This window comes from Hemicordylus capensis, chromosome 6 (assembly GCF_027244095.1).
Source record: "Hemicordylus capensis ecotype Gifberg chromosome 6, rHemCap1.1.pri, whole genome shotgun sequence".
Taxonomy (NCBI): domain Eukaryota; kingdom Metazoa; phylum Chordata; class Lepidosauria; order Squamata; family Cordylidae; genus Hemicordylus; species Hemicordylus capensis.
In genome coordinates, this window is record NC_069662.1 from 145177671 (window position 1) to 145466028 (window position 288358).

General features: G+C 43.8%; 1 protein-coding gene across 28 annotated transcripts; it reads left to right on the forward strand.

Annotated features, from left to right (window-relative positions):
- The first annotated feature begins 15714 nt into the window (after window positions 1-15714).
- On the forward strand, window positions 15715-224616 carry SVIL (supervillin). 28 transcript variants are annotated; one of them, XM_053261296.1, is made up of 42 exons: window positions 15715-15860; window positions 71854-71936; window positions 123867-123933; window positions 132335-132426; window positions 139330-139387; window positions 139532-139683; window positions 142545-143202; window positions 148437-148520; window positions 151865-152725; window positions 153151-153321; window positions 153972-154006; window positions 157064-157125; window positions 157890-158029; window positions 158729-158824; window positions 160866-161118; window positions 162312-162882; window positions 167392-167587; window positions 172396-172528; window positions 178155-178202; window positions 178731-178808; window positions 180793-180858; window positions 185608-185758; window positions 188110-188199; window positions 188291-188377; window positions 189712-189889; window positions 193085-193257; window positions 195304-195459; window positions 196984-197120; window positions 198674-198821; window positions 198935-199080; window positions 199942-200117; window positions 201409-201553; window positions 202949-203225; window positions 205566-205717; window positions 206595-206700; window positions 208099-208306; window positions 210045-210178; window positions 210789-210944; window positions 211941-212084; window positions 218834-218955; window positions 223112-223267; window positions 223666-224616. In XM_053261296.1, the coding sequence occupies exons 5-42, from the start codon at window positions 139380-139382 to the stop codon at window positions 223750-223752; spliced, it is 6741 nt and encodes a 2246-aa protein (XP_053117271.1). In that variant the 5' UTR covers window positions 15715-15860; window positions 71854-71936; window positions 123867-123933; window positions 132335-132426; window positions 139330-139379; the 3' UTR covers window positions 223753-224616. The 28 variants fall into 28 exon arrangements, with proteins under 28 accessions (XP_053117271.1, XP_053117252.1, XP_053117255.1 ...); XM_053261277.1 differs by lacking the exons at window positions 15715-15860; window positions 71854-71936 and adding an exon at window positions 81016-81138; XM_053261280.1 differs by lacking the exons at window positions 15715-15860; window positions 71854-71936 and adding an exon at window positions 81016-81138 and having other exon boundaries at window positions 195328-195459.
- Window positions 224617-288358: the final 63742 nt, after the last annotated feature.

Sequence of the window (288358 nt, forward strand, 5' to 3'; positions counted from 1 at the left end):
TATATCCTCTTTGGATGTCCCTTCTTTTAATCTTCTGAAAGGGGATTTGAATCAGATGGGAAAGCATTTGTTGAATTTACTTGAGGGGGAAAGGGGGGGCAGGCTCAGAGGGGAGAGTAAATTGCAGACACTTGGATCAGGAAGGGGACGAGTATTTCCTGGGTGTAGCTGAATAATTGATTATGCCAATATCAAGGAGCTGAGTTAGTGGAGTAGATCAGAGAATGTTCATTTTTAGAAGACTGAAGGCAATTCAGTTTTCATATTCTCCAGTTTTATTGTAGGTCACAGATATTGTGAACTGGGACTTGGCTCACAAATAGAGAACTACATTAGGAATGCCATGGGAACCACACATCATGGGTGGGGCATGCTTACTTCCCACCCCTAACATAACATAAGAGCCCTGGTAGATCAGACCCAAGGCCTATCTTGTCCATCATCCTGTTCCTCACAGTGACCCACCAGATGTCTTTGGGAACTCACAAGGATGAGATGAAGGCATTCCCCCTCTCCTGTTGTTACTCCCCTGCAGCTGGTGTTCAGAGGCATCAGTGGTCATCTTCCGTGTAGATTTCTGCTGGCCTGGTCTAATCTCTCTCCCCACCCCAGTCTTCCCTGCCACCTGGTCTTGGGCAGGAAGAGAAAACTAGGCTGGAAAGCAGAATGGAAGGTTTGGCCTAATCCAAAGAGACAGTGAGGCTGTTCTCACGCGGAGGCCAAACTGGGCTAGGGAAGGCCAGCCTGGTTTTGCCTGTGCATGAGAACTGCCAGGAGCTGCCTGGCTCCCGCTGGCGGCACAGGGGCAAACCCACAAGGGAGCCCTGGCTGTTAGCCAGGGTTAGGGGTGCAAACACGCCATTAGCCTGGCTAACTGTATGTCGGTGCTGCACAGCACCCACGAACCAGCAGCCTCCCGGTCAGCATTGGGAGATTCCCCATAATGCACTGCGCACTTGTGTGGTTCGTTATGGGGGTTCTGGAAGCCTCCAGGCCCCCAAACCTTCCTGCTGCCAGCAGAAACTGACAATCATCTGGGCGCCTGATCTGCCCACCCAGCAATGAGGAGAAGATTGTCTGCAGGGAAGGTAAGCTTTTCGAGGCTTCTTCCCCTCGCCCCTTCAAGCTCTTCTCACAGATCGTGAGAAAGGGATCTGTTTGTTTCCCTTTTTAATGAAGCCTGCTTAGGAAATACTAACAACATTAATCCCCTTGCCTCTATGAGTATTTACTGTATAGCAACATCCTCACTCCCCTAATAACATGCTTTGCTGCCCCTTTGCTCCACCAAACTGGTTGTTCTAGAGAAGGGGTAGGCCAGCTTGGCCCTCCAGCTGTTGTTGAACTACGGCTTCCATCTTCCCCTCCAGCCACAATTGAAGTCACTCTTGTCCAGGTACCATATCAATGCACAGCCCAGCGAAGCATGTTGACTACCCTGGTGCACTTCCAAAAGCATAGGACTCAGAAGGGGACTCCCTGGGGGAAGAGAAATTTCACCCCTGCAAGAGCAGGCAGGGTGAGGGCCAGATGTGGAGGGAGGCCAGCGGCAGCCTGGGCTCAGCCCACTGCTGTGCCCCCCAGCCCCTCCCCCTGCATCAGCATCTTAGCCACGCCCCCCATGTCTGACATCAGATGCGGGGGCGTCTGCCTTTAAAAGGCAGGGAGAGCTGCTCCAGCCACTCTGCAAACACAGCACTGGCTGATTTCACTCCCAAAGGGGGCCGCGGGGCCCTGTTTGGGAACTAAACCATGCCCCGAGTCTGATGTCAGATGCAGAGTGTGTGTCTGGGGTGCAATGTACGGCCCCTGAGGGGCAGTGGCCCAGGTTCTTTGAACCCGTTCACTCAATGGTGGCTCCGCCCCTGGGGAGGACAATGCCACTGAACTACCGCCATACAGGGCCAGTTCTAGAATGAATAGCACCCTGGGGAAAGAATGCGTTTGATGCACACCCACATCAGTTTATCAGTGTTGCCAAGCTTTGTGGTTTGTGCAGGACTGTTAAACCTGGGTAGCATAATAGGTTCTGCTGCTGTTCCCAGGCAATGCCCATCCTGAGGACCTTGAGCTATCTCTGAATAACTTGCTGCTTTGCTGCCAGCGCTGTCTTGCTCCTGTTCTAAGTTCCCACTTAAGACTCATAGGCCTTTTGCAGCTTCACTGCAGACAGCAGTACACTCAACAAGCAGTGAGCCACGAAGCTCAGTGCCCCCTCCAGGTGGGTACCCTGGGCAACTGCCCGACTTGTCCACCCCCTAGGCCAGCCCTCCAGCCCTGGGTGAGTATAGAGGCCATGGGCCTTGCCCAGAGTGAGAAGGAAGAATGGTAATATTAGCCACTTGGGGGTCAGTTGATGAAAGGCAGACTACGCATTTAAAAATAAAGTCAATGCAAATAATAAACAGCTGGACAACAAAGTGACTTCCCCTTTGTGCTCTTGGGTCAAGGAGGATGGGGGCCTTAATTCAGGGGAAGAGCACAAGTTTTGTATGCAGAAGGTCTTAGCTAGGTTGGACCCCTGGCGTCTCTAGGTAGGGCTGATGTCTGTACAAACGCCTGTCTGTAATCCTAGAGAGGTGCTGCCAGCCTGTGTCGACAATACTGAGCTAGATTGGCCAGTGGTCTGACTTGGTAAATCCACTTCCTATATGTCAATTACAGCTCTACGAATCAGGTTGCTCATCACAAACTCGAGACAAAATTACTTTGGGGCTGTGGCAGGAGCATGGAGGAGTCTTGTTAGCAAAGTGTCAAGTGTGGAGGGCCTAGTCAGCTTCTGTTTGACAAACCCCTCATTGTTTCTGAACCCCTTCTTATGACATGGGGTGCAATGTGCTTCTTTAGAGCATAACGATATGGCCTGAATCTGCTGTTTTTTGAGGTCAGATTAAAGATCACACATTTGCTTTGGCAGTATAAAAAAGGAGCTGGTAAGGCAGCCAAAACAATTTTCTGACCCAGTTAACATTTATCTTTAATTTATGAGTACCTGGAGTACCTGTTAACATTAACAAGGGAGCCAGCGTGGTGTAGTTAGAGTGCTGGACTAGGACCAGGGAGTTCAAATCCCCATTCAGCCATGATACTTGCTGGGTGACTCTGGGCCAGTCACTTCTCTCTCAGACTAACCTACTTCACAGGGTTGTTGTGAAGAGAAACTTAAGTATGTTGTACACCGCTCTGTGCTCCTTGAAGGAAGAGTGGGATTTTTTATTTTTTTAAAAAAAAAATTTATGTCACTAGGGTGACTAGTTATAGCAGTCCCTCTTCAGGGTTCAGTCCCCTCTCCGGTGCTATGTTTAGCAGAGTATGGGAAACACCTATATCAGGCAGCAGCAATAAAGGAAGATGCTGAAAGGCATCATCTCACACTGTGCAGGAGATGGCCATGGTAAACCCCTCCTGTATTCTGTCAAAGACAACCTCAGAAGTTGGATTAGGGGTGCAGGTGCATCTTGTCTCCATTGTGCATGCATGCAAATGCTTGCACGTGGACACTAAGACACTATGTAATATGCAGCCTGCTATTTTGCATGCTACAGATAGTAAGATTTGTTTTAAACTGTCAATAGTAGATTGTAGGGCAGATATAGCCCTATTCACATGTTACATTCAACACTCATACAATGTGTGTACAGCATATGTAGCTACATAACTGTACACAGGTACAGCTATTCACACATTATGTTGAACACAAGTACAGCAGTGCACTGCCTATCTCTACCATGCAACCAAGGGGCTTGTACCCAGGTTCACTTTTAAAATGAATGCAGGTACAGCCGTTTACACAAAAACATGCATGAGTATACAGATGTCTGTATGCTCAGACAATGTAATGCCGGCTATATATTTTTTCTAGCCTACCTTTCACCTAAAGAACACACATCACTGTCTGGGCTTATAAAAGTAAAAGGCTACTGAAGAGTAAAAGGATATGGCAGTAAAACCATGTCATCAGCCCAGGGGGGCCAGCTCCACTTGCAGAAAGAAGCCTTCCAAATGCCAGAACTAGATGCAACCTCGTTTTTATAGTGGGCTGCTGCAATCACAGCAAGGGTAGCACACGCACCATCCCCACTAACCCCTCCCTGGCTTCTTCAAGACAGGGCTGAGAGAGATTCCTGCCTGCAGCCTTGGAGAAAATGCTGCCAGTCTGTGAAGACAACACTGAGCTAGAGAGACCAATGGTCTGACTCAGTATAAGGCAGCTTCCTAAGTTCCCTTAGCCTGGCTCAGAGTAATGGCAGGCATTGGGGTCCCTTCAAAGGGAGTCCTGTCTGCCAAGGGAGTGGAGAGCCAAAGATTCTCCATCAGCCTCCAGGTTTCTGCCTCTCGCAGAGGATACCACCCAGCCCTTCTTAACAGCAAGCCAGGGCATGGCCCCGTCCCTGTGCCCTGCCAGGACCAGGTGTGCACGTTCCTGTGGGGGCATCACCGCCAGGCTCCTACTGCCCTCCCAGTTTTCCACCACCTCCCATCCTTTCTCCCGCAGACCCCACACTCGTGTTTGCTAGCCTCACGGGTCTAAGGGGTCTGGCAGGGGTCACAAGCAAACCTACAAAGCGGCTTTATGCTAAATCAAGCCAGACCTGGTCCTTGTAGCTCTCTGTCAATGGTTCCCAACCTGGGTTCCTCCAGTTGTTGCTGGACTACAACTCCCTCCTCAAATGTAACATACAGACAAGAGCATTACTCTCTGTGTTGAACATAATCTGTGGTCTGATCTGTACATGTATACGCTGAACACAGGTTGTATGTGTGTTGAAGATAATGTATGAATAGGGTTAATGACTTCCCCATTTCTAAGAAACCATTAATAAATGTTATTTATTTCTCTTGGTTTTTTGCTGCATTTCTAGTGCCTTACAAAACCTTTATGACACTTGTAATGTCTTGTTTTTGCCATGGCACAAATACAACAATGTTTGTTTTATTAAAAGCTTACTCATAACTCTTGCAGTTTGATAGCTCTTGACTGAAATGCAGGAGTACTAGAGGTCACCATATGCAAGCCACATATCCACCATTGCAGAAAATCTGCTAGTGAGATTAGTGATCTTGAAAGTAAAATCATCATAGCACAAGCTACAACTGAATATTAAGCTGAAATACATTTTCAAGATTATGCCAGTTTTTACTCATTCTTTCTTACTAATTGCATTAGAGTATTACTTAAAGATCAACAGGCATCTGATTTGTCATCGACTTATTGTCTTTGATTTTATATTTAAATTGGTTTTCTATTTAAGATCAAAATCTTTTCTTACTATGGCTATGCTAGAGAATATCTGTATTAAAAATGGGTTCGTTGTAGATTATTCTGTAGATGAATGTAAATCTCCAAATGGTATAGAGGGAATTTTCAGAACAACACAAAGCTATTTATTTTGCTAATGCGTTATCCAGATCTTGCCACTGTCACACATGCATTGGTCACATCCAGTTAGACTGCTCCAACACACTCGAAATGAGGCTGCCCTTGAAAAGTGATTGAAAAGACCCCTGCCCAAGTCAGTCTGCTTGGTGTGGTGTGCAAGCTTGTAAGAGCTGGGCTGGGGATCAGACCTGGACTTTTTCTGGTTCTCCACTGTGTAGGATTGCAACCTCTTTGCTTGCATGGCTTCTGTGCCTTTCACAGGAACCTGACATAGGAAACTGAGGAAACAGTGCTTTCTCTGGTAGGCCTATTAGCTTGTGGCAGCAGCTCGAAGTTAGGAGCCCTACTCTTGTGCTCGTTACTTTGATCAGACACCTTCCCTAACAACATAGGTGGCTAAGGCAAAGCCTCTCTGCAGGCCTCTAGTGTTTTGGTTTTAGGCCTAGCTGAGTACCGCAGACAGAAGTGAAGGGGTTCCAGCACCTCCCACCTCCCCAAACTACTTGCCTTCCCTCAGTCTTTGTATATCTCCCAGGCTTACCACAGTGTCTGATTACATCAGCCTCATCATTTATTCTGCTATGCATATATAGCACACTAGGGGCGTGCATGGAATGGGATTTGTATTCCATTCCAAGCTCGGGACGCAAATCCTTGGAACGTTCCTTTGGAACAACAGGGTGAGCCAGCTGTTCCCATGGAACAAGTTTGGAATGCTTCAAGTGTTCTGAGCATTTCATGCGCCATTTTGGTGGGCTGACTTTCCATTGCTTCCTGTTTTGGGCACTGGCTTCCAATTGGCTTGCGATCTCCTTGATTCTTGGTTGGCTTGTTATCATTCAGATGTACTTGATTTGTGTGATAATAAGCCAACCAAGAAGCAAGCCCAGCGAACATTGTTTCAGTTCAGAAGCCCCGCTAAGGGACATTTAAAGACAAATATTTATGAATTGTTCAAACTCTTGAGCCTTGCAGAATGACCATTCAATGCATGCAGAGATAATAAGCGAATACCAAGTACCTAATAAATGAACTCTGAGCTTTAATAAGGGATGGTTTTAAAACATATGCAAATAAAAGCAGAAGTGAAACAACTTTCAGATTTAACATTAAAATCAGATTTAACACTTAAAATCAATTGCTGCGCAACTAGGGGCTGCTTTATAGCCAGAACCAGTCAACACCATGTGTGTGATTTTTTGGCATTCCACGCAAAAAAATATGCAGGTTTGGTGGCACAAAAAGGAACAGAATTGCATCTGCAAAAAAGAGCAATGAAGAAACTAACATAAAAGTTTTTCAGTGCAATCTGTATTGTGAAAAGCAGCCTCCTGTCTGTAAGATGAGAATAAAATTGCTTGAGGATGAGGAAGGCCCCCATCCTAACCTAAGCCACTGGTGTCCAGGGGCGTAACTATAATCGGGCAAGGGAAGACAGTTGTCTGGGGGCCCACTGCCTTGGGGGGCCTCCCAGAGGCAAGTCACATGACTGACTCCCCCAGCCATGCACCCGCCTGGGCTTCCTTCAGTTATATTCATCCTCCGAAACTGATGTGAGTGTTTAGACCTAGAGCTAACTGAACAGCATGTCTTTCTCTAGTACCATTAAATGACTTGCATCGTCCACAATTTACAAAAGCTTAAAAAAATTAGGATGATGTTCTATTGTAGCACACACATACAACTATGCTTTTTGTTACCACTATTCAGCCTCATTTAAGATTTCTTTACTTCATGAGCTGAGCTTCAGTGAGGGTGAGGTCCCCATTTTAAAAATCTTGTCTCTGGGCACACTCCAACCTTGCTACACCCCTGCTGGTGTCTAAATCGTTGCTTTAAATTTATACTGATCTCAGCTGGTCTATATTTCCAGGAGACCAGACTTAAAGCTATCACATGGGAATCACTTGCGTAAATATCACCCCCTAGAGATATACATATCAGGCGGTATATAAATGCGATAAGTAAACAACATAAACTATGAGACACAAACTCTAAGGGACTACTTTATCATTTATGTAGCAATTTCAATTGTGTCATTGTGTTTCGCCTTGTGCCAAGAAGAGATTTGGTAGAATGGCAACAGTTGCTCCAACTTTTTTTTTTTAAATCTATTCTTCTGCTCATCTCTTCCTTGTTGACTGTAAAGCATAATTGGGGTGCTGTTTGCTATAACTAGAGAAGAAGTTGGAAAATTCCTTAAATTCAGATCCGCAGTGCTTCAAAAGCCGGCATATCTAGATTTTTTTTGGCAGCCCGCCATTGCTGGCAATCACCCACTGCAGACTCCTCCTCCCCCCCACCGGCCTCCACAGTGGTCCCCTGCCCATTGCCACTGTTGTCTGCACCCCCACCTGCTGCTGGCCTCTATGGCGGCCCCCCACTCACTGCTGCTGTAGCTGCCAGTTGCCTCCCATTATACTGCCACAACGTGGTATAAGGACGGCACCATCCTGGTGCTGAGCACACACTCGCTCAATTCTAGATCTGTCCCTGCTGCTACATGAAAAATGAGATTTGTCTCTTTAAAAAATCACTGTAGTCAGATGGGGAATTGTATATTTGATTTCAGTGGAGCTTTCTACTCTATGCTTCCTCAAGACGGCTCATTAAAGTGGGGATGGTGACGGGCATGGCTAGTTGACTTTAAAACCCAACTTCTTTTTGGTAGTAATAATATTCACAAAACAGAAATGTATTCACACTTGTTTCCACTTAAGAGCACCCCACTCTGACAAATATTGAAATCAGTTGGATTTCCTTTGTAGTTCTCTGTAGTTCCCTTCAAAACGGTATTAAAAATACAGAATTAAAAAAAGAGGGAGCGGGGATAGAAATGTTGGCATCCTCATCAGCCTGTAACCAATTGCAGAGGATAGTTACTAACTGGTCTTCCCACTTGTGCTCTCCGTACTAACAAGACTCATATTTATTGCCAGCTTATTATGACTGTTTTTCCATAGGCTTTCCCTTGTGTCATATGAATCTGGTGTTTAGTTCCTTACCTGGACTGACTCCAGGTACTCATAAATTAATTAGTGGCTGCTTAGGGCTGTGAGCTTTCCATCCCTTTAAGTTCTGAAGGTGGTTTCTCCAGCAGTTACTGAAATTCCATAGCAGTCCCTGAGTTTTTAATTTTTTTTTTAGAAAGACTGTTATGAAATAATTTGATGGTAACATACATGGGGAAAAGGACAAGTAAGTAGCTATACTTCTTGAGCTAAAAACATCTTCCTAATACATTGAAAGGGCCTGTCCTTTCTACCTGACACTGAAGATCTGTGGCAGTTCAGACAGAAGCCAGGAGTTATGGCTCTGTTTAGCACTGAATATTTATTTATTTACTATATGCACAGATCATCTTTCTGTCCAAGCATTTTACATTTCGTAATAATGGCATGCAGTCTAAGATGCATAATACAGGTGGGGAAAGGAATGGGAGGAAAGAAGAAAAGCAAATTCAGGTGTGAACTCTCTCATTGCATATGACACAAAGTTGTATAATGACTAGGCAGAATGGCTGCTGAAGGAGACAGCTCTGAGAGGTGTGGAGCCAAATGTCAGGTGGTTCCAGACCAGCCAATGCAGGGCCCTTGCTGTCTGTGGAGAGTGTGGCCATAGACATCTCCTTTATCGCAAGAATTTCAACAGAAGACCATTCATGTTCTCTCAATGGCTGGGGATGTTCTATGGATACTTGGTACTCTAGTCTTTGGAAGGTGAAACTTCCCAGAGCTACAGAGTCAGATCTGGGTTGCATGCTGCACCCCAGATGTGTGTGTGAGAGAGATCCAGGACTTTTGCTGTTTGGAAAATGGAGAGTGATGGGAGTTTTTCTGGTTAGCTAAACCCCGGCTACAGCTTTGGAGCTGGCTGCAACAGCTGCTCTCTGGAAATCTGATGCAGGATTAGTTGCTTTCTGCTTATAGGCATATATTTGCCTCCACCATCCTCTACTTGAATATAGCAAAACAAACACCACTAAGACATATTAAATAGCCCGTGTTCTCTCAGCCAAAGGAAACTACACTTGTAGAATTACCGTTTGTGGAAGTGGAGCAAGATAGCAACAATATTGATGCTGCCTGCATTGGACACCTGCATGAATAACACTTATAAGGCTCTTAGTCCTCCATGCACTGACCTACATGCAATGTCTGTATGCCCGTGGGCAGCTGCTGCCTGGGTTTTAGCAACTAGGGAAGTGCATGGGCCTCCACAGTGTTACACTGGCTATACACAACAGCCTACATGGAAAGTACTGTTTGGCAGTCTGGGTGTGGCCACCACCACCCCATTTAAGCTGGCCTTTATTTGGTGCAAAATGCATGCTGAGTTTGCAGCCAAGCTTTGATACTCAATGCCTTTGAAATATTTTCATTGCCTGGAATAAAGATTACAGCCACAAGTAGTATCCACCTGGTAAGATGATCATAGCCATGATATTTGGAATTCATTAAGCTATATACATGTAATTCATTCCAGAGCAAATAGCAGCAACACTTTTTAAAAGTGCGTGGGTGAATGCTGGGCGACAGGCCTGAGACTGTTTAGAAAGTAGTAGATTGTAGGCAGGACTCACAAGTCAGTGGATTCTTGACTATGCCTCTATGATTTGCTGCTGCTTCACTATGTGGGCATATTTATTTATTGCTTCAGCTAATAAAGGCAGGGGCAGCAATACTCATAATTCTTCCCTCTCATTAATGACAATCTGGTTGCACAATACGTGAGTTCTAGAAGAAAAGCGGTCTGTAGTATTTTAATAAAAAAATAAATTAGAAATAAATTAGAAATGTCTGCTTCCTCCAGCTCTTTAAATTCAACGTTGTGGAGCAGAGGAACCTTCACATTCACATACTGTAACTGTTACAGCAGAAACTCTGCTCCATGAGGACTTTTCAGCCCTAGCAATCCCACCTGCTAACAATGGTGAGGAAACCACATTAAAATGTAACACGCACTCCTGATCCTATGCATGCTAACTGAAAAGTAAGCCTCTGTAAGTGTCCAGGGTAAGGAGTGCAGCCCTATCCAGACATTTCACTGTGCATGCATACAAATGCCTATATACATATACATTTTTGTATGCAAATGAACATGCATTCATTTTGAAAGTGAACCTGAGCAGTCTCCATGAAATGGAGTATGTACAGACAGGCAATGTACTGCTGTATGTACAGATAGGAAATGTACCTCTATACGTACATTGAACCAATAGCGGCTGGTGTGAGTGCCACCAGTGTGGGGGGGGCGTGATGAGAGACATCTTTAAGTGTAAATTGATAGATGCTTACCTACGCTACCGCTGCACCTGAACACTGCTCCAGGCTGCAGCACGCCCCCTCCACTGAGGGATCATCTCCGCCACTCACTTGGCCTTCATGGAGTTGATCCCCTCCCTCGGCAACCACCCCACTGGCTGCTAGTGCATTGAACGTAACATATGGATAACTGTATGTGCATACAGATCTGTATGCAGGTACAGACACTCACATGTTATAATAAAAGTACACTTCCTATCTGTACCAAGCATTTGAAGGGCCTGAATTCAGGTTCGCTTTTAAAATGAACACAGGAACAGTCATTCACACAAACCTGTGCATGAGTGTACAGACATCTGTACACTTGTACAGCATAGTGTCTGAAACTGGCTAATGTGTGACCGGGGCTTATATGCTATGTTGCATCCAGGCAAGATGAATTAACTCTTCTATTCATGTTGTACAGTTAGTGCTTTATCTGTTTCACTGATTAGTTTTTAACTTTATATTGTTTTATCTGTTTCACTGTCCTGCTATTGTTATAAGCTACCATGAGCAGTATTGAACTGTTGTGGTCGGGGGTGGGGGAGGATATACTTATTTTAAACTAGCCCCATTTCAAGACTGACCTGTGCAAATTTAAGTGTGGCATGAAGGGCAAGGAAGAGGGAAGGTTGCCAGCAGCCACCTCTTCTTGTGCTTCTTGCAGGATTTGCAAGGAGTGTGAGGAGAGGTGCTCTTTGCAAAGCTTGCAAGGGCCAGGCCAGTCCTGAAGAGGGGGGAGCATCTTGCTGCCCTTCTGGTGCCCCAATAATCTGCTGCCTGAGGTCACTACTGCTTGTTGTGACTCCTGCTCATTTGACTCAATAGAGCCTATTGAGCTCAGCATAGCATACTTTATCCACACAACCACGCTGCAAGGTTGATTAGGCTAAGAGAGAGGGACTAGCTCAGTAGGCTTCCCAGTTGAGTGGAGGTTTTGAATGCTGATCTCTGGCTTAAAGTCCAACACTCTACCACTAACCCACACAATTATTTATATAGCACAATTAGGGTAGCACGGCACATTATACGTAATGAGAAAATAGGCCCCTGCCCCACTGGGCTTGCAATTTAAAATAGGCACAAAGGGGGACAACAGAGAAAGGGGATGGAAGTGGAAGCAGAGATAAAGTTGGGAAGAAGATGAAACTATTCCATGTACATTTATTTATTTGTCCGATATATATATATCACTTTTCATTAAAATAATGTCAAAGCGGTTTACAATATAATTAAAACAATGCATACTTAAAATACAAAAGTACAGATACTATAAATATAAGAATAATATCCCTATTTAAAAATTTAAATACTGATTTAAAATAAGAATACATAAAAACACCAAGCAGCAGCAGTAAAAACAATGCTTTCATTTAAAAGCCTGGGTGAAGAGCCACGTCTTTGCTTGTTTCCGGAAAACTGTCATGGAGACTGAGGAGCGGATGCCAGCTGGGAGAGCATTCCAAAGCGTAGGGGCAATGACTGAGAAGGCCCTGCCCTGCGTGCTTGTTCACTGAGCCTTTCTCACCGTCGGCACACGGAGCAGAGCCCTCTGTGATGATCTTGTCAAGTAGGCAGAACCTCTTGGGAGGAGACGATCCTTCAAATATCCAGGGCCCAAACTGTTAAGGGCTTTAAAGGTCAAAACCAGCACCTTGAATTGGACCCTGAAACAAATTGGTAGCCAGTGCAGCTCTTTCAGAATGAGTGTAATATAGCACTAGCAATAGCAATAGCACTTACATTTATATACCGCTTTATAGCTGGAGCTCTCTAAGCGGTTTACAATGATTTAGCATATTGCCCCCAACATTCTGGGTACTCATTTTACCGACCTCGGAAGGATGGAAGGCTGAGTCAACCTTGAGCCCCTGGTCAGGATCGAACTTGTAACCTTCTGGTTACAGGGCGGCAGTTTTACCACTGCGCCACCAGGGGCTCATGTGATCCCAGGGGGCAGCTCCAGATCAGGGGTGTAGCTATAATTGAGCAGATGGGGTTAAAGAACCCGGGCCCCCAGCTCCTGAGGGCCTCCCCAGCTCCACCCTTCTCTATTTTTTTCATTCTCTCCCTCACTCTGAGGGGCCACCAGAGAGAGGTGTGAACACAGGCCCCCTCTCCCCTAGCTAAGCCCCTGCTCCAGATAAAATCCTAGCTGCCACATTTTGCACTAGCTGCAGTTTCCGAATATTATCCAAAGGCAGCCCCATGTAGAGCGTGTTACTGTAATCCAGCCATACATAGTTACAGCAGGTCTTGACAAATTTTATTTGGATCTAGGAGCCAGCCCCAACATTTGGGAGGCAGGCAAATGACAGAATTACCAGAGTTCGTGACATTGCAGAGGTTTTCTTTTTATCCCCTTTACAAGTATCATACTTAGTACAGAAACAAAGCTGCCTGGGGCAAATAAATATTTGATTAAATAACTCTGTTTCTGAGTATCCTAGTCTGGATGCCATGGTTAAACTTCTAGGTGCCATGGCTCCTTGGGGCCTGGGATTTGTCAAGCCCTGAGTTGCAGAATGGTGTGACTAGGAGGTGTTTGACATTGTTGCCTCCTCCCTTGCTGATGCCTGCAACTCTTGGCATGCAGTTCTTCCTAGAGACAGCTTGTTTGATGGCATTTGTATATATTATACTGATGATACTGTAAATGCTTCTCTGAGGGAGGGCAGGATGCCTCCCTGTCTTAAGGAGGCAATCATTAGACCTCTTCTGAAGAAGCCTGCATTGGATCCCTCAGAGTTAAGCAACTATAGGCCTGTCTCCAATCTTTCATGGCTGGGCAAGGTAACTGAGGGGTTGGTGGCCTCCTAGCTCCAGTCAGTCTTGGAGAAAACTGATGGTCAAGAGACCCACTTCAAACTGGCTTTTGGGCAGGCTATGGTGTGTAGACTGCCTTGGTTGGCCTGATGGATGATCTCTCCAATTAGGAACTGACAGAGGGAGTGTGACTCTGCGGATCCCTTTGGATCTCTCTGCAGCTTTCGATACTATCAACCTTCTGGAACATCTGGGGTGGGGAGGCACTGCTTTGTAGTGGTTTCACTCCTATCTTTCAGGAAGATTCCAGATGGTGTCCCTTGGAGACTTGTTGCTCTTCAAAATGTGAACTTTTATATGGCATCCCACAGGTCCCCATACTGTCTCCAGTGCTTTTTAATATCTCATCAGGAGATTTGGTGCAGGATGTTATCAGTATGCTGATAACACCCAGATCTATTTCTCCATGTCAACAACATCAGGTGAAGGCATAACCTCCCTAAATGCCTGCCTGGAAGCGGTGATGGGCTGGATGAGGAATAACAAACTGAGAGTAAATCCACATAAGACAGAGGTACTTATTGTGCAGGGTCGAAACTCAGGAGATGAGTTTGATCTGCCTGTTCTGGATGGGGTCACACTTCCCCGGAAGGAACAGGTATACAGTCTGGGAGTGCTTCTGGATCCAAGCCTCTCCCTGGTGTCCCAGGTTGAGGCAGTGGCCAGAGGGGCTTTCTATCAGCTTCGGCTGATATGCCAGCTGCATTCATTTATGGATTTATTTATGGATAAATGATCTAAAAACAGTGGTACGTATGCTGGTAACCTCCAGACTGTACTACAACCTCCAGACTGTACTACTCCAGACTGTACTACTACTCTATGTGGGGCTGCCTTTGTACATAGCCTGGAAACTCTGGAATGCAGCAGCCAGGTTGGTCTCTGGGTCATCTCGGAGAAAACATATCACTCCTGGTGTGCTGAGTTCAATGAGATTTAATTCCTAGCAAGTGTGTTTCAGATTGTAGCTTTGCAATGAGCACACGTATGCAGAAGTCAGTCCTACTTGAGCATCCTATGCATACTTGCCCGGGCTAGGCCAGGGGTTCCCAACTCTGGATCCCCAAATGATGTTGGTCTACAACTCCCATGATCCCCAGCCACATGACTGAAGGCTATTGTGGCTGGAGGTGATGGGAGTTGTAGTCCAGTCACATTGACAATCCCATTCCCTGGCCTAGGAGTAAACTCAATTGAACACCGCGGCCCTTGCTTCCGAATAAACATGCACAGGCTTGCTCTGGCTGCCGTCTCTTAGCCACTGTGCTACACCAGCTTTCACAGTTGCACACGCAGCCCCCACAATATTATTAGGTGAATACATGACGCGTAATGGCTAGGGACTGCTGTGGCTGGGAATCATGAACCTGCTCCCTCACTTTCCACGTCCACATGAAAAGGTGGGGTGCTCCCATTGGCATCATGTAGAGTTGCCAACATTTCATTGCCAGAATGTGGGGCACAAGTTTGTAGGGGCTGGGAGGTGTATGCAGTGGTAATAAAGAGCCTGAGTATTATATGCTATTGAATAAATGAGAGACACATCAACATTTCATCCTTGAAATGAGGGGCATCCTCCTGCGTAATGAGGGACAGTTGGCAACCCTTCGTGGCATGCCACTCATTCATAAAAGCCCCGCAAGCCCTCCGCGGGTCGCATATATTGCGCGGGAGGCATCTTGTACACTACGACTCAGAGGCGCGCTCTGTCCTGAAGCCCGCGTTCCTCCAGGCTCAGAGCTCTTCGGACACAGCAGGTCGTCTGGTGAGCACCTGGGGCCGCTTTCAGCGGGGCGCCTGCCTTCCGCGGCCTTTCTTTCCCACCCTGCCGCCCCCCGCGGTGCCCACGCGCTGTGCCGCCGCCGCCACCCCCCGGAGAGAAGCGGGGACTCGGGCGCCCTACAGCTCTTCGCTACAGCCTTCTGTCGCCGGCGGCACTCAGGGCGGCCCTCCCCTTCCGTCCCAGCCAGGAGGAGCCACTCCACAGCGAGCGCGCTCCTTCCCGTCAGGGTCACTTAGTCAGACTCGGGGCTGCTGCTGCTGCTGCTGGCGGCGGAGGAGCGACCTCCTCCCTCCTCCTCCTCCTCCTCCCGCGAAGCCAGGCCGGCAGCTGCGGCGCTTTGCACGAGCCGAACTTTCCCATTGGGCGCCCGCGCGCCCTCCCCGCCCCCAGCCAGCTGCTCGCCTGCCTGCAAGCCGCCCGCCCGCCGCGAGCACAGCCGCTGCCGCCGCCCACAGAAGAAGAACAACTTTCTCCTTTGTTGCCAACTTCTGCCCTGTCCTGCCTCAGTCCGGCGCCGCTGCTGGAGGGAGAGCCGAGGAAAGGCAGGTGGTGGCCGGGGACCAAGGTAAGAGGCTCCCCGGCGCAGAGGCAGCCGGCTTGTTGGGACACTCGCTCCCTGCAACCTGGTCGTGAAATTGCAAAGAGCTGGCTCCAGGAAAGCGGGGCTGAGCTGGGCTCAGTTTGGGGAGAGCTGCGGCGTCCCCCTCAGCCAAGGGGCAGTGGGGGCGGGGGCGAAAGGTCGCGACTTCCTCGCTCTTCCTTTTCCTGCCACTGTGTTCTTTCTTCCTCAGCAGTCAGGGCGTGCAAAGCAGCTACCTGGCTCTGCTCTTCTGCTGCAGGCGACCATTCAGCAACCAGCAAGCGGGTGGGCAGGAGTGTACCTGCGGGGGGGGGCGGGACGTGTTGCCCACCCCTCTCCCTGGCGGCCCCTCAGAGTAATGAGGGAGGGGTGGAGATGGGGGGGTCCTCGGGAGCTGGGGGTGGGTGGGTGGGTCCTTTGAACCCTTCCGCTCAATTATAGCTACGCCCCTGAGGCTGGGGGCTTCCTTGCCGGGTTGCGTAGCCTCCCCAGGTGCCCCCGAGAGTCCTCAGGAGGAGCGGGGACCCCAGGCTGGAGGGGAAGCGAGGCTCCTGCAAGCAGCTGAGTCCAAGGGAGCCGCGTCGCTTCCGGGGAAACGCGCTCCTGTCGCGTCCTGCCCAGGCACTCTCTCAGGGTAAACGTGCCTTTATTTATTCGTAGCCCCAGGACCGCCGTCGCCTTTGTGATTCAGTTCCCCGCTTAATTGCAACAGGCTGGTTCTTAGTGGAGTTCAGCAACACACTTAGCAGCCAGGTGACAGCTTTGGGGTTGAGTCTGTTCATTGAATCCGAAGTTTTGTTTCTAACATGAACGTGAAGGTCCTGGACATCTGCTGCGATTCCTTAATATGCCTGGTGGTTAGAGGTTTGGCTGTTGTAAGTCTGTTTTGTGACCTGGGGAGCCTGGCTTAGAAGTGCATTCATATGTCTGCTGATATTTCCATCCAGAGCTCTGTGAGGTTTTTAGGAAATGTTTCTTGTTTCTGAAGATGCCTAAGCTAAAGTAAAGCATGTCTGACTTTTTGTTCTTTTGGAAGGCTATCAAGGGTGCAGAATCATAGCTTTGTTTTGCCAGACTTAGCTGAATTGATATTTTGTGGGGTGGGGGTTTCTTTTGGGGATGTCTTTAAATGTTGCATCACGTGATTTCACAAATCTTGTCAAATGTGGTGTTTTTCTAGCCCCAGTGGGTCCTCTTCATTTTTATTAAATGAATATGAACAGGAAGGAAAGACGTGTGTGGACAGCTTGAAGTTTCAAAATATAGGGCTGTAGCTGTTCCTAAAGCAGTCCTTTGCTTAGTGTAACTCTGGTTCTCTGGTTGTTGGCAACTAAGATACCATGGAACTTGGCTTGCTTAATTTCAGTCTGTCTTCAGCTCAACTTTCAGCATAACTTACTTCCAAGGAAATGTACTTGGAATTGCAGGAATTGCAAAAGTTTGCCTGATCCTAACCATCCTTGCTTGGAAATAAGCCCGGTGACTTCAGTGGAAATTCCAAGTAAATGTGTTTAGGGCTGTCTTAGTCTTAGGTAGGCTGGCAAAGACTTCACAGTTAACATTTTGTGCAGGAAGCTGTGATTGATAAGCACAATTATACCACCAGTTCTTATTCAAAACCGCCTTGGGGTTATTTTTTAATGAAAGGCGGTATAAAAATGCAAAAATAAATAAATAAAAATAAATAAAGATGCTGTGCTCCAGCCTTCCAAGTATATTGTATCAACTGCCCTTGTTTGCCTTTAACAGGTTGTTGTGATATGGCTTAAGCTAGAGGTTCCCAACCTTGGGGCTTCAGATGTTGGACAACTTCCATCACCCCAAAGACTGTTGTGGCTGGGGATGATTGGATTTGTAGTCCAGCAGTATATGGATTCCCAACCTGGGTTCCAACCTGTCTTAAGAGAAAGAGGTGGCAGCTGTTCTCAAAAATAGACTGGATTAAAATTGACAGTTGAAGTGGATACTTAAACTTGAGGACTTGCTGCCTCTTGACTCCCATTAACACTTATTTGAAAATATAATAGTTCTTGGATATTTTATCTCCCTTCATTAAGTTCTCATTGTAACATTCTTGCTAGGCAAAGCAACAGTTCCCCTCTGTGCATGAGAAAAATTGTACGTCATAGAGAAGACTAAGCTGAACCCTTCTTCCTGAAGTGCTAGTCTTGTCTGTATAGGATTGTCTGTATAGTTTCAAAATGGGGAGCATTCAGACAGTGTATCCTCAGGGAGGTGCAGCCTGGGAAAGGATTTAAATACTTGATTTCTTGTGTGTGTAAGCTCACCAGAAAACGAGGCTTTTGCAAAATGTTTGGTGGAGAAGTCAAGATAATTTGTGCCAAGATGGCTCGCAAGAACCAAAAATCTTTTAAAAACACACAACACTAAAATTTCACAATCATCAGATTTAATGAAACTGTTGTCCAAAGCAACAAACAAGCAGTCTCGGTAGCCAAATGCTTTCTGAAATAAAAATATTTTGCATCCTCTCTAGAAGGGGACAAAGAAGTAGCTCTGTATCTTACTTAGGAGGGTGTTCCAGAGGGCATTCTTGTGGCTACTGCCTTAAAGAACCCGTTCTTTGCAGCTGTGATCAGCTACAGCAAACTCTTCCCCCACCCCACGGTCAGACCCTTCAAAGAGAAGCGGTGGAAGGAACCACAACAGCAGCAGATGTCATGCCTGAGGCCTGGAAGTAGATATTCCACCATTGTGTCTACCAGACATTACTTTTGTTTTCAAAGGTTATGCCTGTTTTGTCACCTGCCTTGGATGCTTGTTAAGACTGATAGATGGGATATAAATACGTTAAATTTAAATAAAATATTTTCACTTCTTGCAGCAAGGGTCCTTGAAATAGGACCTGACCTGCCAGCCAGCCAACCACAATGGTGTTGTGTTGAAACTACTTATCCCCATGCTTGCTTGCAACCCAGACAAGAGTATGCTAACCTTACTTAGCCCATCAATGTCTAACTTAGACTTGTGAATCTCTATTACCTATATATATGTATATTTAAAGCGCTTGGGCCTTGCATACTTATTGACATGAAATTCCCAGACCAAACCACAAAAGACAAAACATGCCATTTTCACAGGTAGGTTCCAGATCTTGCCCAGAATACAAAAAAGAAAAAAATAGAAAATCCCAGAAAAATCTCAGATAATGTGGGAAAACTCATCCATTGGAAAAGCACAGGTTGGGGTTAGGATTATGGTTCAAGCAAACTTTGGCAGTTTTCTCGGGTACTCTAGGTGCATAAAGTCTGGACTTTGTGGTATAGGATGTGTGCTAGCAAACGACAAGCCATTTGATGCGTGTAGATGTGCACATGCACACAGTGTCTCTCTCAAACCTTGGATGAAGTTGAATATTCTGCATGGTACCCCAGTATCATGTGGAGACGCTGTTCCCACTGCACAATGCTGCACTTTGCCCAGTGTCAGTGGGGCTACTTTAAGGGAAACGGAAAGTGCAGTACTGTGCAGAGTTCAGCACAGAGGGAAATGGCTCTCACACTGAAGATCTTTTGCCAAAGTGCCCCCACGTAACAAATAGTGAAGATTACTGCTTTAGAGCAGGGTTTCTTAACCTTGGGCCCCCAGATGTTGCTGGACTACAACTCCCATCATCCACAGACATGGCCTTTGTGGCTGAGGATGATGGGAGTTGTAGTCCAAAAAACTTCGGGGGGCTCAAGGTTAAGAAACCCTGCTTTAGAGCATTCGTGAACTGTCAGGCCAACTGCCCATTTGGGAATTAAGACTATTTAGCATTTATATGGCACTTAGGAGTGATTGTAGGGATGTGCCTGGAACTGTTCCGGAGGTGGTGGGGGTGTTCCCTTAAAGGCGAGGGAGGGTGCAGTTACCCCTCCCGTCGCATGTAGCGAAGCCCCTCAGGGCAGCAGCGTACCTCCCTGGTGCCCCGTTGCCATCCTCTGCCGGAAGTACTGGGCATGTGTGCATCCATTGTGTGTGTGTGTGTGTGTGTGTGTGTGCACGCCCGTAAGGGAACACTGGGGGAAATGCAGAGGGAGGGGTAAGTGCACCCTCCCCCACTCTTAAGGGAACACCCTCGCCGCCTCCGAAAGCTGAAACGTTCCCGGTCGCCGAGGCGTTTTGGAGGCCTCTATATGGCCTCCGAAAGATCTCGGGCTCAAGTCTACTTAATTGTCTTATCTCACAGGGTGATTGTAAGGATAAGTTGTGCTGTTCCTGTGGGAGCTGTAAACTGAAAGAGAATGGCATGTTGAGCACAATCTAGTGAGCTCATGGTCGAGATTAGATTTGAATCACATTTCAGGATTTGTAGCTCTCTTAAGCCTATTTATTTATTATTTATTTATTCGATTTCTGTACTGCCCTTCCAAAAATGGCTCAGGGTGGTTTACACGGAGAAATAACAAACAAATAAATAAGATGGAACCCTGTCCCCGAAGGGCTCACAATTGAAATACTACACTAATCACTAATATACTACACTAATGGTGCAACTATACAGTAAATTGTTTTAATAAAAAGGCTGGTGATTTTGCTCTGGAAAGCAAACTATGATCTAGCTTTGGGTGCAAAATGAAATGGAAAAGTTGTGCCTTTTAGTTATTAATCTCAGTTCCTAACCTTGGGCTCTCTATTGTGGGCTACAGCTCCCATCAGTCTATGGACATTGTGGTTATGGATGATGTGGAATTGTATTCTTTCAACATCTGGGGACCCAAAATTGAGAACCCCTGATGTAGATAATTGGAGCACTTGTACAACTTGTGTTGGGGCCTTTTGAGAGTCCTAGAGTCCATATTTGTTCATCTGTTGTCTTTATATTAAAACACAATTTATGGTCTGAAGTGCAAGTAGCAACTATTCTTAAGTGCAAGTAGCAACTTTAATGCATATAACATTGGGTTAAAACAATCTGACTATAATATATTTTAAGGTCCCCTGTTCTTCGCTCTCCCAAAAGCTAGCTTGCAGTATTTCTGAAAGGTGTTTAGACTTGGACGCATCTCCTATGGAAGGGAGTTTCATAATGGCACATATACTTCTAAGAGTGCCCTCCTAGCTGCTTCAACCTAGCGCTAGATTATATTGTTGGAATCCAGCCCTTGTGTAATCTTTGAGATTTCAATGGGATATATGAGTGTTGTGTCTCTAAAGGTTCCTTTTCGTAGTATTTTCAGTGGTGGGAGACCATCTGTATCATGGCTCCTTCTCATGTTGCTTGGCAATATTGGATGTATGAGAATCCACCCCACAGCTCCTTTCCATGGTAGTACTGCCCCTCTGGAAATGGGGGGGGGGGGGGCAGAGCTGGCATGGGAAGAAGCCCATGGTGTGGATTCTGTAGTCGGAGTTGCAGTCAATGGCTGCACAACTTCAGCCCTCCAACTCTTGTTGGACTACAGCTTCCATTGTACCCAGCCACAGTGGCCAATAGTCAGGGATGATCATTCATAAATGACCCCTGCTAACTGGGCAAAGAGGCACCTTTTACCGTGGTGATTTTCTTTATTTAGCAGGGGGAGAGTAACTGGCCCTATCCACCCCCAGCACAGTACCTCCAGTGACTGTTGCTGGTGTCTATCTTATGTTTCTTTTTAGAATGTGAGCCCTTTGGGGACAGGGAGCCATCTTATTTGTTTGTTATTTCTCTTTGTAAACCGCCCTGAGCCATTTTTGGAAGGGCGGTATAGAAATCGGATTAATAATAATAATAATAATAATAATAATAATTTAAAAAATGATCTAGAAGTTGGGGTAAGCAGCGAGGTGGCCATATTTGTAGATGATACCAAACTATTTAGGGTAGTGAAATCCAAAACGGATTGTAAGGAGTTCCAAAAGGATCTCTGCAAATTGGGTGAGTGGGTGACAAAATGGCAAATCAGTGTTGGCAAGTGTGAAGTGATGAACATTGGGATGAAAAACCCCAACTTCAAGTATATGCTGATGGGATCTGAGCTGTCCGAGACTGACTAGGAGAGGGATCTTGGGGTGATGGTGGACAGCTTGTTGAATGTGTCGACTCAATGTATGGCAGCTGTGAAAAAGGCCAATTCCATGCTAGGGATCATTAGGAAGGGGATTGAAAATAAAACTGCTAATATTATATTGCCCTTATACAAAACTATGGTGCAGCCACTCCTGGAGTACGGTGTACAATTCAGGTCACCACATCTAAAGAAGGACTGGAAAAGGTAGAACTAGAAAAGGTGCAGAAGAGGGCAACCAAGATGATCAGGAGCCTAGAGCATCTTTCTTACGAGGCAAGGCTACAACACCTGGGGCTTTTTAGTTTAGAAAAAATATTACTGTGGGGAGACATGATAGAGGTCTATAAAATCATGCATGGTGTGGAGAAAGTGGATAGAGAGAAATTCTTCTCCCTCTCCCATAACACTAGAACCAGGAGTCATCCCATGAAATTGATTGCCAGGAAATTTAGGACCAACGAATGGAAGTACTTTTTCACACAACGCATAATCAGCTTGTGGATTCTCTGCCACAGGATGTGGTGACAGCCAACAACCTGGATGGCTTTTAGAGCAGTTTGGATAACTTCATAGAGGACAGGTCTATTAATGGCTACTAGTTGGAGAGCTATAGGCTACCTCCAGCCTTGAAGGCCGGATGCTTCTGAGTACCAGTTGCAGGGGAGTAACAGCAGGAGAGGGGGCATGCCCTCAACTCTTGCCTGTAGGCTTCCAGCGGCATCTAGTGGGCCACTGTGTGAAACAGGATGCTGGACTAGATGTTGGAGGTCCATAGTTACGCCGCCCTGTTGTAGTCTATCCGTTGTAAGGACTGATCAATTAAAACTTGCAGCCCTGGTAAACATCTCCTTGAAAGCAGGATAGTGAGAAATGGAATTCAGCAATGCTAGTCTTTTCTAGTCTCCTTTGGATAATGTTGCTGCAAACTGTAAAGGAGACCTGCATCTTGTGACATTTTATGTTTTTAATGTTTTTTTCTCTAGAAGCTGTGTGGACACTTCCTGATTGCTTCATGTGTTGGTGCTAGAATTTTGCTGTGGATGGAGCTGCATTGGGTGTCAGATTATTGTTCTCTCCCATGTTAACATCCTGTTTGTTTTTAATGCTTCAGTGTTTTTGCAATAGGAAGTTTAAACTTCTACCCTTACCCTTCCAGGAGTGTCTTATAGAGGCAAATTCAGAGCAGCAAATTACAGGCTTTTCTCTTTCCCCAAGTTTTAAAATATTGCTCTTCATTAAAGTAATTTCTTTACCACAGGGGTTTTAATCTTGGTTATGGTGATCGTTTTGTAAATCCACTGGGAGGCTAAATATGGAAATACAATTTTAATTACACTTTAATTGTAGTCAGTAAATTGTGCCTTTGGGAATTAAAAATATGGCTTCTTAGGAGGTATATTTCTTAGATACTTTACTGAGTTTCATTTTCAGAAGTCGTATACCACTGAGTATAGTACTATATTCTGAGGGCAAACAGCATTTCACACTGTTTTTGAGAGTTTCCTGAGGCATGTCATGTTGCTAGTCACTTCTTGAAACTGATCACTGGACTAGATAGATGCTTGACCTGATCCATCACCAAGACAATTCTAATAGGGGTAAAGGAATGAAGAATTTTGTCCTCACTTCAGGGTGCACGGATTCATTCATTCTCATTCTCTCTCTCTCTCTCTCTCTCTCTCTCTCTCTCTCTCTCACACACACACACACACACACACACACACACACACACACACACGGCATCATGCTTTTCAGCAGAGTTTTGTAATTGGCTATGGGTTGTGGAAATGATAGGGTTGTGTTTGTGTGATGCTGAAAGCTAGCATTTGGCAATGCAAATCTTGCTTCTGTACCATGTAACTGACATCTTCCTGATGTAATTTCACTAGGGTACAAAACTGGTGTACTTAGCAAGAATAGCACTTTTCATAAGCTAGGGAAACTGTGTTGGAAAAGCCAGCACAAAGAATTGTTTTGCATTCCCATATCTGGGAGGTGACTTCTGCTCCAACAGGATTGCAACTCCAACCAGAAATGTTTTCCAAACATAGAGGTGGCCTTAGCCCTGGATGTTCTTGCTCCCTCTTATCATGATGATTGTGCAGCAATGCTCCGTTGAAAGCTGTGTTGGAACCTTTCAAAGCATAATAAAATCTGATGTGGATTTGGGGGAGTGGTGTGTGTATATTTTGAATTTTCTTGCAGGATACTGCTCGAGCATTCAGTGTCTTTACTGACACTGAATGTTGTTGTTGTTGTTTTTACATTTATATCCCGCTCTTCCTCCAAGGAGCCCAGAGCAGTGTACTACATACTTAAGTTTCTCTTTCACAACAACCCTGTGAAGTAGGTTAGGCTGAGAGATGCGTGACTGGCCCAGAGTCACCCAGCTAGTATCATGGCTGAATGGGAATTTGAACTCGGGTCTCCCCGGTCCTAGTCCAGCACTCTAACCACTACACCACGCTGGCTCTCATGTTTTATCAGTGAATGCATTCAGTATCTTTACTTTAGAAAGTACTTTTTTTTTGAACAACGAAGGAATAATATGACAGACATCTCTTCCTCCTCAGGCTTTTAAGGCACACAAGTAACTTAGGAGCATAGGAAGCTGCCTTATACGGAGTCCATAGAGTTCAGTATCATCTGCGCTGACTGGCGGCGGTTCTCCGAGGTTTCAGGCAGGAGCCTCTCCCAGCCCTATCTGAAGATGCTAAGGAGTGAACCTGAGACCTTCTGAATGCAGGCATGTAGATGTTTTTCCACTGAGCTATGGCCCCATCCCCTAATATCTTATAGTGATCACATGTAATCACCTATCCAAATGCAAAGCAAGGCAGATCTTGCTTGGCAAAGGGAACAATTCATGCTTGCTACTTAATGGTGCAGTGGAGAAATGACTTTGCCGGTTTGAATCCCCGCTGGTATGTTTCCCATACCATGGAGATCACCTATATTGGGCAGCAGTGATACAGGAAGATGCTGAAAGGCATAATCTCCTACTGTGCAGGAGGAGGCAACGGTAAACCCCTCCTGTATTCTACCAAAGACAACCACAGGACTCTGTGGGCGCCAGGAGCCGACACCGACTCAATGGCACACTTTGCCTTTACCACAAGACCAGAACTCTCTCTCTTAGTAAGTCACTTGTTTCTTCTGTGTGCAGGGACAGAACACATTCTTGGACATTGTGGATTGTTTAAGTGCGCTTCTTATGAGTATCAGTATGGCATCTCTGGCTGGAGGTATGCCAAGATCTGTTATCTTAAAACACTGAAATTGTATTTGCTTCTGAAGAAGAAAATATCCCTGATATGTGCAGATTGGAATGAAAGTTGAGAGTTTCTGTGTGGGGAGGAAGGAAATGGCACTTAGATTTTGTACAGTTAATTGCAGTGGGGTGCGTATTTATAGATTCATTTAGAGCACTGGTCAGAAACAGCAAACAATTGAGATCTGTTAAATTCAAACCTAAAAATTCAGATATAAATATTTATGAACCATAAACATGGTTCTCTTTAAAAACATATGCACACACACACACACACACACACACGTATGTTCCTCCTGTGTGTTTCCCCCAAGTAAAACTGACTGTCGCATGTAGTGTTAATTTCCATGAGAGATAGTGACTGGCCAAAGGACGCTTGGCCAGTAAGCATTATGACTAAGTGGAGATTTGAACCTGGATCTTCCCCAGTCACAAATTGTCCCTTTCCAGGGCCCACCCTGGTTTGCAAGTAGATGGATGTGAGCCTTGCCTGCTGTAAGATAGTCACCTTAGGGGATAACATAAGAACAGCCCTTCTGGATCAGGCCCAAGGCCCATCTAGTCCAGCATCCTGTTTCACACAGTGGCCCACCAGATGCCTCTTGGGAGCCCACAGGCAAGAGGTGAGGGCATGCCCTCTCTCCTGCTGTGGCTCCCCTGCAACTGGTATTGTGAGGCATCGTGCCTCTAAGGCTGGAGGTGGCCCATAGACACCAAACTAGTAGCCATTGATAGACCTGTCCTCCTTGATGGGAGCCAAAGCTCAGTCATAGAGCATCTATTTTTCATGCAGAAGTTTCCAGGTTCAATCCCTGGCAACATCTCCCGATAGGACTGGGAGAGACTTCTGCCTTAAACCGTGGAAAGCCACTGCCAGTCAGTATAGACTATACTGAACTAGGTGGACCAATGGCCTGACTCTGTATAAGGCAGCCTCCTATTTTCCTAACTCCAGGCCAACACTTAACACCCCTCTGGCTCCCAGTGTAGAGCTCGTGACCTTAACTAGTGATGCCAGGGACTTGACTCTAGCAAATCACCTGTCCTTTTTCTTAAGTAGTTCTACTTATTCCAGCTCAGTAAATATCCAGAAACTAGCTGATGAAGGATTGTTTTCTAGGTCCGTACATATCCAGAAACTAGTGGATGGGCAGTGAATTCAAAAGGAAGTCTTGAGTCTCTCTGTTCAGTCCCTGAACTGCATTCCTGGGTGTCTAGGATGGAGGCAGCTTGTTTGCGAGCTCCAGTTGTATCCACTCCTGTTTTGGTCTGAAGTAAGGAGCAGCTGAAATGCATGTGCCAGGCTTGTGTTTGGCTGCTGGCTGCTCCTGCTTCACGGGGGGTGTGTGTCTGTAAAAGTGTAGCATTATTTTGGATTACATTGCAGCCTGCTCAAAAGTGCTTTGCATTTCCCAGCTGTTTCTCAGTTTTCCTCTGCCTATCCCTGTCAGCTGCTTTAGTACCGGCATTTGCAGATATGTTCCTTCTTCTGATTTTACACTGAGAGAGTTGTTGTTCCTGGTGACCAGAGTTCTAAAATGTAATTAACCTTGGCACTTCTCTGAGCATAGTTGTTGCGCAACTGGACAACATAGTGGTCTAATATTGTCAGATATGGTTAAACATTTAATTTGTTATGACGACAAATGAGGCCCAAATGGCTATTTTTAAATGCCAAAGTATGCAATATTTTACAATGAAACTACGTTTTTGAGACTGTTGAGACTTGTTTTAGGAGACTGTACAACGGATTGAATTTAAATGTACGGAACTATGCAGGAATTAATCACCAACTTTTGCGGGGTGGGGTGAGCAAGTCTCCAGTGCAGTTCTGATAGTGAGGCAATTGACCAGCTCTCCAGGGCAGTGTTTCTCAACCACTGGTCGGCGGACCAGTGCCAGTTCGTGAGCTGTTGGTACCAGTCTGTGAGGGTACTGGTTCATCTCGTGTAGAGGGGCGGGGCCTGGGGTCCACGGAGCCTTGTCAAGCTCTAAGGAGCTCATTTCTAGGCAGGCAGCCTTTGCTCCTGGATAACGTTCATTTAGCTTCCTCGAATGAACATTATCCAGCAATGAGGGCTGTATGGAACTGAGCTCTGGAGAATTCCCGGCGGTGGCGCCTGCAGGCCCAAAATTGTTTTGTGAGGCCTGGGGTTGGAGGTGACCCCTTTACTAACTGCTGCTCCGAGAAACTGCACATGTAGAATGTACTGGTCCATGACTCCAAAAACATTGAGAAACACTGCTCCAGGGTAGCAGCATGTTCACACTCGTGTATCCAAAGTACAGAATAAACGGGAAGTTGCCAAACACCAGGCAAGAGTGATTGAGCAAAAGCTGCTTATCTCGAGATGCCAGGCTGCGTTCTTACTGGTGTGTAGAGGGAGCTGAAGCATGAAAATTAGAGGTAGAAAAATGGAGTAAGTGCTATCTTGCACAGGTGTGCTCATATCTTGCCTGGTTCATATAGTGGAGAGGTGAGGTCTGTTTTTAAGAGAGTCCTTCTCAGCATTTATGTAGCACTTTGGACAGTCTACTGAGATACTGCATATGAAGCCCTTAATGCTTGGTCAAAGACCCTAGCACTAGCACAGTGTTCTTCCCTGTAAGGCCCAGGGGCCAGTGGCAGCCCCCACCAACCTATGCTGGCCCCTTGATGAATTGTTTATTAGGCCTGTGTCAAGCTTCAACTGATGCTTTGTACTCTGCACAGTTACCCTGGCACCATGCAGAGACCACCATTCTCACGGTGCAGTGCTGCTCTTTGCCCAGTGCCCAGGGGTGCTCCTTTAAGGGAAATAGAGTCCTCCTGAGTACCTGCACCATCTTGAAAATGTGTACAAAGTGCTGGGAATTGTTGCCCTTCCCAGGGCTTTTCTTCTAGAGCTCTTACGGGCTCTTTTAAAGGTCCCTCTCAGGACTGAGAAAAGCACAGTACTGTGTGGCATTCAGCTCAGTGTGAAATGCCTCCCGCGTTGAAGTCCCGTCCCACCCACCCCCAATGGCCCCTGCATGAAAAATACAACTACTATTACGGATATGTATATACTGCTTTTCAGCAAAAGTTCCCAATGCAGTTTACAAAGAAAAATAATAAATAAAATGGTTCCCTGACCCCAAAGGGCTTACAGTCTGAAAAGAAATGTAAGATAGGCACCGACAACAGGCACTGGAGGGATGCTGTGCTGGGGATGGATAGGGCCTGCTCTCCCTCTGCGAAATAAAGAGAATTGCCACTGGAAAAAGGTGCCTCTCTCCTCAGTAGCTACATTGTATAGTAGCTTTCATAGTGAAAATCGCTGCCTTAGCATGTATTGGTAGTGGTCCTTTGGCCTGTTACAACTGAGGATCGGTTTTGTGCCTGGAACTGGGCACAATTGGCCTAGAAACCTTATCCCATTCTTACTCAAGAGTCTCATAGAGTGCTGTGGAATGACTTTCAGGGTCAGATTTGAAACTAAGTTTTGTATCACTCAAAAGCTTACTACCTCAACCAACACCTGTGATTCTGTAGAAGGACTTTGTCTCTGGGGCCAAAAGCAGTCAAAAACTATAGCAATATTACTGAGTTTTGAGAAGGCCTTAAATTGAACACTTGCATTATCAAAGTATTCTCAACATATTGTCGGGGGTCAAGCTCGATGGTGTTAGCAGTCACACTGCTGATTCTTTATACTTTGTTCTGCTGATGGATGAGCCATTTTATGCAAGAAGCAGGCTATCCAGAACTCTGTACTTTAAAGTAGTGTCGGTTCTACACTCTGTGGTGTGTAGCTGCTTCAAATGCTCTGCAAGTCTATCAGGATTTGAGAAACAAATACCACCCTCCAGTTAATCTCTTGAAGCACCAAGCAGGGTTGGTTGGGGGCTCTGGGGGCTGTTGGAACAGATATACCTAGACGAGTCTGATATGACCTGTCGGTTGTGTTGACCCAGACTTGTTAGTCCACTCATATACCAGATATTAGGATAAGAGAGCCTTGACAAGCACCGCTGAATGCCAAAAGCCTTATTCATAATTGAAACTGCTGTTACATTGCAGCTGGCTGCTTGGCATCCCATTGAATCTTGATGGTTCCCTTCCAGCAAATCCCCACACCTATGTGTGCATACACTGCTGCGGTGCATCTGCTTCTGAACTTCTGCCCTGTTCCTAGTTGTGTAACGGGACATATTGCCACTGTGGTCTGATGCAGATGCAAATGCTGGTTCCTTGCAAATTGAGAAGCCAGCTTTGGGAACATGTACTTCTTCCAACTCCCTGAATTAGTCCCTCACTTCCTTTGTCTGCCTTCATTGTGGTTTAGAATTGCTTCTGCACAGATATTCACCATGGTTCCTATCTCACTTAGAGTTTGCAACTCTCTTCCAACCCTGTTTTAAAATTCTGGTTAGGAACATAGGAAGCTGCCTTAGATGGAGTCAGACCATTGGTCCATCTATCTCACTATTGTCTATGCTGACTGATAGCGGCTCTCCATGGTTTCAGGCAGGAGACCAGGAGTCTCTGCCAATCCGTCCTGGAGACACGATAGAGTGAACCTAGGACCTTCTGCATGCACTTCCACTGAACTATGGTCCTATATCCCATCCTGTAAGGGGAATATCTTACAACACTCACATGTAGTCTCCCATCCAAATGCAGATCAAGGCAGACCTTGTTTAGCAAAGGGGACAGTTTGTGCTTGCTAACACAAGGCCAGCTTTCCTCTCCTATGGGGATATATCTTATAGGGGAGAGATTGTATATCTCTCTTCAAGAAAAACATTCTCAGTGACTTGCACAGAAAAAAGAATAAGATAGTTGCCTGTCCTCAAAGGGTTCACAATCTAAAAAGAAACAAAAAGTAGACCTAGGTAACAGCCAGGGTGGATAAAAATCAAATATATATATATATATATATATATATATATATATATATATATGTGGATTTTTTTATTTAAATCGGATTTTTAAAAAATAAAATGCTTTTTGAGAAAAAAATCTATCTAAAGATAGTTTTCTATTTAAGATACATTATAGTCCAAAGGTTATTCATCATGATATAAGGATTAGTTTTTGATTATGTATATATGAAATGTTCTGGTAAATGAATTCCATTAATCTATTCACAATGTCATGCTCTTCCAGAGGTTTGTGTAAGATTATTTTGGGCAATGTTTCTATCTAGAAGAGGACCAAAAATGAAACCTTCATCTGGTTGTAAATATTAAGATTATACCAACAAGAATGAGTCTATGTAAAAAGCCATGATTTAAATCTAGTCTTACTGACTAGTGATTTAAATCAAATCCACCCTGGTTAACAGCCACTGGAAAGACACTGTGCTGACTTTGGACATGAACATCACTCTCCCCCTGCTAAATATAAAAGCCACCACTTTAAAAGGTATCTCTTTGGCCAGATAGCAGAGATATGCAGTTCTAAACAGTGACTAAGGCTAACATAGCAAGGGAAAAGGAAATCCATGCAGGAAAGGGAAAGCATGCATCTCCAGGGTTGGCCTCCCAGTTTGCAAAACATGGTTTATGGGGAACTACACTGTTCCATCTGCACTAGAGTCCTGGGGTTTTCACCTCTGCTTCTCCCAAACTGGCACAAAAGCAAACAGTGCTGTATGGCTTTCTTAGCCTCTTTGCGAAGGCAGAAAAGGTTTTGCAGACTGGAGAGAATGAAGGAAGTGGAAGGAAAAGATCATCTGGTCTTGTGGCCCCAGCCTGTCTAATCGGCGTGTATTGACCAGACTCTGCAGTTGGTGTGTTCTCTTTTGCAAAACTTGTCCAGTGCCATTCAATATTAGTATTTTCCCCCACCACACCCCATATATATACCTCCTGTGTGCGTCTAGTTACTGATTTTTTTTAATTACTGAAAGCTGAACAGAAAATAATTGTGGGGGGAGAGTGGTGTGTTAAAGAAGAAGAAAAGAGTGACAAAGTAGTGCAAAGGTCTGCACACTCAAGCGGCAGTGGCAACTTTTGCATATGGGTGTGAAAGGGGGAAATGCCACCGCTCATGTTTTTGTCTTTGGTCTTGTGAGACTGATGTAGACCCTGAACTCGGCTCTCATATTTGGCGTGTGTGGGCAATGCCTGAAGATATTTCTGTGACAGATCATGACACCTTCCGTCAGATGGCACAACAGCACCATAGCTACGAGAAACTAACTTGTCAACAAACCATCTTCCAACTGTGCACTTAACATTATGGACTGTGTTTAAGGAATAATTCAATTCCCACCCACCCCCTCCCTGTTAGTGTAGATGTTTCCACTTCACAATTAAGATATTGTATTTACTTGTATTTGAAGGACCGTTGCACAGACTGCTTTTTCATCCTGTCTTTGCTTTACTTACAGAGAGTCCCAGTTTGAAACGTCAGCATCTCCAATAGATAGACACCAAAAGATAGATACCAGCAACAGTCCCTGGAGGGATGTTGTGCTGGGGTGGATAGGGCCAGTTACTCTCCCCCTGCTAAATAAAAGAGAGTCACCACATTAAAAAGGCGCCTCTTTGCCAAGTTAGCAGGGGTTAGGGATAAGTTCCAGGAAGCCGCAGCATCTCTGGTAGCAAGGTTGGGAAGGGCCTCTCCCTGAGATGTCGGAGAGTTTGCTGCCTGTCAGAGCAGGCAATGCTGAATGAAACAGACCAGTATTGTTATTGAATGTAATGCGGCTTCATGTACTGGCACTCCCTGACATATAACGCCTTTACTTTACAAACAGAGCTCCATGACATATTAACCGTATGGAAATCCCCAACTCACAAACCCACACATATGAAACAAGTCATCAATCTTGGGCTCCGAGCTATGGACATCCACCTTAAATGACCTTTTGGGACACTATATGTTTGTAAATTGGGGACTTCCTGCACTCATATGAAGCAATGCATCTGCTTGGCCTTTTACCACACTAGAGATGTGCTCAAAACGCGATTCGGCATCCCAATTGCAGCACAGTCCCTCTAAAACTGAGGGCTTCCACAGCCCTTTTAAGACGGAGGAGAGCAGGTCCATTCCTGCTCCTCCTCCGCGTGCTGCCGTTGCCGTACTTGTGGAGCTCCCCCCTCCCCCCGCCATCAGCACATGGCGGCGCTCTCTCCCAGAAGCCCCCATGAGACATCAACACACAAATGGCTGCCGTGCATGCACAATGGCCGTTTGCATGGTCAGCATGGCGCTCCCCCCAGCTATCACCATGTGGCAGTGGCACTCTACCCCAGCTGCCTCCTCTGCAGTGCCAGCACGCAAATGGCTGTCATGCAAGGGCAGCTGAGGGAGAGCGCTGCGGCAGCATGCGGAAAGTGCCCCAAGTACGGCAATGGTGGTGAGTGGAGGAGGAGCAGTGATGAGTCTGCTCTTCTCTGTGCTAAAGGGGCTGTAGACACTCTCGGTTTAAAAGGGATTGTGCTGTGATTCAGATGCTGAATCACGTTTTGGCGCATCCCTATACCGTACTTTCTCTTGCTAGATGTTCTGGTCCCTTTCCTATGGACACTTCATATTCACTGCCATGAATCGACCACCTCTTGCTTGTCTCACTCTGTACACCATGGCCACACAACTTCGGACCTCCTGAAGATGTGGAACTGCAACTCACGCCATCCCTGACTATTGCCTACTGTGGCTGGGGATGATGGGAGCTGTAGTCCAAAAACAACTGGAGAGCTGAAGTTGTGCATTCCTGCTCTACACTCTTATAGTGTTGAAGTGCACTTTGATAATTTTGTATTTTGAAAGGTGTGCAGTTTTCAAGTCCTCACTCACATAGGGCTTGTTGTTTTTTGTGTTTTGTTTTACTTGTTTTTGACCTATCTTTACTAGTCCATCTCTTCCTGGTTCTGAGTAGATCTTTCATCCTGCAGTTCTCTTCCCTCTTTCAGCAGGAAGGGGATACTCAAGTTACAAATAAAGTGTTTAGTATTTCTGTTCTTACAACAGACATGACCACAAAATTAACATCAAATATGGTCTGAGTAAAGCACAGGATATAAAAAGGGAGTGAATGGATGGGATGTTTATCTGGCCTTGTAGCAGATTAATAATAAGCCTGTGCAGACGAAATGCTTTCCATCCCTGATCATAGCACTTCTTTGTGTTTCACACATAGGGGTGCTATGATCAGGGATAGAAAGCATTTTGTCTTTCACAATCTTTATGCTGTTTGTTTGTGTTATCTATCTGCAGAGGATACTAAGAGGCTGATTGCTGCAGTTGTTGCTGCGTGCAGTTATGGATTGCTACTTGAGTCTTTTTGTAAATCAGACTTGGTGTACTGCATGGAATTAGAAGACACACATGTGACATGTGCTGAAAGCAAAATGTGGGAGTAGGGAGTACTTGGTCCCAGGGTGGATTTGATTTAAATCAAATTGATTTAAATCAGGGTGGATTTGATTTAAATCACGATTTAAATCACGATTTAAATCACTAGCAGGGTGGATAAAAATAAAAAAAATCCGATTTAAATCAAAAAAATCAGATTTTTTTTATTTAAATTGGATTTTTTTGATTTAAATCAGATTTTTTTGATTTTTATCCACCCTGCTAGTGATTTAAATCGTGATTTAAATCAGTTTGATTTAAATCAAATCCACCCTGATTTAAATCACGATTTTTTTGGTCCAGAAATACTGGCAGAACTATGCAGCAGGGCCTTCTCCGTCATGGCCCTGATCTTGGGAGACCTGCCTGAGCCCAGCCTTGCAATCATTCAGCAAACCATGTAAGACTGTCCTGTTTGGCTGAGACTTTGCTGAATGGAGCTGACTCGGGCATTAGTAATAACTGATCATCCTCACTGTAAATAGTTTATCTATCTTTAGAAATATATACATTTCAGTGACTGTCTAAAATATGGTCAATGTTGATCTGACCCTCTCACACAAGTTCAGGAGATGTCAGCATTCACTAGTGCATGTCCTTACTTGTCAGGCTTACACAGATGAATGTTGACAGTCTCATTTAAGTGACTGTCAGCATTCACTGGTGTGTGTCTCTAGTTTTTGAATTGAAAACTTGTCTGGTATCAATACATTTTACACACACACACGACAGTTAACTGTAACATATAACCAGCTTTCTAGATTGCTGTCATCAGCCGTCCCACTAGCATGGCAATGCCATTGTACTCCATAGGACAAAAAAGTGACCTTGTGGTAAAAAAAAAAAAAAAAAAAAGGTTGTGTGAATCTGCCCTTTCAGCTTGCGATTCCTTCTACTGTATTGAAAAACCTTGTTGGAAGCATTTAAGAGCAATTATGTTCTCTTGCTTATTGTTCTTTCCCTTACTCCTCCCAATTTCCCTCATTTTCCTTTATCAAAGACCTGACATTATTCAAGCAGGTCGGAAGCTCTCGCACACGATATATCAATACAAGAATGCACAGATCACAGCAAAACAAAATGCCTTGCACAGAACAAATGAGTATAGAGGTATCAAGTGTTTGGTTACACCCATGAGCTGAGCAGGTGATGTGCTTCAACAAGCTAAAATAACTTCTCTGGACTTGTTGCTATATTTAACATTTTTTGTTGCCGCAGGGTTGTGTTTTGATTGTGTTTTGTTGATTGTGTTTTGAGCGGCATCAGCCTAGATCTGGGAGAAGCTGCTTTGGTTAATCTAATGCATGCAATAATTTTTAATCCCGGTTGTTATAATGTGCAAGTGCGAAATACTGCCTTTCTGCAAAGCTTTATTTTCAGGATGAAGTAAATAATGTGGGGTCAGCCTCTGAGAAGTGTGTCACAATTTCAGTCCAAAGGGGACGGGCCACTCCGAAGTGAACTCCAGCATATATGCAGTACTGTTGCCTTGAGGTGGATTTGCATCTAGTCTGTTGAGCTCATGTGCAGCTCAAGGCAGCCGTGCAGGCCTGGCTCTGTGCCACATCCACGCCCGAGTGATCTCCTGCTTCTGTCCAGGCATGCCATAGACTCTGGCTGCCTGTGCCTTTTGGCCACCCATGAAGTAAACACTGCAGCGCATGCTAAGTGCACACTGTATGGTTGTGTCACAGTTATACGGCAGACCATCAGGAACTACTATTGGTAACAGAATAGAGCTGGTCAGGTGGTAGCAAGCATGACTCGTCCCCTTAGCTAAGCAGGGTCCACCCTGGTTGCATATAAATGGGAGACTTGATGTGTGAGCAGTGTAAGATATTGCCCTTGGGGATGGAGCCGCTCTGGGAAGAGCAGAAGATTTCAAGTTCCCTTCCTGGCACCTCCAAGATAGGCCTGCCTGCAACCTTGGAGAAGCCTCTGCCAGTCTGTGTAGACAATACTGAACGAGAGATGGGCCTATGGTCTGATTCAATATATGGCACCTTCCTATGTTCCTAATAGCATATTGGAGATGGCAGTTTTTTTACCTGTGCACTTCAAGTAAGCTAACTAGAAAAATGTTGCAGGTATAACTAAGAAAAGAAAAATAGGGCTCAGCTGATGGTATTCTGTGTTCTAGCAGCACAGCACAAACAGGTGAAAGGTGAAGGACGTATTAAGACTCTGGTTGTAATGTATCTGAGGGAGACAAGGAAGAAGCTTTGTTTTAAAAAGTCAAATAAGTGTTTATGTTAAGACTTGTCTTTTGTGCTTAAAGGGTTTAGAGTGGGATAAACCACTGTAATTGCATAAGGGGTGTGTGTGTGAGGCCATAGCTCAGGGATGGAGCATCTGCTTTGCACACAGAAGGTTTCACGTTCAATCCCTGGAGGAATCTCCAGGTAGGGCTGGGAAAGGCTCCTGCCTGAGACCCTGGACAGCCACTGCCAATCAGTGTAGACAATACTGAGCTAGATGGACTCGTTATAAGACGGCTTCCTATGTTCCTGTGCTGGCTTCGGTGCCTTTGGGCAGTGTGTATGCACACACATGGTCCAGCAGCGCTCCATAAAGTAAACAAATAAGTTATACACCATGGAGTGCTGCTGGATCCCTGTGTGTGCATAATACAAGGCTGCTTGGACCTGACAGGCGTGAAACTCCTAGACCAAACCACAAAAGAGGAGAACATGCTGTTTTACAGGTAGGTTCCAGACCTCTCCCAAACTACAAGAAAAATCAAAAATTCCAGGAAAATTGATCAATTTGCTGCAAAATGCAAAAAACCCACAAAAAACAACTACTACCCCTCTCTCATTAGAAACACATGGAGAATTATAGCTTCTGACAGACTTTGGCCATTTTCTTGGGTACTTTTTGAGACAAAGTCCGGACTTTCACTTAATTATGAAACAATGAACAAGCTATATTCCCTCCTACTTCATTTCAGTCCATTTTTCCATTTCACTTCATTTCAATCCATGTTGGATTTGCACGAAAACAAATCCAAAAACACGAACAAGCTTAATTGCTGGAGATATAAATACATGTTTCTAAAAATGTAAATTCTTCTGCACATCAACTACCAATGGTCATTTGTTTAACAGGAGGAATACCTGCAAACTGCAAGCCCCTTTTACTAATTTGTGTGTGTGTATGTGTGTACATGTACACATAAATGTCTGCACTGGGTTCAGTGCAACATAGATTGCCATAACTGGGTATATTCTTACACCAAAGTTGTAACACAATATTGTGTTACAATGTTGGTGTAAGTATATACCTAGCTACAGCAGTCTGTGTTGAATTAAACCTAGCCCTTAAGTGCAGGGCTGCACAGCTTTGGGTCTCCAGCTGTTGTTGTCCTACAACTCCTGCCATCATCAGCCACAGTGGCCAATGATCAGGGATGATGGGAATTGTAGTCCAACAGCAGCTGGAGAGCCAAGGTTGTGCAGCCCTGCCTTAGAGTATGAAGCAGTTGGTTGCTGCATGTGATCAAAAATCTTCATGCTTTTGTCCATTAAGACTTTGGTTCACTTCTAGAAGGTGAGAGAGGAGAGCTGGGCTTGTGGCAGCAAGCATGACCCATCCCCTTAGCTAAGCAGGGTCTGACCTGGTTCCATATGAATGGGAGACTAGAAGTGTAAGCACTGTAAGATATTCCCCTTAGAGGATGGAGCCGCTCTGGGAAGAGCATCTAGGTTCAAAGTTCCCTGCTTGGCATCTCCAAGATAGGGCTGAGAGAGATTCCTGCCTGCAACCTTGGGGAAGCCACTATCAGTCTGTGTAGACAACACTGAGCTAGATAGACCAATGGTCTGACTCAGTATATGGCAGCTTCCTATTTTATATATACATATACATATACATACACACACATATACATATATACACATACGTGTGTGTGTGTGTGTGTGTGTGTGTGTGTGTGTGTGTGTGTGATATATGTATAGCTTCCTGAAGGCATATTTCCTCTTTCAGAATTGCGCATAACTGTTAATATGGAAAACATCTCCTGCTGTTCAGAATGTGCTAAATTGAGGTGAAGTGCCCAACAAGCTACTGTAAAAAGTCTACATCGTTTGAGTTAAATCTCATAAAATGAAAGGTGCCTGGCTTCGAAAGATGCTTTATTAAATACTGGGCTTAATAGCCAGAGGGTCAAGGGTGGAGAGCCAAGCTGCAGAGTGTAGTAGCTTGAGCACTGGCATCCCTGTGGCAAGTTTTCCAGGCTGTGAGCATCCATTACATCCTGAGTCTCACTAGCAGCTGTCAGTGTCATGGTGGGGAAATATTATGGTTGGGGGAGGGTGGAAAACTCACCACAAGGTGTTAATCCCTGTTGCAGCCTACCATGTAGCTCAGCAAGGATTCATGTATGAATTCCTGATGTGATAATAGCCTCATGCAGGCACTGTGCATCGTCTCAGGTTCACTTGGAGAGGTGGTGGTCAAAGAGAAGTCTGTTTTTCAGCCCTTTCCATGGCATGGCAGATTTTCAGTTTTAACTTTGAGGTTTTAAACCATTACTTTCTCCAGTGAAATTAAAGTGGTGGAAATTAAGTGAAATGAAGGCCTTCATGTGGGGACTGTAGTTTCTGAAACACAAACATTATTGTTCCCTAAGGTGTTTACTGGAACCAGGAGGTATTTCTTTAACTGAAGGCCATTATCTATTGTAAGGTGGTGGTGCAATAATAATAATAATAATAATAATAATAATAATAATAATAATTTAATTTTTAAAACATATTTTTATACCGCTCAAAGATCATATGTCTGGGCGGTTCACAACAAAGTAACATTTATGCTTATAAATGTTATATATCTTATCTTAAAAGCACTGTTGAATATCTACTACTTATACATTTTTAGTACTTGTACATTGTATGTTTAATTGTGGTTTTAGCCTGTTTTAATTGTGGTTTAATGTTTAATTGTGGTTTTAGCCTGGTCTTTTAACATGTTTAACTTAATTTATTTAACTTTATTAGTCTTATTTTACATTGTATCTATTTTATTAACGCTTTAAGCTGCCCCGAGCGGTAGTGTACTGGGAGGCAGGGTATAAATATTTTAAATAAATAAAACAACACATTTCAAAATCTAGCTTATTGCTTTTATTAGTTTCCCAACTCTGACCACGCCATCTCCTAGCTTCTCCTATTTTTATTTTTTTATAACAACGCAGCCCTTTGAAGAAATTTCTGTGTCTGTTTCCTCACTTCCCACAACCTCTCCTACATTCTTGCTACATGGTAGGGCACTTCACATGATCAGCATTATGGCAGGAGAAGCCTCCTACCCTGATTTGGGAGCAGGGTGCAGTCCCAATTATCAACCATGTATTAGTCAGTAGGGATGTGCATGAACCGGTTTGGTGCTCCTTTTCTGGAGTGCCAAACCGATTCAAAAGTCTGGTGTTTGACCCGGTTCTGAGCTGGTTCTGAGGCTTTTCCTTTAAGGGGCAGGGAGGGTGCCATTACCTGCCCCGCCACTTTCCTCCGCCAGGGATCTCCCCAAAAATGTTGGTGCGGGGCTGCAGCATACCTTCTTGCAGCCCTAGTGAGCATCACCATGCAAATGACCGGCGCATGTATGTGCCATGCGCACGTGCATTGGCTATTGCATGGTGACGTTCACTGGGGCTGCAAGAAGGTACAGGGCTGCAAGAAGGCCTTGCACCAACGTGTATGGGGAGAGTGCCGGTGGGAGGAAAGTGGTGGGGTAGGTAAGGGCATCTTCCCTGCCCCTTAAAGGAACCCCACGCCTCCCAGGAGTCCACAAACTAGTTTGTGCACATCCCTACTAGTCAGACAGTCTTTATTACAGTCTTTAATTTCAATTTTAAATTGTATAATTTAAACCCATCCATATTAATAACATATCTGTACATTGGTTCTAACCATTAGCAAGCAAAGTGCGACAAACTTGTATTGCAGAAACAGAATTCCGCAACTGCATGTGTTCATGAATTCATGACTATTGGCAAATATTTGACATAAAATTCATCTGATTGTCCTGGCATGTTTTGTAAAACAGGGTTGATTGATATTCACTTAAAACCTATATTAAAGATGATCATGCATTAGGTAAAAACAGAATCAGAGATGAGGAGCTTGATTGTCAGTCAATCCCCAGCTGGGTCGGACGAGCATGCTTAACTCTGATCCTGTCCCCAGCTCCCGAACGAGGCAGGCGGGAAAATCGTCCTACCCAGCTGGGGCTTGACTGATGATCAAGCTCCCCACCTCTGACCTTGTTTTTATCTAACACATGATCAAAACTCAGGAGTGTGCCCAGCTCCCAAATTAGGGTAGGAGGCTTTTTCTACCCTGATTTCAATCATATAAATGGCCCTTCTGTTTGTTCTGAAACACTTTGCAACTCAGTTGCTAATTTCTGTCCCTTTTCTTCTCTCTGCCATTATTTTTCAAACTTGTAACAGAATTGTTGCGTAACATTTCTGCTCATCTACTTTATCTTTTTTGAAAACACCTAGCTCTTTTTAAAACAGTGCTTAGATTCTTCTTAATTGATTAAGCTCAAAATAATATGGTGTGAGAGAACATACGCCAAGCATGGGTTCAGTGGTAATGGAGATTTAGGAGTTGGAGAAAACTCAAGGAAAAAGATTTCCCACAATACGAAAGGAAACTGACTCTATACTGCGAATGTTTGACAGCTGAATAAACAAATTTAAGAAAACCCACCCTGTGTATGGTGTTTTTTTAAAAAACTACTCTGGTCTTCTACTCTTGGTAATTCTTGGCTAGATGTTAACTTTCAACAGTAAAATGCTCAAGCAAACTTTAAATTAAATAGATACAGCCTAATGCCAGAACTGGAAAATCCTTATTCCTCCTCGGCCATGTAGAAGATGATATTGTTTCTGCAGTCTTAAGATGTGTTCACTGTTGGGTTGGGACCAGCTTAATGGCAGGTTCTTGTGGGTTTTTCCCCCAAACAAACCATTTGGACTTCCTACAAAGCATATGGTCAGTGCTATTCCAGAACTAAATTAACAATTTTTGAGCTAACATATACTCTTATTGTATCATTAATCTTTTTCTGAGGCCGTTTAGGAGAAGGCAATTGGGATGGAGGGGGAAAAGGTGTGTGTGTGTGTGGTCCACAGAAATTGATTAGGAATGTTCTTTGGGTCCTTCCTTATTAGTCATTTTTGAAATCTTGTTGGAATTTTTCTAAAACTCACCTTGTTCTATTATATGTCATGAATATGGCAGCAAAACATTTGAAGCTCATGTTGGAATGTCCCCTAGGAGGAGTTAATACTCCGCACTGGTATGGCACTTTTGACTGTGCAAAGTACTTCCCATATATTCCCTAGCTATAGCCCTTACAACTCTGTAAGCTAAGTTCCCCATGTTGCACCTGGGGACTTGAGGCTATGAATGCATGGCACAGGTAAGCTTTGAAGCCGGGAAGTACTGATACATAGCTCAGTCTCTCAGCCACTGTGTTGTACTACTATAGACGGGGATATGAGAAAGAGGGAAGGAACTCCCCCCACCCACACACCCCAAGAGAGGAGGGCCAGAGCAACCAGAATTACGGTTGGGAAGGAAAAGAGAGAGGATGTGTGCGTGCAGCTCGGTGAGAAGTGCTGGCAGGGATTCTGTCTTGTGATACTAAGTTGCATTGATTTTTCCATCAAAGTTGCATTGAAGTCCATCATTTTGCCATGAATAAGGGAGGAGTTCCTTCTGTTTCCCAGTTTGCTTCCTTCAGGAAAGGTAAATGTGATTTACCCTTTGACATTTTGCAAAGGGGTTCCAGTAGATAGATCAGAGCATTGGTCCATCTCACCCACTAGTGTCTGCTCCTGAGTCACAGTGGTTCTCCAAGGTCTTGGGCTGGGAAATATCTTTCCCCCACTCATGTGAGTCCCTTCTAACAAGAGAAGCTAGGGATTGAATCAAGGACCTTATACATACAAAGCACGTGTTCTGCTATTGAGTTATGGCCCTTGTCATAGGCAGTAGTAATCTATTGAATAATGTATGACAAGGCATTCGGGTTCAGTGGCAAATGCCAACAAAGCCAGCCTGACATGGGGCATGGAGTCTCAAATATCATCAAAATAAGTCTCTCCAAGTCAATAAATCAGTTGGTCAGAAGCCTGCCTGTGGGGAACGGTGGATTGCCTTACAAAGTTCAATTTGTCCACAGCCTGAAGCAAATGGATGAATTCAAATGAACCAAGATAGCCTGTGGAATTGTAGCACGTTACAAGGCAGCAATAAGTAAGATTTAGGGGAAGGGTGAGCTAGTCTCATTTATCTGGGTGAGTAGAGGATATGTGTATAAAGCCAAAGACTTCACCACCATCACCCTCTGAATCTCCTTTCTGAAACCTTTATGTAGATAGATTGAAATATCTCAGCCAGGTTAAATCGGGCTATCACCTTTCTCCAGTGGGGCAAAGACCAAGGCTTCTCCTGTTTTCTCTGCATCCCCCTGGAACTGTTTGGGGTCCTGGGATTTCCAAAGTTGACTCTACAGATCCTCCTCAGCCGGCTGTTCCAGCACGTGAGCAGAACTCCTCTCCTTCTTCCCTCCAACCCCCACCCAACCAACCCCCAGCATTCTTTTCTTAAAACTCCCTGGATGCAAACTTTTAAGATGTTCTCCTGTCTCTTATTGAGGACTATTTATTTATTTACATTTTATATCCCGCTCTTCCTCCAAGGAGGCTGGAGTACTACATACTTAAGTTTCTTCTCACAACAACCCTGTGAAGTAGGTTAGCCTGAGAGAGAAGTGAGTGGCCCAGAGTCACCCAGCAAGTATCATGGCTGAATGGGGATTTGAACTCAGGTCTCCCCAGTCCTAGTCCAGCACTCTAACCACTACACCACACTGGCTCCACATAGGCATACTTGTTCCTGGACTTGTGCTTTCCTCTGATCAATTTTCTTTTAACCCAAACTACAGCCAACTGGTAAAGGTAAAGTGTACCGACAAGTTGATTTCGACTCCTGGCGCCCACAGAGCCCTGTGGTTTTCTTTGGCAAAATACAGGAGGGGTTTACCATTGCCTCCTCTCGTGCAGTATGTGATGATGCCATCTTCCTATATCGCTGCTGCCCGATGTAGTACCAGCGGGGATTCAGACCGGCAACCTTCTGCTTGTTAGTCAAGCATTTCCCCTCTATGCCACTTAAGGTGACTGGCTCAGCCAACTGGAACTGAGGTCAAAGTGGGATACGATCGTCCCCATCTCTGGCAGTTTTTAAAAAACTTCTGAAAACACATCTCTTCAACCAGGCTTTCTCAGCTTTTTAAAAACTTGTTTTTAAATTGTTCTGGTTATTTAATTTCTGTTTTACGATGTTTTTAATTGTTAATCCTTGTTTTATGCTTTTTAAATTTTTGTTTTAATTATTAACTGATTTTAATGGTGTTTTTAATATAAACTGCCCTGAGCCTTTTGGAAGTTAAAAAAAAAATTATGATCCTTAAGAAATATAGGGAGATAAATTCTGCCATTTAAATTGGTGGCTATCAAATATTGGTTTTCAGGAATGGTTCACAAGGTGCTTCAGTACCTGCTGTGAACAAAGTATGCAGTGAAACCAGACCAAGGCAAAATTCCCTTGGTGAGGTTCTGTGATGATAACTTCAAGAACAACTGAACTCAAAGAAAACAACTGGCAAGTACAGATTGGTACTGAAGATTTAAAGTAAGTTCATGGAGCAATTTATGCCAAGTCTACATAGATTGCATCAAACTGCTCAAAGATACGTTTCAATAAGCAGTGTTGCATTTTAGTTCGCATAGATGCCTCCTTAGTTATACGGATGTATTCTAATCTCCACATGGCTGAGTGCTTGTTCAGTCCAAACGGCACAAGTGACCAGATTGTCTAAATAATTTCTAATCGGCAACTTTTGTAGGCCATTGTTTATCCCCTCATACTGCAGCCTTGTAATTAAGTTGCAAAAATATACCTGCCTGCAAATATTCATATACTTGCCTGCTTCAGAAGTGCTTGAAGAGGTTGCAGGCAGCCTTCGAATTTAAGACAGAGTTACAATGAACAGCACTCACAGGACTGGTAGCACTGTGTGCATCGGGAAGAACTACATCCCCCAGGCATCCCTGCGTCTCTCAGCTACCCCTTGCAAGTGCCTCGCTTTCCCCTCGGCATTCCCTGCCTGCCCCTTGTGTGTTTCCCAGCACCACCACAGCTGCCCAGCTCTCCCTGCACCAATGTTAGGTGGCTTTTAAAGAGGCCCCAGCCTCTACCACTCTCCTCCTACTCTGGGTTAGTTGCCCCATGAGGCACTGCCCCCTTGTAGTGGGGGCTGGGAATTGTGAATCGGGATTCCAACTCTTACTGACACACACACAGCCCTAAAGGCTGGTAAATCACTAATTTGTTATCATTATGACTGTGTGTTTATTACCCTCAGGAACGTAGCCCACCATCTTTCCTGTATAACTATGCTTGCTGGATGAGGAGGAATTCTCAGCGCACATGCTGCTTCCTGCCTGCAGTGTTCTCTCTAATTTTTTTTTTCATCTGTGCAGAATGAGTTTTGTTCTGGGCGGGAGTATCAAGGTAGTGTGTGCATTCAGAATGGGGCCTTCCTGATTCAACCTGAGCGGGAGCTAAAAGCAACTGAGCGAACATCAAAAATCCTGTGAGAAAAATCCATGTGTGCACGCCTTAGAGGGAAGACTGTCTGCCTGCCCTCTTTCCCTGTCTAACTAGAGGAAGGAATACAGTACCTCCCACCAAACCAGCATGTAGGCTGGGAACTCTTCCTGTTGCTATTTACAATATAACTAATTAATATAGCTGTATCTCACTAATCTGTGATTGATGTAGTATAAAATTCTGGGTTATTTTGGTAAAAAAAATAAGGTATCTGTACTTGATTCAGGAACCAAACCCCCATTTTTCTAACATAGCAATAGCAATAGCACTTACATTTATATACCGCTCTATAGCCAGAGCTCTCTAAGCGGTTTACAATGATTTAGCATATTGCCCCCAACATTCTGGGTACTCATTTTACCGACCTCGGAAGGATGGAAGGCTGAGTCAACCTTGAGCCCCTGGTCAGGATCGAACTTGTAACCTTCTGGTTACAGGGCGGCAGTTTTACCACTGCGCCACCAGTGCTTGCTATTAGGAAATCTGTTCTGAGGTAAGATGTTTCCGCTTAAGAGAGACACAGTTTCCGGGAACCAATTGTGTTGTAATTCCTAGGACTGCCTGTATTCCTTTAGCTCATTTCCGATATGGTGCTGAGGGCAGTGGTGGCTTCGGTAATACTTGGACATGCTAATAACATTCCTTGTGGCAGCTCATGCAAGTTGCCATCTTCCTTTTTTGGGAGGGGGCTCCAGAATACCCAGGAAATAATTCTGGAGTCACCTCTAGGCACTTGGGGGATGGGGCTTTAGGTCAGTGGCAGAGCATCTGCTTTGCATGCTGAAGGTCCCAGGTTCAGTCCCTGGCATCTCCAGGTAGGGCTGAGGAAAATGAATCATATCCTGCCCTGAAAAACTGCTGCCAGTTAGAGTAGACATTGCTGAGCTAGATGGACCAATGGTGAAACTCAATAGACAGCAGCTTCCCATGTTCCTAGTCTAGAGCAAAAAATATGGTGACCAGCACAAACTTGCCCCTGGAAATGTTAATAAGTGCTGCTGAAACCACTGCTGTCTGCAGAACTGCAATGGGGAAGAAGTTGGGGGAAAATGTGGGGTGGGGTGGGGGGAATCTTGGATATCAGTCTCCCAGACCTGCATTCCAAGTGGTCAGTGGTGACTGGGTGAGAGTGCCATGTTAAAAAGAGTCGCAGTGGTGTACCAGTTTGTGTTCATGATGGACAATTCATAATTCTTTTGATTGGCTTCAAAGGAACAAGTATTTGGATAAAGGCAAGATATTTAAGTCAGAGTTTTTTTAACCTTGGGTTCCTAGATGTTGTTGGACTACAACTCCCATCATCCGCAGCCACAAAGGTCATGCCTGGGGATGATGGGAGTTGTAGTCTAACAACATCTGGGGCCCAAGGTTAAGAGACTCTGATTTAAATGACTTGTCCCCTGTTCTTTTCTCCTTGTAAAGCAGGGGTGGAACATAACTGTGTCTCTAGAACTGGTAATTGTGCATCCTCTTAACATGTTGTGCATCCTTTTAACTGAAAACCAGCACTTGTGATCCTGTGTCCCTCTGTTTTCTCAGAAACTTGGTGGCCAGCTGATGTGTTGCTTTACAACTTTCCATTCTCAGAATTGAGATCTTGCTTTCCAGCGTGTCAGTCGTCAACAATAGTCCACTGATATTTGTCTTCTGTAATAGACATGCTCTGTATAAATAGGAAATTGCTTTATCTTAGCTTCTTTTAAGGCCAGTCTTTATTATTCATAGGAGAACTTGAAGAATGTCTTCTGTCTGGGTCAGCTTGATACATACCTATGAAAGAAAGGGCCTGTGTGTTGTATTGATTAGTGAAACCCTTTTTCAAGCTATAAAGGCAGAGGGCATAAGCAGTAGCTTACAGCAGCTTTGTATAAGCCTTTAACATGTTGTGGTCTGTGACTTCCTGTATGTGTGGTGCTGGCCACACATAATATGCACAGAGATGTACATTTGAATCTCATATGTAGATATTTATGGAAGAGGCAATGTGCTTCTTGACTGCGTGCCTCTGAAGCAACCACTTCAGAGGTTCACTTGAAGTGCCTGTAGCTACCACTGCCACCACACATGCAGAATGCATTTTGGTTTGCTAAAAATGTGGATATAAAGCTCCTGTTGATGCTTATATTTTGAATAAATGCAAATCCCTTTTGTAAACAGCTGTGTTACTTTAAAACAGCTAGCAATTAAAAACACACAGGCATTAAGGGTCTACTGGTATGCTACCTTACAAGAAGATTTACTGGTATCCAATATCTTACAGGAAGATGTAGAGAGAGCTCAGAAGCTTGTTGGTAACTTTGTGGTGTTTGGCCTGGGCCTAAAAAGGGTATATTGGACTGTAACTCTTGGATTTTTTGCTAATGGACTAACATGCTACCCAAGATAGGAGTGCAGAGCAGAAATTAAGAGGAAAATTTCAAGGGTATCAAGGCAGATGGTTTCAAATGCATTTCCATGCTATGTGGTAGTTGTTTATATCAGGCCTTGATAAACTTTCTTTGGATCTAGAAGCCTGCCCCAAAATGTAGGAGCCAGACAATGAACACTTACAAAATTACGGATGTTGTTGGAGAGGATAAATGGGCTTCTCTTTATCCCCTTTGCAAGTAACATATTTGGAACAGAAACGGGGCTGCCTGGGGCAAATCGAGATTTTATTAAGTAGCTGTGAAGATCCTAGTTGAGGTGCCACAGTTAAATTTCTAGGTGCCATGGCTCCCTGGCACCTGGGACTTTTCAGGCCCTGGCTATGTGGTTTCTGAGTTAATTTTCATACCTGGCTATTGTCTGTTTAGCACAGCTACCTAGTGATCTAGCTATCAAGCTATCTATCTATCTACTTGATTTCTATACTGCCCTTCCAAAAATGGCTTTGGGCAGTTTATATAGAGAAATAATAAATAAAGATGGATCCCTGTCCCCAAAGGGATCACAATTTGAAAAGAAACACAAGATAGACACCAGCAACAGCCACTGGAGATACTGTGCTGGGGGTGGATAGGGCCAGTTACTCTCCCCCTGCTAAATAAAAGAGAATTACCACATTAAGATGCCTCTTTACTAAGTTTAGTGCATGGGTAGGCAACTTTGACTCTCCAGCTGTTGTTGCACTACAACTCCCATAATTAACAGTCACAATTTATTGTGTCTGGGAATGATGGGAGTTGTAGTTCTAAAACAAACAGCCGAAGAGCCAAGGCTGCCTACCCTGCTTTAGTGTGTAGACTCAGTTTGGTTTTGTGTTGTATCTGAACATAAAGCAAAAAAAGAGGTCTTGATTTTTTAGACTTGCTTCTGTCTCCAGCATCTAAACTTGGATCACCTTGACTTGCCTTCTAGCTTGAAGTTCAGTCTTCATTAAATATTTGGCATGGGTTTGCTTGGAAGCTTGCCTGAAACCAACATAGCTCTAAGTATGCATCTCCAGTGCACATTACTTTGAGCAAGAGAAGTGAGATATAATGTGGAAATCCCTTCTCCACTCCTGACCCTCATATGATTGTGCACACATGCAGTCAAAGTGGATTATATGGGGGACAGGAGGGAAAGACGTCTTCCTTCCGTTCACCATGCTGCAGAAATTAGCATTCCACACATACTAATAAAATACAGCTGGCTGGAAACAATCCGTGTCACAGGCCTTTGAATAGTATGCACTCGTGTCTTTGGATTATGGAAATAATGTGTCAGCAGCAGTGGAATTGCCTACATCATTGGTATATTATTGGTTTAGTCACCTCTTACCTGATCACAGCTGTTAGCTCCGGTATACCAGAAAGGTAATAGCTATGAGCAGTCTGTGTGTACAGTCACTTGATGGTAAGTGTTGATAGGTGTGAATGCTTAAGAACATAGGAACATAGAAAGCTGCCATATACTGAGTCAGACCATTTGTCTATCTAGCTCAGTATTATCTACACAGACTGGCAGTGGCTTCCCCAAGGTTGCAGGCAGGAATCTCTCTCTCAGCCCTATCTTGGAGAAGCCAGAGAGGGAATTTGGAACCTTCTGCTCTTCCCAGAGCAGCTCCATCCCCTAAGGGGAATCTCTTACAGTGCTCACACTTCTAGTCTCCAAATGCAACCAGGGCAGACCCTGCTTAGCTAAGGGGACAAGTCATGCTTGCTACCACAAGACCAGCTCACAATTATATCATTGTGCTTTGCAGGTGCAGCAAAACAACCTCTGCACTGCATGGATTTCATGCCTTATACTGAGTTGGACTATTGGTCCATCTACTTTGATATTTCCTACACAGATGTGCAGTGGCTTCTCCAAGGTTTCAGGCAGGAGTCTCTCTCAGCCCTGTCTGGAGATGCCAGGGAGGGAATTGAATCTGAGACCTTCTGCATGCAAAGCAAGTGTTCTGCCACTGAGCTACAGCCCCATCCCCTTGTTTACATCTCCACCCTCTTCAGTCACTGATAGGTACCAGCCGGGTACAATGATGCACACTGAAAAAGACTTTTTCCTTCTATTTTGAATAAATTAGCTGTTTATTTTGTCAATTTGTACACTGCCCCAAACCTTCGTCTCTGGGCAGTTTACAATAACATAAAACAAGTTAAAACATACACAAAAAACACAAAACAATTTAGACAATCTAAAAATTAAAAACAGATTAGAACTTAAAAATTTAAAGAGCTGAAAAAGCTTGAGTGAAGAGGTGGGTTTTCAAGTGCTTTTAAAAAATTGTCAGAGATGGGGAGGATTGTATTTCAGTAGGGAGCACATTCCACAGTCTCAGGGCAGCAACCAAGAAAGCCCGTCCCCGTGTGGCCACCAGCCAAGCTGGCAGCAACTGGAGACTGACCTCTCCAGATGACCTCAGTGGGTGGTGGGGCTCATAATGAAGAAAACGTTGTCTTAAATACCCAGGGCCTAAGCCATTTAGAGCTTTATAGGTTATAAACAGTACTTCGTATTTTGCCCGGAAATCTATTGGCAGCCATTGTAGTCCTATCAGCAAAGGAGTGATGTGGTCTCTCCAAGATGACCAGAGACTAACCTGGCTGCTACATTCTGTACCAACTGGAGTTTCTGGACTAGGTACAAAGGCAGACCCACATAGAGCACATTGCAGGAGTCAAATCTGGAGGCTACCAACATATGCATCACTGTTTTGAGGTTATTCATCTCAAGAAATGGGTGCAGCTGGCATATCAGCCAAAGCTGATAGAAAGCTCCTCTGGCCATTGCCTGAACCTGAGATACTAGGGAGAGGTGTGGATTTAGAAGTACTCCCAGACTGTGTACCTGTTCCTTTTGGGAACAGGTAGATCAAAATATTCTCTGGAGTTCTGACCCCGCACATTAAGTACCTCCGTCTTACTTGGATTCCGTCTCAGTTTATTCTCCCTCATCCAGCCCCTTGCTGCTTCCAGGCAGGCATTTAGGGAGGTTATGCTGCCATCTGATGACGTAACATTGACATGGATAAGTAGATCTGGGTGTCATCAGCATACTGATAACACCCCGCACCAAATGCCCTGAGGGGCGCCATACATAAGGTCAGGTTTTGAAGAGCAACAGTCTCCAATCAACACCATTTGGAATCTGTCTGAGGTAGAAGACCGCCCCCCACTCGTAATACTCGAACGTTCCAGAAGGCTACTATGGTTGAAAGTATAGAAAGCTGCTGAGAGAGCCAAAAGGACCAACAGAGTCACACTTCCTCTGTAAATTCCCAATTGGAGATCATCCATCAGGCTGACCAAGGCAGTCTCCATCCCATAGCCCACCAGAAAGCCAGTTTGAAATGGGTCTAGATAATCAGTTCCCTCTTAGACTACCTGGAACTGAGAGGTCACCACTCTCTCAATTACCTAGCCTAGCTATTGGGAGGTTGGAGACAGGCCTATAGTTACTCAACTCTGAGGGATCTAATGCAGGCTTCTTTAGAATAGTCTAATAACCCTTGCCTTAAGGAGGCATCATGCCCTCCCTCAGAGAAGCATTTATGATTTCTACCAGGCATCCTGCAACGGCCTCCCTGCTAGATTGAACAAGCCATGTTGGACAGAGATCAAGAGAACAAGTTGTAGGCCTCATCACTCCAAGCAGCTTGTCCACATTCTCAGGACAAAGTGAAACTGATCCAGTTGAACCACATAAGAGGAGTTACTAGACACCTCCAATTCAAACACTGCAGTAATTGTGGAGTCTCCATCTAAGTTGGCCCGAATACAAGAGATTTTGTCTGCAAATAACTCATTAAAAATATCACGGTGGGTAACTGAAGGCTCCAAATTCTGATTCGGGCGGGGGGGGGGCATGTACTAGCCCCCTCATAACCCTAAATGATTCTGCTGGACGTGAGCTCGCAGATGCAATACGGGCAGAAAAGAACTGCTTTTTTGCCTCACGTATTGCCAGAGCATCAATCTTTAAATGTGCTCTATGTCGTAATCTGTTGGATTCGAGTCAAGTCTTTCTCCACTTGCACTCCAGTTGCCTACTGTAGTGGATTTACCCAGCCTTTGTTCCTAGAGCAAGCCTATGTGAGGGGAAGAAAAATGCTGAATCATCCCCTCCTTGTGGCTTTTAGAACAAAGGTTTTCCCCTTAAATTTTCCTGTATGCCCAGTAGCTTATTTGCTGCCATCACACTCAATTATTAACAGACCTTAACCCCCACCCCCACCCCCCCAGGGCTTGGGTGAAATTCCAGGGAAACTCTCCTTCTCTTACTACTGGAAAAGTACAAAAACCTTCCACGTGAAAGTTTACACATGCTGAGAAAACTTGGTAGCTGATGAACATTCAGATTGAGGTGTGTTTTGCACAAGAGCCAACCCTTTCCAGCCCCACTTTCCTGAGTTAAAAATCTTCTCAAAGAGGCTTGTTAGAACTGCAAAGAACAAAAAGAAAAAAATAAACTTTATTCATAATACTACAGACAGCTTCCTTCTGAGGCTCTCTCAGCTTTTAGTTACTGCTAAAAGAAATACTCAGGAGGTTATAAGAATACTTCACAAAGCACCCTAGATAATACTAGGGTGGCACACTTTAAAAATCGTGATTACCCAGTTGCCAAGAACTGGGGATGTAGGAAATACGAAAGTAAGTTTTAAAAGCTTATAGAGTCTTTTACAATGCCCTGGGTGGATGGGCACAGGCTATTGTTTCTTAGCTTAGTTACATTGCAGTTACACAGTCCTAGACCAGCTGCAAGGATATACAGAGCATACAAAAGGAAAATTATCACAAACTGACTAACAAATTGTTCCCTAGGCTAAACTTCCGGAAGCCAGAAGCCCTGGCTTCCTCCCCTCTTGAGCTCACCCCAAACTCTGGGAGAGAATTCAAGCCCCTGCAGTCCTATCTTGCAAGAACTGCAGTCTTCCTTTGTGCAGCCATTTCCATGGCTGTACATCCTGCTAGAAACCCAGCCCAACTTCTCTCTAACAAAGGGACCCTTCTCTTCTTCCTCATGGTCCCCTAGGTCCCACCCACATGGTGTGCTGATTGGCTGATTCCTGGAGTTTACCAGCCTGTCAGTCAGGACAGGGTTCACTTCTGGTTCACTCTTTATGTGAGAGGAGGGGCTGTTCACTACACCTACCTTGCTGCTTCTGCCCCCGTAGATCTTCTGTATACCAAGGGGCCAATTTCGAAGTGGGCCAGAGGGGACACTTAGAAGCAATCGTGTGTACTGTCCTGGTGAGCATGTTGTTCCAGTTCTCCACCAGGGCATCGACAGGATCACCAGCAGAGCCAACATTAAATCCCTCCAAGGCTTTTTGGAATCCTATGGGATCCGATCACCTCTGCTTTCAGCTGTTAAAGGATTTCTTGGACGTCCAACATTGAAAGCAGTTGACTGTATGCCACTGGCCAGCAAGCCTTTTAGTAAATATTTGTATATCTATACCCCCTTTTCACTTGCCATTTAAAATGCTTTTCAGTGAGTATTTGTATCATAAAAAGTAGAATGTATAAAATATAAACTTTTCTTGTGTTTTAGTTTGTGTCTAATTGTCTGCCTATAGAATTTCTGAGTTCCTTTTTTGTTTCCTATAGCTTCCAGAGCTGTTGCTTAAAAAATAATAATGCAACTTTCATATTTCAGTTCTGTAAATTATCATCAGATAAAATGAAATCTAAAATTCAAGAATAGTTTCTGAAGCGTGCTTTTAGCTGACATAGGAAATGCAAGTGAAATGCATTTTTATTTAATTAGTGGCAGTGGTTTGTGTTATCTTCTGTCTTGGGATATATAAAAATGGATTTCCTGGGACAACTGCCATTCATTCTTGTATAGCAACTTTCCTTAAATTGGTTAAAATACTATGAGGCAGCTTTCTTCCATTTCGTTGCAAATTGGAATGTTGCCACTACTAAGAGAAAATTCTTTTGTGAAGATCAGTTGGGTTACTGAATTACACAATTCCTGTTTTGCAGATGAAATTTGATAAATTGCTTCTAGATGTTGCTGCTTTTCTAAGTTGCTCTAACAAGTGGATTGTGGTATAATTTGTACAGTCTATGGTGTCTCACCCTTTCACTGGTGTAGAATGTGAAATCTGTACACAAAGGCTTCTATTTACGTATTTAAAGCACTTCAGTATACAGATGCTTGAAACTGAGCTGCATATTGGTGATGTCCCTTTTCCTGGCACTTCTGTGTAGATTAGGTGCACAAATGAAGCTCTGAAGTGAAAAGTAATAAAAATAATATGGAGGATACTGAAACTGGGCTATTGTAAATAACTTTCTGATTGGCATTTTAGAGATACTATTCTGTTCCCACTTGAAGCAAACAAGGAACATTAAAAGTCCCACCGTGTGTGTGCTGTCTGCTGCTCTGATAACAATTCTGCAGCAGTTTCAGCTCTGTGTGAATATAGACCATAGAATCTAATGTGGTATAAATCCATGGATGATTATGATGATGGAATGGGGAGAGTGAGTGAGTTTACATTTTAAAATTTATATATACGCCACCTTTGCCATACAAATTGGCTTACAATATATAATAACTAGTAACTTTAAGCCCGTTAAATTAACAGGCGCTAGTAGTCCGCTATTGCTCTCCGCATAGTCCCTGCTTTGCTTCTTTCCCCGAAGTTTCTCCCTGTAGGAGATAGGAACTCCCAGGAGGAGAATCTGCCAGGGACCGAGGGAGAGAGGGGGGAAAGAGAGAGGGTGGGGGAGAACGACACCTTTATAGGATCCTTTCCTCTTCTAGAGAGATTCCTTCTACTACAAATCCACCCCCTTTCCCCCCCTCCCCATTCCTTTTCTTGGAGAGGATCCGTGGTTGAAGCATCTCTCTCTGTTTGGGGGAGAGGGTCAGTTAGGCGATTCCCCCTGAAAGATCTCTGTCTGCAAGGTTGGCTGCTCGGCTGCTCCTCTCTTGGGCAGAAGCTTCTTGCAGGGCACACCTTTCTAGAAGAGACTTCCTTCCCTCCGCCGATCAGCTGCAGGAAGCCCCCTGGTGGTGTGGGGGGCATCTCAGCCGGAAGACCTCTTCCCCAGAGAGGCTCGCCCTAGGACCACGCCACATTCCCTCCAGTGACACCCCGGCATAGGAGTCTCCATAGGTAGGACCCCCGCCCTCAAGCTCACCGCCCCTTGGAGCCAAGATGAATTACCTGCGCAGGCGACTCTCTGACAGCAACTTCATGGGCAACCTGCCCAATGGCTACATGATGGATCTTCACCGCCCGCAGCTGCTGCCGCCTCCCAGGGCCACGTCCCCATCACCCGGCAGCATCTCGCCCGCTGAAAGGCCTCCTGCTGCCCCCAGCCCCGGGGCTGGCAGCGGCTGCAGCAGCGGAGGGTTTTTCTCGTCCCTCTCCAATGCTGTGAAGCAGAGGGCGGCGGCGGCCACCTTCAGTGAGCAGGTTGTGGGGGTCGGCGGCTCCGGAGGCTCCTCGGGGCGCAGCAAAGTGTTACTGGTGGTTGATGAGCCAGGGACCGACTGGTAAGGAACTGGGGAGGGGAGACGATTATCCGTCCCCTGCCAGCCTGCGCCTCGCCCGGCTTCCCCTGCCACCTCCTCCCCCCGCACGGCGGTGGCCGCGGCTCTGCCGCCGCCTCGCCCGGTTTCTCCCGCCGTTGTCTCCTCGGGCCCCCACCCTCTCCCCAGCCCTTGCGGCTGGGCCCGCTGCCTTGCTGGGCCCCGCTGCTGCGGCCCGCCGTCTTGCTGGGCCCCGCCGCCATCTTCCCTGGCTTCACCCGCGGCTCCACTGCCACCTCGCCCGGCTTCCCCCACCGCCTCCTCTCCCTGCAGCGGGGCTGGACCCTCCGCCTCTGCCCTCCCTGTGGCCGCCTCTGGCCTTACCCCGGCCGGGCGAACAACCGGCCAACATGGCCACCGTGTCTCTGCGGCCATATCTTTCTTGGACGTTCTGGGCATGCGCTCCGCGCATGCCCAGAACGGCCGAGAAAGACACGGGCACAGAGACACGGGCGCACACCCAGGGCTTTTATTATAGAGGATAATCTTTATTTGTTAGTCTCCCCATAACAAATTCTGTGGGTGGCTCATGACACATTAAAACATGAAATAAAAGCACACAACACATTAAATAATAACAGACCAAAAAAGAAAAGAGAAAATACAAAATACAGTACAAAGTAATTTTAAAACTTGTTAAAAATCAAATTTAAAAATCAAATTTTAAAGGGCCTGAGTGAACAAAAGGGGCTCAACCTGGCATCTAAAAGAACAACATGATGAAGCCAGACGAATCTCACTGGGGAAGTGAGGTTCAACAGGGTGCAACCACCAAAAAGGTCCTCTCCCTAGTAACCACCTGCTTCACCTCCTTTGGCAGGGGCATTCAGAGGAAGGCCTCCAAAGAAGATCTTAAGGTCTGGGTTGGGACATATGGGACAAGGTAACCTGGTCCCAAGCCATTTAGGGCTTTAAAGGTTAAAACCAGAACTTTGAATTGGGCCTGGAAATGGACTAGGAGTCAGTTGAGCTGATGGAGCACTGGTGTAATATGAACAAAATGTCCAGTCCGTTAATAATCTTGCAGCCCTGTTTTGTACCAGCTGCAGTTCCTAGACCATTTTCAAGTGCAGCCCCACGTACAAAGCATTTCAGTAATCTAAGTGAGAGTTCACCAGACCATAAGTAACTGTGGCCGAGCTATCTCTGTCCAGGTAAGGTCACACACAGTTGGCGTATCAGCTGAAGCTGATAAAAGGCGCTCCATGCCACAGAGGCTACTTGAGCCTCTAGTGACAGTTCTGCATCAATGAGCATCCTCAAATCTCATACCTCTTCCTTCAGGGGGAGTGCAACCCCATCTAGAACAGGCTGAACAACATTCACCTACACGGAGGAACCACCGACCAGCAGTACTTCTGTCTTGTCTTGATTGATTCTCAACTTGTTCACCCTCATCCAGTCCATTACTGCATCCAGGCACCGATTCAGGACAGTCACCTGCGTCTGATGAAAAGAAGAGAAACAATTGAGTGTCATCAACATACTGATGACACCTCAGACTAAATCTCCAGATTACCTCTCCCAGCAGTTTCATGTAGATCAGGTCTGCTCAACTGTGGCCCACCAGCTGTTTTTGGACTACAGTTCCCATCATCCCCAGACACAGTGGCCAATAGCCACAGTGGCCAATAGATGATGGGAGTTGTAGGCAAACATCTGCAGGAGGGCCAAAGTTGAGCTGGCCTAATGTTAAACAGCATAGGAGAAAGAATGGAACCCTGCAGAACCCCAAAGCATAACTGCCAAGGGGTTGAGCAGTAATCCCCTAACACAACCTTTTGGGAATGGGCCTCGAGGTAGGAGCAGAACCACCTCCAAGCCGTGCCTCCCACACCAGCCTGCCCCAAAGGATGCCATGGTCAATGGCATCGATAGCCACTGAAAGATCCAAGAGAATTAACAGGGTTGCGCTCTTCTCATTGAAATGGATCTAGATAGTCTGTTTCCTCCAAGAGTGTCTGAGCCTGGTCAGCCACTACATGCTCAAGTACCTTGCCCAGGAAAGGAATATTGGCCATAGGCCTAGAGTTGTTTACTTCCTCTGGGTCCAGACTAGGTTTCTTTAGGAGTGGTCAAATAATAGCTTGCTTCACTGGGGCTGGGACCACTCCCTCTCTCAGTGAGGCAATTGGAACCTGCTAGGCCCAGCTTAAAAATTTCCTCCCTACTAGATTTAATAAGCCATGAAGGGCAAGTGTCAAGCATGCATGTGATTGGTCGAACTCTACTAAACACCTTGTCCACATCCTCGGACCAATAATTGAAACTCCTCCAGCAAGACTAGACCAGGTGTTACTCTGGATACCTCTCCCAATGACCCTGCATCAGCTGTAGAGTCCAACTCATGGTGAATGCAAGTGACTTCACCCTCAAAATGCTGTGCAAATGTGTCACAGCGTGCTACCGAGGGTTCTAATACATCTTGCCTGGGGCCAGATTTCAAAAGGCCCCACAGCCTGCACCACCTGGTAAAGCCCCACTGGACGACATTGAGAGGATGCAATGGTGGATGGAGAAAAAGTTTCCACCCCTGTTCCATCAGTACCACAGAAAAGGCTTGATAAAGAGCTCTAACTTGTGTTTGCTCAGGTTTGCTCAGGTTTGCAAACACTATTTAAGCAATTAAGCTTAAAACACAATAATAATATAACAAAAAAAATGGAATTAATTAAGACTGCAGAAACCAATGACAAGAGAGCCTTCGACTACAATACATTCCAAAGGCACAATCAAACAGGATTTCAGACTTGGGATGTGCATGAAACTGATTTTGTGTTCTGTTTCGAGCTTGAAATGAAATGTAAAAGTGGTCAAAATTTTTTGTTGAAACAGCGATCGAACCAACTCTCTCAATGAAACAAACTCAAAACGTTTTGAATGTTTTGTCCATAGGGAACAATGGGGAAACACAAAACACCCCATTGTTCCCCTTAAGTAGCTTCTAGGGACACCAACGTGAGTTGTGCAGTAGGGCATGATTGGTGCTACCTACAACCCAACCCATCAGAGAAATGGGCAAGAGGGCAATTTTTAACTGATTTTTAACCTTTCCCCAAAAGGAGATTAACCTTTCCCCAAAAGGAGATAGGTGATCACCTGAACCGCCATGAATAACTCTAGAGCAGGGGTAGCAACCTTGGCTTTCCAGTTGTTGATGTACTATAGCTCCCATCATCCTCAGCCACAATAAATTGCTTGCATGCAGAAGGTCTTACTCCCCGGCATCTCCAGGTAGGGCTGTGAAAGATTCCTGTCTGAAATCTTGGTGATCCACTGCCAGTCAGTGTAGATAATACTGAGCTAGATGGATCAATGTTCTGACTATAATGCAGCTTCCCTATACTCATATCTTACAAAAGGTTATTGATGGGCTGTGTGAATATTTAAGAAGGTAAAGGAAGATCCCCACCATATTCAGCACAAACTCCTTTGTTTCTAATACTGTGGGTAGTTTTTATGTAATCTGGTGCCCTCTTCAGTATCTGGAGAGGAGAAGAGAGGTGATAGCTGTGTAAAATCGTTCTTCTTCCGCTGATGCCCTGGAGCTTTGTTGCAAGGCAGAGACACCTTGGCTCTTCATTCTGACAGTTCTCTTCTACAAAAAGCATTGCTTCTCCGAGAGGCCTTTGCATTAAGCACAGATATAATCCTTCCTCAGAGTTCAGCTTTTCTAGGTTTTTTGTTCTTAAAGCTGAATGTGTGGGTGAGGAAAATCATGCCTCCAGCAAACAAGACAGTACATGCTGAAAGAACCCGCACTGCTAATAGTTATAAATCAAAACTGTACACATCTGGAAGTCGGATTGATAGTCATAAAAGCAAAATCTGGTTCTGATTGTTACAATAATACAGACTTGGAATGCAGAAACAAAAAAACCCAAACCCTTCCATTTTTGCTGTGCTCAGTCGGCTGCTGCATACAAGTGCTAACTTCTTCCAGGATCTGTTATCTGGCTTGTTCGAATAAGGTAACGACTTGGACTGTCATCCTTCTGTCTTGGAATAGACTCATTGGATTCCTGCCTTGCCTCAGTGCAACTTAACAGGTCGAGAATTTTTCAAAGTAGAGATTAATCTCTTGTCTTTTTATAGCTGCAGCATTGTGAAATTGCTAATTGTTAACCTTAGTAGATACGCCTGCCTGTTAAAGTTCCTGGACATGGTCTGAAGACATGTGATATAGTCATCTTGCTGACACTAAGATGGTCTGGACTTGGCCAGTGTCTGGATGGGAGGCCATTTTGGAATCTGTTATACAACTGCTTTGGGTTCCATCATGGAAGAAGGGCAGGATATAAATGTAATATAAACCCAATTTAGGCATTACGTTGTATGTGCATTCAGGTTTCTATACACATGTACATGTTTGCAGACGTTTTAAAAGTGAACCTGGGTACAGGTCCCTCAAATGCATGGTACATATAGGAAGTGTACTGTTGTACATAGGTTCAACATAAAGTGTGAATAACTGCATGTACATATCTGTATGTGTGTATGCTGCATGGAGGTTGCACATGCATTGAACATAATGTGTGAATAGGGCTGTAGTCTGCCTTACTTGCTCTATCCTTTTAGGTATCAGCATTTCCAAGACTTGGCTACCTTTGCTAATATAATATTGCTGTCAACTATTAAAAAGTCACCCCCTTTATTCTTGAAACTTTAATCCCCTTTTTGAGTCTCTAGATCACAAATAGATTGCCCTTTTTGTCTTGTTTCATTTTCATAGGTCTGCTAAACTTCTGTTTTATTTTATATGACACCATAACATTTGTCTGGAGAACAGCAAATGAATGGCTCTTCCAAAACTAAATCAGTGCTGCCTGCATGGCCTTCTAGCCTCAAAGATGTACCAAAGTATGATGGCAAAGTTTCTGTACCAGTGTTTATCACATGGAAATGTATTTCCTTAGCTATTATTGGCACCATTCTTTAGTGATACCTTCTACTATCTGAGCAGGGCTAATAGTGGAATTTTTTGTTTACTCAAATTCATTGGTGTTTGAAGAGATGATGGTGTTTGAGGATTCCCTGAACCCCCAGCTTTTCATCAGCATGTTTAAGAAACACATACTTCATGTTTTTCAACTTTAAAATGCACTGGAGGTGCAACTTAAAAACAAATGAATTTAAAATGCAAAGTCAATAAAAATAATGCAGTTAACAGTATAATGAAAGCAGCAAAACAATAGTCCTAAGAAAACAGTAGCTAAAACTAAGTAATTACAATAAAATCAAGGGATCTTAAATATAAAAGAGCCTGAGTGAAGAGGATAGATTTCATCTGGCGCCTGAAAGATAACAATGAGGATGCCAGGCAGACATGGCTGAGCTCCATGGTTCAGGTGCCATGACAGAAAAGACCCCTTCCTTGCTGAATCTCCAGACAGTGGAGAAGTGTAGGGAGGGACCATGAAGATGAGTTGGAGGGACTCTGAAGATTTGAGTTGATGAGCTGAGTTGCTGGGCAGGTTCATGTGGGAGAAGGCAGTCCTTTAGTTATCCAGGTCACTTTGGCAGACCCCCAGTCCTTAAAGAAATAAGCCTACTTGAGATAGGTGAGCATTACCAGAACCAGAAGGAGGGAACTATTCAGTGTTGTCATCTTGGAGAGCTCAGTGATAGAGTGTCTGCTTTGCATGCAGAAGGTCTCAGGTTCAATCCCTGGCATCTCCAGGGCCTTTCCCAGATGGCAGTTTTACCTCGCTTCACCATGCTAAGCGTTGATGTGCTTTCGTATGGGTGTGGTGGGAGATTTACATTGATGTCAGTGCAGACACAGCAAGGTGCCGTTCATACATTGTTTGGCTTTTTTCTTGCGGATTGGGGCTTAGCGTGCTGTATCCCCTTGCTTAAAATGTTGCTCTTTTAAAGACTCGTTTTGTATGCTTCAGCATGTCATGTCCATTGCAGCCACTGCCTTCTGCTTCCCTCTTCCTTCTCCTGCCTTTACTGCCTGGCAGTGGCGCACCTAGGTAATTTTGGTGCCCGGACCACCCCCTCTGTGACCCCCCCCTGCATGGGGGGGGGGCTCCTGCCACCACCCCACACCACTGACCTGCAGCACCAAACCGCCACAATTTACCTTAATTTTAGCTGCCAATGTGCACAGCCGCTGGAGCAGTCACAGTTTTCAAGGGTTGCTGGGCCAGGCGGGCAGGCCCAGTGGTCATTCCATCTGCACCGCCACGGGTCAGGAGGAGGCCTGCTCTGCTCAATCAAGTCTGGGTGGGTGCATGGCAGCGGAGGCAAGAGGGAGGGGGTTGGGGTGGTAGCAGCAGTGTGAACAGCCCAGATTCCCTCTGATTTATGCTCATGTGCACTTGAATGTGCAAAAAGGTGCTGCAAATGCTCTCATCCTAAGTCCAATTAACTTAAGCTATTTTCTCCTGCAATAAAGCTTGCCATCTGGGAAAGCTCCCAGTAGGGCTGGGAGAGACTCCTGCCCGAAACCTTGGAGAAGCCATATACATTGAAATGTAGATGGGACTGAGCTTAGCTAGATTGACCAATGGTCTGACTCTGTATAAGGCAGCTTCCTATGTCCAGATCTTCGGAGGGCTGCTGATAGCTGGAGAAGTTGTCTTTCTTTGCAAAAGCACTGGGCACTGCAGAAAATTGACTGCTGCTTAAAAGTGGCTTCAGCTAGCATGAAGATGAAGCTGACATTGCTTTCACTTTGCCTGCACTCACAGATAATTATGGTGAGACCAGTGTGTAAGAACACCATATTCTGATGTACCCATTGGTATGATCTTCAACTTTGGGGTCCCCCCACCTTGAGCTTTCTTTGATGTTCCTGGTTCCATTTTGGCAAGCATTGAGTTGCCCCTCCCCCCATAAGTGGTCCTATTTGCCTCTGAATTAGGCCAGAATGGAGGCAGTTCAAAAACCAATGCCTCAGATGTACCTATGAAAGGGGTTTGATGTTCTGTTATGTGTAGAGATGTACTTGGGGTTTATAATGGGGAATGAAAACATGAAATCACTGAGTTGAACCAGGGTTAACTTCCTATCCTTGCAATGCTGAGTGGTTTTGGCATTAACTTTTCCAGCTAGGCTTTGCTTTCCTTTTTCTTCCCCAGTACTAGGAGGCTGCAAGACTTGTTGAACTAGTACGCAGTAGACTTTGTGCTATAATGCTTTGCTGGCAAAGATTTAGTTCAGTTTTGTGAAAATCCTGTCACATGTGCTTGTCTTCTTGTACAGTATTTGCAGCAAGCCCTTTAGTGTGTCCAGGTATCTGAAATCCTGTTTTCTCTATTGTGAAATAGCTTGTTAGGAAGCCATGTAAGTTTTGTTACAGGACATCTCTCAATAGATATGGAAATAACTATATTATTTGGAAATAGTTATGGAAATAACTGTATCTGCCTCTTCTAATATATGTGGTCAAATTTATGTTTAAATTGTGGTTCTTTATAGGTACACCTCATTCTGCACAGGGACACTATCTTATGGGTTAAGGTCTTTACATTTTATGAGGATAATCTTATCTTTAACTGAATGGAGACATGCAAAGCAATAAGCAACAGATGCAAATCAGGGAAGGGGAACTGTGGTTATAATGAAACCTTAATCTACTGAATACATTACATTGTGATGCTCCTTATCAACAAGGGAGAAATCTTTTATGTTTCCTAATCAATTTGGCTTTACCTGCACTGTGATTTTAATCACATCTGCAAACACCTAGCTAATTGTGTGCATTAAGCAAATGTTAAATATTAGTTAATCTGGAGAGGGAAAAGAGAAGTCCTTGAAGGTTACTTTAGTTTTGTGAACTGTGGTAGGAGTGAAGGGCAGTAAATATACTTGCTAAGCATACAGTGATTGAGGGTGAACGTGCACATTGTGCAGCATGATCCTAATCATGTTTACTCAAAAGTAAGGCCAGTGTTCAATGGGATTTATGTGTTTAGGACTGCAGTTTTTGTATTAGTCCCATCCCATTTTTCCTTATCACAAGTGCAGTAGTTAAAATGCACATTTGCTGTTGTAGTGTGCCTTCTGAATGTCTGTGGTTACTTGCTTCCATGCAGATTCTTGTATCTGGATCTGAATAAATGCTCCAAATTCTTACTGCCACATCTTTACCAGTAGCCATTGCAAATTAGTATGCTTCATTGATACTAGCATTCCTGTTAGGCTGTCACCTGAGCTTTTCAAAGTACATGGTCCACAGACATTCCCTACTTGCAAGAATGCACCCGTTCTGTAACCACAATATAAACTTGGGTATTATCCTAATTCCTATCTTGTTGCCTTGTTGTACAGAGAACGGCACTGATCAATCTGTCTAGAATTATGTAGAAGAGGATAAGCAACACAGTAAATTGTGGACTGGGAAAGAGGACTTGCATAAATTAACTGCAGGGGATGCAGGAAGATTTGCAGCATGGCATCTGATTTGATCTGCTTATGTTTCCCTAGTTATATTTCAGAATTCTCTTTGAAGCTGAAATGGACATAATCTACTCCACATTGCTACAATAAGCTAATGTTCAAGATGTACCCAGATGGATATGTTTAAAGATCACCATATGGTTGGCAAATAACTGTTTTGCAAGTAGGCTCTGTGTTGTTGAACACGGATATGCAATTGGCGTCTGGCGCTCTGCTCAGGATGCTTGCTGTTGCTTGAAACAGGCAATCCAATTTAACTTCCATGTATCAGAAGTGGACTCTAGTCCACCAAAGCTTATGCTGAAATACTGTAAAAGTGTTAGTCTTTTAAGGTGCCCCAGGACTCCTTATGTTTGCCGCAACATATGAACGCAGCTGTCTCTCTGAGTAAAGTAAAGCCGTCAAGTCGTTTTCGATTCCTGATGCCCACAGAGCCCTGTGGTTTTCTTTGGTAGAATACAGAAGGGGTTTACCATTGCCTCCTCCCACACAGTATGCCTTTCAGCACCTTCCTATATTGCTGCTGCCCGATATAGATGTTTCCCATAGTCTGGGAAACTTACCAGTGGGGATTCAAACTGGCAACCTTCTGCTTGTTAGTCCATTTACCTTTTAGGAACGTATGAAGTTGCCAAATACTGAGTCACTGTCAAGATAAGGGACTGAGTCAAATACTGAGTCAGATCAGAGGTCCATCCCGCTCAGTATTGTCTTCACAGACTGGCAGCAGCTTCTCCAAGGTTGCAGGCAGAAATCTCTCTCAGCCGTATCTTGGAGATGTCAGGGAAGGAACATGGAACCTAGATGCTCTTCCCAGAGCAGGTCCATCCCTGAGGGGAATATCTTACAGTGCTCACACTTCTAGTCTCCCTGTCACATGCAACCAGGGCATGCCCTGCTTAACTAAGGGGACAAGTCATACAAGTAATGCTTGCTACCACAAGATCAGCTCTCTTTCCTATTATAAGGCTATCATTTCTCAACGAATGTAACTGATAGCACATTTAGGCTATGGGTGACGGATTCAACCCGTCTAGTTCAAGCAAGATGTTCAATGAGAACTGGAAGTGTGGACATTTACTATGGTATACACAGGGGCATAGCTAGGGGAGAGGCGGCCCTTGTTCACCTCTCTCCCCAGTGGCCTCTCAGAGTGAGGGATATAATTAAGAAAATAGGGAGAGGTGGAGCTGGGGGGCTCCCAGGAGCTAACTTCTTTGAACCCATCCACTCAATTATAGCTACACCCCTGGGTCTACAAAAGGGCTGTTCAACTTCGCCCCGCCTGCAGATGTTGGCCTACAACTCCCATAATCCCTGACTATTGGCCACTGTGGCTGGGGATTATGGGAGTTGTAGTAAAAAAACAACAACAGCTGGGGGTGTGTGTGCTATGTTAAGCAGGCCTGGTCTACAATCCATGGGAAGACATTTTACTACATGGATAGGATCAGAATGTGTGTTTCCAGTTCTTCAGATCACACCAATCCGGAAAGAAGCAGCAAAGAATTTGCAAGACAGGGTTAGAATTCAAATCACTTTTATAAAGTAGCAGGTAATAGAATAGGGTGTGGTTGAGAGCATTTTTTTAAAAAGGCAGAGGTTAACTCTTGAGTACCTACAAGAGAGCAGGAGTCTCTGGACCAGTTACTTTAGAAGGCAGAGCATATAGGTTTTAAGTTCTGTAGAACTCTTAAATAGGAAGTATGAGTCTACCTCACCATACACATGCCACACCTGATTGGTAATTCTTCTGTGGGTTGGCTTTGCCCCACATTCTGCTCAGCCTGAATTTATATGAAAATTTCCTAGAACTAATTTTGAAAATGGAACATGTACAATTTGCAATTTATTTCACCATGTGACTTTTTTCCTGTTTAGTAAGCCTTATTTATTGGGCAACCGCCCCCCCCCCCGGCATCTAGTTCCCCATTTAATTCTCTCTGACTTGATTCAACATTACATTATACTGCTTAAAAACCACCTCTAGAAGACTAGCTGAGTTAGTCTATAGCAGTGAAAGCAACTAAGAGACTTGCTATACCTTGAAGACTAATACAATTCATTTGTGGACTAGTTGTCTTCACACATGCATCCGAGGTTGTTTGTAGTCCGTCCAAGTTTATGCTATAGTGCATAACTTGGGTCCCCAGTCAACAACTCCTGTCATCCCAAGCTACAATGGATGAAGATGGGATTTGTAGTCCAGTATCATATGGAGACTTGGGTTTGAGAAGCCCTGCTATAATTCATTTTAGTCTTCAGAATAACACGTCATTGTTTTTATTGCTTAGAAAGACATGCTCAGCTTCTCAAGGGGCCAGAGTTGTAACCTTCCAATTTTGCTGATATGATGTAACATTTCAGCTTGCACTTCAGAGCATTTCTTGTTACATTTGACTTTATATCAGTAGTATTTTGGCTAGGTTTCACATTCTTGGTGTAATTAACCCTTCTCTCCTTATCCTGACCAAGTAATCCTGGTGGGATGTGGGTCAGTAGCTATCTTCCTACTCTGGAGTTGCAATATTGCTCAAGGCTTAACATGTGCTAAGTAATTCAAACTCAGCCCCAGAACCTGTTTGTAGGGCCAGAACTTAGCCTGCGAGGGAGCTGTGAAATGAAGAGTGTCTCTGAACATGTGTGGAGTGGGTTTCTCATAATTAAGGGGAAGCATGCTGGTGTGCTTGCTAGAGCCCAGCTGCATTTTCGAAAGAGAAAAACAGAATATGGTGGTGTCTCTCTCTTTTCCATTGAGAGAGAACTGTATGCAGGGGTCCACAAATTTAGGCTTAGCTCTCTAGCCAGCCATTATTTGTGGTTGCCACCAACCCTCTCTGTTCCCTCAGATCCTTTTCTGGCAGAAGTCTTAGGAGAGAAATGTGTCTTCTATCATTTGTACGGGGACTTGGAGATGGTAAGAAACAGTGGGAGCCCTCCCTGTGGTTCAGAAAGCATTCCTGCTGTTCCTTACCTTCTCAAAAATGGCCGTGGAAATGAGACCTCTAGTGAGGAGTTCTGTGTGGCACTGGGTGTCCTGCTTGCCAGAGGGCTGGGGGCATTCCCCATTGGTGACCTGCAAGTGAACTTGTAGATAACGGCTATACGTCTGAGTTAAATTATGCCTGCTTATGTGGTGGTAATGTCACTTATCTGGTTAAAGCTGCACATGCTGTTCAATCAAAGCTAGCAGTCTGAGTCCATGAACCAATTCAATCTCCTGAACAAACTATGGTTTTTTGTGTCCTGCATGTGATCTGAATGAGCTTGTGAGCCTCCATATTGTCTCTCCTCCCCTCTTGTTATGTAGTGGTTAGAGTGCTGATGAACTAGAAGCTGGGAGAGCTTGCATTGGATTCAGCACTCAGTGATGAAACTCACTAGGTGACTTTGGGCTAAGCCACTCTCTCAGACTAACCTACCTGGCAGATATGATGGTTGAAGATACTATGGGGATCACTCATGTCTGCTTTCTTGAATTTCTTGGAGAAGGGGTGGGATATAAATGCAATAAATAAAACTATAGCTCTGCATGTCATCTCAAGCGTGGTTTGTAGCCTATAGTTAAACCAGTGCTTGACAAATCCCAGGTGCCAGGAAGCCATGGTGCCTACGAATTTAACCATGGCACCTAAACTAGGATATTCAAAGGCAAAATTATTTAACAAAACTTTTATTTGCTCAGGCAGCCTATGTCTCCTAAGGAAGTCCATTTATATCTCTCCCCCCCCCCCAAATCCACAATGTCCATCATTAGGCTTGCTAATTTTGTCCATTGTCTGGCTCCCAAATGTTGGAGCTGGCTCCTAGAGCCAAAGAAAACTTGTCAAGGCCTGAGTTGAACCTGGGTCCAGGTAACATACAGAGCTGTGGTTTGACAAAGAGGGTTTGTTGTGCCATAGCTGATCGAAGTACCAGAGCTGGAAAAGAAAGGGGAGGAGGAGGAGCACACAGAGCTCCTTGAAGCTGTGTTCCTGATCCAGCAAAATGAGGTCTGCCTGGATTGCATCAACCTGTCTCTCTCCCCACCCACCCTCGGTCTTTGTGTTAATCTTTAACTATATACACAGTTGACACTGCTGATGCAATTAATGGCTACCTTTTGTTGTTCATTTTAATGGACACTCTTTGCAGGTGTGATGGGAAACTTTGCAGCTAGAAAAATTGAAACTGGGTGCAGGGCTTAAATTCCTCCAAGATTCAGAAACTGAGCCTGTTTTCAGTTGTGGCAAAACTTTGCTTATTGCATTTCCAAGGGCAAAGTAGTATGCTGCATTTTGCACACACAATCCTGCTAACTGAGAATCCCTGCTAACTGAGCAAAGAGGCACCTTTCAAAGTGGTGAGTCTCTTTTACTTAGCAGGAGAACAACTGGCCCTTTCCAACCCCAGCACAGCATCTTTCCAGTGGTGGTTGTTGATGTCTTATCTTGTGTTTCTTTTTAGATTGTGAACCCTTTGGTGACAGGGAGCCATCTTTATTTATTTTTTATTTCTCTTTGTAAACCACTTTGAGTCCTTTTGCTGAAAAACAGTATATAAATATTGTTGTTGTTGTTAGTAAGAATCCTATTTGTTTACACAAGTCCATCTTCATGAGAACTAATGACAGGGTTATTTGTCCTGCTGAGGCTACAGCCTGCTTCAACTTCTTGGCATTTGAATTAGTGTGTGTGTGTGTATTACACTGTGTAACATTCTCTTCCCTACCCCCAAGTTCTCAGTCCAAGCATGTGGCTCTTTCGTTATTGTTACCTTAAGGCAGGCCTTTGACATTTTGGAGACTTGGCTTCTGGTCAGACTCCTCCAAACTGTTTCTCAGCTGGGAGGTTTATATGGCTCGAGGTTGTGTATCTATTTCAGACAAGGCGATCCTGGCAAGGCCAAGATGGTGACTTCAGCATCTATTATATCTCCAGAGTGCTGAACTTGCCTCGTGTGAGCCAGCTACAGGTTACTTTTGGGATTGAAGCAGCACATTGCTTCATAAATGAAAAAGTGTGTGATCATATATTGACTCTGGACCCTAAGCAATGAACAGCTTTGGTTGCTAGGTGCAAGAATTTTGGCAGAATTGGTGCTGCCACCCAGAAGCACCAGGAAAAGTACCTTGGGAGATCCCAGGCTGGTTTTAAGGAACAGGTCCATATGGACATTTCACAGGGAAGTAAAAAAATGAAACCATTCACAGGAGAGGGTTACCTTTCGGAAGCCCATCCACGCAGACTGGAACAGAAATGAAGAACAAGGTGGTTGGTAAGTCAAAGGACAAATAAGCAACAGGCTGGCCCAGAGAGAGATCCTAAATTTCCAGAGAAAGTTAATAAGTAAACTGGTAAACTTCAACATTGCATTGTAAATATTGTACATGGTTTGTGGAAAAATTAAGTGGGAAGTTTGGAGAACTCCAGGAAGGAGGTGGCAATAGTTTTCTCCATCTTTGGTAGAGGAATGACAAAACTTTCAGAAAGACCATAAAAGCCCTGGCAGCAAAGACACTGGTTTGAGGCTGCAAAAATCATTGCCTGTTTTGTTGGATGCCTTTGAAGCTGCAACTGCTGTGATAGGAAATATTTACAGGATACTTAAAAGTGCATTTAAAGCAAATGTAGTCCCTCAGGAGCCCACTGTGGCAAATGTGACCCTTCTCATGTGCCTTCATGCAGGATTTTCATTCCTGAGGAGGAACTTTTAAAAGTCCCAGTTTGGAAGTAGCTTCAAAATAAGTTAGTATACTTGTAAGAATATAATAAAACACGTTCCCCTGTTACTTACTGTGACCACCTCCTGTGGACTCGCCCCCATCCTTACTCAGCACTTTACAGGGGTCTTTACTCCTTTCATAAGCAATCAGGCATCACTTGGACAGAGGAAAACTTAATTTGTGAACCAGACCATCACAGACATGAGCGGTCATGATTGAAATCTTGGTGGTTGTGGCACCACTTTCCTGTTTCTACAGCCCCAGGAATTAATTGATTGCTGGCCATAGCCATGATCTTTCCGTTCACAAATTGGTTGGATGTGTTTCTCCAGAGGAATACATAACCAGGGAGATTCACAACTGGGGTTAGCACCAGAATTCCAAGAATATGAAATTCAAATAAAATGTCAGGGTTCCTTACAAAAAAATAAAATAAAAATGCAAATTTCCAAAGTAAGCTAAATGAATTTCTATAGGACAAGTGAACTTTCTTAGGAGGCTTCGCCTTCTGCACATCTCTAGTAATTGCCCAGGAGGGAGGAAAAACTGCTTCTTGTGGGTTGAGAATGTTTTTGTGCAGCATCAGTTGCTTTCAACTTGAAGGAAACACTGAAATGGACCAGGACCAGTTCTCAACTCTGCCTTACAATAGCCTTTGAATTTCTGTCAGTAAGTTAAACATCCTTAAGGGCTGATCCACTCAATAATAATTAATCCACTTTTCAACAAAAAAAAACCCCAGCTCTCAAAATAATATACATAGCAAACATGAGATGGATCCCTGTTCTGGAGTTGAATAGGGACAGTTGTTCTCCTCTTACCTGTTAAATATGAGAGTGATTGCTTTGAATGGTGCCCCTTTGCCCAGTTAACAGGGTTAAAGAATAAGAATGTACACTTGATTCTCTACTCTTGATTACTTGACTGTGGCTTGGTTCATATGTTACTGGTAGGATGGCTACCCTTGGATGAAGGAAGAGCAGGTGGGTGGTGTTTCCTTTGCATGCTTGAGTGAATGTGGAGTAGGGGTCTCCATGTTGATGCCTGAATGTGTGGGTGGGTGTGGGTGGGTGTGTGAGAGGGAGGGAGAGGGAAAGGAGGGAGGGAGAGGAAAACAGCATTGCTAAATTTCTCTATAAACTGTCCTTTACAAAATCACCTTAAAAGTAACTTGATTTCAGCCTCCTGCTGTATAAATTTTGTTTGTCTTTGAACCAGGGAGTAAATATAGTAAGATACCGATTCTGTGACGCCTTAAATGGATACGGTGATGCAGTGGTCAGTGGAGCTCCTCCAGTTAACGGCAGATTTGGCTTTTTAAAAGCCAAATTCCGGGTTACGTCCCATTTGACCCATGAGTATACCGCTTAGGTTCTGGCAACAATTCTCCAAAATAGTTTCACAAAGTTTTGGAAGGTTCCTGAGAATCTTGATTCTTCCTTAGTACACTAGAGGTCAGTGTATGATGGGGACTCCTGTAAAGGATAGTGTAGAGCAGGCTGTAGAGTTTCTTCACAGATTTCCCACTTGAATCAAATGTCAAAGCACAATTTAAAAAAGAGTAGTACCGCTTTACTCTGGGATATCCTGTATCCCTTTGTTTAATTTCTGTCTTGGCAAAAGTCTTTGTGTTAGGCTTACGGCTGCTTCATATTCTGCGTATCAGGAATAAGGCTAGTCATGTATACCAGTTCTGGGTAATAACAGTTCACATGAGAAGCATAGTAAATTCTTTAGCCTGCTCGCCAAACATTCATGTTCTATGGCTGCAGCATGGCCCATGAGCACTCGTAGAGCTATTTACAGGAGTCATCCTCTGTGTTTGTGCTATATAAACCTGGCTCACTTGGAAATGTTATATGTCCATGTGCCTATTATTAGCACAGGCCCCAAATAATTCTCTCGGCATCAGCCTCCTAAGATCGCTGGCTTCACCCCTTTGCTTTAAGGACAGCAGGGTTATGAATTTTTTGCTTATAATTTCATAAGGTGATCCTGGTTCAGTTCTTGAAATACCTTCCCTTGCACCTTTCATTCAAGACGAGCAAAATGTTTGGAGATCAAAGACACTGTGACAGAGCTCAGTAACATAAAGGGGATTGATAGCCAAGCCCTAATAACAAGTTGTGGGAGAATGGGCGTTGTGTAACTACTCTGAAGAACTAATTGATTTATGCTAGCAATGGCTGGATGAACGTTGGTTAGGCAAGGGTTCTCATACTTGGGTCCCCAGGAGATGAGACTGCAGTTCCTAATATTTGGCCATTGTGCTCAGAATGATGGGGGTTGTAGTCCATCACTTGGAGATACAGGTTTGAGAAGCCTTGGGTTAGGCTCTGATTGTGCAACTGTAATAGAAGTAAGAGCTGCACCGGACTACTCAACTTAGCCCCGCCAGCTGTGTTTGGACTACAACTCCCATAATCCCCAACTACAGAGGCCAATAGCCAGGGATTGTGGGAGTTGTAGGCCAACATCTGCAGGAGAGCTGAAGTTGAGCAGCCCTGAGCTTCACCATCCCTGATGGCCTACTGAAGATGCACCTGTTCAGACAGGCTTTTAGTTGATTTTTTAAAAATCTGATATTAAATTTTAATTATTTGTGTTAACTTTTTGTGTTAATGTTGATACATATTCTTAACTGTGAACTGCCTTGAGACCTAGTTTACAGGCAGTATATAAATGTGTTAAATAAATAAATGCAGAGTGAACAATGGCTTGATAGTTTACTTTGGCAAATAAAGTTGGCCTAGTCTTTGCGGGGCTTTCAGGCCTTTAATGGAGTAGTGTGACTGTTAAGAACATAAGAACAGCCCTGCTGGATCAAGCCTAAGGCCAGCATCCTGTTTCACACAGTGGCCCACCAGATGCCACTGGAAGCCTACAGGCAGGAGTTGAGGGCATGCCCTCTCTCCTGCTGTTACTCCCCTGCAACTGGTATTCTGCCTCTGAGGCTGGAGGTAGCCTATAGCGCTCTGACTAGTAGCCGTTGATAGTTCTCTCCTCCATGAAGTTATCCAAACCCCTCTTAAAGCCTTCCAGGTTGTTGGCTGTCACCACATCTTGTGGCAGAGAGTTCTTGTTCTGAGACTGCAAGTTCTTATTGATCTATAGAATTGGTTGCCACAGGCTGTGCTGATGGCCATTGCCTTGGATGGCTTTCAGTGAGACTTAGACATATTCATGGAGAACGGGTCTGGCAATGGCTAGTAGTCTTGATGGCTTTGGCTGCCTCCAGGCTCAGAGGCAGGTGTCTCTGAATATCAGTTGTAGGGGAGCAACAGTAGGGGAGAGGGCATGCCTTCACCTCTTGCCTGTGGGCTTCCCAGAGGCATCCAGTGGCCTCCTGTGGGAAACTAGATAGGCCTATCTAGTTGGACTAGATGTTGGACTAGATTGGTCTTGGGCCCGATCCAACAAGGGTTTTATACATGACAAAGGTGTGCTCTGGCTCTGGATCAGCCTGAAATCACTAGGAATCGTGTGGTTTTCAGGCACAGCTTTTGGTTGAATCTGTGTTACATTATAGCAACCGTTTATTCAGTCAAATAATGATGAATTTGGTTTCTGGATCCTCCATGGTATCTGACCCATGTTTGTTTTTATTTCATCCAGGGGATTGCGGATTGAAGGCCCCAACTGTACATCTGGGTTGGCAGGCAGGCCGTCTCCCTCGGAAATCATGGACTAGCATTGAGGTAAGTAATGCTACTTTTAAAAAAATGTGCACACACTCTCTGCACTTGTGCTTAGAATGTAACTCAGGGGTTCCCACAGGGTTGAGAACGACAACTCCCTTCATCCCCAGCTTCAATTTATTATGGCTGGGGTTGATGGGAATTTTAGTTCAGCAACATCTGGAGGGCCGTAGGTTGGGAACCCCTGATATAACACATTCATATCTATTTTTCCTGTTAAAGGACGGTAAATTCCATTGCATCATTTGAACTTCAGTTTAGTATTTCCTAATGCAGAGGCTGGACATAGAAATCAGGGCTGAGCACGGAACTGGCGAAGGCGGTTCAGTTTGAATTGGAACTGAACCGCAAACTGGTTCAGTTTCTGCTGTTGACCCAGTTTGAGTGTCTTGCTTATAAAGGGGAATCCTGCAAACAAAGGGGGATTCCTTTCCTAAAACGGGTGGCTCCATGTAGGTGGCAGCTCCCTTCTCCACTCTGCATCATGGGCAGCCCCCTGCCCGCTGGCTGCAGTGTGGCAGGGGGAGTGCTGGTGAAAGGTGCCCTTTCGCCCACCCCCAAACCCCTTTTCAGGTAGGGAATTCTCCTTTGCCTGTAAGGGGAATCAGTACCCGATTCCCCTTTACAAGCATGGCTGAACTGGTTGAACACGGACCAGCCCCTTTTTCGGGAGGGGTGGTGGTGGTCCGGTTCGAGTTCAGTTTCCCTACTAGGAATCACCCTGCAAGGTGCATAGCACTAGGACTGCACTGCTAGCCGTGTAATTTCCATCCGTATTACTTATGAGGTTATGACAGGTGCCACATGGCAAGGAGAGAGCTGCACAATGGTGGCTAAAGTAGCCCTGCACCATGTTCTTCTTGTTGTGTGCTTATAGCCGGAACACATTTCAACAGTTGCTGCAGAAAATGGCTTCCCCCAGCGCACAGTCCCTGTGCTGAGTGGTAACGTTCCTGCTGGTCTGGCCTCTGATATGGGAGTCTCCACAGGCATACTTCTCATTCCTACTGACCTTCTTGGTGTGTGTGCATGCATGGTGCTTTGTGAGCTAGGTGGGACAAGTCATGAGATAAGTCCTTCCAAAAATTACATCTAATGTGGAGAGCAGCCGTGGTGTGGAAGCCATTTCTGACAGCATGCACTTTGGCTCTTGGATGTGAAGCTGCACAAAGACATTGGAACAGTGTCATATTTTTGAAAGAGGGAATACTAGGGAAATATGGGGGAATCCACATCCCTAGAAATAGCACTTGCACTGGCAAATTGTTTGTTATAGTTATAAACCTCCTAACACCTTAATCTCAAGGTGGTGTACACAACTTAAAACCGTAAATAAATTTCAATAAACAGTAATGGATATTTATATGCTGCTTTTCAACAAAAGTTCCCAGAGCGGTTTACATAGCGAAATAAAAATAAATAAAGATGGATCCTTGTCTCCAAAGGGCTCACATTCCAAAGCCCTGGGGATGCCACAGAGAAGGCCCAGAGAGCCTTGTTAAATGGAAGAAGGCCACTTTTTAAATGTTGGTTAGAAAACCACCATGACACCCCCCCCCCCACTTTTCTTCTTTTTTTCTTTCTTTTTTGCTGTGTTCACCAATACCCTGTGACGTATTGTCTTAGCAGCTGTGTGTGTGAGCTGTGGTCAGCCTGTTGGGAAGAAGGGAAGCCCAGATCTGCAAATACAGGAGCTCTGCACAATAGCATAATCTAGTGAAGGATTAATCATAGCCCCGCTTCGGAGAGTGTTGGTTCTGTGATTATGCAAAGTGTGGGGTGAGCTGCAGTTACGCAAGCTTCCTTTTATGTCGAAAAATATCATAATTCAGCTGTCTGAATCTGGCTGGCAACACAATCGAATGCCAGCTTTAAGTATCCCTGTCAGGAGGACTTCAGGTCTACCTCTTTATGTTGAAGAATCAGCCACTTCTGTGCAGTAAAGATAAAGTGCCCGATTTCTCATTCAGCCATTGTTCAAGAGGGAAAGAAGAAAAGAAAGCCCTTCAGGATCCCTAGGCATTTTTAACAAAGGCTTTTCTCCTTTTAAAATTTTTTAACCAATCTCTGTCTCTGAAAGTCTTTCTACTTAGTATCATTATTTCTGTTGTAACTGAGAGCAGTTCTGAGAACCCACACTAGAACATCTGTGACTTACATATTGATATGGAAATGGAGACCTTGTATTAGAGATTATTGTGGACACAATGCTTAACTTCCTAGAATTATCTAATACAAATTAGATAAGCAGTACATCCTTTCATTGTAACCCACCCCCCACCCCCCCAAAACCCATTGGCAGTCTTAATTGCAACTTCACAAGTGTTATGGATTTATAGCTTCTTCGACTCTTGAAATGTCTTGTCTGTTTTAGGAATGTTTTATATTTCTATTGCCCCACCCTCACCCCAGTACCAAATACCTAGCAGGCCACAATGTCTCTGCCTGCCTGCCTGCCTGCCTATTTAACTAACATATTTTAAATTGGCAGTGGCATAGTGACGTTGGCAGCAGTCCATGTTCAAACTTTTTGATGGGCTGCCCACTGCCACTGCAGCCCCCGCTCCTCCGGCCACTGCTGGCCTCCATAGCCTAGCTAACCAGTGCAATCACTGCAGCTGGCAAGGAAAGCAAACTGTACGGGAGAACAGATGCCGAGCGATGACATCATTATACTGCACCGCAACTGGCAAAGAGAAGGAAGCCATCAGGGCAACTGCTGTGGGTAGCGGGTAGGGATGTGCACAAATCCGTATTTGCTGCTTTGACTTGAATCTTAACTGCATTTGAGCCGACCTGGTCGAACCGGACTCAGTTTGAGTTCGAACCGAGCTGACTCAGAGCTCTACTGGTAAAAGGGTATCTGGAGAAACCAGTAAAGGGGCGGAGGGGTTGCCTAAGGGTAGAGTGGGCGAGACAGGAGTAATTCACTACCTAAAAGTGCCAGTGGCAGGGGTGGGTCCCCCTCCCGGCCTCCCTCAGATTAGGCAGGGCCAGCAGCGGCCCAATTCAAGCCTCTGCACACGAGCAGATGCCGTTTTAGTGATCTCCGCACATGTGCAGAGGCCATTCGTGTGATGTGGTCCACCGGATTCCCCTTTATCAGTTGAGCTCTGAGCCGGCTCGGTTCGAACTTGGACCAGCCAAGGCCAGTCCGGTCTGACCCCAAAACTGTCAAACCCAGCACGACCTGAGCCAGCTCACACACCCCTAGTAGCAGGGCTGTAGAGGTCAGGGGAGGTTGGACTGGAAGGGGGACCTTCATCAAAGGTAGCAGACTCAAATGGCGTGACCTGTAGTAGCTGCTTCCAGCAATCCCTCTAGTGGGGTCCCAGGTGGCCCACATTCATAGCACACAACTGCTCAGTGGTAGATCTGCTGTGCTTTTTGGTGTAAATAAATTCAGGTTGGTGAGTTGCAAGTTGTGCAGTCTGGCATTATGAGAACTTCTTGCAACTTTGTAGAGAAGATGGCTTCACACAGGGTTAGCCAGGTATCTAGGCCAGGAGTGGTTAGTTTCCCCCCTGTTGTGATTTAAAAATTAAAGGAAATGTGTCTCAAAATAACTTGCCAACCTGAAAAACCTGCTTTAGTTCTTCATTTACTGACTTAAGCCTTAGCCTCTGGTTCGAAAAACTTATACAGTTTCTGTTACATTCTGTTTATACCGCAGATTGCCAGGAATAGACTGTCTTCAATCTGATATGTTTTTGTCCAGTACTAAGTGAATCAGAAACCCTCTGTGGTGGGAGCTGTCTTTCTTTTAAAAAAAATACAAACCAAGTCAAATTGAATATATCCAAAATAAGTTTTTTGTAGTATGGCAGTGGTAAACCCCTCCTGTATTCTACCAAAGAAAACCACATGGCTCTATGGTCACCAGGAGTCAACACCGACTCGACAGCACAACTTTACCTTTAATAGTACCCAAGTGCATTATCTTTGAATTTTGGCTTCCAGTATTTTTGATAGCTTCTTATACATTCCTCTCTTAATAGCCTCTCTCTTTCTTCCCTTCCCTCTCCCTTGTCTCCTCCACTGTTGAAATATAGATTAAGCACCCTGGCGTAGGGATCTGTCTCTGCTAAGTGAAATACCACCCACATATATTGCCCTACATATATACATTTAAAAAAAAGACAAAGGATATTTTATATGTAGGAGGAGGGGAATGAAACTATTCAACTTGCTATGACAAACTGAAATATTTTATTTATAATATTTCTACATAATTTGTACAAATAGAGAGTTTGAGGAGCATACAGCTAGACATGTCAAGGGGAATAACAAAAACTTCTTTAAATATATCAGAAGCAGAATACCTGCCAGGGAGGGGGTTGACTTAGATGATGAGGGTGGGAAAGGGATTATTGAGGAGGAGGAGGAGGAGGAGGCGGCGGCGGCGGCAGAGAAGCTGAATGAGTTCTTTGCATCTGTCTTCACAGCAGGGGATACTGATCATATACCCACGCTGGAACTGAGCTTCTCAGGCTTGGAGGCTGAAGAACTGGGCCAGTTTGAGGTGTCAAGAGAGGATGTTCTGAACGGTCTTGAAAAACTAAAAATTAACAAATTGTCAGGGCCAGATGGCATCCACCCAAGAGTTCTGAAGGAACTCTCACTTTTAACCTGTAATCACCCTTATACTTTATGCTCGTCCGTGACCATAATAAAGACTGACTGACTGACTGACTGACTGATTGATTGATACTTAAGGAAAAGATTGTTAAACATCTGGAAGAACAGGCCTTGCAAAAGCAGAACCAGCATGACTTCTGCAAGAGCAGGTCTTGCCTCACTAACTAATATGTTTCAATATAAGTAAGTGTAAAGTGATGCATATTGGGGCAAAAAACTTCAACTTCACATATACACTGATGGGGTCTGAGCTGTTGGTGACTGACGAGGAGAAGGATCTTGGGGTCATGGTGGACAGCTCATTGAATGTGTCATCTCAGTGCATGGCAGCTGTGAAAAAGGCAAATTCCATGCTAGGGATCATTAGGAAGGGGATTGAAAATAAAAATGCTAATATCATAATGCCCTTATACAAATCTATGGTGTGGCAACATTTGGAGTACTGCGTGCTGTTCTGGTCACCATATCTGAAGGACATTGTAGAACTGAAAAGTGGTCAGAGATGTGGAGGCTCTTCTTTCAGCAGGGAGTGCATACCAGAGTCTCGGGGCGGCAATCAAGAAGGCCCGTGCATGTGTAGCCACCAGATGAGCTGCTGGCAACTGCAGACGAACCTCACTGGATGATCTGATTGGATGATGGGGCTCATAGTGAAGAAGACTTTCTCTTAATATTGCTCTTGTTGGCTCCCGTCTGTGGCTTTTTGGCAACTGCAGACCACAGCCTATCATTTCAAAAGCATTTGATCAGCATCTTGCCTTCTATTTAGAATGAAATGATGTGCAGTTGGTCTTGTCACCAGGACAGATAAAGAAAGGCAGCACTTTGTTGCTTGCTTATTGAACTGCCAAAAATAGGCATGATCCAGTGACTTCTTGGGCTAATGAGTTGCATTTGACTTACTGTTGAAATTTGAGTTGGAGATGAACAACAAATCATCCCCCTCTTGCTAGAAGCCATCCCTAATTTTGCTTGTTATGAATGGAGAATGCTAATGTCTCATAAGGATCTTTTTTTAAAAAAGCTATATTATCTTGTAAGAGTTCTTGTGCTGAGTTCCAAGAGAATTCCCCCTGCTGTTTACAATGCTCAGTTACTGCCTAATGGAAGGGCTATGCCAAACCTCAACAAACTTTATTTGGACCTATGAGCCAGCACAAAGGAGCCAGACAATAGAGGAGAGCTAGTCTTGTGGTAGCAAGCATGAATGATCCCCTTTGCTAAACAGGGTTCACCTTGGTTTGTGTTTGGTTTGTTTGTTTGTTTATTTATTATTAGAAATTTTATACCGCCCTTCCAAAAGGCTCAGGGCGGTTTACATTAAAACACCATTAAAATAGAAATTATAAAACTGCATAAAATAATAATTAACAATTAAAACATCATAGAACACAAATTAAATAGCCCAAACAATTTAAAAACAAGTTTAGATGGGTGACCACATATGAGCACTGTCTGTTGTAAGGTATTCCCGTTAGGGGATGGGGCCATAGTTTAGTGGTAGGGCATCTGCTTTGCATGCAGAACTTGGCAGGTCCCCTAGCATCTCCAGGTAGGGCTGGGAATGGCTCATGTCTGCAACCTTGGAAAGCCACTGCCATTCAGTGTAGACAATACTGAGTTAGGTGGGCCACTGGTCTGAGTTTGTATAAAACAGCTTTCTTTGTTTCTATTAAGCTTTCTTGGAGCCATCTTGCCTTTCTGTCTGCCATTCAATACTGAGACGCATAAGGACTTTATAATTGTCTCCTAACCCATCTTCCTTTATTCTAGCTAAATGGACCAATGATTTGCCTTAGTACAAGTCAGCTCCCTATATTCCTTTGACACTGGACAAAATTACCAGACTTAGTGATGGAATTATGCGGGAAGGGTAAATGATCTTCTCTTTATCCCTTTTATAAGTAACAAACTTGGAACAAGGCTGCCTGGGACAAATAGAGATTTGTATTAAATAACTCAACCTCTGAATATCATGGTTGAGTTTCTAGGTGCCATGGCTTCCTGGAGCCTAGAATTTGTCAAGCCTTGGGCTGTCAGATTCTTCTTATTTGATGTTTACTTTGTATTAGTAGATATTTCTGTTTTTGAATAGTTCAGGGCTACTCAACTTTCCCCCTCCTGTAGATGTTGACAAGGCTGTCTCTAGGAGTGTGTGAGGCTGGGAGTGAGCATCCAAGCCTCTCCTTGCCCTGCTGAGTATTCAGCAGCCCAGCGCTAATGAGTTTGATTGCCTCCCTCCTTGTTCCAGTGAACAGAGAGGTGACCAAACTTCCAAGTGCAAAGTGCTGGGAAGTTTGCCTCTCTCCTCCAGCATGGGAGGAGAGCTGATTGGAGGAGGCATGGGGGGCAGGGCGGAGGAGTGGAGGGCAGCCCTTGCACAGTCTGAATAAACCCTTTCACCTCTTGGATGCAGCCAGACCACTCTCTCATGCAGTCAATTCACACGGGCTCTCCACCACCACCACCCTCTCAAACAATTCCAGAGCAGATCCAGTCCTCTACTACTGAACCAGTTCCTCCCTGAACTCTTGCTGCCTGCACACGTGGTGCAGTCCAATGTCACTCTGCATATCTTTGCTTAAAGACAGGATGTTTTTAAGGCCAAGCTCATAAGAACAGCCCTTCTGGATCAGGCCCAAGGCCTATCTAGTCCAGCATCCTGTTTCACACAGTGGCCCACCAGATACTTCTGGGAAGCCCACAGGCAAGAGCTGAGGGCATGCCTTCTTTCCTACTGTTACTCCCCTGCAACTGGCATTTAGCTCTTCAAACTAAGCCAATCTGTTGCCCTATGTGGCTTCAGTCGCACAAACCGTGAACTCTCTACTGAAGTCCACCTACTTAGGAGTAAGCCGCTGATGAAACACAACTGATGCTGTTATCCGCGTACCTCTCATTTAGTATCCAGCTCATGGGGCATTTGGAAGTCCAGTCACCTCTCTCTTTACTCGAAGGAGGGGGGAGGCAACGGAACTCTTTAGTAGGCTTGAGCCTGAAACATTTCAGAGGCCATTATAGAGGCAGTGTTCCCTGGCGGGGGAAGGTGCACTTACCCCTCCCGCCACATTTTCCCCGCTGGTGTTCCATTGTAGCAAAGCTCCTCAGGGGGCACCGTACCTCCCTGCAGCCCCGTTGCCCTTATCGGCCGGAAGTGGCCAGAAGTACCGAGCACACATGCATGCACGGCAGACAGGCTCGCGTATGCGATGGGTGCCAGTGTGCCTGGTATTTTGACCAGTTCCGGCTGATGAGGGCAATGGGGCGGCAGGGAGGTATGCTGCTGCCACAAGGGGCTTCGCTACAGTGGAGCGCCGGTGGGGGAAATGCGACGAGAGGAGTAAGTGCACCCTCCGCCTCCCTTAAGGGAACACCCCTGCCATTTCTGGAACAGTTCTGGGCACATCCCTACTCTTTAGCACTATGTGTTAGATGCTGAGCGGGGAGGGTGGGTGAGGAGTGGTGGCTGACAGGTACTGCAGGAGTGGTTGGGTCCAGCCGCAGGGCCTGGGGGCAAATGCCCCACTTGCCTCACCTAAAGGACCGGCCTGGAAGTTGACCTACAACTCCCATCATGGCCATTGTGACTGGGGATGCTGGAGCTGTAGTCCAAAAACAGCTGGATAGTCAACTGCAGTTGAATAGCCGTGGTCTAGCTGAAGAATTGGCGCTTGTACTGAAACATCCTTTCATGTCACATGAGTAACCTGAGTTGGAATCTTTACTATTATCTTCTGTTACTAGAAAGCTGGTGGTGTGTACTGACTGCGCTGCAAATCAGGAATTCTCCAGCTTGACTGTCTTCTCTGCCATGAACTATCCAGTGGCATTTGGCAAGCCACAGTATCTCGGCTTTAAACCGCCCTCCCCTCAGTACTCGATAATAATACTGACCTGCAATGTTCCCTGTAACAGGGATTCCCAGATGTTGTTGACTACAACTCCCAGCATCCCCAGGTGCTGTGGCCTTTGGCTGGATATTATAGGAGCTGTAGTCATTGTCATCTAGAAATCCCTGTTACAGGAAACCCCAGATTGAGAACCCCTGAGTTAGGTACTTGCATAGTAAAAATTGTAAATAGTACCTAACAGTAAATCATGGGTTAGATAGAGGATGACAGCCTGCAGTACATCCGTGTGTGTGTGTGTGTGTGTGTGTGTGTGTATATATCCCTGAGCCTAGCTTCTCAGGCACATTGTGCTAAGAAAGGGATTTGGCCAATCGGAAAGAAGCCACTTTAAAGATAGCTGCTGGCAATGAGAGGTTGAACTTTAACTTCTCCCAGAGTCACAAACTGGGCAGGCCAAAAACATCCCTCCGGGTCATTTCAAGCTCTCTCAGGGAAACTTGAATATGCTAAGTAGAATTGTTTCTGAATGAGCCAATAGAGATGGCTAGGCAGGGCACGGGCAATGTTTTCTTCCCACACGTGGGAGGAGGGGTGAGTGAGCCAGAAGATATAAGCTCAGACAAAGCCATGCTCTGTCTCTGAATCGTTCACATACACTGGATAGCGAGGCCCGCGTCGGAGAACTGGAGTCATGATTCTAACAATGGAACCTGGTAAGGATTTTGTTTCATTGGGGGAAAGTATGAAAGAAAAAAGTGGTGTGTGTGTCTCAAACTACTGTATTCTGAAGAACTATAATAATGTGTCTCTTTCTGGATTCTTATTTTGTAAGTACATTGTCTTGCAAACACTTTTTTCACTGGAGTCTTAATTCCCTCTGGAAGAGAGAGAGTATGCACTGGGAAAAGGCATTCCTTCAAATGAGCTTCTCAGATGTGTTCAAGGACACTTGTGGTATGTCCTGTGTCCTGCTGTCAGAAGCTGGAGGTGTGATAAACATGGGGGCTGTTAGGGAAGGGGCAGCCTCTCATTTCAAGACAAGCCAATGCATTTATCCATTTCATGGAGGGTCATTTGTGCGTAGTACTGAGAAATATCAAGGAAGGGGAAGAAGCTAACCTGAGTAAAGCTGAACACAAATTGTAGCCTTCCAGATTTTCCAGTGTGTTGGATTTCTTGCCTTTAATTCTGCGTTGTACAAACATACTTTTCTGAAAGCTATTTTTTTAATGCTTTGTAAAGTTTTTACTTTGTGAACAAGGAAGCAGATGGCAATTATACCTTTGAGTTTTTATCTAGATTGGCAGAAGCATTGTAGATGGGTTGTGCAAAGTTGGTAATATATGAATAGCTGTTTTGGTAAGATGGTAACAAATGCTTTATGTAGTAGCTGCTTGCACTATGCCCTTGGACAAACTCCATTTTTTAATTTTTATTTTTTGTCGTGGTGGTATTGTGACTGTGTCAAATGTGGTGACTTTGACCTGAACATTGTACTCAGTTTTAATATGCATGAGTTTCATTTTCTGCAATACAAATGTGATAGACTTAATAATATTTCCTTGTCCCCAGGGGATGCTGGGAACTATAGTTTTGTTAGGGAAGCCAGCAACCTAACAGAATTTTTGGCACCCTTCACAAACTATAATTCCCAGTACTTTTGTGCTGTACCTAGGATTGCTAACTTGCAGTGTAAGGCAGATTGATTTCAAATACTGAAACCTGACAATGGTGTTTTCTTATAAAGTGCAATAATATGTCCATCATCCTGGCTAAGTGTGTCAGCTACAAGAGGATAGCGCTAACATTTGAATTCTCTTTCTCTCCTCTGCAGTTTGTGTATAATACCCATTACATGCAAATTGCTGGCTTATCCTGTGAAAATGTTATTTATAATTGGTTCCAGCAGTGGAACCTCTTTAATGAAAGCCAAGCACTTCTAAGAAATTAATTATTGTGCACTGTTACCTTGTTTGTATTTAATACATACAACTTACAGGCCTTGGCTGCTTTGTGGACACGTGAATGATTGCTGCGATTCTCCTGCCATTTGTTTAGCTCCCAAAGCATGCTTGTTGCTATATAGAATGCAGATTTAGAGTAGCCCCTGCCCAAAGAGAACACTGTCTGCATTTGGTTCATGCCATTGGGGGATTAAGCCAGACCAGGATGATGGTAGTGGCAGTGGTGCAGTGTCAAAGAACATTACACTTGAATTTTGCTCTTGGTAAACATCATTTGTACAGGGAGAAAAAAGATGAAATCCTTTAATTGTGTTACTAACACTATGCAAGAAGAAATGGTGAGGAGAACTGGTCTTGCAGTTGGAAGCATGAACTGTCCCCTTTGCTAAGCAGGATCTGTGCCCTGGTTAGGGAATGGGAGTGGGACCATACCTTTAGTGGTAGATGCTTGCATGCAGATTGTCCCAGGTCCACTCCCTGGAATCTCCGGGCCTGGGAGAGACTCTTGCTTGAAACCGTGGAGAGCCACTTCCAGTCAGTGTAAACAATATTGAGGTTGATTTACTAAGTTGGACCATTGGTCTAAGGCAGCGTCCTATGTTCCTAATTCACCTTTACCTACAATGAAAATCTGTGATCCATTAATTTGTTCCTATAGACAGAGCTTCCTTCCCTTTTATGTGCTCCACTAAATGGCCTGCTCAGCTATTGGCAGGTCAGCAACCCTTTGTCTGATGACCACTTCCCATTCACTTGACTTCCATAGTGGGGCTTAGCATCTTGGCACCTGTCTGCATTGTGGCTATAAAACCTGGAAAATAGCCACTGCTGACTGGCATGACATATCAAGCTGCGTTATAAAGAGTCATACCATTGGTTCATCTACCTCAGTATTGTCAACAGTGATTACTACTATAAATACTACTACCCTGTTTCCCTGAAAGTAAGACCTACCCCAAAAGTAAGACCTAGCAGTAATTTCTGATGTACCACTAATTGCCCTAGTGCATTTTTGGGGGCTAAAATTAATATAAGACACTGTCTTATTTTCGGGGAAACACGGTAGTAGTACACTGACAGGTAGCAACTCTCCAGGGTTTTCAGACAGGAGTCTTTCCCAGTCCTGCCTGGGGATTCCAGAGTTTGCACCTGGGCCCTTTTGCATACAAAACATGTGCTTTACCACTGAGCTACGGCCCCCTTGCCTCATGTATCCACTAGGCCGAAAAACCTTCTTTTCTCAATGGCCTTCTGTGTTCAATAATTTCTTTATCATTCTGGCAGCCGTAAACAGGAAATTAAACCTGCAACTCAGAATCTTAATTCCATGCATGCCCCACTTCTCCTTTCTGGGATGCCTGAAGATGTCAGGCTTCATCGTTGCCTTGACCAAGTGTGGGAATTTGAGACACATCCTTATGAAACCAGTGCACTGCACATGTGAAGTGTTTCCGAAGGGAATGTCAGACTTCTTGACTGTGGGTTTTCATGTGAGTGAGCCCATGGGGCTTTGGGCCATGTGTATAATATTGGAACAAACATTTGTAGGTTGCTGCTTCTCACTTATTTTCAGTTTGCCTTGTTGCATCCTTTGCAGCAAGGAATGCTTTTTATGCTGCTTAGGTTTCTTTTAAATCAAAGTTCTTGTTCTTTACAAAATGTTCCTCTAATGTTTTGTGGGGTGTATCTAAATGTTTACTGATATTTTAAATAACCTGCACTGTGTCAATTTTCTAGAAACAGATGGAGAATAGCTAGTGGCTTACATTGTGCCTGGGGTTTTATGTGACATTTCTGAATTTTGTTGGGACAGACCATGTTGTGAAATACTTTTAGGGGAAGCACTCTACTTTACCCTAAATGAATTAAAAGTATTTTTTTTTTGTTTTTCTGTTTTTTTAAAGTTTTCCCCAGTAAGCTCCCTGCCCCCATTCAGGGAGCAAGGAACTAGCAATGCCCAGTTTCTGGTTTGGCTTTTAAAAAAATATTTAAACTTTACCTCTGTACAGATCACTTGGTACTTCCTAATTTTTAGCATGCAACCATGCACGCCTTCCAAATTGTGACTTGAATGAAAGATCTACATTATTTACTTGAAGTTTATTGTAATGGCCTATGGCTAAATGTGTCTTAACTTTCCTAAAATGATGCTGGCTTTAAAATAAGGCAAATTTTATTTGCTCATCTTTTTTTGGTACTGGAAATATTTTCTTCTTTTCCCTTCATCTTGTCATTCCAAAGCAGGTCTCTTCCTTATGGTTGTCTGTTTATTTCTCTTTTCTCTTTGCATGCCCTTTCTTTTTTGAGGTGCAGAAAACTTGAAATAAAAGCTAGAATTGAGAATTTTGACAGTGGAGCAGGATTTGAAGGAGCTACAGGCCAGGCCTGTTGTAACAGCTGATCTGATCCTTCTGCATTTCAAGAGCTATTTATGGTAGATTAGCTGGTATCAAAGCTCTAGTGTTCAGCCCATAAAAGGTTGGTCTTGTGTGAAGTTACCACACTGCATTTGGCTTAGTCCTCTAAGGTTGGAGAGTCTATAGTTGTCTGTGGAGGAATCCCAATGATGGATGGAAATGCTGAACTGGGGCATTACTCAATAGAGGATTTCAGGTGTTTGAAAACATGTGAAGGAAGATTTCTGCCAATAACGTTTTGCTCTAGTCTTTAGTCCTTGGAATATAGCCGTTTTAAAAAACAGTCATCTTGGTGTGTGTATGCCGTTGGAAATCACCGTTCTAAATTCATCGGGCTCTGAATCATCTTGTCTGCAGCTCTACTGCCAAAGCCTGCATGCTCGTAACTTGTGTGATGTGTCACTCCTGTTTGCTTAGCACCTGAATGCTTGTAGTTTTGGAGAGAAATTCTTAGCTGAAGGAAGAAGCTTCTTCCAAAGTCTCACCCTTACTTTCGGATAAAGGAAGTTTTTAGTAGGACAGATTTTTCTTTTGTGAGAACTTTTCCTTTCTTTTTCCTGTGTATATATTAAAGTCTAGAATTTTTTTTTAAAGAAACAAGAGTTTGAAGTAAGTAACATCTCTTTTCCTTAAGCGTTTGACAGCAAAAGTTTTCAAAGTTGTTTGAGAGTGTTTGAGATTTTGTCAGATTGAAATGCAAGTGAGGTTTTTTTACTTTTGAGCCTGTGCATGTCAGTTATTTCTGCATCTCTTCCCCTTATTTTGCCTATGGGGTGAATTTCACTGTGGATGGAAAGTTTGCCACGTGATGCCTTTTTGTATGAAGCGTGTGTCAATTAAATTTGAATGTGTTGGCCTGTAATCCCCGTGGGATAAACAATGATGCAAACACTATAGAAAATACATGGAGATTGATACTGTCTTTATTGAAGGGTAAACAATCTGTTGCTGAACTTGAGTTTGTTCCAGTTTTGCCAACTAATTTTAATGCTGGGCCATTCTTCATGTTCTGGCTGTGCTGAACTTCTTTGTGATCCCTGAATTGACAGCTGAGTGCACTACCTCTGCTTTTCACAAATTTAGAAACCATGGTCTCTGGGAGGGGGTAAGTTAACAGTGGGAAAACATAAGCCCTGTATCTATTTCTGGAATAAATCTTTAATACACTGCAGCCTGACTTCCTGGCTGTCATTCTCCACAAACTTAGGGGGTCACCTTTTTCCATGGGGGTTGTCATTTTAGTATAGGTTAATTCTCTTAAAGGCAAAGTATATTTGTTAGCATGCCAGTTCACTTAGTGAAGGGGTTCCCACCAGATGTTGGGCTACAGCTCCCATCATCCTCAGCTACAAAGGCTTCTGGCCATTGTGACTAGAGATGATGGGTATTGTAGCCCAACAACATCTGGGCTCCCAAGGCTCTGAATACAATGCCTGCACTAAGTGTAATGGCTTATAGTGAACCTAAAAAGAGCCTTATTGGATTAGGCCAAAGGCCCATCTAGTCCAGCATCCTGCTTCACACAGTGGCCAACCAGGTGCATCTGGGGAGCCCACAAGCAGGGGAAAGGAGGACAACCACCCCTTCCTGTCAGTATTCCCTAGCATGTTGAGAAGTGTGCCATGAGGTGAACACCAACCTGGGAAATCCTGGGTTTAAATCTTGCTTTAGTCACAAGCTTACTAGGTGGCCTTAACTTAAGCAAGCTTCTATAATCACCTCTTCACCTTGCTGCTCCCCTAGCAATAACAAGTACATAATAATACAATAATAAAAATGAGCTTTCCTGATAGAGCTGTTGTAACTGATTCTTGAAAGTAATACATGTGAAGCACTTCACATTTGTAATGTGCTATATAAAATATAAAGTAGTATTACATGCATGCACACTAATCATTGTTGCAAATTGAAGTGGACCTTTGAACATATTATCTTGATGGCAAAAGAAAACAGCCAGGTCTTCAGGGGAAACTAAACTAATCAGGTGAGCCACCTCATGAATGAGAAAATAGCATTGCTGAAGAGAAAACAGTATCGTGAAGGTGAAAAAAATGAGACAAAAGGGATGTTGTTTGGCTTCTCCTAGAGAGCCTGTGCTGCAGTCAGTCCCCACACAATATGCAAGACTAGAACTGTTGCTAATATTCACATTCATAAATATAGGCAGGCTTACCCACTTTAACACAAGCTCATTCAGTAAGAATGGAGTTTGCCCTGGTTAGAGATGTTTCCTTGTCTACAGTCCTCTGGCAGTTGGGTACCCTGCGCTCATATCCTCAGCAGTGGGGATACTGCTTCTGTGTTGTGCATCCCATGCTGTGGGGGATGTGAACAATGAACTTTTACTTAGTGGCATCTTCAGTTAGGGCTAGGAAAGACTCCTGCCTGATACCTTGGAGAGCTGCTGTCGATCAGTGTAGACCAGGGCTGCACAACGTTGGCCCACCTGCAGGTATTGGACTACACTCCCGTGATCCTTGACTGGGGTGGTGGGAGTTGTAGTCCAAAAACAGCTGGAGGGCCGAAGTTGTGCAGTCGAGGTGTCGACCATACTGAGCTAGATGGACCGATGGTCTGACTTGGTAGAAGGCAGTTTCCTATGTTTCTATGCGGCCCAGAGTGTGACCCTTGAGGAAGAGCTTTAAAGGCCGTGATCTCAAATACCTTGGACCCAGATCAATTTTTCAAAACAGCAGCATGTTTAGTGCTTGTCTCGTTTACCTCCATATTCTGACTGGCAGGAATGGAGACTAAAGTGCTCTCATCCTATACAGCATGAAGTACTGCAGTGCTGTTGTGCAAGGACTTCTCACTCGTACAGATACTAGGAATAATCCTCAGGAAGAAAAGTGCTAGGATGGAATTTTATTTATTTATTTGATTTATATATGATTTATATCATATGATTATATAATAGTGAAGTGATTATAATTAAGATTATAATGCTTATATATGATTTATATAATGTTTTGCTTCAGACATCAAAGGGGTGGGTTGCTATTTAAGTAGAAAAGAGGAGTGATGAAAGTCTTTCTCCCCTAACAAATCCTTCGAAGCAACATGAGAAATGGCAATTACTTAATCTGTCACACACAATTTGTCAAGCAGGAATAATATTTCTCCTCCTTCCCCCACACCATTCATAGCAAAGACCTGTGCTTGGCAGGAAGATTCTTAATACTACCTGAGGGAGTTACAGTGCTTTTATACTAATCAAAGGCAAACAATAACTAACTAATAGATCTAAGATGATGCTAAACTTCTCACCCAGAGGAAGAAACAGCAGCAGGTCATTTCACCGTTTGCTCATTTTAGAGAAGTATATCTCTATCAACACCTCATGAGAGGAGCATTTAAAATTACTTCTGTAGGAAACAAATACAGTACCTGCACATGTGAGATTACATGCAAAACTAATACAGGGATTCCCAACTGTGGGTCCGTAGATGATGTGGGTGATAGTTCCCAACCTCAACTTCTGTCCAGGTAGGTTAGGCCGAAAGATAAGTAACTGGCCCTTGCAGTTGGGTCTCTCCAGTCCTAGTCCAATATTCTAACCACTGCACCATGCTGGCTTTGTGACTCTGGCACTTTATAAAATTATCAAAAAAGAAGAACGCTAATGTGTGGCTCCTTCACATCACTTGAGGTAATCTTGGAAGTCAGAAATTTCCAAGGCAGAAACATCCAAAATGGCAAACCACCTGTCATCCCATAGTAGGAGTGGTCAGCCTTCCATGCCATTATCGCGCATTCTGACAACTATAGGCAATTCTGGTTTATGAAAGGAACTGACTCAGCAGCCCTTGTGAGCTTGGGCTTCTGTCACTGGCCCAGAACTAGGATCGAACATTGGTTTCATGTGATATCTCTTAGCTTTACACCTCCCAATCCCCTCTGTGCATGAGGTGAGAACAGATTCTGCTTCTGATCCTGGCTTAGAACAAGTCCTCATTTAAATCCTCATTTATTCTGGAACTCTGGCTAAGGCAAGCCAGGCTTGCCGAGCTCAGACATAATGAGGTCCTGGTTTGTTCTGAGCCAGGATTGGATGTAGAACCCACACGCAAAGGGAAGTAGGGAGCAAGTGTACCCAAAGCTAAAATATCTTGTGCAGACTCAGGATTCAGTTTAGCTCCTTGTTACATCTGAACCCCAAAGGGGCTTCTCTTGATAGTATGTGAAGGATCCCACCTGTGACAGCTTCTGCTCTACAGGGAAAAGAGACCCTACAATGGGAAAGGTCTATTTCAATGAGGTGGTACAAATGCAGTACATGAACCATTTCTTGCACAGTTAACATGGCCACCAAAATAAATGAAGGTTACTCATACCATGGGGACAATATCATTGTAAAGAACTTGGGCTATACAAGTGAAGCAGTTGTGTTTGTTGCATCTCTCTCTGTTTACCCATGAGGTAAACTCTCTAAAAGAGGTCAACACATTAAGGGTCCTGCATAGCATGTTCTGTCTAATTTTCTTCCGTTGTTTCTCAATGGGTTCATCCAGGTAAATGGAAAGAGCTAAGAATGCTCTTCTGTTCTGTTGTAGTGTGTAACTTTGCCTCATTTGTCAACAGTACATATGCAAAATGCTTATAGTTGACATTCATTAGAACTATTGGCAAGATACAGCTGTGTGATTATACCAGTGTAGAAGGTTCTCTGACTGCTCACCTTCCAGAAGAGTTGCTGGTGATGAAGAAATCTTACCCCAAGTTCCTACATTTTCTCCCTGGAAAAGAGTCTACCTTCTTGCCAGATTGAGATGCAATTTCTTCCTCATATCTGCACTTGTAGGTAAGCAATTCCCCCCCCCAAAAACTGCATTTAAACAAATGCTATAATTTGTTTATAATTTGTCTGCATTAGCTTTAGAGTGTGAAGAGTCTGATTTATTCAACATCAGTAAATTAAGATTATTTTAGCTAAAATTAGACTTAAACAACGAAGCATACAAGTAGTGGTGTGAGCGTGCGTATTAAAAATTATTTTTTAGTTCTAGAATACTGCCTTCCATAAAGTTTTTTAAATAGAAACAGTAGAGAACTATACATCTTTACTGGAAGTCTGGAATAAATATTAGTTGTCGTCCCATTCCAGTTTGAAAACTGTTATGTTAAATAGTGATATTGAAACTGAGGCCTGCGTGTTCAAAGGGCAGAAATTTGTCAAGTCCTACACAGGAAACAGAGTTGTAGCAAGCCTCTCTTATATCTAGGAATGACCTCTAGAACAACTTCTTTAGGAGAGCAAAGGGGTGGTAAAGAAAGTTATTAGAGGAGTGAGGATTTTGCTGTCCATTAAATACTTACAGAGATAAAGTAATGTTAGTTTATCTTATTAATAAAGTTTGCTTGACATTTTCAAACTTATTCAGAGAATGTGCTTGATTCCTCTTGGAAAATACTGTCTCTTTGGATTAAGCCAAACCTTCCAGTCTGCTTTCCAAGCTAGTTTTCTCTTCCTGTCCAAGATCATGTGGTAGGAAAGAATGGGGTGGGGAGAGAGGTCAGTACCAGGCCAGCTGAAATCAGCAGAGGACTCCCTGGCACACCCATCCTCAGGGCTCAGGAAATCCACTAGTCTGTTTGTCTGTGACGAGTGAAAAATGTTGCCTGGAGAGTGAAAAAAATCCTGACTAGTAATGTACCAACACACCTTGACGAGTTTAAAAAAAAAAAAGCAAGGGGGGAAAAAAGCCGGTGAACAGAGCCGAAATTACTTGATCGCTGCCCATTCCATTTCCTGAGCAGGAAGAAAGCTAAGGGCTTGGCCTGGCTCGTAGGAGACTGGAGGAGTCACCTACCTACCTGGCTGCACTGGGTTCTGCTGCTGCTTCTGGGTAGAGGAATGAGTGAATGAGGCATCTTTAAGCAATGCTGGCCTTTAAAATAATTAATCCAAGCTATATGTCCCTATTATAATATGATTGACGCTTTGCTGTCAAGTTCTAGTCTGGTGGATTGGGGAGCAGGAAATATTTTTGGGGGAGCACATGCAGCCCCTTGGAGTCATCCCTGGTTATATCTAGAGATTGCATGACCTATAGTCTGTGCTGTGTTGCTTCCAGGCTGCTTCAAGCAGCAGCCTTGAAGCAACCCTGCAGGCTTTGCCGTGTATCCTACCAATTGCAGAGAGAGTTGGGAACTTCACAGCTATGCTGCCAAATCTCAAGTATACTTGGGTAATCACTAGGACTGAAGGGCCAAGGCAGAGGAAGCTGCTTATGCTGTGCTGTCTTTGTGGATTACACCCATATTTCTTTTAAGGGGCCTGATTACTTGCATAGCCTCCATCTCTTTCAGAGTTTAAGTTTGTTGTCCTGGGAAGAGCCCTTGTGACATGGATAGCCCACCTGAGTGACTCAGCTGCTGTTGGACTACAACTCCCATCATCCCAGCTGCAATTTATTGTGGCTGGGGATGATGGGTGATGATAGTCCCAACTACAACAGGTGGGCCACCCCTGCACTAGGTCAGTTACACTGCTCCTTTGCTTATAGGTTTGTCATAGTGGTCTGCCCTGTTCTATAGAGTTTCCCAAGCTTGATCTGATCTTGAATTTTCAAAGTGCTCTGAGCTTGAAGTCTGAAATATCCCTTTAATAAATGGTGCCATAGGTGCTGCTGCGTCACTCTTTGAGGAGGTAGAGCACTTGCTGCATTATGCTGTTTCCTAAAAACAGAAATGATTTGACTGCAATATGAATTATTCAGCTCCGATCTTTTGATTACGGATGGAAACTTAAAACTATTCGTGGTGTTACTAGGATGGCTTGTGATATGAAACTTCACAGAACGTGTCACAGACTTTATATAGACACTGCAGTTGTGCCAGTTCCCAGCAGGCTTTTGAGCATGTGTTGGTGCAGGCTGGATATGTCAAAACAATTGACTGGACAAAGCTTCGTGCTCAGACGCAAACCCTTGAAAATTACGGAGGCCCCGAGCCCGTTCAAGGGATAGACTTGAGAATGCTGTTGTTGATTTAACCCAGAAAACATGGAAGAGAGTGAAATAGGAGTAGATAAGCAAACAGCTTTGGAAGAAGAGCTCTAGTCCTATTAGCATGTTAAGTATCCTGACATGCAGCAGGGGGATTAGGAAGCATGTTGTCTAGGACTCGCATTTCAGTTGCGGCTGTTAAATTTGTGCAAATGACCTGGATGGAAGGACCAGGTGCAGGGCTAATTACAGTCTGATAATGTTAAATTGAATTTGCAATTCATATATACAAAGGACATTTTACATACAAAGGAAAGAACTGAAAGCTCCCTTTGGAAATATAGTACTAGTGGATTAACGTCAAGAAAAAACTACAGGTCATTACAGTTTATGAAAGACTTGAGAAGTAATGAGAGATAGTAAATATGGAAAAGTGCTAGGCAGCTTAGTATGAATATTTGTAAAATACTTTAGAGACATGAGACTGGCTCAAATGCTTTGCATCATAGTAATAACCTAGTCAGTGTGGGATGCAGGCTCCAGTCCCTGGGTTGTATTTGCCCAGCACTACACACAAGCTGACAGATGTGGCTTGAGTCTTTATATGTACAAATGCTAACCAGAGTTCACCTTGGTTTTTACTTGGTTGGGTGACGACATGTGAGTGCTATACGATATTCCTCTTAGGGCAGGGGTAGGCAACCTTGACTCTCCAGCTGTTATTGAAGCTCAAATCGAATAAATAAATAAACTCCCATCATCCCCAGACACAATTAATTGTGGCTGGAGATGATGGGAGTTGTAGTTCAGTAACAGCTGGAGAGCCAAGGTTGCCTTTTTCTGCCTTAGGGGATGGAGCCGTAACTCGGTGGAAGAGCATCTTCATGCTTGCATGCAGAAGGTCCCAGGTTAACTCCTTGGCATCTCCAGGTAGGGTTGGGGGAGACGCATGACTGAAATCTTGTAGAGCCACTGCCATATCAGTGTAGACCAGGCCTGCACAATATAAGGCCCTGGGGCCAGATCCAGCCCACAGGGACTTTGGGAAGGAAATTCCTACAGCAACAGCAGGAGCCATGAAGAGCACTTGGCTTGACCTGTGACAATCAGCAACAGCTCAATGCCTTTGTCCATTTGAGACCAGATGTTCCTCACCCACCTTGCTGGTCCCACCCCTGTACCAAAGCCCTCTAACACCATCCCTCATTCCCCTTTCCCCCTGACTCCAACCCTCTGCTCCCTTGCTAATTTTAGTGTAATTAATGTGCTGAAAGTTGGCCTCGGCCCCTGTACACCAAATCATGGCCGTTTCTGGCCCACCAGGACATTTGTGTTGTGTACCCCTGGTGTAGACAGTACTGAGCTAGATGGATGGACCAATGGTCTGACAGAGTGTAAGGCAGCTTCCTTTGTTGTTAAATGAAAGCCTCTGTGTAAATCCCTGTGGCTGACTACTAGCCTGTCCATTAATGTTTCAGATAGGTTTGATGACTTATCTTTTTGGCTTAGTCAATGAAGCTCTGATCCCTGTATTTTAGGAATGGTGTTACTAGTTAACATTAGCTGGTATATAGCAATCTATGGTGCAGTGTGCAGTTCTACCCTTTTGGTATCTTCTTATTGACTAGCAGTATTTTAAGCATTCGTTTTGTGGATTACACAAAATTGCATATTACAGCAGAAGTGGAGGGCGGGTTTGATTTTTCTTCTTCTTCTGTGCCTCTACCTTAGAAACCAATGCTGTGTCACATGGTGTAGTGCTATATTGTCAGACTGGTACACAAAATGGTATGATGGTGGTGTTTTCAGACCAGCTTCTGTTGAAGAAAGAGAAGGGGGGAGTACACTTTTAAAGAGATCTTCAAGCAGAATGAGAATGAAAGATTACCATACAGTACATCTTGAGAAATGCAGTTTTTGTCTGATCTCTCCAGTTGGCTTGCGTATGCCCATTCTTAAAAAGGAAGAGTTTAAAATCTGATCAGTAAAAAAACCATTTCATTTTCTTCACTTTAAAAAATGTTAAAGTATTGTAGAAGCGTTTTCCTCTTACAAATGGCCTACTTCATTCTCCTAAAACCAGTTCTCCAACCATAGGAACATAGAAAGCAGCCATATACTGAGTCAGAGCATAGGTCCATCTAACTCAGTATTGTCTACACAGACTAGCAGCAGCTTCTCCAAGGTTGCAGGCAGGAATCTCTCTCAGCCCTATCTTGGAGATACCAGGGAGGAAACTTGGAACCTTCTGCTCTTCCCAGAGTGGCTCCATCCCTTAAGGGGACTATCTTACAGTGCTCACACTTCTAGTCTCCCATTCGTATGCAACCAGGGTGGATCCTGCTTAGCTAAGGGGGCAAGTCATGCTTGCTACCACAGGGCCAGCTCTCCTCCCTCGTATGGCAGCCCTTTGGGGAGGGGCCAGGGAGCTGACATAATCGTGGGGTTGTGTTCAGTTTGGTGGGTCACATGCTTTCCAGGCCTGTGCTAGTTACTTCTGCACTATGTTTGGTCTTTTGCAGTATGGGCTGAGCAGTGTGGAAAGTTGTTGTTTTGTCTTCCCTAGAACAAAGATATGTATTATTGAAGTTTGATGGATTATAAATTAAAGAATTGACATTTTCCATTTAGTGAGGATGAAAGGTATCTTGTGTTTCCTCATATGGGGACATAATTGAATAATATATGATGGCAGATGACTTCTAATTTTTTACATGTGGTGTAAATTGCCTTTTAAAGCAAACCGAGATGGTCATTGGTTTAGAGTTTGGGAAAATTGGAGCAATTGACTGTCCCATTTTCTCCTGCCAAAGTGAGTAATCTAAAAAGCATTATAAACAAAGATGAAGTGCTTCTGAAATCCTCACTTAGTTTTTTGTTATGTTTAAGTGCCATTGTGGTTCAAGGCAGAAAGCCCTGCAAACTTCAAAACAATCCAAAATGTTTCTGAAAGCTGGATGCATTCAGACTGAGGAATCACTAAAAGTTGTATTTAGCTTTCACACTTCTAGTAATTATTTAAAAGTTTTGCCACTGAGTGCAAAGGAGCACTAAGATTTTGAATTTCCCTCTGTTTAATTTGGCAACTGTAGCATTTATTGCACTGAGAGAATGGCTGCTCCAGCTGAAATCCAGCTGGTAGCATGTTGCTGAAACCTGTTGGTTGCAGCTGGTCAGTTTCTCTGCTTGATTAGGAGGTATAACAGATGCTGATTCATCTGTCAGTGCAGAGTCAAGGTCAGAGACCAAAGCCAAACACTGTCTCCTTCTGAGATAATGGCTTGTTTTGTACTCTACTCCAATCTTGCTCAGAAAACTTTTCGTGCTTCAGACTAGCTAGGAGGTTATGTTGTCCTAAATTGCATTTGATTGAAGGCAGTGTGCGGGATCCAGACTAGAGATGTGAAGGTCTGGGGGGAAACTGGAAAAATTCAGGGGACCAGTGTTCCCTCTAATAGGAATTTCCAGATGTTGTGGACTACAACTCTCATAATCCCCAGTCAAAGGCCATTGCAGCTGGGGATGTTGGGAATTGTAGTGAACAATGTTTGGGAATTCCTGTTAGAGGGAAACTGCAGAGGACCCTTCCCCCATAGTTTCCCTCCCACCCCCGGACTTTTTGTTGTTTAAAACCATGACAGCAGGAAAAATGGGAAGGGGGAGTATGCATTTCCCCCCCTTTTTTGGAATGATGAAATGTTTAAGAAAAGGCATTCAGGTATATTAGTATAAGAAGGGGTATTCTGGCCTAGGAATATGCTCAGTTCAGTTCCATTTTATTACAGTCATTGACAAGAAAAGAGAACATAAAAGATACAAATAACAATATCAATATAACAAATATAAATAAAATAAAGGAATAAGATTATAATTAACAATGGTAAAATATCCAACTAAGGAGTATTCATAACTTCCAGATGTATCCTACCCACAATGTAACAAAATCTGGCAACCTTCCACAGTCTGGCTACGTTCTACGTTCTATGTATCCTACGTCCAGCTAAAAGACAAGATGAACATAAATTGTCATCCAAATCTGGGTATAAGGCAAGTTCAGGGCAAATAAGCTAAAATCTAGCATCATTATAAAACTAGCAGTGTAAAATAACATGGGCCATACTTTCAACCTCTCCCGAACCACATGGACACACCCAATCTTCCTGGGGGATACCATGAAACCTCCCTTCCAGCACCGCTGTGTGCTGCAAAGCATTACAGCGGGCTAAATTCAGGGCCCGACGAGCCTAGGAATATGCAAACCTTTGATAACTATTTTTGAAGTATATCCACTGTTGAAGAAGCCTTGGCTTCATTATATTATTAGCCACCTTGGGGACATTTGTGCAGAAACGGCAGAACAGAAATTGAAAAATTAAGTTGCATAAATGATTAGCAAGATGATCCAGCAATGGCTATTAGGTGTGATGCTTATATGGAGCCTCCAAGTTCAAAGGCAGTCTACCTCTGAACACCACTTACTGAGGAAGGGATGATGAAGATGAAGAAGAAGATGATGATGATAAACAACTTTATTTGTTAGTCACCCCATAACAAATTGTTCTTTGGGCAGCTCACAACACAGGATTAAAACATATGGTAATGACACATAACACATTAAATCATAAGAGACAAAACAGGAGAAAAGAAAATACACAATACAGTACAAAGCAGTCTTTAAAAACTCAATTAAAAATTAATAAAAAATCAAATCAAATCTGAACATCGGAATTTAAAAGGCCTGGGTGAACAAAAAGATCTACCTGGCGTCTAAAAGGTGATGAAGCCAGACGGACGTCACTGGGGAGGCTATTCTATGGTGCAACCACCAAAAAGGCCTTCTCCCTGGAAGCCACCCGCCTCACCTCGTTTGGCAGGGGCACCTAGAGGAGGGCCTCCAAAGAATATATTAAGGTCGAGGTTGGGGCTTATGGGGTAGCGTGCTCTCTCTGTTAACCCAGTCAAAAACCATTTAGGGCTTCAAAGGTTAAAACCAGCACTTTGACTTGGGCCCGGAAATGGACTGGGAGCTGGTGCAGTTGACAAAGCCCTGGCGTAATATGCTCAGAACGTCCAGTCCCAGATAATAATCTTGCAGTCCTGTTTTGTACTAGCTGCAGTTTCCAGACCATTTTCAGAGGCAGCCCCACATACAATGCATTGCAGTAATCTGAACGAAAGGTTACTAGACCATGAGTACCTGTGGCCAAGCTATCTCTGTCCAGGTAAGATCGTGGTTGGCATATCAGCCAAAGCTGATAAAAGGCACTCTGTGCCACTTCTAGTGACAGTGCTGGATCAATGAGCACCCCTACATTGTGCTCGTGGTCCTTCAGGGGGAGTGCAACGAAATCTAGAACAGGCTGAACATCATTCACCCAGGCAGAGGAACCACCAACCAACAGTACTTCTGTTGACTGAATCTCAGCTTATTCACTCTCATCCATCCATTAATGGACTGGATGCCATCACCTTATCCAAGTATCAATTCAGGACAGTCACCACCTCACCTGCATCTGTTGAAAAAGAGAGATACATAGGAAGCTGCTATATACTGAGTCAGACCATAGGTCCATCTAGCTCAGTATTGCCTACACAGACTAGCAGCAGCTTCTTCGAGGTTGCAGGCAGGAATTTCTCTTAGCCCTATCTTGGAGATGCCATGGAGGGAACTTGGGACTTTCTGATCTTTGCAGAGCGGCTCCATTCCCTAAGGGGAATATCTTACAGTACTAAGGGGACAAGTCATGCTTTCTTCTGACAATTGAGTGTCATCTGCATATTGATGACACCTCAGACCCTTTGGATGACCTCTCCCAGCAGTTTCATGTAGATATTAAACAGCCTAGGGGAAAGAATGGAACCCTGCAGAACCTCCTAGCATAACTGCAAAGGGGTTGAGCAGTAATCTCCCAGCACCACCTTTTGGAAATGGGCCTCAAGGTAGGACTGGAACCACCTCCAAACAGTGCCTCCCACACTCAACTTGGCCAGCCTATCCAAAGAATACCATGTTTGATGGTATTGAAAACTGTGGAGAGATCCAAGATAATTAACAGGGTTGCACTCCTTAGTCAGTCTCTCTCTCTCTCTCTCTCTCTCTCTCTCTCTCTCTCTCTCTCTCTCTCTCTCTCGCTTCATAGGCCATCCCACAGAGCAACCAAAGCAGTTTTTGTTCCCAAGCCAGGCTATTTGTCCATATGAGAATAAAGAATGCTATTTGTCTATATGCCATGCTTCTGGGTTTCCAAGAAGCATCTGATTGGCTGCTGTGGAAGTAAGATGATGCTCTAGATGGATTCTTGGTTGGATCCAGCAGGGCTCTTGAGTCCTTAACTGTCTAGACTGTCTTTGTCTGCTTCTGACAAATGATTCTGCCTTGCTTTTCACTTTATAGCTCAGCCCAATGTTGCGCACAGAATCTTTCTAGTGTGTGGCAGAAATTCACTCTGAGTGAATGGCAGTCCCCAAGACTTATGGATAACATTGCTTTAAAAACCCAACCCAACCCTATGTTCTGGTACTTTGCTTAAAACTGTCAGAACTGTGCTTTGTTGTGCAAAACATGTCTGTTTAGTGCTAGCATGAGAGAGGATATTTGCATCCCACGGACCAACCAAGTAACTGCTGCATAATTATATGTGGGGGAGGAAGTTGTCTGGAAAGGAATTTCATGGTGCCTTGGTAAAGGTAAAGTGTGCCGTCAAGTTGATTTCGACTCCTGGCACCCACAGAGCCCTGTGGTTTTCTTTGGTAGAATACAGGAGGGGTTTACCATGGCCTCCTTTCAGCATCTTCCTATATTGCTGCTGCCTGATATAGTACCAGCAGGGATTTGAACCGTCAACCTTAGGAAAGAGAATTGAGTGATTGGGAGAGATTCAGAGTCAGCAAGGCCAGGCAGCTGAATGCTGGGGCTTTTAGGGATGTGTCAAAACACGATTCGGCTGTCCAAATCGTGGGCACCTACCTTTTAAATTTGAGGGCTTACACAGCCCCTCCAAAGTGGAGGAGAGCAAGACCATACCTGCTTCTCCTCCACTTACCGCCATCCTGGTGCTCCCCCCAGGTATGCCCGGTGCTAGTGGGGCGTCTCCCAGCTGCCCCTGCATGGTGCTGGCATGCACATGGCCTCTGTGCATGTGCAGAGGCCATCTGTGTGGTCTGCTTTGTTGCTGACCACACATTTGAATGTCACAGTGGGCAAATGGAAGTCCAAATAATTCCCCAACTTATCCTGCAACTGCAGAAACCTGTTTCCTGTGTTTGCTTTGGTACAGTCCCAGAATATTATTTTATATGGAAACAGACCTGTAGGAAATAGCATTGGGTTTTTAGTGTAAAAATGCAGCTATTAGGTCAGATTGAGTAATGGAGGTGGTAGCAGCACATGGCTGTTCAACTGGTGCCAACTGAAGTTGTCATTCATTTTGCCAAGCTGTTGCTAGTTTGCATGTGGCCAAATAGTCTTGTTTGAAAGCAGCTAGGCACCGACTGCTCTTATTTTGTTTCAGCACAGCTGAAAAGACTGGCGTTAAACATCCCAACGGTCAGGCTTGGAAGGGGACAAGGACTTCCTTAATTTTGGTCTGAATGGGGATTATCTGCTGCTTATAAACTGTTTTGCTGTAGTTATAAAATGCAGAACTTAGCAATTCTGAGGTTTCAAAATGTGCCCTTGCAAGCTCTTCAAAAATGGTTACTTAGCTTAGTTGTGTACAGTAGTCCTTCACATAACCTGGCAACAGCATTGAGACACATTATTTGGGAAGGCATTTTAAGTGGTGAAGAGATTGTTTGCATTTGAAAGGTTCTGTAATGATAAGAGAGACTTGACTGCATAGAAAATCTCATCTAGATTAATTCCTACAAATGGCAAGGGCAAAAGTTATTTTTATCGAATGGAGAAAATGGATTTTATTTAAAGTTGCTTCCAGCTGTAAATGATCAGTTGATATCTGCTTTAAGTATAGTTCAGCTTCATTTACAAAAGAATTCAAATCTGTGGAAAGAACCCTTCAAAATGCTATTTGGCTTGGCTTCATTAAGAGATACCTAAGGTACTGGAGAGCTGCTGCCACCCTGTGTAAAGTAATAGTAAAGTTGTGCCTTCAAGTTGGTGTCAACTCCTGGCAACCACAGAGCCCTGTGGTTGTCTTTGGTAGAATACAGGAGGGGTTTACCATTGCCATCTCCCGTGCAGTATGAAATGATGCCTTTCATCATCTTTCTATATCACTGCTGCCTGATATAGTTGTTTCCCATAATCTGGGAAACTTACTAGTGGGGATTCAAACCAGCAAGCTCTTGCTCTTTGGCAAGTTACTTCCCCGCTGCTCCATTAGGTGGTCTGCCACACAGTGTACATAGTATTTATTTGACACATTTGTATACTGCCAAAAACTTGTATCTCATGGCGGGTTACACGAAAGTTAAAGCAATAAAAACACAATTAAAAGTTAACAATTAAAACAGTTAAAATAACAATAACAACAAAATCAACTTACCACTAGCTGAAACCTTGAATGAATGAATATTTATTTATTTATTTGATTGAGTGACTGATTGATTGACTGATTTAGTGCATGTCAATACTGATCATAACCAGGTCTTGAGGCAGTTTATAACTAATTAAAACATCTATAGCCTTGAACATCAACAGTTACAGAAAATTAATTAAAATTTAAAATTGGGTTTAAAAAAATCAATTAAAATGAATGTGTTGTGAGAGCTCTCTTAAAGGCTGCTAGAGATGGTAAAGTAAGATGAACCAATGGTTGACTCTGTAGAAGGCAGCTTCATATATTCAACCATGGGGATACCTCAGCTTCTCGTAATGCAGCTTTATAAGTCATTTTATTAATGGGTTTGGGAGAAGGAAAGGGCTGTCCTGTTATTGTTTGTGTAACCTGTTTATTATTTTCCACTTGAAATTTTCTGATATGCTGACAAGCACGGTCTCTCTAAAATACTTAAAAGATGACAGGGCACTGTATAAACATGATGACTAATAGTAGTAAACATTAAAAGAACTCGGAGAGAAGGGGTTTTCAAAATATAAACTATGGCTCACATCCAGATGTGCAAATACACATCTAACTCCCCAGAGCTTAAAAGCAACTTAATGATTTGGCAAAGAGCCTTCTGGTGGGGAATGCCCTTGGTGAAAAGAGTGATTTCCCCCCACTTACCCTTTTGTAAAGCTCTTGTGTTAAATCTCCAAGCTGCTCTTTGTATTCAGGGGAGTTGGAAGAAAAATCTGGAAGCCTTCCACTAAGGAAAGTTTGAGGAAAAATGCTTGTGTGCAGGAACACCTGACCCTCTGGATTTTGGCATATAAATTGGCTCATACATTAAAGTACATGAACATACTATAAAGTAAACATGTGACGAATCTACTCAATAAGAAATTTCTAAAATACTGGAATTGATAGAAATAAAATAAATTGATAATATCCTTGAACTTAGTTGGAGATTTTTGTTTGATTAATGATGTGTCTAGAGCAGGGGTGGGCAATCCTGGCTCTTCAGATGTTGTTGAACTCCGATCATCACCAGCCACATGTAGCTGGGAGTTGTAGTTCCACAACATCTGGAAAAGCCAAGGTTGTCTACCCTTGGTCTAGAGCAGAAATGCAGAAGAGGGAGGGTGGAGTATATATTTTGCTTTAAAAACAGCTACTCTCTTCTGCAGTGAAGTTAGAAATGTGGTCTTTTCGATTTTAATGACTCAGTCAAGGCTTCGTTCCTGATCCTGAAGCTATGAGAACTGTAAGCTGTTGGGGGCAGCTATGAAAGTCTTGGCATCTCAACCTATCCAGGGTCCTATGGTGCAGTTTATTATTGCATTCCTCTTGATAAGTTACAACTAATTGAAATAGTTCTTGGCAGAAAAACCAAATCCAAAAGGAATTGTTTGCACACATGGTAAATCACTTAAATGTGGCTTTATTGTCCAAAGATGAGAATGAAGTTGAAGCATCTGTCCAATAAAATTATTCGGGTGAGATCATTCCTCTTCAATCATCCACCCCTGTCGTCTTCTGTATTAGGACTGCTTCTTGCACGATGACTTTCGTACCCTGAGTGAATATCCATGTAGGAAAAGTGAATTTCACTGTGTTTCATCTGTATAAACATGATGACTGTATAAACATGATGACTTCCTTAGCACACTTTGTTTATAAACTAATTATTTCCAAGTCAGCCAATTAATGAAGTATGTTCACTTGTCAGATGCCACAGCAGTCCAATGGGTTCAAATTAGTTAAGCTGTTCCTACAATCCGTGTAGGTCACACAAAGGTTTTTAATCGAGATAACACATAGGTCTAAACAGCCATCTATCACAGTTAAAACTAAATTAAAACTAATAAAAGTCCAAAACAACTAAGGCAGTCACTAAATCCTCTTAAATAGGAAAAAGATTGGAGGAGCAAATAAAACAGATGCTGCTAGTTTGCCATCTTGGCTCCACCCCCAGCATACTTTTTTAAAAACACATTTTATATCCCACTCTTCCTCCAAGGAGCCCAGAGCGGTGTACTACATACTTAGGTTTCTCCTCACAACAACAACCCTGTGAAGTAGATTAGGCTGAGAGAGAGTGACTGGCCCAGAGTCACCCAGCTTGTCTTTCAGATTTCTAAACCAGATGTTGTTGGACTACAACTCCCATCATGGTGTTGTCAACCATTGTGCCTGGGGATGATGGGAGTTTTAGTCCAACAACCTAAGGATGGGAAAGCCCTATTTTAAGATACATTTAAGATACATTTATTTATTTATAAAATAAGTGAAGGTGTTTCAAAGCATCTCAAGATGTAGGCATTCATATTTGCGTAATGTGGGTTTTTATTTCAAATTGCTCCAGCTAAACAGAAAAGCTTGTGTGTGTTTTGAGCCTGGCATCTTGGTCAAAATAGGCATGTATTAGTCAAGAAGAGGTAGATTGTGGTGGTCAGAGGTTGGATCAGGATGTACTGGTAGAGTGCTAGATATTTGCAGCAGATAAGCATAGTTTCTGATTCCCAGTAACTTTTACAATAACAAAAATGTTCTTCCCTGCAACTAGTCTGTTAGAATCTCTCATCTGCAGTACTTGTGTGTGCAGATAATTCCAGCATATGCTTTATGGTTTGGAGTGAGGAGCTGGGCCTGCCCTTAGCAATTTCTCTTCCTACCTCAGTCACCACTCCACACCTGGCTCTGTGTGTGTATATATATATGTGTGTGTGTGTGTGTGTGTGTGTGTGTGTGTATGCACGTGTACTTTTTAAAAAAGTAGATACCACAAGCCTGAAGTCTGTCCATAGCAGGCGTAGTATATCAGGGGAGGTGGTACAACTAGTCTCAGGCACTCGGGCTTTAAACTACTAACATTTGAAAAGCAGCTCACACATGGCTAGAATGCTTAGAAATGCACATTGCTGCATTCAGATCATCCTGCAGTGCTCTTAAGTCCCCTGATCTGAGCAACTACTGTCAAGGTGAGGCTTTGAAATACAACCTGTTGCAATAGGTGCAGTTCAAAATGTGGCAGGTCTCTAAGGCATCTGTCTGGTATGAAGCATCTTTTCCCCAAGCAAAGTAATGTGGTTAGACCTTGGCAAGAGTACAGGCAAGTTCCTTGTCTGACTTGCAGAGATGCACCTAGGTAATTTTGGAGAATGGGCCTTGAGGCCTTTGGAGGCGCCCCCCCCCCCCCCACTGAGTCAAAGGGGCAAGAGTACCTCTGCTGACTTTGTCCAACATTCAAGACCTGCTGCAAACCTTTGAGCCCTTAGGACAGGTGTAGGCAATCTTGGCTCTCCAGCTGTTGTTGAACTACAACTCCCATTATCCCCTTATTGTGACTGGGGATGATGGGAATTGTAATTCAGCAGCAGTTGGAGTGTCAAGGCTACTTACCTCTGCCTTAAAATGTGCCATCGAGTTGGTTTTAACTCCTGGCGACCACAGCGTCCTGTGGTTGTCTTTGGCAGAATACAAGAGGGGTTTACTGTTGCCTCCTCCCACACAGTATGAGATGATGCCTTTCAGCATCTTCCTATATCACTGCTGCCCCATATAGGTGTTTCCCATAATCTGGGAAACATATTCCCATAATCTAGGAAATATACTAGTGGGAATTCTGGCAACTTCTGGCTTGATAATCAAGACATTTCCCTGTTGCACCATTAGTTGGCTTCAACTTTGCTTTAGGATATTCTAAATCAGCCCCCTCAAACTTCTTGAACTGCATCCTCTCTTTTAAAACTCCGTGTAACTGATGCCTCCCCACATAATCCAACACTAAACATGTTTTTCTACATGTGGGCACAACTGCATTTATGCAGCTTATTGTTGCACACATGGATCTAAATTGGTACATTAAACCAATTCTGGCTTTTGAAGTGGAATATATAGAGCAGTGGATGTACAGTTGCCCACAAATATGCAAAGTGAATTGGTAAGGATCCTCTACCAGAGGTGCTAAACCGAATTTCTCTTTGTCTTTGGAATTTCATGCATCTCACTCTAGTCCTGTTCTGCCTCTTCCTGAGAAAAGTGATACCTGCAGTGCCAAACCTTGTTTCTCAAAGAGGAAATGTAGAAGAGAGATGTGAAGTTCTAGGGAGAATGGGGATCCCATGAGAAATCAAGTCCGGTCACCTCCTGGCATTGCCAGGGAGGCAATGCCAGGTACAAGGTAGAGCAAAGGGCAAAGTCATGTAAGGGTGTAGGAGATATTTAGGAAGCAAAGGCCATCTTCCTTTCCAATAATCCATTCTCAAGTGGTACAGTCCAGCAAGAATTGAACCATGCAATTCTTTTAACCGTGCAGCTTGATTCAAACTGCTAACAAGTCTCTTCAGGGGAAGCAAAGAGTTGCTAAAGCGAATGCTGCTAAATCATCAGTATTGAAGATTTAAAAACAAAAAAAACCCAGACCACCTGAATCTCTTCAGAGGTTAAATTGTGAATAATTAAGGTCCTCATTGATGTAGCCAAAGCTGGTGCTGATAACACTTAGCATTTATTTGGTGCAGAGGTCACCGACTCAGCTGTTGGACTACAACTCCCATCATAGGAACATAGGAAGCTGCCATATACTGAGTCAGACAGTTGGTCAATCTAGCTCAGTACTGCCTTCACAGACTGGCAGTGGCTTCTCCAAGGTTGTAGGCAGGAATCTCTCTCAGCCCTATCTTGGAGAAGCCAGGGAGATAACTTGAAACCTTCTGCTCTTCCCAGAGTGGCTCCATCCCTTGAGGGGAATATCTTGCAGTGCTCACACATCAAGTCTCCCATTTAAATGCAACCAGGGCAGACACTGCTTAGCTAAGGCGACAAGTCATGCTTGCTACCACAAGACCAGCTCTCCTCTCCTAAGCCTCTCCATGGCCTGCTCTGGGAAGAGCAGAAGCTTCCAAGTTCCCTCCCTGGCTTCTCCAAGATAGGGCTGAGAGAGATTCCTGCCTACAACCTTGGAGAAGCTGCTACCAGTCTGTGAAAACAATACTGAGCAAGATGGACCCAATGGTCTGACAGTATAAAGCAGCTTCCTATGTCAGCAGTTGGGGCTTGCATCCTTTGACGCTGGGCAGCCACAGTGTTTCCTACCCATACCCATTAGGACCTTAATTAAGAACACAGTGGCTGGCTGGGAGCTGAAGGGAGGAGAGCGGGCCTTGTGGTAGCAAGCATGACTTGTCCCCTTAGCTAAGCAGGGTCTGCCCTGGTTGCATATGAATGGGAGACTAGAAGTGTGAGCACTGCAAGATATTTCCCTTAGGGGATGGAGCCACTCTGGGAAGAGCATCTAGGTTCCAAGTTCCCTCCCTGACAGCATCTCCAAGATAGAGCTGAGAGAGATTCCTGCCTGAAACCTTGGAGAAGCAGCTGCCAGTCTGTGTAGATAATACTGAGCTAGATAGACAAATGGTCTGACTCAGTATAGGGCAGCTTCCTATGTTTGTTCCCATGAAGCTTGACAATAAGAAACAGTAGGATCAGGAATAGGTGACAAGCAGAACATGGGGGTTGGGTGTAGTAGAGGGGTAGGCCTATTTCCTCACAATTAGAGGCAGCCTGTTCCTGTCCAGCATTACTCCAGTTGCATGCCTGGCAGAGGAGAGTGCACTGTTTGGACCATTACTTCATCCTAAATATACTGAGTGCTCTCACTGCTGATCTTGCATAGATATACCATTTGTAATCTTTAGGATGACGACAGCCAGCAAATTTTAAAAAGGCTTTGGGAGCAGTCAGATTTTGGATGAGCTGATGATAGAAGTGACAGCTGGAGGTCTGTGCAGTGGATGTGGAGCAAATGAAATCATCACACTTGGGATGCAGTGGTAGGATATATAGTCAAACCTACTTCCTAATCGGAAAGGCTGTTCTCCCCGCAACACTTCGATGAGCCAGTTATTTTAGTAGGTTTACCTCCCAACCACAGTATGTGATCTTGAGCCTGAAAGGTCTCTCTGCCCTGATGAGCGATGCAAATAAGTGGATCCAGGCCCACACTGCTAGAGACTCCTGCCTGCAACCCTGGAGAAGCCGCTGCCAGTCTGTGTAGACAATACTGAGCTAGGTGGACCAGTGGTCTGACTCAGTAGAAGGCAGCTTCCTATGTTGTCTGTCATGAATGTGATATGTACCCATGTGCTCCCTCTTCGCTCTCCCCTTATGCCTTTGTCTTGGGCACCTGGTTTGTTAAACCAGAGACTCAGAGCCGTGCTACTATTCTGGCTTGTAAACCACGGCTAGGCTAGGCTATGAAACCAAGGCTGAAATCTCAGTTTAAAGTGCTGGTTTAATTGTGGCTAGTAAACCACAGTTAAAGCCCAGCTCTGGGTTTGAATGAGCCACAGTGCTGTGTCTTAATAAACCAGGATGTTGATGTCATGGGCTGGCAGTGGAAGTGAGGGGGTGGGGCCATAGCTCAGTGGCAGAGCATCTGCTTTGCCTGCTGGAGATTCTGGCTTCGGTCCCAGCATCTCCAGGTAGAGCTGGCGAAGACTCCAGCCTGAAACCTTGGATAGCCACTGCCAGTCAGTGAAAATGGTACTGAGCTAGATGAACCAAGGGCCTGACTCTGTAAGGCAGCTTCCTATGAGGGAACCTGGGCTTGGGCTGCGATCATGACAGAATAAACCATGGGTTTACTTGGCCATCTGAACCCACCCTGTGCAGAATGTGGTCTGGTGTTTACAAATCTGATTCATCCTCTTGATCAGTTTTGATATTCAAGGCACCTCTTGGCTTGGTGCATCTGCCTTCCCCCTTCAGTTCCACTACACATTGTTAATCTGAAGGTTTCCTCGGACTTGACATAAAACTTTCTACAGCTGTTGACGAGGGATAGCAGAGCACTTTCTGTCTGCCAAAAGGTAGGCTGTCAGTTGCTCGCAAGGTAAACACTGCATGACCTATAAGCCAGCCAGTCAACTTGCACATTGCCTTATTAGGTAAGTAGCTGAGGACGGCGTCTGGGGGACAGAATTGCTGGATGGCAAGCAGGACATCTATTGGAGAAAGACACAGCCTAGCCCCACAAAGATGCATTCCAGTGAATGGAGCCTGTGCTGAGCTGGCTCCTTGCTTGTATTTTCACTAAACATGGAATTTCATTCCCTAGGCATCAAAAATTAGAATGAGAAGATGCATCTAAGTATCTCTTAAGTTAATGAGCTCAGTGTGTATTGCTTTTCCTCTCCTGTGTGTAGTGCAACAAGTTCTACACGCTGCAGAGTTTTACCATCCATTGTAGTTTTACTATCAGTTTTAGTGCATTTATTCATTGTTGTCTTTGATCATGCCTGGTGGTTCATTTAGATTTAAATCATGAAAACTATTTTTTGCAAATAATGCATGTCTGCATATGCCACTATTTTTTTCTAGTCTACCATGAACAAAATGTATGTGTTTCTGGAAGCTTAGCTTAGTATGTGGGAGAGAGCCCGGAAAGCAGACGTTTGCATGGATAGCATTGAGTCGTGACCTGACCATTCAATCTGCTGTGCAAAATAAAAAGAAGGTAGGGCCAGATGCAAGGAGTCTTGTAGAAGCACAAGAGTTGCATCAGTGAAGTAGCTCAGGAATATGCAAATAAATTACGCAAGGCCTGCTTCAGATGAGGTAGCAGGGATGGCAACAATAAGTGCGAACAGGGGGATCTTTGCAGGTCCCTTGCACTGGTGAAATGTTGCATCCAGAAAATATTACTGTATCTCAGTTGACTACAAGGTGCTGACTACTACCTCATGCTGGTGTAATGCTGCTTTTGAACAATAGGGTTCTGTAGGATTCGGCTGCCAGTTGGGCAAGATGCGCTCTGTGATTATGGCGCTTTTAAGGAGTTATGGTTTGGGTTTTTGCAGGTTTTTCCTACTTGCAGCTTGTAGTGCACAAGTCATTTTAACAAAAGTGGCCATGAAATGCTTGGCAGACTTTAAGCATGAAAACTAGAAGAGCAACATGTACAGGAAATGTCCTAGAGACGTTTGGGAATTGTGCTCCTTTCAGAAGAATCATCACTGGTATGGAACTAGCTTTCACACAGGACTCAGTGCAGGCTAATTTTTTGAAGACATTCCAGTTGACTTAGCTAGAGGTAACACATTTTGCAATCATCCGGTCAAATGAATAAGCCTTCCACCCTAGTAGTCATGTTACATCAACATCATAATTTGCTGCTTCACATATCTTTCTTATTTATTTTATCTTTATATACCGCCTGATATCTCTCTCTAGGTAATGTACATAATCTGAGTTACAACAATTAAAATTATTGTGAAACAATATCTGTGAAACAATCACTCCACAGAATAAAAACAATACACAGAATAAAACAAAACAGTTTCAGAGAGTAAAAGCAAAAACAGTTTTAAATAAAAGCCTGAGAAAACAGGGGTGTCTTAAGGGTCTTTTTAAAAGCAAGCAGAGATGGAGAAGCTCTTATATTGGCAGGGAGTATATTCCAAAGCCCTGGGGCAGTCACAGAGAAGGCCCTGTCCTGAGTCACCACCAGACGAGCAACTCTAACTGGACCTCCCCAGATGATCTTAATAGGCAGCAGGCTTCATAACAAAGGAGGCACTCTCTTAAGTACCCTGGACCTAAGTCCTAAGCCTAACACTGGACTATATACTACCACCACCACCACCACCACTGTATATACAGTATTTATATACTGCTCTTCAAACAAAGTTTCTATGTAAACCGCTTTGTGAAAATAAATACATAATATATAATATATAACCCAGATTTAGGTTGCTTTGAGTTGTTTAAAAGTACCTTAAGGTTTTAAGAGGTTCTAAGTATGGCACATTCTGCCTAGTCTTGTGACTTTTGCTAACTATTGCATTGAATATACTCTTAGCTTCCAAAATTGCAGTTAGTTTTTGAAGTAATTTCAAAACCATCAAGAGACATTTTTAATTTGGGGAGAAATGCTTTTATTTTTATTTTTATTTTTAAACTACTGTATGTATATTTCTGCCTAAACTGAGGCCTGCCTTTGGGGACTTGTTGGTGTGTGGGGTGGGGGCAACCTATTTTCCTTGGTAGGGAGGCATACCACTTTGTAATATAACACTAAAGACCAAGAAAAGTTTGGGGATAGAATACAGACTTTTTCCCCAAAGGAAGATGCATGTGTGTAGGTCAAAATAGAGAGGCTAGGTGTTCTCAACACATCTGGCATTTACAATGTGCAATTATTCATTTTGTATGCCACACATCACTCTCTATGGACACAAATACTTTGTGTTCGAAATAGTAGCCTGCTGCTGGTGTGATACAGTTCAAAATCTGGCTGTCCATGGATACGTCCAGATTTTCACTGGGCTCCAAAATGGTCTTGAATTATTGCATAACAAATAGGCATGACTGAAGGAAAATAAAATGGATTGAACGTGTTCCTCACTAGAGGGATGATCTCATGTCAGGAAATTCTATACCAGGTTGGAAGCTTGCATAAATAACATCCATGAGGAAAATGAATACTAGTTGCATACGTTCACAAGCTGGGGAGGTAAGAAGCGGGAGGAAGCTGTCTGATGTCATCTGTCCAAATTATACTTTATGTTTAAAAGCCACCCCCACCCCCCACCCCCTTCTAATATGACTGCAAGCATTGGGTCAAGTGGCAGGGCTCCCACCCTCCTGTGCGTAAATCTCTGCTGGAAATATACTGCCCCTGCTCGGTTCTAATCTGACAACGTACGCTGAGGAGGATTTGTATGACTGCTGGACCGGCTGAGCTCAGCATTGATTGACTTTTAGTATGCTGTCGTAACTGGGACCTATAACAGTAAAAATATGATTGATACAATAGACACTCACTGGATAGCACTAGCATTACAGCAGAATCACAAAAGCCACCATGGGCATCATTGCTAGTCCATGATTACATAGAAAAATTGGCACTTACAAATAGGCATTACCAATACAGTTGTTGGTAATTTTAACTATATCTATCAAGATTCTCAGAATTAGTAAAATTTTAAATATTATTATTAAGCATGTTTACTAACATGGAAGCCTATGGAAGTGTTTGTTCCACTCTGTTCTGCGCTGGTCAGACCTCGCTTGGAATACTGTGTCCAGTTCTAGGCTCTGAAATTTAAAGAGGGTGATAAACAGGAATGAGTTCAGAGCGTAACCAAGATGGCGAGGGGTCCGGAAACCAAGGAGCTGGGTGTGTTTAGCCTGCAGAAGAGAATACTAAAGGGGAGATACATTAGCTGCCTTCAAAGATCTGAAGGCCTGTCACACAGAAGAGGGGGCAGATCTGTTCTCGTAAGGACAGCCCTGCTGGATCAGGCCCAAGGCCTGTCTAGTCTAACATCCCGTTTCCTACAAAGGCCTACCAGATGCCTCTGAGAAGCCCACAGGAAAGAGCTGAGGGCATGCACTCTCTCCTGCTGTTGCTCCCCTGCAACTGGTATCTAGAGGTGTTTTGCCTCTGAGGCTGGAGGTAGCCTAAGACTAGTAGCCGTTGATAGACCTATCCTCCCTTAATTTTATCCAAATGCTTCTTAAATCCATCCAGGCTGTTGGCTGTCACCAGATAATTCCATAGGTTGGTTATGCATTGTGTGAAAAAGTACTTCCTTTTGTCGGTCCTCAATTTCTTGGCAGTCAGTTTCATCTTTTGTTCCTGAGGACAGGACTAGAACCAATGGGTTGAAATTACAGGGAGGCAGATGACTCTAGATATTGAGAAGAATTTTGTAACTGTAAAAGCTGTTAGACAGTGTTATACGGTGGTGGGCATCCTTTGCTAGAGGTTTTCAAACAGGCTGGATGGACATCTCTCAGATGCTGCAGCACAGGCCTGCATTGAGCAGGATGGTGAATTAGAACAGCAGTTTCCAACCTTTCCTGTATGTGAACTACTACATCATCAATCTTTTGCAGACTACCACATAAGCAAGCCATTTTAAACATTCTTAACATAGCCTATGGCTGACAGAAGTCAAACTTGTGTATCAAGGGGTAGATGACTCCTAATGAGAAGACTGATTTTGATCATTATAAGGTTATCATTGATACACACAGACACACACGTACGTAAGTATGTCGAGAATCCTTTATCCGGACTGCTTGGAACCAAAGGTGTTCCGGATTTCGGATTTTTCCGGATTTTGGAATATTTTCATAAATGAGATATCTTGGGCATGAAAAGTTACTGGTTTTTTAAAAAAAGGTTTTATTTAAAGTATATAATCAAATAAGCATTGAATTTACTCAAATATGGCAGTTTAGGTGGAAATGAAACTCAGATGAAAAGGCTTGGCTTTGGCAGAGGGTCTCAACAACCCCTGAAGTTGCTTCTCACCTTCCCGCCAGGCTCCTCCCTGCCTTCCCTCCTTCCCCTCTCACACGCTTTTCAATGGGATCGCACTCCTTCCCGCTTCCCCTCCTTCCCCTCTCTCAGACCGAAGCCAGTGTGAGTGGCAATGCTTGAGAGGCAGTAAATAAAAGGCAAATAGCAAAGCCTGAGGGGAAGAACTAAAAGGGGAGCTAATGAGCTGAGAAAGCAACAACTGCGAGTTTAGGGGCCCTAAGTGATTGCTCCTTCAAACTGTGCGTCCCACCCAATCCTGGCCCCAACGCTGTAATCCCAGCCGATTACAGAGCCGCCGTAATGTAACCGTACCCCTTACGTTACATTAGGTAATGTAATCTAACCCCTGCTAACTGGGCAAAGAGGCACCTTTTAACATGCTGATTCTCTTTATTTAGCAGGGGGAGAGTAACTGGCCCTATCCATCACCAGCACAGTACCTCCAGTGACTGTTGCTGGTGTCTGACTTGTGTTTCTTTTTAGATTGTGAGCCCTTCGGGGACAGGGAACCATCTCTATTTATTTATTTATTATTTCTCTATGTAAACTGCCCTGAGCCATTTTTGGAAGGGCAGTATAGAAACTGAATTAATAATAATAATAATAATTAATGTTCTCTCTGTGAGTTGCAGGCTTTTTGCTGCTCACTCCCATGGGCCCTTGCGGGTTAAAAAAAAAAAATATATATATATATATATATATATATATATATATATATATACACACACACACACACACACACACACACACACACACACACACACACAGAGAGAGACTCCCATGGAACCTTGCGGGTCCACAGTTGGGAACCACCAGACTAGAAGAATGCAGGTCCCTTCCAGCTCTAACATTCTATGAGTCTACCTGTGAAATGTGAATACTAAAGTAATGTGCTGATCAGTGTTCCCTCTAAGAGGGATTTCCAGATGTTGCTCACTACATCTCCCAGCATCCTCAGCTGCAATAGCCTTTGGCTGGGGATTATGGGAGTTGTTGTCAACAACATCTGGGAATCCCTGTTAGAGGCAACACTGGTGCTGGTGCTATATGAGCTGCAGAAATGTGTATTGCTTCAATAAAGCTAGTATAGAGGTAGTGACAGAGACTAGATTTTAAAGAGGCCAGTTATGTGTTTTCCTGTTTATTCTTTTTAATAGAAATGAGGATTTGGAAGGTACGCATTGCACCCCCCAGGCCCCAATAAAGGCAAGACACATATCGTTGAATGAACTAGGGCCACTTTATTAATTTAATACAAATCCTGCAGTGAGCTAAAATCTGTAAAATATCTACTTAAATAAGTGAAGTTTTCCAGTTATCCTCCAGGTGGAGGTAGTTCCACAGTTGTACAGCTTTTCTGGGCCTCTCTGGGCCTTTTATCATCTGAATCTGATACCTGGAAAGTAGCCTCGGCAATTGGGTGCCAGTGTCAGACTCTGACTCCACAGTAGACTGACATTGAGTTTGAGCTGAGCCAAACAAGCCGCTTACATAAGGCAGGAAATGACATGGCTTCCAGGCAGATGAAGCACAAGCTTGCCAAGGCCACTGCCATCGTCCAGAACAGCACTGGTGTTCAAAATGGCAGGGAAGAAGAAATGTAATGGCTTATACTTTCTTAGCATAAGGATGTGTTATAAGCAAGTTGAGGATCAACTAGCTGCCCTTGAGGCTGTTCACATGACTGAGAGGGGTGGCGGGGGGAAGGCTGGTTAAACTCAACCCCCCTCCCCCGCCCGATAATTGTTGCCATGTTGCTTGGGTCCTGGAGCATTCTCCCAAATGAGCGGCACAGCACGGCACAGCACGCAGCTCCAGAGCCCCCGGAGGTGCCACAATGTATTGCACAACATGCATGATGCATTGGGGGATTCCCCCAGGCGATGAGTTCTCTAGGCACCCATCTCTGTGTGCGGCTGGGCTGGAAGCAGAACGAGCTCACACATGAACAAGTAACCTGGATTAAGGGAGTATTTGCTCCCTCAACCTTGGCTAACAGTTGAGCGAGAAAGCTGGTTTGGGTAGCGTTTCCCTGCTGCTCAGCCTAACCCAGGCTTGGCTTCCCTAGCCTGGGTTAGGTTGCACATGAGAACAGCCTCCATATGTAAATCACTACCACTTAAATCTTATTGATTCATTTAGCTCCTTTGTATACTAGCAAAGACATGTGCTGGTACCATAGAAGCAGTTAAGGTCATTGGTCAGGGTGGGAAAACCTGGCCTTCCAGCTGTTGTTGAATTGTAACTCACATCATTCCCAGCCACAATTTGGTTCTTCAGAAAATGGAAGTCCTGCTCAAATGAAGAGAACAGGAAGGAACATAAACTCTGGCAAAAGAAATTCAAAGAGACAATAAGAGATGCTAGAAGTGTCAAGGGGAATAACAAAAGCTTCTTTAAATATATCAGAAGTAGAAAACCTGCCAGGAAGGTGGTTGGATGATGAGGGTGTGAAAGGGATTATTAAGGAGGATAAGGAGATTGCAGAAAAGCTGAATGAGTTCTTTGTATCTGTCTTCATGGCAGAGGATACTGACCATATACCCATTCTGGAACTGAGCTTCACAGGAGGCTAAAGAACTGGGCCAATTTGAGGTGACGAGAGAGGATGCTCTAAATTGTCTTGAAAAACTAAACGTTAACAAATCACCAGGGCTAGATGGCATCCACCCAAGAGTTCTGAAGAAACTTAAATGTGAAATTGCTGATCTCCTAGCAAAAACATGTAACTTGTCCCTACAATCAGGCTCTGTACCAGAGGACTGGAAAATAATGTAACTCGGTAACTAATGTAACTCTGATTTTCAAAAAGGGATCCAGGAGGGATGATGGAAAGCGTACTTAAGGACAAAATTGTTAAACATATAGAAGGACAGGCCTTACTGAAGGGGAACCAGCATAGCTTCTACAAGTAGTGATGTGCATGGTTTTGGTCCGGCTCCATGGGAAAGACCACCGGACCGGTCCGGCGGTCCGGATGGCCGGGGGACTGTGACTTTAAGCGGGGGGTGGTAGTACTTACCCCCCCCGCCGCTCTTCCCCCTCTGGCGCTGGTCCGTTGAAAAATCTTCTTGGGGCGGCAGAGTTCCTCCCTGCCGCCCCTGCCCCCATCGTTGTTAGTTAAGGCTTAAAAGAGACGAGCGCTAACAGCGTGCCTGCACCCAGCGCGGCGCGCGTGCTCATCTCTGACGCTGCCGCGCGTGCTGCATACGTCACAGTGACGTATGTTGCGCGCACGCGGCAGCGTCAGAGACGAGCGTGCGCACCGTGCAGGGCGTATGCGCGCTGCTAGCGCTCGTCTCTTTTAAGCCTTAACTAACAACGATGGGGGCAGGGGCGGCAGGGAGGAACTCTGCCGCCCCAAGAAGATTTTTCAACGGACCAGCGCCAGAGGGGGAAGAGCGGCGGGGGGGTAAGTACTACCACCACCACGTCCGCTTAAAGTCACAGTCCCCCCTTGCCGGACCGGGGGGGACTCCGGACCATGCACACCCCTATCTACAAGTCTTTCCTCACTAACCTTTTGGAATTCTTTGAGAGTGTCAACAGGCATGTGGATAAAGATGATCTGGTTGACATAGTATACTTGGATTTTAAAAAAGCTTTTGGCAAAGTTACCTACCAAAGGCTCTTGAGTAAACTTAGTAGTCATGGGATAAAGGGACAGGTTCATGTGTGGATTGGTATCTGGTTGGGAAACAGATGATAGGAATAAATGGAGAGTTTTTGCAATGGAGGGAAGTAAGAAGTGGATCTTTACTGGGAGCAGTGCTCTTTAATGTTTGTTTGTTCAGTTTTTATACTACCTTTCATAAGACATTCCAAGGTGGTTTACAAAAGTTACAATAAAACTTCTTAAACACATTTAAAATCTTAAAATTGGTTAAACAATAAAAACCATAGAACACCAAAAATACCCCTCCCCACACTCACACTAACACCATAAAAGACTAAAAGAAGAAGGATTGCTAAGAGACCTGGCAACCCCTAAGAGATAAAAGCCTGAACAAATAAAAAAGTATTTAGTTTTTTAAAAGCAGCCACAAATGTCAAAGAGTGGACATTCACTGGGAGAGCATCCCAGAGCCTGGGGGCAATAACAGAGAAGGCCCTGTCCCATGTGCATGACAAATTAGTCTCTCTCAGCATCAGCACATGGAGCAAAGACCCCTTTGACAATCTTGTTGGGCAGTCAGACACCTTGGGAGCAGGCAGTCCTTCAGGTATCTCTAGGGCCCAAACTGTTATAGGCTTTTAAAGTAATAACCAGCACCTTGAATTGAATCCAGAAACAAATTGGCAGCCATGCAGCTCCTTCAAAATGGGTGTAATATGTTCTGAGCTAGTTGTTCCAGAGAGAACTGTCCAAATATTCTTCAAGGGCCATCCTGTATAAAGCACATTGCAGTAATCCAGCTGTGATGTGACTAAGGCATGAGTAACTGCCTTCTTGAGAAAGGGCTGCAGCTGGCGCACTATTCTATGCTGTGCAAAGGCACTGCTGGCCACTGCCTCCATGTGAGCATCCAAAAGCAACACCCCCAAGCTACGCACTAATTCATAAATGATCTAAAAGTTGGGGTAAGTAGCGAAGTGTCCAGATCTGCAGATGACACTAAACTATTTAGGGTAGTGAAATTCAAAACAGATTGTGAGGAGCTCCAAAAAGATCTGTCCAAACTGGAGGAGTGGGCAACAAAATGGCAAATGCGGTTCAGTGTAAGCAAGTGTAAAGTGATGCATATTGGGACCAAAAAAAACCCCAACTTCACATATACATTGATGGAGTCTGAGCTGTCGGTGACTGACCAGAAGAGAGATCTTGAGGTTGTGGTGGACTGCTCATTGAAAGTGTCAACTCAGTTCATGGCATCTGTGAAAAAAGGCAAATTCTATGCCCGGGATCATTAGGAAAGGGGTTGAAAATAAAAATGCTAATATTATGATGCCCTTATACAAATTTGTGGTGTGGTAACATTTGGGGTACTGCATACAGTTCTTAAGGAGGAAATTGTAGAAGATGCAGAAGGTGCAGAAGATGGCAGCCAAGATGATCAGGAGCCTGGATCACTTTCCTTATGAGGCAAGGCTATAGCATCTTGGGCTTTTTAGTTTGAAAAAGTGGTGACTACAGGGAGACATGATAGAGGTGTATAAAATTATGCATGGAGTAGAGAGAGTGGACAGAGAAAATCTTCTCCTTCTCTCACAACACTAGAACGAGGGGTCATCCCATGAAACTGAAGGCCAGGAAATTTAGGACTGACAAAAGGAAGTACTTTTTTACACAACACATAATTAATCTATGAAATTCTCTGCCATAGGATGTAGTGATGGCCACTAGCTTGGATGGCTTTAAAGGGGCATGAGACAAATTCATGGAGGACAGGTCTGTCAATGGCTACAAGTTTGGTGGCTATAGGCCACCTGCAGCCTCAGAGGCAAGATGCCTCTAAACACTAGTTGCAGGAGAGCAACAGCAGGAGAGAGGGCATGCCCTCATCTCTTGCCTGTGGGCTTCTCATAGGCGCATATAGTGGGCCACTGTGGGAAACAGGATGCTGGGCTAGATAGGCCTTGGGCCTGATCTAGCAGTGCATGTTCTCATGCCCACACCTGTCCTAGACAGAAGTATTATCAAGGTTAGTGAACAGGCCAGTGGCCTCAAATGTGGCCTCTAGTTGTTGTTGGCCTACAACCCATTGTCCTTTGCTACTGACCTTGATGAAGACATTGAAGTGGTGGATAGCTTCTGTCTTTTTAAGATCGACCGTCAACAATAAAGGATCTAGCAGTCAAGAAATACACCGCAGACTAACACTTGGTAGGGTTGCAATGAAGGCCTTGGAAAGGATATTTAGATGCCATGACGTGTCTACACCTACAAAGATTAGAATCGTTCAGACAATGGTTTTCCCCTTGACATTCTATGGATGCAAAAGATGGACATTGAAGAAGCAAGTTCCCCCTGAAGGTTGCAGGCAGGAATCTCTCTCAGCCCTATCTTGGAGAAGCCAGGGAGGGAACTTGAAACCTTCTGCTCTTCCCAGAGCAGCTCCATCCTGAAGGGAATAAATATCTTACAGTGCTCACATTTCTAGTCTCCCATTCATATGCAAGCAGGGTGGACCCTACTTAGCTAAGGGGACAGGTCATGCTTGCTACCACAAGACCAGCTCCTCTCTCCTTAAGTAATGAATAAAGTGTGCTGTCGAGTCAGTGTCAACTCCTGGCAACCACAGAGCCCTGTGGTTGTCTTTGGTACAGGGACGTAACTACTATTAGGCAAGGGAAGGTGGCTGCCTGGGGGCCCCCCACGCCTCGAGGAGCCCTCCAGAGGCAAGTCACATGACTATATATTGTGAAGTGTGTGTGTGTGTGTGTATCAGCGAGGAGCCCATTAAAAATTTTTGTCTCTGGGCCCACTCCAGCCTTGTTACGCCCCTGCTTTGGTAGAATACAGGAGGGGTTTACCATTGCCATCTTGAATGCAGTATGAAATGATGCCTTTCACCATCTTCCTATATTGCTGCTGCCCGATATAGGTGTTTCCTATAGCCTGGGAATCATGCTAGTGGGGATTTGAACTGGTAACCTCTGGCTTGCTAGTCAAGTCATTTCCCCACTGTGCCATTAGGTGGTTAATGGGGTAGATTAAATCTGCACTTGAAAAATTCATTAAGTATTTTGTGGTCAAATGGCACTCGGATCCATTGTTATGGATCTCAGTATCTTCTTGATATTGATAAATCAATAGCTTCAAGGGATCATTTGGTTGCTATGTGAGATTATCGCTGAGACAGCCGTATAGTGGAATCATGCACATCTAAAATGGCCTCTTTTTATTTCAGCTACTTAATCCTGACACTTGAGAAGGCAGGGGATTTGAGTCTTAAGCGCATGAGCTAGGAAGCTTAAAATGAAGAAAACGAAATATTCTCCTCTCCTTAATATGCCCGTTTGTACAGTGGTTTCTCTCTTAAGCAACATGCATCGTTTGTCGATGCATCTTGATGTTTTCTCAAGGAAGCACAGGAGAAACAATCTAGCCCTTCCTGTGATAGTCATTCAATGGGGATATATTAGCAAAAAAATAGGTATTGGGCAAATAGTATGCTAGATCTTGACACATAAATTCCTCAACAGAGGTAATTCCTCCCTGTCCTCTGTAATATCAGTAGTGGTTATGGCTTGTGTATTTTGTATTGCAGTTTTGTCTTAAGGTACAAAACCGCAATGCAGTTTTGGTATGATGGTATGCAGGATTTGTCCACAGAATAACTAAACACCATTTTAGTGCCTTGCTTGAGGCATCAGGAAATAAACTCACAAATAACACTGATTTTGGATCACCTTAAATATATAAGGGGGGAACTTCTTCTCTTTTGGAATTGCATCTAAAAGTTATACAAGTGTGAACTGTGGAAGTAAAGGCCAAGATCTAAAGGAATAAACTTGCAAATTTCCCATGTGCACTTGCCCCCCACTCACCAGAGTCAAACTTTCAGAATGCCTACCCTTAAACTATTCTTTAATCTCTTTGAGTTCAAAAAACAGTTTTGGAATCAAATGTGAAAGTTGTTCATATTGGAAATGCCATTCGTGCATTCATGCTATTTTTCCAGTTTCCCTTTTGAACAATTGTTATGTTTAATCCCCAAAGCTCTTTTTGAACACCAAGTTTAAAGATGTTGAGAGATTCTGAGGGATCATCTCCTGAAAGACTAACTTGGTGGACGGAGATGCATGCCAAATGTACATCTGCCCTTCCTAGTTTGTGACCAAAAGGTATCTTCCATGGGTCTGTAGAATGGGAGCCAGTCCTTAAATAAGACATCTCGAAAATGTACTTTTTCCTCTAGAGAAACCAGGTTTCTATCCCTTCTTACAAATGGGGGCATGAGAGAGAGTATCCCGTTTAACTTTGAAGTTTCATTGATTGAAAGCATCTTATGAAACATCTCATAAGACTGAGTTGAAAATGAATGCAGCAGTTAAATGAACTGTCCTACCATATTTTGCAGTGCCCCCTTAACACCTTCCGTCTTAAATTAAAAGACTTCGAGGATTGGTATCTATTCTCCAGTCCTTACTTATCCTTATCTCTTTCTGCTCCGCTGTCAACCATAAGCCATTTTCCACACACATTGCCTATATATGTTACAATATTTTGCTATTGGCCTACCCTGTAGTGGGGCAAATGTTTTGTGTAATGATTACCAGCCTCAGCCCTTCCAGAAAGCAAACTGGTTGGCTGCTTGTGCTTTCTGTTTTGAGCAATCACTGCAGTATATTCTCATTAAAAACATCCATTTTTTTCCTTTCCTTTATGGAAAAAAAATTTCTCTTCCCCGAAAGGTGATGGATATTTAATTGCCGGAGTATCAGTAGTCATTTAGTTAATACTTTGAAGTGGTAATATCATGAGTCTCCCCATCACCATTGTCCAATCTGTTTTAGCATTCATGTGCCTAATTTCTGCTTGTAATCTGATTACTGTCTTGAGCTGCTCCAGTTTGCAGCCTATTGCTATGCATTTACTGTACTCCCTGGGACGCGATAGCCTGGCAGCTCCTGTCCTGTGCTATGAAAAATCTCTACACAATATTGCTAAGACGGGCCTAGGGCTGTGGCTGGCTGAGAATTTGCTGCTATTGTAGCTTTCTCCTTTGCTCAGTCCCTTTGTTTTCTGCAACCATGTTCCGAAATCCTTGGATCTCCAGCTATTTGAGAAATGTCCAATATTCAGAAGAGCCAGGTAAGAGTTCTAACTTGTACGTAGAAAATAATGTGATTAATTTGTAGTCTGAATTAAAACTGTCAATGTGTCTTCCACATCTCAAAAATACTTGCCGCTTCAGAAATCTGCATTCAGTTTGGCTTCTTGTCTTATTGTTTCCTGAAAGGACGCTCTCTTAAAAAATCCGATTAGATGAATCTTCTAATTAGCTTAGCTAGCAGTTGAATTAGGGCCTTGTAGGTATGCTGAAGAGCCATTAATGGTAATATCTTGGAGGGTGTTACATGGTTAATTCTTATAGAATGCATTTGTTTTGTGTTTTAAGGCTTGCAATGTTTTGTTTTGTTTTTTAAGTGGCAACATAGTGGGCAGTTCAACTTGGAAGCAAGAACACTGTTTTATTACATTTGATAAATATACCAAGAAATCTATGTATGAATACATGCATTGCTTTCTAATATGGTATAATTACAATTGAAATCCTAGGACTGTTCAAAGAACTATTGATACTTTTTCAGGGGCTGCTCAGTATTCCAGAGATAATACTAGATGTGCTTTTTTGAACCACTAAAATAGCAATTGACCTTCTTGGGAGAGCCTGGAAAACAAGATTTCTTCAAACTTCATTCAACACTTTTTTAATGCCATTTACATTTAGAAATCATGATACCAACAATAGTTCTGGCTTTTGCTCTTCAGACCTTTAACACATAGTGTCAAAAACATGTACCATTGCTAAGAGAACTTGGTTATGGAACTTGATTGAAGTGTGAGATCCTAGCATATTGAAGCTTTTTTTGAATTTGTCTAGAAAATGTACCCTGAACTGTCAGCATACTGAACTGTCAGTATGCTTTGGGCACTGTATGCATTAAAATGTGGTTTGGTACTTGATGGTTAACGAAGAGTCAAGTCATCACATGAGCCTCTTCTTCTTGGGTCAATTTCCTTCCTCCTTCTCATCTCTCATGTTGAGAGTTTCTTCTGTTTTGGCTGGGGACAGGGAGGAATTTTCTCTGTGGTCTACTTGAGGCTTTCATGGCAGAGAGAGATTTCCATGCCAAAAGCTGTGTTGGGTTATACCCCATTTAGAATTACTATAAATTTTTATGCATGCCTGGTTTTAATTTAACCAAACCTGTATAGTGTTAGAGAATTACTAACAGCTGTTCTTTCAAATAATACAGATCTATTCTTCTTCTTAAAGGTCATTGCTTTTTTCTTTAGATACTGAGTTTCAAACAGAGTAATAATGGTAAATTCTTGAATTCAGTACTTGGTTTTTAAAAAAAGTTTCTTCTTCTAGGAGAAGCTTTATTATCTGTATTGTTACTCTGGGGTGGTGGTGGTGGTGGAAGAAGCTGGATAGCATCATTGGGAAGAAATGGGAAACATAATGAAGCCAACTTGGAGACTAATATTTACCTGATGACAAGTTTTCTGAAACACTGAATTGATATTGTCTATTCCAATTAACTTGAAGCAATACTTTATTAATTGCACATTTCCCTTATCCTTCTGTAATTCCTGTTTTTAAAACTAATAATAATTGGAATGTGGGTGGGAGGGGTGTGATCTCTCATATTGAGGTAGCCTACTTTTACCTAGCTTTATCAAAATGTTCCAGATACTTAAGGCACTTCCCATAGTGGTTGGGAGCATAGGATGCAAAGCAGTTGTCACTGAACTCAGGTTTTTCTAGCTTTACCTACAGCTTGCAAGTAACTGCAGCTGGCAAAGCTGTAATTATTTTTCTGCCACTGCTTCTACTCATCATCTCTCCTATATGGATTGTCTTAATGATTGCTTACCTTGGAGTCTATCTGTATGGGAGGCTTTCTTTAAAAACTGAGGCTCAGATACTCTCATTAATGCATTAGTGTCAGCTCTGCTGATTCCAGCTACTCCTCAAGCCTCATGAGAATTTTGGGTTGGGGTTGATTGCCGTTCATAGACAGGAAGGTTGCCAAATCCCTGTGCATTCCGGTACCACCTCCCTTTGTGAAGTGCTTTCTGCAACCCCTGTGGGTGCCCTGGTTGCTTATAGCAACCGCTATAGGAGCCCTGTGGTCTACTACTTTCTGCAGCAAACACACAAAAATGAAATACCCATTTTAAAGAATGCTAGGAGGATCTCTGGTCTGAGATTCCCAACCTGCATATGCAACCCTGTATTAAAGCTGTATTAACACTTCACATGTTTTGCTGTGACTCGTGCAACCCTGGTACCCACAGCAATAATGTCTGCTGCATAATGTATGGAACTACAACAACCGCCCTGAGCCATTTTGGAAGGGCGGTATATAAATCAAATAAATAAAAATAATAAATAAATAAATAAATAAATAACTACCTTAGAGCAGGGGACAGGCAACCTTAACACTCCAGCTTGAACTACAACTCCTATCATCCCTAGCCCCCATCACGACTCCCATCCAACAACAGCTGGAGTGCCAGGGTTGTCTACCCCTGCAATCTGGGTATGCCCGAGTGGACACTCTGTGCTCAGACTGTGGTTTGGGATTCTTGTGGTGGTTACAAGACGCCTGGTGGCCCATGGCTGCTGGAAGACCAGTAGTGGCTGGGTCCCCAAGCATCATCTGAGACCCTCAGTGGGAACTCTACAAGCAGCAGGTGGAGGACGGAGTTGTTTCTTTCCAGTCCTTGTTTTTTGTACCTTGAGCAGCCCAGCAGGCATGAGAGTGTAGGTGACAAGGGTGAGTGGAAAGAAGTAATACACCTGTTAAAATACTCTTTCATAGACGTCCATAGAAGACGGGCTGCATATGCTCATGTGTCAAAGAGCTGCTATGGAGGGGGGGGGCAATATTTCTTAGGCACCAAAAAGTAAATGCTGTACAAACATGCAATTGATGTCAAGACCCTGCCTGTCACCTTGCAATCCAAATAGGCACACGAGGAACAGAAAGGAAGAGGGGATAAGGAAAGAGACAATGGAGGAAGAGAAATCATCTCTCTGGAAAGCTTCTCCTAGGAGAAGGGGAACTACAAATTTTAAAAATCTGAGAAAATCCTCCCTAGGGTCAAGGATGCTGTTTCCCAAATATTGGGGAAACTATGTGAAACCAGTATAACCAGTTTAAACAAGCTCTTATCAAGCAGGAGCAAGTAGGCAGCAACTGTGTTGGAAACTGCTGTGCTCTTCTGAATTTATTTCCTATATAGTAGAACTGTGGAAACAAAGGCAGCCTTTAGTTTCCACGGCTCTACTATAACTTTTTAAAAAGTTATTTGGTGTTTACTCAGAATCGTAAAATGAGGTGAATTAGAATTACAGTTTGGGACCTCTTAGCTCCTAGGTTTCTGTTCATCGTTCCAAGTCGCCTTTCACAGGTGCTCTTTGTTTTGGTTCCCCCACCCACAACACTGTTAGTTTTGAGAGTATGAAGACTTAATAATTGAAGTCAGCTTTGAACTGCACTATGCAAGCGAAGACATTCTGCTATTTAAGCACTAATTTTTCTCTCTCTTTAAACTTTGTTGATATGGGGTCTTGTTTTTTTTCTGCCCTAGATTTTGACAAAGAGAATTCGGTCAGGTATAAAACTCCAAGATTACTCCAGAGGAGGAGGACACTAAGGTAAAACATAACAGTTCTTGGCTGTAATTGGTTAGTGCATTGTGAGAGCAAAGAAAATGGTCTTTGTCTTCATTGTTTCCATATATGTGTAGTAAAACAGTACATTGTCTTGTGGCAACTTAAAGTAATACAGTGGTAGATGCTTTCATTATCAGATGTGTGAAGTGTTATCCTCAGTTGTCATAAAAAGTATAACAATAGGTCCAAAATGTCCTGAAATTCAAGAAGTACAGGAGGTCTGTGTGACTTCTGTTAAAGCTCCAATATCTACTTCCTACGCAAAACTCGGACAGAGATATTACAGATCACCTGTACTTCCTTTTAGAGTCATGAGTTTTTCCTTCTTTTCATACATTTGATGCAGGGCACTCTGTCCAAAATGTTTATGCCACAATCAGTCTGACCTTTAAGGTGCCACAGAACAGCTACAACAAAAAATATGATATTTATATTGTGCCTTTTGGGTACCTGGGCCCTGGATGTTGAATTTTTTTTTCTGAAAGCCTAGGTCAGAACCTCTTTTTGAAGGGTTCGTCAACTGGGATTCTAACTATTTTTCAAACATCTTCCTTGTTTGCTATCCGCAGGCTGGCTTCAGTCCTGCTTCTGGTCAGTTTCTTCAATCATAAGTAGTGTAATGGCACTACACATAGTAGAACATGTATCGGGAAATCCCAAAAGTTTAGTAGGTGAACTCACTGTGCATTCTAGTGCTCACCCCCCTTGAGGCCTTCTGGAAATTAAGAGGGTAACCAAAGAAACTAGTTGATGTTCTCCATTTTTATTACATTATTGTCATACCTTTAAGATGAGAGGCCTGGACATTAAAGGTGAACACCTGGACCATGAATAGGCTATCTTTATACCTTTTAGATGAAATGGGGCTGTAGCTCAGTGGTAGAACACCTGCTTTGGAGGCAAAATGTCCCAGGTTCAGTCTTGGCAGCTTCAGGTAGGGCAGGGAGAGATTGCAGCCTGAAACCTTGGAGAGCTGCTGCCAGTCAGTGTAGACAATACTGAGCTAGATGGACCAGTGGTCTGGCTCGGTATAAGGCAGCTTCCGATGTGTGCAAACTGCAACCAAAATAAGAAGAGGCAACTGGAAAAATTTACCCATCTCCTGTTACTACTGCAGCTATTACACACATAGATACATACAAATGTGCTAAAGTTCTCTTAGGTACTGTGAAACTTCCTGCTATGCCCAGGTCCACCAGCTTCCTTATACTAAGTCAGACTGTAGTCCATCTAATCTAGTACTGTCTACTGGCTGTGGATCCTACTCCCAGTGGCTCCTACTCCCAGTGGCTCCATGCAGAGCAAGGTTGATAAAATTCAAAGATTTTTTTAAAAAAATTAAAAATCCAATTTTTAACATTTAAATTGGATTATTTTATTTAAATTGGATTTTTTTAAAAAAAAGATTTTTTAAAAGCAATTCATAAAGAACCTAGGTCAAAGACACCATGATGAACATTAATCATAACTTCTAATTATATTCTATGAACATAGGAAGTTGCTATACACTGAATTAGACCATTGGTCCATCTAGCTCAGTATTGTCCACTCAGACTGGCAGCGGCTTCTCCAAGATTGCAGGCAGGAATCTCTCTCTGCCCTCTCTTGAAGATGCCAGGGAGGGAACTTGAAACCTTCTGCTCTTCCCAGAGCGGCTCCATCCCCTAAGGGGAATATCTTACAGTGCCCACATGTAGTCTCCCATTCATATGCAACCAGGGCAGACCCTGCTTAGCTAAGGGGACAAGTCATTCTTGCTACCACAAGACTAGCTCTCCTCATGTTAACAGTTTATGGGGATGAGAGATAACAGACCTGATCAGTTCTATTCTGCAGATGGTGTACATGCAGCACACAAACAATCAAGCCCTTGCTTCCTGCCTCCACCCCCCAGTGCAAAGACAAAGATCAAAGAGTGAATGGAGGATTTGCGGCGCGGGGGGGGGGATGGAGTAGCTCTGAGTGAGGAGGAGGAGTCTGGATATAAATGCACAGGATTGCGAAGGGAGAGAAATAGAAAGTGAAAACAAAAGTGAACACAACATATTCATGCAGTCCTGAGGAAATGTTTTCCGAGTGTATCCTTCATTGCAGAAGGGAAACACCTACCATGGCAGTAGGCCGTAAAAGAGACCCGATTTGGCAATAGTTTAATGAAGTTCCTGTACCTGTGGGTAAGAAAAGAATGTGTGTGAAAAGCAAACAGTGCAACAACAAAATGTTGCACTGGTTTCCCGAATGAAACAGCATTACAAGAAATGTGTACCTACCTTCTAAAAATGAAAACTGCATCTATTGCTAAATATGTATTAAGGTTATATTTGACAAAAATAATGTACCTTTATAGAAAATGAGGATTCGGTAGAATCTTCGTGACTAGTAATTTAAATTATTTAAATCATTAAAACGGAGTCCTCCTGTGAAGTGATTTAAATAGTGATTTAAATGATTATTTAAATCAATTTAATTCAAATCAAATCAACCCTGATGCACAGTCCTTTATCTAGCCCCCAAGACCCTTTACTACTATAACAAAAACAACAACAACAAATATTTATATACTGCTTTTCAACAAAAGGTTCCAAAGCAGCTTACGTAGAGAGACGGCTCCCTATTCCCAAAGGGCTCACAATCTAAAAAGAAACATGATATACACCAGCAACAGTCACTGGAGGGTTGCTGTGCTGGAGGTGGATAGAGCCAGTTACTCTCCCCCTGCTAAATTAAGAGAACCACCATGTTAAAAAGGTGCCTCTTTGCCCAGTTAGCAGGGGTAATTGGAAATACCTAGGTCTTCAGCATGCAAGTCATGTGCTCTGTTACTAGACTACTGAGCCCAGACTGAGCTGTGGTCCCCCTTAGGAATGTGCATGAATCTCGATTCATGCACAGATTCAAATCACAGATTGGTCACCTTAAAAGTGAGGAGAGCAAGTCCGTACCTGCTCTTCCACTGCTCCACGCAGCTTCCAGCTGCAGTGGCACGCAGTGTTGTTCACTATTGGGAATGGTAATTAGGTTAATAGAACAGCTATTCAAAGACTGCATGTCACAGCAGCAGAGAGAATATATCTCTATCTTTGCTTTAACATTCCCTCTTTGGCCTAAATTGTCAGCCATGTAACAGTCATATAGCTTAGAAATCTGCTTAAAGCTACACAGTTGTAAACAGGTAAAAATGGGAAAGCCCTGCTCTTTTGGCCATGCTTTTATGGGCATCTTGCAAACGCTGAAGGCTGTGAAATTATTTGCAGGCTATCTTTAAAGAAAAACCTAATAATATGTAACTTGTGGTACTCTATTCTCAGGATCGTTCTTGTGGTTGGTGATTGAGAGACTTTCCAGCTGGGGAAGATGGAAGCAGTTTTTGTCTGGCTGCTGTGAAGTACCTAGATCTAACAATGGGCTTGTAGGAGAGAGAGAAGTAGGAAAAGTTATGTCATTGCCTCCCTAGCTAGTGCCAGGAAAAAAAAATGCAATAAAAGTGAAAAATATAGATCTTGCAGGCCTGCCATAAGTAATTAAGGTAGAAAAGTGAGCATTGTTAAAGATCTAGTCTGCACAACCAATGATAGAATCTGAACATTCCTGTTGTCTAAAATGGATTATGAATGGGTGTCCCCCACTTGATTTGAAAATAATTAGGAATCTATAGATCTTAGAAATGGAAATTTTTATTGCCATATCTTCTGAAGGGTAACTTTTGTTTCATAAATATCATATTAATAACTTTTGTTTCATAAATATCATATTAAGAGAATGTACCTATTAATATGTGGAAGCATTAAAGGTTTAAAAGTAGCATCAAGATGGCTAGACATGGAGCAAAGGAATATACTGCCTGCTCCCAAGGCTTACTGCCTGCTTGATGAGGTCATCTGAGGGGGCTCTGCTCCGGGTGGCGACAATGAGGGAGGCTAGGTTGTCGTGCACTCAGGACAGGGCCTTCTCTGTTGCTGCCCCCAGACTCTGGAATGCTCTCCTGTGGGTATCCGCTCCTCAGTCTCCATCACAATTTTTAGAAAGCATGTCAAATCGTGGCTTTTTACCCAGGCTTTTATGTGATTGTCTCCACTGTTGCTTCTTGTATTTTGTGCTGTTTTTATGTTGGTGTTTTAATTTAATTTTTTAAAAATCAGATTTGTTTTTATATTTTTTAGCTCAATATTTTAATGGGTCTTTTTTATAATCTTGTTTTAAAATTTAATTGTGAGCCGCCTTGGGATTTTCTTAATGAAAGGCAGGGTATAAATTTAACAATACATACATACATACATACATACTCGAATGGAGGAACAGAATTGTAAATGCTATGCTGTTAAATTTATTGGCGGCTGTTTCCAGACACAATTGTGGCTGGAATGCACATTTTCAATGACTGGCACATTACATCTTTGAATTGCATTCCTGTTCACATCATAGAGTTAGACTATAGTGCACCTTTAGTGAAAATCTGACCTAGAAACTGGGATAGATTTCCAAGCCTGGAGCATACACAGAACTTTTTAAATAAATGGATTAACGCCTTAATCGGGAGCATGCACATAACTTCTTCAAATCTAATTTGGAGTAATTTCCCAAGTCATCAGTGCAAACCTACTTAAAAGTCAGAGTTGGCTCCCAACCCTTTGCAATATGATATCTCAAACTTGAATGCTGGCGACTGCAGTGCAGGTATTCTATTGGGGCCTGAATTCGAGGCTCTGCAATCCTAAATGAGAAGGGGAGAGAGAGTAAGCCCCAATGCAAACAGTGCGAGTTCAGAGTAAACATGCATAGGATCGCACTCTTTATGTGGATTAGTTATCCCTAGTCACCCTACTATAATCAGGTGATATATTTTAATGATATTTCCCCTACCCTTTCAGTGCATGCTAGTGAACTGTGGAAATTTTAAAATGCACTAGCTGATAGGAAGTTAGCCTCATCCCAAGTTAACTAACATAGGAACATAGGAAGCTGCCATATACTCAGTCAGGCCATTGGTCTATCTAGCTCAGTATTGTCTTCACAGGCTGGCAGCGGCTTCTCCAAGGTTGCAAGCAGCAGTCTCTCTCAGCCCTATCTTGGAGAAGCCAGGGAGGGAACTTGGAACCTAGATGCTCTTCCCAGAGCAGCTCCATCATCTAAGGGGAATATCTTACAGTGCTCACACTTCTAGTCTCCCTTTCATATGCAACCAGAGCAGACCCTGCTTAGCTAAGGGGACAAGTCGTGCTTGCTACCACAAAACCAGCTGTCCTCTCTCTCACTGAACTATGTGGTTGTAGTTCAGTGGTAGAGGATCTGCTTTGCAGGCACAATGTCCCAGGTTCAATCCCTGGCATCTCCAGGTAGGGCTGGTAAACCTTGAAGAGCCACTGCAATCAGTGTAGAGAATACTGAGCTAGATGGACCAGTGGTCTGACTCTGTGTAAGGCAGCTTCCTATGTTCCTAATATGGAGCAAAAGGGTGGGATCTTGTGTGTGAAATTGATTATTGCAAAGCCATTGACACCTCAGATTAATGTCCTTAACTTCTCAGGACTAATTTTTGCATATTTTGTATGGTACTTGCTCCTTTTGACTGGACTTGGGCTGTTGTTTTTTAATGTCTGTTCTGCAGATAGACTTGCACAATGTGTATGCAATGATTTTTCATTGTTCGTCAAAACAATATGCATGCTAAAACCAGAGTAAAATGTGAGCACAGAATAAAAATCACCAGCTCGCAGGAGGACATAAAAGCTATGATGATGATTTGAAAGCTCAGGAAAATGGTACTGTTTTGGCCTGATTCCTGTGACAGTAGTGAAGGCACCATGGAACCCCAGAGTTAGGGTGTCTCAACAGAATAGCCCCTCTTTTCAATAACCACCTGCCTGGCCCCAGATGGCAGGAGGGCTCACAGAAGGACCTTAATTTCAGATCTGATGGGAAAACTTGTATGGGAGAAGGCAGCTCTTTAGGTACCCTGGTCCCAAATTGTTTAGGGGTAAGGACCAGGACCTTGAATTGTGCCTGGAAACAACTGGGAGCCAGTGACAACAGAGAACAATTCTGGGCTCCAGACAACAGTCTGACTGCGATGTGCATATAGGCAGCTCTGAGCCCTTGAAGGCATCAGTAACTCTGCTAAAATACACCTGGGTCTTAGTGTTTAAAAACATGGCATGAATTATGTACATCCCCTGTAAGAGTGCATGAGATACAAACCTAGCTAGGAGTTGTATAGGATCAGAAATGAAAGTAGAAATGATTAATAAATGGCTAGAGAATTTCTGATTGGGGAGGATGAGGGCCAGGGCAATGGCCGAGATAAAGAAGACTACAAAACCTTTGTCCATAAAAACATGAGGGGATTGTGAGGAGGTTAATACTTGTTTGATGGGGCACTAAATTTCACACTCCGGACTAGAAGAGCTAATGAAGGCAGGACCTGGGATAGACTATACAAAAGGTAAAAGGTAAAATGTGCCATCAAGTCGGTGTCGACTCCTGGCAGAATACAGGAAGGGTTTACCATTGCCATCTCCTGCGCAGAATGAGAGGATGCCTTTCAGCATCTTCCTATATCGCTGCTGCCCGATATAGTACCAGCGGGGATTTGAACTGGCAACCTCTGCTTGTTAGTTAAGCATTTCCCCACTGTGCCATTAGGTGGCTCCTAGACTATACAAGGTACTTCTTTCCCCCCTCTTGCTTTTTCTTTTGCACGGGGTGGGGGAACAGGATGAAAACTGCTGGGTACATACGCAGAAAGTAGCAGAAGATTATGTGATGGCTGTTGAGAATGATTGTGAGACACCTAAAAGCAGTTAAACCTGGTGAAATACTACAATCGTTTGATAGAATGCAAGACAAGGCCTTCTTGGTAGTGGTCCCATGCTCTGAAGGAAACTCCTCCTCCTTCAGAAGCATGTCTCACTCCTTCCTTTTTTTTTTAAACCTTATCATGGATCATATAAAGACCATTCTGTTTCACTCAGTGTTTCATGATAGATTTCCCCTGTGGATTTTTATGCTTGCTGATTTTGTATTTTCACTGCTGTTTTTATTATTGAATTATGCATTATGTGTCTCTTTAATTCTTTTTACAAGGCGCTTTGGGGGCCTTGGGCAAGTACAAACATTGGAATAAATAAAAAGGACCCTCGTGAGTTCAGGGGAAATTAAGACTGGGCCAGATCAGGAGACTTGTCTGTCAACTATCAGTAACATGGCGGAGGAGTATGGGCCCCACAAGTCTCCCCCCCACACAATATACTGTCACACTGTGCTTAATCCCACAGCAGAGCAGCTCATCGAAAGGGCCCCTCAGTGGCTGGATGAATTATTACTTAAAGGTAGTCTTTTATCTGTGCACTAGTGACTGTTAAGCCCGTTATATTAACGGGCGCTAGAAGAGTTGTGAACAGGGGAGCCGGCTGCGCACCTGTGCCAGTTCAGTCCTCTATCTGACTCGCTGGAGAGAGGACGTCCGTAGCAGCTCCTAGGCCAGTCAGGAGCACGTGGCCAGGCCTAATAGGAGCGGCTGCGCTGGGGGCTGTAGTGGCGGCAGAGGGCTCTTAAGCCCTGCCGCCGGGGATCCGAGCAGCCTCCTCACCAGCGGAGCGGCCTCCCTCAGCGGCGCCACGGACGTGGCATAATCGAGCGGCCGCTCCCGGGGGCTGTAGTGGCGGCGGTGGGCTCTTAAGCCCTTCCGCCGGGGATCCAGGGCGGCGAGCGGCCTCCCCACCACCGGAGTGGCTGCTCCGGGCGGCGCCACAGACGCGGCCCAATCCGAGCGGCTGCTCTTGGGGGCTGTAGCGGCGGCGGAGGGCTCTTAAGCCCTGCTGCCGGGGATCCGAGCAGCCTCCTCATCAGCGGAGCGGCGCGCGCGCCACGCATGCGCAGAACACCCACAAGAGACACGGACGCAGGTACCTTAGGGTTTTATTATATAGGATTGAGGAGCAGTTCAGATAAACTGCCCTCCTATGCAATTAAGAGACAGAGAGACCTCATGCCAGAAGTGGGGGGAGGCTCTGTGTGCCTGTGCTCTCCCCACTGGATCATCTGAATTGGCTCAGTGATGACGTCCAGTTACTTTTCCAAGTCACAAATGAGTTTGTTCTCCTTATTGGGCTAATAGTGTGATCTATCCAAGTATCCTTTAGCTTATAACATCAGTGTTTCTAGTAGCAACATTTTATCCATGCCTTGGTATAACTTTATCTCAATAGGTGAGAGAGGCCTTCTAAATTTTTTTTTTAAATTTAATTGTAATTTTTTTGTTTTATATGTGTGTGTTGTAATTTATATTCAATTGTGAGCCACCCAGAGAATAATTTTTTATGGCTAGCAAAGGGTTTTTTTTTGGTTTGTCATTGCTTCGTTAAACAAGACTGTGCTGATGTTTCAGTTTTCAGAAAGAGTTTTCATTTGAGGATAAAGAAGAACTTGCTAATAGCACCAAGGATATTGATGCCAACCTTTTAGCAGTGCTGCCAAAAGGTAAGTAGTGTTGTATGAGTGTACACTGGTTTCCTTAATTTCGCTTTGAAAAGTTGTCATGAAATGAATGTTTTATTTTTAAAATCACTATCCTCTTACTATGGGATGCCTTTTCAAGGCAGAGGTTTCATTTTGAAGTCATTATTTGTTGTTTGTGGAGAATGGGACCTGTGAAAATTAGCTTTATTCCAGTGTGCAAGATCTCGACAAGCAGCCATTTCCATTTGCTCTGGGGGGAAACCTGAATTTAAAATCCACAAATGCTTTACTAGGTGCTTCAGTACTTCTAAAGATGAATAATCCACACCACCCCTTTGGAGGTATGTGGAGGCAGCTGCTTCCCATGTGGCCATCTCTGCACAGTATGGCAAGCTTCTAGTGGGGGAGCTTCCTCTATGGGAGATTAGGTTGAAAGATGGTGACTGGCCCCAGGTTACCCAGTGAGCTTCATGACTGAATCATGATTTGATCTCAGGTCTCATAAGTCTTAGCTTGACATTCTGTCTACTACATAAATCTGCATCTCTGTTGTTTAAACTTGCTTGCATGAAGTTCTTGTGGAAATTTAGATGGTGTTTTGGAATTTAGTGATGTGGAATTCTCAAGTTTTTGATTTAGATCTGCCTGTGTCTTCCCTTTGTGGAAGGAACTGCAAAAAGCTTTTAATTACTTTTCCCCCTTAAAATAGCCTGTTTAGCACTGCCTTGTGACATATCTAAGTGGATCCTTTTCCCTATCTTACGGGTTCCTGCCATAACGTGGAACAGTATTAGTATGATAGGGAGGCTGTTCCTTCCTGAAACTGAAAGTTATTTGACAGGCATAGAATATAGGCAAAAATGCTTGCTGAAAGCCACACACACACCCCACCCCCGTGTGCTGCAAATGTCTTTGGAGTATATCTAGGACTCTCCAAGCAGGTGTGCATTTCATCTGCTAAAATGTCACTGCCGTCGTCCTAGGTAAATACAGTTTGAGCAGTATATAGCTTTCAAAACTAAGATCATTTGGCTGAATTCAGTATAAAACAACCCAGTCGAAGCACCCTGAGCAGTGTTCCAAAATACTCTTGATCTGTTGCTTATGGGGAAATATTTGTCACTTACGTGCACTGCATACATTCCTTGAGGCTAAGTGAATCAAGTAAAGCTGATACAAATACATCTTAATGTTGCCTCTCTTGCAGATGTTGAGTGCGCTCTGCAGCTGTGCTGCTAGGATAACTTATGAGGCTCAGCTGTGATCTTGATGGTCAAACGTTTTTATGTATGTTCAGACCTGGGCCAGTATGTCTGCATGAAATAGTATATCTCTCCATGGAACTATGAAAAGAGTGAACATTCAGGTGGTTTGTACTAAGAGCATATGCATTACAAGGAGTCCAGGAACAATCAAAATTCAGTTGGCCCTGTTTTTCAGAGATTTACTAGCATCTTTGTGAACAAATAGCTCATGTTAACCTATGTAATTGATATGACTGTCTGGATTCTCAAGTGTGGAAAAAGTGGAAGGCTGCACACGCTGGGTCTGAGCTATTTTCATCCTGGTTTTGCTTAGGAAGGTGTTGGGGAGATACTCTTAGACAAGTCTTTTTATTTAGGCTTGCAAAACAGAAACAGAACCCCTATCACTAATAGTAACCAACAGAAGGTGGTTGTGTGTTTGCAGTTCTCTGTGTTAGTCTCTCAGCAGGCTAACAGCCAGGTCTCTTGCTTTTTTTTAAAGCCTATTTTGATAGGCTACTGTTTTGCTTCAGTGAAGTGGCAGCTGTATAGTTCATTTAGAAATTGATTAAGTGCCGTCAATTTGGTGTCTACTCTTAGTGACCACATAGATAGATTCTCTCCAGGATATGTCTTCAACTTGGCCTTTAAGGTCTCTCAGTGGTGCATTCATTACTGTCGTGATCGAGTCCATCCACCTTGCTGCTGGTTGTCTCTCTTCTTCCCTTCCTTCAACTTTCCCCAGCATTATGGACTTCTCAAGGGAGCTGGATCTTTGCATAATGTGTCCAAAGTATGATAGTTTGAGCCTGGTCATTTGTGCCTCGAGTGAAAATTCTGGATTGATTTGTTCTATGATCCATTAGTTTGTTTTCTTGGCTATCCATGGTATTCTCAAAAGTCTTCAGCACCAAAGTTCAAAAGTATCGATACTTTTTCCATCTTGCTTCTTCAAAGTCCAGCTTTCGCATGCATAGAATGTCACAGGGGAAACCATTGTCTGAATAATTCTAATGTTTGTAGGTATAGTCACAGCATCTAAATATCCTTTCCAAGGCCTTAATCCTTGTCTGCGGCATATTTCTTGACTGCTGGATCCTTTACTGTTGCTAGTTGATCCTAAAAGGCAGAAGCCACCCACCATTTCAATATCTTCATTATCAATTCTGAGGCTGGTTGCTGTACTCATTGTCATTAGTTTCGTCTTCTTTACATTTAATTGTAGTCCCATTTTCTCACTGTGCTCCTTGACTTTCATTACTAGAGCCTGCAGATCATCTGCATTCTCAGCTATCAGAGTGATATTCATCAGCATAGTGCAGGTTATTGATGTTTCTTCCTCCAACTTTAAAATCACACTCATTTTCTTCCAATCCAGCTTCTCTGAGTATATGTTCAGCATATAAGTTGAATAAATAAGGAGAAAATATACCGCCTTGCCTTACTCCTTTGCTGATCTGGAACCAGTCTGTTTCACCATGTTCTGTCTGGACTGTGGCTTCCTGCCCTGTGTATAGGTTTCTCATGAGAACAACCCATTTTCCTAAGGATATTCCACAACTTGACATGGTTGACATAATCAAAGGCTTTTCTGTAATCAATAAAGCATATATTGACTTCTTTGGCTTTCTCAGTTATCCAGCGAACATCAGCAATGATGTCTCTTGTTCCTCATCCTTTTCTGAAACCAGCGTGAACATCTGGCATTTCCCTTTCCATGTAGGGCTCTAATCTGTGTTGGATGATCCTGAGCATTATTTTGCTAACACGTGAAATTAAGGATATTGTGCGATGGTTTGGGCAATCGGTCTCCTTTAGAAATATCATTTAAAAATAGCATACTTTTTCTGGCTCTTTGTGATCCACAAACTGTCCCCCTTAGCCCTGCTCCCAGCTACATAAGAACAGCCCTGCTGGATCAGGCCCAAATCCTATCTAGTCCAGCATTCTGTTTTCCACAGTGGCCAACCAGATGCCCTTGAGAAGCCCACAGGCAAGAGGTGAGGGCATCCCCTCTCTCCTGCTGTTGCTCCCCTGCAAGTGGTATTTAGAGGCATCTTGCATCCCTAGGCTAGAGGTGGCCAATAGCCACCAAATGATTAGACATTGATAGACCTGTCCTCCATGAATTTATTTCACGCCAATGGCCATCACCACATCCCATGGCAGAGAATTCCATAGATTATTGCTTTGTGAAAAAGTACTTCCTTTTGTCGGTCCTAAATTTCCTGGCCTTCAGTTTCATGGGATGACTCCTGGTTCTAGTTTTGTGAAAGAGGAAGAAATTTTTCTGTCTGCTCTCTATATTCCATGCATAATTCTATGCACCTCTATCATGTCTCCCCATAGTCACCTCTATTCCAAACTAAAAAGCCCCAGATGCTATAGCCTTGCCTCATAAGGAAGGTGCTCCATGCCCCTGATCATCTTGGTTGCCCTTATCTGCACCTTTTCCAGTTCTGCAATGTCCTCCTTAAGATATGATGACCAGAACTGTATGTACTACCCTAAATGTGGCTTCACCATAGATTTGTACAAGGGCTACTAGTCTGGTGGCTATGGGCCACCTCCTGCCTCAGAGGCACAATGCCTCTCAATACCAGTTGCAGCAAGAGCCCAAATCTTGCCTGTGAGCTCCCCAGAGGCATCTGGTGGGCCACCATGTGAAACAGAATGCTAGACTAGATAGGCCTTGGGTCTGATCCAGCAGGGCTGTTCTTATGTTCATTATATTAGCATTTTTATATTCAATCCCTTTCCTAATTATCTCTAGCATGGAATTTACCTTTTTTGCAGCTGCTGCATACTGAGTTGACACTTTCAATGAGCTGTCCACCACAACCCCAAGATCCCTCTCCTGATCAGTCTGACAGCTCAGACCCCATCAGTGTATATGTTAAGTTGGGTCTTTTTGTCCCAATATGCATTACTTTACACTTGCTTACATTGAACAGCACATGCCATTGTGTCACCCATTTTGTCACCCACTCACTCAGTTTGGAGAGATCGTTTTGGAGCTCCTCACATTCTGTTTTGGATTTCACTACCAAAAATAGTTGAGTGTCATTTGCAAATTTGGCCACTTCTCTGCTTATCCCAACTTGCATTCTAATAGTCATGATACAGAAAGAAAAAGTTGTGGTTAGAGAAGAAGAAAATTAGACAATCTTAGAATGGCCATTTCATGCTCCGTTTCTGGAAGAGAAAGAACTACAGGTGAAACTGGGAAAATTAGAATATTGTGCAAAAGTCCATTAATTTCAGTAATGCAAATTAAAAGGTGAAACTGATATATGAGACAGACGCATTACATGCAAAGCAAGATAAGTCAAGCCTTAATTTGTTATAATTGTGATGATCATGGCGTACAGCTCATGAAAACCCCAAATCCACAATCTCAGAAAATTAGAATATTACATGGAACCAAGAAGACAAGGATTGAAGAATAGAACAATATCCGACCTCTGAAAAGTATAAGCATGCATATGTATTCAGTACTTGGTTTGGGCCCCTTTTGCAGCAATTACTGCCTCAATGCGGCGTGGCATGGATGCTATCAGCCTGTGGCACTGATGAGGTATTATGGAAGACCAGGATGCTTCATTAGCGGCCTTCAGCAATTCTGCATTGTTTGGTCTCATGTCTCTCATCCTTCTCTCGGCAATGCCCCATAGATTCTCTATGGGGTCAGGTCAGGCGAGTTTGCTGGCCAATCAAGCACAGTACACTGTATACTTTTCAGAGGTCCGATATTGTTCTATTCTTCAATCCTTGTCTTCTTGGTTCCATGTAATATTCTAATTTTCTGGGATTGTGGATTTGGGGTTTTCATGAGCTGTACGCCATGATCATCACAATTATAACAAATTAAGGCTTGACTCATCTCGCTTTGCATGTAAGGCGTCTGTCTCATATATCAGTTTCACCTTTTAATTTGCATTACTGAAATTAATGGACTTTTGCACGATATTCTAATTTTCCGAGTTTCACCTGTAGGTGTGTTCAAAAGCAGTTATATTGGAACTGGCCTGGTTTGGACTCAAACTGGATCCCCCAAAATGGGGTGCTGGACTGAGTTTGAGCCAAACTGGCCCCAGTTCTAACAAACTGGTTTGGAACCAGTTTGGGAGCATGCCTGTATAGGGGAATCCACTGGGGAACCCTGCCTACCTAAATAAAAATCTGAATAGACGTGGGTGAGAGGGCACCTGTAATCTGAGGAGGGAGGCAGTGACATGGCTCCTCCTTTTGGGATTGGCCACCACACTCCTGCACAGCCTGGTTCTGGCCTCTGCACATGCACAGATTCCAGAATTGGGCTGCACTGGACGGGGCCCAATCTGGAGAAAAGGAGCCATGCTGCCGCTGACCTCCTCAGATTACAGGTGCCCTCTCTCTTGCACCTATTAGGATTCTCATTTAGGTAGCTAGGGTTCCCCCCTTGCTAGTAAAGGGAAATCCTCACTGGATTCCTCTTTACAGGCATACCCCACTTGAACCACTGGACCAGTTTGGCCCAGTTCAACACTCAGACCAAATGGAGGGGCTGGCTCAGCTTGAACCAGCTCATGGGGTGGCAGACCAGTTTAACCACACCACTGAAATTGGTTTGTGCACACCCCTAGGAAGAACCAAAGGGCAGGTTGTTCCAGCAAGGTTGAGGAGTGTGGTCTTGTCTGATCGCTCCTTCTTAGCAGTCTAGTGGAATGGTTGTTAGAAGTTGAGTCCTGATAATGGCTTGCAAACTGTCTCCAAGATAGTTTTCCAAAGATAATGAATTAGCAAAACCAGAGAAGAATAAACAAGTTGTTCTAGTAAAAACTAATCATCCTACTTTCCTTTCCCTTTCTCTACAACTGGACTAAATTTGGTTCAAATTGAGGTCCGCAAGTTGGATCGCTTGTGCCTCAAATTTTCATGTGTCCGCCATCTTGGATCAGAGTGGATGACACCAATACACATTATACCATTGAGGTGTCCTTGTGTGTCACTCACTACAACTGTACCAAATTTGGTTAAATCTGTTACAGTTCTCACGTTAGTGCACTTGCACCTCAGATGTTCACACATCTTCCATCTTGGATCATGGTGGATGACATCATCACAAACTATGGCATTGGGGCATCCCTATGTGTCCCTACAGCTGTAGTAAATTTGGTTCAAATCATTTAGTCAGTTCACATGTAAGCCCACTTGCATTTCAAAAGTTTATGCATCCGCCATCTTAAATTGGGGTGGATGATATCATCACAAACTACACCATTGTGGTTTCTCTGTGTGTTACTCCCTGCATCTATAGCTCATTTGGTTCAAATTGGTTAGACAGTCCACAAGTTAGTGCACTTGGGCCTCAAATGTTCACACATGTGCCATCTTGGACCGAGGTCAATGACATCATCACAAACTATGCCGTGGAGGTGTCCCTACAACTGTACCCAATTTGGTTCATATTGGTCCAGGCATTGCGAAGTTGTTAGGGACACACACGGACACACAGGATGCCGGGTGATCTCATAAGCCTACTGGAAAGTAGGCTTTAAAAAGTTGGCCTCTTTCCCTGAAAGCCAATTGCTGTCTGTTCTAAACCTTAAATGGCAATTTTGTGAAAACCAGAATCTTTTTTTCACAGAATGCATATTTTGGCATTTCTAATACTTTGTGGGTTTGTTTTTAATTGTAGTTTCTGAATTAAGAAAGCTCTTTGAACCAAACAGGCAGGATACCTTGGAAATGAAAAGGTAAGTCTACATATTCCTTTGTGTATTTGTCAAAATACATATTACTCTGTGAAAGATTTTATTTAGCCTGCTTTAACTTTAGGATAAAACAACCAGTTCTTTAGGAAATATTTCTGGTGCAATGTATCTTTCATCTTTTCTCAGGAAAGAGAGGATAGCTAGGCGTTTAGAGGGAATTGAAAATGATTCTCAGCCTATCCTTTTGCAAAACTGCCCTGGATTGGTTACCCATCGTTTGCTAGAAGAAGATACACCAAGATATATGCGTGCAACAGATCCATACAGTCCTCACTTTGGTAAGAAGTGTATTTCTAATATACCTGTGACCATGCACTTCAGCACCTTTGAACTAATGGAAGTTCCACTAGTTCAAAGGTCACGCACACACACCGGCCACTTCTGGTCTGTCACTGACCAGGGCGGCAAGAGGGTACACCCCGCACAAGCAATTTTGAACACAGCACCGGTGGGGGAAACGTGGCAGGGGGGTGGGCGGGTAAGAGTACCCTCCCTCCAGCTTAAAAGGTAACCCCCTGCCGCCGCCAGACCAGTTTGAAGATCCGGAAAAGGACCCCTGAACTGGTTCGTGCACATCCCTAAATGGAACCTCTTCCTGGCTACCTGTGTGTCATACAGTCCTTGCGTTCTGTTGCTTTTACATTTTTTAAATGGCAACTGGTACAAAATATATTAACTTTTTAATAGTTTCTCTATGCTAGATACTACCAATTATTGCAGGTTGATAGCTTTTAAAAAGGGTTTACACAAATTCATGGAGGATGGATCTGTCAACAGTTACTAACCACGACAGCTAAATAGAAACTTACATGTTCAGAGGCAGTACACCCCTGAATACCAGTTTTTTGGTGGGCAACAGCAGGGCAGAGCTATTGTCTTCATGCCTCTTTGTGAAGTTCCTAGAAGCAGGATGTTTTTATTTGGACCTTTTGGTCTGAACTAGCAGGGTTTCTACCAGTGGCGGCTGGTGACTCCTGGGACTGGGTAGGTGCCAGGCAGGTGGGCAGAGCCAAAGTGGGTGGCGCAGGGGTGGACCAAAAAAACAAAACACAACAACACTAACTGCTGTGGGCATATAGGAAGTGCCATCGGGTCAGTGTCTACTCCTGGTGACCACAGAGCCATGTGGTTTTCTTTGACAGAATACAGGAGGGGGTTACCATTGCCTCCTCCCATACAGTATGAGATGATGCCTTTCAGCATCTTCCTGTATCACTGCTGCCTGATATAGGAGTCTGGGAAACATAGCAGTGGGGATTCTAACCAGCAACCTCTTGCTCCCTAGGCAAGTTACTTCCCCACTGTGCCATTAGGTGGCTATGTCATTCCAATAAACATACCTGTAAAAGCCTCTGCACTCAAAGGCACCCGTTTTCAGACAGTTATAAAAACATGCCATGAGTACATGTTTTAACAGGAAAAACAAAAAAAGAACCATGCAAAATGTAGAAACAGAGGGGCCATGAAAAAGTTGCCAATAATTGCAAAAGCACAAACTGTGCTACATCTAAAGATCTAAGGATCTATGTGGAGGGAATAAACAAAACACATATATCCGTTTTGTCTGTAACTGAAGATGCTATATTAATAGTCTAGAATGAATGGATAACAATAACAATTATCTTGTCAATTATCACTGTCCAAGAGTGAACAAAATGGTGATTGCCGCCAGGGGCGTAACAAGGCTGGAGTGGGCCCAGAGACAAAATTTTAAAATGGGCCCCTCGCTGTTATACACACACACTTCACAATACATAGTAATGTGACTTGCTTCTGGGGGGGCCCTCGAGGCGTGGGGGGCCCCAGGCAGCTGCCTCCCCTTGCCTAATGGTAGTTACGCCCCTGATTGCCGCTCTCTTCCTTCAAAAGACTAGAACAAGGACTGCCCCCGGCCACTGATTGCTAGTCAGAGGCAGAGGGAGCTGTCAGTCAGGATGACGTCTTCCTGATAGGGCTATTTGAATTCAGCCCATCTTTTGACAACAAAGGCAAGCCCTGGGATTGGCTCCTGCCTTATGAACACTGTTATGTGAAACAGTTTTGTGGGCTCTTATAGGTGTTTAAGGAATTTTACTACCAGTGCCCACTATATGTCAATACTGCAGGCAGGGAAGTGCAGGGCTGCAGTGACTGAGTCAGTCAGACCTGAAACGCTGGCAGAGGACAGAATAGCTGACAATTATTATTGTTTTTGGACCATTTTTATTAGGTTCTTTGGACATTTTAGCCTTTTTGGGGGGTGGGCATTGCCCACCCTGCCCTAAGTGAAGAGCCTCCATTGGTGCTACTATAATATTACAAGGATGAACCCGCAACAGAACATTGCAGTTATCTCTGGTTTGCATGTGGTACCCGAGCCTGTGCCTGAACATGGTGAAGGTTTTAGACACCTTTCCCCCCTCAGAAGCAGAAGTGGTTGTGGCTGTCTTGAGGGACCAGTCTTTAAGCTGAGAATGTTTCTGCTCTTTTTAAGTCTCCCCCTCCCACTGCTCAACCCTGAGTTCTGTGAGCTCCACCCACCTGGATGTCCAGCGCTCTCTGAGCCTGCGAACATTCTGCTTCCTTGAGTTACATTGGAGCAGGGTTTTTTCCTTCAGATTCTTGTGAAACTGATGTATCTGCAGGTTACCCTGAGTTTGCAGTTTCTCCCTCTTGCCTGCAGGTGCTCTGATTATGTGTCCATAAGGTCATAACATTTCCATCTCCTTTTTCAGAGATGGATAGAAGATGTACTAGGTTTTGAACCCATGCTTAGGAGCTGTTACTTTCTTTTCTCTGACCCTGTCTATACAAAAGAGGTGAATGTGAGGAGTTGAACTGCTTTATTTACCTAGGATTTTATTGACAGCCCCCACCCCCACTCACCCTGGCACAAGTGGGGATATTCCATTTAGAAAGTAATAGGGTTGAAATGAAAAGCACTGCTTGCAGAGGATTCTATTATTTCTGTATAGTCCTGCTGAGTTTACTTATCATTTTGCTGTGTTCTTGTTTAGTGAAATCTAGTAATAATCAACTTAAAGGGCTCTAGCATGACCAAAGTAATGATATTGATCCCCTGCCAAACTTTGCTTTGTTGAAGAGAAATAAGGGGAAATAGAAAACAGAAGAATGACCCTATTCTTCTGTATTGTTATAGGAAGATCAAATAAGGAAGAAAGCTCAGATTCTTCTTTAGAGAATCAGCCCAGATCCAGATACCAAACAGAATCCACTGGAGGAAAAACAAAGCTGCCTTCTTACAGTCCATTAGTCATGGATACCCAGGGACTTGAATCCAAAGCTGAAAGGATAGCTAGGTACAAGGCAGAGAGACGGCGCCAGCTGGCTGAAAAATATGGACTCTCGATAGATTCCGATGTGGACTCTGAATATTTATCCAAATACACCAGGGCAAGGAAAGATCAAGATGTGGCTGAGAAAAGAGTGCTGAAGAGCGAGAAGCAGGAGGACGAAAGCAAAGATTATAGTTCTCTGTACTCCCTGCGGACTGAGAACAAAGAGACGAAGATTGGTGCTTCTGAGTTGAAGGAATATTTTGGGCATGAGAGAGAGGGCTCTCCAGAGAGGGATAAACTGCATTTGAACGAGGAGAATGAGAGAGAAGCACCAGAGCCTAGTTCCAGTAAGCATGACCTATCCTCTGTGTTGGACAATTCCACATCCTACCCCTTTCCTGGCCATGACTCCTCCCTAAGTGAAGTGCCAAGTTCGCCAAAGCAAATCCGCAGGGTTTCTCTTTCCTCACCAAAGCAACTAGCTTCACCAAGTCATTCCCTCAGCAGCACCAGATTAGGGTAAGTTTGTTGTCATTGTCGTTAGACTGGTGCCAGTAGATACGGTACCTGCTTTAAAGAGCTTACAATGTCTTATTGTTAGAAGAAGATAATGTGACACGGTTTACCTTGCAAGAGTACAGCGAATGCAATTGTGCGTACAACAGCTGGCATCTAGACTAACTATTTATCAGTCATATTTATATACTGCCTGATATATGTATTTCTAGAGTGCTGGTAGAGGAGCGTTTTGCATCATGCAAGGTGGAAGAGGCAGCTTAAAGCAATTTCCCCTTTCCCCTTCAGCCACCTGTGCCGCCTCCTAAAAAGAAAAAAACCCCACACATTTTCAGGAGACACAGGCTATTGTGGGGAGAAGGGGGAATTGCTGAAAACTGCCTATCCTCACTTGTTCAATGGAAAACATTCTTCCATCAGTGCATCATCACTGTGGTTGTTGGTGACTGTGCTCAGTTCTGGTCTCGTAGCAACAAGTGGGAGAGGAAGAATTGGAAGGCTTTTAAATTGATACTGGGACGGAATTTGAAATATGATGGTGCAACACAGGTCTTCTGCTGGAATTCTCCCAGAATTGATCAGTAATAGAGAATGGTTGAGATCTACTGAGGAGACAGGAGGCCTTGAAGTTAAATTTATGTTATGAGATTAAAGATCATACATGAGGTGGCAGTAGGTAACATCAGACCAAATCCCGTTTTTTGCAAGAGAACCAGCTCGAAGACTGTGAGAGGTTTGTGTTCAGTACATAATGGAAGGACAGATGGAGGTCACGGGTTCTAGAAAGCATTTGATACAGGAAAAATGCATTATGAATTTTGAAAATGCTACATCCTACAGATAAAACTACCATAGTCCAAACACATTGCAGATGCCAAACTGTCCACATGTCAATCCAAAGCAAGTAAATTATTAAGAATTTCAAGTTGTGTTACTCAGTCCACCTATATCCTAAGGCCAGCATGACACTGTGGCCATCACTGAAAACAGCAACTGCCTCTCTTCTTATCTTCCCTGCTCCAACCAAATAACATCTAAGACAATTTACTCATGTCCTAATGTTGCAGCATTGCCCATTTCCTTACTCTGTCCTGCACAATTGACTGCTGCTGGTGCTTTAAGAGAGTTGCACGTTGCCAGGACTAAGCAAGTTGTTTGAAATGGGGATGTGCACGAACCTTTTATGGGCCTCCGAACAGGTTCAAACATGTGGCTGGTTCGAAGGCAGCTGTGGTGCCGCTTTAAAGGTGGGGGAGGGTGCACTTACCCCTCCTGCCACTTTCCCCCCGCCAGCACTGGTTGCTGTTAAAGGTTTTCGGAGTGGCCGCGTACCTCCCTGCCACCCCATTGCCGCCCTCAGCTGGAAGTGGCTGGATGTACTGGGCGTGCGTGTGCGCACGGCAGACAGGCTTACATGCACATGGCGGGCGCACCCGTGCCCGGTACTTCTGGCTGAGGACGGTGGCAGGGAGGTATGCTGCTGCCCCAAAGACTTTTAACAGCAATGGGCGTGGGGGGGGAGTGGCGGGAGGAGTAAGTGCACCCTCCCTCGCCCTTAAAGTGGCACCCCTGCCGCCTTCAAACTGCTCAGCCACGGTTCCGTGCACATCCCTAGTCTGAAATGCTGCAGGGTGTGGGAAATCAAAAGTACAATTGCCATTTTCAACCAGCAGCTATGTGTTTATTGCTCTGCTCTTAATTTTTTGTCCAAGCCAAAAGCAGCATAATCCTGTACCACAAAAATGAAACAGACCTGGACATTATGAGCTTCTGCATGTTGTAATTGGCCTGAAATATGTGACTGCGTGGATCAAAGTGTCTGTTTCCAGCAGCTGAGATTTGAAGAGGGAAGAACAATTAAAAGATGTCAAACCAACCCAGAGAACAAAGTTGTGGTGGATAAGTTGCGAGTTCACAGCACTCATCTGCTAAACGGAGGAATATTGCTAGCAGAATAGAAGGGGGGGGGCTACATGTTATTATACCCATAACTCTGCCTGCCGCGCTTCACTGTAAAAAGTGACTCAAATATTCTGATTGAATTGGAGACTATAGGCAGAAACAAAAATCGAAGTGATGCGTCCAGGAACTATGTTGAGTATTGGCAATGATAAGAAGGTTGCAAAGTACTTTGGATACTGAAGCAGATTTTTAAGAAGAAAAAGAGTAGGAGGAGCTGTGATTGTCAGCAGGTGAGCACTACACCCCAAATCTTCCTGCTGATGGGAGAATGATAGGCTGTTGAAGGCAAGGATATCAATTGCAGCTGGAAAGAGCCAGGTTGTGGGAAGGGTGTTGCTAATTGTTTTGTACTATGCTTTAATGGAGTTGACTGATCACAAATGTTGTCTGTCAAGTAGACCACTGAAAAAAGAAATGAAACTGAAGAGTTACTGACCAAAAGGACATCTGATGCACATTGAAATATATAGACTTCTTGGAAGGAGGCTGTAATAATGTCCACATGGTAGAGATTTTAAGAGGCTCTTTCTCTCACCCCATCCTTCAGTTTGTGCATCTGTTCTAGACTCAAAGGGAACATTGTTTTCTTCTTTAATAAAGGCCTCTCTGGCAACTTTAAAGAATGAGCTTGAGGCTATATCAGCCAAACAAGCTTGTTTCAGTGTTAGGTTCTCCAGTTCTCTGGGATCTTTGGCAGTTTCTGAATAAGGGGGTTTTTTGTATGTTTTTAAAATAAATATGGCAATTGGCATTGGTGGGACAAAAACTCAAATGCAAGTACTTCAGTTTGAATTGATTGTGAATTGCAACATGTATCATATTCAGTCATGGCTTTAAATTGACATAAACAAATGCAACCTTTCAGGCTCCCATCACCTGATGTTCATTATATGTAAACATAGCAACCTTTTATTGTATTTTGTGATGCAAATTGGTCATTGCTTTGACTATGCTTCGCGGCATTGTCTATGACCAACAAGTAGTTCTGGACCAAAGAAATACCATAAGGCTGCAATCATTGAGGTTTTCAAGGTTTTAGCCCCTTTTTTACAGGGTCATTTTCTTCTACAGTTGCTCCCATCAGGTCATTTCTGTTGCATGTAATTGTGCAAGAACTCCCAACTATCTGGGCAGAAGTGATTTTTAATGAGGCTGAATCAGAAGACAATGAAATTTGCAACTATTTTCAGCAGTGCTGAAAAACACACCTGAAAAGCACCCCCAGTGAATTTTAAGGAATTGCTATGAAAGTGCATTCAGGAAGTAAAATGGGTTTTGTTTGCCTTCAGTGACCTCAGCATGTAGCTGAATCTGGCAGGGTAGCATTGTGACAACTGCATGATCTAGATCATTTGAGGAAGGAGACAGAAGCCCCCATCAAGGGAGAAAAACGGCTACAGATATGGGGGAAAAGACAGTAAGCAGCTTCCAAGAGAGGTGAATATTTTAAGTGCTGATGGGTGGAATATTTCTTCCCCCTGACTTATTCTTGACTTAAAAATTGAAACAGGCAAATGTCAGGTACATCTCTTGTTTTTGACATTCCTGGGAGTAATGTAAGAACAGCTGCAGAAGAGACAATTAGCCATGCTACATGTAAAAGGGGGTAGAAGAGTAGTGAAGTGTAATTGTTAGAACTCTTTCCATGCCATATATTTAATTTTTCTACTAAGTCTAGATCTTTGAGACACTTGGATTTGCCATGATCCTGAATCCTGGAACCCTCTCAGGTAGGGGATGAGCTGGGAAGCCCAGAGGGAGAAGGTGACTCAGTGGGAGGTACCAGTGACTCAGACACGTGGTGACCCTGTGCCGCTAGGAACCCCCACACCGGCTGAACCAGGGAACCCGAAGCAGTACCAACCCGAGGATGCAACCCCGCTGTCATCCTCTAAGTTGCAGGAGTCTCCAAGGACCTACCAGTCACAATAGTGCCTCCCCCACCCCCCGTGTTACTAGAACAAATGTTTGCACAATCAGGCAGGGCTCTTTTAAGAACCAGGGCCTTATTGAAGGGCAGGGCCAAGTTATACCTGGCATATATTTAAAAAAAAAAACCCTGCAGCAATCTGCTGCGAGAAACAGTTGGAGCACCATTCCCTCTCGATTGCAGCACCCAGTTCCTCTATTCTCTATCCAAGGCCTGCTGCATTCCTGATCACAGCCTTGGAGCAGAACAATATTATACAATTACTAGTTTAATTGCATAAAGTTTAGGGTTTTGTTTTATTTTGTTTTGTTTTGTTTTTTGTGCCTTCTGGTCCTAGAGAGCATGTTTAAAACACTCCCAGTTGGAATGATTATTATCTTTACTTCATTGTATGGCAACTGTTCTTTTTAAAATATATATTTCTTCCAAAGAATGAATGAGTTAGAGAACGTGCGTGTGTGCATGTGCGCGCGCACACACACACACACACACATGCGCACACAGAGGTCACTACTTCAGGATAAATATGCTTCCATATTCTGGAGCCTTCCAGAAAGCTCCAGAATATGGAGGCTAGCTTACACATGAAGTAGATGGTGCTCTCATTGAGGAAGCCACATGCTTAAGATTAGGTGTGCATATTATGTTTTTTCTTATGGTTGCAAAGGCTGAAGTGCATGTTAATGGAGGAGGGGAAAATCCTTCTTTCAAGAAACTTAAGCTTCCCAGGTCCAGGTTCTTCATAGTCTAAGAAGATGCGTTCTTAAAGAGTAAAACCTTGTGACTGCAGTAAAGGATTATCCTTAACTCAGGTGACTGATAAATTAGAAGAGAAGTTGAAACTTCTGGTTGGACACTCTAAGGAAGCACATTTATTTGGATTTCCTTTTTCTCTCAGGAATCTCACCTTAATTTTGAAATGAATGTTCATAATAAACATCACTTAACCAGAACAGCTTCATTATGACAATGTATCATTTGTTAAGGTTACTTCCTTGTTAACTTGCATAGTTCAGATAAATGTCAGACCACAGAATATTTGCATGTGTTGCTTCACAAAAACAAACATAGATGCAGCAGTCCATGTTGGGGACATCTCAGGAATGGTAGGAGTCTTCTTTTTTTAGTGTCTCAACAGAGATCTCGCTTTTGTTTGTATATTGTGGCTGTGTCCCTGGTTCAGTGGACATGCACTGTATTCTAAACCTGCAAGTCTGGCTGGTACCTTTTATAAACCAAAGTCTTACTGTGAATTACATGAAAACTCTGTTTAAGGGAGGAGGGCATTGAGTGTGCATGCACTGAAATGTTGCCAGCAAAAATTCTGAAGCTCTATTTTCTGCAGTAGTGCAGGGAAAACAAAACCTGATTGGTTTCTTCAGAAAGATTCGGATGGGGACACAGCTTCACTTATCAACTGGCCCTCCAGGTATCCTACCATGTAGCTGTGTGGCTTAAATAAGACTGTTACCTTCCTCTCTCCCTTTCCTTACCCCACTATCATCTAACCAATGCTGTTACACCTATTAATAGCCATGGATCAGATAATATAGTTTAATGAACCACTCTGATCAGGTTCTTATCCCCTTCCCCAAAATTCTTGCTTCTTTTTTTTTTTTGGTCACAACTAATTGGTGTTTTGATAGGTAACATTAGAAATACTCTTAATGTTTGCTCCACAACTGTAAACATAGTGGTGCTGGCTAAACTCAGGCTTTGTCTTTAGCCTGTCATTAACCTGTTTTCCCACCCTTACAGTCCACAACATGACAAAATATTAGCCTGTGAATTGTTGCAAGCACTGAATGCAAGACCTTGTTTGCCCATACTTTGGGGTTTCCCTTAACGTGGAAATGCAAAGGAGTGTATTGTTAATATATTAGCCTGTCTTTGGAGCTGTGTGAACACTTTGCATGTTTACGCACACAATTCTCAAAGGAATAAGTTATCCTCTCCAAGAGTGTCTTCAACAAACAGGTCAGGTATTGTTAAGTTTGGTGGTTAAACCATGCCAGAATGAAATTCCATTTGCTTTCTGCTATGCCATACACTTCTACAGTAGCAACTTGTTCTCTATTAATGTTGTGTGAACACTCATAAGCATAAAGAAAGATACTTGTAAGTTTTCAACACCATGTAGGACTGATGCAACCACGGTTAAGAGATAAGGAATGGGCTGCAGATTGCATAGTCCACTGAGCCCTACTTTCCTTGATTACTAATTCCCCCAGCGTAATTTGTTTTAAATATCGTCAATGTTAACCAAAACTAAGATGCCAGTGGGGAAAATTTGCGCCAGAGAGGAAAAGCCTGGGGGGAGGCAGCACATGATCCTACAGCTCACTCCCAATTTCCCTAACTATGGTTAAAATGTTATTTATTGTTAAATTTTACTTATTGTTAAATTTCTATACCGCCTTTCATTAAAACAATTTCAAGGTGGTTCACACAAAAGTTAAAACACGATTACAAAAATTACACAGTTAAAATGTTAGCTAAAATACAAAAATACAGATTAGATTAAAACAAGCACAATATAATCACAAAGGATAGAAAGCCGCAGCAATAGAAACCATCAAATAAAAGCCTGGGTAAAAAGCCAAGATTTGACATGCTTTCTAAGAACTGTAATGGAGACTGAGTGGATGGCCACCGGAGAGCATTCCAGAGTCTGGGGGCAGCAACTGAGAAGGCCCTGTCCCTCATGCATGACAGCCGAGCCTTCCTCATGGTCGGCACCCAGAGAAGAGCCTCCCTCCCCCTGACAACCTTGTCAAGTGGGCAGCAACCTTTGGGAGCAGGCGGTCCTTCAGCTATCCAGGGCCCAAACTGTTAAGGGCTTTAAAGGTCAAAAACAGCACCTTGAATTGGACCTGGAAACAGATTGGCATCCAGTGCAGCTCTTTCAAAATGGGTATTATGTGACCCCAGTGGGCAGCTCCAGATAAAATCCTAGCTGCCGCATTTTGCACTAGCTGCAGTTTCTGAATATTCTTCAAGGGCAGCCCCATGTATTCATTCATTCATTCGATTTCTATACCGCTTTTCCAAAATGGCTCAGGGCGGTTTACACAGAGAAATAATAAATTAAATTAAATTAAATTGCGTGCATTACAGTAATCCAGCCGTGATATGACTAAGGCCAGATCTGCCTTCTTGAGAAAGGGGTGCAGATGGCGAACTAGCTGAAGCCGTGCAAAGGCACCCCTGGCCACTGCCTCCACCTGAGGTTCCAAAGGCAGTTTTATCTCCACAGGCACATAGTTTTCTTCCTATCTTTAGAGTCTTCAGTTGTCAACTTTGTATTTGTTGACATGTGCAACTACTGAACAGAATGATGTGGACATGAACATATAAGTAGCTAAAAGACTGTCTTTAAACTATGATGAGAAGTGCTCTCCTATCTATCCTTAGGAATGATTCCAACTGAACTTAGTGGAATTTGCTCATAAATGTGTAAGACTGGACTTGGCAACAAATTTCCTGGCAGCCAATACCTTTAAAAAGATGGTATATCTGTTAATATTGTTTGTTTCTTTTAAACATTAATGCAAAATAAACACATTTTCCAAAAGAGCAACTACAAGTGAAGTCATTATAGCTTCAGAACAAACACAGTTCCAGAGGAGCAATCTACATTAAAAGAACATCCCAATATAACAAAAATAGACTCCATCTGTCCACAATTCTAACTTGTTCCTCTTTCTTTCCTTTCCCTGAATCTTATCAAATTTTTACCATATATAGTGTGGACCAAATCCTTTTTTTAGCCAGTCTTCAATTATTGGATCCTCTAGAGATGCTCATCTATGTGCAAGCTCTATTCTCATGATTAAAATATTAACTAGTTCTTGACAGGATTTGCCTGCATGATAAAAATTAATGTGGGTACATTTCCCCATTTCCATCATTTATTTACTCTTGAGAGGGTTTTTTGGACAGTGGACTCTGCTTCATTCAGTTGTGAATGGCACATATGTTTTCACATTGCCTAATTTCTCTGCAAACTATATAGCAGTTTCAAATAATTTCCTGCTTTATAGGCTTACTGCTTACAATAAATGTATTACTACTGCTTCATGCTATTATCTTAAAGGAAACAGCACTTTAAATATGTATGTGCCATTCACAAGTGACACAAATATCTATATCTAATTATAGACTATATCATAAGAATTGACTACATACCATGGTTAAGTAATCTCTCCTCTCTGCATATGTGCTAAAAAATTTCTCACTGTTTATCATTCAAGCGGTATCTCCCCCATTTCCCACATTCTTATAATGTGGCTTTCTCAGTGTGTGGTGATGTTGCTTAAAAAGGTTAAGGGAGCCACTGCATTTTCATTGCTCCAAATATGAGCCAGAGCTGGTGAGCATAAATAGCTGTTTTGTTTTGAAATATTTTGAATCTTCAGTTGTCTGCATAGCTAGATGAAAAACTAAAGTCTCTGTATTTAGTTCAATTTCCTCTCCAGCAATGAACACAGCACTGCAAGTTGTTCAAAAATACCCATATGCAATGCATGAAAATAGAAGTGGATCAAAACTACATTGAAGTTGTTCTGATTCTTATTGACATCAGTGGGCTTGGATTTTGCAAGAAGCGCATGTTAGGAAGGTTCTCGAATATCCCCCATTTTGTCTGGTGGTTTAACTTGATGCTTAATATTTAGTATTGCTGGATCTTCCCAGACTTGGTGCATGTGTTTTCTATCCTCCCAGCATAATCACAACTGTGCCACATTTTTAATCCATTTTTCTTTCTTAAAGAGTAAAAGTTAGAGAGAAACTGGTGAAAGAGGAAAGTGCTCGTGGAAGCCCTGAACTTCTAACAGAGACAGTGTCTCAAAGAAAGTTTCGCCCAGTGCCTGTAAAATTCGTGCCTCTGCAGTCTGAAACATCTGCTTTCCATAGGGTTGCAAATCAGCCACTTGGTTTGGTTCGCCAACCAATACATGGCTATGTCCAACCTGCTGGAATTGTTCATACAGCTAAACTAGTGGCAGCGGAAGAACCAGAAAGCAGCAACCTTCCTGTGCTGGCAAATGCCAATTTGATAAGTCAGTTCCGAGCAGATGCTACATTGGAAGATGAAAAAAAAGACTTATGTCAGAATCATGGATCACTGAAACTAGAATACTCCAATTTGAAAGCTGAGCAAGAAAGACAACCAGTTTTGCCTTCGGAGATTGATGGACAAGAGAAGAACAGAGAGAGCCACTTGAAAGGAGGTGAATTTGAGAAACCAACAGTTGGCAAGCCCAAATTGTTTGAATTGAAGAGAGATCTAGAACGCTATAAGCAGTGGATGCCTGGACCACAGGTGAAGAACCAAGAGAATGCTGAAAGGAGTGAAAGAGTTATGTATCTACAGAGTGGTAAAGGGAAAGCTCAGGAGGAGATTCCAGTGAGGCATAAGCTTCTTACTCGCTCAATGTCTGATTATACTGGATCTCCTAAATTAGAGGTTTTCAAAAGTAAGGAGCATGTTGCAAAGAATGCAGTGGAGTTTCAGAGCACTGAAGCCAAGATCTCCAATGGTGAGATTGCCACGGTTGACACAAAAGTCTCTGTTGCCCAACTCCGTAATGCCTTTTTGGAAACTGCCAATGCCAGCAAGAAACCTGAACTGTAGGTGACATTTCTGAATTGTTTTTTGTTTTTGTTTTCTTTTTTTTCTTTTTTGGTGTGGCACTTGCACGTCCTTGGCATAAATGGCACACAAAACTCAACATCAGTTGCGTTCTGCAGCACTTCAAACACACAATTCATCTCCCACTCAGTGTGTTTTGGAGGTGGAGTTGGCCTGAATCCTCTTGTTCGTTTTGTGCTTCTGCTTGCTTAGTGCAAGTTCTGATGTTGGGTAGCTGAAATGGAATGACTTGTACCTTTTTCTGTGCATGGTGTTCTAGGAGCATGCAGAGTGATCTATAATGGACTGATTTTATGGTATGCTTTATATTTGTCCTTCATTGCGCGCGCACTCTCTCTTCCCTCCCCCTCTCAATTCTATTTTATTTGTTTCTTCTCTCTGCACTTTCTGTCATGGTAAAAAGTGAATCTCAGTTTGAGATGCCAACATCAGGTACTGATTTGTCTGCCAATGCTGAACGCGAAAGAGGGTCACGAAGGCCAAGACGCTATTTTTCTCCTGGGGAAAGTAGAAAGACTTCTGAGAGATTTAGGACTCAGCCTATAACTTCAGCAGAGCGAAAGGAAACAGATAGGTAGGCATTTGTATAGCTGAGCACACTGTAGTAGTGTTTTCCAGAAAGAAATATCATTGAATGTACTCTGAAGGCCTTTAAATGATACTTTGCAATAATTCAAGTAGTCTAGTTTCTCCAAAGTCTTGAATTTTTTTTTTCTGTATGCAAGTTATATTCAGTTAAAGTAATCAGTTAAAGTAATAATGCAATTTGGCTGACTTTTAATTTAATGTTTTTTAAAGTTCAGATTTTGCTCCAAAGTAGCTACTTTCCATTGTAACAGACCAAAATGCATCTATATGTGATTTAAAAAAATAGTTCAAATGTCTAAAGTAAAATAAAAAATGTCTAAGGTAAGATTTATTTACAACTATCTAATAGACTCTAAGCCAAAGGTCAGTGCTGCATATAAAAATTGGCAGAACATTTTAAATTTTAACCTTCTTTGTGAGTTGTCTGACATTCTTCTTCATGCAACTTACACTTGGCTGTAATTGCTTGCCATCTTGCTTTGAGTCATTGTAATAAGAAATTATTGAGATTTTTTTTAAAAGTTCTCATTTGAGACCTATTCACTCTTCCTTTTGAACATGTTTAGGTTTAAGGGGTTTGTGGCCTAGTTTTTCATCATAGCTAATTTTGTGTTTTCCTTTGTAAAATCTCCATAGGTCTGCATTCAGTCCAGAAATGCCAGCTCCTGAGGGTAAGAGTGTTTTTCTATTCATGGGTTATTTTAGGTCTTGTATAGTCAAACCTTTATACTAAAGTGCAGTGCCCAACTTGCCCTGCAGTGGCTAGACCAAAGTTGGGCATCCCTACACTAACGGGTCAGCAGCTGTGGGCTCCTCAACCAAATTTGGTTCTCTGAACTGCCACAGATACAGTGCTTTTGATTAGGAGATATATGTGCCTGCAGAGAACATATACTTTATCTCAACTTAGGCTTTTCCTTTCCAAGCAAAATGAATGCCTGTGGTATTAAAGTTGTGCCACTGAGTCAGTCTCGACTCCTGGCGACCACAGAGCCCTGTGGTTTTCTTTGGTAGAATGCAGGGAGGGGTTTACCATTGCCTCTTCCTGTGCAAAGTGAGATGATGCCTTTCCGCATCTTCCTATATCACTGCTGCCCGATATAGGTGTTTCCCATAGTCTGGGAAACATGCCAGCGGGGATTCGAATATCTATATTGTATTATTGGTTAATCATTATAATGAATTTATCAAAATATGAGCTAGGCATTCTGACAGATTGAGTGTGAGTGTGAGCAACCAGAGGAAGGGCAAATTCTTTCTGGTCCGTATTTGTTTTTCTGTCTGATTTGAATGTAATGTGTAGTGACTGTGTGCCCCATCAGTTTTTGCTCACTGAAGAAGCTATCAAGGCAGCTCTGTATCTTCCACAGAATCTTAAGCTCCTTAGGTTATTGTTGCGAGTCCCAAAAGTATCTTTTGGGTATCACATAGTTGGGTATCACATAATACAACCAACTGGGAAGCTTATAAGGCAGGGATGAGTGAGTACTGAACTTCAGTGTCACTGATGTTTTAGGGTTTCCAATCTATATATTTATTTCTCCCAGGCATACCTGTTGCTAATCCCATGTGTGGCAGCTCTCATGAGAGCAGCTGCCTGGGAGATAGCGACAGGATGGGAGGCAGTGGTAGTGGCAGTGGGCCGATCTGGCCTGGCCCGGAGGATGAGGAGGAGGCGGGCCAGCCTGAGCCGGAGGTGGCGGTAATGGGCCGGCCTGGCCTGGCCACCGGGAGGAAGGCGATGGCAGTGGGCCAGTTTGGCCCTGGTCTGGCCCAGAGGAGGTGGTGGGTCAGCCTGGCACTGGGCCAGAGGAGGCAGTGGCCACCTGGCCTGGCCTGGCCACCGGAGGAAGGTGGAGGTGGTGGTGGGCTAGCCTGGCCCACCCGCTGGAGGAGGTGGCAGCGGGCTGATCTGGCTTGGCCACCTGCCGGGAGGAGGTGGCGGAAGGAGGAGTAGGGTGGGGAGAAGAAGCAGGCCGGCCAGCCGACCCATCAGAAAGCGTGGGGAGTGGGGTGAGCGACCGGGTATGCCGGCGTTGGGGGGTAGGAAGAACAGTGGTGTGGGCTGGGCCGGCCGGAGGTGCAGATGCTCTGCACCCAGCCCAGTTAGTAATTTCTATGAGCTGTATATTCTTAACATTCACATTGTATTTATCTGACTAGGATAATGGAACAGCAGCAAGGTTTGTGGGATCAGTGCAGGGCAAACACTTGTTGCTTTCTTCGATGTTTATATATAAGAGTGTTTAACCAAGCAGGGAATGGATGTTTAGATGGCATCGCTCTCCTATCTTGCCCTTGAATATTTTGTTGGTTCTTAAGATGCAGATGCAATGTGGTTGCCTCTCTTCTTTCTCCACTTCCCACCCCCAGCTGTTCTAGAAATGTTTTAACCTGGGAGTCATGTGGGAGGAATCAGCAGTGGGGTTACTTTCCATGACAGTGTTGCCCACCCACTCTGCCCCTGCAATGCAAGAACTGTTCTGGAGTCTAATTCTTTACATGCTGAAGATAATCTTTAACATTAGCAGCTCCTGAATTAATACTGCAGGGCATTAAAAACCTTATATTTCACTTGGTTCAAAATTAATATCTACTGATGACTTGTAGATTCTTCACCAGTTGGTAACGTCCAATAATAAACTAGATAAGGCTTTGTGAACTAGAAAGCAAGATGGGAACTGGAATTTCTTGATTTAAAGGATTGAGGCCTTGCTTTTTAATTGCATGTTTAGGAAACATGTTTACTAGAACATGAGGGGGTGATAGAGGGTTTTCTAGACTTCCTGTCCAACTAGTATGTAGTTGCTTCTTCATGTTCTCTGTGCATTCACACCTGTGGGATCTACACCTGCTCAGAGCATCTTTTGGAACTTTCTAGAGCCTCAAGTGCTGGTGGGAGACTCTCCATCACATCTCCAACTGGGTGTGACCTGTCCTGCCTCTCTCAGTGCTTCTTTGGCCGTCGCAGATGTAGCATCTATTAAAAAAAATCTAGTTTTCATTGACTGCTAACCAGTGAGATCTTGGTCTCAATAAATCTCCTTTTTTCCACTGTGCTAGTCTGTTTGGAATGAGGAAGGAGGCATGGGTCATGCCCAGTTGGTCATGTACTGTTATGGTATGGGGATATTGCATCCCATAGGACTGCACAGATGACCACTCAAGTATCATCATTTACAGGAAAGCAACCTATTCTCTGAGTATAAATTCCAGGTACAAACCAGATAATATCTTCTTTGTTTCAATCAGTGGTATAGCTATAATTGAGCTGATGGGTTCAAAGAACCTGGGCCCCCAAAATCCAGAGGGACACCCCCCCCCGCTCTACCCATTCCTGTTTTTTTCATTCTCTTCCTCACTCTGAGGTGCCGCCAAGGAGAGGGGTGAACATGGGCCCCCTCTCCCCTAGCTACACCCCTGGTTTCAGTAACTAGGTCCTGGGAAAGCCCTTTTCATGTTAGCATGTATCTTATAGTGGGAATTATTTCACTGCTCTAAAATTGGATTGTATAACATACTGCAGCTAAGATTCTCATTAAAAAGCCATGTTTCTGCCCTGCTCAGAGCAGAACAGACCTTTGCTTGCTTATGTACTCCCTTGCCAAGCATGTCTCTGGATTACTTGAGTATTAAAGGTAAGCTACTGCTTCCAGCATTAAAAAGCTTTGAAAGTTTCTCCGAAATATCTAGAGATACAACAATGCTATGTCCTTTGTCTTCTGTAGATGAAGAGAAAGTGGATGAGCGAGCCAAGTTGAGTGTAGCGGCAAAAAGGTTGCTTTTCAGGGTAAGTGGCCTATTTCTCAATAGATGGGGTTTCTCTTGTCGTTTCATACTGAGCTTTGGCCCCTCAATACTATGACAGGCATGTACACAAATATGTCAGAGGCTTCCCCCATATGTTTCACTAGCTCTCTACCCCCAGGACTGGTTTTTAAGCTTGACTTATACTAGTGTGTCGATACAGAAAGCTGCTTGAAAATAAAATATTTGGGCTGTCTGTCCTTATGGATGGTGCATTTGCCTCTGGAGTGTGGTCTTCATTGGTAAACTAAATATACTTTCATGGTATGGACTGTTGGAGGCAAGGATGCTAATTGATTAAATTAGAATAAAACGTAAGAACTAATTCTTGGGACATAGGAATATAGCTGCCATATACTGAGTCAGACCATAGGTCCATCTAGCTCAGTATTGTCTACACAGACTGGCAGCAGCTTGTCTAAGGTTGCAGGCAGGAATCTCTCTCAGCCCTATCTTGGAGATGCTAGGGAGGGAACTTGGGACCTAAATGTTCTTCCCAGAGCAGCTCCAGCCCCTAAGGGGACTATCTTACAGTGCTCTCATGGAGTCTAACTACTATCAGAGTAAGAGATGTGTAGATGTCTGTGTTAGTATTTCAAGGGTTTGGGTTGCTGTGCTGCTTCCCTTTTGGCATCTCAGATTTGAATTTCTACCCAAGATTGCTGTAGGATGCTGAAGTATATGCCACTTGTTCTAGTAGTCTTCCTTCCACTTAGATGGTTAATTCTGGTGTGCATCTGGTTCCAGGAAATGGAAAAGTCATTTGATGGAAAAAATATTCTGAAACCTCGTTCAAGAAATTCGGCCGTGGAAAGAAGGCTGAGGCGAATGCAGGATAGGTCACGCACGCAACCCATTACCACCGAAGAAGTGGTCATCGCAGCTACGTAAGTCCTGGGGTGGCTCTGCCACCCCCTTAGCTTTTTAACTGCAGGATTACTTTTCATTCATGAAGCATTTTATGAGTTAGTAGTTAAGAAAAGGCTTGTTGCTAACCTTTTTTTCTTGAGAAAACGTATGGAGAGGCATGAAGAGAAACAGCTATACCGTTTCTTGCCAGGGGTACAGAGCAGGGCAAACTGCATGAACTGTAATCTGGAAAAATGCTGATGAAGCAATATAGAGGACAGTAGTGGAGGAGTTAATAGCAGCTTTGGTTTATAAGCCAAGTGAAACAAATTTTTTGTCTTGAGGAACTCTGCACAGTTTAATTATGGAATCTACTAGAATGAGAGAACCTGAACATGTGCATCCTGACAGTAATTCATACCCTTCATTTCTGTATATTTTTTGTACAACTTCCTGCAAAGCACTGGTAATGTCCTGCAGTCAAAATCTTAAAAATATTTGGGAATATGAACACTAGTTTAGTTTTATGGGCATGTCTTCAAATATCTTCATTTAACAACATGTAGAGCTTGGCAATGTGTGTGCGTTTTTTTTTTCATTTTTAAGAAGTCAAACCTTTAATTGGAACAATATTATTGTTTGTCTTTTTCTGTAGATAACACTGTGCTTTTCTTAATGCTTTTCTCTTATCTCTCCTTGTGATTTTTCTTTTTTCTTTTCCTTGGCTATTTTTAAAGTGAATCTACCCCTGCCTCATGTACTGTGAATACCCACAATCTAGTGACAAGAATACCTAATCCCTCTGTAGTTAAGAGCACTGTACATCCTACCAGGTACTTGGGACACAACTTGCATGTTACAGGGAGCACAAGGGTCATTGCTGTCAAATGCATCTATAAAAGCAAGCAGTGTGATGTAACTTGAAACATATGTTTACTTGTTATATTTAGCGCTCTTTGGCTTAAAAGCAATAGATCACTTTGCTTGTTAAATGTTTCATTCAGAATCTTTCTAATTAGGGTTAACAACTTCTTTTAGAGCGAGGGTAGGTAACTTCGGCTTTCCAGCTGTTGTTGAACTAGAACTTGCATTCATTGTTCCCTCTAAGGCGTGCATGTATGCGTGAGCTCACAAGTTTTTTAATGTCCGCTCAGTTAATTTTAGATCCCACTCAGGTTGAATCAGGAAGGCCCCACTCTGAATGCATGTGTGTGCACACTGCCTTGGTACTGCCACCCAGAACAAAACTCATTCCACACACAGATGAAAAACGTTAGAGAGAACACTGCCCATATACCCAGCCACACTAAAATATGGCTGGAATGCCAAGGTTGCCTACTTCTGTTTTAGGGTATAAAGTCCTCGAATCCCCTAGAGGAGGATATTTCTTTCCCTCTAAGGAGAGGAAAGAAATGCATGTTAACCTGATCAAACCTTTTGTGTCTCTAATGAAAGTCAAGAAATACAGTCTTATTTGGAGATGAAGAAACTAGCACCCTCCTCTTTGTCTTTCTCCAAATTGAGCTTGCAGAATTGATGGAAGGATTAGAAATTTCACCACCTATAGGTGTAAGCCTACATTCATCTGCTTGCTTCAGTCATGTTTAGCTCACCTAATCTTTAAATTACAAAGACAAGATGTATAGGGCAGGACTGGAAAATAACACGATTGAAGAAGCAACAAGGACCTGTGACATTGTAAAGGCTAACAAATTTATGATGATCAGCTCGCTTGTGGATAAGAGCCCACTTCGTCAGTCTTTCTGCTGGTGTATTGTTTTTTGTACGTGCAGACAAACATGGCTATTCTTCTGATCTGTTAAGATATGAATACCAAAGCATTATAGAATCCCAAGGCTGCGGACTTAGGTTTGATAACCACATTATGATTTGAATTTGAGTGGGTTGTGCTCAAAGAGTCTCCCCACCCTTTCCTTCTTTTTGAATTTCTACAGTTCCCAAGCCTCTGGCCTCTTCCTCACTCAGAACTCAGTGAGGTGCTGTATTTATAGAGGGAAGAGGGGTGATGAGATTGATGTAGCCCAGCAAGTGGTTACAAAGGCCAAACATCAGAGAGCATCTTGTGACATTGCTTAGTTCCAATCTTCCTGGCCATCTCTGTCAAGCTCCTTGCAGCATACTTTGTTCTAGACAGGAGTCAAAGAATGTTGCTGTGTGTCCCTCCAATCAGAGTCTCTCTCTCTCTCTCTCTCTCTCTCTCTCTCTCTCTCTCTCTCTCTCTCTCTCTCTCTCTCTCTCTCTGACAAATGTGAGAAGCTCTCTTGTAGCTCTTCTTGAATGTCCCAACCCCTACCCCCACCCAATGGAGATCCCAAACAAAAGAGTGAATGTAGAGTAGGGATGTGCATGAACTGGTTCGTGCACTCCCATGAGGGGTGTGTGTGTGGGGGTTCTTTAAGGGGCAGGGCTGCAGCATACCTCCCTGCAGCCCTGGTAAAAGTTGTACTGGAAATGGCTGACATGCGTGAGTTCAGAACAGTGTGGTCCCAGCAGTGTCACACATGCCCTCAATCCTGCACTTATATATAGCTGCATCTCCATGTAGGGCACATTGATGCTTAAGCTTCAGATTTGGCAACTTGGCTGCCAGCATGGTTGTTTCAAGGGGCCAAATGTCAGCTTGCAAACGTTTTCTTTAGGGAAGCTTTTGTAGAGGCTGTGTAACTGCTATTTTCTGTCGAACTGTTCTGTCAGAATTGGTAATGCTGATCAGCTACATATAGCCAAATTGCCAGCACTTCTTATTTGAGTTTTCTGAAGCCTTCCTGATTTCTTTTCGCCATCGGTGTGTGTCAAACTATGAAACTAACTGCTTAGCGGCACTGAAATCTAATTCCCAGTTTCACTTTTAAGGTTGCAGGCATCTGCACAGCAAAAGACTTTAGCTAAAGAAGAAATAAAAGAAGCCAAAGAAACCCTCGAACAGGACCAGTCTGGGGAACCAGATTCCTCCACCTTAAGCTTGGCGGAAAAGATGGCCTTATTCAACAAGTTATCCCAACCAGTAACAAAGGCAGTTTTCACTAGGAGCAGAGGGGACCTTAGACAAAGGAGACTAAATACACGTTACCAAACCCAGCCTGTCACACTTGGAGAAGTTGAGCAGGTATGTGTGGGGAACGTTTTCTTTTTCTAGCAGACGAGTCCCATGCATGTTTACTTGGCAGAAGTCTGTTCCACGGCGTTCAGTGGGGATTAACTCTCAAGTAAGTTTCTATAGGGTTTTGGACCCAAGATGTATTCACAAGAGCATCAGGCTCCTTATTGATGTAGCTGTGTGAGCAATGTCACAGCATGTATAAACAAAAGCAGACTCCTAGAATCCATAGGACACATTTTTCTAATCCCGCAAGACTCCAGAGTGCTTCAAGATCCAGAGTGCTTCATAGCTCCAGAGGATTTGAGCGGAGTCCTCAGTCCTAGTCTGACTTGCTAACCACTATATCATCTTGACTTCCTTGGCACTATCTGATATTCATGTCACAGGGAGAGCGATTCATTGTAAGAATGTATCAGTCTCCCAGTAGAAGAATAAATCTTCCTTTCGAAATTCATCTTTTAGCAGTGGCTTCTGTAAGTAGCTTCAGAAAACATGAAATGCTGGGAGGTGAGAGACAGGAACCACCTCATTCTGTTCCTTTTCACTCATTCTATTAAACTTGAACCTTATGTTTGTTGCCTGTCCCATGGCTTTTCTTTAATGTACAAGCAGACACAACGTTTGCAGTTTCAAAAACCCAGAAACATGAAGTTCTAAAAGCACATTGTGTGCAGTTCAAAAATTCAAGTCATGCAAAAGTTGTATTATGTTAGATGAAGTAAAAGGTGCCTCATAACCGTGAGAAAAATAAAGTACTGTAAGTAGTCAAGGCTTCCCTAGAACCCAGACATTGATCAATCACACCTATTTCTTTTCCCCTGCCAAAGGCAGTTCCTGAAGATTCCTCTGCTACTCCCTGCAGAGTCTTTACTAATGAATATAACATTCATCTACAATAGTGCTGTCAAATTCCCAGTTCTGGGAATTTTCTTCCATTCAAATGTAAGCTTCTAAATATCATGGAAAATGTGTGCACAGGCAAGGAAAATGCACAGGGGTGTGTGGTAGCGGCACGTGCTATACATGCCAATTATACTTGCATACCATTGTACAGTTCTGAATTTTCCTTTTAAAGATCCCGGGCCTAACCTGTCTCTCTGTCTAAAACCATGAAAGGTTTACATTGCTAATTATTACGATGGTGGTTGTAAATTATCAGCTTGAAATCTATATGGATTGCTCCATTTCGTTATGCATAGGTACAGAGTGAGAGCGGGAAGATTGCTCCTTTGTCCCCCACTATTGTAACAACAGTTTCAACCATGGTATCCGCCTTGTCGCCAGTCTATAGTCAGGATCTGCATGTGAAGGCAGCAGAGGACGAGCATGTGGGCGAGGCTGATAATGCTGATTTGAGGTACTGCTCTCCAATGGAAAATGTGGACGCTTCCTTAAAAAACATCCTGAAAACGGAGTTATGGCAGCCTTCTGTGGAAATGAGAGAGAGCAGCCGACAGTCGAGGGAGCATGAAGAGGCAGGGCCCAAGGGAGTCCTGAAACGTGAGGAGAATGGCATAAAAAAGCACAGCTCCTTTGAGGAAGAGCCCCCACATCCTGTTTCTGATAAAACAGAGGACTACAACAAAGAGGCAAAATACGCATTCCCAAGAAAAAGCAGCAGGGAATTGTTTAGTCCACAGCCACTCTATCAGCCTGCTGAACAAAAGGAATTTGTCACTGACATCCTGCAGGATAAACGAGAAGTCAAAGGCCAGTCCTTGGAGGAAATGATGGAGTTCGAGGGAATCGGGACAAGATCGATGCTCAGAGGTAAATGTCTTGCTACAGACTGTTGCCTGACTAAACAAATCTTAGTCTAGTCAGTATATGACTTTTACTCAATTGGATCATTAAAGATGCGTACATGTACATATGAATAAAACACTTCTGAAGGGGGGGTGACTCTCTCTCTCTCTCTCTCTCTCTCTCTCTCTCTCTCTCTCTCTCTCTCACACACACACACACACACACACACACACACACACACACACGTCTCAGCAGGCTCCACCTTAATGTGCATTTCCTCCTGTGTGAGAGGAGGAGGAGGAATGTCCGCTCTGAGATGGTGCCACCTATGGTTTTCAGAAATGTGTATTGACATGAACTTTTAAAAATAAGTGCTGACTGGTTGATCTATTAATCCACTAAATACTGTAGCCCTGAGCTGCTAATAGTGACTTGATTTTTTTGCTGTTGATTTCAAATTAGCTGTGGTTTTTGTTTGTTTGTTTAATATATAAAGTTATTAGTGATCTCATTTTGGGGTTAGCCTACTTTAGCTTTTTCCAGAGCAAGCCCTTTGACATGAGCTATACCCAAATACAAAAATCATGTTAATTTCAATTGGGTTTTTCCAGGGTAAAATGCACTCACTTTGTGACCATAGTTTGGCATGGGCAGCTTTTTAAAATGAAAACTTTGTCTCTTGATTCAAGAATAAACCCTGAGATTTCTCTAATGCAAGGCTTTCTTAAAATCATGGCAGTTCTTGTTTTCCCAGTCTAAAATTGTGTGTTAAATGTCAGCACAAGGTATAAATAAAAATGTTTGCAGTAAGTCAAGTGAGACCCAAACTCGTTTGCTGTCTTTTATGACATTTTTGTTGAATGCTGTTACAATATGCCGACTGCATCTACTAAATGCTTGACTCATAAATGATTGCCCCTGTGCTCCACCTACTAAACACAACAGTGATTGTGCAAATTAATTTGAACAATTAAACCCAATGTAAATAAGCTCTATTTGTACCAGGTTTTATTCATTTCTGAGGTGAGCGGAAGAAATAGTAACATTTTGGGTTTGTGCAACTGTAGCACATGCCTGCACAACTTCATCCCTTTCACAGATTTGGACTGTAATTCCCATAACCACTATTGGCCACTGAGGCTGATGGGAGTCAAACAAAAACAGCTGAAGGGCCAAGGTTTTGTAGCCCTACTCTAGAAGCTTTCATGCACAGCTTCCCTCTGGCAGTCACTGTCATTCTGCTCCATGGCACATTGTTTTAGATGCGGCATTGTTGCAGAGTAGTGTGGGTGAAAATAATGGCCACCATCGTGAAAAAATGGTGGCAGCTTTTTTTAGTCCTGCCAGCAGCAGCATGGTGTTCTATATCAGAAAAGGTGGTGCCTGCCAGGATGCAGCTGTTGTATCAGAGCTCTTGCAGAGGGCTACAGTTCTAGGTAAGATGTTTAACTTTTTGGCTTTGATCCCCACTCCACCCCAACAAACCAGGGTTATGAAAACAAGTTGGGACTCTCCAAATGAGGTCTCGAAGCAAATAGAAATGGTCCTGAAAACAAACGGGGATCCAAAAACAATGAAATTGATGCACACCAATACGTACCTTGTTTAATTCCCCTCTCTTGGCAACCAATTCATTTCACTTTCTTTCAAGTGTTTCCTAACTGGTCTAAGTTCAGTCCTCAGCATTTTGATGTTGTGTGCTTTTAGGCTTGCAAAGAGTTGAAACGTAAAGGCTTGTTTGGCCCTCATTGCACAAAATGTCCCATATGCTGTCAACAACACAAACTTAGGAACATAGGAAGCTGCCATATACAGAAGTACATCTAGCTCAGGATTGTCTACACAGACTGGCAGCAGCTTCTCCAAGGCTGCAGGCAGGAGTCTTTCTTAGCCCTATCTTGGAGATGCCAGGGTGGAACCTTCTGCATACAAACATGCAAATGCTCTTCCCAGAGTGGCCCATCCTCTAAGGGGAATATCTTAGTGCTGAAATGTAATCTCTCATTCAAATGCAAACCAGGGCAGAGCCTGCTTAACAAAGGGGCCAATTCATGCTTGCTACCACAAGACTAGCTGCTCTTCCAATTTTTAACATTTTATTTGTTTTAGAATGTGTTGCTTAATCAAACTATATTTTACTCCACACTGAGCAGAGTCGGAGCATAAATATAAAATATAAAACCAGTAAAGTGTGCCATCAAGTCAGTGTCACCTCCTGTCAAGTCAAGTCAGTGGCGACTACAGAGCCCTGTGGTTGTCTTCAGTAGAATACAGGAGGGGTTTACCATTGCCATCTCCCACACAATATGAGATGATGCCTTTCAGCATCTCCATATATCACTGCTACCCGACATTTGCCACCAGGTCGTCTGGTGGCTACTCAAGGACAGGCCTTCTCCGTTGCTGCCTTGAGGCTTTGGAATGTGCTCTCTAGTGAAATAAGAGCCTCCCCATCTCTGACAATTTTTAAAAAGTCTTTAAAGATGCATCTGTTCACCCAGGCTTTTAACTGATACTGTTTTGATTGTTTTAATGTTGTTTTAGAATATTGTTGTTGTTTTTTTAAATAAATTGTTGTGTTTTAAATTTCTTGTTTTTGTTTTTAACTAATGTTTTAATGTTTTTATCTTGTTGTAAACCACCCAGAGACGTAAGATTTGGGCAGTATAAAAATATGTTAAATAAATAAATATAGGTGTTTTCCCATAGTCTGGGAAACATACCAGCGAGGATTTGAACCGGCAAGCTCTGGCTTGCTAGTCAAGTCATTTCCCTGTGTACTTCATAAAACCAGTAAGTGGGTTTTGTTTGTTTTTTTGCTCAAAAATGAGAGACTAGACTTTCCATGCAACACCAGTGATTACTTGGGTATTGCTAGGAGGCTTTGATTTTGGCATTTGGTGCAGTTTACGAAGTACACCCCCCCATCAGTTGAGGCATCAGGCAGGTAGCAGGCTGCAGAGTAAATAGTCTGGAAACTGCAGCAAGAAAGGGAACAGTGTGAGAGCATCTAGTGATTTCTCACAGTGGGGTTGCCCAGGCTGAGCAGTGCAGCTGACCTTGTAGTTTAGCAGGCAGTGGCATGAGATTGGCTCCCTGGGATCACCTGATGATATGGACCAGGAAGATTCTGGGTTGATGTTTGCATCCTCTCTTGAACTACTTGTGGTTCCCTCCCCTCATCAGTGGCCCTGGTCACTCAGAGAATCAGTACCTAACTCACAGGTCTGAGCCCCATAATTTTTCGGAGCCCAGTCCTTCAGTCTGTGCTGATCTATATAACTGCCAGTGACCTGTACAGGAACTGCGTGGACTGTTCTTTTTGCATAATATAGGTCGGCTTCCAACAGTTGAGTGTGGGGCTATTTAGGGGGAGGAGTAAAGATATCCCACTTCCTCTGTCACTTTCTGTGCTGCTTTGTTTGGTTTCTACAACACAGGAAGCTGAGGTGTGACCCATCTTTAGATATGTAACGAAATCAGGATCCTTGGTCTGAGAGTCTGATCCTCTGCTAGAAGTAACATACTTTAAGATTTCTTGAAAGAGGACCTATCTAGGGAAGCTCATCAATGAAAAACCTGGCTATACTGCCTCTTTCTCTTCTTCCCCATCACATCCTACCCTGCAGATGCCAAACTAGGACCCATCACCACAGTTTGAAGGTGCTTTGGACCAGCTCTGGTTTGGCCTGCATCCAAATGGACAAATTGTTCTCTGGGAAGCTCACAACACAACATTAAAACATCTAATACAAACACATAACTCATCAAATCACAACACACCAAAAAAACAAACCCAGAATACAGTACAAAACAATTTAAAAACTTGTTTTTAAGTCAGTTTTAAAAATCAAATTTAAAAAGCCCGAGTGAACATTAAGGCCTTTACCAGGCGTCTAAAAGAACAAAGTAATGGTGCCAGGCGGACCTCACTGGGGAGGCTATTCCATAAACGGGGTGCAACCACCAAAAAGGCCCTCTCGCTAGCTGCACCCGCCTCACCTCGTTTGGCAGGTTTACTCGGTCCGAGTCGGGACATATGGGGCAAGGCACTCTGTCAGGTAACTGAGTCCCAAGCCATTTAGGACTTTAAAGGTTAAAGCCTTTAAACTGTCTGCTTTTGCAGCTGACTCACTCCTCTAGGCATCAGGAAGGGCTACCTCCTTCCCAGTGCATTGTACGGCAAGTCAGATCCAAGAGCTGGGAGTTTCAACTTCTCGCAGTCAGTCAGAGCGTGTCAGCACAGCACACTGGTTGAGAAACACAGGTCTAAACTGTGGTTAGTGCAAACCATGGATATTGAATCAACTTTATGTGATTAATTCTTCCAGCTAGCCACAGAATACTAGTATCATTCATGGTGCTGTAGATTGTGAGGCCATGTAGGAATGTTACTGTGGCGGCGGTGAGTACCTAATTTGTAACCTTGATTAGCACAATTAGTTATAAGAAGCAAGAAGCTACCTGTCAGTTTCAGTAATTCTATGCAGGACTTTTGCAGTTAAGCACTATTTCTAAACTTCTCCCTCTCAGAGCATGACGAGCCAATTTCAGAACTTGTGGCAACGGCAGCAACAAAGAGTGTTTCTCAGCCTGCAACTGTGGTATCCTGTAGGCAGCAGGAAACATCTGAGCTGTTGGAAGGGAAACTAGACTCCAGAGAGAGCAAAGCAGAAATAGCGGAGGATACCCTTGATGGGTCCAGCAAAACCATGTCAATTAAAGAAAGGTAAATAAATGTTTTCCTTTTGAAGCATGTGTGCTCCCCTTTTAAGATAGGAGTTTGGAGGGACAATATGCAAGAAGAACTGCCCTGGGGGATTTCTTAATACTCCTGTTCTTTAAAAGAAAAATCAGACTAGTTGACTTTTTACTGCTTAACATTGTTATTACTGCTAAATTGTTGCTGCTGCAGGAAATAATTATTACTGCTAAAGTAATCCTTTTTACTGCTAAAAAGAGGAGGCTTTTTCTGTGAGAGCAAAACTACAAAGTAGGTGGTTGTCTAAAGGGCAGCATTCTTGCAGATGTGGGAAATAAAGATTAAAGTTTTTAAAAGGAGATAAGTCTAACATTCATTTTCTAGATCTTCATCTTTTTTTGAGTGAGATGCCTGAACATGTTTGTTTTTTGTTGTTCGTATTTTTACATTTATATTCCTCTCCACCTCCAAGAAGCCGAGAGTGGTATATATGGTTAAGTTCATCCTCACAAGAACCCTGTGAGGAGGTTAGGCTGAGAGATAAGTGACTATCACCCACTGAGTTTCATGGATGAGTGGGGATTTGAACTTGAGTCTCCCCAGTCACAATCCAACACTCTTAAGCATTACACTGCTGGTGATTAGACTTTCAGACAAGCTAATCAACAATAGTTTTGTCTAGGTGTTGTTGTGGGCATTCTATGATCCTAATATGGTATTGGGTGCCGAATTTATCATCCCGAGAACCTAGAATTTCCAGTACTTATCCTTATGGCTCAGGAAATGGACTTGAAATTGTGTGGAAAATACCTGAATAAGCAAAATTTCCTATGGTTCGTTCCTCCTCATAACTAGCAGAGGCAGAATACATCACGCAGTGAACAAATATATTCATATATGTTAATATGCTAATTTGCATACACTACACATTACAATTCAGCTTCTCTGGATGTAGAATGTGGGTTATCTCAGAAGGTATTTTCTTTTAACCATAGTCCATGTTATAGGTAACTTTTTGGAATGAAGTTTACTCACCATTATATTTTTCTCCTATGTGTATTAAATATATCACAGGTCATAATTCACTGTAGAAGTAGAATCTGTGGCCTTGGCCCTAGGCATTACCCGTGGGCTCCTGCCTGAAACCACAGAGAGCACTGCCAGCCAGTGTAGATAATATTGAGCTAGATGCACCAAGGATCCGATTTGGTATAAGGCAGCTTCCTATGTTCCTATATGGTAGAGCCCACTCAATGACTTTAAGGATCTAATTTTAATCTGTATACTGATAAAACGATTAGCTTGCCACAATATATTTTCCAGTATATGTTTTGTTCATTTTTTACTTGCTTGCCAATTTTTAAAAAACTAAGATTTGTAGGTTGAGCTTGATTAGTAGACAGTGCAGTTGTTACCACTTTCACACTTTGGTTTAAGAAGATATAATGCACAATCATTTCCTGAATACCAAGGAGAAGTCAGTATGGCATGTACCGAACACAAAAGGGCCTTTTGAAGAATGCTGTGCTGCCCACTCATCTGGGGAAAACAAATGACCAGGAAAGGATGAAGGGGAACTTTAACCCTAAGCATCAAGCTGGTGGAGAACTTCCACTTGTCCCCAGAGGCTATTGAATGAGCACATGTATATGTCAAAGAGCACAGATCTCCTGGACAAGAGGCAGCAAGAGTCGGATTTTCCCTTGCGATGACTTGTCCTAGCCGTCCATTTTTGAGGATGAAAATGAAGGAGCTTGTTCTCATGACCAGAAGCTGGGTAGGAGGGGCATCCAGCCAGGTTCCAAGTCCCATGAGCACTCCCAAGAAATAGTAGTGTGTTGGCAAAAGTCAAGGTAGGAGGAGGGAAAAGTGATTGTGTGCTAGCCGCAGTCTGGGTAGGAAGTGGGGGTGGGACGTGTTTTTCCTCCACCCTCGATATAGTGCTGAGTACATGATACGAGTTGGCTGCTGCCGTCATCCTACCCAGTTTGGGACTAGCACACAATCACTTCACCCTCCTCCTCTCTCAATTTTTGCTGAGACATGGCTGTTTCTGGGGAGTCCACAGGGCTTAGAGCCTGTCTGGACACTCCTCTTCTCCAGCTTCTGATTGAAGCTGGAGAAGAGCAAGCCTAAAGATTTCTGAGTTTACATTACTTAACATTCTCCCCCAGGAAAAGTAAAATCAAAGTTCAAACCGCACGATTGTAAGTAAGTTTTTTGTTGTAACCACTAGTCATAACATAACAACATAAAACATAACATGAAAAACATAAAATATAACGTGAGCATAACACAACCACTTTGGGATTGTTTTAATGAAAGGCGGTATATAAATTGAACAAATAAATAAAGAAAGAAAAGAAATGAAATGAAATGAAATGAAATGGGGAGGGAGCTCTTAATTAAATACAATTTAAAAATAATGACCTAAAATACCCATCTGTGATTACATCAATAAATGTAGTATATAGAATAAAACAAGACCTAAAAGTACTATTTAGAATTTACAATTTAAACTCTAAGTTTAAAAGACAATAATGCAAAAGTAGCAACTTGGTAGCTAATATATGGAACCACATTCTCAAGAAGGTAGTTTAAACATTGATTGATTAATTGTTACATATTTATACCACCTTTCATTAAAATAATCTCAAGGTTGTTTACAAAACATTTAAAACAATATAAAACCATAAGAACTGCACAATAAGAACTAAAATGGAATATAAAAATTAAAAGATTAAAAAACATGTACAATATAACTGTAAGATAAATAGCAACAGCAAACAAAACACTCATTTAAAAGCCTTGGTAAAAAGCCAAGATTTTACTTGCTGTCTAAAAACTGATGGAGACCGGGAGCAGATGCCACATCAGAGCCCTTAAATTTATCAATAATCTGTCTCGGCGTTGTTTCCCGCATCACATCATAAGAGAGGCGATGTATGACATAATGAATAATGTCTTCCACTTGCCCTGAACGGCAATGGCAGAGGCACTGTTCCACAGGGAGTTTCCAAAATCTACCTTCAAGATACGCTGCAGGCATAGTTTGAAAACGGAAAATGGCAAATGCCTTCCTCACTTGGTGAGCTTGACCGTGCACTTTGAAAAACTTCTGTGTTGCTTATAGTGACAGGGACCCCACTATTGTGGTAAGGGAACGATGGATATTCTTCCAGCATCAATATGACTGATGCTTTAAACCAGGGCTGCAGAACTTGGGTGTTCCAGCTGTTGGACTAGAACTCCTATTGTATCCGGTCTCAGTGGCTTATAATAGGGATGGTGAGAAGTGTAGGCCAGGATCTGCAGGAAAGCCGAAGCTTTGCTGCCCTGCTTTAGACTAATACAAGCAAAAAGGACAGGTCCTTGCAACCAAGGTGTTGATAGGGAAAGAAGAGGAAGATGGTGGTGAGGGAAACAAGGGAAGAATATACACACATTCAGTTGCATATACTTAGATTTATGTAGAGGATGAGAACTGAGGGGTTGAGCCAACGTTTTGGGGAAAGGAAGAGGAATGATAGATATAACATCATGTATTAGGGCAGCTTCTGCCACTCAAGCATAGAGGGCATGTACATAGGAACATAGCCTTGTACCAAGTCAGACCATTGGTCCATCTAGCTTAGTATTGCCTACACTGACTGGCAGCGGCTTCTCCAAGGTTCCAGGCAGAAGTCTTTCCCAGCCTTACTTGGAGATTCTGCCAGGGATTGAACCTAGGGCCTTCTACGTGCAAAGCAGATACTCTGCCACTGAGCTACGGCCCCACTTCCCCCATCTCAATTTCCCAAGAGCTACTTACAGCCAGAAACTCCTGTTTGGCACCGTACAGCTGAAATCATACACTGCTGAGATCCACTTTGTTCCTTCATTTCTGTTTTGCTACTTCTTCCGTGGACCCAGATATCAGCTTTCCGTCATGTTTCTGCTTCTCTGTTTCCAGCATGCTGTCAAACCCAACTGCTTCAAATCTCGGTTTGACTTTTCTACTTAGTGGTGCAATATTGTTTTTTATTATTAATTCAGCTGCCTTTCCCAAGCTCACAGTGGTTTACATATAGACAGAAAAACAGAATCAAATACAATGTCTAATTCATATGAGAGCTGGCTGACTATTTGTTAGACAAAGTAGGGTGCCATATTGGTATTTAAAAGGGGAAATGAGTTGTTTGAAGAATAGTTCAAGATTGCTTGTGTGATTCCTGGTTCATGGTTTTGGTTGTCAGATGATTCAAATTCAACCCTATCTGTATTCCACCCATCACTTTTTAAGGGCTGCAACACATGTTTTGCTTTGTATGTGTATATTTGAGATTTTTTTGTTTATACGCTTAATGTATATAGTATGTATATAATAAAGAGATTATTCGAAGCATGTGTTTGATACTGGTACACTTGCCAGACCTGGTGCTGGTTTCCTATTGAGCATACACTCAAGCCCTATTAACATGTTACGTTTAGTGCGCATATTTGTACATACTGTACATTCTGTATACTTAGTACATACATTCAGCCACACGTTACGTTGACTGCATGTATAGCAGTACACTTCCTATCTATACCATGCATTTGAGGGATTTGTGACCAGCCTCACTTCAAAAATGGAATTCTGGTACAGTCATTCACACAAAAATCTGTACATGTGTTCAGACACCTCAACACACAACACACATATACCATAATGCCTTTACTGGTAAATCCATGTTAGATGCTATATAACATGTGAAATGACTTCTGGAAGTATATGGAAAGCTTATTTTGAATATTCATAGTGCTCTTATTCAGCATGGTGTCTTTGGATTTCTTGCCTCCTTCCTCATTTTCAGGCTGGCGCTCCTAAAGAAGAGTGGTGAAGAAGACTGGAAAAACAGGCTGAACAAAAAGCAGGAATATGGCCGGGTATCAGTCATTGAGCGTGGCCCTCAGCTGCAAGAGATGGAGCAGCTGTTGACAAAGAAGGTAATGTTGCCCATGTTTGGGAATAGAATTCCACTTGAAAACATTTCAGCCCTGTGGATGCATTAGGCTACAGCATGCTTCTCTTGAGGCAACTAAGGTAACAGCTGCTGCTTGTAGCATGGCATCCCCTCAGCAGGACTTGAGCTTTAAAGCAGTATGGAGTATTCTCTTGTAATGCAGCAAGGACTCTTAACTGAGATGATTTCTTAAATTTGTGTCGCCACGTTGACAAGAGGTTTATGTCTCAACACAGAGCAGGGAGCGTGTGTTTTGCAGAACTCTTCAGTAACTTAGGAAACTCGTTAGGGGTGTGCACAAATTGGATTTTGCAATTCAACCTCAAATTGAATAGCAAAATCTTGAATCAAATGGTCAAAGCAGGTGGCACCTGCCAGCTGCTTTGACGATTTGATTCATGAATCATCGAATCAATTCAATTTTTCCATGGAGAGCAGGTCTACCCATTAGATGTAATACCCATTAGACCAGCTCTCCCTGGAAAAACAGTATAATTCGAGCACTGTTTTTCTTGGGATTGTTGGTCTGCCAGTTAGATTGACCTTCCCTCTGAGAAAAGCAGTTGGTAGATCAGTTCTCCCTGGAAGCAGAGCTTGGGGTTCAATTTGAGGTCAAATCGTTCAAATCTAATCAATTAATCCTCGAATTGCAGTGTACATCCCTAGATCTTATGATTTTACAAAATCTTGACAGACACGCCAAAGTTCATTATTGTTCATTAACACAGAGAGTTTTCTTATCCAGAATTAAGTTCCCTAATTTTTAAGTTGAAAGGTTTTCCTAATGAGGAAGAGCATCTGAAAGCATAAGGTTTGGGGCTTTGTTTCGTTCGGGTTTTTTGTTTTTGTTTTTGTTGGCATGAAGATGGAACAATTCTAGCTGAGTTTTTAGAGTCTTTGAATAAAATCTTAATCTGCAAAATATATTTGTAAGGATCCTTATAGTTGCTGTGATCCTAGATAGGCACCTTGAGACTTCTGTGACCCTTGATAGCAAAGCTACCAACCCGTTTGGGTGTGATTTTTTTTATTAGGAGCAGAGATCACAAAAGTCCAGTTGCAACAATAAGAACCCTAACTTTTCAAGTTGGGGCCCAGGATTGTTCTAAGCAAACTATTCTAGAGTTTTACAGTTTTCAAAGTTGGAAATGGTTTAGATTATTTAGAGCAATTAGTTCTTCTTGAGCACCTAATATTCTTTAGCCTAAATAATTATCATTGTACTCTCCCCTGTGGTTCAATCTAGAGCTGCAGATTTTAGTCAGATTAATCAACTAAAGCTTAAGTTGATGGGTAGACCCCAGAATGAACTCCTGTTTTGGTTTTTGGAGACAATATTGGTTCAGGTATGTTAAAGGAGAATGAAAGAAAATATTAGAGGACCTTTTATTTTAGCTATGGATAGTAGCTTTTGTTGAGTAAATTATAGGAACCTGGAAGTCCTTACTGAGTCAGACCATCAGTCCATTTAGCTCAATATTGCTTACTCTGGTTTGCAGTGACTCTCCAGGGTTTGACAAAGTATTTTCTCAGCCCTACATGAAAATGCCTGGAATTGAACGTAGGACATTCTCCATGCAGCATACTTGCTCTACCACTAAGCTGCAATTCCTGCCCTCAAATTCTGATTTTCTACTTCCTTCAGTGTCTCAAAAGGGTAATACATAAGTTCATTTAAATGCAATTGGTCAGTTAAAAGACGATTGATCGATTAAAATTCTCTGACTGCTTGCTAGACTGTACACCTTCTCAGCCTCCTATTTTTATTTTAAGCTAACTTGATCAGGCTCTTCTAACCTTTGTAGCTGAAATAACTTCTCTGTGTTGATTATTCCACTTTGAATTCATCCCCCTTGAAAGGGGGCATTAAAAATCTCAATTTCAAATGAGATTCATCGGTGGCAGCTACCAGCAGTGCCTCATTCAAGAGTGGCCATTATCACCTTCACTGTTATAGCGCTGGTTTTTCAAACAATGACTAAGCCACCTAAGGATATTTTTTGATGTAACGTTAAACCATGGTTTAGTGTTACATGAATGAGCCTGGAGCTTATGCATGTCCTCGTCCCCTCCCAGCCTCCCGTGGAGAGATTAGAAGCTTCTGTTCTGCATTATGTGCAAACCATAGTTTGCTGTTGCATTCAAACCAGAACTGTGTACAGCATAGTCTGAATGTGGGTTGTGGTCTCAGTTTGCATAAACCATAACTTGCCAGATTCAGACAAAACAGTACACTATTGTTTGTTGTCGAAAGCTTCTGTGCAGAGAGTATTGCAGAGATGATGGAGTATGTCGGCCTGAGACTTGTTCCTGTAACACAAAACCATGGTGTTGGGTTTAAATGACCCATAATCTCTCACTTCTCATTTGTCAGCCCTAAGGAATAATTCAATTTACAATTATACGAACTACCTTGCTAGATCAGACCAAAGGCCCATTGAAGTCTAGAATTCTATCTTCGATAGTAGTCGGCCAGCTGACCCAAGCCCATTATTAGGACATAATGAAATGGTTCATACCAATAACTGCTTCCAGCAAAAAGTGCATACGTTAGTGCAAATTCCCAAGCGTGGGTCTCTAAACATTGTTGGACTACAGCTCGTGTTGTCCCCAGCCCTAATGGCTTTCAAATTATGGGAGTTTAAAAAATCAATCAAGAATTTTCACTTGAGGCACAAATGACTGGGCTCAAGCTTTCATACTTGGGACACATTATGTGAAAATCCAGCTCCCTTGAGAAGTCCATAATGTTGGGAAAAGTTGAAGGAAAAAGTAGAAGAGGACGACCAGCAGCAAGGTGGATGGACTCGATTACAACAGCAGTGAATGCACCACTGAGAGACCTAAAAGGCCAAGTTGAAGACAGATCATCCTGGAGAGAATCTATTTATGTGTTCGCTAAGAGTCGACAATGATTTGACGGCACTTAATCAATCAATCAATTTAAAACATCTGGGGACCCAGTCTTGAGAACCCCTACACTATTAATCTTGGTGTCCTGGTTTAACCACGCTGTTCTATCCCAGATAACTGAATTTCAGAGAGATTTTGCTTAAAATCCAGTCCACCAGAAGGATTTCGAAGGATAGGATAGAATTAGGGGGTGCAAAGGTCAGCATGAAAAGCAAATTTGAGACTGTTCAGAATGAGTTTAGTGGCCTCAGTAAATTTATTTTATTTATTAAAAATTTCTTATATACCGCCTCATCCAAAGACTCTACACAGTTAACAATAACAATAATATATTTTTTAAAAAATTAAAGGGTAACAGCTTGGCGAAAAAGGTAGGTCTTAAGAAGGGCCTTAAAAACCACTAAGGAGGGGGCTGAATGAATCTGGGGGATTCGTTCCAAAGGGTGTTCCAAAGAAGAGGGGTGACCACAGAGAAGGCCCTCCTACTGGCCCAGGCACCACACACTACACCAGGGCCCAGGACACTAAAGAGGGCCAGCTGAGAAGACCTCACAGGACGGGATACAACCGGCCAAGAGATGCAATCCCAGAGATATACAGGCGCTAAGCCCATAAGGGTTTTGTAGGTGAGAACCAGCACTTTAAATTGGACTTGGAAGCAAACAGGCAACCAGTGCAGCAACCGTAAAAGAGGTGTAATACTACCAGATCTATGGCCACCCATGAGAAGATGGGCCACTGCATTCTTGATTAGTTGAAGCTTCCGAATAGTTTTTAAAGACAACCTTAGGTAGAGCGCGTTACAGTAATCCAAACGAGAGGTAGCAAAGGCATGATTTGCTGTTGCCAGGGCCTGCTTGTTGAGAAAAGGACGTAACTTGCGAACCAGCCGAAGTGAACTTGTGAGAGAGTTCTTTTTCAAAGCCTAATAAAACAGCTACTTCAACTGGAATGGCATCTCTTCACCATTTTGCCCCAACTGCTCATTGCCCTTGCATTCCAAATGGTGATTACTGGTCAAGCAATATGAGTTGGGAAAGAGTTGTGGCTTTGTTTTAGGTAGGACAACAGCATTCAGCTCCTCAAATACTTGCTTCTCATGAGTACATGGCATCTGTTGGCTCCTTGATATCTTTTATTATTGTATTATTTCTCATGCTGATGAAAACTGCAGTGGCAACTAAGCCCTGCCTTGATGCTATGCAGATATTTCATACTGGAGATGGCTCAGGAAATAAATAGTACGAGGCATGATCTTTTGCTCTCATCCAGATTATGAAAGCTACCGATCAGCTGTTGAAGCATGCTACTATGTGATGGTTCTGCCTGTGGCTGGTTTTGCTCAGAGTGATTTGCATGTGTGTGGTACATAACATGTAGCAATCTGTAACATTCTTAAATGTCAACAACCCTTCAAATGGAGTAACAGCAATGCTTTTGGCAATAGTATGGCTGGACGACTGCTTAAGTGAACTCCAGGCACTTTGCTTATAGGTAAGATTCCCTTCCCCAGGAATTAAAAATATCCCTGGGTTTAGGTATGTTAACTATTTCTAGATAATGTAGAAAATTTCAGGCCTTTGAGATTTGTTTAGAGCTTTTCATAAAACAATTTATGGAGCTAGGAATTTTAATAAGTTTGTCCACTGCACCCATTGCAAGTTTTAGTTGGACTGAGAACAATGGTGCTTGGGATGCAAGTCTTAAAATCTAGATGAAAATGTTTTTAATTGGAGTTGAGGTGCTGAGTGCTGAAAACGTATTAAAAATGGTAGTAGAAGTTTTTATGAATTGTAAAATACTGTAGAATTTTGTTCATATTTTTGAGGGAAATATATTGAGTAAAATACTGAATTCTATACTTTCCTTGTATAAATCTAACCTTCATGGTACCAATAATAGCGATGATTAGGATTGCAGGGTTTAGTTTTATACTACTTTTACACGATATGTGGCAACCTTTCCTGTATTGTTGCCACACATTGCACAACTTTTCCTGTAGCACAATATGTGTGGCTACCTTTCTTGGGTAAGAATATGCTTTGCATTGTAATCGTAGTTTCCCCCATATTTTGTTCTAAACCAGTGGTTCCCAACCTGGGGGCCTCCAGATGTTGCTGAACTACAACCCTCGGCTACAGTGTAGCTGGGATTATGGGAGTTGTACTTCAGCAACATCGGAAGGACCCCAGGTTGGGAACCACTGTTCTAAGCTGATATCCTGGCTGTTTTATTATTTAAATCCACTGAATATAAAACTGTATTTGATTCATTACACTGAAGTATTCATATCTAGATGTGAATCAGATCATAACTGGAGCTGATTTGCTTTTATATTCCCTTTCCCTTCTGGTCTCATTCTTCAATCCTGTGCATTTTCATCATAATTACTAGAAAGAGTTCAAATTCACCATGTCAAGTTAGCTATTCCTTTACAGAAATGCAAACTCTTATCCAAAGTCCCAGATTACTTGGTGCACTCGAGGTCATGCTGCTGGAATACTAAATCGCAACATGGGTGTTGTCTCTAGGTAATAGGCTGCTTTGCTACTAGAATTATAATTTTCATTTGTCCACTGCACCCATTGCAAGTTTTAGTCGGACTGAGAGCAATGGCGCTTGGAATGCAAGCTACTCTCTGCAGCTACGCCTTTGTGTCACACTCTGCAATGTTTCCTGTTTGTTTTAACCTATAGGAAGAAGGAGGAGTTACGGATGATAATACCATGTCTAAGCTGCTTTGGGTAAGCCTGACTCTAATGCATAGGGGTTATTCTAGGTGGCAGACTAATTTTCCTTCTGGGTGCAAATGGTATTCCCTTCCAGCTGTATTTCCAGCATATTTATGGTGGTAGTGCCTATATAGTAATGGATGGTAGTGCATCCACATAGTAGAGAGTTCCTCGCTTCAGGAAGGGTTGCATACATTGCCAGGTGGAAGCATTGCTTTTGTGGTTAATGGGCTGCTGAACCTTTGAGCATCAAAGGTGCTCTTCCATGCTTGCTGCTTTCTATCAGAGCACACTGCCATTTTCTCACTAACCCTTTTAATTATTGCATGGATGTGGCTTCAGTAAGCATACTACATTTGTAGTTTCTTACCTTGCTATTATGGCATATTGTATAGAGAAAACAATTCTGAAAGATTAGAATGAGTGCCATAGTTGAATTTGTAGTGATCACCCCTCCTACCCCCTTTCATCCCTTTACTGTCTGGCACATCATTTCCATGTCCTTCTCATTTTCTTATATGCTTCTGCCCCTGTCTATAGGAACCTGTCTATGCTTCTACTTATTCTCCTGCTATAGCTGCTGCCCATAAATGTCATCCCTTTGTACCTATTAATCAGGTGAGCAAATCTTGCACACTCTAAACAGGTCTTGCAATGATTTGTTGGATGTAGAGGATATATCGTTCCTTTACACGGTTATTTTTCATCCCCACATAGGCCTTTCTCACATGTGCATGGAAATCAGTAGTATGAAAGTGTGGCATTCCTTTATTTACTCTGTTGGTGTATATAGCAAAATTAGACTATATACAACCAAATCATGTTTAACATTTAAGGCTGCTTTCAAAGGTGACATTCAGTTCAGTTTTTGAACAGTGACATTACACTAGTCTATATTATGCATATTCAAATATTAATGTTTTCTTTGTTTTTAGAAATCCCACACCCATAGTTGCCTAGTATAGGTGAGTCCATGACCCACCCCACCTCAGCCTGAAGGGGAGCCCAGATTGTATTGCACAACAAGACTCAATCCATAACTATATTCCATACTGTTGTGCACAGAGTAGGGTACTTTCTCATTCTGTGTTTTCTCATTATATATCTACTAGAAATAAAAAAGTGATGCTATGAGTTGTTGTCCGTGCCTAGAAAAATGGGTATCCACAAAAGATATCTCTGGCCACTGGGAGGTGGCAAGGCTCCTAGGCAGGGGCAGAGCCACCATTGAGTGGACAAGTTCAAAGAACCTAGCTACAAGTCCTCCAGAGTTCATTCTCAGCCAATGTTGGCTAGCTGGGTGCATTTATTTCCCTTTCTCTCCCTCGCTGTGAGGGGCCCCCTGTTGGCCTGAGCTGATGGGGTGAGCACTGGCAGGAAATAAGGGAGCCACCCCTGAGGAGCCACACCTCTGCCCTGTCACATGTGGTTACCCTCCTGCCCACCCTTTTCCAGCCCCATAGGGTTCCCCCAGTGCTTGTAAAGGGGAATCCTCACCTTTTTAAGCACTAGAACTGATGGAACAGGGCCCAGTTCAGCTTGAGCTCAGACCAGCCCCCCTTTTTAGAGGACCGGTCCAGTTTGAGCCTGAACCGGGCCGGTTCAACTAGAACCTGTTTGCATATCCCTTCCTGCTATACAACATATATCTTCCCTCTGGCTTACAGGCAGGAAAAAGCATAGCTTTGAAGCAGTGGTGGAGCCAGGGAATGGAGGCACGGGTCCTGCGCACATGGGTGTGGTCCGATTGCTGCAGGTCCCATGCAAGTTCTCCAGAGTGAATTCCCAGCCAGCGTTTGCTGGAGGGAAAGGAAGGGAAATAAATGCACCCAGCCAGCAAACGCTGGCTGGGAATTCACTCTGGAGTGCTCGTGGGAGTCCATGCATGAATATGGGTCATTCTAATGGCCTCCACGCATGCCTAAATTCCCTGCCAGGTGGAACTAATGGGGTGGTAGTGCCAGCAGGGCCTAGGGGAGCCACCGGCCTGCCACCACCACCGTGGCATGTGAGGTAACCACTCGGGCCCCCCCCACACACTTTCCCAAGGACATAGGGTTCCCCCAGTGCTTGTAAAGGGGAATCCTTACCAGATTCCCCTTTGCAAGCACTAGAACTGGGGTTGAGAAGGTTTGAATTGGTTCGACTCCTGGTTCTAGGCATGAACCGAACCACTGGTTGGTTCGTTAGAACCATTACACAGACCGGGTGGTTCGGTTCGAGTTGGGTTTGAACTCAAACCGAACCGCCTGGGGCAGTTCTGTGCACATCCCTAACAGCAGGGGTCTCAGACTGTGACTCTGCTGCAGATATTGGCCTACAACTCACATTGTCCCTGGCTACTGGCAGCTGTGACTAGGGATGGTGGTAGTCTACATTTGGAGGCTTGCAGTTGGAAACCCCAGTGCTACAGCTTAGTGGTGGTCCAGAATAACTGTTTCCCACCTACAAGCCATTGCTGCTTGTTCCAGGCTTGAACTCTCCTGCCATTTGTTTTGTTTTATGAGTTCTGTTAGGAAGTGGGGTGGGATCCTGCTTCTGTTCTGTTCCTGCTTATCTCCTTTGCCTCTGTTTCTGATACTTCTGTTTCTTTTCCCTTAAGGTCAGTAGTGCTAGTTTGAGAGAGCCAAGCCCCCTGGCCTTTGAGCATCACCCCTGGAGATGGAAGGTGAAATGTTGCCTGTGCTACCAATTTCTTTAGCATAGGAAGGAATGAGAGGATACTTATTGTTCAAGCAAGCTATAGTGCCCGGTGAATTTAGGATAACTGCTGGCATACAAATATGCATATTTGGATGGCAAGAGCTGCATTTGTACCAAAGATGCATCTTTGCAGTAAAATAATATTGTGTAAAATGAGATATGGTCTGAAGGCACATGATGCAGCAACCCCGATGAAGCTAAGCAGGTCTGGATCTGGTCAATGCCTGGATGGGAGGCCATCTAAGAACCCTACTCTGCCACTTTAAGTTGAATCAAAGGGAAAAGGTGGGATGTGAAATGTAATAAAAACAAATGCACACATCACCTTAAAATACATAGGTGTTAAAATAGATATCTACAGCAAATAACCTTGGAAGCAGTCCTTAATCTTCACAGTAATGCATTCATTTTCTCTCTCTCTTGTGCCTTTCCATTAACCTTTATGAATTGCATCACTATCTCCAACATCTCTCTTGTGGTCTCTGTGCTTTCAGCTAACTTAATCTTCCACCAGTCTTTATAAATTCAGAAGATAATTGGTTGTTCAAGATCATATTTAAGTATCTTATCATGTCTAGTAAGATAACAACAGTGTGAGTAACAAATTTATTGTTGTCACTTAGAGGGTAGAAAAGTTCTCCACAGGACACATACTGACCCACTGGTTAAATAGAATGGTTTCAAGGCAAACGTTTCTCCACCCCACCCCCTTCCCTCCCCCAACCCCAAACATTTAGCAACTGCTAATGAAAAGCAGTAAACAACATGTCTAGTAAGTGGATAGGTTTGCCTTCACAGGAAGCTTTCCTTCTGATTTTAGCCTTGAATGTTTGGTTCAGGACTACTTGCTTGCTTGTTCTTGACTCATTAAAGATTGCTATGCTTCTCTTCAGGAGAGAGGATGGAAAGGAAGCACAAAATGAAAATCAAATAGTTCAGGGTCATGGTGTAGGAAAGAGGGGATCTACCCCAAAACATTTTTACCTGTAAGCCTTTCTCCTCCATGGATTACAGCAGCGTCAGGTGGTGACTAGTTGGGTAACTGACATGAGAGCAAATGTTGAAATTGTCCTCCTCTGTCATGGAGGCCCTGATCCAAATTGCTCCACTGGCTGCTTTTTGAAATGGGAAAAAAAACGCATGGGGAATCGCCATGTAACATCTAGTTCTTTCCTGATAATAAGGCTGATGAGAATAATGATTGTTTTTCTACTTCTACAACTATGTCTACAGCAAATATGTATATTCCGCTTTAAAAAACAAAAACAAGCTCAAAGCCATTTTTGCAGGGTGGAAGAGTGACATGTTTCCCTGTCCCAAAGGGGTCACAATTTTAAAAGAAAACTAAGGTAGACACCAGCAGCCATTGCAGGGATGCTGTGCTGGTGTTGGACAGGGACAGTTACTCTCCTCCTGATAAAAATAAAATAATTTCCATTTTAAAAGGGCTCTCTTGCTCAGGTGGCAGGGAAAGGGGTCAGGGGCTTTCTTTGTATGAAATATCTTGCCTTTGGTCTAGGTTGCATTGGGATGTATTCTAGTCCCAGCAGTTGTGTGATATATTGTGTTGCTATGGTTTGTTACATGGAGGCTGAAATGAACCTTCTGTGCTTTGAGGTCTTCTCAAGTCCTTTGAAACCAATGCACCAAAAGCAGACTTTTCCCCTGAGTTAATGATCCACAAGCACTGTTTCATGGACCAGCATTAGTTTTTCATTTTGCACAATATTTTGAATATTTCCTCTTGCTGCAACATGATGTAGCCCCTTGGCAGTTCCTCTTCTCTGGACTTCATTATTGATTTATAGGTTCATATTTGTGTGAACTCCGTCACTCTTCTAGCAGGCAGTAAAAGTGAGGTCAGATGTGCTCTTGTGTTCGAGCAAATGTTTTGAATTTGGCAACATAGGTCTTTAATTGCTGTTCAGTTCTTCCAGAGATCCAGAGCACATTTTATGTTGATTTTTTTTTAAAAAAAATAGCATTGACTTGTATCCTAATGGGCTGGCTGCACTTGTATCCATCACAAAACAGCTATTTCAGTTGAAGGGAGTAGGAAATATAAGTCCCCCTCCAGCCATCTCAGAACTGGCACAAGGTACTCAGTTGCTAAATGCAAACTTACTCTGAGTTTATTTGGTTCTCTTAGGATGTATAAATTAAACACAGAAGAGCAGGCCTTGCTGAAGGAGAACCAGCATGGCTTCTGCAAGGGCAAGTCTTGCCTCACTAACCTTTTGGAGTTCTTTGAGAGTGTCAACAGGCATGTGAATAAAGGTGACCCAGTTGACATAGTATGCTTGGACTTCCAAAAAGCTTTTAACAAAGTTCCCCACCAGAAGCTTAGCAGTAATCGGATAATGGGACAAGTACAATTGTGGATTGGTAACTGGTTGAAGAACAGGAAACAGAGGGTAGGAATAAATTGACAGTTTTCACAATGAAGCAAAGTAAGAAGTGGGGTCCCCCAAGGATCTATAGTGGGACTAGTACTCTTTAACTTTAGTCATAAATGATCTAGAAGTTGGGATAAGCAGCAAAGTAGTAAAACTTGCGGATGACACTTAATCATTTAGGGTAGTGAAATCCAAAACAGCTTGTGAGGAGCTCCAAAAGGATCTCTCTAAACTGGGTGAGTGGTTGACAAAACGGCAAATGCAGTTCAATGTTGGCAAGTGTAAAGTGATGCATATTGGGGCAAAAAACCCTCCAACTTCACATATACACTGATGGGGTCTGAGCTGCCAGTGACTGACCAGGAGAAGGATCTTGGGGTCGTGGTGGACAGCTTGTTGAAAGTGTCGATTCCATGAAAAAAGCAAATTCCATGCTAGAGATCATTAGGAAGGGAACTGAAAATAAAAATGCTTAGGGCCAACAAAAAGAAGTAATTTTTCACCCAGCACATAATTAATCTATGGAATTCTCCACCACAGGATGTGGTGATGGCCACTCACTTGGATGGCTTTAAAAGGGGCTTAGACAAATTCATGGAGGACAGGTTTATCACTGGCTACTAGTCTGATGGCTATAGGCCATCTCTAGCCACAGAGCCACAGATATATAAATATCAGTTGCAGGGGAGCCACAGCAGGAGAGAGGGCATGTCCTCACCTCTTGCCTGTGGCCTTCTTGGAGGCATCTGGTGGGCCACTGTGTGAAATAGGATGCTGGACTAGATAGGCCTTGGGCCTGATTCAGCAGGGCATGTTCTTATGACAGGGGTCTCAAACTGTAGCTGTTGGACTACAACTCCCATCATTCTCAGTCACCATGCCTAGTAGCCGTGGGTGATGATTGTTGTAGGTCAACATCTTCAGGAGGCCTGTAGTTTGAGACCCCTGCTGTACAGGTCCCTTCCAGTACCAAAGATACATAGGAAATGACCTTATAGTGATTCACACCATTGGTCCGTCTAGCTCAGTATTGCCTACACTAACTGGCAGTAGCTCTCCAAGGTTTCAAGCAGGGGTCTTTACCCATCCCTACCTGGAGTTGCCAGGGATTGAACTTGGGACCTTCTGCATGCAAAGGAGGTGCTCTGCCACTCAGCTGTAGCCCCATCCTATTCATCTAGTCCAGCATTTTGCTTCTCTCTCTGGCCAAATAGATGCCTCCAGGAAACCGACAAGCAGTGCATGAAGGCAGCAGCCCTTCCATTCTCTGGTTCCCTACCAATTGGCATTCAGTGGCATACTGCCTCTGAACTTGGCTATTTCCCCTAATGGAAACTCCATTAACTTCAGCCTCTCTGAATTTATCTAAACCCTTTTAAAGCCAGCATACTAGTGGACATCACCACATTTCTGTGGCCAGCAAATTCCATAAAGTAGCTATATTTAGGAGCTCTAAAGAGTTCTCTTTTAACTAGAAGGGAATGTAATAGTGCAAGATGCGCTCTCCCCCACCCCCACCCCACTTTATAGCCTCTCCCAAACATCTAAGGTGATAATATGGTGCTTAGATATTTCTGGCCTGCAGCTGTTTCACTCTCTGTTGCTACTTTGCTTCTAAAAGCTGCACGAGCTTCTGGAGGGAGAGACAGCCTATGTCAGTGATTCCCAAGCTGGGGGCCTCCAGATGTTGCTGAACTACAATTCCCATCATCCCCAGCTACAATAAATTGTAGTTGTGGCTGATGGGAATTGTAGTTCAGCAACATCTGGAGGCACTCAGCTTGGGAACTACTGGCCTACAGCATAAGTATCAACTATGTGTTTTGAGGGGTGGGTACTTAAATGACAAAATGGCACAGATAGGATGCTTCCTAAGTGCGTTTGGAGACAAACTGAAATTTCACAGATGTGATTTTCATTTTGTTTATCAGTGGTGTTAGCTGAGGACTCGAGCACTTTGGGTATGTCTCTTCAAGAAATAAACAGATTAGGACAAATACACAATATTGCATGCGGCACCAGCTGCTTATAAAACTGTCCTGTTGACAAGCCTTGCAAAATGTAGATTGCTCTGAAATAATAATTCTTCAGTTTAAAGTAAACTGGAACAAGCCAAAGATATATCATGAATTGAAATGTCTTCCAACCATGGCATAAAAGATGTTCAAAAGATTAACTTTTTAAAATACATTGAAGTTGCAATGCATGTAAACATTTAGGTAAATTAGGTTAGAGAGTGAGGTTTTTTGTTGTCTCACCACTGCCCTGTGTTTGCACTTTCAATTCCTTGATACCTCTCTCCTATTCTCTTCCAAAAGCAGAGGATGTCGGATAGCTGTGAAAGTCAGATGACGATTGAAGAAAGAAAGCAACTGATTAGTGTCCGAGAAGAAGCTTGGAAGGCGAAGGGTAAAGGAGCAGCCAATGACTCCACACAGTTCACTGTTGCTGGTAGAATGGTAAAGAAAGGTCTGTAATGAAGTTATCCATTCCTCCCCTCCGTGTGTGTGTGTGTGTGTGTGTGTGTGTGTGTGTGTGTGTGTGTGTTTAAATTAGTGAAAAACAAGCTCAGGAAGATTTGGCAAGGAACTTTCAGTTCCTCTTTTTTCTTGAGGTTGGTCATTTTGAAATATCCCTACGTTATTTGCCAGCATTTCAATTACATTAAAACCTTAGGACAGTATAGTAGTAACAGCAGACTGTATTGGTATTCTTAACTTAATATTTAGTTCTCTCTCGCTCTAAGTATATACAGTTGGATTGTCCTGAAAATGGAAATCAAAGTATGTCTCTAAGAATAGTGTCTTAGCAATCAACTTGGGCTCTGATGACATCTTGTTAAATTAGCTAACAAATGAGTATCCTGCTTGGTCTTAGGAACTGCCTTTAACTTTTCTGATTGCTATATCTTGATTCTGGTACTTGGTTCATTTAAAGAACAAACTGTTCTTTTCAGGACAAAGAAACGTTTGTAAATAAGCTCATATTGGTCTTTGCGGGTCTGGATTTGGAAGCACAGTGGGTGTGAAGTCCCAGGTCTCCATCAAACTGCAGTTTTATAACTTGCATTGCACATGTGTAGGCAGGCTTCATTTCACATATCAACCCCTTGTCCAATTGGACGGAGCAGTGACTGTGTTCAAAGGTAACAATTTAACTGTTTCATTCACTGATGCTAGATGGTGGCCTTCAGTCCATCAGGGCTGAATGGTCCTGGTCATTGGTTTTCAATTTGTGTTCCCGGGATAAGAACAGTCTTGCTGGCTCAGGGCCAGGGCCCATCCAGTCCAACATCCTGTTTCATACAGTGGTCCACCAAATCCCTTTGAGAAGCCCACAGGCAAGAGGTGAGGGCATGTCCTCTCTCTTGCTGTTGCTCCCTTGCAATTGGTATTTAGAGGTATCTTGCCTCTGAGGCTGGAGTGGTCTATAGCTACCAGACACCTCAGGTCAGCCCACAGGCAAGAAATGAAGGCATGCCCTTTCTTTTGCTCTTGCTCCCTTGCAACTGATATTGGGGTTCCTGGTGATCTGTGGTGTTCCTGGGAAACATGTGATACCTCAGTGAGAACATCGGTAACGGCAGAAAAGCTTCCCTAAAAGACAGTGGCTCAGATCCATCAAAGGAGATGCATAAAAAGATCACCAGGATCCATCAAAGGAGCCGTGCACCTGCTTTGGAGGATCAGAACTAGTTGTGTATTGCCCAGGGTGCAGTGGGAAGGGTGACTTCCCATCAGATCGCCCTGTAACTGGTAGAAATATATCCCTGAGCATTGTGCAACCCTCAAGGACATAGTGGGGGAAGAAGCAATGGGTGGCATTCAACACCTCCCCACACCATCGCTCCCTCCCCATAAAAGAATTCTGTGGCACATGGAAGTATGTCTCTGAGGGGCTGTGTGACAGTTACAGGACAACCTGGGGGGGAGATAGGAACCCCAAAATTAACCCTCCCCACTGCATGCTAGTGGGGAAGGCTGCCAAGGTGGCATGCAGCTTTCATGTCCATGCCCACTTTGGTAGTCTGGATCTGAGCCAGTTTGTCCGCTATGACTAGTCTTCTCCTGCATTGCACAGCTACAGAGGAGGGCATGCAGGGCAACAGTGAGGCCTCATAAGCCTGTGCCCAGCAACTTATGTGAATCAGCTGTGTGTTCTAGAACATTCCCCAGAATCCTTTGTAACACGCAGGGTTTCATGGCAGAGGTCCAAGAGCTCCTAGGCCGACAAGATTATGTGGAAAGAGTTCCCTGTAGGAACGTGGGTATCCTATAGCGTAATATTGATTTGCCTGTCCTAAGAAGTCAGCATGTGGTTTAACAGAGCATATAATGCACTCTGTCCATAAATATGTATCATTAATAATAAATCATTACTCTAGCAAGAATGTCCTCCGTATTTTCTGCAATATCTGCAGAGCTGACCAAAGGAATGAGGCTGCCTGTAGTCTTTCATTTTCTCTGAGATCAGTCTCTGTCAATCTATATAAAAGCTAACAACGTTCCCTAATCAGCGGGAAAGGGAGGAAGAAACCTAGAAACTCAAGATTTGATTTAGCTAGCTTACTTAAGGGGCTTGGGCAAATGCAGAATGTTGCTGTAAAGCAATCTTGACAGATTTGTTAATTCCTTGCAAAATATTAATCTATCCCAGTCTTCTGTGATTGCCCTACAAGGTTGCATGCATGGTCATAAATGAGACTATACTAATTTGACAGTATAAAGAGAGCTTCCAGGGTAAAATTGTTTAGGCATGTTTGCTTAAAAGTGAATATCATGCTTGTGTAATGTAAAACTACAAATCTGTTTATTTTGTAGGTTTAGCTTCACCTACTGCCATAACTCCAGTAATGTCCCCTTTCTGCAGCAGAACGAAGTCAACCATGCCGGTCTCAAAACCCCTGGAAGGTGGGTTATCAAGAACATACTTTTACTGTGAGATGTGCTATGATTTTCTCCCTTCTGAAGGGAAAAAAAATTTTTTTTTTGTCTTGCTTAGAAATCGAAGCTCGGCCAGATATGCAGTTAGAATCGGACATGAAGTTGGATAAATTAGAGACTTTCTTGGGAAGGCTGAACAACAAAGGTCTGTAAAAATCTGAAAGTAAACCGTCTGTATTTCAGGCTATCCTTCCTACCCTCTGTTTCTTTAATAGTCCTGTGAAGATTTTTGGTTGATTTGCAGCAATGTCTGTCACACCCGTTAGCAAAAATACTGTTCAGAGAGACAATACTGCTCCCGACCACCACAACCACAGTATGTACAGTTGCCACACGTCATGGTAGAGAACCTCATAACAGCCCTGCTGGATCAGGCCCAAGGCCTATCTAGTCCAAAATCCTGTTTCACACAGTGGCCCACCAGATGCCTCTGATAAGCCCACAGGTAAGAGGTGAGGGCGTGCCCTCTATCCTGCTGTTGCTCCCCTGCACCTGGTACTCAGAGGCATCGTGCCTCTTAGGCTGGAGCGGCCTATTGCCATCTTCTGGAGCTTCAGTAACCTGCTGGTGGTCACCAGGCAGCAAGGAACATTGAATTTTCAGTACATAGTAGCAAAAACCTGAGGAGTTCACCTCATCCAGAAGAGCACTATATAGACAGGGCAAGCTCGGCACAAGATGTCAGGTGGGGCGCTGCTGTTCTCAAGGGCTGGCAAGTGCAAGTGGTAACCATGTAATGATTGTTAAAGGTACCTCCCGCTGCCCCTCGCCACCCACCCTGGCACTGCTCAGAACACTTGAAACGTTGCAACTCGGATTGGGGTCATTTAGTTCTGAACTCGAAACAGGCCCTTCATTTGATTTTAATTGTTTTCTTTTTATTTTGATGTAAACTGCCCTGAGCTATTTTTGGAAGGGTGGTATATAAATCAAATCAATCAATCAATTAATTAATTAAATTCTGTTTTGACCTCGGAACACTTGATAGGGCCCATTTCGAGTAGAAATGTTCTGAGATCGGAACGTTCGGCACTTCCCTACTTTGTCATAGGTGGCAATGGAAACTCCATGCACAGTCTATGGAATTGTTGCTTACAGGCTATGTGTTACTTGCTGTCTTATTTGTCTACATTTAAGAGTGTGCCCACCCTCTATTTTATGCAGACCAGTGTTCCCTGTATCAGGGATTCCCAGATATTGTTGGTTACAACTCCCATCATGCCCAGCTGAAATGGCTTTTGGCTGGGGATTATTGGAGTTGTAGTCGTCAACATCTGGGAAATGCTCTTACAGTGAACACTGATGTAGATGTGTACTTATTGCATGTTGTATCAATATCAAGCATGTTAAAAAGTGTGGGGCATTTTTACAGAACAATACTAATTAAAATATTTCCACTTCTTTCGATAAAGAGTAACATTGAAGTATTACCAACCACTTACCATATTGCTCTGAGTAATTAATTTTTTTAATCTGTAGTTGGTGGGCTGCAAGAAACGGTACTGACGGTCACAGGGCAGTCAGTGAAAGAAGTGATGAAGTTGGATGATGAAGAAACCTTTTCCAAATTTTACCGTTGCATGGATTATCCCACTCCCTCCATGCCTTTGGAACTAGATGAAGACTTTGATGCCATCTTTGATCCTGATGCACCAAAGTGAGCACCTTCAATTTTTCATCTCTTTAGAAATACTGTATTGTGGAGGGAGGGAATTCTCTTGGGATTTCTGTGATCTGTTTCTGCCTCCGCCGCTGCCCACCACGTTGCTTTATGCAGTGTTCTGACCAAAGGCCAGGGGTCAGCACCATCCTGCTATGTGATGTGTGTTTATGGGTGTTCAGGCAAAAGAACTGAGTGGCGGATATGTGAGGGAATTCCTCACTTGAATGAGGTGTTGAATGAAGGGATGAGGCAAGATATAGCATTAGAACAAGCATGGCAAGGAAGAATCTTGCTGCATGCTGCTGCTGACATCACCTCTTCTGCCCAGCCATGGCATGGCCCCACCACCCCCAATCCCAGAACAAAGCCTCAAAGGCAAGTGCTGTCCTTCCTACAGCTGCTCTTTGGCCACAGGATCCAAATTGCCCAGAGCTGCACCACCTGCAGCACTGACTAGCAGGTGACCCAGCCTCATGGAGCATGACTTGGGTGTTTCTGCACAGTGGCGGCGGTTTTTCCATGAGGCAAGATAAGGCAGTCACCTCAGGCAGCCAGTTATTTGGGTACCAGCAGGACAGCAAGATGCCTCCCACTGCTGCTATCAAAGTTGCTCTTCAGCACTGATCTATCTATCTATCTATCTATCTATCTATCTATCTATCTATCTATCTGATCTGTCCCTTGCACGTTTTGCAAGGAGCACCTCTCCTTATGCTCCTTGAAGAGCTTGTGAGAAGCACAAGGAAAGAGGAAACTGCTGGTGCTGGAAACCTCCCCTCTTCCCACCCCCTGCACCACTTTCAAAGCTTACAAGGGTCAGTTTTGAAAGGGGGCTGCCCCCCACCAGGGGTGCATGGGGCAAGGTAGCATTTGTTTCCTTGCCTCATGTGCTGCAGTACCTTGGGCTGCCTCCGGGTGTAGCTGTCAGCAGCAGCATTGCTGTTCTGGGCTCGTTTTCCTCTTGCTTTGCCCTTCCACCCCAGTCAGGCCTGAGATCAGCCCAGCTGCCAGCCCTCCAACCCAACCTTCCTCCCACCAGATGAGCTGCTCTTTCTACAGGCCACTGCCTTGGATTCCCCTACTTCCTTTCTGCCTCTCCAAGGGCGGTTTCCTTCAACTGCTCAACCTCACAGCCTGTGTTGAGCTAGGCAATGGAGTCTCATGGAACTCTCCAACCTTTTGTGTGAGTCCTAATGACAGGCGAAGAGCGAGCACTGGAACAGGCAGCCCTTGGAGCATCATTGCAAAGGCTGTGCTTCTGATTGCCATGTCCCCCCATGATACCACCACATGCTACTTCTGTCCATATATGCATATGTTGCCAATCCCAGCACAAGGCTCCTAGTGGAAGCGGCGCTAAGCTACTAACTTCGATCATCAGTTTCTGGCTGAATGATAGGAAACTCCCACCTGCCCTGCACCTCTACCCCACTTCTTGAGAATATTCCTTGCTGAGTCATACCCAAGGCTGATCTAGTCCTACTACTATGAATATTTATATACCACTTCCCAACAAAAGTTCTCAAAGCAATCTACATAGAATAATAAATAAAGATGCTTCCCTGCCCCAAAGGGTTCACAGTCTAAAAAGGTGCTAGTCCAGCATCCCGTTTGCCATAGTGGCTGACCAGATGCCTCTGGGAACCCCGCAGCGGGAGATGAAGAAGTTGCTGTTGCTTCCCTGTGACTGGTATTCAGGGGCCATCCACCTCTGAACCTGGAGGAAGCCCACAGCCAGATAGTAGCCATTAGACCTGTCCTCCATGAATTCTAGCAAGAATTCAGGGTGGCAATGGGAGTACCCATTATCTAGAACAGGGATTCTCAATGTTGGGCCCCCAGATACAGAGGCATATCTAGGAAAAATAGCGCCTAGGGCAAGCACTGAAATTGCGCCCCTTGTCCAAACATCCAACACCCATCTTTCAGATAACTTTACCATAATATCAGCTGAAAAATACAAGTCAAGCTCGTTAATCTTTTAATTTTTCAAAAACAATTTAGAAAACTACAAATTTCAGTATGCTGGGGCTCATGAAATACCCAAATACTATGTGGAGGTATACTTGGAAAACTAATGTCTAATTCTCTACTATGCATTGTAGCATCACTATTACATAAGTTTTTAAAAGAAATGGAGAATTTGACTTTTCCCTATTTACTCTGAAAATAATTAAAAGATATGCAGAGTAAACTGTGTCACTGCTTGGAATATATTCTAGTATTTCAGAAAGACAGTTAAAATGAGAGAAAGAGAGCAAGAAACTCCCAGTGGGCCATAATACTAAGGCTAATTAATACTAATTTCACACTGATCGAAAGACAAACTCACCATTAATAGCCATATTATTAAGACATCACATTTAACTCACTTATAACAAGAAGCAAAGAGCAAATGAATATAATCCTAGCTCATAAGCTTCAGCTCATTATTCACAAGCCCTGATTCTTTGTACATAGTGCCAAACTGAATACGTGTACAGTGACTTATATTATATATATATATTTTAAAAAAAACCTGTAGCCCCTAAAGGCTGTGGGGTGGGTCTGCAAAGGTTCCCGCTCCCCTTGCTGGCCTCTAGGGCTTTGCAGGGACCATTTGAGCATGTGTTGTGGTGGCCATTTATATAGCCACTGAAAACAAAATGGCTGCCACACATGCTCAAATGGCCTCTGCGAGGCCTGGCATGGGGGCCTCACAGAGGCCATTTGAGCATGCATAGTGGCCATTTTTTTTCAGTGGCCATTTAAAAAAATTTTTTTTTAAAAATGGCGCCCCCTTCGAGTGGCGCCCGGGGCACGTGCCCTGCCTGCCCTACCCCTAGATACGCCCCTGCCCAGATATTATTGGACTTCAACTCCCATAATCCCCAGCCCTAATGGCCTTTGGTTAGGGATTATGGGAGTTGGAAGTCCAATAACATCTGGGAACCCAACGTTGAGAATCCCTTATCTAGAAGGCAGAGTGTTGCGATATAAAACTTTCCAGTGTGGAAACTGAGAAATATATAAAACCAGCATGAGCAGTGGTAATAACTTCAGAGTAGTCCCCCAGAGAAATTACTGCCTGTAGGCTTAGCTGCCCAATGCCAGTGACTCTGTAAGTTATCAGAAAAGGGTACAACCAGTGACCTACTAATAAATCTCAGGTTAAGTGTGGATATGCTAAATGTTACTTTTGCTTCTCAGACTTATTTCCTCGGTAGCAGAGCATAAGCGTGCAGTGAGGCCCGTGCGCAGAGTCCAGGCTTCCAGGAATCCCTTAAAGATGTTGGCCGCAAGAGAAGACATTCTTCAGGAGTACACAGAGCAAAGGCTAAATGTTGCCTTCATGGAGTCGAAGCGAATGAAAGTGGAAAAAAGTAAGTTTGAAGTCCCAGGGCCACCTGCCATGTGCTACTGCCTACAAGCAACTAAAACACGGCGTTCTCGGGATTCATGGTTTGGCTTGGAGGAGTGATGGAACTGGTAGTGTCTCCCTATAAAAGGGTACACCAAAGGTCTACAGATTTATATCCTTTAAGTAGTCCTGGAAAACACATGTGCAAAAGCACCCTTATTCATGTAGATAGTTTAGGATCTTCAGGGACTGTATGTAAATGAATGCTGGTATTTTTATTTTTTAAATGAGTGATTTTTTATTTTATTTTAATTGCATATATGTTTTTTGTAGCTGAAGAGCAGTGAATACTTGAAGTTCATCAGGCACTGGATTGTGTTGGTTTATCTGTATTGCCAGTTAAATTGTACACAAAACCTTTTGAGGCTTCCTCTTTGCTTGCATTACTTTCCAGTCCTGAGCAAGTGTAGCTTTCCTTGTGGACTGAATCGGAACAGCAGCCATGACTATGTAAGCAGAGTTGAATTTGCCTCCATATCTAGCATGGATGCACATCTTACAGCTGATACAGCTACCTGTGCTGCATAAGGGCAAAATGTTGATGTCTGATTATTTGATCTCTGTTACAAAAAAACCAAATTGTTCAGTCTAGTAAAAGTAGTTTAGATGCTTTTAATTTTCCATCGGTATTTCAAAACAGTGTACTTATTTGTGACATGTAAAGATGAATAGTGCGATTGCTAAAGTTGGTGGTGAGACCTATTAATAATTTATTATCATTAAAAATACTAATAATGGGTGCAAATCCTCTCTTGTTGATCAAAGGGATGAGGACTGTGCTCAGCAGGTTTTTCTTATAACTGTGTTTCCTATAAAAGGTTGGCTTTCATGCAATTTATTCTTGATGCATTTGTTCAAATGTTACCTCTAATTTAATCTAAACAATCTTTAAATGATAATGAAACGTCCATCTCTTGTAAAGCATTGTATCATTAGTGAAATCTGAAAACTCCCCAGATTTTGGTGTGTATTTGCAATTAGCTTCAGAGGGCAAGAATTAGGACTGAAATGGCAAAAGTGTTACTTCTAAATTTGGGGGGAGGTCTTAACTATGCCTTGTTTCGGCTTAGCAAAGCTAAGCTGAATTGAATCACAACCATATTGGTTTCTCCTCTAACTTTATTTCTGCAAAGTTTTAAACATACTGAAACTGTTTAATGAAGTGGTGTGAAGAACCTTTCCAGACAATTCTTTAAGAAACTGGTTTTTTATTGTCATACTAGCATGAATCCTAGATGCATGAAAATGAAAGGTTCACTTTGAGACATTTTTATTTTAGTGGAAATGGCATTGGCCACTTTTTAAATTCTTAAAGCGCTGCAGGAATGCTATAGTGGATGGATGCTCATTCTTTAAATCCATAACACCTTTTTTAAAATGCACAAAATGGTGCCCAGACAAAGAGAAGTTGCTGTCTTTCATCACCAGTGATGTTATAGTAACTGTGTGACACTCACACAAATGCATTCTTTGCTATTACAACTGTTGTGCTTTTTCAGTGGATAGAGCTGGGGAATTCATTTCACATGGGGGGGGGGAATATTGAGATTTGAGTTCTGAAAAAATGTGATTCTTCTTACAGCAGAACTGCCATATTTCTGTTTCTCCCACAGCCACTGAGCAACCATGGTGCAATTACTGTGCAAAAACATTTTCTGGAATGATCTTTACATAAAGGAGTCACTTGTGGGAGTAGGGTGGTATTTGTTTTTAAAATTCTTCTAACAATTAAATGCTTCTCTTTTTTGCCATTATCTTGAAACTTGCCTCCTGGAAGTGTCAGGTTATTTTGGTTAGCAAGTAACTTGAGCTCAACCTTGTTTGGGTTGTCTCTTTCAACAGCAGCAACAACAAAAAGCTGAAAATGAGCCATGCATGAGAAAAATCTAAATAAAATATGGAAACGAAACATAATGCAGTTTTTTGTTTTGTGTGTATGTGTGTGGCTTTTCTTTTCTTTTTTTCCTTGCTTTTTCTTCTGTCTTTGTTTTACTTCATCTGTCTTAAGTGTCTGCAAACTCAAATTTCTCAGAAGTAGCGCTTGCTGGCTTAGCGAGTAAGGAGAACTTCAGCAGTGTTAGCCTGCGTAGTGTCAATCTAACAGAGCAGAACTCGAACAACAGTGCTGTGCCGTACAAGAAGCTGATGCTCTTACAGATTAAGGGTATGTGAAGGACCTCTTATGTACTACTACTTATTTTTTGATTGACCATGAAGAGCATACTGTAGAAGTGGGGATGTGCATTCAATCTGTGGTGTGTGAAGAGAGCAACCCACCCGCGCCCGCCCCAGTCTCTCCCCATGCTGGGGAGCAACCACATCCATACACAGTTGGGAGGTTCCAGAATAAGATGTTGATAAAATAGTTACTTAACTAGCCGACCCCACACAGAGCATCTGTGCGCTCTTTGGGGCCGGCGGTTACCTCCCCCCCCCCTTCTGCCCCAGTCTCTGCTTCTGGGCCCAGCTGCCTCTCCTCCCCACCGCCACTTCTGCCCCCCCTACTTTCTTTCCCCCCTCCTGGGCCTTGCCTCCATGGCTGGGCCTGCTGCCGCTGTTTCAACCAATCCTCCTGGGTGCACCTCAGCCAATCAGGCACATCCACCGCCCAGCCAATCAGCTGGGCGCAGGGATGCACATTCCAAGGCACACCCAGGAGAATTTCTTTCCCCCCTCCTGGGCCTTGCTTCTGCTGCCGGGCCAGGCTTGCCACCGCCTCTGGCCTCCGTGTCTTGAGTAAGCGTCAGCCAATCCGGTGCGTCCGCCGCCCAGCCAATCAGCTGGGTGCTGGGACGCACATTCCAAGGCACACCCAGGAGAATTAATAATATAGATGATTCCTACAGTCCACCAGATCAGGGCTTTCTGTGTATTCGCCATTGCATGAACTCGGGTCTAATCTTCACCCCAGAAAATATAGAGCCAAAAGATGATCGAATGTGCAGTGAGATATGGATGAGAAACTTGGTGTGAAAGCAAATAAGTCTGGAATACTTACACATGTCGGGCAAAGAAAGAAATGTTGGACTGATGGCTGTGTGGTGGGTTCATACACATCACCAAGCCATAGTTTGGTGCTCTTTGAACAAGTCCTGTGCATGAATGCTCTCTCTCGGTATTACATATTTTAATACAAAACTGTTTACAGTCAGCAGTACTGAACCCAGTGCTATTTATAGATCTGTGTGGCTCTCCTACTCCATTAATTCCAATGGAGGGAGCAGCCTTTATGAGCTCTCTGTGAGCTACGGGCGTGGGGCTCAAGCGCAGACAGTTGAAACTGTGGCATATGTTGGTTAGCATTTTTAGCTGCTTTGTGAATCTCAATTGGCTTAAATTAAACTTAAAAGTGAATGATCAAAATGTACTTTGGGATAAAAGGGAATCCAAGTAACTTTGCATTTAAAAAAAGTTGGGGTGCTCTCATAACATCTTGTGCCTTCTTAGTTCCCTGTTGAAATGAGATATAAAGGCTGACAGGCAAAATAAAAAGTATTCCTTGCATAAAGGAACCTTGCTCCTCCTCCTCTTTAAGCCTTACTATGCATAAAATGACACTGGGGAAACGGAATAATCTTTGGTTTAGGGTTTCTTTTCATAATAATCAAGTCTGGAGGTTGGCTCCAGTCCTTATTTATCAGAATGCAATTAGTCTGTGGCTTGTCTGGTTTCCCCCCCACCTCTTTAGGACGAAGACATGTTCAAACAAGATTAGTCGAACCAAGGGCTTCATCACTGAACAGCGGTGACTGTTTCCTGTTACTTACTCCCCACCATTGTTTCCTGTGGACAGGAGAGTTTGCAAATGTCATCGAAAAAGCAAAGGTTAGCGTTCTAAAGCACTGACATGCTACAACCCTGTTTCCTACTTCTGTGTAATGTGATGCTACTTCTGGTCCATTGACCGCAATAAAGTATGTGCGTGCACACGCACGCACACACACACACACACACACCCCTCTCTATGTAATTTAGTTTTGGGGACAATTCAGTTGTGAGCAATAACACAGAACAGTATGTGAATGGCAAATGGCAGCTCTTAGCATTCAATATGTAAAGCTATCTCCTGATTAGCAATCTTAGTAACTTGCAAATGCGTAAAAATAATAATTTTCTGAAGCAGAAAGCATGCTTTCTTTGTTTTAAGATGTTGACATGTGATGTAGTAAGCACCCTCTTAGAAACAGGTATTCTATTGCACATAGAGAGAATTGAATTTTAAAGGATTAGGAGGCAGGTGATGGAGATAGATCTCTGCTGCTTCCAATCAGAGCGACAGTAATGGCCTAGATAGACCAGTGATCTGATTCTGTATAGGGCAGCTTCATTTGTCTGGAGGGAAGGGAGTGCCTCTTAAGATTAGAAATGTGCATGAAACTGACTTTGCACTTTGTTTCAAGCTTGAAACTAATCACAAAATCCTTGAATCGGTTCATTAGAACAGCGGCTAGGTGGGCTGTTTCAACGAATCACCCTCAATGTTTCGAGTGTTTTGAGTACCATTTTGAGCCCTGTTTTTCCAGGGAGAGCTGGTCTTCCAGCTGGGGTTGGCGGGTAGACCAGCTATCCACCCCGGACTTAGTGTGTTGGTCCGTCTCGGAGGACTTGTCTACTCGGTAGACCAGTCACCCAAGGTGGGCCAACACGCTAAGTCCAGGGTGGAGGGCTGGTTTACCTGCCAACCCCAGTTGGTAGACCAGCTCTCCCTGGAAAAACAGGGCTCAAAATGGTACTCAAAACATTGGAGTCGAAATGGGTCTGTTTCATTTTGAGCTTGAAACAGGCCCTTTATTTTAAGGGTGTTTTGTTTCAAGCTCAACACACTTGAAATGACCAATTTTGAGTTCAAATTGTTTCAGTCTCAAAGCATTTTGCACATCTCTACTTAAGATGGTTCTTAACATCTGCCATTTTTATAAGTCCTTGGATTTTTTAAACAATGTTGTTCTAGATTAATTTGGGGCACCTGTTTAGCTGTCAAAAATCAGTTAAATGTTGCCACCCTAAAATTATGATGAGTTTTAATGGGGTAGTTCTCTCTCTCTCCCTCCTGTGATTTCTTCCAAAACAGATGTGGTATTTTGTAACTTGTAAAATCCACAGCTGGGCATGGGCAATGCTCCAGACAAGAGAGTTATGTTTAAGTAGAAAAATGGGTTTGAATAGCTGTCTATTGTTCTGTCTTATTGAATGAAATGGGATAGATTTCTTATTTAAAGATAAACAAGGGCACCTGTATAGACAGTTCAGTGTCATTTGGCTAATAAAAAGAGCAGAAAGCAGCTATTTTTTTCGCGCGCTCTCTCTCTCTCCTAAACTGAGTCCTTGTCCCGCTGGCTTAGGTGAGCCTAGTCACCTAATCATGTTACATTTCTTAGGCTTCAGAACTTGCGACTTTAATTCAGACCAAGCGGGAACTTGGCTGCCGAGCGCCTTATGTGCAGACCATAGAGGAAGGAATCAATACCCATACTCATGCAGGCAAAGACTTCTGGAAACTCGTCGGGGGCCAGACAAGTTACCAGTGTAAGGCGCTTTTCTTTTTTTCATCTCGATGCTGGCTTTTTGTAAGAGAATTCTTGTATTGCCTCTTCCAATTTAAATGTTTGTAATGTTTTGTCTTGTCTGCTTATTTCAAGCTGCTGGGAGTCCAGAAGAAGATGAAATGTATGAAGCTGCCATCATAGAAACAAATTGCATTTACCGACTAGTTGATGATAAGCTTATTCCTGATGATGATTACTGGGGGAAAATGCCCAGGTGTACATTGTTAAACTCAAAAGAGGTATAGTAAGTGACGTTTTTTAATGATTTAATATCTAGATTGTGAGTCCTTTGGCGACAGGGAACCATCTTCTTTCCTATATAAACCACTTTAGTAACTTTTGGGGGGGTTGAAAAATGGTATATAAGTAGTAGCAGCATTTTAAAGTTCAGTAGCTCTTCGGGTGCTCCAGAAAACTGGAGGTGCTCACAAATGCTGCCCGTGTGACCCATTTCCCAGGTTTCCCCCCAGGGCTTGGTTGCATCAGACCTGATCCTGGATCCAGAATTAGGTTTAAAAGTTTCCAATTCAGCATATCCAAACTTCAAGAACCAGGCACTATTGCAGTATGTAAGTGTGGAGTTCAAAAGTATATTTTTCCAACCAGAGGAAATAAAATACTTGTGCAAGATGGTGGAGCAGGGAGAGAACTAGAAACAGGAGGTACAGTATGGATGGGAACTATTAAAGGAGCTAAACGTGTTAACATATATTTAGGAGCCTTTTATATTTTGTCTGAAAGACAACCTAGAGCAGAAATAAGCATAAGGTTGCAAATGCACAGTCCATAATGTCCACAGATTGAACCTCCAACACCCCAGGTCCTGTGCTTAATTTGATTCCAGGTCCTGTGCTTAATTTGATTCCAGGTCCTGTGCTTAATTTGATTCCAGGTCCTGTACTTACTTTGTTTGCATCAATTCATTAATACTTACATTGCTTCATTAATTAATTACATTGATTGGTATGTCATATGCATCACCTCTACTTATTATTACACAGTCTGTGTTACAAAGCAAAACTGTTTACTCTCCGTTCCTCTTCCCAGCTGCACTGCTCCCTTGATGCATTGTTTTTCTCCCACCCCCCAATCCACTGCAGGTCTTAGTGTTTGATTTTGGTAGCGAAGTATATGTTTGGCATGGGAAGGAAGTCACGCTAGCACAACGAAAAGTGGCGTTCCAGTTGGCCAAGCACTTATGGAATGGTACCTTTGACTATGCCAACTGTGACATCAATCCTCTGGATCCTGGGGAACGCAATCCCCTCATCCCAAGGTATCAAGTCCCATAACCTTTAATGCTGACATTGCTCTTCATATTGGTGCCTCCATAACATATGTTGGGAACTTATGGTTCTGAATTGCTAATATATCTGAGCTCTGTGCAAACATTATGTTGTATGTCTGTACATATATACACATGTTTATGTGAGTGACTTTATATCCGTTCACTTTAAAAGTGTACCTGGGTACAGGCCCCTTCAAATGCATTGTAATGGCAGGAAGGCTGCATTCAGACATTGCACCAAACCTGAGTGACGTGTGGCTGGGGTTTGTGTAATTGCGTATCTGAATGCATGAAACCGCAGTTTGGACCCTAACTCAAACCAAGGGTTCACTCACCAAACTCCAGTGTGAACCCTCAGTTTGAAGTGAAATTTGCTGCTTGGGCCTCAGGTTTGCAGCTGCCTCCATAATGTCTGAATGCAGAACTAGAGGCAGCTTTCCCTGGAACCGGGGTTGAAGGAAGGAAGCTCCTCCCTCACTCTGTCCTGATTGGCTGCCCATCAGTCAGAGGAGGAGGCCCAGCAGCCAGGTCCTCCTCCTCTTTGTAGTCTCAACAACTGCAGAGAGGAGGCCAGCACTTATGTCTGAATTCAGACAAGTAAGCTCATTCGGTGGCATTCTGGGGATCCCGGTTCTGTATTATGTCTGAATTTGGACGAACTGTATGCGTACATTGAACATAAAGTGTGAATAACTATGTGTGGACATCTGTACATGTGTACACTGTACACAGATTATACGTGCATTTTTAAAAAAATGTTTACATTTGTATCCCTTCCTCCAAGGAATCCAGAGTGTTGTACATGGTTATTTATATCCTCACAATAACCCTGCTAGGTTAGGCTGAGAGATAAGTGTCTGGCCCAGAGTCACCCAGTGAGTTCCATGGCTGAATGGGAATTTGAACTCAGGTCTCATTTACCATGTCAACTCTCATGTGTTTGTGAGAGAAAAAGATGGCCTTTGGGTTCACCTTGGTCACTCGTGCCAAGATAGCGAGGAAATAAGTATGGAAAAATAAGCCATTTGGGCTTCCTTTTTGCATTGTTTGTAAAGGGTGTATATCCCTTTGCTCTAATACTTCACTTTTGCAATCCTGCATCAAAGCTGCAAAAACGGTGTCTTCATGGAATCTCAAGTGTTTGTAATGTTAAAAGTTAGGGATTATGACTAGAGTGAAGCAAAGTGTGCTTGCTATTTTCTCTTTAAGCTTTCTTGGCTTTTATTTAACAGGATCAAATGTTAATAGATATTGAAGTCTTCTCTGTTTCTCTGCATAGAAAAGGACAAGGACGACCAGACTGGGCTATTTTTGGCAGGCTCACAGAACATAATGAGACAATATTATTTAAAGAGAAATTTCTGGATTGGACTGAACTGAAGAAACCTATTGAGAAGAACTCAAGTGAATCCCCTCAGAAGATGGTAGCATTATTTTACTTATTTATAGGCTGCATTCTCACAATCACAATAATCCTGATAAAAGAATTAATCAAGATTGCTGAGCCCCATTGTGCTGGTTGTGAGAACACAGATTTCCTGGGCAACGCTGGTCAGATGTGTGGTTTAAACCACATTTAACCAGGCTTGAGAACTAGAATCTGATTCTGGTTACATGTGTCCAGGAAATCTGTGTTCTCACAACCAACTCTGCAAGGCTCAGCAATCCTGATTAACTCTTTAACCAGGACTGCCATGATTGCGAGAACTCAGCCATAGTTTTATATTGTATGTAATGTTACATGTGTATTACTTTTATCTATCTTCTGTATATTTAATTCTCTAAGGCATACCCGTGGCTAATTCCATGTGTGGCAGCTCTCGCGAGAGTTTGGAGAGCTGCCGGATAGTCACAGGATGGGTGGGAGGGAGGAAAATGGCAGCTGCGGCCAGTGAAGAAAACGCCGCCTGGCTGGTAGTAGAAAGCGGGGGTGGGTGGGTGTGGCAGCAAGAAACAGGGGGAGGGGCACTGGAGAAGAAGCCGACCCGCTCGCCAGCAAGCCAGAAAGCAGGGGGTGGGCGGGAGAAGAATAGCGCCTGGCCGCCCAGAAAGCAGTGGGCAGGCCAGCCAGAAATGGGCGGACAGGAGAAGAAGCCGGCCGGTCCACCCAAAGGCAGGGGGGCAGGAGAAGAAGCTGGCACCTGGCCGTCCAGAAATGAGGGCGGGGAGGGAGAAGAAGCCCACCCACCAGCCCACTAGAAAGCGGGGGCAGGAGAAGAAGCCGGTGCTCGGCAGGCCAGCCGGCCAGAAATGGGAGGGGGCAGCGAGAGGAAGAAGAAGCCCGCCAGCCTGCCAGAAAGCAAGGGGGAGGGGAAAAAGAAAGTGAGGGGGGAGGAGAAAAAGGCTAAGTATAAATACAACATAGCCCTCAGAAGGCAAATTACTTTATATTAGTTCACCTAGAAAGCTTGTGAAAGGCATTTTACGGATGGAAAATTAAGCCTAAAAGATTCATTTGTTAGAGGCCTACCCAGTGAATTGCATTAGTAGGAAATTGCACTCAAGACTTGCACTGTAAACACCTGAATCGTACACTGTCTCTCTCAATTCTAAACTTACTCAATAATTACCGTGTTTCCTGTGCCTTGCAAGCTCAAAGGAAATCAAATTTTCATGTGTGTGTCTGCATTTCATCATTACAAACATATGGCTCTTCTCCTTTGGTTCACCCTGAGTTTTGTGTTATTTGTGATTGGCAACTGAAATGTAATTGTTGATCAATATATGTGTGCTTCTAGTATTGTGATAAGTGCTTTAAATTGTTCTGGCTTTAATGGGCTGGGCCGTCTAAGGTGAAACTGGTTTGTGTCTTGTTACAGGAAGAAACTAGGCTTGGCACTAAACCTTATGATGTCATGCTAATGGTACCAGTGCCTGAGACAACAGTTGGCACAGTCTTGGATGGCATGAATATTGGCCGTGGCTACGGATTCATTGAAGGAGATGACGGAAGGCAATTTGAAATTATCACCATCTCTGTGGATGTCTGGCATATCTTGGAATTTGATTATAGCCGGCTTCCTAAACAAAGCATCGGGCAGTTCCATGAAGGAGACACGTATGTTGTCAAATGGAAGTACCTGGTGAGCACTTCAGGTTAGTGAAATGTCTGAATCCTCAATAATGAGGTATTGATATGCTTGAATTAGGTAACATTGATCTGTGTTGCTTGCCATGATGTGCTTAAGCTATTCAAGCACATCAGCAATTGATTTTGTTCTTGGTATTTTAATTTCTGGAAGACACCTGGCCATATATTGCTTCTTAATTCATCAGATGTGTAGTCGTAAGGGCCTTAAATTTAAATGATGCTTACTTTATCAAACCCCAAAAGTGGTTCCTGATCTCTATATCACTGCCAGGTTCCAGTGCTTTATTTATAGCACAAAATAAATAAATAAATAACCAGAGGCTACTTATGAAAACAACGTATCAGCAATTTAGTGTTCTCTGTTCATATCAGACAGTATCAGTTTGCTGGAGAGGGTCTAGTAAACATCATAAATGCTTCTCTGAGGGCGGGTAGGAGGTCTCCATGTCTTAAGGAGGCTATCATTAGTCCATACTTGAAAAAACCTACATTGGACCCATCAAAGTTAGGCAACTATAGACCCGTCACTAATCTCCCATGGTTGGGCAAGGTGAATGAGAGGATAGTGGCCTCTCAGCTCCAGACAGTCCTGGAGGAAGCTGATTATCTAGACCCATTTCAAACTGGCTTTTGGTGGGCAGGTAGAGCCTGCCTTGGTCGGCCTAATAGATGATCTCCGATAAGGTACTGACATAGGGAGTGTGACTCTGCTGATCCTTTTGGTTCTCTTGGTGGCTTTTGATACCATCACCATGGTATCCTGCTGGGTCTCCTGAGGGAAGTAGGATTAGGTGACACTGTTCTACAGTGGTTCTGTTCTTACCTCTCTGGTAGATCCCAGGTGATGGCGCTTGGAGACAGCGCTGCTTTGGTGATGGCGCTGCTTTGCAAAGCAAGAACTAAAGTATGGAGTTCCACAATGCTCCATACTGTCCCCAGTGCTCTTTAACATCTGCTTGAAATGGCTGGGAAAGATCATCAGAAGATTTGGTGCAGGGTGTTTTCAATATGCTGATGACACCCAAATCTTTCTCCCTATCAACTTCATCAGGAAATGGCATTACTTCCCTAAATGCCTGTCTGGAGGTGGTAATGGGCTGGATGAGGGATTACAGACTGAAGTTGAATCCAAATAAGACAGAGGTACTGATTGTGGGGAATCAAAACCCAAGAGATGGTTTAGATCTGCCTGTTCTTGGGATCCAAAACTCTCTGGTTTCTCAGGTTGAAGCAGTGGCCAGGAGCACTTTTATCAGCTTCAGCTAATATGCTGTGCCTATTTCTGGAGGTAAATGACCTTAAAACAGTAGCATATGCTGGTGACCCCCAGGCTTGACTACTGTAATGTGCTCTACCTAGTTGGTCCCTAGGACAACCCGAAAGGACCATATAACACTGATTCTGAAAAAATTGCACTGGCTGCTGCTATGTTTCTGAGCAAAATACAAAGCACTGATTATTACCTCTAAAGCTCTGTACAGCTTAGGTCTTTGTCATGAACCCTGCCGCATATTAAGATCATCTGGGGAGATCCAGTTATGGTTGCCGCTGGCTCGTCTGGAGGCAACTCAGGGCAGGGCCTTCTCTGTGGCTGCCCCAGGGCTTTGGAATGCACTCCCTGTCAAACTAAGAGCTTCTCCATCTCTGCTTGCTTAAAAAAAACACAACCCTTAAGAGTCACCTGTTTTCTCAGGCTTTTAATTAAAATTAATTTTAAACTGTTTTTAACCTGTGAAAGTGTGTTGTTTCACTCTGTAAAACTTGTTTTTATTCTGTGAAAATGTATCGATTGCTTTTTTATTTTTATATTGTAATTTGGATTGTGTACACTGCATAAAGATGTATATATCAGTATATAAATATGACAGATAGATAAATACAATATCTCTGCATTTTGGAAACCCTTTTAAAAGTTTCCTCCTTAATTGGACTTTTGTCTAGAAGAATTGCCCTCCATGCAGTTCCAACTGTCCAACTACATGTCTTCCTAATATTACTCTGAATCCAGGAACAAAATTTTAGCTGTCAAAGGCTGGTATAATATAGAAAATGACACACTTTTATCTGGCAGCATGGTAAGGATGCATAACATCATATGTATCCACTTGCTTCAAATTATGTCACTTACATTTCTCCTAGAACTTTGGCCAGCATCCTAATATCAATCTGCAGAGGTTTTCCTCTATATGTCTTTATGCCTGCCAGAGATCATTTAGGCACCAGTTCTTTGGAGAAACAATTTGCACTGCTGTGATTAAACGCTCGTTAGCTTAGCACTGGAAGTGATGTCAGAACTGGGCACGTGCACACTTCAAGTTATAGCCTCTGCTGACTTTGCTTTGCAGTTGGAAGCCGGCAGAAGGGGGATCAGCAAACGAGGGTTGTTGGCAAAGAGAAATGTGTCTACTTCTTCTGGCAAGGCAGGCATTCTACTGTCAGCGAGAAAGGGACATCTGCCCTGATGACTGTGGAGCTGGATGAGGAAAGAGGTGCTCAGGTGAGGGAAGTATTATGGCTTTGAGATTCTTCCATCTTCAGTACTATGCAGATTTCCAGGGTGGGTTGAAACTTGATGTTGTGCTGCTATTCAGCATTTTGGAGGTAGGAACCACCAGTTAACATTTAATAAGTCTGTGAACATAGGAAACTGCCATATACTGAGTCAAACCATTGGTCCATCTAGCTCAGTATTGTCTACACAGACTGGCAGTGGCTTCTCCAAGGCTGCAGGCAGGAGTCTCTCTTAATCCTATCTGGAGATGCCAGGGAGGGAACTTGGAATCTTCTGCAGGCAAGCATGCAGGTGCTCTTCCCAGAGTGGCCCCATCCCCTGAGGGGAATATCTTACAGTGCTCACACATGTAGTCTCCCATTTGAATGCAAACCAGGGTGGAACCTGCTTAGCAAATTGGATAATTCATGCTTGTTACCACAAGAACAGCTCTCCTCCTGCCTGCTAGAAAACTTACTGAAGCATACCTTTTTAACAGTCTGAAAAGGTGCCTGTGTTTGATTAACAACGTCAGCAATTAGCTGCCTCAAATGTTCATGAATTAAACATATGTTTACTAGTCTCCTGAAAACCAGAAGAGAGGTAGTTTGGCTGATTTCCTTGAGTTAAAAAAAATCCCACTGCAGAAGAGTCATCAATGAAAGGGCCCTGCTTTTTGTAACCTCCCCCTGCCCCTTTAAAGCCTGAAGAATTTTGGATGTTTGAAGCAGAGTTCTAGATGTTCAGATGGTCTTAGTATATAGGTACCCAAGCAGTCCGTCAAATAGTTGTATATAATAATGTTTAACATGGTTTTACAAAAAGGACCAGAATCAGTTTGCATGACCAGAATTAATTCTCAAATAATTCCAACACTTTTCAGGTGCAAGTTCTTCAAGGAAAAGAGCCACCATGTTTTCTCCAGTGCTTTCAAGGTGGAATGATTGTTCATGCTGGGAGAAGGGAAGAAGAAGAAGAAAATGCACAGAGTAAATAACTTCCTTCAATTTTTGGGTTTGAAATAAAAAGGAAGACTTGTAACATGTGAATATCTACCTTAATAGACCCTGGTTCAGTACACACTAGGATTTTATCTGATCAGCACCTGTTTTGAATATTGGGGTTCAGCCCTAGAAAATGTAGTGGGTGTAGTATGGGAAGGTACATCTGAGCATATGCAAATTTCCATTCCCAACAATTGGGTAGCCATATTTGGCTTGCTCACCCATAACTGGGATTAGGTACAGAGCTCTAAGAACGCCTTTCCTTTGTTACGGAATAAATGTTTGCCAATTGTTCTAATGCATCTCCCTTTTCAAGTGGGCTTTCATTATCCTTTTTAAAAGGATTCTTGTTCCTGCTTGCTGCACAAAGCAATATAAACATCAACAACCAATCACCTATTAAAAGCCTTGGATAATAAAAAGATGTTTTATACCTGGGACACCACCACTGGAAAAGTCCTCTCCCTGGTCACAACCCACCTAACCTCTGACATCTAGGTTTACCTGGGAGAGGATCTCTAACCTAGGACTTAAATTCTGGGCAGGTTCATATGGAAGAAGGTGGCCCTGCATTTACACCGGTCCCAAGGCTTTGTGTTCCTCCCAGCAATATAATAATTAAACAAGAGATGGTGCAAAGGGGCAAAACTCTTGAGAAGAGCTAATAAATGGCTTGGGGGTAGGAGAGTGAAGCAACGGCTCCTTCTTCTGCAGTGCAGTTAGAAACATAGGAAGCTGCCGTAAACCAAGGCAGACCATTGGTCCATCTAGCTCAGTATTGTCTACACCACGGATTCTCAGCGTTGAGTCCCGAGATGTTATTGGACCTTAATTCCCATAATCCCCAACCAAAGGCCACTGCAGCTGAGGATTATGGGAGCTGAAGTCTAATAGCATTTGGGGACCCAATGTTGAGAATCCCTGGTCTACACAGACTGGCAGTGGCTTTTCCAAAGTTATGGGCAGGAGACAGTCTCTCAGTCCTATCTGGAGATGCCAGGGAGGCAAAGTGGAACTTTCTGCATGCAGATGCTCTTCCCAGAGCAGCCCTAACTTACAGTGCTCACACATGTAGTCACCCATTCAAATTCAAATCAGGGCAGACTCTGCTTAGAAAATGGGACCATTCATGCCTGTTATCACATGACCAGCTCTCCTAACTATTGCCAGCTGTGCTCATCCTGATAAGGTTATCAGTAGTCAATGGGCCCCATCCAGATATGAATTGCAGGTGTAAGGAGCACTGATACAGAAGATGTGATACTTACAAATGCCTTGTGGCCTTCAGTCAGCTCAACTCATGTTTGGTCCATTGGCAGCAGCTTACCTTGGGAGCAGCCTTGGTGATGCATCGTAACCTTCCATTGTCCATGCCCACCACAGGTGACTGGCGATTGTACTGTGTACGAGGGGAAGTTCCCCTTGAAGGAAACCTGCTTGAAGTCGCCTGCCACTGTAGCAGCCTGAGGTCCAGGATGTCAATGATCGTTCTCAACATCAGCAAAGCCCTCATTTATTTGTGGCATGGCTGCAAAGCTCAGCCACACACAAGAGAAGTAGGAAGAACGGCTGCCAATAAAATAAAAGAACAGTAAGTTGCAACTTTATTCTTTTGCAGTTATTTGTATTGCCTGTCAACAGTTCCTATAGAACTCTTACTTTCAGCCCTTTCAGAAGAAATGGAAGACTGCCCTTTTTTATCCAGGCTTTTGGCCAATGAGTGGCTCGCGGCTCCCTCTTTAGGATGTAGCTGCAGATGTTGTTGGACAACAACTCCCATCACCCCAGCCACTGAGCTAGTGTCCATTTCCCCATCTTGGTACAAGCAAGTTCCGTAAATTATGAATTGTGAGAAGTAGTAGATTCAGAACGGAAAAAATAATCAATTCATTCGAGGACCTCAAGTTTAAGTAGTATGAGATAAGATGAAAAGTTCTTTCTTAGTCCATTTTCTCCACAAGATGCATAGTCTGATAAGCTCCTCAGACTTGGGTTTGTTTTGAGGTTCTTATGGAAGTTTTATGATGACGCGTATCTCATTGCTTGACTGCTCTGGAATCTTAGGACAAAGGGCTGTATAAAAATATAAAAACAAAAGATGACTAAGTGATAGGGGGACATGAGAGGAGCTTATCAGACTATGCATCTTGTGGAGAAAATGGATTAAGAAAGAACTTTTCTTCTTATCTCATACTACTTAAACTTGAGGTCCTCGAATGAATGGATTATTTTGTCCATTCTGAATCTACTTCTTCTCACAATTCATAATTTATGGAACTTGCTTGTACCAAGATGGGGAGACTAGCTCAGTGGCTGGGGTGATGGGAGTTGTTGTCCAACAACATCTGGAGACTCAAGTTTGACAATGCCTGGATTCACAGATCTATCACAGATCTATCAGTAGCTATATAGGACCTCCAGATTCAGAGGCACTCTGCCACTGAATACCATTTGCTGAGGAAAAAACAGTGAGATAAGAGTACTGCTTTAATCTCCTGCTTGTGGATTTCATGGAGCCATCTTGGTTGGCCGCTAGGATGCTAGACTAGATTAACCTTGGATCTGATCTAGCAGGGGTCTTCTTTAATTAAATTGGAAAATTATCACAGAATATACTGCTAAGCTGATGTCATATGCATGCATGGAAGAGTTATAGATTGATGAGAATGATTGATTAAGAGGGAATAGCATTCATTGGTAAGTGGTTCTTCCCTAGCATTGTTCTCAGTCTTTTGTCAAGGAGATGGTGTGTGAGTCTGCCTTGATAAGAGTTTCTGCTTGTGTTGCAAATACTGCATTTTTAAATTTTTGTTATGGTTGAGTAAATCTTTTCATAATATAGCATTCAAAATAATACTCGGTGTACAAGAAAAAACAATAATACATTGAGTTACCCTCACCCCCCATCGTATAACTGTTCCTGCAGTGTGTATAGCCAGTTGAAGCCCATATCTTCAAACACATAACCCCAATATAAATCCCCCCAAACACAAAATACCAAAAGGAAAGTAGCAGAGAAGAGAGAGATGAGCTCCAATTACAGTCTCAGAGAGCCCCAGTTTCCACAAGATAACCATCCCAATGCATATAACTCCAAGAAGTGCTTCCTTGTTTCTGTGTGTGTAAGGTTGTGAAGCTGGTCAGAGACTGAAATAAAGACAATGAATGAGAAGCATTTCCATATTTCCTGCAATAAATCATCACTTTCTCTCTCAAAGTACAGTAAATGGTTTTTTCGCATGCTGCCAAGATCAACAAATCAGTTTCACTGCTCCACTGCAGGAGATGCTTTTTATTTCCAATTTTGAAATATTAATATTTCATTTCAGATGTCCGTTGGAAGCAGGATTGCACAGCAGTAGCAAAGTGACAATTCACGAATGTGATGAAGGTTCAGAGCAGCTGGGATTCTGGGATGCTTTAGGAAGGAGAGACCGGAAAGCATACGATTGTATGTTACAAGGTATGGCACTTCTGGCTCTCCTGTGTTGCTCTGTTAGATGATGATGATGATGATGATGATTTTTTCAGACAGGATAAGTCTTACAAAACATGCATCATAACAAATAAATGGCAAAATGCTTTCATTGTATAGTACAATAAAACCTTTAGATACCTTCGAACACTCAGATTTAGGTAAACTTACTACAGAGGGTGTGTGTTAAAACTTTGGGGAAACTCTTGATAACATTATCATATTAGCAATAAAATATCATGAAATGATGTGGAGGGTTGCCAGTTCTAGACAGCCAAGATTTTCAGGCAACATGGAAGACTTACCCCATTACCCATCTTCTGTAACAAGGTTAGTCCCAGTCAGTGTTCCCTCTAACAGGGATTCCCAGATGTTGTTGACTACAACTCCCAGAATCCTCAGCTGCAATGGCTTTTGCTTGGGGATTATGGGAGTTGTAGTCAACATCATCTGGGAATCCCTGTTAGAGGGAGCACTGGTCCCAGTATTTTCAGCTCATTTTGACATGTGGCACAAAAATGTAAAATTGAAAATGTTTGTTACTTTTAAAACTATTAATGTAACTCCTTTTCTTTTTTAAAAAAACTATTATTAAAAGATCCAGGAAAGTTCAACTTCACCCCCCGCCTGTTCATTCTGAGTAGTTCTTCGGGTGAGTTCTTGGCCACGGAGTATGTATATCCAGCAAGAGACCCCTTGGTGGTCAATTCAATGCCATTCCTGCAGGAAGACCTCTACACAGCTCCCCAGCCAGGTAAGTGCACATAAATTTGTGCAGTATTGATAGTGAGGTGAAGCTCTGCATGTAAAATATCCAAAAAGCTCCTGACCTTTAGAAAGCGTGCCTGCCCAGACGCACTGCTGAGCCTTGTAAACTGCCCAAAGACATGCAGGTTTCGGGTGGTATACAGATATGATACAATACAATATGATTCAATTAATTCATTTGCTTCATTTGATTTAAATAATTAATTAAAATAATTTCTCCCCAAAAGTTGCAGAAGCAGGACTTGCAAAGCACTAGCAACACTCCATTTAGTCCAGCATTCCAGCTTCCCACAGAGGCCAACTAGATGCTTCTGGGAAATGCACAAGAAGGCAAGAGTCCTTCTCTGCTGTCGCTTCCGCAGAACTAGTACTCAGTGGCATAATGCCTCTGAACCTGGAAATAGCATAGAGCCATCATGGCTAATGGCTGTCCATAGACCTGTCCTCCATGAATTTGTCTAATCTCCTTTTAAAGCCACTGGTCGCCTTCGCATCCTGTAGCAGTGGGTTCCATAAGTTAATGCATTGTGTGAAAAATACTTTCTCTTGTCTGTCTTGAATCTACTACCAATTAGTTGCAGTGAGTGAATGTAAGAAGAGCCCTGCTGGATCAGGCCCAAGGCCGATCTAGTCCGGCATCCTGTTTCCCACAGTGGCCCACCAGATGCCTCTGAGAAGCCCACAAGCAAGAGATGGAAAGTATACCCTCTCTCCTGCTGCCATTGCTCCCCTGAAACCAGTAGTGTTCAGAGGCATCCTACCTTCATACCTGGAAGTGGCCTAAAAACTAGTAGCCATTGATAAACCTTGTCCTCCATGGATTTGTCTAAGCCTTTGAACAAATAAGCATGAATAAGTCCAAGCTGGTGGCTATCACCACTACCTGTGGCAGAGAGTTCCATAGATCACTTATGTGCTGTGTGAAAAACTACTCCTTCCCCAGATGTGTGATTGACACTAATTCTTTATTTTACCTGTACAGCCCTTTTCCTTGTCGACAATCACCATGAAGTGTACCTTTGGCAAGGCTGGTGGCCTATAGAGAACAAAATAGCTGGATCTGCCCGAATCCGATGGGCTTCTGACAGAAAGTGTGCCATGGAGACCGTCCTCCAGTACTGCAAAGGTAGTGACAAATAAGCAGAACTTTGCACCTAGCAAACTGAGGCTGGCAGAGTAAGCCCTGACTAAGGCTGAGGAAAGAACTAAAATCCAGATTCTCCCAAATTGTGCATTGGCCCAAACTAGCTCTTGTGAGAACCTTCTCTTCTTGCCTTCCACCTTTGTCAACTGTGCTTTCCAGGCACATCAATTCTGCACTCCAGTGGAAGGTTATTGCCTTTCGGCTTTTACTGCCTTTAACCAGCAGAATCCCAGCAACAAGACTGAACTGCAGCAAAAACTATAATGTTCCTAACTGTGTTGAGGAGCTACGTCTAACAGCCCCCTAAACCTTTTCTGTTTAAATAATATGGTTGTAAAGTGAGAGAGTGGAATGTCTGAAATGATCCCCCTGCTGCTTAATCTCCACGAATTGTGCCTGATGTATTGTGTGGTGATGGTGTTTTTTTAAAGTGCAGGACACTCAGTGAGAAGTTGCAAGATTTATAATTCATTTACAAATGTGACACCATATCTCTTGGTTTAAATAAGAACTGTGGGTGATTCTCTTACTAACAAAGTTATTGTGTCCCTGCTCCCAGTGGTATTAACAGTCGTCGCTTAGGGTTCATGCTTTGCTTCAGCAAAAGCAACTTATGTTTAGGTTATGTATTCTTGCCTTTAACCTGTCATGCCCTGTTGAATTGGTTTTTCTTCTTCTGTTCTTGCCTTGTGGTAGAGCATCTGCCTTGTTCCAGGTTCAATTCCTGGTATCTCTAGGCTGGGAAAGACTCAGCTTGAAACCTTGGAGAGCCATTGCCAGTCAGTGTAGACAACATAGGAAGTTGCCATTTACTGAGTCAGACCATTGGTCCATCTAGCTCAGTATTGGCTACCCAGATTGGCAGCGGCTTCCCTAAGGTTTCAGGCAGAAGTCTCTCTCTCAGCCCTATCTTGGAGATGCCAGGGAGAGAACTTGCAACCTTCATGCAAGCATGCAGGTGCTCTTCCCTGGGCAGTCTCATCCCCTAAGGGGAATTTCTTACAGTGCTCACACATGTAGTCTCTCATTCATATGCAACCAGGGTAGACCCTGCTTAGCAAAAGGGACCAATCATGCTTGCTACCTGGTCTTGTGAGAGTCTTTGGGAGAGCTCTCCTGGTCTTGTGAGAGGCCTTGTCCATACTGAGTTAGATGCAGGGCTGTCCTTAGAGAGCCCTGGCAGGGTGCGGTGCCCAGGTCAAATCAGCCAGTGTGGGGGCCCCTTCCAGTTAATTCCAATGGAGGTTCAAAAAGTGGGGCCCGGTCGCCCTGCTTGCCATGCCCTAAGGACAGCCCTGGTTAGGTAGACCAATGGCCTAACTTGATGTAAGGGAGCTTCCTGTGTTCTTCCTAGTATAGTCCTAGGGCATGGTCTGAAGGCACAGAATGCAGCTTCCTTGCTTGAAGCTAAACAGGCTTGGGTCTGTCCAGTGCATGGATGAGAGACTGCCTAAGTACTCATGGTTCTTCTGGGTGATCTCTGTCCATCACACAGCTGGGCTTCATCTGGAAAGTGAAGGTCCAATCAGGAGTTTACAAGCTTCCTCTTCCCTCTCTTGAGCGGTACTCCTCCCCTTCATGCCTATGAGGTCATGTGGCTCATCCTTACCACCTTGGTTTTTCGTTGTCCACCAAGAGTTCTACATCTCAAGCTAGTCAGAGAGTTCTCTTCCCTCCTGTCCTTTACATGGAATTATCTCTTTTTCTTTTCTTTACATATTTTTTTCCACTCATCCTTCTTGCTACATTTCTACCTTTCGCCTTTTTGTTTTTGCTTCAGTTCCCCCTCTCCCCTGTCCCTCTCCTCAGGGCTTCACATCCCTTCATGGTTTATGGCCACAGAGACTACCTTTAAGCACTGCACTAGCTGTCAGGCAAAATTCCCTACTTCAGATGGGTGCCAGCTTTGCTTTCTTGGTCTCAGGGAAGCCCAAATCATGCGGTTTTTTGCACATTGCCAAAAGCTGGCCCAGCAAGCGCACTGAAATAGGCTTTCTAGACTGTGGGCTGTGCTTTGGGAGTGTGCCCTGCTTCACCCATCTTCTATGGACACTGCTGGTTTTGACAGCTCCTTGCGCCAGCTTACCCCTGAGGAGCCTATAGGTACCAGTTATAGGACCTTGCATACTGAGCTGCTCCCTCTTCCTACGCAGCTCTATCTATGGCTCCTCCACGTGAGCCCCTGCGCCCGGCTTCCTTGGCACCAGCATTTTGTTTGGCTCCATGGGCAAGCGGCTAAAGACCCACTCCTTGACCGGGTCAGGCTGCAAAAAAAGAAGACGACAACTCCTTTCCAATTGCCTCACATGGTGTCTGTTGCCAGCTCTGCCACAGGAGACTCATCCTCTGGCACCTAGGAAGAAGACATATAAAGCACCTCTCCTCGGTACCAAGCACCTCTCCTCGGTACCAAGTCCTCATGTGATGATACCACCACAGTCTTCCTCATTATCCAACAGGTCCATCCACACATTATGTCAGACTACGTCTCGCTCTAGATCATGCTCTTCTCATTATTGGAGGTCTTCGGTTTTGCCTTGTCACCACCGCACTGTTCGTGGGCAACAGTGCTCCCCTCCGCGACATAAGGATAAGGACAGATTCCAGCCTCCTCCATCTGCCCGCCAAGGGCCTGCACCTCCCTCCACAGGGATGCCATGGGAATCTTCTCTGCCTGCGACTCCACCTGTTCCAAACCAGGTGGGTCTGGCATTCCAGCTACATCTATCGCCTATCTGATAGTCCTACCCCAACCGACAAGTTTTTCCAGTCATCCAACTCTGACCATGCCTCGTTCTGGACATGCCTGACCTGTCCCCTGGTTCCACACCTTCGGAGTAGGTTGAAGACACTAAACCTGCCTCTCCTTCAGAAGACCTTTGCTCAGTTGCAGAACAAGTCTCCAAGATGGCTCTGGCTCTAAAACTTGAGGACTCCATGAAGCCCTCCTCTAATCCCAAGAACGCAGCTTGGGGGTACTACTGGACCCGGCTCTGCTTTTGGAAGCTCAGGTGGAGGCAGTGGCCAGGGGTGCCTTTGCACGTCTTTGGCTAGTGCGCCAGCTGCGTCCCTTTCTCGAGAAGGCAGATCTGGCCACGGTTACCCATGCCTTAGTCACGTCACGGCTGGATTACTGTAATGTGCTCTGCGTGGGGCTGCCCTTGAAGAATATCCGGAAACTGCAGCTAGGGCAAAATGCGGCAGCTAGGATTTTATCCGGAGCGGCCTGATAGGAGCACATCACACCCATTCTGAAAGAGCTGCACTGGCTGCCAGTTCGTTTCCGGGTCCAATTCAAGGTGCTGGTTTTGACCTTCAAAGCTCTTAACGGTTTGGGCCCAGGGTACCTGAGGGACTGCCTGCTCCTAAGGGTTGCTGCCTGCTTGACGAGGACATCTGAGGGGGCTCTGCTCCAGGTGCTGACAATGAGGGAGGCCCGGCTGTCGTTTAGTCGGGACAGGGCCTTCTCTGTTGCTGCCCCCAGACTTTGGAATGCTCTCCCGGTGGCTATTCGCTCCATTACAGCTTTTAGACTCCATTACAGCTTTTAGAAAGCTTGTTAAATCTTGGCTTTTTATCCAGGCTTTTACATTATTGTTTTATTGCAGCTTCTATGTGTTTTTATCTGTGTATCACTTTTATGCTTGTATTTTATAGATTTTAAATTTGGTTTGTTTTTATATTTTTAGCTTAATACTTTTATATTCATTTTATTGTATGTTTTTTAAACTTTTGTAAACCGCCTTGTGATTGTTTTTAATGAAAGGCGGTATATAAATGCAACAATAAATAAAATAAATAAATAAAATATTTGACTTGATTGATGCTGTTGGCCTTCCCATGAATTTGGATTTATTTAAGATAATCCAGTCCTGCTGGGAGAAGTCTTCTTGTATCCTGCCTCCAGTGATGAAGCTTGCAATTCACCCAGCTGTGTGATGGGCAGAGACCACCCAGAAGAACGTCGGGTTGCTTACCTATAACTGGGATTCTTCTGGTGGTCATCTGCCCATTCACACACCCGCCCATCCTCCCCGCTGCGCTGTCTCCTGTGACAGATGACCACAACTAGGTAAGTGTGAGCCACATGACCTCATAGGCATGAAGGGGAGGAGCTTCCACTCAAGAGAGGGAAGAGGAAGCTTGCGAACTCCTGATTGGACCTTCACTCTCCAGATGAAGCCCAGCTGTATGAATGGGCAGATGACCACCAGAAGAACCCCAGTTACAGGTAAGCAACCTGATGATGCCTTGTTCCCTGAAAGAAAGGTTGACTAAAAATTTAATATTTTATTTTATTTTTATTTATCTATCTCATTTGTAGACTGCCAAATGTATGCAGCTCTAGATGGTGTACATATTTTAAAAATACAACAAACACCAAAATATTTTCCAGTATAAAAACCCATTAAAACAGTTTAAAATATTTTTTAAACTACAAAGCGGAGAGAACAGGTGTGTCTTAAGGGTCTTTTGATTTAATTTGAGTGTAGTGTATATGTATCCTGCCTTTCTTCCAAGATGAAACTCAGGATTATGCGGTTCCCGGGTGGTTTCAGGACTGTTCTACTTCAACATGGTTGCTGCATCATGTGCCCCCAAACCAAATTTAAAAAATGTGTGTTAATCTGGTGAATCTTCTTTAAATGATGGGAAAGGGGGCTGGGGGTAAGCCAATCTGTATGAAGGCTGGCTTATAAAATCTAGTTCCAGACATTTTGTTGCACTGTAGCATCACCAAGAAATAGAAACCCAAACTGGGCTATGCAAAGAAGCTGTACCAAGCCAAGAAGAGCAGTTTTATTTTCAGTGAAATGGGGTCTGCAGAGAACAGGTTTTAGTCCCCAACCCAGTGATGCCCCTAGTGCAAGGCTTAAGGAATTCCCGAAGACAAGGAGCCTTGGCACACACAAAAAAACACCCCACAACTGTGGCATCTAGACTAGGATACCCAGATGTAGATTTTAAGTTTAAAAAAAAACACTTTATTTTTCTGAGGCAGCCCTGTTTCTGTTCTAAAGCAGATAGAAAGAAGCCAATTTATGCTCCCTCTCCACAATGTGGTGCAGTGAGGAAATGCTTGACTAACAAGCAGAAGGTTGCTGGTTCGAATCCCCGCTGGTGTGTTTCCCAAACTATGGGGAATACCAATATCGGGCAGCAGTGATATAGGAAGGTGCTGAAAGGCATCATCTCATACCGCGCAAGAGAAGGCAATGGTAAACCCCTCCTGGATTCTACCAAGAAAACCACAGGGCTCTGTGGGCACCAGGAGTCAAAATCGACTTGACGGCACACTTTACCTTTACCACAATGTCCCTCACAAAGTCTGGTAATTCTGTCAGGTGTTCATCGTCCAGCTCCTACCTTTGGGGGCTGGCTCTGAGATCCAGAGAAAATGTGTTGAGGCCTGCTGTAGTGTACCTGCCTCCTTTTCTCCGTAGAAGGGAATAATTCAGATTTACAACGGGAGACACCACATTTGGGAACCGTATTGCAAAGAGAATGAAAGCTGTGTAGCAGTTCCGAAACTGGACAGCCCATCCCTTACTGGTGTAGGGAACCTGTGGAGTGGCCCTGTGTACAGAAGAACCCCCCCACCTCTCCCTCCCTCCCTCCCTCCCTCCCTCCCTCTCTCTCTCTCTCTCTCTCTCTCTCTCTCTCTCTCTCTCTCTCACACACACACACACACACACACACACACACACACACACACACACACACACACACACACAACCTGCATCAGTCTTTGCAATATATAAAACTGTCTTTTATGCACACACGCACACCACCTGACCCAATGATGGGATTTTGCCAGTGTGAAATGAAAAGCACCGATGAAAATGTTCTTCCTCTCACAAAATAAAACCATCCTGCCAGATGGCTAAGCCCACATTAGAGAATTGCCTGCTGCAAGCCCTCTTCCTCCTGCAGCTCTCCAGCACTTAGCAGAATTGCAAACCCTACCATAGAGGGCAAGAGCCTGGAGCAGGGAGAGGGACGTGGAGCATTCAAACTGGACTTGGCCCATGTGCAAGTCTAAGTTGCAAATGTCTGGACTTGTCTCTGTTGACTGTAGGGGTATCTCTGCCAAATTCAGGCAGCTTCCACAGTTGGAGCCAGAACACTCAAATACTGTGAAATGCACATTTTGGAGGTGTTTTGATTTTTGTCTGGTGGAAGATCTCTATGAAAAGGACTACGATGATAATTTCTCCACCAGAGGCAACTCTGGTGTTATTAATACCACTAGTTTCTATGGATGCTTTCCCCAGACTGAGGAGGCCAGCCAGCCATATAGAGTCTTCAAAAATATTTGTCTACAGCCATATATAGTGGGTAAAAGCCTTTATCTTGGCAGTTGCTGGAAAATCCAGCCTTTCTTCCATGAAACAAGGCGGCATATGCATAGTTCTTCAATGTTCTCCCATCGAGGCACAGGCAGATTTGGACCCACTTAGCTTCAACAAGTTTGCTGCATCAATCACCTCTCTCCAAAGCATGCTGTCGTTAAATCTCTGTTAGGGTTGAGAGAGGCTTCTGCCAGTCAAGGTAGATGTTCCCCGCTTCGTCAGTCAGTATTCTGGCTCCGTATCAGGCAGCTCCTGACATCCTTTATATATGTTCTGTTTACAACAGAAAATTTTGTCCTGAGGTGGCTAATTTACAAAGTGGGGAGGAAGGGAGATATTTGTTTTGACAATCTTTTTTTGTCCTTTGATTGTTAATAGGAAAGAATGTAAAGAAGCCACCTAAATCTTACCTAATTCACGCTGGTCTGGAGCCTCTGACATTCACAAATATGTTCCCCAGCTGGGAGCATCGGGAAGACATTGCCGAGATCACAGAAATGGTAAATGAACCCTTGGCATCACCTCTATCTCTTTTCTGTGTCCTGTTCAACACTGTGGGGAATGCGGGTGAATCATGCTGGGAAACATTTTAAAATCCAGGGGATTAGCATGGATCGGAAGCTTCAAGCATCTAGGGGGGAGAAAAACAAGCCACCAGCATAACTGGGTTTTGATTGAGGTTTTATTGCATATTCAGTTTTCCAGGACTCAAGGACATGTTTTAATGTTTGAAGAACTGAGAGTTCTAGCTAAAAGATTTATTCATTGGAGTCTAATTGCAAAATCTCCGAGCTGATTGGGTAATGGAATAGGGACTCGTGCTTATCTCTCTCAGAAACCTGCTCTCCTGCTCTGTTTCAAGCCAAGGTCTGCAGTAGTTCCAGCTTCCTTTTGAAAATATAGCACACTATTTTGATTAGAAATTGGAAGATTAGAATGAAAAGTGAGTGCAGTGACGGGCAATGTAGGGATTTTGTTGTTGGTAATTAAAGTCTTTCCCTGAGTGGGTCACTATTTGGCCTGTTTATATCTCCATCACCATCCTCATACGTGAAAGGAGAGTAGACTGTTCAAAGCTCCTAGGATAAAAGACACCTTTTGTGTACCTGTGTGAAAGAGTGGCAACTTACTGCAAGTCACTTTTATTCTTGCATCACTATTGCTATGTTACTTACTCACAATCTTGGAGCTGAACCTTGCAATGATTGTTAGAACTGTGAAAATGAACTTATCAGGCCCACAGCCAGATAAGCAGTCTAGAGGCAGAACATAATAGGAATGTGCAAAAAATTTTGGGCACAGATTGATCTGTGCCCGAAATGAGCAATTTCGGGTGATTCGGGGCCGAACCGAATAACCCCCGATGTCCCCCGATATTTTTCAGGGCCGAGCCGAATCACCCGAATTTCGGGGCCGAAAAATTCGGGTGATTTGGCTCATGGCCGATTTTGGGGGATTTTTTGAAGTTTTAGTGACTTTGGGGCAGTTTGGGGGCATAGAATGGGATCAGGGCAAAAAGAATGGGGTGGGGTGGTATTGCCTTATGGATGCAGGCTACCATCCCAATTTCAGGGCGATTGGACAAAGGGGTGATTTGGGGGGAATTTTTGAAGTTTTTGTGTCTTTGGGGCAGATTGGGGGCAGAAAGTGGATCTGTCCCAAAAGAGTGGGGTGGGCTGGTAGAAGTGCCTAATGGGTGGAGGCTACCACCTGTCCCCAATTTCAGAGTGATTGGCCAGAGGGCTGGATTTTGTTGATTTTCTGAGGTTTTTCTTCATAAAGTGCTTTGTGGTAGATTGATTCATTCATCATATTCATAGTAAATGCAAGTGTGAAAAAGTGAAAGTGGGGTCATGAGAGTTCTTTAATTGAAAAAAATCTCATTTGCTATCATTGAATGAGAATTCACACCTCAGAAAATAAGGGAATAACATCCCTTCAGAAAAACTTCTGAGGTGTGAATTCTCATTCAATGATAGCAAATGAGATTTTTTTCAATTAAAGAACTCTCATGACCCCACTTTCACTTTTTTCACACTCTCACTTACCATGAATATTGAATGAATCAATCTACCACACTGCACTTTATGAAGAAAAACCTCAGAAAATCAACAAAATCCAGCCCTCTGGCCAATCACTCTGAAATTGGGGACGGGTGGTAGCCTCCACCCATTAGGCACTATCTACCAGCCCGCCCCACTCTTTTGGGGGCAGATCCACTTTCTGCCCCCAATCTGCCCCAAAGACACCAAAACTTCAAAAATTCCCAAAAAATCAGCCCTCTGCCCAATCCCCCTGAAATTGGGATGTTAGCCTCCACCCATTAGGCACTACCACTCCACCCCACCCTTTTGGGGCAGATACACTTTCTGCCCCCAAACTGCCCCAAAGACACAAAAACTTCAAAAATTCCCAAAAAATCACCCCTTTGTCCAATCCCCCTTAAATTGGGGTGGTAGTCTGCACCCATTAGGCACTACCACCCCACCCCACTCTTTTTGCCCAGATCCCATACTATGCCCCCTAACTGCCCCAAAGTCACTAAAACGTCAAATATTCCCCAAAAATCAGCCCTTTGCCCAATCCCCCTGAAATTGGGGTGGTGGCTTCCACCCATTGGGCACTACCACCCCACCCCAAAATTTTGCCCCTGGGCCCTTTCCCTCCCGAATCGATTCAGATTCGGGTTAAATCCAAATCCGAACCGAAGCAAGGGTGATACGGGTGGCCCATATTCGGTCACAAAACAGAACAGGGGTGATTTGGTTCAGGTCCTGAACCGAATCACCGAAAATCCAAATTGCACACCCCTAGAACATAAGGCTTGAATCCAAGACTGCAAGATACAGTCCATCTCTGTTTACTTGGCCATACGGTAATGTCTGGCTGGCTCGTCTGATGACAACTCATAGGCGAGCCTTCTCTGTAGTTGCCCCAGAGCTGTGGAACACACTGCCTCTGAGATTAGAGCTGTCCCATCATTGTTGGCTTTTAGGAAGCAACTAAAGACACATCTCTTCAGCCAAGCTTTTTAACTATTTAGCAGCTTTTATGGATAGTTATTTTAATTTACAACAATGAAACAAACCAAGAAATCTTAACGCAATTAAAACATGTAAACAGTGCAAAGTGCCAAGAGACTTCAGTACTAGGCGGTATACAAATATGTTAAATAAATAAATTATGGGAATTGCAGATCAACAACAACTGTAGGGCCAAGGTGCTACAACCCTGACCTAGATGGACTTGGTATAAGATAATTGCCTGCATTCAAATCAAGATACGTCTCTGCCTGAATAATGCAGGGAGCTGAAATGTGCAAACTCCACAGGGATTTATTTAACTGTTCGATGCTGTTTTTATTATATCTATATGTTTGTTTTAAATTTTTTTATCCTGCCTTTCTGTGTTTAAAACCGGATACAAGGCAGCTAACATTTAAAAATATAAAGTACAATAAGAAAAGAGCAGCTTATACAATCTAAAACGGTCTAAAAGCAGGTGAGTTTCACTAATAAAAAATTACTTTTAAAGCTTTGTGAAACAAAGTGACACTTTAGTAGGATCAAAGCGGAAGCCTGCTAGACCTCCCTAGGGAGGGAGTGCTACAAATGTGGTGTTGTCGCTGAACAGACCCTGTCTGTGGTACCTGCCAAACGAATCTCAGAATCGTAGCAGAGCCTCTGATGCCCATCTTAGGACTCAGGGAGGTTTGTATGGGGAGTAGGCTGTCCCTGAGATTTAAGGGTCTTAAATCCCTTACATGGTCTGGGGCCAGTATTTTGAACTAAGCCCCGAAGCGAATAAACACCCAATGTAGCTGGTATAATATAGGATTAATGTGGACCATTGGCCTGGTCCCAACCCAGCATGCTGGCTGCTGCATTCTAAATCTATTGCAGCATCTGAACTGTCTTAAAAGACAACCCCATGTAGAAGGTATTGCACTACTCTAACCTAGATGAAACGAGCAGGAGTCACTGATGTCTTTTCTAGTTTACAGTGTGCAAAGCATCTTGTAACCGCAAAATTCATAAAATATTACATCACAAAAAACTCCTATTAACACAATCCTAACACACCAAGTAGCAACAATGAAACAACCAATACCATACAAACCCCAAACAGCAGTAAAATAACAGAAACTGATAGAACAGTTCATGGATTTGCCATGGAAAGACTTTGTGGTTTAACCTGGCTCTTGAACATTGCAAGTGTGGCTCCCTCACTTGTCTGGGAAGGACATTTCAAAAACAGAGTGTCACCACTAAAAAGGCCTCCCTTCTTTCTAAGGATACCACCTACCTCACTTCTGAAGCAGAGGAACCCAGGAAAAGGTTTTTGTTGCAGATCTTAAAGATCAGGCAGGTTTAGCTAGGAGAAGGTGGTCCTTCAGACACCTGTGTCCCAATATCTTTTGGGCTTTAAAGACAACACCAGCACTTTGAATGATGCTAGAAACAAACTGGTAGCCAGTGCAGATCTTGTAAAAACTGACAAAAGATCATTCAGTGAGTATCTGTCAGTATTATGGCTGCCATGTTCTGAACCAGTGAAAATTTCTGAAAATTTCTTTGAACCCAGCAAGCTGCTTGATTCAGTTAAGGGTTGATTCTTGCCTCCTAATGACTTCCCTTCCATTCTCCCTCTCCCTAGGATGCTGAGGTTTCTAATCAGATAATCCTTGTAGAGGATGTGTTGGCCAAACTCTGCAAAAAACTGTACCCGCTGGCTGATCTCTTAGCAAGGCCTCTCCCCGAGGGAGTAGATCCATTAAATCTTGAAATCTATCTTTCAGATGAGGACTTTGAGGTAAGTAGGAAGAAACAAAGAAAGAGTTGCACCAAGAGCACCCCCACCAAGACATTGGAGGCATTGCCAGAGCATCCTTTCCCTTTATCACATGGGGCATGTGTGTTCATTTGAATCACTCCTCTACGTAGTCTCCAAATACCTGTTTAAACTGAGGAGTGATTCAGATGAATGCCTCTGCCCCACCATGTGTTAGATGCTCTGACAAGTTACTGATATATCCTCTTCCAATGTCATGGTGGGTGCGCTCTCAATGTGACCCTTATCACGTGTGCCAGGCTGCATACTGACCATACTGACCCACAGTTATCGGTGCATTTTTCATTGCTTTGCTATTTTGAAATACAATGGCGTCGTCTTCTCAATCATCTGCTCCTTTTCTTCTGTTTTCAATTCAGGCTGCATTAGAGATGACAAGAGAGGAATATAATGCTCTGCCTTTGTGGAAACAGGTGAACCTCAAAAAGGCAAAAGGACTCTTCTAAAAAGCATGTTAGATGTACTCAAGGGCTAATGCTGGAGTGGGGTCTGTCATTCCCAACACCTCTTGGACTAACAACAGCATAATGAATGGATGTGCATCAGTTTTCACCAAGCAAGCAAGATGCTGTCTGAAGTTACTAGATTTACTGCCTATTCTGAAGTCATGTAATATTGTAAATGTGTGAGAGAACTCTTTGCAAACTCCTTATTTTTTGGACTCGGAGAGCAAATAATGTATATGAATTGTGCTCTTCTTTGTAACTTTAGCAGAGGCTTCTCAGACTTCTGGCTACATACACTACTCGCCATTGAGTTTTGAAGATGTTCTCTTTGTAAAGTGTTATTTTGTTAAAGCTGTGGATTTTCAAAATAACTTATATTTATGCAAAACACATAGGACGAGGATGTATTTAACAATGCAATGCATATTATTCACTTTCGAGACTTCCGTCAAGAAAGAATTTCAGGAAAGTGGTTGCTTGTTCTGAATTAGTTCAAACCATTGGTATGCTATCTCTCGAGCATTCTGAATGGTTTCCCTCTGTAATAGGCAATGAATTGGTCTCAGTTGCTGCTTCAGGTGCTAAACTGAATAAAGCGTCATGTGGGTTTCTTAGGAAACTCTCTGAATCCAACTTTGATATACTTTGATATCCTAAAAATGTATAGTGCCTTGTTTTTTTGTGTACAGTTTATATACAAAAAGATTGGTCTACTTTTTGAAGAGGGCTCAGAACAGTCTCCTATGCTCTACTTTTATAATAGTAGAAATTAAAACATCTCAGTTTCTGATAACTTGTAAACATGAAATGTCTTTTGTGATAAAGGCTTAAAACAAAGCTTCAGAATAAACTCTTAGCAATGCACTGACTTGTCCTTGTTCTCATCCATGCATTAAATAACTATCATAAGTGATCTTGTCAAACCATCTCAGAGCAGGAGCTGGTGTTGTGGTAGCAAGCATGACTTGTCCCCTTAGCTAAGCAGGGTCTGCCCTGATTGCATATGAATGGGAGACTACATGTGTGAGCATTGTAAGACATTCCCCTTAAGGGGTGGAGCCGCTCTGAGAAGAGCATCTAGGTTCCAAGTTCCCTCCCTGGCATCTCCAAGATAGGGATGAGAGAGATTCTTGCCTGCAACCTTGGAGAAGCCGCTGCCAGTCTTTGTAGACAATACTGAGCTAGTCTGACTTAGTATATGGTCTGACTTAGTATATGGCAGCTTTCTATGTTCTTACGTAACTGTGGCACTCCAACTATTTTTGGACTACTGCTCCAAACACCCCCAGCCACAGTGGCTAATAGTCAGGGATGATGGGAGTTGTAGGCCAACATCTGCAGGAGCGCCAGAGTTGAGAAACCCTGCCTTATAATATTTGCACCTAGCTGTTTCCATAGAACAGCATCTCAGAGCAATGTATTTCATGATCAAGGAAAATCTGTGTGCACAATCCAGTCTCCTATGCACAGCCACTTCCTGCTGACCTCTGTTGAAAGGAAATGCACTGTGCAATCAATAAAAATTTTCCACTGTTCACTGAGAATTCCCTGATCCTAAGGGAATGATGTCCCTGTGTGCACACTGGAGTCTATAAATTAGGGCCGGTCATCTTCCATATTTTCAGGGACTTTTCTGTTCTCCAAACATTGGCTAAGGTCTGGAACTATCTGACCCACTCAAGAATGATAAGGCTCTAGGACAGGCCTGCTCAACTTCGGGCCCCTCAGCTGTTTTTGGACTACAACTCCCATAATCCCCAGTAGACCATAGACAGGGATTATGGGAGCTGTAGGCCAACATCTGCAGGAGGGCTGAAGTTGAGCAGCCCTGCTCTAGGACATCATCAAGCAGTAAGAGCTATACACTTGGAGGGCACATGGGCTCTGATATGATGTGGCCATCATTTGTAAGGGAAGTGGGAATGAATATCTTTCTTAAAAGATCTTTCAAGAGGTAGACTGGTAGTGCTGTTCACTGAATACACACAAGAGAGCATTGCAATAAAATGTGTTATGAAATATACACAGCCTTGTTGCTTTTTTTCTTGTAAGTAAAACTGAAACAATTTCACACCTTGATTAAAATTTGATAAGGCAATTGGCTGCCTGATAAAGTTGCCTCAAATCCAGATTTGGTGCATGGGCCATCTGTTGACCATTTGGTCTACATTTTGAGTGGTTTCTGTAGTAGTGTTAACTGAAGTTATGCAGAGGTGCTCTTGATCGCTTGGCTACCCAAGTTTCCCATGTCTGAGCAAGATTTTTGAAATTTGTCATATATGGCATTGATTTATCTTTTCATTTCAACGCGGATGCATACCCCTTGTCTACAAAGAGTGATAAAATGGACGGCACCACCTCAGATTACAGGTAGGAGATATCAGTTCTGAATCCTCCATATAAAGATGCCTTGCAAATAGAAAATCAACTCTCCTAGCTGAGCTAGTTTTCTGCTTACAGAAGAAGGGCATATGATTTCTTTAGAGATTATTAAAAATATGATTTCCTACCTGCATTCTGAAATAGTACAGTCTATTCTACAATCTTAGCATTCCATCGCCACATTCTTCTGCCTGTGTAGAGCCAGGCCATAACCATATCTGTTTCACCCTGGCAATCTGTTCACTCTTGAAAAAAAGTGTTACACACTTTAAAGATTTAATTTATTAATATTTTGGCTGTGCAAATCTTTGTATCTACAAAGAGATACATTATAGGTAATTATATTTCCATGCTGGCAAATTCAGGAGTACTTCAGTAGGCTGTGACAGCTGAAAATTGCAGATATAAAACTTTCAAGCCAGTGTTGCTAAGTGACATTATTATCTCCTTTGATGCATTCCTAATTTTATCAAATCAAATTTATTTATTTATTACATTTCTACACTGCTCCATCTAATAGCCCCAGACGATTTACAAACAAGTGCAAAGAAGTGAATTGACTGAATCAAGTACTGTAGATTTGGTGTAAGCAAATGGATGATTTATCCAAGCCCACAAACTCAAAGGTTTTAAAAATACTTTGACTTCATGCATATTATCTAAAGATGTCAACAAAAGCATTGTTAAACTGCTAGAACTTAAATGCTATACTTTTGTGACATGTTCAAGTATAGCCTTAGCTTCAGTACAGCACACTACATTTACATGGAGCATAATAGCTCTGGGCACCTGCATATGTTAAATGAAAACTAGTAATAATTTAACATGAGATGGTTAGCTTGGGTTACTGCTTAAAACTTTCCACAAAATGAGTTCACATAACTTGTCTCATCATACAAGGAGTACAGTGTATTACTTTCAGCACATATCATTCAGAGTACTAGAAGTCCAAAAAGTACAAATATCTATGAAGATACTTTGTTTTACTAAACTTATAAACAGCCTTTTCACTGCTTATGCTTGAGGCAATATACAATAATAAACGCTAAAGTACAAACATACATAATGAAACAGAAGTTGGGCAAAAATAAGTGATCCAGCTTGAATCGGACACAGAAGAACATAGCAGCAGCAGTTCACAGGTGAAAATCATCCACCAAAAGCCTGTCTAAAAAGTAACATTTTAATGTGCCAGTAAAAGATGGCTGAGCCACCTAGTGGTGCAGCAGGGGAAATGACTTGATTAGCAAACCAGAGGTTGCCAGTTCAAATTCCTGCTGGTACCTATATTGGGCAACAGCGATATAGGAAGATGCTTAAAGGCATCATTTCATACTGCATGGGAGATGGCGATGGTAAACTCTTCCTGTATTCTACCAAAGACAACCACTTAGCTCTGTAGTCGCCAGGAGTCAACACCAACTCAATGGCACTTTACGATGGCTATTGTGGGGGGTGGGGGTGCTCCCACACCTCTGGGGGAAGGGATCTTCCTGGATTGGCTTTTTTCCTGATCAAAAGCACCTCCATCTTGTCTTGATTTAATGTATTTGTCCTTCACTGGTGTAGACAGGGCTTCCACTGCCTACCAACTGGAAAAGGGAGACAGAGCTGAGTGTCATCTGCATACTGGTGCCATCCCAACCCTACCCCAGTCTCCTGACAAGCTCTCCCAGTGGTTTCCTGCAGATGTTGTATTCCTTTTCAACAAAGGTTCCCAAAGTGGTTTTACACAGGGATGGATGGATGGCTATGGATAGAAAGGCTCCCTGTCCCGAAAGGCTCACAATCTAAAAAGAAACATAGGATAGACACCAGCAATAGCCACTGGAGGAATGTTGTGCTGGGGGTGAACAGGGCCAGTTGCTCTCCCCCTGCTAAATAAAGAGAATCGCCACTTCAAAAAGATGCCTCTTTGCTCTGTTAGCAGAGGATCTTAGCTCAGTGGTAGAACATCTGCTTTCCATGCAGAAGGTCCCAGGTTCAATCCCTGCTAGCCCTAGGGAAGGCTTTCAAATATGCCTGTCTGAAACCCTGGAGAGTTGTTGCCAGTCAGAAGAGGCACTACTGAGCTAGATGGACCAAGGATCTGACTCGGTATAAGGCAGCTTCCTATGTAACTTCAGTCTTGAAGGCCAACAGAAGAGATTTCCCAGTATCTTTCCTTCACATCTAGACAATTTTACTGACTGACTAGTGGCATACAGTCAGCGATTTGACTGTTTGCGTCAGCTACTTCCTCAGTTCCTGGTCCCCACACTACTACTACTACTACTATTGGCATTTATATATTGTTTTTGGACAACAACAAAAGTTTTCAGAGTGGTTTACACAAAAAAGGAAATAAGATTATTCCCTGTTCCCAAAAGCTCATCTCTCTTCAAATCTCCCTGACTTCTCCTTCTGACCTTGCTAATGCAGACGCTTCCCTCTTCTATGGACTGAGCTAATATATTAAGATCCCATAGCTGTGTCTTAGGGATAGACCTAAGTTTAGTTTCCCCAGACTGCCAATCAGATGGTAAAGCTATAAAGCAGTTCACACGATTGAAAGCTGTGCATGCTCCTGGTTTTTGATCATGTGTGAGCAAACTATTGGGTAGGAGGAGGGGGAAGTGATCATGTGTGGACGAGGAGCTGGGTAGAGTGGCTTTTCTTCCTACTGTTAAAATGCTGCTGGATATGAGAGATGGGCCTACCTGGCTCCTGCCTCCCACATGATCACTAGCCCTTCTGTTTGATCATGCACACCTGATTTAAAAAAAAACTGTGAGTGTGCACAGCTCCCATAGTTAGGTAGAATGCTTGTCTTGTCCAGTTTTCAATCATGTGAATTGCTTGTATGGCATTAGGCTGCAAGCAGAGCTCATATGCCTGAATAGTTCTCTATACAAAATAAATAAATTAAACCTGGTATATAGAAAAGTAGATGGAGAGAATAATTTAGCCTGGCCTTCTCCTTGATTTGCTAGTTTTCTAAGAGTAGGATTCCCCCCCCCCCCACGTGAGAGCATTTTCATCATTCAACACTTCACTAGCCAATGTGATATAGTGGTTAGAGTGTTGGACTAGGACCGGGGAGACCCAAGTCCAAATCCCCATTCAGCCATGAAACTCACTGGGTGACTCTGGGCCAGCCACGTATCTCTCGGCCTAACCTACCTCACAGGGTTGTTGTGAGGGTAAACATAACCATGTACATTGCCCTGGGCTCCTTGAAGGAAGAATGGGATATAAATGTAAAATAAAATAAAAATAATAAATAAATAATCACCATCAGCCAATTACAAAAAGCAGCTTTACTGGGAACAGCCTATATTCTGCGACGATATCTATAACAAGAGCAACAACATTGACAATAAAATTCAGCCATCCCAGGTCCTTGTGAAGGACTCGATGTCTGGATAAAACAAACCAGTCAATAACACCTGTCTGACTGTGTAAATAAATAATAATAAATAATTGATCATTGATAAATGCAAAGCTTTACCATCTGCTCTGCTGTGCATGAGAACTGGGCCTGGATGTAAGGGTAAACGGTTCTTGTTACCACCATACTAATGTTGAATTATGGCTGCTTGACCCAATTACATCAGGGGCTCTCAAACGTGGGTTCCCAAGTGGGCCTTTGGCCATTGTGGCTGAGGATGATGAGAGTTGTCGTCCATCCACATCTGGAGACCAAGCAGAGGCGTAGCCACCATTGGGTGACTGGGTTCAAAGAACCCGGGCTGCCGCCCCTCAGGCGCCACATCTGACATCAGACGCAGGGAGGCGTGGTTTAGGCAGGGAGAGCCGCTCCTTTAAGGCAGGGAGATCCACTCCTGGCTGCACTGTGAATGCAGCGCTGGCCTCGATCTAACTTCCGAACAGGGCCATGCAGCCCCGTTTGGGAGCTAGACCATACCCCTGCATCTGATGTCAGATGCAGGGGGCACGGCTAATCACCCACATCTGATGTCAGCCATAGGGGTGGGGTGGGGTGGGGTGGGGGTGGGCCACCGCTGCAGCTGGACAGAGGCCGCTGCTGGCCTCCCTCTGCTAGTGGGACCAAGTCTGAGAACTTCTGCATTACACACAATGCTAGAGTAAGGTGGAAGAATTCTGAAATGTACCATTTCAAGACATAGATCGGGTGGGGTGTAATATTTTTGAACATCCCCACACTTGTGACAGCTCTGTGCCTTACAGGAAACTAGCATATCATCTGGGTACTACTACACTGAATCTCCAGTTCGCACATTCTTCCCACCTGCTGTTCTGGCTTCTCCTAGCAAGCTTGGGCCCTCAGATGTTGTTGGACTGCAACTCCCATAATCCCTGGGCACAATGACCAAAGACTACTTGGGTTTGAGAACCTCTGCATTGAGGGAAATGTGTGGTCTATATGAAAAAACCACAGAACTATTTTTCAATGTCACACAGATGTCAGGAAGACTAATCTAACTTATGCACATCTTCCTGGTCCGCCTGCTTCTTCTGAGCTGCTGTACAGACGGTGAACTCTCTGCTATTGTCTGTTTTGCAAAATCTTGCAGGTTGACCTTGCCAGCTATCCTGTTCCTTGGGCATGGGGCCTTGGAGCAAGCAGAGCAATGCCCTTTGGGCTAGGAGGGCAAGGCTCTCTGGGCTGGGAGCCAGGAAAACCATGGGTTGTTAAATCTGTCTGCTTTTCCTAAGGGTGTAATTTAGCGGCTCCTTTCCTGCCAAAACCTGGCAATAAAAATGGTGAGAGCACTTGACGTGTCACCCCCAGCCTGGCAGCAGAACTGGAAATGAGATTCAAAGCCATTCTCCCCCCCCCTCCCCCGCTCCCACCGCCGCTTTCTTTTAAAATGTAGCATGATGCAATTGAGATGCAGACTCTGCAGCTGATGCCGGTTTAGTTCAGCTTATGACCCATTCCTCTTGGGTCCTTCCCCAGGCTGAGATCAATGCAAATTCCCTCCTCCTCATTCATCACATTTGTATCCCTCTAAGGAGCTCAGGGACAGTGCATACAGAGAATTATCCCATTTTTCCTCAAAACAATCCTGTGAGAGGGTGACTAGCCCAAAGTCACCCAGTGAAGTCATGCTTGATCGAGGATTTGAACATAAATCTAACACTCTGTCCACTGTGCTAGCCTGATGTGTCTTATTTATTTATTTATTTACATTTTTATTCTGCTGTTCCACCAAGGAGCCCAGAGTGGTGTACTCTTATGTTATGCTTACCCTCACGATAACCCTGTGATGTAGGTTAGGCTGAGAGATAAGTGGCTGGCCCAGAGTCACCCAGTGAGTTTCATGGCTGAGCAGGGATTTGAACTCTGGTCTCCCCAGTCCTTGTCCCACACTCTAAATTGTGGCTGGAGATGCTGGGAATTGTAGTTCAACAGCCAGAGAGTCAAAGTTGCCTATCCCTGCTCCAGAGTATGTTCTGGAGGCCCAGAACTTGGAAAAGTTGACCAAGCCTTGAAGCAGAATAAGCTAGATTTTGCAACACAGAGAGAACATCTTTCCAAAAAGATAAGAACCATCCTTTTAGATTTGCTGTGAACTCCAGCACACCCATTCAGATTCCTGATATATTTTGGACTGGTTCCATTCATTCATTCATTCAATTTTTATATTGTCTTTCATAAAACACCCCAAGGCGGTTTACAAAAGTTAAAATACAACAAAACTCCATCAAAATCACATTTAAAACCTTAAAAGTTAAAACTGTAAAAACCATAACACCAAAGAACCACCACCATTAAAAGGACAAACAGAAGCAGGAAAGCTGAAAGATCACAGCAGCCTCCAAGGGGTAACAGCCTGAACAAATAAAAAGATCTTAAGTTTTTTAAAAGCATCCACAGATGTCAGAGAGCAGACACTCACTGGGAGAGCATTCCAGAGCCTGGGGGCAACAACAGAGAAGGCCCTGTCCCACATGCACCACAATTTAGCCTCCTTCAGTGTAGGCACATGGAGCAAAGGCCCCTCTGACAACCTTGTTGGGTCAGCAGAAACCTTGGGAGCAGGCGGTCCTTCAGGTATCCAGACCCCAAACCCTTAAGGGTTTTAAGGGTAATAACCAGCATGTTGAATTGGATCCGGGAACAAATTGGCAGCCAGTGCAGCTATTTCAAAATAAGCATAATATGCTCTGAGTGAGCAGTTCCAGAGAGAACCCTGGCAGCTGCATTCTGCACCCACTGAAGTTTCCGAATATTCTTCAAGGGCAGCACCACATAGAGCGCACTGCAGTAATCCAGCTGCAAAGTGACTAAGGCATGGGTAGCTGTGGCCAGTTCTGCCTTCTTGAGAAAGGGGCGCAGCTGGCACACTCGCGGAACTGTGCAAAGGCACCCCTGGCCACCACTTCCACCTGAGCATCCAAAAGCAAAGCCAGGTCCAGCAACACCCCCAAGGTGTGAACTTGCTCTTTCAAGGGGAGTACGACCCCATTCTCAGCCGGCTGAATCACCTTATTCCCAAGTGGCTCTTCCACTGAATGACAGCACCTCCATCTTGTCTTTAACTTCAATTTGCTAGCCCACATCTGGCCCATCACCACCTCCAGCCCCCAGTTCAGTACATCCACTGCTTCCCTAGGGCCTGGTAGAGAAAAGTAGAGCTTTTCCGCATATTGATGACACATCAGTCCAAACCTGCTGATGACCTCTTCCAGTGGTTTCATGTAGATGTTAAACAGCATGGGGGACAATTCTGAGCCTTGCGGGACACCCCCCCACACACATGCCAGACACTAAGGAGTCAAGCAGAAGTCCCCCAGGACCACCTTCTCGAACCTCCCCCCAAGAATGAACTTGATGCAAATGCATCATATTATGTCATATTAGTAGTGGATCATCTACGTGTTCCTTCCTCCTACATGAACCTGCCCAGATGTTAAGGTTGTCTTCTGAGGTCCTTCTCTGAGTGTTCTGCCTGCTGAGGTTGGAAGGGTCTTTTCTATTATGCGCCCCCCCCATCTGTGGAATGCTCTTCTCAGGGAGGATTACTTGGCCCCAGGTTTGTGGAAAGGCCATAGCTTGTTGGTAGATCATATGCTTTGCATTCCATGTTCAATCCCAGCATCTCTCGCCAAAAGAATCAGGTGGCAGTTGATAGGAAAGACCATCTTTCCTGAGCTAGCCAAAAACCTTTTTACTGGCCTGGACTTTTCACAATGTCTTTTAGGTCTGTTTAAATGCTGCCTATGGTTTTCCTTCCGTTTTGCTATTCTTAGTAATATCTTGTGCTGTTTTTTTACATTCTTGACTTTGGTGGTTGCAAACCACTCTGGAAACTGTGGAACTGAAGGGCGGGGTATTGTATGTTTTAACTAAATAAATAACTATGACTGTTAAATTACCTAAAAGTTGTTTCTCTTTAGCTTATTGTTAAACTCCTGCCTGGAATGTGCTGTTTTGTCACGTCTAGGGCTGTGATTAGATCAGACTATGGAATTTGATCAGCTGTAATTCTCATGGTTAATTTCCAAAGTGTCTCTTCAGTTGATTACTGCGATGTTTTGCGTAGCCAGAAAAGCCACTGTTTTCTATACTTTATAGTTCAACTTGGGTAGCGGTGACTTGCTGTTAAGAACATGCATCAGCTTTTGAACTCCATAAATTAGATGTTGTTTTTATAATAATGTAGTTGGAGCTGGCAACATTTTATCATAAATGCCTCAGTTCCTGTGGAAAATCATTGCGCACTGCATGCTGGATGATGGATTGAGCATCACATTGGCGAGAAGCAAAAAAGAAAAGGAAAGGAATTGATCCGGCTGCTTTTATTTACCAGGCACTTGTGTGATATTTCACCTTCTAACTCAAATGTCTTTTGTCGCATTTGTGCTCTGCAATTCATTCAAGTAATGAGGTTTTGCTCCAGTAATATCTGGACTAATTTTCCTTGCCTACTTTACCCCTTCTGGCCCGGGCTCCTCTCCTCCTGAGTCCCAGCTGCTAAACAGCATTAAAGAGACAGCTAAAAATACCTGCTTGAAAGCCTTGCCTACTTCTATGTTTCCATGTAAGGGGTGGCTGTTTTAGTCACAAGAACATGATGTGATACCAAGTGGCAGCCACCAGGACCAGGAATGGCAGCTGTGGTGGGGTGAAGAGAGGGAAGGGCCACATGTTTCTAAAGGCATCAGGGCTGAAATGGTGCTGCAGAGGGCTTGTTCTCACTCCAAGCAGGTGTCCAACTGGAAAACCAATCCAGTACCAAATGGACATGAATTATGGAAATTGTTGCTTCTCAAGATTCTTAGGATTTCCATGATTCAGTCTCTACTGCACACGAAGACTTAGCTCTGTACTTTCCTTTGTGCCTTCTCTCCCAGTCAAATGAAATCTGGAACTTCCAACCCCAGAAATATCATGAATTGTCTCCATCATTGGTGTTTCTGTTGCTCTTGGATGATAATGTCCTGGGTGGGTGTGGGTGTGGGTGTAAATCTACCCAGAAAAAAGCACTTGGTAGCCTAGACATTTCTTGAAAGCCAGGCATACTTCTCTACTGTGAAACAGCAGTATGGTGAGTTTATTGAGGCACAGCTAACTGCATCTTCCCTGAGTCAGCCAATTATCTGCACTGTTCCCTTAAGTAGAACTCAACCTCCTCTTCCTGCTCTGCAGTTAGACTTCAAGCGAGGTAGGCAACCTTGGCTCTCCAGCTGTTGTTGAACTGCAACTCCTATCATCCCCAAATTGTGGGAAAGCTCCTGGTATGGCAAACATTTAGAATCCCAGCAGGGGAAGGACAATTCAGACAGTGGCAGAGAGGAAATGATGTCTCACAAAAAAAGATGAACAGCCACTTTAATTCTTTCTTGCAAATTCTGTCCTCCCTATGTTGCTACTTGCACCTTGACTCCAGCATTTTGAATCCACACAAGTATTGGGTTGATTTAACAGCTGTGCAATTACTAGAGTTCTATACAGCTCCTTGGCTGGGCTCTACAGGCAGGGTCTCTCTCAGTACGGGGTAGGTCACTTTGGCTCACGAAAAACATACGGTAAAGCCTGCTGTGTGGAGAATTCCCCAGTGAGGGGAAGTGGCTGGGGAGACAAATTGCAGAAAGGGAGACGGGGTAGGCAGGGAAAGGGTTAAGTACCAACAACAATGCAAAAAACACATCATGGTCATTTGAATTTGAAGGGAGGCAGTTGTTCCCCCCACTAAGGAGCCAATATTAACAATGGATCAACGTGTGTTTTGATTTCTATTTACATACTTGGCATGTGTATATTTCCCCCCTTACTGAGAAAAGTCCTGCAGATGCCCATGGTGGCAACCCTAGGAACATAGGAAACTGTCATATACTGAGTCAGACCATTGGTCCATCTCACTCAGCATTGTCTACACAGTACTGGCAGCATTTCCTAGCCTTACCTGGAGAAGTCATGATTCACTAATCTAGATGCTGCCCAGGATTATTCAGAGAAAGGGAAAGGGAAGATCACACTAGACTTTCCCCATGCTATGGTGGGGGTGGGGAGTCTAGTACTCTCTCCCCTTTCCCTTTTATTGAAGCATCCTAAGTAATCCTGGGTACCATCCAAACTCCATGCTAAGACACTGGGGGCCTAGAGCTCCTGAGCTTAGCAATATCCTGTGTGGGCAGGAGGTGAGGGCGTCCAGACTGGGAGCAATGACTGGGTGGTGTTGAATTACAACTGATTTTCTATGCTTTCTTGGATATAACAGTGGGAGTTTTTGTGCACACATCCCACTATGCACTGTCCACATTAGCAGGTATAGCATAGTCCAGTGGGCAATGCTCAGGCACATGGTTCCTTTCCTAATCTTCCTCACCCCAAATGTTGAGCATGCTCAGAAGCAACAGCTACACCCACATGTATCTTTGTGCTTTCTAAGTATGTAGCTGGCTGGTTGCACAGAAGTGTTTCCTTCTCCCTCATTCTTAATTGCTTGCAGCATCTTTGAATTTTAATTTCAATTAGCATGATTTCACTATAGTGAAATAGCTAAATGGGAATTGCTTTTTTTAAAAAAAGTAGGTGTATTTACACATGTTTTAAGAAGCTAGTTAAAAAAAAAAACATGGTGCCCAACTGAGTCTGGGGGTAACTGGAAATGTAATGGTGAAGGTGTGCCTAGAAACATAAGAAGCTGCCTTATACTGAGGCAGACCACTGGTCCATCTAGCTCAGTATTGTCAACACTGATTGGCAGCATTTCCTAGCCTTACCTGGAGAAGTCAGGGAATAAACCTGGGACCTCCTGCATGCAAAGTAGATGCTCTTCCACCAAGCTATGGCCTCATCCGCAAAGGCAATGTGTTAGAAGTGGGATTAAAACCCACACCGACCAGAACACCCCGCCCCTTCAATGGGAAGGCTCTTTTTGCCTTCAGTCTTGGCCATTCTGAGACTGCAAAGTTCCCACTACAGGAAGGGAAGAGTTGTGACAACAGGGCTCAACGTCCTGCAGGATCAATGCGCACATCAAAACCACGTCTCTTCAAAAAGATGGATGAGTAGCACTATGGTAATCATAACTTGAAGATTGCACTGCTGTTCCATTTGTTCATGAAAAGTCCTATTTCCTGTGCTCCGAGAAGAGACAGATAAGGAGTGCGAACAGACGTGTTGCTCCCTGTGAATGAACAGTGGTCATTCCAGAAAAGAGATACCTTGTCTGGAAGTGCCCCTGGTCTCTCTGACCTAGGGCTGCTTGGGACATTTGAAAGCAGTAATTTATAAGCTGTTCCCTCTGTTTCTGGATCATGGCCAAAGGAGCTGCCGCACATTGGAGAAAAGCAGGAGTCATTTATTGATGCCATTTATTATTTTCACATCTCATATCCCACTTCATGCATATTGTCACCCGAGTCTCTAATAACTAAAGAATTACATTAGTATGTTTTCTTCACACACTTTTACTGATTTTTAAAAATGATTTTCCTTCAAGTTTTGCTTTGTTGTAAGATTTCCATAGTTAGTTACAGTGCAGTCATCTAAAAAATGTCCATAAAGATTTCCTGATGTAGGAGCAGTCTGCAGTTCACTACTGACTGAACCGGTTGTTAGACTTGAGAAATCTTCTACCTCCAGGGCCAAAGATTAAAAGGCAATGCATGATTGTTTCGGCAAAAATTAACTCTTGGGATGTACATCTGTGGTCTGGAACCACACATGGATGGGCAAGGCAATAACTCATTAGATCATGATGGGGCTGTAGCTCAGTGCTAGACATCAATTTTGCATGCAAAGAACCCAGGTTCAATCCTGCATCTCCAGGTAGGGCTGGGAAATATTCCTGCCTGAAACCTTGAAAAGCTGCTGCCAGTCAATGTAGACAATGTTGAGTCAGATAGACGAACAGTCTGACTTGGCATAAACAGTATAGCAAGTATGGTATAAAGCAAACTCCTGATGTGCCTACCACACCAGCACTTTTAAAAGGTAATGTCCATTAGTCCAGTGTTTCCATTTTTGTTTTTAAAGACCACTGACATTTTCTTTCAAACTCAGGGATTGTCCACTCTGCTAGGGGCAAATCTGAGGGGGGAATGGGTGGATGAAGATGTCAGGAACATTGGACTACTCATGAGGTCTGCTAAGCGCATCAACACCATTGACAGTCATTTTATTTATTTATTATTTATTTAACATATTTCTATACCACCCAAAACTTGTGTTTGTGGGCGGTTTACAGTCAAAATCATTTAAACATTAAACTCATTAACATTAAAATCATTTAACAACCAACATTAAAAAGATTAAAACTAGAAATCTAATTAAAAGCCAGAGTGAATAAATATGTCTTCAGTGCCTTTTAAAAAGTTACCGGAGATGGGGAGGTTCTTATTTCAACAGGGAGTGTATTCCAGAGTCCAGAGGCAGCAACAGAGAAGGCCCAATCCCAAGTAGCCGCCGAATGAGTTGGCGGCAACCGCAGACGAACCTCTCCAGATGATCTTAACAGGCAATGGGGCTCATGGTGAAGACGACATTCTCTTAAATACCCAGGGCCTAAGCTGTTTAGGGCTTTATAGGTAATAACCAGCACCTTGTATTTTGCCCAGAAACCTATCAGCAGCCTTTGTAGCTCTTTCAACACAGGAGTAATATGGTCTCTCCTAGATGACCCAGAGACCAACCTGACTGCCGCATTCTGGACCAATTGCAGTTTCTGGATTATGTACAAAGGCAGCCCCACATAGAGCACATTGCAGTAATCCAGCCTAGAGATTACCAGCATATGTACCAACGTTTTGAGGTTGTTCATCTCAAGAAATGGGTGCTGCTGGTATATCAACCAAAGCTGATAAAAAGCACCTCTGGCCACCTCCTCAACCTGGGACACCAGGGAGAGGTTCAGATCCAGAAGCACCCCCAGACTGTGTACCTGTTCCTACCTGTTCCTTCCGGGGCAGCGTGACCCCATCCAGAACCAGCAGATCAAAATCATCTCTTGAGTTCTGACTCCACGCCCCACATAAGTATCACCATCTTATCTGGATTCAACCTCAATTTGTTATCCCTCATCCAGCCCTACTGCCCCCAGGCAGGCATTTAGGGAGGTTATACTTTCTCCTGATGATGTTGACATGGAGAAATAGATTTGGGTGTCATCAGCATACTGATAACAACCCACACCAAATGTCCTGATGATCAGTCCCAGCGGCTTCATGTAGATGTTAAACAACATTGGGGTCCTGAGGGACACCATACAAAAGTTCAGATTTTGAAGAACAGTAGTCTCCAAGAGACACCATCTGGAATCTGCCCGTGAGGTAGGAGCAGAACCACTGCAAAGCAGTGCCTCCCACCCCCCACCTCCTCAGATGTCCCAGAAGGATACTATGGTCAATAGTATCGAACGCCGTTGAAAGATGCAAGAGGACCAACAGAGTCACACTCCCTCTTGTCAATTCCCAATTGGAGATCATCAATCAGGCCAACCAAGGCAGTCTCCACCCCACAGCCTGCCCAAAAGCCAGTTTGAAATGGGTCTAGATAATCAGTTCCCTCCAAGACCACCTGGAGCTGGAGTGCCAGCACCTTCTCAATCACCTTGCCCAGCCATGGAAGGTTGGAGACAGGCCTGTAGTTGCTTAACTCTGAGGGATCCAAGGCAGGCTTTTACAGAAGTGGTCTAATAATTGTCTCCTTAAGACAAGGAGGCATCCTGCCCTCCCTCAGAGATGCATTTGCAATTTTGACCAGGCCCTCTTCAATAGCCTGCCTTCCAGATAGTATAAGCCATGTCGGGCAAGGATCAAGAGGGCAGGTGGTTGGGTGCACCATTCCAAGCAACTTGTCCACATCCTTGTGGGTCACAAACTGAAACTGATCCAGGGTCATCACATAAGAGGAGCTGCTGGACACCTCGGCATCAGACACTGTAACAATTGTGGGGTCTGAACTCAAGCTGTCCTGTATATGAGATATTTTGTCCACAAAACACTCATTCAACACATAACAGTGAGTAATTATTGGTTCCAAGTACTGGTTCAAGGGGGAAGGGGCACACACTAGCCCCTTCACACCCCTGAACAATTCTTGATTGATTAAGTGCCATCAAGTCAGTGTCGACTCTTAGCGACCACATAGATAGATTCTCTCCAGGAAGATTTGTCTTCAACTTGGCCTGTAAGGTCTCTCAGTGGTGCTTTCATTGTTGTCGTAATCGAGTCCATCCACCTTGCTGCTGGTCATCCTCTTCCTCTCTTTCTTTTAACTTTCCCCAATATTATGGACTTCTCAAGGGAGCTGGGTTTTTGCATAATGTGTCCAAAGCACTGTTACCTTTAAGGTGTGTGCACGTGCACACGCTCACAAGTTTTTGGATGTCCACTCAGTTCATTTCAGCTCCCGCTCAGGTTGAATCAGGAAGGCTCCATTCTGAATGCAGGTGCACACAGGCTGCCTTGAGACTGCTGCCCAGAACAAAACTCATTCTGCACACAAATCAAAAAAATTTGAGGGAGCCCTGGTTTGAAGTATGATACTTTAAGCCTGGTCATTTGTGCCTTGAGTGAAAATTCTGGATTGATTTGTTCTATGATCCATTTGTTGTTTTCCCGGCTGTCCATGGTATACTCAAAAGTCTTCTCCAGCACCAAAGTTCAAAAGCATCAATACATTTCCTATTTTGCTTCTTCAGTGTCCAGCTTTTGCATCCACAGTGTCACAGGAAAAACCATTGTCCAGACAATTCTAATCTTTGTAGGTATAGACTAACCAATAACTCTGCTGGATATGAACTTGTGGACGCGATACAGGTGGAAAAGAATCGCTTCCTTGCCTGTCGCTTGAGTGTAGATCTTCAAAACTTCTCTGCATAATAATCTGTTGGATTCAAGTCAAGTCTTTTCTCCACTTGTGCTCCATTTGGGTCCACAGTTTTGAATTGAGTTCCATATGCAGAAAGTTATTGTGAATGAGCTCTTCTATTAGACATTAATCAAAGGCAATAAAATACAGTTCGGGGAGGGAGAAAAGCAAACTATTATTTCTATCTGTAACAACATAAAACCAAACACTAATTGTTCTTTTTTATAAGTACAGCTTGCCCTAGTTTGCATTTGAATGGGTTACTACATGTGAGATGCTCTGCTGTAAGATACTCCTGTTAGAAGATGGAGCTGTAGCTCAGTGGCAGAGCATCTGCTTTGCATGAAGAAGGTCCCAGTTTCAATCCCGGGCAGCATCCCCTCCAGGCAGGGCTGGGAAAGATGGTTGCCTGAAACTCTGGAGAAGCCACTGCCAGTCAGTGTTGACAATACTGAGCTGCTCTTATTTTCCAATATTTAGGAGTGCAGAAAGAAGAAAAAGTGAACATGAGCACACACAGAATAACTCAAAGTCCTCAGACCTCAGCTATTCCAAGCTCCTGCCAAGAGGGTGAAATTCTCACCCATGTCCAGTAGATGGCGGCTCAGGCTAATTAAGAAGTTGGGCTGGATCCTCTTGGCATTGTAACAAGTGCTAGCTTGGTCCCTTTTGGAACAAGGGAGTGTATTCGCTGTTGTGACACCAGCAAGTAGGAGGAGAAGGCTGACCTAAAGCAATCATTCAGGTTTCCTCATTAGGAAAAAATGTGTGGCTGATTGAAGTGCTGGGAGTACAGTTTGCTTTGCAGCACATTTAGTGATGTGAAATAGAATCTGAATTAGAAAAAGGAAGCAACAATGAGTAAGCTTAAGCTGGGGTTTTTTGCTGAAGTATCTCCAAGACGCAGGCCTGATTCACATCACCAGCAGCCCCCATGTTCATCAACAGGAGTAACAGGAAGGCCAGCAGGCTTTTGATCCACAGGGGATTATGTGGCGCTTCCCTCCAACATTCCCCAGGTGAAAAAAGGGGCTGTGTTCTTGTGAAGGTATCCGACAAGCAACCTGGGAGGTGTGTTCTGACCCTGGCAATTCTGATCATGACAATTCTGCCTTAAATGGAAAGCAGGTAACAAAGTGCATGCAGAGCACACAATTCCAAATCGCCAAAGCAAATGAGCCAAGCCCTCCTCAACACTTGGAAGATGAGAAGAGGGATATGCTTGTAACAGCCAATTCTTATACCAAGGATTACGGTCCAAATGTCCCCCACCTATTACTCACTGCTGAAGACTGGATTCTATCCAGGGGGTGTAGCAAAGTTGGAGTGGGCCCTCGCACAAGAAATGAAGACGGGCCCCCTGGCCTCTGGGGCAGTCAGAGAGGTGGGGGGGGAGGAGAGTGAGCTGGCACCAAGCCCCTCCCTCAGGGGGCCAAGGACATTTATCCCACCTTGCTTAATTATAGCTACGCCCCTGATCCCACCCGCTATCGTCTGTACACCGTGTGATGCCATCGTGTCGTGCACCCCTTTACAGGCAGGTGCTCTAGGGACAGGATGCATCTGCCCTTCCCCACCCCCTTGGAGATTAATTTATAGACACACTGGGGACAACTCTAGTAACTCACATGAAAGAAGCTGAACATGGTATCCCAAAGAGGCAAAAATAGGGGCAGTTATTTACCAGGGTCAGATTCACGAAAAGGACTCTCCCCGGTAAGTAGAGATAGTTGGTGCCAATGGTGAAGTCATTGATCGGGGTGGAGAACCGGCCTTGCAGTAGCGAGCATGAATTGCCCTCTTTGCTAAATAGGGCTACCTTGGTTTGCATTTGGATGGGTGACTACATGTGAGAGCTACGTGCTGTAAGATATTCTCCTTAGGGGATGGGGCCACAGCTCAGTGGAGGAGCATCTGCTTGTGTGCGGAAGGTCCTAGGTTCACTCCCTGGCATCTCCAAGTAGGACTGTGAGAGATTCCAGCCTGAAACCTTGAAGAGTTGCTGCCAGTCAGTGTTGACAATACTGAGTCAGATGGACCAATGGCCTGACTTGGTATAAAGTAGCTTCCTATGTATCTATTGTATGAGCTAGTACCTCCATCAGTGACCTGTGCACACAGCCACAGTTATGTGTACAGTTGTGTGGGGTGGGGAATCTTTCTTTCTTTTGCTGTTGTGATCACAAACTTTGCAGTGTCCATATATGCAAGTGGTGGTGAAGGTGGCAGATATCAGTGCGGCAGGGTGGGCAAGGGGCACACCAGATCATTTGGAGACACCCCCCCCCCGAATGGAGCAGTAGTGGGGTGGTGGCAGGTACCTATAAATTTTTTTTAAGGGGGCCTCCAAAGCCCTTCTGGTCTTGGCTGATTTTGGACTTAGGTGCGCCACTGTACGGAACCGTCTACCGGAACAACAGATTGAGCCGCTTGTTCTGATGGAACAACCTTGCTGCATCAGACTGTACCAAGTGCCATTTTGGAGTCCAGGGTGGTGCTCTTCTGGCCTCTGCACGCACACAGCAGCCATTTGCGTGGTGGTGCTGACCATGCAGATGGCCACTGTGTGTGTGCGGAGGCTGGGGGAGCGCCATTTTGGACTCCAGGATGGCGCTTAGAACGTTTTGAGCTCAAAATGGGATCATCCGGTTCCAAGCTTGGAACAGGTCCTTCATTTGAAGGGCATTCACCTTCATTTGAAGGGCATCCACCCCCAGCACAGTACCTCCAATGACTGTTGCTGGTGTCTATCTTACGTTTCTTTTTAGAATGTGAGCCCTTTGGGGACAGGGATCCATCTTATTTATTTATTATTTCTCTTTGTAAACTGCCCTGAACCATTTTTGGAAGGGCGGTATAGAAACCGAATTAATAATAATAATAATAAATTCTGTTCTGAGCTCAGAACACTCAGAACAGCCTGCCCGCGAACCATTCTGCATATCCCTAACAAAAACAGTTACTGACCCAGTAATTTGAGACGAGCAGAGGCTAAATGCAGATCTCCTTGTAACACTAAGCAGATCTCCTTATAAACACTAATGGAGTCCCTCAGGGCTCCATTTTGTCACCAATGCTTTTTAATATTTACATGGAGCCACTGGGTGAGGTCGCCGGAGGATTTGGTGCAGGGTGTTATCGGTGTGCTGATGATGCCCAAGTCTATTTCTCATCATCATCATCAGGAAATGGCATTCACTCCCTAAATGCCTGCCTACAGGCGGTGGGGGGCTAGATGGGGGAGAACAGGCTAAGGCTGAATCCAAGCAAGACAGAGGTGCTCATTGTGGGGGGTCGTAATTTAAGGGATGAGTTGGATCTTCCTGTGCTGGATGGGGTTACACTCCCTCAGGGGGAATGGGTACACAGCTTGGGAGTGCTCTTGGATCCGGACCTCACCGTGGTGTCTCAGGTGGAGGCTGTGGCCAGGAGTGCTTTCTATCAGCTTGGGCTGATTTGACAGCTGCGTCCGTTCCTTGAGATGAATGATCTCAGGGCGGTGATGCATCGGCTGGTAACCTCCAAGCTCAACTACTGCAATGCGCTCTATGTGGGGCTGCCTTTGTATGTAGTTCGGAAACTTCAGTTAGTTCAAAATGTGGCAGCCAGGTTGGTCTCTGGGCTAACCCGGAGGGACCATATTATGCCTGTCTTGAAACAGCTGCACTGGCTGCCGATGTGTTTCTGGGCGGAGTACAAGGTGCTGGTTATTACCTTTAAAGCTCTGAACAGCTTGGGTCCGGGTTGCCTGAGAGAGCACCTTCTTCTGTATGATCCCCATCGCTTGCTGAGGTCATCTGGAGAAGTCCGTCTCCGGTTGCCACCGGTACGTCTGGTGGCAACTCGGAACAGGGCCTTTTCTGTAGCTGCTCCTGGTCTATGGAATGCACTCCCAGCAGATATTCACAGTTCAGTCTCACTGTCTGCCTTTAAGAGAGCCCTAAAAACCTATTTATTTGGCCTGGCCTTCCAAGGCTTGTAAAGTTTTGTGTTTTTAAAATGTATTTTAATTGGTTTTAAATAGTTTTAATCATTTTGAATTGTTTTTATATTGTTTTTAGCATTGTTTTAATTGTGGGGTTTATGTCTTTTAAAAGTTGTTGTATGCCGCCCAGAGCCTCTGGATGGGGTGGATTAAATAAATAAATAAATAAATAAATAAATAAATAAATAAATAAATGGAGACTCTACATGGAAGCAGAGTTAACACAACCATCACTTCCCTATGATCCCTGCTGGCTTTCAAGCCCACCAGACCTGCAGGTCCCCACAGGAAACTCTCAGGTGGAGACACCAGAAGTCTAAACTGGATCACACAATTTGCATGACTGTTTTTAAAGTGAAGTAGTAGTCACCAAGCTATGACTTGTTTCCCTTTCCGTTGTTCAAGTCTCATTAGACTGGGTTTTTCTGCTAAATAAGGGGTTGGCTCAAATTCTGCCCTACAGGAGGGGGGGGAAAACCCTTGCTTTTTATCATGTGCTGCCTGCAATCCGCCTGCAATCCCTAGAACCATAATTCAGGGAGAACCAAGAGCCAGTCCCGATTAGAAACCCACTTAAACAAGATGGTCATCATTAATTCTCACAAGAAAGAGAACTAGATGGGGCTCCCAAGGAAGGGAGTCCCAAAGTCCGGGGGCAGCAGCCGAGAAGGCCATGTTGCACATTCCCACTAATTGCACCTCAGTTGCAACATTAAAAGGTGCCTCATTGTTCAGTTAGCAGGGGTTTGGAGCATGCTTCTGCTGCTTGTTCTAGGGTAGCGGAAAGAATGAATGAAAGGCTTCTTTAAACAATGGAGCCTCTTAAAGAAATTGATTCCAGCTATAGGACCATAATATACTATGGCTGTATTGTCTGACACTTTGCTGTAAAGTTATAGTCAGGTGGATGGGGGAGAGGAAGATATTTTGCGGGGAGGGTCCTTGGATTGTCTCTGCAAGGCCTCAGTGTGCTATATGTAGAGTAGGATTGTGCAACAAAACAGTAGTGCCCATCTGCCGTTCAATGGGCTCTCTGGAGTCCTTTTCTCCTTGTCCTAAAAGGCTTCCATGACCATCTTAGTGTCTTATAGGGCAAGAGTGGCCAACCTGAGACTCTCCAGCTGTCATTAGACTACAACTCCCATCATCCCAGCTTTAAATTGAAATCCAATGGCAACTGGAGAGCCTCATGTTAACCACCCTGGTTAGAGCGAATTAGCAGGGAGCTGTAGGTCAGTGGAAGAGCATTTGCTTTGCCTGCAGAAGGCCCCAGATTCAATCCCTGGCATCTCCAGGGAGAAGCTGGGAAATAACCTTGTCTGAAGCCCTGAAGAATCACCGTAAGTCAATGCAGATGATACTGAGCAAGGGAGTCCAATATGTTGACAATATGTCAGCTTCATAGGAACACAGGAAGCTGCTTTATACTGAGTCAGACCATTGGCCCCCCTAGCTCTGTACTGGCTCCACTGTCTGGCAGCAGTTCTCCAAGGTTTCAGGCAGGAGTCTTTCCAAGCCCTATCTGGAGATGCTGCCAGGGAATGAACCTGGGACCTTCTACATGCAAAGCAGATGCTCTACCACTGAGCTACGGCCCAATTCCAAAGGGGAATGTGTCTTACAGCAGACAACACATTACATTTCATTCATTCAGTTTTTATATCCAACTCCAGCACAGCATCCCTCTAGTGACTGTTGCTGGTATCTGCCTTATGTTTCTTTTTAGACTGTGAACCCTTTGGGGACAGGGGACCATCTTATTTATGTATTTATTTTTCTATAAAATATAAAATATATGAAATATACATATCAGTAGTAGTAGTATATCGCCTTTCATAAGACATTTATTTATTTATTTTTACATTTATATCCCGCTCTTCCTTCAAGGAGCCCAGAGCAGTGTGTTATTTACTTGAGTTCCTCAATGAATTGAGGTTTCAACAACCCTGTGAAGTAGGTTAGGCTGAGAAAGAAGTGACTGGCCCAGAATCACCCGGCTAGTAGCGTGGCTGAATGGGGATTTGAACTTGGGTCTCCCCGGTCCTAGCCCAGCACTCTAACCACTACACCACGCTGGCTCCCATCGCAAAGTGGTTTTTTAAAAAGCAACCACAAATGTTAAAGAGTGGACATATACTAGGAGAGCATTCCAGAGCCTGGGAGCAACAACAGAGAAGGCTCTGTCCCGCTTGCATGACAATCCAAATGCAAACCAGGGCAGACAATGCTTAGCAAAGGGGACAATTCATGCTTGCTACCACAAGACCAGTTCTGCATATATTCATATGTAATTAGGGACACAGTGACGGAAAGCAGGGCAAGGATAGTTAATTCCAGCAGCTGCAAAGGTGCTGGCAGCTTTCGTTCTGACTTCATCCTGCCAAAACCTTGTCCTGCCAATGGTGAGCGACAAACTTCACTAAGGCCGAATTCAGACATCACACAGAATCCGAGGTAAAACCACCCCAGGTTGGCCCAGCGTGACTTGCAAATTATCAGAACCACGGTTACAGGACCCGGTTCCTCCCCACAACCTCCAGATGAGCTCCCAGTTTGAAATAAGGTACACCTACCAAACCGAGGCTGGAGAGTGTCGTCCGGTTTGTGCAAGCTGCCCAAACTGGAGTCAAGGCTAGGAAGCTCCTCCCACTCTTCAACCCAATTGGCTACCCCCAGGGGCATAGCTAGGGGAGAGGGGGCCCGTGTTCACCCCTCTCCCCGGTGGCTCCTCAGAGTGAGGAAGATAATGAAGAAAACAGGGAGGGGTGGAGCTAGGGGGCCCAGGTTCTTTGAACCCATCTGCTCAATTATAGCGACACCCCTAGCTGCCGCAGCTTTCCTTCCTGGGTCGGAGGCAGCCTGCTCAGCCAGTTCTGTCCCCTTTGCAGTCTCCCAGACTTCAGGTCATGATCATTTGGGAGCACACTAGAGGACTCGGAGGGAAACTGCAGTTAAAAGGTATGTCAGAACAGGCCCCAACAGAATTGCACTTTGTCTTGAGGTCTGTGTAGCAACTAGATTGCAACTCATTGATTTTTGGTCAATGTGCGGCATGTTCACAAAGCAAAATGTGCATCCACGACAGATGCTTGCTCTCCCTAGTCCCGTTTACCTTTACCTTTCGAGCAGAGTTTCAGATTTATCTTCTATCCACCACCCAAAGTTTTATCGCACTGCTGTTCTCAGTCTTGAAAAGACATTCCTGGTGCATATGAAACGATGTAAACTCGTGAAACTAGAGTGCAGGGGAGGGGAGTCTATTACTCAGAAGTATTGATGTGCATCAATAATTCATCACCTAAATCTGTTCTCAGAGGGCATTCTTCAGATGTGCTGCTGGGGAGAGCTAACCGATGCCTTTCCAGAAGGTGTCTGACTCCATCTTCTATCTTAGGATTCTAGTTTAGGCTCCTGTATTTGCAATGCAAAGTGAGTAGGGTTTTTGTTCAGCTCTTACCTACCCATTAGGTTAACATTTAATGCTGTTGGCCCCTAAAAGGTTATGCCACCACAATATAGAAGTGTGTTAGTCTTTAAGAAGTCATGTTGTTCTTTCTTGTTGCTCTTTGTGTGCAGCTTTGTTTTTAAAATGTGAGTTGCAAAATCAACAGAGTTGGATCATTTTGGGATATTTGTTGCTGTCTTTATACTCAGGTGAACACATCTTGAATGGTGGGCATGGAGAAAGGCATTTTACTCATTTATTATTTATCATATTTATATATCGAATACACATACACACAGAATGTACCTAATCCAATTTTCCACTTTCAGCTCTAACACAGGAACTTTAGGGAACTTTATTAAAAGTAAAATGGCTCCCTAAAAAATGGCCCACCTATGGTTTGAAGTTGTACAGCCTGCGCTTATCACCTTAAGATTCTACCACCTCATGGAGCCTCATGTGAAGGCGAAAGCCCATTTAATGGCTGAGGCAAGGTTCAAATATATGTTTTTTAATCTTTAGCTCAAGATATTTTAGAGCTGATACTTTGAAAATGTCTCAAGCTTTCATACTCTCTTTAGCCACCCCACTACACTTGCTCTTATAAACATGTAGTTAATGACAGGAAGCAAGGTTAAATATTTGGAAATGGACTGGAAAAGATGCACATAGCAGGGGTTCTCAGGGTGGAAGAAAGGAAGCTGTTATAGCTATATCGGGACGACAATCATCATTGCTCCTCTTTGCAACAGAGGAGAGGCACTGATTGACTACTTGTGTGCAATTGAAGGCCTAGCCTCAGAGACTTCCCCACTCTTTATCTGACAAGAAAGTAACATTATGCCCTATTCTGCAAGTGAGTCAGCTAAAGTACAGAGGAGTTCACTGACATGGTCAAGGGTAACTCCAGAAATCAGAGCCAACACCGGTGACAACTTAGTAGGAATTTCCCTTTCTCCTCATGACGCAGCAGGCATTACACAATTGGACAGGAATTGGGTGGAGGGAATAGGTATTTCCCTTTGCTGGGGCCCAGGGTACCAGGCTGAACAGGAGCTAAGTAGTCCATATGCAGACAGAGCTAGAGCTTGGTAAGCTAAGAAAGGGGATTTCTCTCTCATCTCTGTGATGGCACAGAGAAAAAGGAGTCTCCTTAACTCCATATACTTATTAGGGATACCAACACGTATTTTAACCACATATTTCAAAAACACACTTATATTAGGTCAACATTTTTTTCTTGCCCTGGTTCCAGGTTCCTGTACAGCTGTACAACAGCCAGAAATTCAACCAGTGAAGCTTTTCCTGTTGAATTTCTGTCTGACAGTCAAAGCTGATAGGCCCAAGAGTGTTCTCCATGGGTGAGGTAAGCCACCCTAAGGAGCCTCTTGAAGGACTAGAAGGCAAAGTGCTAAAGCACTCAAGGAAACAGACAGAAGAAAACATGAATTAAACAGATCCCCATTCAGCCATGAAACTCACTGGGTGGCTCTGGGACAATTACCTATCTTACAGGCTACTTTACCTCACAGGGTTGGTGTGAGGATAAATATAGACAGTGTACACCAGTATGTCTAGTATTTGCCAATAAAGCACCACCCGCCCCCCCAGAGGAACAATCCCCAAAATGACCTGCATTTCACCTTGAGCAGCAGCTCCAAAAGACACTCCAAAGCACAAGAAACTACTAACTCCTCCAGACTTTTAATTAGATATTGTTTTAATTGTGTTTTTAATCATTTTAACATTTTAAATTTTAATTGTTCTAATGTTTTAATCTTTGATTGTTTTGCTGTAAATCGCCCAGAGACTTGCATTTTGGGTGGTATACAAATGTGTTAAACAAACAAACAAACAAACAAACACTCAACAGCACTCCAAACTTCTCCAAGACACACTCTCCAACCTCCACCAAGTCAACAACCCACAAAGTTCCTCCCTCAAACCACATCGACATAAGACACAGTACTGAAAGTAAAACCAAAAATTGTGCCTGCAAAAATTACAATTCCATCCATCCATCTGATTGATTTCTATACTGCCCTTCCAAAAATGGCTCAGGGAGGTTTACACAGAGAAATAACAAATAAATAAGATGGACCCCTGTCTCCAAAGGGCTCACAATCTAAAAAGAAACACGAGATACACACCAGCAACAGCCACTGGAGGGATGCTGTGCTGGGGGTGGATAGGGCCAGTTGCTCTCCCCCTGCTAAATAAAGAGAATCACCACATTAAAAGGTGCCTCTTTGCCAATTTTGTAGGGGTTGTTAGCTGAATTTAAACCCTATTCACAGTTGAGAAACACGTACCTGGTCTCATTATCTGCGGATAACGAGACCAGGTACATGTTTCTCAAATATGAATAAGTAAAATAGCAGAAAACAATTTTTCATAAAACTGAAAAAAATAGTTTCCCCTTCTTCTGAAGACCTAGGAATGGTGCAGGGAACTTCTGGGATTTGTAGTCTTTTCTGAGGATGCAACCTGAGGATGTTTCTGAGGATGTGGGAATTGAGGGCCTCTTGTACTCTGTTCTAGCTCAAGCTCCCGCCAAGAGAAACTTTGGACCCCCAATTAGGATGCCTGTGTAGACACCCACTCCCCCTTTCACACAGACCTAAAATAGGGTCAAACAACAGTATTTATTTAAAGTTAAAATACAGACCCAAAGATATTAGAACTTTGTTAAGCGTTAGGGCCCAAGATGAAATGCCATCATGTTGGGCCCAAAGTAGGACCCAAGTAAAGTAAACTAGGGTAAACCCTTTCACCTCTACAAAGCTTTGCCCAATTTCTCACCCTAGAACTACTTACAAGAGCAGGCATGAGACTGGCCACTTTCTTCTATCATTGCTCCCAGCTGTGAGGGAGCAGGCAACCATAATCCATGGCTTGGTTTTTAAAATTACTGGGTTTTTTTCTTCCCCTGGAATCCTGGTAATGGAATGGGTGCTAATGGGAAGTGTAGTTGTTTCTGAGGCTGAAACAATGGTTGTATCCTCAAAAAAGACTACAAATCCCAGAAGTTCCCTGCACAATTCCTAGGTCTTCAGAAGAAGGGGAAACTATTTTTTTCAGTTTGTTGCAGGGCTTTTATTCTGCCCTTTTGAACACCAGGTCTTTGAGGAAAAGCAAGAGACTATGGCTTTGAATCCCCATAGCATTAACATCAATTCAATGGACTGAGTAAGGCACGGATTGGAAAGACATTCATGATTCTGCAATACATCAGGCACACACACACACACACAAAGTTGGCATTTGTGAAATGTTAGGAAATCCTTTTGAAATAATTGTGTTCTGTTGTGTGTGGATGTTTGTGTGTGTAATCTTGTTTCAATAGGATTATAAAGATAAATATTATATATATATATGAATGCTTTTATTTTGATCCTGTTTCAATACTAGTCTCTAGAGCATGGCCTCTGAGCAAGATGGGATGTAGAGAAACTTCTTCAAAGTGGAAATCCTCTCTACATTTCAGGATTTTCCCTAAGAAAATTTTCAGGGAGGTTTTTTTCTTTTTCATGTTTATGTTTCTCCATATCCCCAGGTTACACTACAACAGGGTGGCCAGACCGGGAAACAAAACTGAGTAACTGGGGGATAGCCACAAATATCCCAAGCACTAAGTTGTTTTTCAACATACTATAGACTTGTATGATTTGACATGTAACACAACTACTCCTTAGATATAGAAGTTATCTTTCCAGCAATGCATCTTGGGTTGTTTTACATAATGGTGTAGTACTACTTTCCACCATTAGATGGCTGTAACTTACATTTTCTACAGTATTACTTGGAAATAGACCATTGAGATCAGAGAAGTACTTCCAAGAAAACATATTTTGGATTGCAGGTTACGATTCAGAAAAGAAGCAAGATCTGCCTTTAGAGGAAAGTGAAGAAACAAAGGAAGGAAACAGCTGGAATCGTGAATCTGGGTGGTTGGTGGTGTATGTGTACATGAAAGTTTTTTTCATGCTGAACCCTTCTCTCAAAGGCAAGCAGTTGGCATGTCCTGTCAATGAATCAACAGTGGTACTCATCTGGAATGCATCAGCCCAAGAGCTCTGGCTCACAGCTGTTGCAAAAGGATTGCTACATTTTTGAGTCTATAAAGATGCCCCAGGACAGGTTTCTATCCATCCATATCTGACGCTAAATATAACCACCATCACCACCGCCCTTTTGCCAAATTCCCAGTCCTCCTCCCTTTCTGAGTCACCAACTTAAGCTTTAGTTTCCAGAACTGGAAGGCATTTTCACCCACAGAGGAATTAGAAGGAGGGGAAAGGAATGGAGAGGGGGAATTAACACATTTGTTTTCAAAGTGGGAGGCAGCCATCTCAGCAAGTGCCTCCCACCCTTTTTCCAGCATGTGTTGTGATTGGATTAGGAAGCCGAGTGGCAGTTTCAATATCCACTCCCACCATGAAAGGCATTGAGCTGGGCATGATGGAAGCGGTAGTCCATGAAGACCGAAGTGGTAGTCCATGAAGACCGAAGGTACATGAAGACTGAAGGTTAGGAATTCCACCTGAATGCAATGTAGAAACATCTTCTCACCTACGAATCTGCCCATAAATCAAGATCTGCAGCTGATGCCCTTATAGGGGTTTCTTTTCCACACCTCCAACTCAGGAGGGTGGGTACCAGGGAGAGAGCCTCCTGTATGTTGCTCCCCTTGCCTTTGGAACTCCATTCCTAGGGAAGGTTGCTTGGGGCCATATTTGTTATGATTTCAGTGCAGGCAAAGTTGGTCCTCTTTTCCTAAGCCTTTAGTTAGCTTTGTATGGTTTGCTAGTGTTTCACCTGTGCAGCCTTTCATTCTTGTTTCAATCTCTTCTTTTTTATTATTTTTATATGCTGCTGCAGTTTGGTGTCATCCCCCCCGCACCACATTGGGGATGTGCATGGAACCGGTGCAAGGGCGGTGGGGGTCTCCCTTTAAGAGTGCACTTGCCCCTCCCGCCGCTTTCTCCCTGCTGGCGTCGGTTTTTTTAACAGCTCATTGGGGTAGCAGCATACCTCCCTGCCACCCTGTTGCCCGCGTCTTCCGGATATGACCGAAAGTTGCTGACACACTTGCAACAGGGAGGTATGTTGCTGCCCCAATGGGCTGTTAAAAAAAAAAGACACCGGTGGGGTAAAAATGGCAGGAGGGGTAAGTACACCCTCCCCTCGCTCTTAAAGGGAGACCCCTGCCACCTTCAAACCGCCCCACCGCGGTTCCGTGCACATCCCTATTCTATACAAATGGGAAGGTGGGATATACATTTCTTAAATTAACTTTTAAAAAACATAGAAGGAAGGCCTAACACTTGTTCCATAATGAGTGCAGATAGGCTTGCACTCCCATGACAACTCAGATGACTTACCTTTAGCTTTAAAGATGGTGACATAAGAGCGGTTGCCTTGGCCATAGTGCCCTTCCTTTCTGTCTGTCTTTCCTTCCCCAGATCCTGTTGCTCTCCATTCTCATTCTATACAGGAGGCTTTCCAACCATATCCTCAGGAAGTTGCTATCAAAGCAGTGTAGTACCAAGTGAAAGAAGGACTTGCTGGCTGGCCAGAGCTATAGACTAGCCAAGGGCAAAACAGGTAACCTAAAACAAAGGAAAAAATTGTTAAGGGAAAACAGAATAGAGAATAAGATCAGGTGTCTACTAAAATATACAAAACCTAAGCAAAGCATGCTAACTTAACACAGCTGACCTAACTAGGGAAGCTTTATTGGGACAAGAGGCATGTCATAAGTATGATGCTGATATGTTACTACTGCACCATGGGAAGGGACTAAGTAATCTGCCGGTCCCACATTGTTTCAGAATGCAGACGTTACTGGGACAGCATAGGGCCCATCCACATAGATGCAGCTTCCATACTGTGATAACAGTGTAAGAATAACCACTTTCCCCCCTTTTCTGCTGCAACACTTACCAGTCCATTTGTAGTAGGCCTTGGTTCCTCTTGATCAGTAAGCAAATCAGGCCCCTCTTACACATCTGGTAAGCTAAACAGGTCCCACTGATGCTGCTAAGAAGCCATTAGGGCCTGTCCAGATGTCAATAAACTGCAGGATGTTGAAAGATTTCATGCAAGTCCCATGCACAATCTTATTCGCTGTGGACACACTGCTAGAAGCTACTTTCTAGCGTGATCTTACCCTCTGTGCACATACGAAGCAGGGACACTGCACAATTTTCACAGTGCCACCTGCCAGTCAGTTCTTTCATTCCATGAAGCCCTTTCCCCACAGTTGCTACAAAAGTAGTAGTGAAAAACACTGGATTCTTCTCAGAATGCCAGAGCTGGACAGCAAGTGGCACTGCAAATATTGTGCCATGTCCCAACTCAGTATGTGCACAGAGGGGAAGATCACATAGGAAGCAGCACAGAAGCTTGCTGTGGTATGTGTTTGTTCATGGTGTAAGACCGCACTTTGAGCTTGTGTGGAAGCTTTGAACACATCCCAGTTTATTGCTGTCTAGAAAGGCCATTGGTTGCAAATGTAGCCAGTGATGTTACAAGTCAGGTGGTTTTCAGCCAGTCAAAACCATTTTAGTTTAAAAAAAAAAATACAGTCTTATAGTAGCGAGCATGAATGATCCCTTTGCTAAGCAGAGTTCACCTTGGTTTGCATTTGGATAGGTGACTATATGTGAGCATTGTCTGCCATAAAATATTCCCCTTAGGGGATGCGGCGGTACTCAGTGGTAGAACATCTGCTCTGCATGCAGAAAGTCCCAGGTTCAATCCCTGGCATCTCCATTTAGGGTTGGAGAGTCACTGCCAGTCAGTGTAGACAATACAGAGCTAGATGGACCCAATGGTGTGATTTGGTATAAAGTAGCTTCTTATGTTCTTAGACTGGAACAAAGGTTTGCATAAGAGTGATCCTGAGTGATGATGACTATATGGCTCCTCCAGAGGCAATCATAGGTCTCTAAATATCAGTTGCTGGAAGTAACAGGAGGAGAGGGTAATTGTTTTCAAGCTCTGCTTGTGAGCTTCCTGAAGGCATCTGGTTGGCCACTGTGGGAAACAGGATGCTAGTATGAACCTTGGTCTGATCCAGCAGGACTCTTCTCGTGTTCTTCTTAAGAAGAAAGATGGACTGTTTCTCTGTAGGTGTTGATTAGTACATAGCAGGAAGTGTCTGGAGGAGATGTCTGCCAAAGAGCCGAAATGATTAGATGTGAAATCTATACAATACATATGTCGAAAGCATGAAAGACAGCCAGATCTGGCCTGCTGAAACCGTAACCTTTGGTTCTAGCAGACTTGACATTGTGAAAATTTGGCTGTATTCCGGTCAAGAGAAATATTAAGTAAATATACAGATCAGCATGCATCCACTACAGATGTCAGTAGACAAAATCCAGTTGAAAGGACTATAGAACTATCACTTCTGCCTGTGCTCATGAGGTTTTCTATGAACCTAGCCTTGTATTTAATCACTCAAAATATACATGTCTCAGGTGTGGGGGAGCATATTTTTGCCACTCCCATAGGCTTGGCTTGGAGTACAGAAATTAAAGCCACATTTTATAAGTTGCACCTGATCAACATTCTTTGTTTTACTCCCTAGGCCACTGCAGATGTTTTTGGGTTCGACAAACAGATCTTGTTCCTGAAACATCCTTCTGCTATCTTGTTTTCTTGTTCTAGTTCCAGTCATCTTAGGCTTAGAGGGCTTGGAGGAGGGAAATGGGGGAGACAGGGGTTTTTTTTTTGGGGGGGGGACTGTTGTTGTCTTTCATTTTTTCCAGGCCTTCACATCTCCCCTTAGGCTTCAACCTGAATATTTCACATCATTATTTCTCTACAAGCTTTAAAAACAGAAAGCAAATGTCTTTCTTGCTTTTCACAGTTCCTTAGGGTTGCATCCTTAGATGCAACCCTAAGGAAATGACGAAGCACCATTGAAATCAATGGTCAGGTTCATATGACCTGTCGAGTTCACATGACCCAGTGAGGAACATATTCGTAAAATGTCCAAGACTTGTCCAAGTTCAGTTTCTGTACCACATTATCAACATTTCCCCAATTTCCGCCTGGTCTCTGTGATCAGAATTGGAAGTTGAGAGGATGACGTTGGGATAATGTTAGTAGAATTGAAGCTTGCTTGACATTTGTAAACATATTCAGAAAATGGGCCAGATTCCTCTTAGAAAATTCTCTTTGGTGATTTGTCCAAACCTTCCAGTCTGCTTTTCCAGTTTGTGTTCTCATACTGTCCAAGGCCATGTGGCAGAAAAGACTCGGGAGGGGAGAGAGGTCGGTACCAGGCCAGCTGAAATCTTCAGTGATTACCCTGCACCCCACTGTACACGTGGTCTTATCCAGCCTGCTTCCTGTCCAGGAAGGAAGCTAAGGGGTTGGCCTGGCTCCTGGGAAGCTAAAGTGATCTCTACCTATCTGACTGCCCTGGATTCTACTGCTTATTCTCGGGTAGAGGAGTAAGTTAATGATACTTCTTTAAACAACTGAGCTATTTTAAAGTCATGAATTAAAGCTACATAAGAACAGCCCTGCTGGATCAGGCCCAAGGCCCATCTAGTCCAGCATCCTGTTTCACTCAGTGGCCCACCAGATGCCACTGGGAGCCTACAAGCAGGAGTTGAGGGCATGCCCTCTCTCCTGCTGTTACTCCCTTGCAGCTGCTACTCAGAGGCATCCTGCCTTTGAGGCTGGAGGTGGCCTATAGCCCTCTGACTAGTGGCCATTGATAGATCTCTCCTCCATGAAGTAATCCAAACCCCTCTTAAAGCATCCAGGTTGTTGGCTGTCACCACATCTTGTGGCAGAGAATTCCACAAGTTGATTATGCGAAAAAGTACTTCCGTTTGTTGGTCCTAGATTTCCTGGCAATCAGTTTCATGGGATGACCCCTGGTTCTAGTGTTATGTGAGAGGGAGAAGAATTTATCTCCAGCCACTTTCTCCACACCATGCATGATTTTATAGACCTCTATCATATCTCCCCACAGTCGTCTTTTTTTCCTAAACTAAATATGACCATAATATATTCTGATTGTATTGCCTGAAGCTTTGCTGTTAACCTCCAATCTGGTGGATGGGGGAAGGCAGGAAATAGTTTCGGGGGAACACTTGCTCTCCTCAAAATACCTACAAGTGGGTACCTTGGAGTCATCCCCCAGTGAGTGGTTAACTCTTTCTCCACTTCAAATCTCTTGTGCCCCATCAGCTTTTCTTCCCGACAGAGTTCTGAGCCTTTGTTTGTGAGGTCCTTCTGAAAAAGCCCTGTGCTATGTGGAACAACAAAATAAACTCTGGATCTGAAACAAAGTATTTTTTTTTATAAGTGTGACTCACACTGATGAGCCTGTCTTATCTAATCTATCTATCTATCTATCTATCTATCTATCTATCTATCTATCTACCTATCTATCTACCTATCTATCTATCATATTTTTACACCGTCCAAAACTTACGTCTCTAGGCAGTTTACAACAAGATTAAAAAGCAAAACATTAATTAAAAACAAAAACAAATTTAAAAGCAAGAAATTTAAAACACAGTTTATAATTTTAAAACAATATTCTAAAAACAACATTTAAAACAATCAAAACAATATCAATTAAAGTCTTGACCATTGCCTGGGTAAATTGCATAAGCAATCAGCTTTGAAGGATGGGTTTGAGAGTCTTTGAAATCTCCAGTAGTATTTGTAGAAGACTCTGGATGCTCAAGGACACAACTCTGTGTGTGTTGTGTGTGTGTGTGTGTGTGTGTGTGTGTGTGTGTGTGTGAGAGAGAGAGAGAGAGAGAGAGAGAGAGAGAGAGAGAGAGAGAGAGAGAGAGAGAGAGAGCAAGCGCAAAGTTGGAATATGTCTTGCTTCTATATTGTTCCCAGGATTTATGGATGCTGCTTTCCGGTTTTGTTTCCAGAGGTCTAATTCTCAAACCATTCCATGACCACAAGGATCTGCCAGAAGTCTCTGCTGGCAGATGCACGATAGCTGGCCGCATTCCTGGATTCATATTCACGGACCATCTTTTGACTCAAACGATTGGAAACAAATATGATAGATGAGAGGGAGGATGATGGAGATTACAAATAGGAGAGATCTATCAAGAATACTGGTGGGGAGAGATTATCCCTGAGGAAAGAAACCATATGTTCCCTTGTCCAGGGTGCTGTTAAACTTGAGACAACAATTGATTGTATGTTAATAGAGGCTCACTTTTTCTTGCATTGCTGTGATCATCTTTGGCTAAAACAACAGTTGCATAATACATGAAAACCCATTCTGGTTTTGGATGTCCATCAAGAAAGAGCCCCACCAAAACAAAACAAAAGTGGGGCTGCCTACCATCCAACTTTCACTTGAAGGTTTCAACTGAACTTTCACCTTTCACTGAAACTATCCACAGGTCTCTCTTTCCAAAATGCTGTGTGGCTCCAGAAGAGCCCAGCTGTACTGCCAGGCATGGGGGCTGTGTTTGTTGTGTTTCTCTTCCTTTTTATATTTGGTAGGGATAAAAACATATGTTGAGAGAACTACATCTTCTACTCTTTTCTGTATGGGAGTTAGGCAAATAAATAGATGTTTATTTATTTACTCTGTCAGTGTACGTGCATTTTATAGTGTTTCATTTAAAAATAGCACTGTGTGTGAATCATTTTATCTTGATTTTATGGATCTTTCATTGAGCATTTTTTGGAAATATTTTAAAAGGCATTTTAATGCACATATTGGACTTAATTTCTGCTGTAACGCACCATAAGTCTCCAGGACCATGGGACAAAAAAGCTAAATATATAATCCTTTCTAAACTCTGCTATATGGCTTTCATCATCTCCTGTTTGAACAAAATGGCATGTTATTAGTTCTTCTCGGGCAGGGGTTCTCAACCTTGGTCAACAGATGTTGTTGGAGTACAACTTTCACCATCCCCAGCCAGGCCAAACCATTGGGGCTGGGAAGGGTGGGAGAAATTGTAGGCCAACTAATCTGGGGACCATGATTGGGAACCCCTCTTCTGGGGCATTCTTTAATATTCAGCATGCAGTTTAATAACTGTGGCTCTAAGCCCCAACCATCAGGGGTGTAGCTATAATTGAGCAGATGGGTTCAAAGAACCCGGGAGCCCCCAGCTTTTAAGGGGCCCCAGCTCCACCCCTTCCTATTTTTTTCATTACCACCAGGGGGAGGGGCGAACATGGGCCCCCCTCCCCCCTAGCTACGCCCCTGCCAACCATATTAATAACTTAAAGTGAGTTCTGTCTTCCACTGTCTTTTTCAGCAACATTGCTTTGTGGCAGAATGGCTGAAGGCCATTGTGATTGGGGCTGATTGTGGTCCAAAAACATTTGGGACTCAAGGTACAGAACCCCTGAACAAGGACATTGAATGTTTCATCTCTCCCACAGATCCTTTGGGTGTATCTACCTACGTGGTTTAACCAGTTTCACAGCCATTCCCAGGGACCATTTTACATATTACATGTTAAGCTACCTTACCCTGAATCAGACCATTGGTCCATCTGTTCCAGTGATGTCTACTTTGATTGGCGTTGTTCTCAAGCAGAGGTCTTCTCCAGCCCATCTGTCTGTCAACCTTTTAAATGGAGTTGCTAGGGATAAACCTGGGACCATGGGTATGCAATGTGTGCAGTTTGCTACTGAGCTACTTCTCTTTCCAATAGGGAACTGCAGTTCATGGCAGCTATGCTAAGGGACTTTAAGAGAGAATTTGCAGCACATCGGCAAAATATACTTGCTTATTTCTTTTATACTGCTTATAGAGCACTGTTCAAATTAATTAAATGAATTTTAAAACAAGACAACATAAAACAAAACAAACATTTCTACAATCAATAAACATTAAAAAGGGCAACAGTAGTACAATAAAGGCAGGACAATTAAATTATTCCAAATGTCTGCGCTGAAATAGATGTGACTTGTCAACTTGCCCAGAAGCAGCAAAAGAGATGGCCCATTGGATGTCCTCAGGAGGGCATTCTGGTGTTAAGGAGTCACCACTGAAAAAGCCCCACATCTGGTGCCCTCCAACCATAGAATCAGCAGTGATGGACCTGAGAGCAGAGCCTCAGAAACTGATTGAAAGGTTAGGGCACGTTTATGGATAGACACAGTCCAAGCACATAGGAAGCTGCCATATACTGAGTCAGACCATAGGTCCATCTAGCTCAGTATTGTCTACACAGACTGGCAGTGGCTTCTCCAAGGCTGCAGGCAGGAATGTCTCTCAGCCCTATCTTGGAGATGCCAGGGAGGGAACTTGGAACCTTCTGCTCTTCCCAGAGCAGCTCCATCCCCTAAGGGAAATATTTTAAAGTGCTCACATATCAAGTCTCCCATTCATATGCAACCAGGCTGGACCCTGCTTAGCTAAGGGGACAAGTCATGCTGGATACCACAAGACCAGCTCTCCAAGTAACCTGGTCCAGACCATTTTGGGCTCTTTGTTTCCCAGGATTCTTTGTGGGAAAGCCATGACAGTTAAGCTGGTGTTAAACTGATGCAGCACCCTGGAATGAAAGAATAAGCACATCTAAAACGGCACACTTATGACACATAAATACTATATTTCAACTTGGAGTTTTGCAACCACACTTCAGTTAAAACGATAAAGTTCAGGACTCACAATCTATCTCCACTTGGATTTGCTTTATTAGCTGCTGCAATTGTGGGTTTTCTTTCTTTCTGGGAAGCATGATGAGATGCTTCAGCTGGCAGCTAATGCCTGACATCGCCCAGAGGGCAGTGCCAACAAGGCCACCTGCACCTTCAGTGACGTCAAACAAATCCTGAAACACTGACATCTGCTCATAAAGTTTGCCGCTTAAGTGCTTTTTCAGATCGGCAAGTCAAGGGACTTTACCTGGAGTGTTGCTCGGAAAACATTTGACGTTTCTATAGAAGGCATTCGCTCGTTTAGGAAAAACTGATCCAGAGAAAAATCTAGCCTTTGCTCCTCGGCCAATAAGAACACACGTTTGGAGCAAGCTTCCTTCTTTCCTCATTTCACAGTTATCTTAAGAACATAGGAACAGCTCTGCTGGATCAGGCCCAAGGCCTATCTAGTCCAGCATCCATAGAGAAAGCAAAGCTAAGACATAAAGAGTGAGGTTGTAGCTGAGGCCAAAGGTAAGCCCTGGTCCTGAGAAGATTGTTTTCAACAGCAATGGCTATTAATCGGTACAGCTATAGCAGATCCAACTTCAAGAACACCCTCTTCCACACACCTCAATGAAGACCGAATGCACTTTCAGCCTCAGTGCCCTCAAGGGTATACATTCTAACTGGGCTTCTATTATTGTAGTTTTAAATAAACTGCATGCATTCTGGAACAAACTGGCTCTCCTGATTTTCCCTTTCAGTTTTCTTTTCACCAAACTCCTCATTTTAGAGAGGAGAAGTAATATTTCTCCAATGGGAGGGACTCCCAATTGCCATCATTCTGCACGCGGTCAACCTACCTCCCCTAAGGCCTATATTTCAACAGCTAATAAATTGGCAGGTTTTATGGTTTCTTGGATAGCTGGACAATATTTAAAAAATGGAGGAAGAAACTTGTTTTCATTGTTCAACTGGAGAAACATATCATTGACCAGTTAAGCAATGAGTTCTCTAAAAGGATTTAGACTTTTCACCCAAACATAAAAATCAATTAATCATACCCCCATTGAGAGCCCTGTTCTGTCAAAAACCCGCTTTGCTTCTGCTTGAGAAAATGAACATGTTCAGTGGCTAGAGGTAATGGCTAATTCCTGACTCCCTGGAGCCAAGATGTTAATGTGAAATAGTTGAGTCTTCTTTCCAAGGGAGTTGCATAAATGATGTATGATGCTGGTAGATGAACCACCGATATTACAGTCCTGCGTACATATGAAAGGGTTTGTCCCGTTGATTCCAGCAGGATTTATTTCTGAATAAACATTTATAAATAAATAAATGTCGTGTGTGTGTGTGTGTGTGTGTGTGTGTGTGTGTGTGTGTGTGTATATTCATATTCACTCTATTTTGTGGGCTCAGGGCAGCTTACAATGTTTTTTCCAAGTACTATCATCTCTGTCCTGAGTGTGTTCACAATCTAAGTAATAAAATGGTTTAGGGAATAAAGGGGCCGAATGAAATAAAAATGACACTTTAGTCATAAAACCTCTTTAAAAACAACCACCAAACATAACCAGCCACACCGTACATAACCAGCCATCAAAAGGGCAGTGCTTTCTGCAGTCACCTGCTAAATGGCTACTTATTTATTTATAAGAGGATTTATACCCCGTCTTCTCACTTATGAATAAGTGCCTAAGGCATCTAATGATCGGATTAAAAAACCAATTTAAAAATCAAATCAAAACAACTTAAAGAACAGGGCCATGGTAGAGACAAACAGAGGGAGAAGATGGAAATATAGAACAACCAACCCATCAGCCTGCTAAGTGAATCTAAACAAACAAAAAAGAAGAAGGCATTGGAAAGACAATTACGGAGGAGGAAAACAGGGCAGGAAGCTCCACAACTTGGGGGCCACCACAGAGAAGGCCTTCTCTTGCATTCCCACTAAATGCAGATCAGATAAAGGAAGGATGCCTTTGTTGAACAGATGTAGTGGCATAATCTGGAGTGGACAGAGAACTCAGTCCCAGGTAAAATGGGCACCCATTATAGGATGTAGGCATTAGCTGTAGTAGGACAAGCATGGCCAACCTGAGGCTCTCCAGTTGTTGCTGGACTACAACTCCCAACATCCCCAACTGTAGTAAATTGTGGCTGAGATGACAGGAGTTGTGGTTCAACAATAGCTAGAGTGCCTTATGTCGACCACCCCTGCATTTGGATTTTCTGGTTAGGGGGAGTTTATGTCATCACCAATAATTATTTTTCTGTTCCCAAAGAAGGCAATTTTATAAAAACATTTTGGCTTGCACACAACACTCCCCCGCCCCCAATAATTTTCATCTAGTCTGCACCCTTCAGAGTTCTTCTTCCTGTTTAAATTTCTATCCATTTTTACAGCAGATTATGAAAGTCACGAGACACATACAAAAAATTTAAAAGGATATTCCTATAATTTATTACTTCCAAAATAGACTGGCCAGATAACAGCCTATTTCCCTCACCCCAAAGCCCCATTACATTATAATGTATCAGCCCATCATATTTTTATATCAGATATATGCCATAAAATTGTCATTAAATTGTTAGCTAACGGCTCCTAATAAACGTCAAAAACTAACATGCTGATAGTCGTTGGAAATATATTGGGAGCCATTAAACATCAATTAAACTATATTTTACTAATATTTTATGATGGAGTCTTTTTAACAGAACTGCAATGAAAAAGAAAGATCTGTTGGCCATTTTACTTAAGACATCTTAACTATCCTCCTTGCTGCTTTCATTATCAAATGTATTGATTCTGCTCAGACGTTTTTCCCTGGGAGCATCATCAGCTGCCATACTTCCGAGGCAATCTTGATTATATACAGCTGCAGAGGCCTGGGAAATTCTGCCACTGTGCCTGGATGAACAACAAGGAAAGTTGCAAAGGGGCTGCCATATCCCTTCCTTAAAAAAGAAGCAAATCATAAATCTGACACTAGGCTCCCTTTGTCTCTGGCAAGGTTTAGGCCAGTAGCAGCCGGTGAGGGCCCCTTTAAAAATAAGTTAACAGGTGCTTACCAACGGTGCACCCCACCCAGCATCCCTGCAGGGCAGCGTCATGGCCCTGGCCTCTGTGCATATGCAGAGCACCACGGCTTGAGACAGCTTGCAAGTGCTGCCCTGACATTGGTAAGCACCTGTTAATGTATTTTTGAAGGTGCCTCTCGCCACCTCACCGATACTGCCCTCACCGGCCCCTACTGGTTCAGGCCAGTCAGAAAAATGCTTGGAGGCCAATGGGCTGGGGATGGGGCCATTAGCTCAGTGGCAGAGCACCTGCTTTGCAATGGGAATATGCTAAATGTTTTGACGTTGAAACGTTCCAACTCGAAATGGGCCGTTTGAGTGTTTCGAGTTTGAAACAAAACACTTTTTTAAAAAAGGGGGCCTGTTTCTTTGAGCTTTTCACTCCTGTTTCCCCCTTGCTGATTGGTTTTCTGGCACTGGCTTTTGAGGAAAAGTTAAACATTTGTTTAAAATTGCCTGCTTACCTATTCCTTTTGTGGCTTGGGTGGAAGGTAGCACCCATCATGCCCTATCACCCAACTCACTTTGGTGTCCCTAGGTGCTACCCATGGGGAACAATTGAGTGTTACGAGTTTCCCCATTATTCCCTATGGCCAAAACACTCAAAACATTTCAAGTTTTGTTCTGTTGAAACAGCTGGGTTCACTACTGTTTCAATGAAATGTTTTGGCCATCTGCGCTTTGTTTCGAGCTCAAAACAAAATGCTAAATTCATTCTGTGAACATTCCTATTTTACAAGCAGCAGGTTCCAGGTAGAGCTGAGAAAAACTTCTGTCTTAAACCCTAGAAAGCTGCTGCTAGTCCGTCCAGACAGTATTGAGTTAGATGGACCAATGAGTTGACTCAGTATTAATCTATGGAATTCTTTGCCACATGATGTGGTGATGGTCACCAACTTGAATGAATTTAAGCAGAGCTTAGACAAATTCATGGAAGAGAGGTCTATCATTGGCTACCAGTCTTGATGGCAATAGGTTACCTCCATCTTCAGAGGCAGGATGCCTCCAAATACCAGTTGCAGAGCAGCAGTGGCAGGAGAGGGGCTCACCTTCATGTCCTGATTGTGTGGCTTCTCAGGGCATTAGTGGGCCGTTGTGTGAAACAGAGTGCTGGACTAGATGGGTGTTAGATCTGATCCAGTAAGGCTCGTCTCATGTTCTTATCCTATGCAATGATAAAGGAGAGCCGATGTCTTAACTGCACGTACCACCCTAGAAATTTGGTGGGGATCTCCACATTTGAATGCTTCCTTGTGTTAAAAAGAAAAAGAAAAAAGCTCTGCTTATGGAAAGTTAGCCTGTCTGGGGGAAAGCATTCCTCTTTGCTATCCTTGTGATAGCTTTCCATGCACAGATATTGTTGTTCTTAACATAGAAGAGCGTCCAAATAGATAATCACCTATGCTCAAGTGGTATAGTTCAGGAAGGGCATGGTTTTTCGTATTCATCATGAGGCTCTTCTCACATGCAGTGAAAATCAGGCTAGGGAAGCTCAGTCCGGTTTTCACTTCGTGTGAGAACTGCTAGGAGCCGCGCAGCTCCTGGCAGCAGCAGCTTGGTAGCAAGCCCGTCTAAATACCCTCCCCCTTAAACGAGGTTAACGGAATGAGTGCTCCACTAACCTCGTTTTCCTGGTCGTGTGTCAAGCAGCTGCAGCGGGCACACTCGGGGAGGTGGATCCCAGAAATGCACCGTGCACTCATGCGGTGCATTATTGGGGTTTCGAGGAGTGGGGCACTGTGGCGCTTCCCTTAGTTTGACCCCCAGAGCGAAGCCGCCAGAGCAAAACTGTCGCTCGTCTGGGCAGGCGATCCACCCGCCCAGGGAGAAGGTACCGATTGTCTGCGGGGAGGTAAACACTTTCAGGTTTCCTCCCCGCAAAACAGGGTAGCCTTTCCCACTTGGTCATGGGAAGAGCTTCCATGGCTCTTTGTCTAAATATTAGTCATGATGGCTCCATGGCACCTCTGAGTTCAGAAGCAAAATGGCTCTGAATACCAGTTGCTAGGTAAGTTTCACCAATGGGGAAAGTTATTGTTTTCATGTCCCGCCCAAGGCATTTGATTGGCCACTATAGGAAGCAGTATACTTTCTGCATCCAGCAGGATACTGTACAAGATGGGCCCTTGGTCTGATCCAGCAGGACTCTGCATAGCATAGGTTCCTAGATTCTTCTGAACAATTGATTGGTTCTGATTTGCCCAGTATCAATGGGCAAACACAGGGGAAGGTTAAGTATTTTAGCTTTAAAAAAAAAAACAAAATTCAGAATTGCACAATTATATGCAAGTGTAATCTGTATGCATAGCATCATGTGCCACTATAGCACACATAGAAGCACATGTACTTTGTTGCCTAGAGTTGCATTCCATGACATTTAGAAGCCTATATAAAATGGAAGAAAAATCATCAGGAGGACTAGGAATTTGATAGCACTATTGCAGAAATGTTATATTCATTGGTGAAGTTTCTGTGGGGTGCAACAGTGGAGTCTGCAGGAAGCTTCTTTGGCTGGGGGAGGAGAAATGGGTACACTTGATCAGGGACTGGGTTCTAAAGGAGCCTGGACTACTCACTTTACTTTTCTCCTTATTATCCGTTACTTCTTACATCTTTTAACATAATACAAGTTCTGTATGATGAATTTTTGAACTGCACAATTGTTCTTGTAGAACTACATTTTTTATTCCTCTTGGAACTACAGGTTTTGTGTCTGTTTGTACTTAAACAACAACAACAACAACCCTGCTTTAGCTAATGAGCTGGCTACATTTTCACGGCTGCTAGATATCAAACGTTTGCCAAAATAGGTTGGTCAGTGGTGCCATAATAAGAATTGAGTTACACACATAATAGAATAATCACAAGACCATTTCAGATATGCCAGACGTTGCATAGAGTCACTCAGTGTGCTAGTTTGGTTCCGTCACCTGGTTTTTAGATGCTTTTCATCTCAAAGTCCCAGGTGGCCTTAGGCAAGTCCACAGCATACACACACCCATTGGCAATATGGGCAAGAATAATACTGGCTTACTTCACAGCATGGTAACATAGGTAGCTGCCTTATACTGAGCCGGACTCTTGGTTCATCATAGGAACATAGGAAGCTGCCATATACTGAGTCAGACCATAGGTCCATCTAGCTCAGTATTATCTTCATAGACTGGCAGTAGCTTCTCCAAGGTTGGAGGCAGGAGTCTCTCTCAGCCCTATCTTGGAGATGCCAGGGAGGGAACTTGGAACCTTCTGCTCTTCCCAGAGTGGCTCCATCCCTCAAGGGGAATATCTTACAGTGCTCACACTTCTAGTCATATGCAACCAGGGCAGACCCTGCTTAGCTAAGGAGACATGTCAAAACTGACTGCCAGCAGCTCTCCAAAGTTCCAGGCAGGAGTCTTTCCAAGCCCCATCTAGAGATGCCGCCAGGGATTGAACCTGGGACCTTCTCATGCAAAGCAGATGCTCTGCCACTGGGCTACAGCCCCATCCCTTGTTGTAAGGATGAGCAAGGTAACATAGTCCAAGATAACATATATACAGTGCTTTGAATATTTAGTATGTGCAGCATACATTCTGTATATAATTATTCTTTTACACTGAGACATTTCTTGAGTTGGTTGGGGAAGATACTGTTATGTGCCCGCTCCCCACTTCTTCAAGCGGTAAGATGTTCTAGGAATGCAGAACTACTCAGATTCTGGCTTCCTTTGGAGGCGAGATCTCTGGAGGGTTATGGTGATAACCCTTGAAACAACAGAGCACTCCTACAAGCAGCAACAATTTATATCAGATCCTCAGAGGGAAAACTCTGTACCCCAAGGCGTTTCAGCTCCCTGCCCAGATTCCCCATTCCAGCCTCTCCAAAACTCAGTCTATGTCTGAATTGTTGGACTATGTCTGACTTGTTGCTTGCTGTTGGACTACAGCTCCCATCATTCCTGACTATTGGCCACCGTGGCTGGGGATGAAGGGAGTAGTATAGTCCCACAATAGCTGGAGGGCCAAAGGTTTGCAGCCCTGTCTTCTCTCACATCAGCTCCTTCCATCAGGTGGAAATGAGTACTGACCCTCTTGCAAGGTTCTTGATGGCTTCTATTTCAGAGCCATTAGCAATCCATTCAGGAACGGCCTCTGGCCTCCAGGGCTATTAGCCAGTGACCTGCCTAACTAGAGAGTAGGCCAGATAGCATTAAAAATCACAATCTGAAATTCATTACAATACCTTCTGCATGGTAAGGAAAGCAGACAGTACATCATTTTGCTATACAAGTAGCTAGATTATTCAATAATAGTCTGTTGTGTCAGGAATATACAAATCTGTTATTATCCTCTGCTTTCCTCTGTTTGTTTCTTGAATTATCATGATGGCTACCTTTCCTCTCCCCCCACATTTCTCCTCCTCTAAATTAGCAAGTAATAGATCTCTGTTAACGAAAACTAAACAAGCCTCTTCCTTCACAATAAAGCTGTAGAGGGGCGCATTTTGCTGTGAAAATAGTAAATAGGCACCATATGTCATCAGCAGATCTAATGTCTACACGTACATGTGAACCTGGGCTAATGGGCCCTGCCAAAATATTCTAAACCATCTGTTTTGACTTAGCTGTTTTTGAGAAATTATGTTTATCATGCTAATTTATTTTGCTGTCAACAGCACCAAATGACACAGTTGCTGCTAAACAACATCATTATATATATCACATTTCTGGCACAATACCAGCAGGTTTTTGCATCTCCCATTCAAATGCGACTGGAATAAATGAATAGCAACATGTCACTGTATTTAAAGATCTAGCACAGGTTGGTAATACATCTGCCCAGATCTGTAGTGTTCCAGCAGGCAGTGATGCAGAAAAGAAGTATTCAAGGGGAAGCAACAAGATGGCCCTCAGCGGAACAGGTGCAGTATGAATGGCCAACCCATGGGAAGCAGAAGGGCCTGCAGGCCTGGCTAGGCTATGGCTCGGAATTAGGCCTCCCTTGTGCTGCATACTGCTGTCTGCTCCATGACTCCACACATTATGCTATTGCAGATTTCTGTGCTTTCCAGGGACTTGGACTACGAGACCTCCAAGGCCCCTTCTAACTTGTAAGGTAAAGTTGTGCTGTTGAGTCAGTGTCGACACCTAGCGACCACAGAACCATGTGATTTTCTTCGGTAGAATACAGGAGGGGTTTACCATTGCTATCTCCCACGCAGTATGCGATGATGTCTTTCAGCATCTTCCTTTATCGCTGCTGCCCGATATAGGTGTTTCCCATCGTTTGGGAAACATACCAGCAGGGATTCAGACTGGCAACCTCTTCCTTGCTATGCAAGTTACTTTCCCGCTGCGTAGATGTTATGATTCTACCACACTAGTACATGCACAGTACAGTCATTCACACAAAAAACATATGCAAGTGTATAGCCATCTGAACTCAGATACAACATAATGAGGCTGTTCACCCAACCGAAAGCTGGTTAGGAAGAGTGTCCTACCCAGGTTTAGGAGCTGTGTGCGCTCCCAATTTTAAGTTGTGTGGGAACAAACAACTAGGTAGGAGGAGGGAGAAGTGATTGTGTGGGAGACAGGAGCCGGGTAGGACAGTGTTGTCCTACCCAGGTTTCACGCCCAGCATTTGACCAAGGTAGGAGGGAAAGCTGTCCTACCCAGCTCCTGTCTCTCACACAATCACTTCTCCCTCCTCCTACCTAGTTATTTGCTCTCACAAAACAGAAAATTGGGAATACACACAGCTCCCAAACCAGTTTTGGGTTGTATATAGTTAGTTAGTTGTTTATTTACAATCTTAGATCAAACAATGGTTGTATATATATACTCCAAACTTATATTGCAGGGGTTCTCAGAGTTGGGTCCCCAGATGTCACTGCCCTACAACAGGCCATTGCGGTTGGGGATGATGTGAGTTGTGCTCAACAACATCTGGGTACCCACATTTGAGAACCCTGTTATACTGGTTTTATGCCAGTTTAGCTATGCCCCAAAGGATCCAGGGAACTGTAGCTTAGTGAGAGATGCTTAGTCACCCTGTCCATCTTAAATTTCTTGGGAAGGAGGAATAACAAATAATTTTATGTCTACAATGTAGGTATGCCCAGTTCTGACTGAATTAATGGACACTATTTGATAAAATTTGATTTTTACCTAATTGATCATGTGATACATATACCAACGATTTGTGGGTAGCAATGTGAAATACAATAATTTGTTATACCGTATAATCCATTCCTGCTATTTACTCCTATTTTGGGTTAGATTAGAGACTGTGTGTTGTTCTGTCTCCTGTGCTAGCTCATTGGCAGCAGAGTTCTCACAGTATTTCTCTCCTCTACCTCCCCCCCTTTTCCTGTGAAGAAAATAGCCAGCATTTTGGGACAGGATATATATTAAAGGAACCAGAAGTCCTCTTCCCATTTCAAAGGGGCTAATTATCCAGCGCTGGATACACAAACATCTTGTGCTATCTAACAGATACCACAGTCACGCTGCACTTAGCTGGTTTCCTCACTCTAACAAGGATCATTTGTGTAGAGTTGCCAAGGAAGTCAGTATTTCTGCATCCAGTACACTGACAACCTTTGTCAAGCATGCTAATATCGGAACAGAAAAGCCTCAGCTATATTGGATTTAATTTTTGCCTGCAATAAAACAGTATCTGAATCGGAAGAACGTTAAAGTGGTTGGTATTTTGAGAGGTAATGGTGCTGGGAGAATCAGCCGGAATCCAGCTAGTTATCAATCAAAAGGCACAATTTTATAGAGCATGCACATTGGATGATTTTGTACACATGGTTGTCCATTGAACAAAAGTAAGGTGATGAGATTCCAGAGTTACTCTGCACCGCATTCGGCAAATGCTTTAGGACTAGAAAACTAAAGGCTCAGTTCCGTAAACAGTGTGCCAGCATCCCTCTACTTTTTTACACCAGCATCTCAAATCTGCCTTACTTTTCATGTAGTCTTTCTGCTACCCCACTGCCCATTTTAAAGTAGTCTTTCTGAACCCCAACGCCCACTGAGTTCATCAGGAGAGGTACGTCTGCAGTTGCCACCAGGTTGTCTGGTGGCCATTCGAGGACGGGCCTTCTCTGCTGCTGCCCCGAGGCTTTAGAATGTGCTCCCTGCTGAAATAAGAGCCTCTCCATCTCTGACAGCTTTTTAAAAGTCTTTAAAGATGTATCTGTTCACCCAGGCTTTTAATTAAATACTAGCTGGGCTGGGTGCAGAGCATCTGCACCTCTGCTGGCCTGCCCGGCCCTCTTCTCCCCACCTGCCACCTGGCTGTGGTTTCTGGCTGGCTTTCAAGCCAGCCCATCCCCTCCTCCTGCCCGCCGCCTGCTCCCGGCGGCCGGCCTGCCGGCATCTCCTCATCCTGGTGGCCTGCCGCCGCCTCCTCATCCTGGTGGACGGGCTGGACCCACCGTCACCAACGCCTCCTCATCCCAGCGGCAGGGCTGGCCCACCGCCGCCTCCTCATCCCAGCGGCCGTTTTCTCCCCTTCCCCATCACTAGTCCTGCAGCTGCTCATGAACTCTCGCGAGAGCTGCCACACATGGGATTAGCAACGGGTACGCCTAGGAGAAATAAATATATAGATTGTTTTAATAGTTTTAATGCTGTTTTAAAATATTATTTAAATTTTTTTGAATGGTTGTAACATTTTAAACTTTTTGTTTTTTGTTTTAACTAATGTTTTTCTTTTTCTGATTTTACTTTGTGGTAAACCACCCAGAAACATAAGTTTTGGGTGGTATAAAAATATGTTAAATTAATAAAATAAATATATACAAGCCAGCTTCTCAATATTTTTGACTTGGTGAGGTGATGCAGTGAGCCTGTCTTCCAAGAGCACCCTCATATGGAGAGACTTGGTATTACAATCTCAGAACTGTTGGGTTTCATTCAGTGGTTTACTCTGGTTTGGTAAATACTGGGTGTCATCACTGGATGGTGCATTCAGAAATAAGGCTTGTGAGTGTAAATGCTTACCCACTGCATTGCTATAATTTCCCACTATGCAAGTATACTATGGAACCTGGCTGTGGAAAGGAGGTGGGGTGGTATAAGAGTGGGATATAACTTCAGGCTGTAGGAAGATGACTGGGCTTGGTTTAATTAGACATTCCCCCCTCCCCCGTTTCAAGCTGTCCAGCCAAAGGGTTATAATTCTCAGCACAAAAAGCAACCTTAACTTTCATGGAAATAAGATGGGCTTATTGCAGTTAGACACCAACACTTGAAATCTTTTTTAAAAATCAAGAATGTAGCATTCTAAGCAGGCAATACCAATGAAAACAAAGCCATATAAATCTAATTTCCTGTACTAATGTTCTACTGGAAAACAAATAATTGTTACACAACATGTTTAAACTTTGGGTAGACACTGGCAAAATCTCCTGTTGGAATTTATGTTCAAACTGGAATAAATTGCCATCTAGATAGACCCATGCTTGGAGGAGTAATGTCACCACTGATTCATGACCTTATTAAGCAGGCTAGGGCTCCATCCCGACATTCTAGGTGACCCAGTACTTTCTAGACTGGGGAGCTCAGGGTTGATTCTTGTTATATCTATTGGCCAAACTGAGGACAAAAGTCACAGCCTTTAAGGTTGTTTTATAAGCAAAGGAGTTGGGAATACAAGACGTCTTAGGGAAATCAGCCAATCTTGCAAGCTACTCCATCAGCTGATTGGTTTACACTCTTCAGAAGGATTTGGCCGGTAAAAGATACACGTTTTGTTGATCTTTTAAAAAATCAAAATGCAAAGCTCAAAAATATATCCTAATGTTTCCAACACATTAGGACCACTTCCTTGATAAGCCAGGAAGGACATTATAAGGTATCTTAAGTTCACGCTGCAGGACATCCAGACAGGAGATGTACCTCAACTAAAACTAGTTATCCTACATCAAACATCTGCGAGGAAGTTTGTTCAGCTGGGCAAACAGGCAAGATGCATTGAAGGGAAAGTTCTTTTAAACAATGGGGAGTGAACAGAGCTTTTCATTTGCATGAGCTGGTACAAGGCACTTCACCACTCAAGTCTATAAATGGGAGAAGAGAAATCTATAATTCAGATACACGATGTTGCAGCCAGTAATTATTATTATTATTTTTTTAAAAAAAAAAACAATCCTAAAATTCCACGGGTGCCTTTACCATGTGACAGCAACAGGTAAAAATCACCTTGAGGTGACTTTACCATGTCAAAAACTGCTGTCGAGTGAGTATTATTTGATCCATCCAGAGTCATATAGTTACAACAATATAATCCTCAGCTATAATCCGCCTAGCAGGTTATTGCTGATTGTAGATAAGATCAGACTGTGCTCCATCCTCAAGCTGAGCTTGATGGCAACATTTACAGCTTTGTCTTCATGGTATTGTTATTCATAGGAACATAAGAACAGCCCTGCTTGATTAAGCCCAAGGCTCATCTAGTCCAGCGTCCTGTTTCCCACAGTGGCCCACCAGATGCCACTGGAAGCTTACAGGCAGGAGTTGAGGGCATGCCCTCTCTCCTGCTGTTACTCCCCTGCAACTGGTACTCAGAGGCATCCTGCCTTTGAGGCTGGAGGTGGCCTATAGCCCTCCAACTAGTAGCCGTTGATAGACCTCTCCTCCATGAAGTTATCCAAATCCTAAGCTATCCAGGTTGTTGGCTGTCACCACATCTTGTGCCAGAGAATTCCACAAGTTTATTATGCATTGTGTGAAAAAGTACTTCCGTTCGTTGGCCCTAAATTTCCGGGCAATCAATTTAATGGGAGGGCTGACATCCCCTCTGGGCTGGGGTGACATCTCCACTCAATTCAAGTGCTGGGCTGACATCCCCACTCATCCACAAAAATCACGACATTTGGCTTTTAGGTGTTTGTTATTATTGGGCTAATCAGTATTTCACTAACCTCCGGAACAAAACATGTCAGGCTGCCTTATGCTGAGTGGGACCATCATCTATGTAGCACGGAATGGTCTACTCTGACTGAAAGCAGCTCTCCAAGGTTTCAGAGCAAGGGTCTTCCCCAGTCCTACCTGGAGATGCTGCCAGGGAGTGAATTTGAGGCCTTCTGCATGCAAAGCAGCTACTCTACCACTGAGTGAATCAGGGAAGTAACTATAATTGAGTGGATTGGTTCAAAGAACCCAGGCCCCACAGCTCTTGAGAGTTGCCTGGCTCACCCCTCCCTATTTTCTTCATTCTCTCCCTCACTCCGAGGGGCCGCCAGAGAAAGAGGTGAACACGAGCCTCTTCTCCCCTAGCTATGCACCTGGAGCTAATACATCGATAATAAAGCTCCCGGTCCAACCTTTTCAAAGATTTGGATGGGAACTGCGGGCAACCTTCCATCCTCCCAGTTTGCCTCATGGGGGAGCCACCCCCTGAATGAGCAGAAGCAGCCAGCAAGCAAAGCTTCTTAACAAAACCTTCCGTGAAGCAAACTGAAGGAATCCCCTCGGGCAGCACCTTTGGCAGTCTTTTTGGGGGTGGTAGAATGTGTCCCCTCCCACCCGTGTGTTTCGGGCTGTTTCCAAGTGGGAGCCAGTCACAGAATCTCTGTCACAGAGAACACTGGTGCTGGCTTCCGCCAGGGGGGTAAAACCAACAATGGAGGTTAGGTGGCTTGTTGCTGTTTGCCTCTAACGGTGAATGGCAACAAGCCAGCACTGTTTTCTTTGCCCCAGCTCCTTTGCAAAAGGAGGCCAAGGTGATGAAAAAGGTCTACCAGCAAGCAGCCTCTTCTCCTCAACCTCCACACCCTTTAAAAATGTTTGCAGGGAGCATTCCCCCCCTTGAATGTTGGGTCTCTCTAGCCCAGTGCTGTCTACTCTAACCAATGGTACCTCTCCAAGGTTTCTGGGGCAAGGGTCTTTCCCAGCACTTTCTACCTAGAATCCTTTCAACTGGAGGTGCCAGGGATTGAACCAGATACCTTCTGCGTGCAAACCATGTGCTCTACTGAAGCTTTTCTCCTCCGCTCTCAATAATTGGGCAGCTGACTTACTGGAACTGAAATTTCTCCAAACTGAAATCCAAAAGTGCTTGTTAGGATTCCTCCAAAGAGGAAGGTTTCTTCAAGGAGAAAGTGAAATACAAAGAGAAACTGAAATTGAAAGAAAATGTTAGGGTTCTTCCCAAGGAAGAACCTCCCCTCCCCGATGTCCCCCCCCCGATAGTTTCTCTGTGTCATTCTCCGCAGACAGCAACAGCTGCTTAAACAGAATGCCTATGGTTTCAAACAGTCATCGAAGTAGCAAGGGAAGGTGTGCGGAAAGCCGAGAGCAGCCAGTTCATATAGCACCTCTAGGCTAATAATGGGCATGGTGGGAGTCCCTCACCATCTTTGCAATGCGAACTTTAAAACCCTGCAATCAGCTTGAGCCACAGACAGATGTAATATCAAAAGAAAGCTGGCAATGCTGTGAGCACTTCATCCGCCCTCCCTCCGTGTTTTTACGAAACAACCGAAGACACATCTTGCTAGAGAGGCTTTTAAATATTTTATCCGCTGCTTATATCTGCTAAATATCTTTAGTGTTTAGCTTTTATGGATAACTTTTAATTTCAATTATTTTTTTTTTAAAAAATGTTATTTTAATTGTGGTTTTAGCTTGGTCTTTTGATTTTTTGATTTTATTATTTTTAAATTCTATATTGCATCTATTTTATTGCTACTGTAAGCCACCCCGAGCAGTAGTGTCCTGGAGGGGCAGGGCATACATTATTTTATAATTTCGCATTAGCCATCTGGCTCACCTTGTCTGTGGCCACTTCTGATTTCACCGCTCTCCCTGCCTCTTGAAAAGCTAGGAGACGAGGAATGGAGCAACAAGAAGTGTGAGTCCGCACCATTCCCATGATGAACAGAGCACACTAGCAACAATCCCACCGCCTGCCACTTCAAGTTGGCTTCCAGCCTGAAGCATGCCAGGCAAGCCATTCCAGCCCAGAGCTTTTCCTTCTCCTCACCATGTCCAAACCCTAACTTTAACCTGCAGAATGCACTGAGTGGGGGATGGTTTCCCCACAACCATTTTCTTCCAGTTGCCCCCTTTAACTGTGAGTGACAGGAAGTATGAATTCATACTTCCTGTTGCTCTTCCACCCCCGCCCCCCCCCCCGCAGGAGACAGAGGAGAGGACAAAGCTTAGTGGTGGAGATCCAATAAGGTGGCAGCAACCCCAGGGTGCTCCAGCTTCCTCCATCTGAGGAATCTGCATCACTGCAGGCTTCATTGGAGGGCCAGCCATGGATTACTCAAACCAATCAATTGACTAAACAAAACATCCCAGCCGTCTTTATCTATGTAAAGTGTTGGTAGTTTTGTTAGGACTTGATACTGATCCGAAATGAGTTCCTCTCTAACTGGAAGCATGATGTCTGCAGCTCTCTCCTCAAATGAAATTGTCTTGTAAAATGCAGACAAGCTTTTTTTAAAACAGGAAGTAGAGGTTATATTTGTTTTTGTTGGCATAGCTTCATAGAGTATTTTAATCCATATACAGCTGGCATCTAGCCTCTTGAACTATCCCATATGGGGCAGTGCTTATAACCTTACTGATTAATCCTGTTCCTCAAAAAAGGCTCTTCCCATTTTAATTTGATTTTTATCTCCTAGGCCCTTTAAAATCTCATTTTACTGAACATTTTGTTTCAAAATGTAACCCCCCCCCCATCATGCATGACTGCCCTACCCCCCACCTTTACCCTTGCGGTGGGGATTAATAGACTTGCTGTAGAAGGGAGGGGGAAAGTATTGCTTTATTCATATAGAGGGATTATCAGGGGCCAGAAATAAATCTGCTGTTCTGGGCGTAGCCACAGATCACATTGCAGAACATGGACTTAGAACTGAAGTAAAAATCAGCTTAAGGACAGAACGTTGCAAACTATCGTTCTGTGGCGAGGGAGAAACGGAGAGTCTTCTTGCAAATGTGGCTGATTTCCTGTGTAAACTAAAACCATGTGATATTCCATGAAGACATCCAGCTCCAAATTACAGGAAATGAAAACCATTGTGGAAAAGGAAAGCTTCGGAATAAATTCCCAGATGAGATAGTGTTACTGCTATGTTTCAGGCTGATTACATTTTGGGCGGGTCACTTGCATACCTGTAAGTAATTAAAAGAGCTGATAATCACCTGTGAACCACCCAGAGTCATTAGTTCCCTGTTACACATGGCCATGCTTGCTCTAGGTCTAGAATAGAAGGCATCTTAAAACTGAAGATGAGCTAATTTTTTGACCCTGTGATGGCCAGGGGCTGCTTGTTACATTTGCTTGTGTCAATGAGATGGGTTTGACATGTTCCTGGTTTACTAATCCTTGTTAGGAATCCTTGTTAGATTGCATCATATTATAATCTGAATTGTAATTGTCTTTGCTTCTATTGCTGGTCTAAGATTATAATAAAGATGGTTTTTCTGACTCTAGTTCCTGGTGGGATTTCAGCCCAGTCAAGACTATTCTACAATTGGCATGGTTTGAGTACTCTTATTTGAGCAAACTCAATAATATCTCCCTGAGTAATTTAAGGCCTTAATCGAACAGCAGATGAGGTGGTAAACATGCACCTTGACTTTACCATATTAGATAAGTAGGGGCTGTAACTCAGTGGCAGAGCACATGCTTTGCATGTGGAAGGTCCCAGATCCAATCCTTGACAATTCCACTTAGGGCTAAGGAAGAGAGGCCATCTGAAATGCCTGAGAACCACTGGCAGTTGGCAGCAGCTCTCTAGAGTTAGATAGAGGATTAATTGTTAGGCTCAGTAGGGCAGCTACTTATGTAACCTCTCCGGATGGCAAGTGAGGGCTCCCATGACTCAATGTTCTCCCATGAACCAACATCTGTACACACAAAAAGCTAGTCTTCCTCCATTGAGAAAGCTAGCCCACAACCCTTTACCCTGCCATCTAAACCCCATTCAGACATTATTGAAGGGTTTGCATTCAGCAAACACACCAGAAATCCCGGCACATCAGTAACTTCCTCCAACTCATCCCTCACACTTACAGCCTTCGTCATCATGTTGTAAGCACAGGCGCTTACCATGCTTACAACATGGTGTAAGCACTTCATGGAAGCGCTTCATGGTGGGTGCTTCTGTGATCTGGAGGCTTGGGCACCCAAGCCTTGGATCATGAAAGAATCCATCATCATGCTGGTGGGTGCTTCTGTGTTCTGGAGGCTTGGGCACCCAAGCCTTGGATCATGAAAGAATCCATCGTCATGCTGGTGGGTGCTTCTGTGATCTGGAGGCTTGGGCACCCAAGCCTTGGATCATTCATGAAAGAATCCATCGTCATGCTGGTGGGCGCTTCTGTGATCCAGAGGCTTGGGCACCCAAGCCTCGGATCATGAAAGCACCCACCATCATGCTTACAGCCTTTGTCTCTTGAGAAGAAGCCTGTAAGTGTGGGGGATGTGTTGGGGAAGTAAGATTGATGTGCCAGGCGGGACTTCTAGAGCATTTGCAGAAGCTGAACCCAAGTACAGCATCACTTCAATAATGTCTGAATGGGACACTAGAACTCTTGTTTATCAAGATTGGTTTTTAATTGCATTCAGTTATGTGAGGCCCCAACTTATCAGAACCATTATAAGAAGAGGTCCACTTGGGCCCAAATGTGTGAAAAGGAAACTCAACTTCAGTTATGGCAGATGGAACGGTGCCTTGCAGAAGTCAGCAACAGCAATCAGAGATTGTGGTGAAATGTTAAGCCACCTCCAGTTACAACATCCTGTGTGCATTTCACGTTGTTCTCTTGTATTCCATATGGGCATGTCTCTGTGATGATAATCCCAACATCATTCAACATCATTTGGCCAATTTGATGGGACGGGGTGGGTGGGGAAGAGACCCTACCCACTCATGCATTTATAGCATTGCATCTGTCCTTACCTACTTATTTGATTATTTTATTTTTTATTATTTATTTAAAATATTTCTATACCGCCCAAACTTGTGACTCTGGGCGGATTACAATTGTGAATAGACTGGTCTATTTTCCGGGTGTCACCACTTTTTAGGTTTTTCAGCTTTCCCATTCCATACTCTGAATGTTCCAACTCTCCCTATTTTCTGGTACCTGTCCCTATTTTGCCTTTGGGGAGATTCTGCCCCCTGTATTTAAATTTTGTGAGTATGCACACGTATGCATGTGTGCTCTTCAAGTATACCCCCCTCCAGGGGTGTAGGCACCATGGGACAAGAGGGGAGGATCATCCCCCCGCCACCAGGGTCTGGGGGGGCACCAAGGTACCCCTCACCCTTGGCCAGGGTTCCCCCTTGCCTCCTCCTGTACCCAGCCAGCAAACAAAGCACCTACCAGCTGGGAGCACGAGGCATGCCCCTCTCCTCCCCAGCCAGTGTTTCACTGAAACGCTGGCTGAGCTGAGGGGAAAAGCCCAGCCAGCCAGCATTTCAATGAAAAGTTGACTGGGAAGGGATGGTGGGCATTGGCCCTGGCCCCTGTGTCTGATGCCGAGGACGGGACCCGTCAGCCCCGACAGAGCTTCCTTTCCCCAGTCAGCAGTCTGTGGAAGTGCTGACTGGAAGTGTCTTTCCCTGCTTCCTTGAGAAGGCAGAGAAAGGAGCTCCAGCCAGCACTTCCACAAACTGCTGACTGGGGAAGGGAAGCTCTTTCGGGGCTGACAGGCCCCGTCCCCGGCATTGGTCCCACTCCTTTGCATCAGATGCAGGGGGCGTGGCTTGGAGGCACGTCTGCAATTGCACTGCCTACAGGCTGCGGCTGAGCTCCCTACACCCCTGACCCCCTCATACAGGTCTCTAAAAGTCACATGTGTGTAAATGGATGCATTTGGACACACAGTGAATACAACACACAGCAGATGGAAAAGAACCTTCAGCAACAGCAGTCTTCAGATGACATGACCAGTGTCCAAAGACTGCACATAGACAGGTGTGATATTCTGATGTATACATGTATACATGTGTGTGTAACAAAAGTCCCACTGGTGAAATTGTCCAGTCACTGGAAGCTGTTGTGTCTTGCAAGCTTCCCACATAAAAGGTCTCCACTGTGCTAATGTTGAAGTCTTCTCTGTGCCAAGGAGCACTGATTCTTTCTCCATCTTGCAGAACACTGATACGTTGGTTTTTTCCTAGACACGGTCAGAGGTGCACCTAGGTAATTGTGGAGCCTGGACCTAAAGGCCTTTGGAGGCCCCTCCCCCACCCCAATGCAAGTTAAGCATCATTTTTTAACACATAGGTTCTTGAGGGCACAAACCACACCGCCTAGGACAGACTAAAAAGGATTTGGGGACCCCTAGGAGGTGTGAAGACCCTAGACCAACCCCGAAGTCCAGGGGTAAGAGTGCCTCTGGAAACAGTTTGTGCTTTTCTGCAGATTTTTGCAAAGTGATTCTGGTTTTTGCAAATGTGACAAGTCTGTCCAAAGAAAGGGGGGCATTGCCTCCACAGCGTTAATAGTCATTTACATAGTTTTTTTGCAGATTCATTCTGACAAGTTCTAGTACAGTTTAAACCAGAAGCATGCATTCTGTTGTGTAGTTGCATGTTCCTTTTTCCTGTGAGGCTGTCTGAGAAAGTCTACTGTTGCACTGTTTTGGTTTCCCTCCCAAACTTGCAGTCTGGCCTGTGTTAGCTCTGCAGCCTGGCAAATGCTGATTGCCCTTTCCAAGTTTCAATCAGAGTCCTCAAGCAAATTGTCTTTTCCAAGTTTCAATCAGAGTCCTTAAGCAATCTTTTTCTCAGGCTTGGATCCTAAATACCAAGGACAATTTGATCTCCAATTAGTTAATCTGCAAGCTCTCCAAAATTACATGTGTGACTGAGGAGTCTAAGATCTGTATTAAAAGATTCAAATGTCTCCCCATCCTTCTGTACTCACATATGAAACTGGTGTCTCTCAAAATGTCTCATTTAGTTTAGGCGTGCGATACTCCTGACATTTTTGTAACACAAGTCTTACAATAACAAGCTTGCTGTTCTTCACTCAGGTGGAGGAAACTATTAAATAAATCTAAGGCCTCAGTCCCAGCAGTATTCAAAGATAGCTACCGTTTGCTCATCCTCCTTCTGAGCAGCTCCACGTCCCTTCAGAAAGAGGTAAAGTTCTTGTTTGAATCTTTTCCAGTTGTCTGCTGCATTCCTGGAAAGAGTGAGGGGTGCTGGAGTTCTGAGCTGGTCCATCTATCTGTCTTTGTAGTGTGTCTTAGTGTCGCTTGTGCAGGAACTCCAGCTGGCAATCAACTCGCCACTCAAGGTACCATCATGTGATATTCTGATATGAATAACTTAACTTTCAGTATCTCAGTTACGAAATAAACAGCAAAACTTTGTTTGTTTGTTTAACATATTTTTATACCACGCAAAACTTTACAACAAGATAAAAACAACATTAAAACATTAGTTAAAAACAAAAACAAGAAATTTAAAACACAACAATTTAAAATTTTTTAAAACAATATTCTAAAACAACACTAAAAACAATCAAAACAGTATCAGTTAAAAGCCTGGGTGAACAGATGCATCTTTAAAGACTTTTTAAAAAATTGTCAGAGATGGGGAGGCTCTTATTTCACTAGGGAGCGCATTCCAAAGCCTCAGGGCAGCAACAGAGAAGGGCCGTCCCTGAGTAGCCACCAGACAAGCCAGTGGCAAATGCAGACGGACCTCTCCTGATGATCTCAATGGGCGTTGGGGTTCATAATGAAGAAGACATTCTCTTAAATACCCAGGGCCCAAGCTGTTTAGGGCTTTATAGGTTTATAGGTTATAACTAACACCTTGTATTTTGCCCGGAAACATATTGGCAGTCAGTGTAACTCCTTCAATACAGGACTAATATGGTCTCTCCTAGATGACCCAGAGACCAGCCTGGCTGCCGCATTCTGAACCAACTGTAGTTTCCGGACTACATACAAGGGCAACTCCACATAGAGTGCATTACAGTAATCCAGTCTGGAGGTTACCAGCAGATGTACCACAGTTTTGAGGTCATCTGTCTCAAGAAACGGATGTAGCTGGCGTAGCAGCCAAAGCTGATAGAAGGCACCTCTGGCCACTGCCTCAACCTGGGAGACCAGGGAGAGGCTTGGATCCAGAAGCACCCCAAGACTGCATACCTGTTCCTTCTGGGGAAGTGTGACCCCATCCAGAACAGGCAGATCAAAATCGTTTCCTGAGTTTCGAACCCCCACAATGAGTACCCCTGTCTTATCTGGATTCAGTCTCAGTTTATCTCTCATCCAGCCCATTACCGACTCCAGGCAGGCATTTAGGGAGGTTATGACCTCTCCCGGTGATGCTGACATGGAGAAATAGATTTGGGTGTCATCAGCATACTGATAACACCCTGCACCAAATCTCCTGATGATCTCTCCTAGCGATTTCATGTAGATGTCAAACAATATCGGAGACAATACGGAGCCCTGAGGGACACCATACAAAAGTTCAGATTTTTGAAGAACAACAGTCTCCAAGAGACACCATCTGGAACCTGCCTGACAGGTAGGAGCGGAACCACTGCAGAGCAGTGCCTCTCACTTCCAACCCCCTCAGATGCTCCAGAAGGATACTATGGTTGATAGTATTGAAAGCCACCGAGAGGACCAAAAGGACCAACAGAGTCACACTTCCTCTGTCAATTCCCGATTGGAGAAAATCCATCAGGCTGACCAAGGCAATCTCCACCCCATAACCAGCCCGGAAGCCAGTTTGAAATGGGTCTAGATAATCAGTTTCCTCCAAGACTGTCTGGAGCTGGGAAGCCACCACCTTCTCAATCACCTTGCCAAGCCACGGAAGGTTGGAGACAGGCCTGTAGTTACTCAGCTCTGAGGGATCCAAGGCAGGCTTCTTCAGAGGCGGTCTAATAATTGCCTCCTTAAGACTAGGAGGCATAGTACCTTCCCTCAGAGAAGCATTTATAATCTCTACCAGGCCTTCTACAACAACCGCCCTGCCAGATAGTATAAGCCATGTCAGGCAAGGGTCAAGAGGATAGGTGGTGGGCTGCACTGCTCCAGTCAGCTTGTCCACATCCTCAGGAGTCACAAACTGGAACTGATCCAACCTAACCACATAAGAGGAGTCTCTGGACACCTCCACATCAGACACTGAAGTAATTGTGGAGACGGAATCTTAGTCGGCCCGAATACGAGAGATTTCCCCCACAAAGAATTCATTAAACACATCACAACGGGTAATCGATGGTTCCAGATTCTGATTCAAGGGAGGAGGGGCACATACTAGCCCTCTCACAGCCCTGAACAACTCCTCTGGATCTGAACTTGCGGATGCAATACGGGCAGAAAAGAATCGCTTCTTTGCTGCATGTATTGCCTGAGCATAGATCTTCAAATGAGCTCTATGTTGCAATCTGTCGCATTCAAGCCGAGTCTTTCTTCACCTGCGCTCCAGTCATCTACCTTGCTGCTTCAGCCCCCTTAGTTCTTCTATATACCAAGGGGCCAATTTTGAAGCGGGTCGGAGATCATTAGGAGAGATCATGCCTACTGCCCCGGTGAGTTTGCTATTCCAATTCTCCACCAGGGCATCAACAGGATTGCCGGCAGAGCCAACACTAAATCCCTCAAAGGCTTCTTGAAATCCTATTGGATCCAATAACCTTCTCGGGCGGACCATACTAATAGGTCCCTCAACCCTGCGAAGGTGGGGTGTGACTGTGGGTCCAACCTTAACCAGATGGTGGTCCATCCATGACAATGGGGAAATCACAGGAGTCCCCACCCACGGAACACCATCCTCATCAGAGTGAAAGACCAAATCAAACTTGTGACCTGCAATGTGCATCAGTCTCGAGACCACTTGAGATAGGCCCATAGTAGTCATGGCTGCTATGAACTCCTGAGCCGCCCCAGACAAATTGGTCCCGAAATGAACATTGAAGTCTCCCAGCACCACAAGCCTAGGGGACTCCAACATCAAACCTGAGACCAAGTCCGTCAGCTCAGTTAGGGACTCAGTTGAGCAGCGGGGTGATCAGTACACTAACAGAAGCCTCAGTCTAGCCCTAGTCCCCAAACATAAGTACATGCATTCGATATGGGCTGACACTTTAACAGGGATCTTGGTAAGGGAGATATTATTTTTATAGACGACAGCCACTCCACCTCCTCGCCCCTGGTCCCTCACCTGCTCCTCAACAGAGTACCCTGGAGGGAGAAGCTGGGACCACACTGGGCCCCCAGCCTCCCCCAACCAGGTCTCTGTGATACATGCCAGGTCGGCGCCTTCATCCAGAATCAAATCATAGATGGTTTCTGATTTGTTCTGGAATGACCTGGCATTACAGAGGAGCAAGGTGAGGTTCCAAGGGTGGTCGGCACTGCTCCCCAAGGTCAAAGAGTTGGCAAGACAGTCGGAAGGGGAAACAGCTATTAAATGTCTATGTCCCCTTCCCTTGTAACGGCCTGCTGACCTGCCAACGTTACTTCTTCTGTTCCCCACCACCACATTGCAGTCCCACAGTCGGTGGACACACCCCCTGTCTCCCCATCTCCATGTAAGCCCAGACACATTATAAAAGATCCTCACCCAGGATTTAACTTTTTACATCATTAAAGAGTCCATGTTGTACTTACATCACTAAATATAAAAAGCCCATGTTATACTTAGAGAGATATGCTAGGGCTTCACTGTTTGCCAGTTCAACTCTAATTAAAGGGTTGCTGAGTCACTGGACGTCTTTCAAGTCCAACTCTCTGAAAGAGATAGTATCTCTTTATTTTGATTCTCTTTATTTAGCAGGGGGAGAGCAACTGGCGCTACCCTGCCATGCCCAGCACAGCACCCTCACAGCACCGCCCTGAGCCATTTTTGAGAAGGGCGGTATAGAAATTGAATAAACCAACAAACAAACAATAGTGGCTGTTGCTGGTGTCTATCTTACATTTATTTTTTAGTTTGTGAGCCCTTTGGGGGAAAGGAGCCATTTTATTTATTTTATTTATGTATATCTATGTAACCCACTTTGGGGGCTTTGGTTGAAAAGTGGTATATAAATATTTGTCATATTTGTATTCGTATCCTCACAGCAGGATCACAAGAGCAGGCACAGCCCCCAGCCTTCATCATCTGAACAATTGATCATCTGAACAGATCCGATGCATGAATAAACCCATCTCTTTAGGTTCTGCATGTGTTGTTGGGAACCTTCCAAAAAGTCTGCGCTGGCCATTGACTCAAGAGTTAAATCAGCGTAACTGATCATCCTTAAAACAAGCAAAAATCAGCAATTTTGCAAGCATAAAGCAAGACACTTATTTATTTATTTGATTTACACTTCAAGGAATTCAAGACACTGCAAATAATACACTGAACAAAGTCATAAGAATTGTAGTGGTAGCAAGAGAGGTCCTTTAAAACATCTCGTCCATAGCAATTCACTTTGCATATGTTGCTTTTCCTGAGGTGATCTACAGATTTGTGTTAATGAGCAGATGATCCAGCTTCAGTACTCAAGTGAGAAAGGATTCCTGGGCTTTAAAAAGGAGCAAACCATTTATTTCCTACATTCACATATAAGTCAGAATCCAGCAAACATAATCCTCTACAATGCTGCTCTGCAATTTTGTCAGTGGGGTGGGAGGACATGTCAGTGGGGTGGGGGTGGAGAGTCGGTCTTGCAGCAGTGAACATGAATGGTCCCCTTTACTAAGCAGAGTTCACCTTGGTTTGCATTTGGATGGGTGACTACATGTGAGCACTGTCTGCTACAAACCATTCCCTTTAGGGGATGGCAAGAACATTTGTGGAAGAGCATCTGCTTTGCCTGCAGAAGGTCCCAGGTTCAATCCCAGGTATCTCAAGGTAGGGCTGGGAGAGACTCCTGCCTGAAACCCTAGAGAGTTGCTGCCAGTCAGTGGGGACAAAATTAAGCTAGATGGATCCATGGGCTGACTTGTTCCTATGTCCCGCTGACTCTTAAATCTTGAGCTCCTCAAGAGCACCACTCTGGTTTGCGTGTTCTTTGCAGACAACCACAAAGCATCTCTATTTTTTCAGCAGTAAGTCAATAGCTTCAGGGAGGTGCTTTAGTCTTGGAAAATGGCATTGGAGAAAGAGTTAACTCCTTCCCGCTGCATCACTGTGATCCAATTCAGAGGCTCCATGACTGCTTTTTAAAGTAAAAATAAAAAATATCCGGACATCAGATCACAGATCTCTTGCATCACATATAATTTGGCCTTTAAATTAACACAATTAAGTAAATCAAACCAAACATTTAAATTTGAGTTCTGCTTTCTATCGGAATCCTTGTTGAGAATTATAAATGTCACCAGTTTAGCTTTACTTCTTAAAATCACACACACAAAACCCTCCTCCCTTTCTCATCTCCTCCTCCTTTCTCCCGACCCTTTCCCCACCTGAACCAATAGAGTGTGTGTGTGTGTGTGTGTGTGTGTGTGTGTGTGTGTAAATAAAAAAAGGTGCATGTTGTATTACAGTTATGTGGCACAAGTGAGCAAACCTTAATATGCTGAATGAATTTACTATAACAACTTACATGGGGAAAATCTCTCGTGCAAACCACTGTGCTTAGCTTGATATAATAAAGTTGATGTAACCAACAATAACCCAAAGGAAGAATGATCTAGAAAGATCATCAAAGAGCTGGAATAATCTCTAGGAGATAATCTAAGAGCCATTACACCCGCCACAGGGACACTACTAAAAATGACATCCCAGTGAGCTCTATTCCCTCCCTCTCATAATATCTAAATGCACACATTACATTACAGTGCCAGCATATGAATTTCCTCACCGCTGATGGTGACATGGCTTCTTAAGAGTTTCCCCGCCCTTGCCAGTGGGGAGGAGTCAAGGACATGGAGCAGGGCTGGGGAAACTCACAACATGATGCTGCTGCAAACGTACACATTTGGAAGGGAATAGAACTGAACACAAGCACTTGCCTGGATTGTTGCACAAGTAAAACACTGGCATGTGTGATGTTGCAGTGGTGGTGTGTGCGGATCCAGAATAAGAAGGCCTGTTGTACAGCACCAAATAAGATCCCTGAGATATTTGAACCCCTGCTAACTGGGCAAAGAGGCACCTTTTTAACGTGGTGATTCTCTTTATTTAACAGGGCAGGGGAGTAACTGGCCCTATCCACCCCCAGCACAGTACTTCTAGTGACTGTTGCTGGTGTCTGTCTTATGTTTCTTTTTAGATTGTGAGCCCTTTGGCGATAGGGAGCCATCTTATTTATTTATTATTTCTCTATGTAAACCGTTTTGGAAACTTTTGTTGAAAAGCAGTAAATAAATATTTGTTGTTGTTGTATTCCTGTTGTTCTTTCATTACGGTTCAAATGATCATGGTTGATGGTTCAAATGGTAGGGAAATTAGTAATTGGTGAATCTAACAGGAACTGGTATCTTAAAATGAGGTCCTTCTAGGTTGTAGAAAAATATACATTAAAAATGCTGAATGTTTATTTGTTGGCAATGGCTGACACAAGTCAAAGGTTTCTGGTACCTACCTGTGTTGCTATGGGGGCATCATGGTAGAATGTATGCAAAGTAGAAATGCTATGTTATTGCTCTGTGGTCCAGCCACAATCTTACGTAGTTGTCTAGAGCCTCTAGTCTATGCTCAGTAAGATTATCCAGAAGCAGGGAGCTTCTTCTCTCTCAGCCAATCCAGGGTAAGCAGCTCTTCCCTTTGTTCTTAGTTCAGTTACCCAGGGCTGCCACCATGGGACAGAAGTTCTTTATGGCTCCTTAAAGATGATACAAGTAACAGGCTTTTCTTTTACCCTAGTAATCATCTTTCCACAGTTCATCACCTTCAAGAACTCATCTCCTGGACTTTGATCTCAGTTTTAACTGCAGATTCCCTACAAGCTGATCTCTGAGATGTGAGTGGCCCTGCATGCTTTGAAACAAAACAAAACCTTTATGAGCTGGTGGAAATTTGTTTGTTTGAGTGACACTAACTCAAACGTGTCCAGAACACATCCTGGTCCAGTTCCTGGTCCAGAACATGTCCCATGTTCCATTTCAACACCCCAGAATCCAGGAAGAACCACCGGCTTCTGCTTTCACTGGTACTGTAAATAACCAGTCACTCTGCTGTCTGCAGGAGATGTGTTTTGAGCCTAACATGCTCCAGTTGCATTGGCAGTGTGTGTTTGGCAATGGGCTATAGCTCAAGGGTAGAATAGATGCTCCACATGCAGAAAGTCCCAGGTCCAGACTGACATCGCCAGGTAGGGCTGAGAAAGACGCCTGCCCAGAACCTTGCAGGACTGCAGCAAGTCACAGTCAACAGTACTGAACTGATGGACCCAATGGTCTGGCTCATAATCAGGCAGCTCTGTGTGTTCATATGTAGAAGGCCCCAGAAGCTGCCCAGGGTCTTCGGCCCTAAGGTTGCATCTGTTCTTTGTAGGAATGATTTTATTTACTTACTTACTTTTACTTACTACTGCCTGACTCCAAAGGCTCTAGGTGGTTTACAAATGATGCTGGTGGTGGTGGTTGGTACTAGAACTCAGATGAAACAAGGATAGCTTTAATTGCCTTGGCTCTGCTTGAGCTTCATAAACTCTGCCTCACAACAAATGAACATACGCCGCTACTTCCCTTGACCCTCCCACTCCTTATAAGGCCTTTGGCCCCTCCTCCTGGCAGGATCACATTTCACTACACTATCACTCATTAATTTGTTAATGACTATCCCAACTTTCTACATAATAATGCATTGAAAGTAGCAGTTATGAAACAAACACAATATGAAACAACATCAGCATAGAGCTGGCAGCAGATTAAGATC

Excerpts from the sequence above, each read along its gene's own strand:
- SVIL (XM_053261277.1), top strand. The coding sequence starts at position 81,117 with ATGATTCTAACAATGGAACCTG. Across the intron at positions 158,825-160,865 it reads AGCACTGTACATCCTACCAG|GTTGCAGGCATCTGCACAGC; the intron begins GTACTTGGGACA and ends TTCACTTTTAAG. Across the intron at positions 195,460-196,983 it reads GATGCTCTTACAGATTAAGG|GACGAAGACATGTTCAAACA; the intron begins GTATGTGAAGGA and ends CCACCTCTTTAG.